Source organism: Melanotaenia boesemani, chromosome 1, assembly GCF_017639745.1.
Source record: "Melanotaenia boesemani isolate fMelBoe1 chromosome 1, fMelBoe1.pri, whole genome shotgun sequence".
In the NCBI taxonomy this organism is placed as follows: domain Eukaryota; kingdom Metazoa; phylum Chordata; class Actinopteri; order Atheriniformes; family Melanotaeniidae; genus Melanotaenia; species Melanotaenia boesemani.
In genome coordinates, this window is record NC_055682.1 from 40,538,059 (window position 1) to 40,826,416 (window position 288,358).

Genomic DNA, 288,358 nt, shown 5'->3' on the forward strand with positions numbered 1-288,358 from the left:
GGTAGGGCTCGCCTCGTCTTCTCCTAACAAGCTTTTTTCTGGGTGCCCCTAGCAACTGGAAATGGGGTTCATCAGAGAAGATGACGTTACCCCTTTGCAGAAATCATTCTGTCCCTGATGTTTTTCCTGAAGAGAAGTGGTTTCGTTGCGGCTCTTCTTGACACCAGGCCTCCTCCAAAAGCTGCCATTCCTGAGCAAGCTGGTGGTGGCCCGTCTAGCAACTGGATCAAGTTAAGGAGACGGTCCTGGTGCTTGCTGGACTTTCTTGGGCACCCTGATGCCTTTTTTCAAACAATAGAACCTCTCTCTTTAAAGTTCTTGATTATCTTGATGTTGACTAAGGTGCAATCCTACTAGTTGCCTTTTTGTGCAAAGCAGTGATGTCTGCATGTCTTTCCTTGCAGGTAACCATGGTTACCAGAGGAGGAACAATAATGTCAAGCACCACCATCCTTTTAAAGCATCCAGTCTGTTATTCTAACTCCATCAGCATGACAGACTGATCTCTAGCCTTGTCCTCATAAACACTCACACATGTGTTAACGGGAGAATCACTGAAATGATGTTAGCTGGTCCTTCTGTGGCACGGCTGAAATGTAGTTGAAATGTTTTTTTGGGGGGGAGGGGGCGGGGTTAAGCAGATTTTCATGGCAAAGAGGGACTTTGCAATTATTTGCAATTTGTCTGATCCTCATAACATTCTGGACTATTTGCATATTGCCATCATAAAAACTAAAGCATCAGACTTTGTGAAAATTAATATTGTGTCATTCTCAACACTTTGGGCCACGACTGATCAGCCAAAACATTAAAACCATTGTGACCAATGAGAAGAGTCATGTGACCATCATGTGGTCAGCAGGTTGTTTTTGTCCTGTGGATTAGGGATCAGAATCTTGGTGAATATTTCCAGCGTTTCCCACAGATCTTCAGTCAGATTGGGACATGGAGGATTCAGAGGTCGGTGACTTGAATGGTACAGATTGTCACAGGTCAGGATGTGCTCGGTTTACAGAGTTTAGGTGAATTCTGATCAGTGATTCTCTCCTCATCTCTGTGATTAAAGCTGATCAGTGATTGATTTCCTTCTCAGAAGGAGAAGCTGTTAGAAGATTAAAAGGTTGTGTGGTTTCTCTTGGAGGACGTTCATTGTTTAGATGACTGTGTGGTTTGTGGCATCTTTCTATTTTCTTTCTCCATCAGGAGCTTTGGGGATGGAGGCGTGATTGACCTGTTCATGAACAGAGCAGTCACCCCTCCACAGATTAAAGACAGGACAGGAAACATAAAAGAGAAGAAATCTGTTGCGTCTTGTTGATAGAAGTGTGTCTGGCCTCAGAAAGCAGCCATTGTCTTGACTGCAGCAGCAGGTTGGAGCTGTGTGCAGAGCTCACATTGCTGAGGAATGATGAAGGGGAGGGGAGTGGATGCCTCACACTGAGGAAGGATTACAGCCTTCAGACAGAAGGACGATTGTCCATCAGCATGTCTTTGTGGTTGTATGTGCGTTATTTCCACATTACTACATCAGTCTTTACTGGAGGAAAAACCAGCAGGACGTAGCTGCAGGACTGATTTTTTAAAGATATCCTAGAGGATATAATTAAAAACATAATTAAAATAATTATACTATATATATATATATATATATATATATATATATATATATATATATATATATAGATATATAGATATATAGATATAGATATATAGATATATAGATATAGATAGATATAGATATAGGTAGATAGATTTTGTCTTTTGTTTTATGAAGGATTTATGTATATATAGATTTTTCCTTTTGGCTTTTTTCCTTTTTGTCACAATTTCCTGTACACAAATAGATTGATGCACACATCAGAGCTCGGCTAATTCGATGTTGCCAACTTAGCTGTATTTGGCGCTATATTTAGCGAGTTTTCAGACCCCTCTAGCGACTCAATTTTAAAAACGCAACTAGCTACAAACCCAATGACTTTTTCTGGTGTTACTGGACTTTTGGAGACTAATGTGAAAGCACCATATACTGTACTTTGTTAATGAGCAGTAGACTGCTGAAGGTCTCTTCCTTGTCCAATAGTGCTCACTAGAGCCTCGGTCCTCATGCAGCAACACCAGTAACCCAGCTCCCAGCATCAGTCCCAGCTCCCAGCATCAGTCCCAGCTCCCAGCATCAGTCCCAGCTTCCAGCATCAGTCCCAGCTCCCAGCATCAGTCCCAGCTCCCAACATCAGTCCAAGCTCCCAGCATCAGTCCAAGCTTCCAGCATCAGTCCAAGCTTCCAGCATCAGTCCCAGCTCCCAGCATCAGTCCCAGCTCCCAGCATCAGTCCCAGCTCCCAACATCAGTCCCAGCTCCCAGCATCAGTCCCAGCTTCCAGCATCAGTCCCAGCTCCCAGCATCAGTCCCAGCTCCCAGCATCAGTCCCAGCTCCCAACATCAGTCCCAGCTCCCAGCATCAGTCCCAGCTTCCAGCATCAGTCCAAGCTTCCAGCATCAGTCCAAGCTTCCAGCATCAGTCCAAGCTTCCAGCATCAGTCCCAGCTTCCAGCATCAGTCCCAGCTTCCAGCATCAGTCCCAGCTCCCAGCATCAGTCCCAGCTCCCAGCATCAGTCCCAGCTCCCAGCATCAGTCCAAGTTTCCAGCATCAGTCCCAGCTCCCAGCATCAGTCCAAGCTCCCAGCATCAGTCCCAGCTCCCAGCATCAGTCCCAGCTCCCAGCATCAGTCCCAGCTCCCAGCATCAGTCCAAGCTTCCAGCATCAGTCCCAGCTCCCAGCATCAGTCCAAGCTCCCAGCATCAGTCCAAGCTTCCAGCATCAGTCCCAGCTCCCAGCATCAGTCCAAGCTCCCAGCATCAGTCCAAGTTTCCAGCATCAGTCCCAGCCCTTAGCTGTGTTTAGAACTCCATGACCAGATTTAATATGAAACATGCAAAGTTGCCTCTTGCTGATCCTGCCCTGGTTTACCGTTGGGTATTAATGCATTGGAAATAAAAATGAGCTTTTTGGGGCAATAATTGTGCCTTAAACTAAAATGCTATTAAAAAGAAATTCACTGAGCAGCCCATTCCTCCACAAATTGTTTGTAAAAACATGCCTCGGTGCTTGATTTTTATACACCTGTGGCCATTGAAGTGATTGCAACACCTGATTTCAATTACTTGTGTGGGTGAGTGAATACTTTTGGTAATATAGTGTGTGTGTGTGTATATATATATATTATTATATACATATATATTATTGTTATATTAACTAAATTAGTTATACATACATATATATATATATATGTGTGTGTGTGTGTGTGTGTGTGTGTGTGTGTGTGTGTGTGTGTGTGTGTGTGTGTATATATATATATATGTATATATGGTGACATAAGCTGTCTCTTTCTCTTAGAATATAAACCACAAACTAACTGAAATCTCAACGGCTCATTAGAGGCGATGGAGCTGCCACTCTAGATATACAGAGGAGAAATCCATGAGAGAATTTGCCCCTCCCCACAAGAAGCCAATTATCCGGTAAACCTGGAACATGACAAGCTGATTATTTTCTCAGGAAGCATACGGACAAATTTCCCAGTATTAGTAAAAACTTTAACCCTCTACTGCATTTCACACAACAAACGGGTCTGTGTGGAAGGAAAGCTGGAGGAGGATTTCAGTCCAACGTCCTCAGAGAATGACATTGACTAAAAATGCAAGTGAGATTACTTTCTGTATATAAGAACTGCTGCACCGAGTCTCATCCGATTTCATTTTATCATTTCAGGTGATTCATTAAATGAGATGCTATAGATCAGGGGTAATCAAACTTTTTTTCCTGGGGGCCACATTATGGTTCCGGATGATGATGGGGGGCCAGTCCCACCTCAGCTGTAACGTAAAATTGTATGACCCAGACCAGAATGACCACCAGCAGGCCAATGGGATCATTATTATTTTAAAATGCTGGAAATTAGACCATAATTTCTACCAAAGATCCTCAATGGATGCAGTTCCAGAACCACTGAAGGAATCAAGTATGACTAGTGGCGATGTCTGTGGCTCATTCTGGAGTAGATTGCAGTGGTTTGATGTTTATTGGTTTATCTTTACTGGTGTTTTCTAAAAGTAGTAATTGAGGTCTTCACACTTTGTTTTGATTTGAAATACCACAGATATTCCATTTATTTACTTTCTAATAAGAATAACATCAAAGCTGTCAAAATAAGAAACATCTGCCTAGTCGAGGTGATTGACAATGGCAAAAGTGAAAAAGTACAAAGTATATTGTAGGTAGGCCTGTTGAAATTAACAAACAATAATTTTGCGCAGCATTTAATAAAGGTCAAACAAATAGGCCTATTAATATAAATAAATTAAAATAAGATTAAAATAATAATGTGAGCAATTGAATAACTAACCAGTAAAATAGTAGTTGCTGAGAGACTCACCGCGTTGAGCGCATCCTTTTTGTCGGGACACATTTCCTCGGCCACAGCAAGGATACACTCCTTAACAAATTCCCCACCAATAAACGGCTTTCCATGGGTAGCTAGTAAGTGACCTTGTAGCTTGCTCGGACAGCAGTCCGGTTGATCTCGGTTTGGCGAAGTAATACGTTCTGTTGAGCCGCCAACCCGCCTCTCATCCTTCGAATCCTGCATGCGCTGTCTGCCGACTGATGCTGCTATCTCAGGCATGACAGGCGTGGGAAATTCGTCAAATGTAAACAGTTCATTTTTATGATTATTTTTTTATAAATATCAGCTGGGGGCCGGTCAAAAAGGGGTGGCGGGCCGGAGTCGGCCCGGGGGCCGTAGTCTGGTGACCACTGCTATAGATTATCACCTACCCATGCTAATTCTGCTACAGGTTATCATCCAGCCTTGCTAACTCGGCTACATGTTATCATCCAGCCTTGCTAACTCTGCTACAGGTTATCATCCAGCCTTGCTAACTCTGCTACCGATTATCACCTACCCATGCTAACTCTGCTACAGGTTATCATCCAGCCTTGCTAACTCGGCTACATGTTATCATCCAGCCTTGCTAACTCTGCTACAGATTATCATCCAGCCTTGCTAACTCTGCTACAGATTATCATCCGGCCTTGCTAACTCTGCTACAGATTATCACCTACCCATGCTAACTCTGCTACAGGTTATCATCCAGCCTTGCTAACTCGGCTACATGTTATCATCCAGCCTTGCTAACTCTGCTACAGGTTATCATTCAGCCTTGCTAACTCTGTTACAGATTATCATCCAGCCTTGCTAACTCTGCTACAGATTATCATCCAGCCTTGCTAACTCTGTTACAGATTATCATCCAGCCTTGCTAACTCTGCTACAGATTATCATCCGGCCTTGCTAACTCTGTTACAGGTTATCATCCGGCCTTGGTAACTCGGCTACAGGTTATCATCCAGCCTTGCTAACTCTGTTACAGGTTATCATCCGGCCTTGCTAACTCTGCTGCAGGTTATCATCCGGCCTTGCTAACTCTGCTACATGTTATCATCCAGCCTTGCTAACTCTGCTACAGGTTATCATCCAGCCTTGCTAACTCTGCTACAGGTTATCATCCAGCCTTGCTAACTCTGCTACAGATTATCATCCGGCCTTGCTAACTCTGCTACAGGTTATCATCCGGCCTTGCTAACTCTGCTACATGTTATCATCCAGCCTTGCTAACTCTGCTACAGGTTATCATTCAGCCTTGCTAACTCTGTTACAGGTTATCATCCGGCCTTGCTAACTCTGCTACAGGTTATCATCCGGCCTTGCTAACTCGGCTACATGTTATCATCCAGCCTTGCTAACTCTGCTACAGATTATCACCTACCCATGCTAACTCTGCTACAGGTTATCATCCGGCCTTGCTAACTCGGCTACATGTTATCATCCAGCCTTGCTAACTCTGCTACAGATTATCACCTACCCATGCTAACTCTGCTACAGACTATCATCCAGCCTTGCTAACTCTGCTACAGATTATCATCCGGCCTTGCTAACTCTGCTACAGATTATCACCTACCCATGCTAACTCTGCTACAGATTATCATCCAGCCTTGCTAACTCTGCTACAGATTATCATCCGGCCTTGCTAACTCTGTTCCAGATTATCATCCGGCCTTGCTAACTCGGCTACATGTTATCATCCAGCCTTGCTAACTCAGCTACAGATTATCATCCAGCCTTGCTAACTCTGCTACAGGTTATCATTCAGCCTTGCTAACTCTGTTACAGGTTATCATCCAGCCTTGCTAACTCTGTTACAGGTTATCATCCGGCCTTGGTAACTCGGCTACAGATTATCATCCAGCCTTGCTAACTCTGTTACAGGTTATCATCCGGCCTTGCTAACTCTGCTGCAGGTTATCATCCGGCCTTGCTAACTCTGCTACATGTTATCATCCAGCCTTGCTAACTCTGCTACAGGTTATCATCCAGCCTTGCTAACTCTGCTACAGATTATCATCCAGCCTTGCTAACTCTGCTACAGGTTATCATTCAGCCTTGCTAACTCTGTTACAGGTTATCATCCAGCCTTGCTAACTCTGCTACAGATTATCATCCGGCCTTGCTAACTCTGCTACAGATTATCACCTACCCATGCTAACTCTGCTACAGATTATCATCCGGCCTTGCTAACTCTGTTACAGATTATCATCCGGCCTTGCTAACTCGGCTACATGTTATCATCTAGCCTTGCTAACTCTGCTACAGATTATCATCCAGCCTTGCTAACTCTGCTACAGGTTATCATTCAGCCTTGCTAACTCTGTCACAGGTTATCATCCAGCCTTGCTAACTCTGCTACAGGTTATCATTCAGCCTTGCTAACTCTGTCACAGGTTATCATCCGGCCTTGCTAACTCGGCTACATGTTATCATCTAGCCTTGCTAACTCTGCTACAGATTATCATCCAGCCTTGCTAACTCTGCTACAGGTTATCATTCAGCCTTGCTAACTCTGTCACAGGTTATCATCCAGCCTTGCTAACCCTGCTACAGGTTATTGTTTAATGTACATTTTCTAATAAGCGTGTTTATGTGAGGCCCTGCACACATACATAACCTACAATTTGTTGCAACTGTAGTTACACCATGTGGTAAAAACTAGAAGAGATGTTAAATTAGAAGAGAAACTGTCAATGCATGCATCTGCGTTTGGAAAAAAAAAAAAAAAAGCTATAAAAACAATCACATATGTATGTACAAACCGAGCTGATAACAGTGGTAGTTTTTCAGACTTTGGGAAAAGAAGGAGGTGAGTGTAGGCTGAAGGATGGATGCTGATCTGCTGTGCACGCATGGTGCACGTTCAGAAAGAAGCAGAAAGGCTGAGCAGCTGTTGGTGTGCACGTCCTCAACTAACTCCAATTTTATATTCCTGACAGCCTCTAACACAAACAGACCTTTGTCCTGCAGAACTCCCTTCAGGTCCAACGTCTCTGATTCCAGAATGTTTGGATTTGTTGCAGCAGCTGGCCGGACAGCTGTTTTAGATCCTTGCTGCTGGTTAGTGGGTTTCTGTGCACTGATCTTTTTCAAATAAAGTTCAAATAATAAAATCTGTTTATTAAGGGGTGGGACTTGATAAAAAAATCTAATTAATCTGTTTCTAATTCATTTTTAATTATTTAATCTCAATCATATTTTAATCACATAACAATGTTGGGGGGGGGGGGGGGTGGGGGGTTGTTCTTTTGGGTTTATGTGTGCCCTTTGCCGTCAACTTAAATGGACTAAATGGATCTGTGACACAGTGATGAGCCAACACATGGGGTAAAAAGTTTCAGAGTCAGTGTTTATGTTTGTGGTTGGATTTTTTCTGGATGGTACCATCAAGATAGTACAAAGCTCTGTAAATCCAGTTAGTATGATCCACCCCATCCCCCACCAGTATTTGCAGGACACCTGCTGCTCTTCACCTGAACCCTGACGTAACTGTCTTCGTCCACTGAGGCAGAGGAATGTTAACATAGCTTTGCATCTGTTGGCGGAAATCTTCAGTTTCTTCTTTCTGAGCAGTACGGAGTCAGATTAGATCTTGAGACAGAATGGAGCAGTCTGACTCTGCTCCTTTAACTAGCTGAGTGAAGCCACCGTTTGTTCAACGCTGCTCTGGATTTAATGTGATTTGTTTTACTCACCAGGTATGAGCACAAACCAGCCGCTCTCTAGCACTGATGTAGCCACCAATAAAGATGGTGGCCATCCATCTCTGAGGTGGTCACATGGTTGCTGGGAGGTATCCGCAGTGATCCCAGATAAGTCCCAGACCAGCTGCCTCAGACATCTGGACCATCAGCAGACAGCTGTTGCTGTTTTGCTGGGGGATGGGTGGCTCTGCTGTCGGTGGGATCAAACAGGGACAGGGTTGTAATTAGTGTCCCACCCCCCACCATCTCCTCTCTGCACAGCTCCAGGAAGTGATTCCTGCATGAGCTGCTCTTCAAGGCTGGAGGGAACAGTTTGGCGCTCGAGGCACAGAAGGGAGGGGGGCGGGGGCAGGCACATCATCATCACATCTTAATAACTCCTCACCTGGATGCTCCACCTGTGATCACAAGGCTGACATGTTCATACATTCTCCTACAAAGGTTTTCTTATTTCTAGTGACTTATAGATGATGGATAAAATTATCAGTTTTCCAAACGCACTTCCATGCAAGTCTTTTTCCATGACACCTCAGCTGTGGGAATAATGGAGCAGAGGAGGATAAACTGCTACAGACCAGTTATCAATTTCTGATATGACCTCTGTTCATCCTGGTTTCTGGTCAGATCCAGTTTAACATGAATATGATTTAAACCTGTAAGGATTCCACATTCCTTTCTTTTTTAATGGTTCTTGTTTCTGTCTCTGCATGTTTCCTGTAGTTGTTCTCCATTAGCATCAAATCTGACGGCAAAGCTTTGAACCAGAGCCGAGCATCCGTTTTTTTCCTGGTGGTTGATGAGCTGTCACAGATGATCGTCACATAAACTGTTTGATTTCTAACAATGAACTGACTGAAAGTTCAGAAATCCTGACCTGTCCCTGTTAAAGCAGCAGTGATGCAGCTGTGATGTGAGGATGGATCTAGCTCATGCTAACAAATTAGCTTTCATCAGGTTTCATGCTCAGCGTCACTTTACTGGAGCTCTGAAAGAGAAAACTTGGTAACGGTCTCTTTTTATTTTCCCAATAATTTAATTTTCTTGTCTGAACTCTGTAAATTAAACAAACTGATGTGCTGTGTGGGATTATTTAAGAATAGAAACTAAAAAGAGTCATCAGTTATTTGCAGGCCAGTTTTTAACCCTTATCATTCTACTGAGAATCTCCCATTCCACCACATCCCAAAGCTGCTCTACTGGACTGAGATCTGGTGACTGTTGGAGTCCAGTGAACTCATCGTCATGTTCTAGAAAGCAGGTGGAGATGATCTGAGCTTTGTGACATGGTGCATTATCCTGCTGGAAGTAGCATCAGAAGATGCTCCACTGTGGTCATAAAGGGATGGACATGGTCAGCAACAATACTCAGGTAGGCTGTGCTGGTTAAACCAGGTCACGTTGGTACTAAGGGGCCCAAAGTGGACCAAGAAAATCTCCCCCCACCATCACACCAGCAGCAGCCTGAAGTGTTGATCCAAGGCAGGATGGATCCATGTTTTCATGATGTTTCCAGCAGATTCTGAGCCGAGCATCTGAATGTGGAGCTGAAATAGACTCATCAGACCAGCAACGTTTCTCCATCTTCTATTGTCCAGTGTTGGTGAGTGTGTCTGAATCGTAGCCTCAGTTTCCTGGTCTTGGCTGGCAGGAGGCACTCGGTGTGGTCTTCTGCTGCTGGAGCCCATCTGCTTCAAGGCTGGACGGGTTGTGTGTTCAGAGATGTTCTGCAGACATTGGTTGGAACCAGTGCTTATTGGACTTCCTGTTGCCTTTCTACCATCTCCAACCAGTCTGTCCATTCTGCTCTGGCATCAACAACTGGATATTTTCTCTTCTTCAGACCGTTCTCTGTAAACCCTGGAGATGGTTGTTTGAGAAAATCCAAGTAATACTCAGAACAACAACCATGCCACGTTCAGAGTAACTTAAATATCCTTTCTTCCTCATTCTGATGCTCAGTTTAAACTTCTTCGTCGTCATCACCATGGCTACATGACTACATGCTGTAATGTGATTGGCAGGTTAGATATTCATGTTAACAGCAGGGGAACAGGTGGAGCTGCTAGCATGGACAATGTGTGTGTCTGAGCGGAAATGATGAACTGATGGTGTGATAGAACTGTGTTTTTATGCTGCAGGTAAAGTGAGTTTTTCTGGTCTGTATTAAAGGACTTTCAGCTGGTTGGTGGCATCAGTTGATTTCAGCAGCAGCAGGACCGGACATTATGTCAACCGTTTCCAGAGAGATGAGACCTGCGAGTTGTGGTTTATTATCTAAGGGGAAATGCTCTGTGGTTGTTACACTGTAGCTTTCTAGTTCTGCTTCTGCACAGTGTTCATTTTCACACGTCAGTCATTTTTTATAGTAAACACATTAACATTAACAATCTGCTGTAGATTTAAGAACCAACAGTGATCACTTTTTCTACAGCAGACACCTTCAGTGTCTCTCTCAAAAATAGATTTTACTTCTTTATAATTGAGTTAAGGCTGTACATTGAAAATTACTGTGAATCACCTTTGTTCAGGATGTGGTTTTGGTCTGGTTTCAGACTTACAGACGTGATTATCCGATGAAATCAGAGAAAGTTTTAGTCCAGACAGCCTTAACTCTGTCCAGTAACAGAGCTTATCTCCCATCTTGCCATGGGAACACGAGCTGACAAAGACATCTGGCTGCAGAGAACAAAGAGTCTTTTTCTACTCCCGGTCCAGCATCTCCATTCAGGACCCCAACCAGAGAGGCTGGACACGTTCCTTCCCCCAGCATCCCGATGACCTCCAGCAGCTCTGCATTATAAAAAAAACATTGTTATCTTCACATGGTGATATGAAACAGAAAGAAAACGTTGTTTCAGTGTGCTGGTTTTGTAATGTGCTAAACATTTCTGGACAACATTTGGTGTCCATGGCAACAGTGGGTCTGTTTAGGGGGAATAAAATGGGTTCTGTGTATATGGTATAAATCATTTTAAAGAAATTGTAGGGAAAAACAGAAGAACTCAAATCTTGCATATGTTAAAAGTTAAAGATGTTCCATCAAAAAAAGTCCAGATGTTTCTGTAAACCTGGCCCCGAAGATGATGCCGAGACACTAAAACTGTCTGAATGAGCGTGAATAAAGCGATGGACCATTATCATGGCAAAGTCATGACTTCATTTGTTTAATAGTTATTTAAAATCAAGTGCTTAACCTCTTCTAGACGAGGTCTGTTATTTCTGCCTCCAGTCTGAAATGACAATCCCAGAATAAATAAAGTAAATCTTCACAACTTCCAGGGCTGTATATATATTCTGGTGTATATATATGTATATATATATTTAGGAGGAATGAATAAACTAATATCTGATGAGGAACTGTGCTACACTAGAATGTAAAAAGTGAACCTGAGCAGTTTTCCAGGTGTTTTAATAGATTTATGATAGAGTGAATACCTCACTGTAAAACCTCCTTCATCTCAGTGGAAACCAGCAGGACCTTCATGATCCATGTCAAACAAAAGCAGAGTCATAGAAGAACATGTTGGCAGAGTTTTTTAGAGCAGGAATCAAACTTGTCACCACAAAACTGCAAAGTAAGTCATGATTTCTGGTTCTGGCTGCGAGCTCGAGTTTTTGAGGTGAGTGGAGATTCCTGTCCACTGTGGGGACCTGTGAGATCTTCCTCAGAACATCACTTTCTTTTTCACATCACTGCAGTTTTCTGGAGGAAATGTGGAAAACTGTTAATTTTAGTTTATTTTCCGGTTGAAACTGCAGGAAGGAACGACCTGAATGTGTCGCTCCGTCTGACGCTGTTTTCCTCACTCTTCACGTTTGAGGTGAATCTTTGGGAACAGTTTCGACCGAAGTTGTAAAAATAAAAGTAGTATCCAGGTATGTACCCGGAGCAGCATGTTGAACAGTGTGTGTTTTGTACACACAGCTATGGTGTGTGTGTGTGATCTGAACTGATCAGATACACGTTGTTTGGTATTCAGAACATTTGTTTTGGACACAGTTTCCGTCTAACTTGAATGCGAAATCTCTAAACGAAGATGTGCTGAGTTGTGTTCGGCCCAGCTCTGCAGCACTTCTCAGGATTACTGCTGCGTTTGCTGGGACGCCAGCTCCCATTACACACACCAGTACCAGAACCATTGTGGAGCCATGCTGGGCTTTTACCAGACTGGAAAATTAGTTTGGACAGAGGAGCGCTCTTAACAAGAGAGCCAATTACAGAACATAATGCTGTCTGATTGGATTAGCTGTTGGCTCCTGCTCCGTCCTCCAGACTGAAGCCAGAAACTCAGGACATTTTCTCTTATTTTTGTCATATAAACCAGCAGTAGCTGGTTTATATGATTTATAACCAGCTTCAGCTTCCCTCCTGTGAAGCTTTTAATTCCAGTCAGCATCAGACATGTTTTCAGCTGTCAGATTCTGAGGCTAAAATGATGTAAAATGAATGTATGAATAGATTTAGCAGCATAAAGGCCGACCAGAAGAAGAAAGCAGAATTTATTACTAACAGAACTTTGTAGAAATAACACACAGATCAACAGTGACCAAGCCTTTTCTCATCTCATCGTTCTCTCAAGTTTTGGCTTTCAGGAGAAAAAATATTGTTATTGAAACAAACACACAACATAAACTATTTCCATGTTTCCACTTTTTCCTCATTTCCAGTTATTCCTGCTACTATTTACCTGCTATCCTCACTAAACCAACTCCAGCTCAGCTGCTTTGTGGCGCCACCGTGCATCAGAAACGTCTTCTTGGCTTTATTCCAGCCATAGAGGAGCATTATTTTTCTTCTTTTCACACACACATAGAACTTTCTGCTCACTGGTTGATCTTTGGCTGCTCCTGATTGGACGTTACCGTCAATCTAAGCTCTCTGATTGGTGGAAAGTCTGACAGGAAGTGGCTTCATCATCATGTCCAGGTCTAAATAGAGGTCTCTTAGCAACATAGTAGTGATGGTGATGTTTTTATGGTGAAATGTGATAAATAATGCTGTTATCATGGATCATTGTGGATTTACCAGATAGAGTCTCTGAATAAAACTACATTTAGCGGTTGGATTGTAAACCTCCTGGTCAGGATAGAAATGCTGAAGTCAGGTCAGAGTTAATTCACAGAAAATAAGTGAATTTGATGGACACACTTATCTTGATCTTATTATCTGTGTTAACGTTTTGTAGAGACAAGTTGGGTTTGTTTATGATATCTTCCATTTGTAACTGATGTGCTTCCAGAAGAACTTGTGACCTTGGTTTTCCTTCTTCAGACTTAATGAGTGTGAAGAAATTGAGCTAATAGGAAGGAATAATGGTAACAATCCAATGCCTGAACCCTCAGGAGGGACTCAGACCAACATCCTGATCAGCTGGCTGTCAGCTGATCACCCTGCAGGAGACAGTCTGAGCCAGCAGGAAGCATCTTCATCATCAGCTGGAAAAACTCTGGAGCTGTGAGGAAAACTTCTCCATTTGTTAAACAAATAAAATAAAAACCATGTGACCCACAGCTCCCAGTAAGCCTGCTGCCAGGACCAGGGCAGTTTCTGTCCATCTGATTGGTTGTTTTAGGGAAGTGACGTGGTCCAGACCTCAGAAACACCACCTTAAACCATCTGTTTCAGCAGTGAGACACATGATGATGATGGTAACAGCTTCATCTGTCAGATCAGGCTCCTCATGCTGGGTTGTAATTACATAAGACTGGTGAAAACCCAGTAGTCTCAGTTGTTAACCATTCATACCAACATGGTGGAGAATCTCTGATTCAGTGTCACTGTGACGGTTTAATGATGCTGCTGGTAGACAAACAGTAAAGATGTCTCCATGACCGTGGTCGCCACGGTTACAGAAAAGCTGTGACTAAAACTACAAGACAGTTTAACTGAAGATGTTTATCCAGAATGTCCCTGAACATGAAGGAATGAGGAGCAGAAAGCTGAATATCTCCTGATCTCCAACACACTAGCTATGTTTACGTGTTTGCATGTTTACGTGTTTACATGTTTACGCGTTTGCATGTTTACGTGTTTGCATGTTTACATGTTTACGTGTCTGCATGTTTACGTGTTTGCATGTTTACATGTTTACGTGTCTGCATGTTTACGTGTTTGGATGTTTACGTGTCTGCATGTTTACCTGTTTGCATGTTTACGTGTTTATATGTTTACGTGTTTACATGTCTGCATGTTTACATTTTTACGTGCTTTCATGTTTACGTGTTTGCATGTTTACGTGTTTGCATGTTTACATGTTTATGTGTTTGCATGTTTACGTGTTTACATGTTTACGTGCTTTCATGTTTACGTGTCTGCATGTTTACGTGTTTGCATGTTTACATGTTTACGTGTCTGCATGTTTACATGTTTACGTGTCTGCATGTTTACGTGTTTGCATGTTTACATGTTTACGTGTCTGCATGTTTACGTGTTTACATGTTTACGTGTCTGCATGTGTATGTGTTTACATGTTTACGTGTCTGCATGTTTACGTGTTTACATGTTTAAGTGTTTGCATGTTTACATGTTTATGTGTTTGCATGTTTACATGTTTACGTGTCTGCATGTTTACGTGTTTGCATGTTTACATGTTTACGTGTCTGCATGTTTACATGTTTACGTGTCTGCATGTTTACGTGTCTGCATGTTTACGTGTTTGCATGTTTACATGTTTACGTGTCTGCATGTGTATGTGTTTGCATGTTTACATGTTTACGTGTCTGCATGTTTACATGTTTACGTGTCTGCATGTTTACGTGTTTGCATGTTTACATGCTTATGTGTCTGCATGTTTACGTGTTTGCATGTTTACGTGTTTACATGTTTACGTGTCTGCATGTTTACGTGTCTGCATGTTTACGTTTTTGCATGTTTACATGCTTACGTGTCTGCATGTTTACGTGTTTGCATGTTTACTTGTTTACATGAGCAGCATCACTTCAGTCAAGTTCCGGTTCCGATCAGACCTGTTACGTTGATCCTGGGAAAGTTGTTCGGGTTATGATGTGTTTCCAAGCATCGCATTTTTTAACAGAATAAATCAGGCTGACTTGCAGAATTGTCGGATTTTCTGGAAAAAGCAGTAGAAGAAGAAACTGTGATTTCTGATGTAAACAAACATAGATTTTAGTTTCTCCAGCCTAAGTTCTTTTAAAATCTCAAGTGATGTATTTGTATCACATACTTAGTAGTTCTGTTGTGTCCATCATGTCTTCTGCTAAACATGATGTTTTGTTCTATTTTTATAAATAAACTTTATTGAGTAAAGCCAACCACTAAGCTGTAACATGAAGAGGATTTTTTTCTACCTGACATTAAAGGTGTCATCACCTGGTATTTTCATGTATCCACTGTCTTGAAAGTGTCTTAAAATATTTTTTTGAACTTATTTTAAAAAACCAAGCATAGAGCTTGTTCTAACCCATTGCTCATACCACAACTTTGTCTTGTGAGAGTTCATGCAAGCTTTTGACTATATTAATGAGGTGATCGCTGATTGGCCGCAGGGAGGCCTGAGTCGGAAGGGGGGCTGAGCGAGTGCATGCACAGTGTGTCAGGCTCAAGCAGCAACCTCCGCCAGTAAATTGTGAAGCCTATGCGGAAGTGCAAAAAATTGCAGTTCACCCCTCATCCACTAGGGGCTCCAAAACAGTCCCCATAGACTTCCATGTTAAAAAGGCCGACTTCACAGTAGAAATAAACATGTTTAAAGCCTGGTACAAAAAACATTTTAGGATTAATAGGTCAAGTTTACCTTCATGACAGCTGTGAAGGGGGCAAATATTTTCTAGCTCATCTGTTTGGATGTTATTTAATCTTGAAATTCGGCATAATTTTGATTGACATGTATCCAATATCCGCGGGAAGAAGGAAGAGTATAGCACAAACACAGTTTTAGCTGGCTAACAGTGCGTCTTAGCTTTAGCCCACCTACCTTCACTAGCCGGTTAGCTCACGTTAGATCCGAGTTGCCTCAGTTAGCTCTTAGCTACAGGCAGCTTGGAGTTTGATAGATGTCAATCATCCACCCCCACGCTCACAGCCCCCTCTCAGCTCCACCACTTTGCCCATTTTTGTATTTTCCAGGCGTGATGCTGCCAAGATGGCGAAGGTAGGAACCAACCAACGAGTTTCACTTTTGTTCTTCAGAAACCTACGGGTGACGTCACGGAGGCTCCGTCCATCTTTTATGTACAGTTTTATGTACGACTCCAAAACATCAACAGCTTAGTGATGGCGAGCGAACCTGACCGAGCAGCAGTTTACAGAATTCAGCCATTTATGTTTGAGCCTGAGACTCCGAGCCTGAGAGTAAAGAGACCAAGATGGTGGCAGAAGCACGTTTAGAACAAAATGAAAACACGGGCTCGTTTGTACATTGCAGGGGGTTAAACTTTTAGGCTTGTCCTTTAGCATTAGCATTAGCTGCGTCAGCTTCACTCACTGTAGACATTAGGGCTGGGCGATTATTTGATAAAATTGATAAATCAAATTTTCCATTTCTGAAGATTCATTTTTATGAAAATCTGGATTTTTTTCCATGATTAGCAGCAGACTTAGCCCTCCCACCACACCAGAACGGTGTTTGTCTGATTTTCAGTGAAGTGGTCCTTCACTCAAGCCTGGGATTTAGCTGTGTGTATAACTGCAGTGAGAAATGCTGCTCTCTACGAGATGCAGAAGTCAAACTCAAGTTAAGAGACAACCTTCATCAGGGGAATTATTCCTGCAGTGGATCCTGTATGATAAGGATCCAGATGGAAAGAGATCACGGATGCAGTTGTGTTGCATATTTCTGTGTAAGATATGAAGTCGCTTATATGGTGGAAAAGTTGGGACATTATATGCTTTATTTTTGCTGGCATTCATTCATATAAATAAATGTTTTTAATAAGTTTATGTTTTGTTAAAGAAAAGAAAAAAAATCGATTAAAATGGTTATAAAAAATCTGAGATTTATTTTTAGGTCCTATCGCCCAGCCCTAGTAGACATCTTCACACAACTTGTTATGGTGAATGCGGTAGGCGGAGCAGCTGATTTTAGGTGTGGAAGAGGGGCAGGCTTATACCTTTGATGGCGAAATCACAGGAGCAACTAAAGTCACACGTTGGCGAGAGTTTACCCTTGTTGGCAGTTCTGCTGTGAACAAAGAGCCCAGACAGAAAAACTCGTTCATCTTCAAAAGAAAGACTTTAACACTTCGGTCCAACACCAAGACGCATGTTTTAACTTGAACAAGTGTAATTTCCAGGTGATGACACCTTGAAGAATTTATATTTTCATGCACATTGACTGGAACATCAGCAAAACCCCTCCGTCTCAGTTGGAAGGAAATTCTGATTTGTGAATAACTTAGCATGATCAGGTCTGAAATGACATCTCAAAGATAAATGAAGTATATTTTCACATTTACAGCAGCTGCATGTTTAATCTGGTCTCTACAGGAAGCTAAGACGTGTCAGAATCAACATGCATGTTACTGTCAGAGTAAATTCACCTGGAACACAGTAGAATATGTAAATGTTTCCTCCTAAAAGAAAACCACATTACTTTCAGTGGAACCCAGATGATAGCAGCCCATCCATCTAGGAATGAGTAAAGTAATGTCTGAAGTGTGAAATTAGAAGCTACATAAGTTAACCTGTGCAGCAAAAGTAAGACATGATTTCTGGTTCTGGCTGCTAGCTCCCAGAGTTTCTGTCCCACAATGATGACATAGACATCTTTGTAATCAGCAGAGTCTCTGCTTTCATATGAAACCTTGTTTGTGTGGAGAAATTAGCAGAAGCTCTAAAGTGGACAGAGCTGTTCTCATGGTTTTCTTACATTCTCATATAACTGCTTGAGCTTTGGACTGTGTTTGGTTTGGATGCCGATGCTTGGTAGAGTCTTTTAGCAAGTTTCTCCTGTCATGTTGCTATGCTACATGTTAGCATCGCTCCTTCCTGGTGTCTGCAAACATCTGCTGTACTTCAGGATCTAATGCTCTAGTCACGCACCGAGTCCTGCTCTGTTTTAGTTTCATAGTTGTTTCTGACCCCCAACAGAGCCTCCATCAGTCTGGGCCCAGTTTGGATCAGAACCAGTCCTGTTCCAGTCAGCGGGGTACTAATAACAAATCCTGTCCTGTCTCCACAGATGCAGCAGCTCTTCTACGAGAACTATGAACCAAATAAGAAGGGCTACATCCGAGAGCTCCACAACAGTAAGATCCACAGGGCCATCACGCTGCACCCCAACAAGAACCCCCCCTACCAGTACCGCCTGCACAGCTACATGCTCAGCCGGAAGATCGCAGACCTGCGCCACAGAACCATCCAGCTGCACCGGGAGATCGTCCAGATGGGTCGCTATGGAGCAGCCGAGCCCAGCCGGGAGGACCTCCAGCTCGGCATGCCCCCTTCCTTTATGCGCTTCCATCCTCACCAGAGGGAGGATGTTCTGGAGTGGGAGTTTCTGACAGGGAAGTACCTGTTCTCCTCATCCGACAGCCAGCCGCCCCGCCGGGGAATGGACTCTTCCCAGAGGCAGGCTCTCGATGACATCATCATGCAGGTGATGGAGATGATTAACGCCAACGCCAAGACTCGAGGCAGGGTCATCGATTTCAAAGAAATCCAGTACGGCTACCGGAGGGTGAACCCATTATACGGGGCGGAGTACGTCCTGGATCTGCTGCTCCTCTACAAGAAGCACAAAGGAAAGACCATGACAGTTCCGGTGAGGAGACACGCCTACCTCCAGCAGACCTTCAGCCAGATCCAGTTCAGAGAGGAGGAGGAGATGGACGCCAGAGCATTAGCCAGCCACATCAACAAGGAGTCAGACTCCCTGTCCTTCCTGTCCAACTCCCTCAAGATGCTGGTCCCCTTCAAACTCTCCAGTTCTGGGCCGGACCAGAGGGAACCGAAGGAGGACAGAGTCAACATCCTGGTACCGCTGTCAGGGCGCTACGACATATTCATACGCTTCATGGCGAACTTCGAGCGAGTGTGTTTGATCCCCAACCTGAACGTTAAGCTGCTGATCCTGCTTTTCAGCACGGACAATAACACGGAGCGGGTGAAGCAGGTGGAGCTGATGAGGGAGTACCACCTCAAGTATCCTCGCGTTGACATGGAGATCAAGTCCGTTGCCGGCTCCTTCTCCAGAGCTCTGGCTCTGGAAATGGGCTCCCTACACTTCTCCAACGACTCCCTGCTCTTCTACTGTGACGTGGACCTGCTCTTCTCCAGCGACTTCCTCAAACGATGTCGAACCAATGCCGCCCTGGGGGAGCAGGCCTACTTCCCCATCATCTTCAGCCAGTACGACCCCAAGATCGTGTTCGCTGGGAAGGTCCTGAGTAACAACCACTACGTCTTCACCTCCAAGACGGGCTTGTGGCGGACCTACGGTTTTGGGATTGTGTGTGTCTACAAGGGGGACTTGGTCCGGGCCGGAGGCTTCGATACCTCCATACAGGGGTGGGGGCTGGAGGACGTTGATCTGTACAATAAATTTGTCCAATCAGGGATCAAGTTGTTCAGGAGTACAGACACTGGGATAGTGCACGTCCACCACCCGGTCATATGCGACCCCAACCTGGAGGCCAAGCAGTACAAGATGTGTCTGGGCTCCAAAGCGTCGTCGTACGGCTCCACCCAGCAGCTGGCCGAGCTCTGGCTGGAGAAGAACGACCACGGCTTCCGGAGGCTGGCCAGCAACAACGGCTCGGTCAGGACAGCATGACGACACGCCGAGCCCACGGTCGGGAACGCTTCACCCCCTCCTCTCAGCGGGGGCTCCACGCTTTATTTATTTTTTACAGAAATGTCAGATTTCACTTTGATCTGTTTGTCTTTTTAAAGAAAATACACAAAAATGCCATAAATTCGTCAGCCTGGCCTCCTGAAGAACAGCTTCTAATGGGTTTTCTCCATAAACCAGCCTGTCAGCATCCAGTAGAGAGGAGGAGGAGGAGGAGGAAGGACTCAGTTTGGGGCGGGAAACCTTGGACAGAAACCATCCGAGCTCGGGTGTGAATGTTTACAGACGGCTGATCCCGACCGTGAATGAAACGAGGAATCATTTTCTTTCCGGTGTTTTATTCCTCTTTGCTTTTCTGGGTTTGGTAAAATGATGTAACATCTTTTAAGTGTTTTTTCCTTTTTATATTTTCTGTATTTTCTGTTTCTGTGAACCCAACTGCTGGATTTGATATCTGCCATTTCTATTTGCTGTCTAATTTATTGACATTTGCAGGTTTTCTACTCTGGCGTTTGGACAGATTGTAACCCTGCCAGTAGTTGTGAAATAGCTTTTTTTTTTCTGGTTCCTTTTTTAAACTCATCACCAAAGAGTTTTGCACAGAGTCTGTTTTAGGCGTCACGTTGCCTGTGTGTGAATGTGTGAGTGTTGGTGTGTGTGGCATGAAGCTGGCCGCTGCTCTGATTGTCCCAGCCTTTTGGTTGGTGAAGTGGGGACCGGCTCATTGAAATGGAAGCAGATCTCTGATTGGCCGGTTTCTGGTTTCTGTTTCTTTCTATAAATCACTCCTTTGTTGAAATAAAGTGTTTTGTCTCATTGGAGGTGTGTGTGTGTGTGTGTGAACTTCTCGTTGTGTTTCTGGGCTGTCGTTTTTCAGGTTTAATAGCAGAGTCCGTCCTCGTTCTGCTCCCATTTTAAAGTTTGCTCACAGGACCAACAGTCATGTCGGGCCTTGAAGAAAACCTTGATGATGATGATGATGAAAATGTGGAGACTGGGAGAGTCACAGCCTTGACAACATTCCTCCGCTCCACATTCCTAATCAGCCTGGAGGCAGCACTTAAATCAGACTTTGGAAGATGCTGGAAGATCGCCGCCACTCCCACAACTCTTCCTCAGCAACCAAATGCATCATGTCATCATGGTGTGTTGGAGCAGGGAAACATAAAAGACCTGCAGGATTGTGGCCCTCAGGGACCAGAGTTTGACACCTGTGATCTTGGGGCTGGGATACAGTTGCTGTGTATGCAAACATGCTCGTTAATTTTCTGTACTTGCTGCAGAATGACAGCAGCTTGATACCGGAGGTCACCACTAGGGGCAGTACACGGCACTTGGATTCTCCTGTACATGAAATGTGCTGTACAAACAAACTGCCTTGCTTTGTTGCCATCTGTTAAGGCAGGAGTGTTTGTCACTCATAAAATTGTTGGTAGTTCCGAAGAAGGCCTGAGGAGCGCTTTTCAAAACTATCCATCATTGTTTTTACCTCTGACCTCGTGTTCAGGCCCCTGTTTGCATGAGCACCTCTAGCAATCAAGTCAATATTGCACCTCATTATTGCGAGTGGCCTATGTGCTAAAGAAACACGAGGAACACGTGGGAGCCATTATACGTATGAGGACGCCTTGCTAACGGCAAGTATATCCCGGCCCTTATCATTTGGTGAAAGAGTTGAGTGTCGTCTGCATAGTATACAACATTGTTGTTATGTGTCACACCACGGTGTGAGGTTCGATACCAGCGCAACAGTAATGGCTTCCACTGATCAACTTTATTTATTAAAACAAAAAAGAACAAGTAAAATACCTAAAATACAAAAGACAGAAGACATCCTGATAAAACTGAATCGTTATTTAAGGTTTATCTTCATCCCAGCTTTTCTAATGTTTCATCAGTTATGAAAAAAATTCTGTTTCAAATCTAATTTTTCCACATTACTACGACATTGTAAACTCTTCAGAATCATCAGTTCTGCTGCATGAATATGGAAAAACAACTCAGCTTTGTTTGTAAAGCACTTTCATCAGTATCATGAGAACAACCCAAAGTGTTTTACAAATACAAGCAATAAAAGAACACAACAATGAAAACAAGAAAAATAAAAGTAAATTAAAACTAAAAATTAAGAGCTAAGAATTAAAGAACATTACAGTAATAGATGATAGTAACATATATGGTGATAAAAGGTGTACTACATAAAGTAAGAACATAAGTATCAGAATACCAGAAAGGTGAGAAGAGATAAATTCAGAGAAAGTTTCTTAAATTTTAAGTCTCGTTTTAAAACTTGATGGTGTTTCTGTGTCCTGCACATAAACCAGCAGCTGGTTCTATAAAAGAGGAAAATAAAGGCTCTGCCTCCCATTCTGGTCCTTGAAATCCTGGAACCACACGGAGACCAGCGATCTGGGAACAGATGTTGTGGTTGATGGCTCGATATGATTTTTTTATATTTGATGGGGCTGAACCATTAAGGGCTGAGTCAGTAATGAGACGTATTTTATAATGAGCTCTAAATTTAACGTGGAGCTATTGAAGAGAGGCTAAACCTGCAGAGATGTGATTGTACTCGGTGTGAAGGTCAGAACTTTCACTGCGGGGTAAGAAAGTATTTGGGCACTGTGCCTGTGATAAAAGCATGGATGAGCTTTCTGTATCACTCTTAGCTACATTTCTTAAATATAAGAAAGCTGTTCTGGATACCTGAATAATGTGGGGAGGGAAAGGATAAATCTTGGTCAAAGATGACCTCAAATTCCCTCAAAACCAACGTGATACCGTCTAACTAAAGTATGTTGATACTCAGAGAATCTCTGAAATGTTTGGGACCAAAAAAGACTGTTTCTGTTTCTGTTCATTTAACAGAAGAAAGTTCCAGCACATCCAGGCCTTAATATCTGCCAGAAGTCTAGTCTGAGTAATGTCTTTGTTTCATTGGTTTTCAGTGATGAGTGAAGCTGAGTATCATCAGCAAAGCAGTGAGAATTAATGTTCTGATGACGTTGCTGATAGGAAGCTTGAAAAAAGTTTGGACTGAGACCAGAACCTTGGGGGACACCGTGATTGACCTGGGTTTGCGTGGAGGACACCTTACTGACATGTACAAACTGGAGTCTGTCCAGTAACGACGATCTAAACCAGCTGAGAGCAGAACCCTTGACCCTGATGAAAGATCCAGAACGACCAGAAGATGAAAGAACACAATCAGAAGCAATGAGGAGGTCATTCATAACTTTAATTAGAACAGTTTCAGTATTGAGACATTAAGATCAAGAGAAGATTTAGGAGAAATAGTTTAATGACGGCTAATTTAAAAGTTCTTGGAACATAACCAGCGAGTAAAGATAGGTTGCTCTGATCAAGTATGGAGGAACTGGTTAAAGGTAGGACATCTTTGAACAATCTAGTAAACATGTGGAAGATTTAGCAGCCCTGATGGTTGATGGGGGCTAGGCTTAGGGTTAGGTCTTTCTATCTGGGCTTTCACTGGTTTCTGAAGCCACATTTTCAGGCAGTTTGTGGTGGATTAAAAGAGAGGATTTTTTTTTCTCTTCCATTTTATCAGCAAATTATTTCATAAAGCTACTGCCTGATCTGAACTCTGGCTCTTAGTTAATCTGGCTGTGGTGCTAAAAAGAAAGCTGGGATTATTCCTTCTTTCCTCTGTAAGTAGAGAAAAGTATGTTGTTCTAGTTCAGTGAAGTTCTTTTCTGTAGATTACTTTCCAAGCTGTATAATTATCCTTTCATTTAGTAAAACGCCATTGTCTTTACAGTTTTCTGGAAGTTTGTTTTAAGGAGGTCATACCACGCAGCGGGTCTACTCAGTCTCAGCAACTTCTTCTTAAACAGAGCAACAGCATCGTGTTTAGAAGGGCTGCAGAGTCCAGATAGTCCTGTTTTATCGGAGCAAGTTCGGGGAGTCTCCAACAGTCGTGGTGACATGGTGAGGCTAAAATAAATAAAAAGGATTAATACAGTGGTAATAAAAAGTTTTGCCAGGTTTAGTGTATCTGTATAGATTTCAAACATTATTAAAGTTATCAGACAAATGAGGATTTTGAGAAATACAACCAGCTTGTCTATTTCTATGGTATGACCAAGCGGCAACCACCACCTGTAAAGTGTGAAGCCTTGTGTGCAGTTCCCCCCTCATCCACTAGGGGCTTCAAAACAGAGCCAATCCCCATAAACTCCCATGTTAAAAAGACCAACTTCACAGCAGAAATAAACATGTTATAGCCTGGTACAAAAAACATTTTAGGATTAATAGGTCAAGTTTACCTTCATGACCTCTGTGAGGGGGGTGAATTTTTTCCTAACTCATCCGTTTGGATTTTATTTATACTTAAAATTCAGCATAATTAGGGGCGTGTCCTTTTGATTGACATGTATCTAATATCCACCTCAAGAAAGGAGAGTGTAGGACAAGTTTTTAGCCAGCTAACAGCGTGTCTTAGCTTTAGCTCGCCTACCTTTGTTAGCTGGTTAGCTACCGTTGCTCCAGGTTAGCTCGGTTAGCTCTTAGCTACAGGCACCTCAGAGTTTGATGGTTGTCAATCATCCACCCCTACCTTCACAGTCCCCCCTCTCAGCTCCACCTCTTTGATGCTACCAAGATGGCGATGGTAGGAACCGCCCAACGAACTCACTTTTGCTCCTCAGAAACCTACGGGTGACGTCACGGAGGCTCCGTCCATCTTTGATACACAGTCTATGGTTATGACACCAGACCAGATCCACGTGTGATGAAGCAGGTTCAGACATCATCTAACAGAAATCAATCAAATCTAATAGAGATCTAAACGCAGCAGTGTGTCGCTGCTAACATCGACATGAATGTTGAAGTCACAACGATTGTCAGGGAGAAGCACCAGGTCAGACGAGAAGATGGGAAACAGACAAGAACTGTGTGGACCAGGTGGACTACAGCAAACAGTGGTTTATGGGACTCATGCTGACCAGGTGAGAAAGGAATTGTAATGACTTTTAGATTTCAAATAAAATTTGTGATTAACTTGGTGTGATTGGTGTGATTTGACAAACTATGAGTAGAGGGAATGGGTTCATTAATGTTGATGAAGCCAGGAGAAAATAAACAACCTCATTCTGAAATGAGATATTTTAGAACTCATGATTTAGAGGACAAAGATCTGATAAAAGTCCACATTTCATTATCTGGGATGGAGCAGGAGTCTGCAGAGGGAGGGCGGGTTGACGATGCAGGGTTGTGACAGATTTTAGGTTGCTTATGACTCCTCCGAATCGTCTCTGAGATCACAGGCGTACTCCTGGTTAGGGCCCTGCACGGGACTATTTTTTCTGACCATTACCACCAGCTCCTGCTGACCCATATGCAGTGGCGTGCATTTTGAGGGGCACGTGCTCAGTTTTAAAAAAAAATGGCATTTTGCAGAGCTATGATAATTATAGTGTGAAAAAAAACATTACAGGCTTTTATGTACTTGACAATTTATTGAAATATGTTAGTGTACATGAACCTGGTACTGATCTGACACTGCTCTCCCTATCTTCCTCGTCTTCCATGCTAGTAGATGGTCTGCTGTGGGACAGTAGAGAGAATAGAGTGATGGATCTTTGAATAAGACTGCTTAGAGACAAGAGTCAATGCATTACACCACTAATGGGCTCGACACACGGGAGGCGACGTCGCTCCTTCTCCATCATGTCCTGTGGAACTTGCATGATGAGGTGAAAATCGTTGTCCTCCTCCAGCCAAGCGACAGGCGATTCGTGCATGTGAAATATTGCGCTCGTTCACGTAGATGTGCGACACAACACCAGAAAATAGAAAAATTTTCAAATTTTGTCGCTGTGGCATGGCACTACAACCAATCAGCGAGCGTTTCATTGACTGAGCGATGACAGCAGGCTAGACATGAACATGGAGGAACATTTTAACTGTGTCTGAATTTCCAACATTTTACCATACTTCACACAAAGATTATTGATGTAAATAAACAGGCAGCTGCGTGGCACCAGGGGGAATTTGTCTGAACGTAGGATCTGGATTTATCTGGATCAGCCTTGAGGTCCATGAAACGAAGATATTCACGATGCTGTTTTCTATTTTGTAAACTCGAATGAACCAAGGGTTTTCTTTCTATTTTGAACAGTAAACAGCAAGATTTCTGTCAAGTCATGGAAAATCTTCTGACTCTCCATCCGTCATACTTTGTCACGGACTGGTTTGAAAATGTCAAAATTCTCTCCAGTATCATAACCAATCAAATTTCTTGGAGAAAAGAGAACTCAGAGCACAATGCGCAAAACTGCCGCCATCGTTGCTGTTTGTCGCATCCCACGTGTCCGATTTCAAGAGGGTGGCGATGAGTTTCGCCTGTCTTGGTCGCCTCCTTTGTGTCTTGCCCATTATGGACAATACGTCGTGAAAACTTCACGGAAGAAAAAGCCAATCATACCCGCGTTTGTAGTGACCAATTAGCCTAACATCTGGCAAGGTACCTCTGATAATGGCTAGTGCCAAGCTGGTTAAGCAGGCAGTTGCTAATTCAGACTCAGCCGTTCAGGCTGTAATGAGACAGACAGGATACTTTACAGCAGGGACGAATAGTTTGTATCAGGCTGGGTTTAGGAGCAAAAGGTGCCCTTGAATAGTTCAGCGTTACCTGAGCAGGTGCAGGTGGAGCGGTGGGAGGTAAATTCGAAGAAGGTCCAGCTGCTGAAATGTACATGCTTACAATGTGCCTTGTTGGCGCCCAGTTTGCGTGATCACGTTGCCAAAGAAACGAGGGAACGAAATGGGCGCGCGTGCACATGTGTGTAGGGGGCGTGATCGCGTCCACATAGTGGGCCACATACAGTACATAAAACAATAATTCTGATAAGAAGGGCACTCTTTCAGCCCCGACGGCAAGGGCAAGTGCTTCAGCACCACCAAGGCTCTACCTGAGCACGCCAGTTCACATATGCACATTAAAATAAGTTTATAAGCACCATTTTATTAGTTGGCCTGTATATCACAGGAGAATGCAATAAAATCCATCTATTTTCGGTTCTGCTTAGTTCAATTCAGGGTTGCAGGGGGAAGCTGGAGTCCATCCCAGCAATTAGCAGAGTACACCTGGACAGGTGACCAGTCTATGGCAGGTCCACACAGAGAGACAAACAACATGTTCACTGCTAGGGAGGATCTGGAGTGACCATTTAATCTAACATCCATGTCTTTGGACTGTGAGTGGAAGCCAGAGAACCCAGGGAGAACAAGCAAACTCAAACAAATAAAGGCCACTGTTCGAACCCCTTCCCACAGCTGAGGCTCAGACCGGTCCTAACCACCACACCACCGTGCAGCCCTCAGTATGGTTTTACCACAGATATTTAAGACATTTTGTCAGCTCCAACTGCTGAAGGACGGTGTCGTTTGTTCCCTCATGGACAATAACTGGAAACAGAGGACGTGAGGATTGGGGATAAATGTTTCTGCCGAATATCGGGGCTGTGTAGTGTAGTTAAAGAACCATACATCCCTGATCATAGAATCACCAACGACTGTTGTGGCGAAGGGCCTAGGTGGTCATCCTGATGTGCGCCGTGTTTGCTAGCTGATGTTGAGTGTTGCTAGCTGGGGATGACCTTAGACAGTTGCCTGCTGATTCATTTGAGAGCAAAAACATCCAAACATGTGGCTCAATCAGGAGAAAGGTGTTATGACTTTCAGTAGCGATAAACCACTTTGAAGTCCTGTAACTCAGGCTTACTTCTATGTAGAAACTCCATTCAAAGTTTAAAGGAATCATAAATGATCCAACTTTTACTGTATGAAAGGACACGTTGACATGTTTCACCGTTCTGAAACAGTCTTAATTTAAATTTGATAAAAATGAGCTATTTACCACACAATGTTCGGTTTGTTTATGGTGAACTCAAACGTTTGGCCCTGAAAATTATGAAAGCAAAAATATGAAACAAACTTCTTTCACTCCTCCAGTTTCTAAGTGAAAAATCCCTCAAAACGGCCTCAATGCTGAGCTTTTAAAAAGGCTTTTAATAGTAATTCTCAAATTAAAAAGAAGAATCTTGTTTTAATTTTCAGATCTTTTCTCTCAAAATGCCTAAAAGAAGCATTAACAGGCTGATTTTCATTTAAAAAGTGACTTGAAATGAATGTTTCACAACTTGTATTAAGATGTTTCTCACTTGTCTGAAGTCCAGATATCTTTTCTTATTTTAGGAAATCTTACGGAGTTATTATCTTACAGCAGCTGCTCTGTGGACTCTGGTAAAGAAAGGATTTTATCTTTTCTCCTTTCAAACATGTTTCCTCTTCATGCTGTAATCTGAAGAACAAGTTTAGTTTCTTCTTTCTCTCTGATGAAAACTGTGTTAGGGACATAATAGGAGGAAAACCAGCTCCTCCTCAGGGACGACCCTGTGTGGAAAACCCTTTTCTCTCTGCTCATGATATCATGTCAGGACAAAAACAACAATACATGAACAAAATGAGGTGGACTTCACTGAATATGAAGGTGGATCTAATTTACCGGCACCTGGCTGAGAATGAATATATGAATAAGCAAGTTTTTTTTTTTTTTTTTTTTTTTTTGGAAAACCTGCTTGGTTTGTTATTCCCTTCCCACCATGCTGTTGTGAAACTACAATATAAAATACGTGCTCTTCTCTGCTTCTTGGTGTCAGCGTGTAAATAAATGAAAGATAATTATTAAAGCTTGGCTCTCTCAGATGTTTCTTAGCTGTGAAAACACCAGGATCCAGTCAAAGGGCTGCGAGGTGCTTCATGGAGACGTAGATATTCCTGAGATGCCTTTAGGCTGGGCTGGACATGGCCTCAGACCCGCAGCATCAAACCCAGCGTCTTACATGATTTACTGAAGTTATCCTCCTCATGTGAAGTTAAATATTTCTTTGGTGCCCATTTTTCCAAACAGAACCCACAGAGACCTTTTCTGTCCTGTTAACAGCGAGGTTTCTTTTTGAAGGATCGGAGATGGAGACTGAACGCATCCTGTTTGCTGTGATTTACACGTGTTCACTACTTCCTGTCTGATTGCTGCTGGATGTGTTCACCTGTACACGCTGCAGGTAAACTACACGGTTCAGCAGACGTGCTGGTTTAATTCCTGAAGCCCTGTTTTATGAAGCATGTTGATCCTTACAGTGAATGCGTCCTGGTCCTACAGATCCCTCTGTGGCCATGTTCACACTCTTTCTAAATGTTGTCAGAATGTCCTGAGGGACAGTCCACCTCTGGCTCCAGACAGTTTAGGCCAGCAGAGAGGAAGAGGAAGAGGGCGGTGGGTCTAATCATAACTAATAAGCAACCATCAAAGAGGGAATTTGCTTCCCAGACTTTGTGTTATTGGATATGAGCTACCTGTTTATATTCCTCAGCTCTGCTGCAGCATGGTCCTCTCGGGTAACTTCCACCTTCACCCAGTCTTTGAGTACTTTAGATGGTCGGGATGCAAGCAGCCGCTCTCCTCCGGGAAAAGCAGGAACCTCTGAGACTGTGAGGAGAAGGTCTGAAGAGGACTGGCAGGTAGGGTCTCTACCTGCATGCAGAGGACATTGACGTTTCATAGGCTACGTCAGATCCTGTCCACTGTTTCCTTATAAACAAGTCAGGGGAAACTAAGGTCGTCAAACAGCACAGGCTGTACCAAAGGTTAAGATTAGTAATCTGACATGTCTCAGCCTTATATCTTCTAGCTGTGAAGATATACTTCATTTAATTTGGGTTGTTCACTTCAGGCAGGAGGCAGAAAAGCAGGCCTCATGATGAAGAGGTTAATAAAAATTATTATTGGGACTGAACTTTTATATTAACTACAAGTTTAATCTTTTTATACTCAGATGAATCAGATGAAGGAACCATCATCCTCCTCACCGCATGACGAAGAGGTCTTACATGATGTCTCCACTTCCTGTTGGTGTACGTCTTCCTGTGTGTCTCCATCAGGTCAGGGTCCAGGAAGCCTCCAGGTGTTGCTTTTATTCGCTCTGTCTGGACTTTAGGATTAGAAACACGAGCCTGTCCAGCTGGACGTCCTCCAGATCGAACCGCTTCAGCTTTATGCTTCCAGACATTTAAACAAACCCCTCTGGGAAGGTGGGGTGTAGCTGTAGGTGATAGATGTTGGTGTGGAGGACTGGAGGATGAGTTTGACCATCAGAAACTCTGGACTCCCTCTGAAGTCGTCTCTCTGCTGCCCTCTGCTGACCGACGTCCTGGATTAAACCAGGTTCTGGTTCAGATGGACCTGAATCCAGTCTGTCCTGCAGAGCTGCTTCAGTTTCTGGAGAAGAGCATTTGATTCCTGCTGCGGTGCTTCGCTGAGAGAACATGATTCCTTCAGTCTTCTGGACGACCTGCAGCTCCACCACCAGCAACCGGCCCGTTTACATGAGAATCAGCTGCTGAACAAGAAAACCTCCCAGGAGGATCTGATAACAGCCCGAGGTGGAATCCCACCTGTTAGGAAGGTTTGCTGCATTAAATCATTTCGATGTCACATTTCACAGAGAAAATATAAAGAGGTCTCAGCTGGTAAAACATAAATAACAAATACAATAAACCATGAATACATTTTTATATGAAATAATTTAACTCAAAAGTAAGTAAATAAAATATTTCTTTGTCTGGTATAGTTGTCATATTCATTCCAGCTCTGAGAGCCAATTACTGGATTATTTATTGAACAAATCTTTATTTAGAATAAGTTTATTTTAAGCTGATAATTTCATGTCAGTTTGTCTGTTAGATGCTGCATTTTAAAATGAAATGACCATTTTTCTTAGTTTAGGAAAACCTTTAATTAAAACTGTGTTTCAAACATTTCTCAAGAAAAATGTTAAAACAATTCAGTCCTCATTTAAATGGGACTAGTTCTTAACTTCAGTATACAACACAGAACAGGAACTCTAACTTAGATGTAAAAATAAACACATCACTGGTCATTATTCCATGAGGTTGCTACGCTGCTCACCTGTCTGTGGTGTCTAATTGTTTTATGTACGAGCCTTTAAGAACTACACAGGTCTCTAGTTATGACGTCAGTTATGCGACACATATAAGCTGCAGTAGGACCCAAAAACAAGATGAAGGTGGTTAACGTGTTCCTGGCGAAATAAAGAAATTGTCTGTCCATCACAGGGATAAATCTGCAACCACCTCGAGGTCTGTCTGAGTCTGGTCACAGAGTCATAGTTAACATGTACCAGTGTGTGTGTTACTGGTGGAGAATACATGAAGATGGAGAAAAGGTTCATGCTTGCCTACAAACAAACACTTGTTTAGGATGAATGTCTCAGTAACGATGCAGCTGTAGCTCTTAACCTCTAAATCAGTTCATAGATCAATATATTACCTCTGATGATGAAGTGAAGCTGAGCTAGATTAGATGTTTAAGTTCAGACGCTTCAGGTACAACTGGGACCAGTTCAACCAGGATTCGGTGGACTAACAGGAGGAATTGTTCCGATATTATATATGATTATATAAATATTATAAGTGATATTTAGATGTCCGGATTGAAACGCTAATCCTAACAGCTAACGTTGAAGCTAAAATCATTACTGTCTTTGGACACTATCATTTCTAGAAAAAAAATAAACTGATTTGTTGTGAATCAAAGCTGAAATCTGCTCACTTTTATCCATGCAGAAAGCTAATGCTAACACACTAGCTTAAACTTTCTACTCAGAAACTGCTGGATGTGAAGGAAGCAGCTTCTTCCACTGCTGCTGCTTCCATGAGCATCACTAGCATCCGAAGCTCCGTCTGAACACATGAATCTGTCGTCTGAAACAAAGAAACTGAGTTTTTATTCCAACTTTATTCATTACAGATGGTTAGAACTATGGTACAGTTACAGAACCCTTCATCATACTCCAGCTGGAGAACGTCTACACTGGTCAAAAACATGTTTAACAGGACTGAGATGTGTCCAACCATCTGTGGACGGATTGTCTTAGAGGTCCATCTGTCTCTTCCTGGTGACTGGCAGGACCGCCATCACCTGAAAACAGGATGCAGCTCAGAAGGAAACATCAGACTGACCCAATGTCAGCGTGAAGCTCAGAGATCTTTGTTCTAGATGCTCCCAGGACACGTGAGGACACACCAGAATGAGATGATAAATACACCATCTGCTCCTCAACCTCAGAACCTCCATCCGGACATAACGGACCAGACTGGCTCATAAACAGAAACTAGAAGTCAGAATCTGCGTCTAAAACCTGGTTCCTCTCCAGCATCCAGCAGCTTCTAGAAGCTCCTCCAGCACAAGAAGCTGCAGTCATGGTTTCCTGGTTTCCTCCACTCTTTTTTCCATCGTTGCCTCAGTTCTTTGGGGTTTGCAGCTTTGGTTTCTGAAGGTCTCTGAAGGTCCCACCATTCAGGTTCAGGTCTGGACCGATTAGCTCTGGGAACATCTCTTTTAATGTAGTTAGCAGCAGCTAAATGTGACTGATTGATGTGACACGCTTACACCAACACGTAACATGCTTCCTCAGATTTCTGCTCTTTCTTCCTTCCTGTTCTGCTCATCCCTTCTTCTCTGGCTGTTGTCTTGTAGGCGGGCTTGTTTGGGTTCAGGATCAGGACTTTAATTGAAATGCAGGACCAATAATTTCACATTAACAAAGAAGCTTATAAAGAAAATGAACTGAGCTATAGAACCGGTTCAGCAGTGTTACTTTAGTAAACAAGGGAACAGGAAGTCGGTGCTTCTCCTCTGTAATAATCCAGCTGGTGTTTCTGTGTGGATGGAGGTCTGGTGAGTCCTGTTCACCGCGAGTACTTGTGTTTCTATTCTTACAGAGTGTACTACAACACTGTACTAAACTTCTTAAAGCTGACATAGTTCAATGCCGGTTGTTTTACTGGATAAATGCCAGCACAAACTGGCTTAACTGGTGATCATGAGCAGTGTGGAGCTCACCTTGTTGCTGATGGAGGGATAGGTGGGGGCGGAGCTTCACTAAAGCTCTGGGCTGATACTGACCCTGATGGACTGCTGGTTTCTGCTCAGCTGGTGAGGATCAGATGCTCAAATTCCCAGAGCTGACTGACTAATGAGTGATGAGGGTGATGGTGTGTATGGAGCTGGAACAGAGAACTAAAACAGCTAACACAGTCGACAGGATCCAACAGAGCTCGACCAAAGAGGACATGAAGCAGCCTCTGTCTGATAACCGCAGCATCCTGCTCTACTTCCCAGGAATGAATCCTGTTTGGGACTAAAAAACCTGGGCCAAGATGAACTCCTGATGAAAACAGACTTTGCTGAGTTAGACTCGTTCAGTAAAATAAAACCTTCAACCAGACTGACCAAGCAAGTTTTTTTCCTTAGTTAATACACAAGTACTGGATCTGATCAGCATCTCTGGTGACACCATTTATACCTCAATCTGACAAGACCGCTGTAATCAGACATTTACTTAAAAAAACCCGACTACTGATCCAGGATCTAAATTTAGACCTGTATCTAACACCCTCTAAGTCTAAGATCCCAACTCAACTATGATCCCATTTTCTCAGAAATAATCTGAGCTTCAGTCCGGATTTAGAGCTCATCACAGGAGACGGACCTGATGAAGGTAACTGAGTATCTTCTGTTCTGGTCCGGTTGGATCTCATTTGACACCACAGAGAAGTTTCACAAACTTTTTCTGCAGGGCCCCTTTTCATAGACAAAAATACTGTCAACCCCCCAAAATCCCACTATCACATGCACCTCGATGTTTACAAAGAAATGTGTCACTAAACAGTCTTTAGTTTATTGGCAGCTACTTCATTAATTCTAGTTGAGACCACGTCGGTGTCAGAGGGACGGATCAGTTCCTCTGCTAATGTGAGGAGCTGAAACCAGAAAACTGCAAACTACTTTGGGTGAGTTGAGCTTTTGATGATACAGATGCTGCTTTGGTAAATTTTACAACAGTTAAGTCTTTTTTTCTAAAGTTATCAACAGGTTAATCTTTGTGTTCAGGGTGAGACGTCCCCAAGTGGCTTCATACTGTCAGATGCTAATATTTTCACACAGACAGCACACTGTGGTCCCACCCTTAAAGGCTGACTAATCAGGATTTTTTCTGTAAAAATAGTTTTTAAACTACTGGATTAAAGGAACCACATCAGACTGGTTTAATTTACATTTATCTGATAGATTTCAGTTTGTTCCTGTAAACAAGTCTGGCTCTGGTGGAGGTTTTTATTCCTGGTTTTGGTTCTGGTGGAGGTTTTCCTTTCCACGGTCTCCTAGTGCAGCTCAGGCTGGAGGACTGAATCAAGAGAAGACTCCGTGGTTTCCTTACCCAGGTGAACATGGTTATTCTAAACTGGACTGATGTGTTTTAACTGGATCACAGTGAACTGCTTAAACTGATTGTGTCTGTCTGAGATGACTTTGTTGTGAACTGACGATACAAATAATCTGAAGTGAAAAAAAAAAAATAAGGTTTGTGTTGCATGAAACAGATGCTAGCTGGATGTGGACAGCCGAGCGGATTCATGGAGCAGATCAGAGAGGAAGATCCAGCTGCTGTTTGTTTATCAGCATCATTACAGGTTCAGTGGATTTAATCTCCCAGTCCTGACATACTGGTAGTGGTGGGAGCAGTGGTGGGAGCGGCCATCTCCCTCCTGTGATATCAGAGTTTTCCGCCTCCTGCTCTGAACACTGACGGTCTGTTAGTGACATCCCCCCCGGCTCGCCCTCCATGCCGTCGCAGGACAACAGCTACCTTCTTCTCCTCATGCTGGTCTCCAAGCAGCCCAGCTCCTCGTAGGACTGGTAGAAGACTTCCAGGTCGGAGCAGCCCCAGGCCCTCCAGACAACCAGGCACCACTCTGTGTTTTCCTTCCGGAAGCCACATACAACCGTGTCTTTGGCCACCAGAGCTGCCTCCTCCAGGGTCCTGGGAGAAAGAAACAAGGAGACATGGGTCAGTGTTTGGAGGGAGGAAAAGTTGGTGGAACATAGCTGTGTAATCTGCTCTTCCTGGAGGCTTGTAGGGAATTCCAGGAAGCAGCTCCTTCATCAGCCCACCAGGACACTACATGTCCTGTCAGACTGGGAGACGTCCTGGTGAACAGCTGCATTCCTCAGATTCTCTGAGGTAAAACGGCTTCTGGAAAAATGTTTATGCTTACTAAAAAATGTGAAATGTGTCCAAGAGAACTGGGACAAAAGTGTCTTTTGAACTGGGAGTAATTTATGAGGGCTGTGACACAAAGTATTTAGGGAGGAAAGGACTTCTGGTGGGAGTGAATCCTGATCTCATCCAGCCATGTATCATGTAGAACAACCCAGAATTATCCACATCCATGGCTGTTTCACCCCCCCCAGACTCATCACTATCCTGATTCTGCTTCATAGAGACCCACGGCTCAACTTCATGCATCACTGGAGTTTGTCCAACAGAACCAGCCTGACCCGGTCCACAATGTGTCCAACATCACGAGACAGACACAACAACACCTCAGCTACATGGACGAAGGCGGTGGCCTTCTCAGCCATTTCAATGATAGACTTCTTTTTTCCAATAATGAGGTGTGACCAGGGTAAGAACTCATGTGATCCTGACCTCCTCGATGATGGCTGAGCAGGTCAAAGACCAGCAGAGGGCGGATCACCTGGAAGTCGGTCACTTCCAGCCTGTTCACAGCTCCAGGGAACGTTCCCTTCATCTAAAACATGAGCGTTGAGGAGCAGAAAAATGTGAGATCTGGTTCTAAAAATGATGGAATAAAGTCTGATGACCTTCTACTCCCTGATGCTTTATAAGATGATAAATCCACATTTAATAATAATTTTCTGGTCAGGATAAATCCTCGGGGAAACGTGGCTGTTTACTCAGAGGCTTATTGGAGACAGATGCCACTCACATCATCTCCAGATGTGGTCCACATGTTTGGAAATCAGTCCTTCCTCGGAGCACCTTTGTTGGATTCACACCTGATCAGCCGAGATGGATATTAACAGCTCACCTGAACGAGGAATCAGGAGTAAAGAAACCTGAAATCTCTTCAGTAAACTCAGACCAGTTGACTGATTGGCTCCAACATGAACGTAGGGACATGATTAAAGAACAGGTGGAAGTTTCCTCCTTCTTCAAGTACACGATTCAACCACTGGGAGCTGCAGGTGTAATAACTCTTCTCCTGACCTGAGGCATGGCCTCCTGACAGGTGTAATGACTGCTTACTGTTCAAAGGAAGCTTGTTATTGCCGTTGCTAAGATGTCAGCCTCTTCTGGAAAGCTCACACAGAAGCCCAGGAACCAGCTGCTGGCTGCTCTGCAGCAATAATTACAGACTTGGAAGCAACGTGATGAGGGATTTCTCTGAGCCTCAATGTGGCAGCGTTAGTAAATGAACATATTGTTCTGTTGCTTTTCTTCCTCGGTGCTGGAGAGGTTCTGAAGTTAGCAGGAAATGTGGCCCATAAAAAAGGAATATGACCGAGTTAGAGATCTATGCAGTCTGAGAATGTAAGCTGCCATTATACACTATTACTATTACACTGATAGATGTTTTACACAAGCTCTGTTTCTATATTGAGACAGTTCAGTTTTCTAACTTCTGTTTATTCCATTAAAAAAATCCCTCTTATGCCTTAAAATAGCTGAGGTGTGCCTATTTTACTTATTATGGACACATTACACATCAGCCTGGAAGCTAAAGCAAATGTTCTGCTTTCTCTTCTGTTTCAGACACTTTTCTCTGATTCAGAGTGAAGATAGAGTAAAAATAGACAATGAGTGCGTAAAGACTGTTTCTAAGTAGAAGGCAGAGAGAAATGCTTTCACCCCATGCAGAGTGAAGGATTATGGGACATTCCACACTGTTCTGCCATCTGGTGGTGGAAGTTTGCTACTACAGACACAGAAACACAGAAACGTCCGTGATCAGCTACTAATATTGATCAAAATATGGCGAATCACACCTGTCTCTGCAGCCAGACACACACAGCGAAAAATAAATAAACAAAACATGTAAATGTGTAACTGAGGCAAAATATAGCTGAAAAGACCAGACTGTACTGAATGTGGAGATGATCTTACCCCAGAGACGAACAACCAGGTGGGCTGAGCACAGTGATGACACGCCCCCTCAGCTGATCAGCATGTGACTTCACTTCGATGATCATGACATCACCTCCTCGCCTACCAAACGACAATAATCCAGATTCAGTTTGACACTTTACACAGAAGATGTGTTTGGTGTTAACAGGCCGATCAGGAGGGATAACCATGATGACTCAGTCTGACCTGCAGTTATATAGAGGATAGTCGTTATTTACCCCACTGATCTACAGTTATATAGAGGATAGTCGTTATTTACCCCGCTGACCTGCAGTTATATAGAGGATAGTCGTTATTTACCCCACTGATCTACAGTTATATAGAGGATAGTCGTTATTTACCCCGCTGACCTGCAGTTATATAGAGGATAGTCGTTATTTACCCCTCTGACCTGCAGTTATATAGAGGATAGTCGTTATTTACCCCGCTGACCTGCAGTTATATAGAGGATAGTCGTTATTTACCCCGCTGACCTACAGTTATATAGAGGATAGTCGTTATTTACCCCGCTGACCTGCAGTTATATAGAGGATAGTCGTTATTTACCCCTCTGACCTGCAGTTATATAGAGGATAGTCGTTATTTACCCCGCTGACCTGCAGTTATATAGACGATAGTCGTTATTTACCCCGCTGACCTACAGTTATATAGAGGATAGTCGTTATTTATCCCGCTGACCTGCAGTTATATAGAGGATAGTCGTTATTTACCCCGCTGACCTACAGTTATATAGACGATAGTCGTTATTTACCCCGCTGACCTACAGTTATATAGAGGATAGTCGTTATTTATCCCGCTGACCTACAGTTAAATAGAGGATAGTCGTTATTTACCCCGCTGACCTACAGTTATATAGAGGATAGTCGTTATTTATCCCGCTGACCTGCAGTTATATAGATGATAGTCGTTATTTACCCTGCTGAGCTACAGTTATATAGACGATAGTCGTTATTTACCCCGCTGACCTGCAGTTATATAGAGGATAGTCGTTATTTATCCCGCTGACCTGCAGTTATATAGGGGATAGTCGTTATTTATCCCGCTGACCTGCAGTTATATAGGGGATAGTCGTTATTTATCCCGCTGACCTGCAGTTATATAGAGGATAGTCGTTATTTACCCTGCTGACCTGCAGTTATATAGAGGATAGTCGTTATTTACCCTGCTGACCTGCAGTTATATAGGGGATAGTCGTTATTTATCCCGCTGATCTACAGTTATATAGAGGATAGTCGTTATTTACCCCTCTGACCTACAGTTATATAGGGGATAGTCGTTATTTACCCCTCTGACCTGCAGTTATATAGGGGATAGTCGTTATTTATCCCGCTGACCTGCAGTTATATAGAGGATAGTCGTTATTTACCCCTCTGACCTACAGTTATATAGAGGATAGTCGTTATTTACCCCTCTGACCTGCAGTTATATAGGGGATAGTCGTTATTTATCCCGCTGACCTGCAGTTATATAGAGGATAGTCGTTATTTACCCCTCTGACCTACAGTTATATAGAGGATAGTCGTTATTTACCCCGCTGACCTACAGTTATATAGATGATAGTCATTGTTTACCCCGCTAGAGGATGTTTTGGGCTCTAGTCGCTGTCATTATTTCAGAGTAAGAGAAAGAGAACCAGAGAGAATCCCCAAGTCGGGGTTATTAATCTGAGTCAGTTGGGCCGAAGAGCTTCTGCAGCTTTACATCCACGATTAGATGTATTTAATATATTAATTTATTAAATATCGTAATATTTTTTCCTTTTTCACAATCGGTTTTTTCTGTAAGAACCGGTCAGTGTGTTTGTCCTAAAACTACAGTATAATCTTGACTCCCCAGAAAACACTGGACACCATTTTCAACATGACTTTTCATTTCCACTTCCTGTCCTGAAGGTTACAGAAATGACCAAACTCCTGGTTCGTTTCAAGGAAAAATGTCCCAGATTAAAGTCGTATGAAGTTAAATAGTTTTAAAGCACAGAGCACAAATCAATAAAGCCCCAAAAGTTTAGTCTCTTCCAGTAAGTTTTGTTTCATGTTTAGTGATTATAGCAGGATGTGGAGGACGGAAGCTTCTACAACCTGGTTGGATGTTGGGAGTTGATCATCATGGATTCTGTTAAAAGCACTGGTAATCATTCAGATAAATATCGAGCAGTCTGAGATCAGAAGCTCAGACTGAAGTGGACCTCATGCACCATGTCTGTCTGATCTACATGTTGAGCTGGTGTCAGTACCTGGGGATCCACAGAGTCCCGCTGACCAGCAGCAGAGTGAAGGCTTGCAGCTGAGGTGATGTGGGCTTTGTCTTCCCTGCAGAGTCTGAATCTGACTCAGGACTGGTAGGTTTCTCCTGGTCCTGGTTCCTGCCTGCCTCCTCCTGATCTGCAGCGAACGGCAGGAAGCTGCAGCTGCGGTCTCTGGTGCTGGAAGAGTCAGACTCGGCCGGTTCCAGGGAGCAGCTGGAGGACATGGAGCAGTAGTCCGTCAGTGAGTCCTGGTGCTGGATGATCTGAGTCCCTGCCTCCTCGCTGTAAACCACTGTCACCTCTCCATTAGTCCATTCCTGCTCCTCTATGTGTTCTGCAGTGTTGGCATCGCCTCCTCCCACCATGGAGACGCCTGGAGGACGCTGGACAGTGAAGACGTCCCGTAGAGGACTGCTGTCCCCACAGCTGAAACCATAACAAGATTTTTTAAAGAGAGTTTCTGAGTTTTCAAGCTCTAAGAAAGGAATTCTCACAGGAAAAGGAAGGACAATATCTGCAACGATGAAACCTTAACAATCAAAACATCTCAAAGTCAGCAGCGAGGTCAACATACCCAACTTTTTTATAAAAACTAAGGCTGTCAGATGATTAAAAATTTTCAGAATAAATGGGTTGTACACCCTAAAATGTGTTTTTTGAGCTGGAAACAACAGTATTACTTAATTGTGATGAAAACCACCTTTACTGGTAATTAGTCGTTTTTTCATTTCTCTGAAAAACTAAATTTTGTGGGTAAAAAAATGGCTCAAAACGCCCCCTACAGGCTAAAACCAGGTTTTAGTTTTCGTATTGTTGAGTCGTAATGGTGTTTCTCTACATCACGAGAAAATTTTAAAAACCCCACAGCCCCTCCCACAAGATACAGGTGGGCGGGTCCTCACCTTGCAGGCATAGAAAGCCACGCCCACCAACGCATATGAAGGGATGTGAGCTTATCTGGTGTAGATCTGCTAGTTTCAGATTTCTATTTTTGCAGAGTTTCTGATGAAATATTCCTGCAGTGGGACGGATTTGTGCTTCTGAGGGTGTAAAAGTAACACCGGACTTTATTCTTTACCTGCTGATCCTCATCTGGTGACAGACAGCAGCTCAAATCGTAGCAGCAGCAACTTCCAGCAACCTGCCACAACCTTCCGCGAGTCTCCACAGCTTTCCAGAGCTGCTGACAGGCAGCTAACAGCGCTAACGGCTCACACTGATACGCTTCAGGACCACCTGGTCCATGTGTAGCTGAGGAGGTTCAGGAGGGAAAAAGTCTTCCACCTCAAAGATGCTCTGTGGCTTAGCTGCTTTGTTTCTGCCTGTGTATCCTGACCCGCCCACTCCCCCCACCCCAACCCTTGAGGTTTCTGGCATTTTTCAAAATTTGGCAGTGAGTGGAGTTACGCAAAAAGTAGGGGGTGTAGTTACATTCTGATCACAGTTTAAAAATGAATTAATCATGATTTATCACCATTTGCAACTTTGCCTGAAATGTGCGTTTTTAGTGCATTCAGTAACAGAAAGAGTCAATGCTGCAAATATTTACTGTTAACTGACCTTCCCTGGGTAAACATCAGATGTCCAAAGGTCAGTAAATGCAACACGTAATGTACTTCTTTATATTGTTCTGCATCATCTCTACATTTTTTCGATCATGATGCAGAATTCATATATCATCATCTCACCAACCGTCTCCATGGTGATAATATCTATATAACCGCCAGATGAGACGACTGAAGTAAAAGTCAATACTGACGAAGATAAAACTGGTGATTTGGATAAAAACATGTTTTTATTTTTATCACTGAAGTGTGAGGCGGCGGGAGGAGCAGGCAAGTGACGCTGATGCTGTAGGTGATGTAGTCCTGGTGAGGGCAGATTCAAACCAGGCACTCAAATATTCATTCATTAAATTATATTTTCACCACTCTAATCAAAATATTCTTGACCGTAGGAAAATAGTGTCTTTAAGTTACACTCTGGAGCACAGCGGGGAGGATTTAGCCAGCCTGACAGATTTTATAGATTGGTGCTACGACAGAATCGTCACGGGGAAGCCAAACCACACATCAACTCCCTGTACCTCATCCAAGGCCAAGAAACGGTGAAACGAGGATTCATCTGGAACTATTTCACCGCCTGGGAACGACTCAGTTCTTATCTCTGTAGATAAGAAATAAGAAGTAGTTTTGATTCACGTTTAAACCTCGTGGAGATTTTTCACAAAGAGTCCCAGGTGTTACATGTAGAAACCCTCGCTGCAGAGAACGCCGACCTCAGAGAGTCGGTAAAATCCCTCACCGAGGGCTTGACCCAACTCTCTGAGGAAAGTAAGAAGATAAAAGAAACAGAGATCGATCTGCAGGCGCGGAGCACGAGAGAGAACCTGGTGTTTGCAGGGATTACAGAGCAGACGGAGGAGGACCCCGAGACCACGGTGAAAAACTTCATCCAAACTCACCTGAAGCTCGACGAGGAAAGGGTAGAAAAACAGAGTCCATTCCCCGAGTCCATTATCTGGTTGGGAGGAAACCCGGGACCAGAAGACCAAGACCCATTGTAGCCAAGTTTGTCAACTTCACACAGAAGGAGCAGGTGAAGAACCAGGGCCACGAACTGAAGGGAACAAACTTCGGTGTAAACGACCAATATTCGAGAGAGATCCTGGATTGGCAAAGAGTCCTGTTTCCTATCAGGAGGAAATCCATCTCCCAAGGTGCTCACGCTGTCATCACGGTGGATAAATTATTTATTAACAGACAGCTGTACCGCAGCCCGAACATTACCCAAACTGGCTCTACTGACCTATTTGTATGTGCTTTAGTCTTCCTGTTATTTCACTTGATTGTGTCATTTTTAATATATATATATAATTATTTATACCTGTCCTGTCCATACGGTGGGCGGGAAGTAGTGATGGTATAATGAAGCCCCGTGAACGTGTTGAGTCTTTGTAGGCAATTGCATAACCAGAACTGTCAGTACTCAAGGTCCTATTTAACAGCTCATTGGGTAGAACTGACATCTGCTGGTCATTTCATGTCCAGCAGTCCACCTGTAAACTACATATTAGTGGAAATGTAAACACAATGATGCAATTGTATTGTAAATCTGTAAATATATTACAATATATGAATAAAGTAATATATTTTATCTATCTATCTATTCACTTAGCTTCTTAGGCGCTGTTGCTAGTTCAGTTAATTCACCTCTTAACTCAGCCTGCTTGTTGTCACGCCCGAGGTTCAAATCCGTGTTTCTATTCAACCTTTTACCCCTTCCTCGATTCTTTCTCATTGTCCGTACTACAACAGTCACATTTATCATTGCTTATTATTATTTATTGGGCTTTCTTAATCAAAGTGTCGGGGAGCCCACGCTTTATGCTGCCACCACGATGGAGTCTGTCCAGAAGTCTGAACGTATTAATGTCTGAGCGTGCCTGGTCTGCTGTCTCACAGCATCGCGTCACTTACCTGCTGCCCTGGGACGTCTTCTCTAAATCACTGGTGCTGTGCAGATGTTACAGACACAGGTCTGATCATTTAGGAGCCAAGAATGTGGTGAGAGAAATTATAAACAGGTTCTGAGATTTAAATCAGAGCAGGACCTTCTCTAGCAAAGTAGCTGACAGGTTGTAGAAAGGATTTATACTTCAGATATGCAGGGGCGGGTCCAGAAAAGTTTAGATGGGGGCCAGGCAGGGGTACTGACCAGGAAAAGGGGGCACAGATGAGATATACTTTTTAAGGTCTTGATTTTATGCAATATTGAATTGATTATTACAACTTAAGTGATCAAACCAAATGAGCATCAGCAGGGCATGTTAACATATATATATATATATATTATATATATATATATATATATTTGTGTTCTAACTTTTGATTGGCATTGTTTATCCACACATGTTTATATATAACAGATTTTTTTTTTAATTTTCAAATTTTCTTTATACAGTAATTTTTACTTATAAACTTTTACACGTTTTAATAAGTTTTGTACATTTTTTTAAACATTATTTCTGGAAAATATTTAGCATATTTTTATTTCAGATTTTTTATATTTATTTTTATTTATTCTATTTTATTTATTTACATATTCTTTTTATCCTACATTTTCTTGGTGTATGGTCTCACCTGTACGTGGCACAGAGCTCGAAGGATGCGGCGTGGAAGAGTAGCAGAGTGTTGCTGTCGTCCAGCGTCCACACCGCCTCTTCTCCCCACAGACTGAAACTGGCTACCATGGATACGATGGAGGACGGCGGCCTGTAGGGATCTAGCCGTCGTACTGGATCCAGACTTAGAGAGTCGATGACGAGCACACCGGGACCGTTGGAGAACCATAGCTGGTGAAGATGGGTCAGCTGTTAGCTGGGCAAGGACCACATTCACCATCCTCATTTCCACCTGTTCACCTGCTCACCTGAGAGCCACTGCTGACCAGAGCCATGCTCCTGACCGGGTAGGGTCTCTGCCTCGGGTCCGAGTCCTTCAGCCCGAACATGGTCTTGTTTAGTGTATGTGAACACAGGTAGGTCTCCCCCTCCACAGGAAGCTCCTCCACCACACTGTAGACCACCACCAGGCCGTCCGACATTCCCGCAAACACTCGGTCCAGGTTCTGATGAGACAGAAATTTGTCAGCTCTACTGAACTGGACTGAACTGAACTAAACTGGACTATGTCTGCGGTTCTTTTGGGGAAAAGCTGTCTGAACCTGGTGGTCTGATTGATCTGAAACATCTTCCTGAAAGCAACAGGTTGAAAAGGTGACTAGCGGATGTGGGGGATGGGACGATAATCTCCTGATCCTTGACAGGCAGAAGGCAGCCAAAGATCTTTTGTGCTGATTGATCAGTGGGAAACGGCTAAAATATAAAAATAACTGTTTTTCCTGGTCCATGAATTTCAGTGACAAACAGTTGATGTTAATAACTCTTAAAAATGGATCAATTTCTGATAGTCATGAATCTGTGTTGTTTCTAAATCATGCTGCTGATATCAGCTCAGACTGTTAGTTCAGGTTCTCTACGCCACAGCTTTTCAATCATTTTCAATCATCGCGGCTGTCGGATCAATCCAAACAGGCTGCATCGCTCTGTTCAAACGCTGGATTAATGCTGGATTTATACTTGTGTGGTGTCTGCGTACGGTAAGGTCGGTGCAGCTGACGCCAGTGAAATGTGCTCTCGCACTCGAGTGCAAGGTTTCAGCGTTGTGTTGCAGTTTCTCTTCTGCGGTGACCACATAAATTCAGCTGATGGAAACAACTTTATAGCGACGCGTTACCGCTGCCACACGGTGTCCGAAACTGACGTCAGCTCGTGGGAGTGAACTCTGAACTCAGCACTGCCCCCTAGTGGAGGAACTGACTTAACAACCATAGGAACGCAACAGACGCATGGAAGCATGAGCACGGTGACGTATGACTGCGTAAGGGAGCATAAATGGGCCTTTAGTCTCCAGTGAAAATAAACATGGAACAAAGATGGAGGAAACCTTCAGGAGACATGTGTTTTTTTAATCATGTTTGTTATCTGGAGGCAGAAACAGCCCATCAGGAAGGAAAAGTCCTCACCTCACCTATCTGTAAGATGTCAGACTACCTCTGGGTTATAAAATCTGCCATGTCAGTTGTGTGAGCAGATGTTCAGAGATGTTAGCTGACCTGCTCTCTTCCTGGAACGTGGAACAGGCAGGTGATGACGGCTGGACAGGAGAAGTGTTTCTGGGGTTGACTGAGCGGACACATGTCCTTCAGACTGTAGATGAACACCTCCTGCTCCTGTCACACAGACATGTTTACATCCTCTTAGTGGATCACATCTTTAGTCATGTTATATGGTGGTGTCAGGTGGTGTTACCTCCGTGGCCATCCACAGGGAGTTAGGCATCTTCATCTGGCAGCTGATCCGGCTGCCGGGACATGACATCCTCTTCACCTCCACCTGGCCCTTCTCCACATTCACAACACTATAGTTCCTACAACACACACACCATGAGTTACAGGCGAACGAGACTGGTGAGTTTATCAGCTGATCCCCAGATGTGAAACATCTGGATTATGAAAAATAAATGAAAAATATAAAAAAGCTCTGATTTCTTTTGTTTTAATGTTTTATTTTTGTAATTGTCAGTTTTTATTATTTTACATTTATTTTTATTAAAATAAAAAAAACCTTTTTAGAGATTTTTTTAGAACACATTTATTGTATAATTTATTGCAGTTATTACGAAGTATTTCACGACGCAGCATTAGATGTGTGTTGTGAGCAGAGAGGAGCTGGACCGACCTGTCCTCCCCGTCTCCGTCCCAGAAGACGGCGCTGGATCCCTGGAGCTGCGACAGGAAGAGCTGAGCGTGGTCATCACAGGACATCAGGTACCGGAGGCAGGGGAAGCTGGGCTCCTGCATCTGCCTCACACACTGTGTCGCCACCGGCCTCTAAAAACACACACGTCTACATGAGCCACATCTGATCCCTCAAACACATTAAAGGCTAGTTGTGACAGAATATTTACAATCAAAGCTGCTCTCACATCCAAATACGACATATTCAACCAAACAAAAGCTCTTTATGGACACATGGACATGATTTCTGTTCTCTCCACTCCACAAAAACCTGGGACTAAATTACACTCAAAATATGTTGAATTTTGTCCATTATTTGATGTCTGAGTAGAAAATGTGTAGATTGGCTGTTTTTTGCTGGAATGTGTCTGATGGAGGAACGTCGTTACATGACTGCTTGTGATAAAAACTCTGATTTATTTTGCACCTCAAAACTTATTTCATGTTTTAACTCAGTTGGTCCTTGAATTACTTTACTCACTCCAAGGATTCTAGGATTATTTTATTCATTTCTAGGATTACTTTACTCATTTTTATGGCCGACTTTCCTCACTGTTATGACTACTTTACCAATTCCTTGGACTATTTTACTAATTTTTAGGACTAGTTAATAATTTGTAGCAGTGTTTTTCAATCCCGGTTATCAGGACCGACTGCCCTGCATGTCTTAGTCGTGTTCTTATTCAAACACATGTGATTCAGATTATTGAACTTCCTCATCAAGCCTGTTAATGAGCCTTTCATCTCATGCGGGTGTGTTAAAGTAGGATTACCTCTAAAACATGCAGCGCTGTGGGTCCTGAGGACCTGGATTGAGAAACACTGATTTATAGGATTACTCACCTTTTCTGGTTTGGTGTCCCAGCACTCTGTGAGCAGGTTGTGGAGGCTGTAGAACTGAACCTGCTCTAGACTGCCCAGAACCGGTCGAACACCTTTGGAGAGCTTCTTTGCTATCTGGAGCTGGTGTTGTCCCAGAGCTGGCCTCCTCCCAGACAGCAGCTCGTACAGCACCATACCATAGGAGAACATGTCCACCTTCAGGAGGCGGAGGAGGAAAAAACAGCGAAGAAGGTTGAGTGTCAGAGTCACAGCTGACTGCAGGAGCATTCACACTAGTTTTTACTTTTATTTAATTACAACCTGGAAATTAAATTAGGATTTGGATGTTTTTAAGTCATTTAGTTGCACAACATCCTAAATATGTGTCACAGAGAAGCACTGACTCCCCACCACACTGTGTGCTGAGGGGCACCATGTAAATGACCCATCAGGACATCTACAGTAGATGGACCAGTGAGAACTGGTGAAGCTGTGATACAATCTCAATCTCAAGAAAACTGAAGAACCTGTCATTAATTTTAGGATGAAGAGTTCAGAACTTCCCCAACTTTTTCCCCAACACACTGCAAACATCTGTGTAACCCAGTCTTACAATCTTATATCCAGTCAAAACAGCTTTATGATCTTGTTTTCAGAGTAATCGACTCAGTAAGCTGTAAAACTTATGAACTGTACTGCCCTCCAATTTTATTCAGTTTAATGTGTTTTATACCTCGTTTCATTTTTATATTTTTCTTACACCAATGTGCACAGAAGCTGGTTGGAGCAGCCACAATTTCCCTGTACTTGCAACTGTACAATGGCCATAAACCTATTCTGTTCTATTCTATTCTATTCTTATCTGTTCTATTCTAACTTGAAACTGTAATTACTATCTGTCTTGAAAGGAGGAAAAATATTTAACTTGAGGAGATTGAGACTATAATCCAGAGAAATAATCTGCCAGTACAGGAAGAAGCTACACTTCGTAAGATGTCCTCCTTCATGGTGAGAAAGTCTCAACTTGAAGACACTGTTAGAGTGTGATGTCTGTCTCTAATAGAAGATCTTTGTAAGCACATGCGTAGTGCTGTTTCCTGTTTAGTTAAGTATTCCCTGGCTGTTACTAAAAAGAAGATGGCGGCTCCTCTTCCCTGCATCAGTAGCAGCGGACTGAGTTAAGAGCAACATGGCTCCACTGATGCTCTTTATGCATCTGCGTCAGATTCATGCCATATGTGTGAGGGACGTCTACATCGGCTGAGACGTCGGGAGGGAGCTCCGCTAAAGTAGAAGTCACTAACAAACGGACCGTAGTCAGGACCCAGGACCTGTCCCATGTGGACCCGGGCCTAGAATATACAATCTGACAGGGTGCTTTTATTGCAACTGCTGCAACTTTTAAACTTTGCGGCACTACAGTCAAGAGCTTAAGAGGTAGGAAACAAGCCGGTAAAAGGAGAAAGAAAGCTATATACGTTATAAACAGAATTTGTGTCAAAGGGCAGCCTTGGAAGAGTCTAATCCTGACTGGAAATTAATCTAATTTACTGCTGGCAGTGCGGACCAAGTTCTGGCACCGGTCATACAGGGACAGGACAGCTTGTACAAGCGGGTCCGGCACTCCATACTCCCGGAGTACCCCCCACAGGAGTCCCCGGGGGACACAGTTGAATGCCGTCTCCAAGTCCACAAAGCACATGTAGATTGGTTGAGCAAACTCCCATGCCCCCTCCAAGAAACTGAAGAGGGTGTAGAGCTGGTCCACTGTTCCACGACCGGGACAAAAACCACACTGCTCCTCCTCAATCCGAGGTTCGACTATCTGAAGGAGCTCCTCTCAAGGAGCCCTGAATAGACCTTACCAATGAGGCTGGGAAGTGTGATCCCCCTGTAGTTGGAGCACACCCTCCAGTCCCCCTTTTTGAAGAGGGGGACCACCACCCCAGTCTGCCAGTCCAGGGGAACTGTCCCCGATGTCCATGTGATGCTGCAGAGATGTGTCAACCAAGACAGCCCTACAGCATCCAGAATCTTAAAGAACTCCAGGCAGATCTCAACAACCCCCAGGGCCTTACCACAGAGGACCTTCTTCACCACCTCAGCAACCTCAGTCACAGAAATAGGAGAGCCCATGCCAGGGCTCCTTGACTCTGCGTCCTTGTTGGGAGACTTGTCGCTGGGATTGAGGAGGTCTTCCAAGTCTTCCCTCCACCGACCCACAACGTCCCGAGTCGAGGTCGGCAGCCCCCCATCCCCACTGTACACAGTGTTGGTGGAGCACTGCTTCCCCCTCCTGAGCCACCAGATGGTGGACCAGAATCTTCTCAAAGCCGTCTGGAAGTTATTCTCCATGCCCTTTCCAAACCCCTCCCATGCTCTTGTTTTTGCCACAGCCGCTGAAGTCGCATTCCTCTTAGCCTGTTGATACCCAGCTGCCTCCAGAGTCCTACATGTCAAAAAGGCCCAACAGGACTGCTGGTGTCCGCCAACGAGTTTGGGGATTTTTGCCGCAACAGGCACCAAAGACCTTACGGCCACAGCTCCTGCTGGCTGCCTCAACAATAGAGGCACGGAACAAAGCCCACTTGGACTCAATGCCCGCCCACACCCAGGACATGCTTGAAGCTCTGCCGAAGATGGGAGTAGAAACTCTTTCTGATAGAGGATTCCGCCAGACTCCCCCACCAGACCCTCACAATCGGCATCCTCCCCCACCATCTGCGTCAACTCAGCGCCAGGTGGTGATCAGTTGATAGCTCCGCCCCTCTCTTCACCAAGACATGTCCAAGACATGCGGCCGCAAGTCTGATGATATGACTACAAAGTTGATTATTGAACTGCGGCCTAGAGTGTCCTGGTGACAAGTGCACATGTGTGAACTGTCATTGCTCACGTGAGCACTGAAGTCCACCAGCAGAATGAGGGAGTCCTTGGAAGGAGTGCACTCCAACACCCCCATTCAAGAACTTCTAAAAGGGTGGGTACTCTGTAAAGATCCATTCCCCCACCTGACGGCGGAGCAAGACTACCCTCTCGTCCACATGGGTGTTGTTTTTGGCAGCATCTCAGTTTTAGTCTTACTTTTAGTCGTCATGATGAAAATTCTTATTAGTTTTTAGTCACATTTTAGTCATTTCTAAGTTTGATAGTTTTAGTCCAGTTTTACTTGATGAAAACTGAAAAAGGTTTTAGTCCAGTTTTAGTCAAATAAAAAAAGTATTAGTTTTTAACAAATTAATTTAGGTCAATAATACTTGTTAAAAAGTGGAATGAAGGTTGACAGGTTATAACAAGTAATTCATAAAACAAGTTAACCTTAATGCTTTTACTTAATAACCAGATCCTTTACCAGACTGATAGCTTTAGCCGAGACTTTCCCATCAACAGGGAAGCAATGCTGCCGTATTATACTTATACTATATTTCATCTTTTTTCATGAACTGATGCCCTACTTCATCATACAAACATGTCACACAAGAAAATAGCAGATCTATAAGTTCAACATATAGCAACACATTGTGAGCTTGATGTTTGGTTATTTCCATCAATAATCAAAAAATTAAAAGGAATAGTTTTAGACTTAGAAGGTTTCCAACCAACAGCAAATACCGTAATCAATTACTCCTAAAAAGCAAAGAGCAACAACATCCTTACTTTGTAAACTGTGGCTTTATTTCTGAGAATTTTCTGAAGTGTAAAACTCCACCCTGAACATACACATGACCAAAATATGAGCAAAGGATGAGGAACACATGCTCAACTTGACCTGGTCTGACAGTGAAATTATGATGGACTATAGTTAAAATATGTTCATATGTCGTTTCGTCGCTTCCACCAAACCCCTTCATTGACGCTGCCGTCATGATTCATCTGTGTGTTATGGGATGTGTCTAACTGCTGTGTGTGTGTGGTTTAGCCAGCTCAGTGTGTGTGTGTGTGTGAGTAAACGTGCACGTGGAGGGAAATGCGCAATGGGAGTGGAGACAGAGGAGAAGTGGTGTAAAAAGTACAAACAAGGCCTTATCTGCCTTCCTTTCCTTGTGTTTCACCCCGTTAACAAGTGTAGAGGAGCGTAGGGAGTTCACCCCGAAGAGAAAGCTACTTCAGTCCTGGAGAAGAAGGATCTCCCCTGTGTCTTCGGACTACGGTCAGAAGAGGAAAACGGGAAAGGTTGACATATGAATGAATAAACTACTTGTCTGTGTGTACTGCACGTCTGGTGGAGGGCGTGGCCAAGGTGCAGCAGCGTTGCTGACTGACAGATTGCGCTCACAATAGGCAGAAATGTCGTACATTTTTTATGTCAGAAAATCAGCCCTTAAACATTTTCGTTTCGTCTCGTCAACGAAATCTCACAAACGTCTCGTCATGTTTTCGTCATGAAAAAAAGGTTCTTCAACTAAATAAATTTGTCATCGTTGACGAAAACAACACTGCCTGGGTAAACCCTACCATACAGGCGCCATGTCGGGGGACAATGAGCATGCCCACACTTGCTCGGCAACTTTCACCGGGAGCAACTCCAGAATGGAAAAGAGTATAGCCCTTCTCGAGGACAGTGGTTCCAGATCCCAAGCCATGCGTTGAGGTGAGTCCAACGATATCTAGCCGGAACAGCTCAACCTCACGCACCAGCTCAGGCTCCTTCCCCACCAGAGAGTTCCATGTTCCACATCCCTAGAGCTAGCTACTGCAGCCAAGGATCAGACTGCCAGGGTTCCTGCCTTCGGCCGCTGCCCAGCTCACACTGCACCCGACCCCTACGGCCCCTTCCGCATGTGGCGAGTCCGCAGGAGGATTGTGGACTCACCAAATAGTATTTGATGTCCAAAATAGGCTCAGACCCCTCAGTGTGAACATTATGAGAACTGGACTAGAACCAGTTTGCCTAATTAAGACCCAGATAACGTGTCAAGTGGGACAGGGAGGAGGCGGTACCTTCTCATCATATACAATTCCTGGTCGGACCTCCGGAGCCTGATACCCGGGTGTGCCCTCCACTCCCAGCGCCCCCTCGTGAAAGGATTGTCGAGAGATGCCATAGTCGGAGAGCTTGATGTTGACGGGGTCGTGGACCTGCAGGACGAGCTGATGTTACCATTATGACGTCTAAAACCAGACGGACACGTTCAGAGTGCCATGATGCGCACCTGCAAAGACCACACCAGGATGTTGTCAGACTTCAGGTCACAGAAGATGATGTTCTTCCTGTGAAGGTACGCCAGTCCTGCTGCAATCTGATAGGCTATCTTGAAGGTCAGCATGTGTCCCAAAGGCACAAACCTGGAGCCTGAAGACAGAAAATAATTTCATGAGCACAGAAATGGGCTTCAGATGGAGAAACACACGATCACATGACCTCTCTACGTGCTTTTTTTGTGCCTCTCCTCCAGCACGGTATTGAGGCTGCCGAGGGGCGCCAGCTGCAGGGCGAAGCACAGCGGGTGGATGCTGATGCCCACCAGAGACACAATGCAGGGATGCTGCAGGGAGTGCAGCATGCTGGCCTCCTGGCGAAACTCTGAGAAGCTCCGACATGCATTAGCAGACTGCAGGTGTTTCACCATGGTGTCTGAGAAGAGAAGCAGAGGAACGTGAGATTTTTTAACTCTGTTGCATTGTGTTGCCTTCACTTGACCACATTTCCTAAATGCATCCATTTGAATGATGCATTTCTTTTAAAAGGAGGAAAGACCACAGGGAACCAATAACAATGCTTTAATTTGTCACATGACTCTCAGGTAGCCCTACTAAAATCCCTTTTCAAAGGAAACAGCTTTGAAAAATGGTCTAAAAACTTAATATCCTACTTTTTCTGTGTTTCCTGGAAAACATATATAGTTTCACTACAAGGTGAATAAGTCTTTTTTTGGTAGTTTAATGCAAGTTATTTATTAATTAAATCACGTAAACTTGTCAAAATCCAACTGTAGGCAACGTTAAACCATGATGGAATCAACATGGCTGCAGGAGCCGTTAGTATTGTGTGTTTAGGTATATCAAGTGTTAGAAAGTAGATTATTCATCATCATTTTGTTCAGATTTTTATCACCTATCCATTTTCGATCATTCCAGTTTAGGGCCATGGGGAAGCAGGAGCCTATCCCAGCAGTTACTAGGTGAGAGGCAGGGTACACCTGGCCAGGTCACCAGTCCATCACAGGGTCTGATTTTTAGAATTTAACAAATATAAATGTTCTGTACACCATAGACTACTTTTACAGTAATTCTTATTTCATCATAATTTCCACACGTTTCTCCTTTTACAGAATGAATTCAGCCATTTTCTGTTTCTAGAAAAAAAGAGGGTTCATGGAGCTACATGAGCATAGAGACAGATGATGCCAGGACATATCCAGAAAACTGACAGAAACATTCATTAAAATAAAGCAACACGATCAAACTCTGGAATCTGACTCCAGGATCTAGTTTAGGAAGATGTTGTGATCTCTGTGTTCATACAGAGTTCGTATAAAGATAGAAAAATAAAGCTTCAACTCTTCTAGACGTTAATTTTAATGGGTCATTCTCAACGGTCCGACGTAGCCTCCAGACTTCATTTTATAAGACTTTCAAATTTAAACCTGGATAATTTGTACCTTGTTGAATATTTTACATGTTTCGGACATAAATGTTGATCTTTTTTAAAATAAAGAATAAACTTTTTCACTTTTCCACCACTATGGTCCAATGTTGCCTCCAGACAACGAACCTCAAAAACTTCAAACTTAAAAAACTCTTATTTTTATTTAGTGTATTTGAAGACATGAGAAGACTCAAGACATATCTCTACCTGTCTCTGACTGAGATGTCTCCACCTGTCTCTGACTGAGATGTCTCTACCTGTCTCTGAGTAAGATGTCTCTACCTGTCTCTGAGTGAGATGTCTCTACCTGTCGCTGACTGAGATGTCTCCACCTGTCTCTGAGTGAGATGTCTACACCTGTCTCTGAATGAGATGTCTCTACCTGTCTCTGACTGAGATGTCTCCACCTGTCTCTAAGTATCTTGTCTCTACCTGTCTCTGACTGAGATGTCTCTACCTGTCTCTGAGTGAGATGTCTCTACCTGTCTCTGACTGAGATGTCTCTACCTGTCTCTGAGTGAGATGTCTCTACCTGTCTCTGACTGAGATGTCTCTACCTGTCTCTGACTGAGATGTCACTACCTGTCTCTGAGTAAGATGTCTCTACCTGTCTCTGAGTGAGATGTCTCTACCTGTCTATGACTGTGATGTCTCCACCTGTCTCTGACTAAGATGTCTCTACCTGTCTCTGACTGAGATGTCTCTCCCTTCTCGGGGGGAGATGTCTCTACCAGTCTCTGAGTGAGATGTCTCCACCTGTCTCTGAGTGAGATGTCTCTACCAGTCTCTGAGTGAGATGTCTCTACTGTCTCTGAGTGAGATGTCTCTACTGTCTCTAAGTATCTTGTCTCTACCTGTCTCTGAGTGAGATGTCTCTACCTGTCTGGGGTAGATGTCTCCACCTGTCTCTGAGTGAGATGTCTCTACCTGTCTCTGAGTGAGATGTCTCTACCAGTCTCTGAGTGAGATGTCTCTACTGTCTCTGAGTGAGATGTCTCTACTGTCACTGAGTGAGATGTCTGTACGGTCTCTGAGTGAGATGTCTCTACCTGTCTCTGACTGAGATGTCTCTACCTGTCTCTGAGTGAGATGTCTCTACCAGTCTCTGAGTGAGATGTCTCTACCTGTCTCTGACTGAGATGTCTCTACCTGTCTCTGACTGAGATGTCTCTAATGTTTCTGAGTGAGATGTCTCTACTGTCTCTGAGTGAGATGTCTCTACCTGTCTCTGAGTGAGATGTCTCTACCAGTCTCTGCGAGAGATGTCTCTACCAGTCTCTGAGTGAGATGTCTCTACCTGTCTCTGAGTGAGATGTCTCTACCAGTTGCTGAGTGAGATGTCTCTACTGTCTCTGAGTGAGATGTCTCTACCTGTCTCTGAGTGAGATGTCTCTACTGTCTCTGAGTGAGATGTCTCTACGGTCTCTGAGTAAGATGTCTCTACCTGTCTCTGAGTGAGATGCCTCTACCTGTCTCTGAGTGAGATGTCTATACCTGTCTCTGAGTGAGATGTCTCTACCAGTTGCTGAGTGAGATGTCTCTACTGTCTCTGAGTGAGATGTCTCTAGCTGTCTGATCGAGATGTCTCTACCTGTCTCTGAGTGAGATGTCTCTATTGTCTCTGAGTGAGATGTCTCTACCTGTCTCATTAGTGAGTGTGTGGTGTCGACATTTCTTCACGTGGAAGCGTTTGACAGCGACTGGTTGTCCCCGATATGTGGCTCTGTAGATGATGGTCCCACTGCCACCCTGTCCCAGGATGTTGCTCTCTTCCTCACAGTAATCCAGCCGAGCTTTCTCCAGGAAGAGCCTGAAACGGAAAATATGAGCGGATACAACTCTTGAAACATCGTTCTCTCTCAACTTGTCTCTTGGAAGAAGAACTGAGCTTTCCTCCTTACTTTCGCTTCTTCTTCATCGTCACTGCTGAGTTGTAAGAAAACATCTGACAGCATCAGATGATGAACATGAAGACAAGGATATTTACCGTGCAGGAAAGTCTGTCATGAAGAGTTCTGGGACCAGTTCTTGCAGCGGAACTGGCTGATCTGGATGCTGAGGACAATTGATGTGATCCGTCTCCACAGCCGCCAGAACACAGTCCTCCATGTTGAAGTAATGAACCTCTCCTCCTCTGCCGTCCTCTCCAGGTCTTCCTCCTCCTCCTCCTCCTCTGCCGTCCTCTCCAGGTCCTCCTCCTCCTCTGCCGTCCTCTCCTCCTCCTCCTCCTCCTCCCCTGCTGTCCTCTCCAGGTCGTCCTCCCTCTGCGACCCGACTAGGACTGGACGTCAGGACCTTCAGCTGCTTCTGCTGGGCCCGGCAGGAACAGAGAGAGCAGGGAACGTACTGTTCGATGAGGAGACTCCCATCACTCTCACTGGCTGTCAGAGCTGGAGAAGACAACATGGACACATGAACATCTTCATCAGAGGACATTCTGTCATTCCAGATGTTCCACCGTCTGAACATCCAGTCCAGTGAGGACTGCAGAGCACATCATCGGAGCCCCGCTCTACTCAGGAACTGTACTCCTCAAAGGAAGGCGAGGAACATCATAAAGGGTCCTCTAAGCTAACTGGTTGCACATTCAGCATTTACACTTTCATGTTTTTCTTCTGCTGCTCCTCTACTGTACATAGTATTTATACTGGTATACACGTAAATAGCTATGTACATAGTAGCCACTACTATATAACAGTCTGTTTTCATTTTTACATTCTGTTTATTTTATTACTTACTTACAACTTAATTAATTACTTCTACTTATCTTACTACTTCCTACTAGAGTGACAACATCTGCCAGCAAGAAATTTCTTGTATGTGTTGACATACGTGGTGAATAAAGCTGCTAAACATCAGGACAATGCTGCAGAGGAACAGAAGAAACAAGAGGAGGACTGACCGGGAAACCACTGCTCAATCAGAGCGTTGACGTGGTCGGTAATGAAGGCCATGGCGGAGAAATCTCTGCTCTCTGACTCACAGATGATCCTGATGCCGCCGCTCTTCGTCTTCTTCCAGTTCACGCTGAACGACTCCACGCTGCAGACACACCAACACGACGGGAAAAACAAAAGGCAAGTTTATTTATGAAGAGCTTTACATAAGAGAGCACAAAGAGAAACAGAAAGTTTCATCTCCACTGGCAGATAAATGCTGCTTCTTCACGTTTAATCGACTCAAACATTCCAACTTTCTCTCTGGAAATCCAGCAGCTTTCCATCTGAAATTTAGTGGCTTCATGATGTAATGTCGTTTCTCAGGCTTCAAAATGTGAATCGTGCTTGCAAAGGGAGTTCTGGAAGCTGTCATTATTGTTCTTAATTCATTAACCATGTAAACATACTGTGATAAGGCTGTGACTTGTTCATAAATAAATGAATTAAAAAGATAAAGTGAGCTCACACTGCTGAATGTCTGCACATACATGCTGAAGACATGTTTGGAAAACCTTCTAAAAATCCTGGACTAGATAAAAACAGAACAGTTAAAAACCTTTTTTTACTCGTGTCATAAATCCGAGGACTTTTAGATTCATTTCTAGTGTTGGAAAACCAAACATGTCCATCTTTAACTTGTCAATTAATAAGACTTAACTTCCAAATGAAAATAAAAACAGCTAAATTTTGGACTAAACCATTTTATTACATTGACTAATTTTTCATTCATAGATTTTATAAACTTTAAGATTTCTCCAGTTTTTGAAGCTCTTTAAAAAGCTCGCTGTGAATGCAAATCCAGACCAACCAGGAGGGGGGGCAGGATTTAGATGGACGTCGCAGCCATGGACATCATCTGGACAGGTGTCTGTCCACGTCTCCACACGGGAAACAAACACACACACCATGGAAACCCATTCCCATCGTACAGAAAGTTTCCTTTCATTGTAAGGTTTTAAGTTTTAAATAACTTCTGTACAGGCTGTCTCTTTGCTACTGTATCATTTATCTCCTACTTCACTTCCTCCTTCACACGACAGAAGCTCTGAGACTGTAATCCTGCTTTTAGTCCGTTCCAGCTGGAAACACCTGATGGCTGAGAGGAGGAATCATCCCCTCTGAGTTTAGCTTCTCAGCTTTGACATTCATCCTGCCGACTTGTTTCCTTTTAACTAATAAATCCGGAATTTTTCATCCTTTGTCAGCAGATTTTATTACATTAACACTGCAAAGTGAATTCTGCTGTTAGAGAGCAGCTTATTGTTTAATGTTTGTGAAACAAAAGTTACTGAGCAAAACATTCAGTAGGAAGCATGTAATGCGCTAGTTTTAAATTATTTAATTTTTTGTGTAGCAATGTGAATAATCCTAATTAACTGCAGAAAATCATGCAGTTAAACTTATTAAATATGTTGTTTTGCTTTGTTGATTCTTGTTGATAAAAAACTTCCTGTAAACCTGATTAATCTGTTAGCTTGTCTGTTGTGTGTTTGTAAGGTGAAGCTTTTTTTTCCTGGACCTGAGGTAGCCTCCATCAAACGTGACCAGCAGGCCCTCCTTCCAGTAGATGGTCTGACTACGCCGGACTCTGAAGGTGCTGCAGCGGTTCCTCTGCTGGCTTCCAGCAAAACTGTAGATGATGGAGTTGCTTCTATTCTGGCTCCGTGGGTTTCTCCTGGGAGGATCAAATGACTGCACAAACCCAACGATTCAGGTTAGAAAACATTCAATGAGGCCAAACTGGTAGATAAAGAGGATCTGACTGGGTATTTACCTGCAGGTCCATTTCTTTGAGGCTGATCAGCATCCTGGCGATGAAGCGCTCCCAAAACCCTGCTGGAACGAAGCTCATCTTAAAGAGGCGCTGCAGGGTGCTGCTGGTCTGCTGGTGGAAGCGGTGGATGTCCATGGCCGGCTTTGGAGGAAGCAGGTGAGGCAGCAGGTAGCTGAAAACACACTTCTTGTCATCATGTCTGGCTTTTGGTTCAGTTCTTGTTCTAACACAGTGGTGCCCAAAGGTGTTCCTCGAGGCCCACAGTCCTGCATGTTTTCTATGTTTCCCTGCTCCAACACACCTGACTCAAATAAAATGGATCCAACAGCCGATGAAGTTCTACACAATGACTCATTAACCCTCGTCCTGCTCTCCACCCTCATCCTCTTCTTCATCGCCATCGTCCTCCTCTCCAACCTCATTCTCTTCTCCATCCTCATCCTCATCTTCATCACCATCGTCCTCTCCAACCTCATTCTCTTCTTCACCCTCATCCTCATCTTCATCACCATCATCCTCCTCTCCAACCTCATTCTCTTCTCCACCCTCATCCTCATCTTCTCCACCATTGTCCTCCTCTCCACCCTCATCCTCTTCTTCATCACCATCATCCTCTCCACCCTCATCCTCTTCTTCATCACCATCGTCCTGCTCTCCAACCTCATTCTCTTCTTCACCCTCATCCTCATCTTCATCACCATCGTCCTCTCCAACCTCATTCTTCTTCTTCATCACCATCGTCCTCCTCTCCAACCTCATTCTCTTCCTCATCCTTATCCTCAGCTTCATCACCATCGTCCTCTCCAACCTCATTCTCTTCACCCTCATCCTCATCTTCACCAACATCATCCTCCTCTCCAACCTCATCCTCCTTTCCGCCCTCATCCTCTTCTTCATCGCCATCGTCCTCCTCTCCAACCTCATTCTCTTCTCCACCCTCATCCTCTTCTTCATCACCATCGTCCTCTCCAACCTCATTCTTCTTCATCACCATTGTCCTCCTCTCCAACCTCATTCTCTTCTTCACCCTCATCCTCATCTTCACCACCATTGTCCTCCTCTCCATCCTCATCCTCCTTTCCACCCTCATCCTCTTCTTCATCACCATCGTCCTCCTCTCCAACCTCATTCTCTTCTCCACCCTCATCCTCTTCTTCATCACCATCGTCCTCTCCAACCTCATTCTCTTCTCCACCCTCATCCACATCTTCATCGCCATCGTCCTCCTCTCCACCCTCATCTTCTTCTTCATCACAATCGTCCTCCTCTCCAACCTCATTCTCTTCTTCACCCTCATCCTCATCTTCATCACCATCGTCCTCTCCAACCTCATTCTTCTTCATCACCATTGTCCTCCTCTCCAACCTCATTCTCTTCTTCACCCTCATCCTCATCTTCACCACCATTGTCCTCCTCTCCATCCTCATCCTCCTTTCCACCCTCATCCTCTTCTTCATCACCATCGTCCTCCTCTCCAACCTCATCCTCCTTTCCACCCTCATCCTCTTCTTCATCACCATCGTCCTCCTCTCCAACCTCATTCTCTTCTCCACCCTCATCCTCTTCTTCATCACCATCATCCTCCTCTCCAACCTCATTCTCTTCTCCACCCTCATCCTCATCTTCACAACCATTGTCCTCCTCTCCACCCTCATTCTCTTCTTCATCACCATCGTCCTGCTCTCCACCCTTGTCCTCCTATCCACCCTCATCCTCCTCTCCACCATCATCCACCTCTCCACCTTCATCCTCTTCACCACCCTCACTCTCCTCTCCACCCTCATCCTCTTCTCCTCTCTCTGATTCTCACATGCAACCCCAACTGCTATGGAAACTTTGATATTATGTCTTTATAACTTTCCAGGTCATAAAATAACAAACTTTTAATGTCTGAAAGCACATTTTGACATCTTGTCATTGACTCAGTTGAAGTTTCACCACACAAGTTAGAGTCGGATGATGTCAAACACCCTGAAGTTTATTCACAAGAATTCTCTAACAAACTCCTTTAACTTCCACAGTTTCTCTTGTACTAAACTGTATTATACATCAAAACGTAGGAATTTTTGTTTTCTTTCATCCAATGCAACCATTGTGGCGACAAGTCTCACGGTTTTCTCTCAAATCACCTCAGAGTGCAGAGAGCCCCCACCCCAGCTGTCATTGACAGATTATGTTTTAGGCTTCTTCTCTCCTAGTCACGGGGTTTTTAACCTGCTATATAAACAATACAGTAGACAGAAGAATAATAAAAACGACATTTGTGTGTTCAGCAGATCTTTCTGCTGCTCATGGTTCAATTAAATTTTTAATCGTGTTTGTTTGAGGTGTACTTGGCTTTCTGATATTAACTTTAGACAACACGTGTGTTATTTTCTTGTTAGGTGTTTACTTTGGATGTTCAGCACTTTGGCCAACGGCAGTTGTATTTTTAAAAAAAGTTGAACTTAAGCTCCACCCTGATTAAAACTTGTTCCATCACCATAGCAACCAGTTACACAGCTCCTGCTTCTTTGTTACTGACAGATTCCAACATGGCCACTGTATTGTTGCAGTCATTCACTAGCTGTGTCCCGTTTCAGGGTCTGCACACTTCGAAGTGCAGATTCGTCGGTTACATACGTCATCGTGGTTCTCCAAGCACTGTCCCAATTCGAAGGAGCTTCCGAATCCACCCAACAATTCCACACTTCGTTTGGCCTGTAACAAACGCTGCCGGTGATGCATCCTTCACGGCCTCTTTTCTCCCAGAATTCATTGCGCATACAAATTTGATGATTAAATTGTATAAAACTAATACAAATATTTATATTACAAATTGTACATCTAAATGTAGGAATTTCTGTCTTCTTTCCCCCAAATGTAACCACGACTGCAACAGAATAGAAGAAACTTTATTACACAATAATGTGCAATGAAATTAAGGTGGTTAAAACCATTACAGGGTGCAATAAAAATACAATAAATAAGCCCAGAAATCCCTGTTTGACCTGTCAGTCTTCTTATTGAGAGATTGGTCCCCTCACATTTACCCCATCCTCCATGCCGGCGAGTATCTCAGCAGGCAGCAGATGAGTGTAGATGTGATTTGTGTCATCTGAACATGAGTTTGTCCTCAGACAGTCTCACCTGCTGTCGGCCACCGGCAGGGCGATCTCGAACTTGGCCAGGAACTGGAAATACTGTTCCTCTGTCTGTTGGGTGAAACCGGTTCCCACCAGCAACGCCTGGACACACACCAACACCATCATTAACATGCACGCACACAAACCAGATTAGCCGTCAGCATTCTGTGTCTCACCCTGAGCTCCTCAGCTTGGATCACCCCGTTCCTGGCCATGGAGCGGGAAGGCTTGAGGTTGACGATGCTCTCCAGGCAGTCCGACAGCCACACGGGACACAGAAAGTAGAGCATACACAGGCCGTGGCTGGTGTCCGGGAAGTGAAGCAGCGTTCCCGTTTCTATCAGGAAACTGATGGCTGGAAAAGAAGCAGCATAGTCATTGTTTCCTGCTGCCACAGTTTCACCTGCTACCTGTCAATGCAGCCTGTGACATCAGCTGCTGCTAGGCAACAGACTATCTATCCCCTGAAGCATGTCATCATATATATATATATATATATATATATATATATATATATATATATATATATATATATATATATATATATATATACGTATGTGTGTGTGTGTGTGTATGTATATTAGGGCTGTCAAATTATTAAAAATTTTAATAAGACCATTCACCATTCACGACTATGCCTGAAATCTGCCCGTTTTTACTGTATTGTATCAACATAACAAGCCAATGCTACAAATATTTAATGTTAACTGACCTTGGCTAAACGTCAGATGTCCAAGAGTCAGTAAATGCAGCATGTTATGAACTTCTATATGTTGCTCTAAATCATCTCTACCATGTTTTAGATCATAATTCATAATTCACATATCATTATCTCACTAGTTTTTCTTCTTTTTTTCATCCTGTTCAGTGCTCCTGTCTGGTCCCCTGACAGAACTTTTCTAGACCTGCGCCTGCATATATATATATATATATGTATATATATATATATATATATATATATATATATATATATATTATAATTTTATATATTTTGGCGGGGTTTATTCATTTTCTAACCTTGATAAATAAAGAAATATATTTAATTTTAATTCCATTCATGTACATATTTGATTTATTTGACATACTTAGTCATTTAGATGTTCCAGCGGGCCAGACTGGATTCTCTTGTGAGCCTGTTTGGGCCCCCGGGCCATATGTTTGACATCTCGGGTTTAGTTCATGTTAGATTTCTGTTTCTGTTCTTGTAGTATTTCCTCATTTTGTTCTCAGGTGCTCAGTTCAGGTAGTGTTTTCTGTTTGGGCGCATTATTTTAAACAAGTAATTAGTTATAGACAATAGTACTTGATTACCAGTGACCAAAAATGAACTGAGTTGGTAACTAGGTCACTGCATTACAAAAGCAGGCAGCAGCCTGTCCTCTGGTCTGGTTATTAAAGTTTATTAGCATGCTATAGTCCAACCGCTCTTTAAAAAACCCAGCCTGGATCCAATCGCTCTGTGTAATTTCCGACCAATTTCCAAATTTCCTTTCATTTCAAAAGTCTTAGAGAGGGTGGTTTATACAGATAACAGAGTTTTTTACAGGTAAATAATGTTTTTAAAGTTCCTTCATAGCACTGAGTCGGCTCTACTAAGTTTTTAATGATCTTCTTGGTTTTATTGGATTTAAAACCAATGAAAGCGTCGGCGGATCAGCTGTTCGTGGCGGTGCCGAGACGCGGGTGGAGCTCAGAGGGGACAGGGCCTTTCTGTGGCGGGAACTCCTGGACACTGCAGGTCAGACAGGCTTCGCAGAGTCAAACCGCTTCTTAAGACCCACCTGGTTTCACTGGCGGTTCACCCAGTATCAGTTCGCTTTTACTGCTTTTTTTTTTTATTTGTTTTGGATACTATTTAATGTTTTAAAGTTTTAGTTATTTAATGTTCAGCACTTTGTTTGGTGGTTGCTGTCGTAAAGTGTTTATAAATAAAGTTGGCTTGGCTTTCGTTGTGGTTTCAGTTTGATTAAACTGGAAACACTCAGAGAACACAGCCAAGCCATTTTCAGCTTTTTCTTTTGCCAATGATTGTGGGCATTATATTTGAATTAGAAGATCTAGAGGCAAAATGATCCCTATCTACCCATAGTAAAGAATCCTTCAAAAAAATCTTGGATCCAGGCAGCGATCTGGATCACCCCAAAATCTAATCACTGGGGTGACACTAATCATCACTAATCACTAACTATTATTCCATTTCAGAGATTTAAAATCCATCCATAACTTTTTGAGTTATGTTGCCTACCCACCTACCTAGCTACGCCTTGGCAGAGGCAACAACATGAATTTAACACAGCAGACACGTTACCAGTCTGCAGGTCCTGGTAGTCTCTGATGTCACTCCCTGGATTCTGCTCAATGATGCTGTTGAGCTGGGTATCGGTGAGGTACTGGACCTCTCCCTCAGCCTCTCTCCTCTTCTTCTCTGCTATCACCGCCTCCTGAAGAACCAAGTAGCTCTTGGGAATCTGATTAAAGAAAGGTATAAGTTCTCATTATGTACCGTTCAGTTCAACATGCCGGGTCACATGACACAGCTAGGGCTTCTCATCCAGCAGCTTACAAATGTCAGAAATCTGATTTCTGCTCATGAGTCACGTGTCAAACCCTCTGAAGACGCTGTGATTCCACCCACACTGTGAGCAGGGGGGAAGCTGGGCTGGACCGGACCATATGAAGGACAAAGATGTCCATCCTGAGCTGTAGGTTTACAACAATCCACCTGTGTGATGGATGCTTTCAGAGCATCCCCAGTCCTCACCAGTCTGCCCAGTAGTTTGCTCCCACAGGCTGAGCTGCTGCTGCTGTCCTTCATGGAGAGAGCCACGCGGTAGATCAGCATCTTCAGACCATCTAAACCCTCCAAGGTCTTACAGGACACCTCACTGGGGACACAGAAGGTTCAATTCACCGAGTTTTCACTCACGTCAGGATAAATTCAATATTTACTGCAAATTTACTGCATGTTTCACAGCTCAGAGAGAAAAAACTCACTATATTAAAAAAACTAAAAACATTTTAAAACAAAAATAAACTGTAACAACGAAGCACAATTAAAGGAATTAATTTCCATCTTACAGTTGTACTAAATAAAGACTTCAGAAAAATATTCTTGTTTCTGGAGAAGTGAAGATTTCTTAAAGAACAGAAAGTACTTCGTTCAGTAGTTTTCTCCCAACATGCAGATTCAAGCCTTAAAGAAAACAAACGTATTGACTGAAATAAGAAGGAAATGATATGAGGTGAGCTATTGTTCATTCATAGATTTAACAAAGACTTCCGGCTTATTTAATGATTAAGAACGAATGTGATTATCACACATAATTATATAACAGAGAGGTTTTAATCCTTCAGTTAACAGTTAATGGAAGAAATCTCCAGATTCTCTCTCTTTCCTTTGTCTCCACCTTCATAAATACGAGGTCTGAATCTGTGTTTCTGTATTTAATTTGAGGTTTTATCCAACAGAAAGACAGACTTAGAGGAACATGTGACCAACGTTAAAAACAGACTTTTATCATTGTCTGTATCTAGTTCAGGAGTGAAGCCTGTTCGGTTGAATCTGGTTTATTTTTATATAGTAATGACTTTTCTTTAAAGAAAATACTTTTGTGACTGTTAAAAAGCTGTTTATGGATTTTTTTATTCAACTTAATTTGACTTTAATAATTAAAATGTACATTAACAGGAGCACTGATAAAGTTCCGACTTTACTGACAGAAGCTAAATAAATCATTTAGTTATATCAGTTAAGTGCAGGTTCAATAATGAATAAATACAGCGATGAATAAAAAAGTAAAAATAAATATCAAATAAAGGTGTAAATCAATAAATAAATGAGGAAATAAATAAATAAATAAATGAATGAGGAAATAGATGAATAACAAACGAGTGAAACAAATAAATGAATAAATAAATAAACAGACATGAGTGTAAAAGTCTCGATGGTCTGTAAACTGGTGATTATCACTAAGATGCGAGCATGCGCCGTCCTTCTTACTGCAGGTGTTTGCAGGTGATGTCGGGGTAGCCGATGGCTCGAGCTCCTGACGGAGATCGGCACAGAGCCAGGACATAAGCTCTCAGCGTGGCCAGCCTCTCGGTACGAAACTTGGTGTCAATCAGGTCCAGATGTGTTCCCACGACCACCACGGCAGAGTTCGGTGCTCGCGCCTGCACACAGACACACATAAAGAGGAGTCTGCCTTGGTGGATCCTGACGTCTTCTGATCACAAGCTTTCCTCACAGCTTTTCATCTGCTTAACTTCTGGAAGCTGAGGTCGTGTTTCTCGTACCGTGCACCTGACGCCACTGCTAGCACTAGTGTTAGTATTAACGCTGCTAGCTGAGTTTACTGAAGAGGTGGTGGAGCTACATGTTTGTTTCTGTCTTCATGCAGCTGCAGGAGTGTTTCCAGTGATGGAGAATTTCTCTTTTTAAAAACCTATATTTCACGCACCGTCACTTTATCTGGTCCACCTGAGTTTAGAGGAGAATGGGCAGACTGGCTGGAGATGATGGAAAGGCAACAGGAAGTCCAATAAGCACTGGTTCCAACCAAGGTCTGAACACAACACGTCCAGCCTTGAAGCAGATGGGCTACGGCAGCAGAAGACACACCGGGTGCCTCCTGTCAGCTAAGAACAGGAAACTGAGGCTACGATTCACACACACTCACCAACACTGGACAATAGAAGATGGAGAAACGTTGCTGGTCTGATGAGTCTCCATTTCAGCTCCACATTCAGATGCTAGGCTCAGAATCTGCTGGAAACATCCAACAAATTCAAACTACAACTAGTACAAAACACAGCAGCTTGTATCATTACAATGACATCATCTTCCCACATCACACCTGTGCTACAGAAACTCCACTGGCTCCCTGTCACATACCACGTTCAGCATAAAAGAATCCTACTACTGTACAATTCACAACCTCGCCCCTTCATTCTTTTCTGACATTCTCCATATCGTTGTTCCTGTCCGTGACCAACAGTGACCAAGCCTTTTCTCATCTCATCGTTCTCTCAAGTCTCGGCTTCCAGGAGGAAAAATATTTGCATTGAAACAAAAACAAAAACAGAAACTATTTCCATGTTTCCACTTTTCCCTCATTTCCAGTTATTCCTGCTACTATTTACCTGCTTCCTCACTAAACCAACTCCAGCTCAGCTGCTTTGTGGCGCCACCGTGCATCAGAAACATCTTCTTGGCTTTATTCCAGCCATAGAGGAGCATTATTTTTCTTCTTTTCACACACACATAGAACTTTCTGCTCACTGGTTGATCTTTGGCTGCTCCTGATTGGACGTTACCGTCAATCTAAGCTCTCTGATTGGTGGAAAGTCTGACAGGAAGTGGCTTCATCATCATGTCCAGGTCTAAACAGAGGTCTCTTACTCAGGCACTTTTCTCTTTTTATGATGAAATGTGATAAATAATGCTGTTATCATGGATCATTGTAGATTTACCAGATAATAAAACTACATTTAGTGGCTGGATTGTAAACCTCCTGGACGGGATAGAAATGCCTGGAAAACCTCCGTAGATCAGCTAAAGGGTTAAATATCCACCACAGTTTACCCCACAGAGATTCACACCACCGCTCCTGAGACACTGATGATGGTAGAAGAGATAGACGTCAGGAGAACTAGTGGAGTTTTAAGGGTTAAATCTGTCTGTGTGTGTGTGTGTGTGTGTGTGTGTGTGTTACCTCTATGTTGAGCAGCCATGTCTGCAGGTTGGCCACCGCCTCCTCTCCCAGTGCCAGGTTCCAGATAACCACATAGAGAGCCTTATCAGTGAAGAAACACTGGTTGACGGTGGTCATGCTGGCCGGACCACCCACGTCCCACACGTTGAACACCACCGAGTCCTTCTGTCGGAAACAAGAGGGACGTCAGCTTCACATGGACAACCTGTGTGTGTCTAGTGGATGCACGTCCTCACATTGTTTTTGCTGGTGTTGGGTTTGTCCAGCTCCCAGGGGAAGGTGGAGATGCTGCACTCTGCGAGGGTGAAGGGCGATGCCTTCCCGGTCAGCAGAGCCTCCACCAGCGCCGTCTTCCCCTGCCTCGGCGGACCAATCACAAGCATCTTCAGCTGCTTACAGGGTTCTGCTTTTCGGAGGTGAGCCCGGAGAAAGGCGAGGACAGAAGCAGCACCTGACGGAGCAGAGGGGTCATCATCTGGGTTCACTTACTTCAGCTTCCACATGAGCATCATGCAATAAACATGCAAATATTAATGCTTCATCAGGACTCAAATACTCCTCCATGGCTTCTCTAACTAACAATAATTGGTGCATTAAAAATAAACACGATTTAACCTCCCTTTGCCCACTTCACAACTCATATGAAGGTCCTTACCCCTTACCATATGGCCAGCCTTTTTATTCATTATGAAATAAATTAATACTGAAATCAGTAAATATTCCATGAAATAAGACGAGGTGTCCATTATCATAAATTAATGGAGGACATGGAGGCGTGAACCGTCCGACGTGATTCTCCGCAGGGAGAGGGTCTGCAATATGAGGAAGGAGAAAGTGAGACAGGACAACATGCAGGGCTCAGAGAGTGAAAGGAGACAATCTGAGCCGTCACCAAACATCTCCAGCTGGTCCACATGGAATAGGACCAACATCCTAAGTTACATCTGAACAAGAGCAAACGAGCAGAACAGACACGTAGCTGTACAGAGCCCTCTTCAGATAAACATTTCTATTCATCCCAAGTATTATGTTTGCTTTAATATGCATATTTGGGACTTTCTTAGTGAGAGGAGATGGGAAGAGACTTTTAGTATTTTGTATGTATTTTAGGCTCATTTTTAATTTTTACAAAATTGAACGAATTTTCCAAAAAATAAAAATTCCCTCCTTGGCCAGTTTGCTGTGCTGTTAACAGCCATAACATTTCCCAAAGGTGTTTCTACTAGTTGTTTTATTGTACGATTAGTGGATTTTCAGCTTGTATCTGTCGTCCTCTTCATCTTCGAGCGTATCCAAGTGAGGAATCAGCACAACCAAAACACGAGAGTTTCACTAAGACCTTCCAAGGAGAGACCAGGAGGAGCTTCTGCAGCAGCTGGTACACATCCGATCCTTGGCTGGAGAACTCGCTGACTGTACACCACTCAATACGTCTGACTACAGAATGAACCTAAACCCTACTATTACCTTTACAGGTGGACTTCTCTAAACATCAGTATGCACGAGTACTGTTGCTTTTCACTAACCAGGCGATTAATCAAAATAAATAAATAAATAAATAAATCAATAAATAAATAAATAGCATGTGAACCATGAATGAACTAAATGTTCTGGTTCAGTGGCAGCTTGTATCTTAACAGTCGTCTTCATCATCCTGCCCACACTCAGACATCATCAGACACCACACACCTAACATGGTAATTAAGTCATTTATGTTGTGATGTGGTTTACCCACCAGTTTGTTTCAGTAAATAGTTTGAGATAAAGGTTTTGCAGGGTTCAGCTTTAATGGAAAAGAAGACTTTTTATATATTTTTTTATATTTTGGTGAGTGTGTATGTTATTCTTATTGAAAACTCTTTAAGCTGCTAAAATGATGACCTGACATGAACATGTATATATGTGTAAGTGGTGACTGTAGGAGAAAATACAATGACAGGTATCTTGAAATTCGCGGACGATACTGTTCTTACTAGTCTGCTTCAGGAAGGTCGATCGTGGACCAGTCTTGGAAGACTTTGTAGAGAGGTGAGGCAACTATTTTCTTAAGCTAAATATCCAAATAACTAAAGACATGGCCATTGACTTTAGGAAAACATCTCCCTTGACCCTCTCAATCACTATTAAGGACTTACAGGTTGGAACAGTGATGGATAAAAACCTGAATATTGACTTCAACACGTCTGCAATCTGCCTAAAAGGCCTACAAATACTTTATTTTCTGTGCAGACTAAACACCTTTAATATAAATTGATGGTTTTATTTTACAAATCTTTTATTGAGTCTGTTTTAATGTTCTATATTATTGGCTGCCATGGAAACCCAGAACAAAAACCGCTCGTCAGATATGGTCAGAGTAAGAAAACTGGCTCACACACGTCTTCTGAATGAATAATAATAAATTTAAAAAACAATAAATAAAATAATAAATTACTTAATATGAAATATTTCTGATTAATAATTTAAGAAATAAATGAATAAATAACTTTCTTTTTACATATAGAAATTGTATGTATTAATTATAATTTCCCTCTGGGATAAATAAAGTATATTTTTATTTCATTTCACATTAAATTATATTTTGAGTTTTTCATCATTATATAATAAATGAACAGACAGATTCATTTATTTACACAACAGCGGCGTTCATTCATTTATTAGCAGTTTCATGTTTGACGTCATTTTCTAACAGCGTACCGATTCATGTTTAAACTTTTTACATAAAACTGTGAATTATGTGAACATAAGTGTGGCGTGTCACTAAAAATTCAGCCTTCAGTGGAACAGGACACCAGTTCAACCAGTTTACCCGGTGACTTTCCTCCGCTGGTATCAGACTACCTTTAACTTTCCCGCTGAAGACAAGAATCAACAGATGAGTCGCACAAACGTAGAGAAGGAGGTAAATTAGACGTTTATCAGCATTTATAACCTGGTACCTTCGTTTCTGACGGCCGGAGGGACGTTCGTTATGTTCAGCTCCTCCATGTCCAGCTGCCACAGGTTGGAGAGTTGACCGAGCTCCGGCGGAAGCTCCCGGATTCCAGGATTACTGTTCCCAGGTAGGAAAAACACGGATCAGTCAGGTATGATGGCTGGATAAAAACATCTTGACGGCTCCATCTAACTGAAGCTCTGAGTTACGCTGCCAGTAAAAACAACAGTGATTCTCAACCCGTCCATCCTCCAGGTGTCCTTCCACCACATCCTGACATCTGTCTCACTGCAGCGGCGATAAATGTCACCTGATCAATCAGACTGAGAAAACATCACACATGGATCTGATTTAGGACCACAAATGAAAGTGGACTGGGTCTGCTTTGTTTTGTTCAGACTGTAATAAAAACAGTCCGATCTGGCTCGTATTCGGACTAAAAAGCTTAAATCTTCCCTGCATATCAGACCTAATGTGGTTTATTCTGGACTATATGACAAAAACCTGCAGTGAAACTGAAACTATGTGAGTAGAAACTACAACGCTTTGCGATATTCAAATCAAACTTTAATTAGGTCTTGTTTACAAACAACATCACAAGTCATCCAATAAAAAGCAACGATGCTGCTCCACACTATGACACTAAAGCCCATTTCCACCAACAGGTCCGGCTCAGGATGGAGCGGTTCTGTAAAACCCTGATTTCTGTTGTGTTTCCACAGCAACCGTACCCTTACCCGGTACGCAGGGTGTCAGCCAGATAGCGATAGCCTCCCTTGCACTATAACAACCACAACCCGGAAACAAAGGAGAATGATGGACATCCAGCATGCTGTCTTCTTCTTCTTGGCTTTGAACAACAACTAATCCTCCGTATATTTAAACATTGAGCTGTTCCTGTTTTGTTTTTATTGTCGAGTCCCACAGGAAGCGATGACTCTTTCCACCAATCAACGGACTGCATTGACAAGATCGAGACCATAATGAAAGGATCCCAGAAAAATGGGACGGTTCAGATCACCGCGGATTAGATTTTCTGGAACCCTAAATGTGGACCCTCCTGTCCGGTACCGAACTGGACCCGTTGGTGGTTTAAGTCAGTCTGGGCTCTGGGTTTGATGAATGTCTGCAGGTTGCAGAAAAGACATTTCAGCAGTAGTGCACCACCAAATCCACGTAAGCGCAGAACTAAAAGGATTTATGAGTCTGGTGGCCGTCACTGAGCAACGGGGGCGTGCAGCATAAAGCCAGGACTTGTTCCATGGCTGGGTGTGTCTGTAAGCACCTGATCTTCCAGGTGAGCTACATACATGCTCATGATTACAGTGCTTGGATTGCATCTGGAGGACCTGACTGAATCCTGATGTGTGCAGTACAGACAATCTCTGTACACGCTAAGGAGCACCAGTCTTAGGGTGTAGCAAACCAAAATGACTGGAAGAAATTCAGCTACCAGTCGTACTGAGCGTTGAGCCCTAGACAAAGCTCAGAGCACAAAAACCTTTAACATAACTTTTAAATCTGAAAACTCAGACGGATGGACTCACCTGGACAGGTAGAGCTCGGTCAGGCTGAGCAGACCACACACTGACTGAGGAACACAGTCCAGCTGGTTGTTGTTCAGGTGCAGAACTTCCAGGGAATCTTTCAGGATGGTGGGGAAGTCGATGGGACTCACTGCCAACAGAGAGCCATGCAGCGGGTCAGGACAGAACCACTCTGATCCAGATTCCTCCAGATAATCTGGATCCTTACACTTGATTCTGATTCTGGCGTACAGGTCTAAGGGCTACTGTAACGCAGATGTACCTGGATCTGGGTCCCTCCTGTTCCATGTAGTCAGGAAGGCCAGTCTCCTGGTCTTGGGTCCCTCATCGGTTCTGTGAGGAACACAGAAAGAAGACAACGTGAAAGCTGGACCAGCAGCAGCTGCCTAAGGTTCAGTATGAACAGGATCATCTTCATCAGGGAGGAAGAGAAACGGATTTCAGTCTAACACGCTTCCTAAAACCAGGAACGACGTTCAGCAGCAGAAGAAGTCCAAACTTTTCCATCTCTGATGTTCAGGATGTTCAGGACTCGTGAAGTCAGTCCCTCAGAGGTTCAACAGGGTCAGCAGGTAAAACGCTTCCTGCCACTATGACGGGCATCATCATGGGATGGATGTGTGTGATAACACACCCCGTTTTTTGTTTTTTTTTAAATAATTTTTAATAATTAATGAGTAACCTAATTTTAGGAGGTTTTTGTTACATAAAAGTTTTTATCATAATTTGACTTTTTAAAATCTGTTTTAGCTGGTTGCTGTGTGTCGTTTTTGTCATACATGTTTTTAATTTGACTTGTTGGTTCAGAGATCACGGACGTTGACTACACTGTGTGATATGTCATGTTGCACTTTGTAGTATGCGGGTGTAGTAGCTACCACCTTAGTGGCAGCTAACAGGGATCTGAATAAAGAATAAAGAAGACAAACAGTCTGTAACATCATCCTGAATCCAACATGTAGCTTTTCATCATGTTTTTGTAGCTGAAATGTTTTCAATCAACATCCTACACTGAAATAAATAACTTGTTAGGTGAACATAATAAAACTGGAAAAAATCTCCATTCAAATTAAAGGTGATGAGAAAGTTGACTGAACTGAATGTAGATATTCTGGGTTAACTTGAGGTACAGTTTTTATCATGGGTCAGTCCAACTGATCTGTTAGAGTAAATATATTAACCAGGATCTGGGTTTCTTATTTGAACTTATATGAGGCAGATGAGCTACTTCAACAGAGTAGTTACTACTACGTTTTATAAAAGTACACATGAAGTAATTGTTCCATACAACCAATCAAAGTTAGGAAATGTAATTTAATCATGTGTGTTTACCTCCAGATGAAGAAACACAGAGAAACTGGATTCATCAGAATAAAACTTTACATCGTAAAAAAAAACAAAACAAAAAAAGCAACGGTCAGATGGCTGGGGATCTGTAAAATAAAAAACTAAGCCTTAAAACTGCATAAAAGAATAGAGTTTATACCTGTACTTTAACCTGGAATCTGGATGTTTCTGGTTCATTCAGCTTCACTAGTCTGATTACCCGTGTCCTCCTCATCATGCTTATCACACACTATCGTTACACCAACACCACACTTACTAGTCCTGCATTCATGATATAATATCAGTGCAGCTCAACCTTTCACATTTTCCAGAGATTTAACCCAAGAGTTGATCGTCCTAATGTTTGTTGAACCGGCTACATCAGCTAGAAAGCATGAGGAAGGCTGAGGAACCTCTGACATGATCTAAACCAGCTGGAGCAAGTTATTTTTTACAGTGTTTTTCAAGTTTCTGAGTTTGGATTTTTTACGCTTTTAGTGACTAACAAACGTTAATAGTTTAAACAAAGAAAGAAAATGTTTCATGTTATTCAAAGTAAAACTAAAAAGCCACATGGATGAAACCCGCTGAGACTGGTGTCGGTGGACCTACTTTCCCAGCTGGTTCCTGGACAGATCGAGGAATCTGAGCTGGGAACACTTCCACTTATTGGGAGCAGGGAGCGCTGTGATGAGATTCCCACTGAGTCTCAGGGAGGAGATGACCTGATAGGGGGATGCACAGGGAGGGGGGACAGGATGGGACAGCTGATTGTATGACTGTATGAAGGTATGTGGAACATGAAAGGAAGAGATGGAACAGATGAACAGAAAACAGGATTTAACTCTGAAGTCTGAAGATGGAAAGTAGGGTTAATCTCATATTTATTCTCCATGTACCAGGAATAGAGGAGAAGGGAGGAGAACAGGAAAGGAAAGTCGGGAATTAAAATTAGTGGTTGACACGTCTCAGCAGTACCACCTGGAGGTGATCTGAAGGACCACACACAAGGAACATATCTGCAGACCCGGAGAACCACAGATTTAGACCCACTGTTCTCTTTCTCCACTTACGGACCCCTTCTTTTTAACAACAATTAATAATTTTTCATAAAAAAATTATCTGCAATTATCTCCAGGTCTGCAGACAAACTGACGGATACAAACGTGTTGGAGAAGTGGAACTGCTAACGTCCAGAAAGAGATCTGAAGTCTGAGGATCCACACGATGGTTCCTACCTCCAGCTCAAAGATGTATGAGGGGAGCTCCTTCAGCATGTTGTCAGCGAAGTCCACCTCCTGCAGGTGAGTCCTCCAGAAGATGGAGATGGTGTTTGGAAGAGTCTCAATTACATTGGAGGAAGCCTTGCACTGTTTCTACACAGGAGACAGAAGGAAGTCAGTTAATGTGAGGATGCTGTTTATTTAAATCAGAGCCCAGAAAGCTGTGGACCCATCCTTCATCCTCCACAACTCAACCCAGGAGATCCGTCCACAGGATCCCATTTCAGTAAAAAATATGTCTGTCAGTTGACCCAATTGATTAATTTGTTTCTCTTCTTCTTTTCCAGCAGGTATCACTGGCTTAGAGTTATGTTGTCCTTTTCTGGTTCTGGTTCTGACAGAGATTGATTTGATCTAGTCCGGTGGGTTCCTTAGCCAGGTCATTATTTTATGAACACAGTTATAAACTGGACTAACGTGGATCATGTAATGAATTTGTTTTAAGTGGATTATAATAAAAAGGACTATTTGTCACTTCATGACTCATGCATGCTGACAGTCAGAGAACCAGACCTGGAAACAGCCTCCAGATTTTTCCAGAACAGAAAGTAGGAAGCGTTTTTTGTAAATGGGGTGTCTTACCAGTGGACAGGCCCATGGATCAGGAAACAAGCTCAGTTTGTTCCTGCACACATCCAGCGAGCGTAGCGACTTCAGACAGTGCATGACAGCTGTGGGTAGACTAGTCAGACAGTTATCGGACACGTCCAGCTCCTCCAGCTTACGCAGACCAATCCAGTTCACATCTGTAGAACAGAACCAATCAGACCAGAACAAACACATGACGGTCACTGCAAAGCCAAATCAGACTCCATCTGGACCCAACCAAACCACCCTCCTCCAGAGAAGGTCCGTTTGTTCTGTAACTTCTAAAAACTACCCCAGATGATGAAGAACCACGGAATCTGGGTCATTTCCAGCCAGAAGATGGAGACACATGAGCTGAACTTACTGTCAGGAAGGTCGAACAGGACCGAGAGCTGGTTCCGGGCTGCAGAAAGTTTCTGGATGCGGGTCAGGTGGAGAAGCCCAGTTGGCAAACTTTTCAGCTGGTTCTGAGAAAGATTCACTTGCTGCAAACTGGAATGAAGAAAATGAAAGAAGTTCAGATTCAGGACTGGATCCATCTGTTTGTTTTTAATACACATCACTGGATCATGCTTCAGTTCTTCGTATAGAGAACGCAGCATCGACACCAGAAGGAAAATAACCCAACAAAATAATGTGCCGAGTTAAAGTTTATGGTCGAGACATGAACTATTTGACAATTACAAGTTAAGTCTTTATTAGCTTTTCACTGACAGAGTCACTAGTTGTAATTATCTCCTCAATAATAGTTCCACACCATTTAATACAAAAAAACATCAGTTATCAGAACAAAGAAGCCTTAAAACAGAATACCACAGGTTACTGCACCACGCCTGCACAAACTACTGCATTTAAATTTATTAGAACACTCACTAATAGTATTACTGGACACATGCAAGGCATGCTGGGAAACTCCACCCACTTATCTTCAACAAGTGTGTGTGTCAGCGATTTTATCCTTCTTCATTCAAACATATTGGTGTGATATTATGTGAATTCCTTCTTTTTTATGTTTCTGGTGAGTTTGAGGTTATTTGGACAAAAAGTGCAAACATGCCACATATTTATACTAATTTGCATATTTATTTGTTGGATAATATTTATACTGATTTGTATATTTATTAACATGTAATGTGTTTATACTAATCTGCTTATTGTATCGGTAGGAGGTGTCATGGCTCTGCTGATCCTGGCTGTGGTGTGTGGGGGCGTGTCTCCCACTGGAGGTGGAGCTTCTGGTTTCAGGCAGCAGGTTTCCAGCATAGCTGATAACGATCATCTCAGATCGTAGATATGCCTAGCAGAGCAGCTGAATGCTCGGCTCCCCATAGTGATGAGACGGGCAGGGGGGACAAGAAGCTGGAGAGAGGAGGAGGAGGAGCAAAGTGAACGGACCGGAGTGGCAATGTGCAGGAGATCAGATATATATGGTGGGGCCAGATTGTGGAGTGCTTTGAATGTAATGAGGAGAATTTATGAAGTTAATTCTTTGTTTTAAGGGGAGCCGGTGAAGTTGTTGTAAGATGGGGGTGATGTGGTGAGTAGTAGTAGTGGTCAATCCGGGAGGTAACAAGATGTGGACTAGGATGGCAGTGGTGTGGGGGGTGAGAGAGGGACGGAGACGAGAAATGTTTCTCAAGTGAAAATATGCAGACCGGGTGATGCTGTTAATGTGGGAGTGAAAGGAAAGAGTCCTGTCAAGGATGACACCCAGACTCTTTACCTGAGGGGAGGGAAGGACAGTTGAGTTGTTTATGGAAATGGGAAAATTGTTAGATTTGGAGAGAGTGGGGGGCGTGCCTACCAGGAGGACTTCTGTTTTAGAACTGTTGAGTTTGAGGAAGTTGGATGAAAAGCAAGAATGGATTTCTTGTAGACAGGTGGTAAAGGAGGTTGGTGGAAGTGAAGAGGATGGTTTGGTAGAGAGGTAGAGCTGGGTGTCGTCTGTGTGGCAGTGAAAATTAATATTATGTCTGCGAAAGATGTAACCAAGTGGAAAAAGGTAGATAATGAAAAGGAGGGGCCCCAGGACTGAGCCCAGGGGAACACCAGCAGAGACAGGGAAAGAATGAATGAATCAGGTGCTGCCAGAAAGGTAAGAAGTGAACCAGGTGAGGGGATGTGAGTGATGTGGATGGATGATAGTCTATCAAGGAGAATGCTGTGAGAGATGGTGTTGAATGCTGCTGTGAGGTCAAGAAGGATGAGAATGGATAGTAAACCTGAATCTGAAGCTATGAGAAGGTCGTTGGAGACCGTCGTTTTGAGGAGTGCTGTTTCGGTACTGTGAAGGGGACGGAAACCGGATTGAAATTGCTCATAAATATTGTTGGTGATAAGATGGTTATGAAGTTGAGAAGCAACAGACTTTTCGAGGATTTTGGAAATGAAGGGTAAATTGGAAATTGGACGAAGGTTATTGAAATTAGTGGGGTCCAAGCCAGGTTTTTTCAAGACAGGTGTGACTGTAGTGGTTTTAAGTGCAAGAGGGACGGTTCCAGAGATTAGGGAGGAGTGAATGATGTTGGTGATGAGGGGAGAAAGTGAGGAGAGGCAGGTTTTAACAAGAGCTGTAGGGATTGAATCGAGCTGACAGGTAGGGGTTTAGATTTGAGGATAAATTCAGAGATGGCTTGGACGGAGGGGAGAATAACACTGGAGAATGTAGTTATGGGGAATGAGTAGGGGCGGTGAAGTCCACTCCAGAGACTGCAGCTCCCCACGAGGCCAGGTGTTGGTGAATGTCAGAGATTTTGGAGACAAAGAAAGACATGAGTGAGTTACAGAAGTCAGTGGATTGCATGTGGTGGGGAAGGGAGTCAGGTGGCTTTGTAATATTGGTGAGGAGAGAGAAGAGAGTTTTGGAGTTGTGATGATTGGACTGAATGACACCAGAGTAATAAGCAGATTTTGCTAAGGAGAGACTGTCCTTGTATAGCATTACATGATTATTGTACATTTCTTTGTGTATAGTGACTCCAGTTTTGTTATAGAGGCGTTCCAGTTGTCGTCCTTGGGATTTGAGCTGACGGAGGGCAGGACTGAACCAGGGTGCAGAGCAGGTGGAGAAGACGGATCTGGTTTTCAGTGGAGCATGAGTATTCAGAAGAGTATGGAGATTGTTGTTGTAGTGGGAAACCAGGTCATCAGGTGAGCAGTTGGTATGTGGACTGGGAAAATTGATGATTTCGGAAGAAAAAGTCTCAATGTTGATGTCCTTAACACTACGGAATGAGATGGTCCAGGGGAGAATGATTCTGGACAGAAGGAGGTTGACATTGAAAGTAATGAGCATATGAGGTTTACAGTCAAAGGGGGTGATACCAGAACAGCAGACTAAATCCAAGATATGACCTGTACAGTGAGTTGGAAAATTAATGTATTGTTGCAGACCAAAACTTTCTAGACAAGATGAGAAGTCTTTGGAGAGAGCGTTACTGTTATTGTCCATATGAATATTAAAGTCACCAAGAATAACAACGTCAGAGATGAGAAAAGTGTAAGGAGATTGGAAAAGTCATTTAAAAAGTCCTTATTGTGTTTTGGAGGACGGTAGATGGTAGCAGCAATTGTAGGAGAGGGTCCAGGCAGCAGTGAGGCAGAATACTCGAACGAGGAGAACATGGGAGCAGCAGGGACAGGCACGACTTTCCAACTCTCGCGGTGTAACATCGCGAGACCTCCGCCCCTGCCACACGCGAGGGGCAGGCAGGTGTAAACAAACCCCGACGGAGCTGACTCGTTGAGCGATGCAAAGTCATTTGGCTGCTGCCAAGTTTCAGTCAGGCACAAGGAGTCCAGCTTTTGATCCACAAGAACATCTTGGATCAGATGCCCTTTTCTGCTGAGAGAGCGGATGTTAAGGAGGCCGAAGCTGACGGTGGTGGAATTGTTCTTGGCCGCAGGGTTTTCCGACCTAAGCAGGCTGGCCAGGACTCTGTGATTAACACCGCGGCCAGCAATACGGGGATGACGGCGAGTAGTGGACCAAGTTGATTTTATGAAGTAAGAGTCATTGTAATGAAGCTTACCGCGCGATAAGTGGTTAATGTATCTCCGACGGGGCTGAAAGGCGATGTCCGGGTGGATGTAAAGACCAGGTGGTGGCTGTAGAGTGCAGGTGTGGTGCCGAAGTTTTAAAAGTTCAGCAGCAGAATACTGGAGGAGTGCGCCTGCTTGCAGGTGGACAAGAGACACATGGAACCAGCCAACTGCAAACCAGCATATGGTCTGATGAATCCACATTGCTTCTTGTGAAGAGAAAAGCGAGCCAGAGGTCCCAGGTAGGAATTTGTTGGAAAATAATTTTAAATTTTAACGGTGAGCAGCAGCGACAGACACGCCAGCGTTTACTCAAGATATGAAATGTGGTTCATATCACCCAGCCCTATATGCGTGTGCACATCACCTGCAAAAAAAAATGGCTCCCTCGCCCTAGTGTAATTCGAGCCCTGTCTATAAGGCTATTATAACAAACTGATCAATAAGGCTGGTTCTGTGCTGGGAATAACTCTGGTTCTGGTTCTGTGCTGGTTATAATTCTGGACTTGGTTCTGTGCTGGGGATAACTCTGGTTCTGTGCTGGGGATAATTCTGGACCTGGTTCTGTGCTGGGGATAACTCTGGACCTGGTTCTGTGCTGGGAATAATTCTGGTTCTGTGCTGGGGATAACTCTGGATCTGGTTTTATGCTGGGGATAACTCTTGTTCTGGTTTTGTGCTGGGGATAATTCTGGTTCTGTGCTGGCGATAACTCTGGACCTGGTTCTGTGCTGGGAATAATTCTGGTTCTGTGCTGGCGATAACTCTGGACCTGGTTCTGTGCTGGGAATAATTCTGGTTCTGTGCTGGCGATAACTCTGGTTCTGGTTTTGTGCTGGGGATAATTCTGGACCTGGTTCTGTGCTGGGGATAACTCTGGTTCTGAAGAAACAAGAGAGTGTGTTCAGTGAGAGACTTCTTCAACTCTAATGCAAGACAGAAAGGTACTGGAGCTCATTCCTTCCAGTAGTCATTACCCTCCGGAACAAGGCAATATCTTCTTTACCTACTAGTAAATGAACTGTTATTGTTTATTCAAGAAAACTACTACAACACTGTAATTTCCCTCTTGGATATTTATTTATATAAGTATTTTTAATTTAATTTAATTTTAATTTTGGGAGAAGGCTGGTACCTGGAGCTGATTACGTCCTGGGAGTTCAGAGCGATGGGCATCTCCTTCAGAGCGTTGTCTTGAAGGTCCAGAGTCTTCAGGTGGATGAGACCCCAGGGAACCACGGAAGGCAGAGTTGTCAGGCTGTTGGATGACAGGTCCAGGTGGGTGATCCGTGAGGAGACGTCCATGAACCAGTCCAGGTCCAACCAGGGCAGCTGCAGACTACTCCAACACACACTGACTGCCTGCACACACATGCAAGCATACACACACACACACACACCCACACACACACACAATTTAACACTTTCTCCGAGAGACCTGATCTCCCAGGATAGTTTACAAGATCTACACTAAGTTCTGGGTTCCATTGGCTGTGTCCTTCAGGAGGACTGATTCTGATTGGTACAGCCAGGTCACATGTCTGTCTCTGATGCTTGACAGAATCCCACGGATTAGCTCGGACACACACCTCATCTGTGTTTTCACCGCAGTGTTCCTGTAACTTGAGTCGGAGGAGACGTTTGCTGAAGTCTGGAAAATCCATCAGGGTGTAGGAGGAGAATCCTGCACCGCTCTGAAGCAGGAAGTGAGCAATCTCCACATTACCTGGAAGATAAAGCACATCTCAGTCCATCAGATGATTTGTAAATATCGTCCACCAGGCTCTGCCCCTAACATCTGAAGGTGTGTAATCTCAGGTCGGCGTGTCTGCGCGAGTTTCCCTACTTGCTTGTGCAGCAGCATACAACGGTAGTCCGTTGATGACAGCAAAGTCATCACAGTGGATGGCAAAGTCCTTGACGTCAGCTTCGTAGTCGTGGACGAGTAGACGGACCACGTCCAGGTGACCCTGCTGGCAGGAGGTGGCCAGCATGCAGTTCAGGAAGTCTCTCCTCAGAGTGGGAGCTGACGGCAGCCAGAGTCAGAGCAGGATTATCACCACACTGGTTTAACGTTATAACACTGGAACCTATTTAATCATGAAATCATCTGTGATTGTGTGGTGTTGAAGTGTTTCCTCCCACCAGGTATGGAGTCCAGCAGCTCTCTGACCAGACAGGTGTGGCCGAGCTGGGCCGCTAGGACCCCTGGGTTCTGGTTAGATGGCTCCTGAGGCATACTGATCCGGGATTCTTTCAGGAGGTAACACACACTCTCCACATCGTTGTGCTGAGTGGCCACACAGAGCAGCCGGACCTTTGATCAGGACAAGATCATGTAAATAAAAACAGTAAGCCAGTCAGAGAGGTTTGTCCCCACTCTGCAGGATCCACCAACAGATTAATGATGACAAAGATTCAACTGGAATTCAGCTAAAAAAGAAGCTCAAAGTTCTGATCACATTAACCATCATGTCCTTTAAATTTACCCTCTGGTGACCTTCATCGGGGGGGGGGTGCTTGGTGAGAAAATCTAACAAAGTTCAGTTGTGGTCTTTCAAAGATTAGCAGCAAAAGTTATTTAAAGGGTTAAAAATTCTAAAAATGATTTAAATGCTTGCTAGTTTTACATGATTTATATAAAGAAAAACAAATTTGACAATTTTACAGCAGTTTTTTTATGTGTGCATGTTGTTGTTCACCAGGGTGAACATCTGATGTTACAACAACATAAGAATAAACTGAAATAAGTGTTGCTGCTCAAGCCTCATGTCCCTGCGTGTCGGCCTAATGACTAACCAGACTGCAGCTGGTTCGCCGTTGACTGACAGGGGAAACATCACCTGGCACCGCCCTACCCCACCTGGATTGGTCCACTCCCTTCCGGGATGCCGGCGGTCGACCAATCACCTGGCTGGTGCGCCTATTAAGCTCCATCATCCACTACACTCGGGGCAGTTGTGGACAGAGGGATGCAGTTTGCCAGACTGGGAGTATTGTGAGCTTGTGATTGTGGAAACGGCCCTGTATGGGATTGGCATTTTGAAGTGGACTAAGTTATAGAGACATTGTTTTGAGTTGTGTTTTCCATACCCTGAGTGAGGTGAAGTCTTTTGTTTTGTTATCGAGCTGAATTCCGCCGTTGTGCGTGGTACCCGTTTTGGGACACTTTCTGTTTGTTTATTATTGTAATTCCTCTTCGTGAGCCGCATCAGTATATTTCTTACCTCTTAAGGGACACGTTAAGTTGGTTAGTGATTTTGAGTTACATGTTTGTTTTAGTCGTTACTGGACCTGTATTTGAACCCTTTTGTTATAATAAATTGTATTTTGTTTGAGATCCGGTTTTCAACTCACTTTGTGTTCCGTCCTCATCACCCCTAGCATACGAGGACGTAACATAATGGGGGCTCGTCCGGGAGATTATTATTAATATTATTATATACTGTGTGTATATTGTTTGGTTTGGGTCATTTACTCAGTGTGTCTGCTGGCTGCGCTCCGCGGCAGCGCTGAGTGTAGCAGCAGTAGCGTGTGACGTCACCTCAACACGGTAAGGAATAACTTCCTCGTTGTTTGTCATTGTACCAGTAGTTTAGCCTTTACGAAATGGTTAAAATGAAGGTCCCCTTTGATCTGGAGAGGTTCCTGGGGAAACCGTCTCTGGATCAGATAATGGACTGTCGCAAGGACGACTTGACTGTTATAGCTGACCACTTCGACATTCCCTGGCTAAAACACTACAGGAAGCGGGAATTGAGGTCGGTGGTTATAGCTGGTTTGGTGGAGAGAGACATTGTGTGTGTGCCTGTTGGTTCCGAGACGCTGCCTGGGTCTCCTGGTGCTGAGGACCATTCTCAGGGAGTGGATCCAGTGATCGCTGAGCAGAAAGCCCAACCCCACCTGACTGAGCTGGGAGAGGCATCTGGGGGAGGTGATCGGCCTGCGACCCTGGTTACACTTCCCCGCTTTGACCCTTTCGTACTTGACAGCAGTCCGGGAGCTTCCGGCGGGGATGCTCGGTTGCGGTTGCGGCTTGCCAAGCTTCACCTAGAAGCACAGGAGAAAGCCCAGCAGCGGCAGTTCCAATTGGAAGTACGCCGGTTAGAAATTGAAGCCGACAAAGCGGTGCGCTTGCGGCAAGTGGAGCTAGACGTTCAGGCAAATACCTCCCCACCTGGGTTACCTGGTCCACCCCAGGGCCTAGCTTTACCATTTGATGTCTCAAAATCCATTCCTTTTGTCCCAGGTTTCAGGGAATCTGATGTGGACAGTTATTTCCCGGCCTTTGAACGAATTGCAATCGCTTTGGCATGGCCAAAAGAGTGTTGGCCGCTTCTGGTACAATGCTGCTTAACTGGCAGAGCTCAAGAGGTGGTAGCAGCGCTTCCTCTTGCGGACAGCCAGGATTATGACGTAGTAAAAGCCACGGTTCTAAAGGCGTATGCGCTAGTTCTGGAGGCTTACCGCCAAAGGTTCCGCACCTACAGGAAAGAATACTCCCAGACTTATGTAAAGTATGCACGAGAGAAAAGTACCCTCTTTGACCGGTGGTGTGCATCGTGTGGTGTAGACAACTTTGAAGCACTTCGTGAATTAATTTTGGTTTAAGAGTTTAAGAATAGAATACCAGAAGGGCTGGTTATTCACCTGAATGAACAGAAAGTGAGTCTGTTATCTTCTGCTGCAACTATGGCAGATGAATATGTTTTAACGCATAAAACGGTGTTCCAGAAACCCGAAACATCTGTTGTAAAAAAAGGACCTGACATGAAAGCTAAGAGGCCCGAGGAGAGGCTTTGCTTTTATTGTCACAAACCTGGTCATTACATTGCGGACTGTCAAAAGTTCAAGCAAGTGGAAAGCAAACAGTCCTCGTCGAAAGGGGTTGGTTTTGTGAGCCAGCGGACCCCCATGTCGAACGAGGGTGTAGATCCATGTTTTCAGCCATTCATACTAACTGGAACTGTTTCATTAACAGGACAGGTGGAGGACGAAAGGGAAGTACGCATACTGCGTGACACAGGTGCGTCACAGACCCTTATTTTGGCAGATGCACTTCCTTTCTCCGAAACCTCGTCAGCGGGCTATGACGTGTTTCTGCGAGGAGTGGAGATGAAGTACTCTCCACGCGCTGTATATAAGGTGCACCTAAAAACTGCACTGGTTAACGGCAGCTACCCGATGGCAGTTTGTGCAGCGCTCCCCGTAGCCCACGTTACTGTTTTGCTTGGGAACGACATAGCTGGTGGCTGTGTAATTCCCTCCTTAGAAGTTGTGCGGGTTCCAAGGCGTGAAGAGACGCACGCGGATACCCTACCAACGAAAGTGGTAACCCGCTCCCAAAAGCAGAAAAAGAAAAATAATGTGGTACATGATGACTGTGAAATAGATCTGTCTGACAGTTTTATTATGTCTCCTGCAGATGAGGGCGCGAGCATTCAGGAGGTGGAGACCGGGGCCTCAGACATAAAAGCTCAGAGTTCCCCCGTGTTTCCTGCTCTTCCGCTCCCTCCCCTTACGAGAAATCAGCTGATCACCGCGCAGAGGGAGGATCCCACACTGCAACCTTTTTACCAACGAGTGGTGAGTGCCGAGGGGGCCGAGGAAAAACCTAGCTCGTTCTTCCTGCACAACGATGTGTTAATACGACGCTGGTGTCCGGTGGAGATACCAGACGAGGACTGGAATGTAGAAACACAGCTCGTTGTGCCAAACATTTATCGGCAACACATACTTAAACACGCTCATGATGCCTTTTGGTCGGGACACCTAGGTATTAATAAGACGTACCAGATGGTATTAAAACATTTTTTCTGGCCTGGCTTGAAGAAGGACGTAGTTATGTATGTGAATAGTTGTCATGTATGTCAAATGGTGGGGAAGCCAAACCAACCAGTTCCCCGTGCACCATTGCATCCGATCCCTGCAATAGGGGAACCGTTTGAGCGTCTAATTATTGACTGTGTAGGACCGTTACCAAGAACGAGAACAGGAAACGTGTTCCTCCTAACTCTGATGTGTACCTCTACTCGTTATCCGGAAGCGATACCGCTGTGGCGGATAACCGCAAAAACAATTACGAGAGCGTTGGTAAAGTTCTTTTCTACCTTTGGTCTGCCAAAAGTGATTCAGACAGACCAAGGGACCAATTTCAAATCACGACTTTTTGCACAAGCATTACGGGAATTAGACATTACACATGTCACCTCCAGTGTTTATCACCCCGAGAGCCAAGGAGCGTTAGAACGCTGGCACCAGACAGTAAAGTCTGTACTCCGCAAGCACTGTTACAGTGACGTAAAGCAATGGGACGAAGGTCTCCCATACGCGTTGTTTGCTGTACGGCAGGCGCCGCATGAATCCTTGGGTTTCAGCTCAACCGAGTTAGTGTTTGGTCATCATCTTCGTGGGCCCTTGAAGTTGTTAAAAGAGAAACTACTAGATGATAGTAGTCCAGAAAAGAACGTGCTAGATTTCGTCACTGACCTTACCACCCGCTTACGGCGCGCGCGCGAACTCGCTGCCGCGTCGCTACGACATTTGCAAGCTGTGATGAAATCCCGACATGATAAGAAAGCCGTCACTAGACATTTCCGAGAAGGAGACAACGTGTTAGCTCTGCTCCCATTGTCAAGTACTGCCTTATCTGCCCTTTTCTCAGGTCCATATGTTGTTAAAGCCCGTATAGGTGATACGTGCTACGTAATAGCCACCCCAGACCGAAAGCGGAAAACCCGCGTATGCCATGTTAATATGCTTAAAGTTTATGTTTCTCGTGTACCCCAACCGAAGGTGGGCGTGACTCCTCTCAAAGACGTTGGCTTACTAGTGAAGGAACCAAGCGTGTGTGCTGCCGACCTTACTTCACCCGTAGAGCCTCGTTTAAGTCCGCGTTTAACAAATACCCAGGTGCTGACGGATTTGCCTTCACTGCTGCAGCATCTGACCACCACTCAGGGGAACAACATACTCGAGTTAGTGTCAGAGTATGCGTGCTTATTCAAAGATATCCCTGCACAAACCACAATAGTGACTCACGATATTGATGTCCGCGGTGCTAAACCCATCAAACAACATCCCTACCGTGCGAATCCCGTTAAGCGACAGTTAATGAAAAAGGAAGTGGAGCACCTACTGGAAAATGGGTTAGCCCAACCCAGTAGCAGTGCCTGGAGCTCCCCGTGTTTAATTGAGCTCAAGCCAGATGGGTCGCCGCGATTCATAACGGACTACCGCAAGGTGAATGCTGTAACCGTTCCTGACGCATACCCCTTACCACGAATTGATGACTGCATAGATGCTGTGGGCCATGCTAAGTTCGTTAGTAAGCTGGATCTGCTGAAAGGGTACTGGCAGATACCGCTTACACCTCGTGCATCCAAGATTTCTGCGTTTGTAACACCCGATCACTTTCTCCAATACAAAGTAATGGCATTTGGCATGTGTAATGCCCCGGCTACCTTCCAGCGTTTAGTGAACACGTTATTCGGTGAGGTTCCCCATTGCAGCATGTATCTGGATGATTTGGTGATATACATGGAAACGTGGGCACAACACATGACGGTGTTACGTACTGTGTTCAATATCTTAGCCAACGCCACGCTGACTCTAAACTTAGCCAAATGTGACTTTGCTAAAGCTACTGTCACCTACCTGGGACGACAGGTGGGACAAGGTAGTGTGCGTCCCGTGGAAGCTAAAATCTCCGCTATGGTGACTTTCCCCGTACCGGAGAACCGAAAGGCGCTGCGCCATTTCTTAGGCCTTACAGGTTATTACAGATCATTCTGTCGGAATTATGCGACCGTGGTCGAGCCGCTGACATCACTGATGAGTCCAAAAAGTACCTTCCGCTGGATGCCTGAGTGTCAACATTCATTTGACAGTGTTAAGTCGTTACTATTACACGCGCCCGTGTTGTGCGCTCCGGACTTAACCCGACCTTTCCTTTTGGAAATAGACGCTAGCGCTGTGGGGGCAGGCGCCATTCTCCTGCAGGCTGGGCCAGACGGATTCAACCATCCCGTCTGTTATTTCTCCAAAAAGTTCAACCGGCACCAGCTCCATTTACTCAACCATCGAGAAGGAAACCTTGGCCCTCGTACTGGCACTGCAACACTTTGAGGTGTATCTGGGATCTTCCCCTGTGCCTATTCTCGTGTACACGGACCATAACCCTCTTACATTCCTGTCCAGAATGTACAACCATAATCAGCGGCTTATGAGATGGGCCCTGCTTGTGCAAGAGTTCCCTCTTGAAATCCGACACAAGAAAGGCAGTGAAAATGTGTTCGCTGACGCCTTGTCAAGGATTGGTGTTTAAATTCATTGTGTGTGTGATATTGAACTGTGTGACATGTATTAGGTGTTTGATTACTGTTATGACTAACCATCCATGAGTGTTGCTATGGAGCTCCACTTTAAGGAGGGGAGTGTTACGGCCGCCTGCGTGTCGGCCTAATGACTAACCAGACTGCAGCTGGTTCGCCGTTGACAGACAGGAGAAACATTACCTGGCACCGCCCTACCCCACCTGGATTGGTCCACTCCCTTCCGGGATGCCGGCGGTCGACCAATCACCTGGCTGGTGCGCCTATTAGGCTCCATCATCGACTACACTCGGGGCAGCTGTGGACAGAGGGATGCAGTTTGCCAGACTGGGAGTATTGTGAGCTTGTGATTGTGGAAACGGCCCTGTGTGGGATTGGCATTTTGAAGTGGATTAAGTTATAGAGACATTGTTTTGAGTTGTGTTTTCCATACCCTGAGTGAGGTGAAGTCTTTTGTTTTGTTATCGAGCTGAATTCCGCCATTGTGCGTGGTACCAATTTTGGGACACTTTCTGTTTGTTTATTATTGTAATTCCTCTTCGTGAGCTGCATCAGTATATTTCTTACCTCTTAAGGGACACGTTAAGTTGGTTAGTGATTTTGAGTTACATGTTTGTTTTAGTCGTTACTGGACCTGTATTTGAACCCTTTTGTTATAATAAATTGTATTTTGTTTGAGATCCAGTTTTCGGCTCACTTTGTGTTCCGTCCTCATCACCCCTAGCATACGAGGACGTAACAAAGAAGCTCAAAGTTCTGATCACATTAACCATCATGTCCTTTAAATTTACCCTCTGGTGACCTTCATCGGGGGGGGGGGGGGGGGGGGGGGGGGGGGGGGGGGGGGGGGGTGAGAAAATCTAACAAAGTTCAGTTGTGGTCTTTCAAAGATTAGCAGCAAAAGTTATTTAAAGGGTTAAAAATTCTAAAAATGATTTAAATGCTTGCTAGTTTTACATGATTTATATAAAGAAAAACAAATTTGACAATTTTACAGCAGTTTTTTTATGTGTGCATGTTGTTGTTCACCAGGGTGAACATCTGATGTTACAACAACATAAGAATAAACTGAAATAAGTGTTGCTGCTCAAGCCTCATGTCCCTGATATTTATTATCTAGAAAATAATTCATGTTTTGTGTTTTTTGTAATAAATAATGCAAAAAAAACAAAAAAAACAAAAAAACATGGTTTTTAAGGGGTTAAGGGGTTAAAAGTCTCAAAATAATGTCATGTTTGATAGTTTTGAGGTCTGAGGAACATAGAAGATGCTCCATCAATGGCCGTCCAAGGTCCTCAAGTCCTTGGTCTGCATTTATCACAGTAGAGGTGACCAACATGCCGGGATGCTGGACACTTTTAATGCTGTGAAAACCTCATCAAAGATTAATATATTTTCCAGGATCTTCTCCAGGAGCAGCTCCATCACTCAGGCTGAGTCTGCTGAAAGCTGCTCTGGTTACATTTTTTGGACATCTTCAGAGTCTAACTGTGTCTCAGGAAGCCAAGTACTGTCTGCATATTCCGCATAAACAATACAGGAATGAATGAATGAACTTCTGGAGGAGACTCGATCTCCATCAGTTCAGGTGACGTCACACAGACGGGGGGCTGAAGAGGTCAAAATTCATTCAACTCTCATCCAGATTTTCTTCTTCATTGGACTGGGGAACCATGAAAACCTCATAAACTGGTGGAGATAACAGGTCACACCCACATAACAGTTAATTCCACACTCCACACATTCCATGTTTTCTGAGATTCCCGTCTGTGTCATTCTTCATCGTACTGGATGTCTGATGTTCTCCTGTGTTAAACTAAAACACAACATGGTGTACAGCTGCTGACAGAGCCAGAAGAGAAGAAGATCCACCTCTTCTCTGACTTTAACTGGTTTCTATCACGGTGTCATTTTTCTCTGAGCTCAGTAAGGAGGGAATAAACACAGAAAACACAGAGACATTCAGGAGATAAAAGTCCTCAGAACCTGGGAAATGTTATCACAATTATCACACGCTCGATCCCGGTTATTATTCCTGCAGGAATCCAGATCAGAACTGGGAGCTCAGTCTGTGACCTTTGCTCCAGCCGATAAAGAGAGGAGGTTCTGTTTGACCAGTTAATGAACCAGTTAATCCTGCCTTCCTTTGATCTGTCACAAATACCCTCCGCCTGCAGGCAGAGGTGGGGCATGTTTCAGAAGAAGACTACGCGCCAGCTTCATCTCCTAACTCAATCACTCTTACTCACCCCATCCGTGTGGATTCCTCTGCAACACTCCACACAGCAGGCCTGTTTGATCAGCTCCCTGGCAGCCTCCTCATCTCCACCCTCATACGCCGCCTTGATGTTCTCCAGAGTGGGAGCGGGAGCAGGAGCCGGGTCAGCGTCGGGCTCCACCAGCGACGCCTTGGCCCCCATTTCCTCCACGCTGCCTGGAACAACCACAGACACAGAACGAGGAGTTAAAAACAAGAGCAGAAGAACATCTGAGGACTGGATCACACCGCAGCCCTGGGCGGCATGCTGCTTCTGGCTGAGCGCAGTGTGGCAGCACACACCCAGAACTGGGTCATCTCATTACAGAGTGACCTCACGGTAAACTCCAGCTGACTGGATTAGAGCGTCTGGCTGCAGGTGGAGCCAAATCAGACCAGTTCAAAGACTAAAACTAGCACCTCCATGAAGATTTTTAAATTTATTCATTATATACACAACCAGTCAAAAGTTTGGACACCCTGATGTCATGTTGACTGGCAGCAGATCACTGAACCTGCAGCACCAACCGATTCAGTAGAATCTACTGCCTCTCAGAGGAGGCAGTTACCATGACAACATTACACTGATGGAGCACAGCTTCCTGACGGGTTTACCTCATCCATCCCTGCCATCCGTCATTTCCAGAAGGGAAATGGTCTTCCCCAGAGTCTCCTTCCAGCTGGTCATACTTGGAAAAGGAAGAAAGGTGACCAGGAAGCATCCTGATCAGCTGACTGATGTGGTGGAGCTGCCCACAGGACTGAGGCGTGGATGAGAACACCCAAATGCAGGCCGATGACGAGGCAGAAGAATGCAGGACCAACAAAAACTACAGTACTTGAACAAAACTTGGCATTAAGACTACAACGAACTGGCAGGAATTACATGAAACCAAGGCGTATATACACACATACACGGGAGAACTAACTGGAAACAGGTGATGTGAATGAGCCAAATTGAACCAGGTGCACTAATGACAAGAAGCAGAAAGCAACACAGAACTAAACATGACGAGATAAAAACCAAACCACAGCTCGTGACAGCTGCAGCTCCGGCAGTGCAGACTGGAACGAAAATCAGATTAAACATTACTGAAATGAAAAGTGAAAAATACTTTACTTATCCCAGAGGGAAAATGGTAACGTTACTGTCTGCCTCACCTGACCGCACGTCACTGCTGGCCCTGCTCAGTTTATTAATAACCCAACAATCAATATGCATCATCATATTTTGTGAATATATTAACGTGTGTGTGACCTACATTAACTCTGCACTGTTACATCAGCAGCATCTTACCAGCAAAGCGAACCTGCAGCAGGTGGAAATAAAGAACCAGAACATGCCTCAGAGTGGGAGGTATCTTTGTAGAAATGTTTGTTCTAAACGTGTTGAGCTGTAAACATGTTGAACTGTAGATAACAAGACAACGTTAGAGACCACTGCTACTGGTGGTCCTCCCCCTGAAAACCGTGGGTCTGGTGGTCTGAATGAGCTTTGAATGAAGCGTGCGCCCTCTGCAGGGTCATCAATAAAAGACCAAGCCAAACATCCAGCTTTCTCTTTCTCTGTCTCTCTTTAAACACCCTCGGCCTGTATGGACGGGGCTCAGCTGATCGCAGTTTTACTGTTAACCAACCAGAGGCAGTGGAGGTCGGGGTTCCTGAACCTGGGGAGGGTTAATAAGGTGTTAATTAGTTTTAATGAATACCATGTTCTTTTTCATTTAATTTCATGTTCAGTACGTGTATAGTTGTTTCTGTAGTTACATTGGCAACGACAGATTTATTGATTATTCAAGACAAAGTAGTGATATAAGTTTTTTTTAACTTTTATACCATAATGAGGCGGGAGAGCAGCGTCCTACCAGGTGGACTTTCTTTAGGGAGTCTGTATCAGACCTTTGAAACACAGCTAAGCTAAGATTGAACGTTAGCCTGTCCCCAAGCAGGCTGGTTCTGGTGCACTGGTTGCCATGGTTACCATGGCATTCAGATAAGCCACGTTGATGGAACGGAACTCTGGATTAAATGAGCCAGACTTATCAAGGTAAACCCGGCTTTCCCTTCATCCAGCTTCATGAAATACCCCCCTGGTCATAATGATGAAGCCACTTCCTGTTAGATTTTCCACCAATCAGAGAGCTTAGATTGATGGTAACGTCCAATCAGGAGCAGCCAAAGATCAACCAGTGAGCAGAAAGTTCTATGTGTGTGTGAAAAGAAGAAAAATAATGCTCCTCTATGGCTGGAATAAAGCCAAGAAGACGTTTCTGATGCACGGTGGCGCCACAAAGCAGCTGAGCTGGAGTTGGTTTAGTGAGGATAGCAGGTAAATAGTAGCAGGAATAACTGGAAATGAGGAAAAAGTGGAAACATGGAAATAGTTTCTGTTGTGTGTTTGTTTCAATAACAATATTTTTTCTCCTGAAAGCCAAGACTTGAGAGAACGATGAGATGAGAAAAGGTTTGGTCACTGTTGATCTGTGTGTTATTTCTACAAAGTTCTGTTAGTAATAAATTCTGCTTTCTTCTTCTGGTCGACCTTTATGCTGCTATATTGATAGGATAGGAAATTTTATTTATACAGCACCTTTTCACAGATAAAAACCATAAAATGCTTTACAATAAGAATAGAAAATAAAATTAATAAAAAGACATAAGAAAACACATACCACAGACACACAGTCATGAAACCCTTGTTTAACTAAAAAGCCTGTTTGAGTAAAAATGCTTTCAACTGCTGGACAGAATCTAAACATCTCAAAGAGAGAGAGGCAGCGTCTTCCACCGTTCGGGTGCTGCCTGAAAGGATCGATCGCCTCCTGAACCTGCTGGTAACCTCTGACCTGAACACCGTAGAGCTCAGCCTGCACTCTTAGCCCAGATTTAGTTTAATATAAACATTTTAGTAGACTAATTATCAGATTTAATTTTGTATAAAAAGTGTCACGTTACCTAAACAAATGAGTTGTTTCCAATATTTTCTGCATCATGTGGTGTAATATTAATGATTAGCAAAGAAAACTGAACATGTCGCGTTTCTGTCAGAGGGGGTGGGGCTAATTTCAAAACTCAATATATCTGGACCACAAAGGCTCATGGGAAATGCAAATTCTGCTGAAATTGAACCTTTTTTGATTGCTGTGCTATAAATTTGAGTTCTGTGCTTTAATTCATGTGCTATGGTAACAATTAGACAATGTTAGAAAGTTCTGCCCTGTTCGAATTTTAAAGATGGTACCATGAGCGAAACAGACAGTACAGGAACAGAAATCAGCGCCAGCGACAGATTTACATATTTCATCAAGGTAATGAGGTGATGGTTACTGACACAACCTATGATCACCTTCTCTGTAGAGATGGGATTTATGGCTTCTTGAGGGGAGCCAGATCTTGAGGAGCCCTTCCTTTCAAAGAGCCATTCAAAAGACTGGCTTGTTCTCACAATATCTTACAAAATTTCACAATATATAAGAATGACAAAAAATCAAAATATGTACCTATAGCTGTGTCCCAATTCAGGGTCTACACACTTCGAAGTACGCAGACTACGTAGGCTACAGAGAGTCCTCCGTAGTCTACACACTTCGAAGTCTGCTTAACGTTGGTGAAATGGGACAGCCTACCTAGTCTACAAGAATTTCCCATAGCAACAACACAGGACGTTGAATCACTTAAACCTCTGAAATTACTCGTAGGAAACGTTAGTAGACGCTGAACACGGAGCGGCAACACCGACAGTAAAAAAAAAAAAAAAAAAAAAAAAAAGAAAAACACGGTTTGAGGCTTTGTTGTTTTCCAGCCGGTACACACTTCATTAACCCCTTAAAAGTAACTGAATATCAAATATTACCGAATTTTAATGTCACCATTTAACAAACATGCTTTAAATGTACTTGATTTTGTAACGTATATAATAAAGTGTAGTTAAAAAAACTACACTTAAATAAAACTTTATTTAAACTTAATACGACTCTTCTGAGGTTGCTGATTCGCCACCGTCCTGTGCGCAATGAATTGTGGGAGAAAAGAGGCCGTGAAGGATGCATCACCAGCATCCTTCGTTTGAGGCCAAACGAAGTGCGGATTCGAAGGGTGGATTCGGAGGGTCCTTCAAATTCTGTGAATTGGGACAGTACTTCGCGCACCGCGATGACGTATGTGGCCGACGAATCCGCACTTCGAAGTGTGCAGACCCTGAATTGGGACACACCAAATATGAAATCTACTACACATGATTAAAAAATTATTGGAAAAATATAGATAAAAAAGGATAAACCTGAGCAGTCAGTGCAAAGTCTAGTAAATGTTTTGAATAGAACTCACAGTATTTGTTTCCAAACAATTCTCTCTGTCCACAGATGCTTCACATGAATGGAACGTGTTGGACATCAGACTTCTATGATGTCACACGTTATTTATTTTATTTTCATTTTACTCAACTGTACTACTTCTTATTTACTTATTTATTCATTTATTTATTCATTCAGTCTTTTTTAGCTGAAAGGAGGGGGGGGGGTGGGCTTGGTGTGTGTGTGTGTGTGTGTATACGTGTGTGCGTGTGAGTGTGAAAGATTTCATTGAGTGTTTTTATTCTTATGTTTTTAATCATGTAAAGAACTTTGTGTTGCCTATGGCATGAAAAGCGCTTTATAAATAAAGTTTGATTTGATTTGATTTGATTTGATTTGATGAAGGCAGTGTCAAAAATTTGTATATAAAAAGAATGGCTCACAAATGAACGGCTCACAGCTGTGAATCGGTTCATTTAAAAGAGCCGTTCAAAAGAATCGATTCGTTCATGAACGTCACATCTCTACTTCTCTGTTCTGCTGATTGCTGTTCTGGACCCATAAGCTGTTGCAAAAATGCATCTAGAAATTATCATTAAGTGTGTGACAAAGTTCAATGAAATAAAGAAACTGGCATAAATCTCATTTCAGAGAATTACTACAAACAACTAAGGGGTGTAAAAAATGGGTTTAAGTAAATTCTAATGGTCGCCCTTGTTGATATAACAACATGTTTAGTAACAGCATTTATAAAAACTAGAATGGTTTAAGGCAACAGGGCCCGTTTCAGAAAGCGGGTTCAGCAAACTGAGTTAAAAGCGCAACTCTGAGCTGTCAAACTCTTTTATCTCGAGTGTTCCACTTATTAAACGTTTGTATCTCATTCATTTATTCAGGTTTATGTGGTGCATCACCCATGTGTGTGTGTTTTTAATATGCAGGTGCAACCCAGCAGCAAATGAAGATGAAACAGGTGAGGTATGATGTCATTGCTGATTTGTCTATTCTACCCAATCAAACAGCATTCGGGAGCTACAATCAACATGTGGTCCCATGTGACGGGTCAAACAAAATACTGATTTTAATGTACATAACAGGCAACTCTAACGCTCAGTGTACACTCAGGAGAGACTGGAGAGTCATGCACAGACCCAGGCCACTTTGCCTCCACATTACTGATGATGTGGGCTGCATCACATCTTCAAAGTACAGACGAGTAATTAGCTGCAGTAGCTGTAATGTGAAGTATCTGGGATTTTAAAGGCTTCTTTTTTTCTGCACATTAATGCTGTGGAAAGACTTCCTACTCACATAATCTCCTTCATCTGCTGAAGGAGCTGTGATAGGAACCTGAGTCCATCTATGCAGCCAATCACACCCGGAAACCCTAAAATATATCAATTAAATGATGTGTCCCAAACTTAAAATAAGTTCTTTATTGCTGAGACAAATACCTGCAATTCTGTGGATTTTTTCTTTTATATATCTTGTGGGTCTGTGACTTGGAAACACCACTAAAGTGTAGAGCAAACGTTTCAGTGCAAGAGGGACAGTTCTCACTGCCCGACAGACCGTTGTCTTTGAAATATGCTCAGCGTCACCGATCTTATAAAGAAAACCCCCAAGTGCAACAGAAAGAACCTGCTCTGAACTGAGAGCATGTCCACGATGTGTCAGATGAACAATATGAGGGCTGAGAATATTGTTCAGATACAAGATTGATTGTGCAGAAAAACGGTGACGCTCAAACAAACAATCATAAGGAAATGATAAAACATCCAAGCGGGTCTGATCACGATTTCCCGATGTAGATATCTGCGGAGTAATGTCAACTGGCTCTTCGATAAAAGGACTCGGCATATCTGACACTTCCTTCAGTCTGCAGCTGCAGCTAAAGAGGAGAAACTCCAGGTTAGTTGAAGGAAACCTGCCAGCGAGCAGGTTAGCTTCAGAGTTTCCACTAAAATTTCTAGTAAACTCAACTAATCTGGGATTAGTGTGGTATGTGTAAATGTGTCATGGTCGGTGCTCTGCTGAGCCTGCAATCCCTGAATCAAGCTCATCTGCTACACCTGGAGCTTCTATAGTTATCACACCATCCTCACCTGTTTCCCGCCCTACTTAAAACCTCTCCTGTTCATGCTTCCTTGCCAGGTGGTCAGCATTCTTGTCTAGATATCCAGCGTTCTCTCGTTTCCAGACTCCTGTTGTGTCCCTCGGGTGGCCTGACTCCCTGTCAGACCGTTTCCTGCCAAGTCCTTATCTGGATTTTGACCCCTGTTTTGGAATGACTACGGATTTTTGCCTGCCCCTGTTAAGTAGTCTGTTTCTTGCCTCTCTGTGTATGTCCCTTGCCTCACCTGCCTTACCACTACGCCTTTGGATTGTGGATCTTCACTGATTACATCTGGAGTATTTTCAGGATCCTGTGCCCTGCAGCGCCTCAGAAACCTCCCACCACTCTGTTGGACTGGATCCTGTTTCTCTCCTCCATTCCCCGCTTTCAATAAACCGTATTGTGTTCAAATCTCGATCACTGTGTGTGGCTGAAGTTCCAGGTCTTCTTGGAGACATCATTACATAAATGAATAAAACTAGAGATGTACAGAGGAGCCTGATCCCGAAGAGGTCTAAAAGTAATGACCAGTATTTTAAAATGAATTGTAAAATGGATAGAAGTGGAGAGATGCTAAAACTGGGGTGATATGGTGATGTTCCCTAAGGACTCTCCAAAGGGATTAATAAAGTATTTCTATTCTATTCTATTCTATTCTATTCTATTCTATTCTATGCTCTTTAATGAGAGCGAGTTAAAAGCTGTGCTGCAGCTTTCTGTACAGCCGGAAGACGGTTTAACTCTTTCTTTATTTAAACAAGTAAAAAGGCTGCTACAGTAGTCCAAACGGGAGGAAAAAAAAACATGGCGCAGCATCTCAAGTTAAGTCTTTGACACTGAAGTTCTCAGCTTTGCCGTTTCTCAGTTGAAACAAGCAGTTTCTCAAAAATGATTCATTTTACATCATTTTACCCTCATAATAACTGGGACTGCCCTGAAAACATCAAGCACGAAAACAAGCAAACTAAAATAGCAACAACAAAATAATAATAAAATAATAGCTTGGTGTTTTAGGGGTTAAATGAGATGAGGGGGTTTCTGGAGGAAGATCAGCTTCTTTAGGTCTGCGAGCAGGACTCAGTAGCATGATCTGTTTCATCTGTCTGAGCTGCTTTCTGACCAACTGACTGTCCATGAATAATTCAGGCTCGATCGCAGCTCTGAGGCTATCAGAGAAAACCTGGCGGAGGGGAGCCACATCACAGAAGCAGATCCCAGTCAGCATCATGGGAACGCTGGAAGAACAAAGAGCCCGGCACATCATCTGTCACTCAGACCAGAGTTTACATCAAGTGAATTCAAATCACATGCAGAACCAAAGTATACGAGGTCTCATTTCTGCCATGTTGGCAGGAGACTCAGACTCTGCTTAAATCTGAGTGCTGTTCCAGAAAATTTCCACAACTCAGCATGACACTGATGTGAATCATTTGTCTGGAAATCACTTGCAGCCAGCAGCAGAACCAGAGGAACCCAAACACACCAGACGATCCAGACGGTGATCCTGATCTCCCCAAAATCTAATCACTTGTTCCTTATTCCATTTCTGAGATTCCCTAAAAAATTTCATCAAAATCTGTCATAATCTTTGAGTTATGTTACTAACAGACGGACAGACAGCAGACGGACCGATGGACGGACGGACAGACAGGCGGCCAGACAGCAGACGGACGGACGAACAGACAGCAAATGGGTGGACAGACGGATGAATGGACAGACAGCAGATGGACAGATGGACGGATGGACAGACAGCAAATGGGTGGACAGACGGACGGATGGACAGACAGCAGATGGACGGACGGATGGACGGACAGCAGATGTACAGATGGACGGATGGACAGACAGCAAATGGGTGGACAGACGGACAGATGGACAGACAGCAGATGGACGGACGGATGGACGGACAGCAGATGTACAGATGGACGGATGGTCGGACAGCAGACGGACAGATGGACGGACATCATGCGTTGAGGGAAACTCTGGGTTTTCTGTTCCAGACAGAGGAGTAAGCCTAACTTTTTTTTTCTTTATAAATGCCACAGCTCTTCAAAATGCTGGCAACAGAACATTCTGGAAAGATGACAGCGTGTCGAGTTCTGAGGAAAGTCCACCACATGTCTGAAATCATAACTCAGTAAATAACCCAGTGTAGAGAACTACTGTTAGCTCCTCTCTCAGCCTCTCTGGATCCCAGCAGATGTGTCTCCTCACCATCCTCTTCCTCCTCCAGTTTTCCAAACTCACATTCAGACTGATGGAGATGTTGCTTCCTCTGTGGCGGCAGACAGCCCGTCAGCTGCTCCACTCAGAAACTGTGAACTTTCCACGACCAGATGAGCACATGATCAACAGCATACACAAACACCCCCCACACTAAAGTCTATAGCTGTGACACAGCACATACAACACTCTTCATCTCAGAGGGTAGAACAGCCCAACCAGGTTTCTATGGAAACAAAACAATGATGTCACTCTACAGTCTGACATCATTACCGTGTCAGTACAACAGGAAACAGCTGAAGAAGAGTCGGCATCAAGTCCTGGTCTGGTACCAACACCAGCTCCAGTGAAGGCGGGATGTTGTGCAAAACATGAACACAAACAGAAAACAATGATTAGCCGATTTTTTTCAACCTACATTCACCTCAATACGCAGCACCAGCGATGTCAGACTCATTCAGCTCAGCCTGGGGGGTATTCCAGAAAGGAGGTTGAACAAATCCCGTGATAAAGCCTGTGCTCAAGGTTGCTAAATCCTCAGCCCACCTTTACTCGTCTTAACCTGCACTGTCGGTCCCAAACACCCGCTATGAAGCAGCTATCACAGCCAGGTGTGTACATTCATGACAAACCTGTGAAAGGCCTCACCCTCGAAATCTCAATAAAAATGGCCAAATGGAGAGCGGCTTATTTTCACAGGCTGAGTTACAGGCCTAACTTAAAGCCTCGGACAAGTCAACGTGTATGTGGATGTTAAGATAAGATAAGATAAGACCCCCCAGGCATACCTGGGTCCTGGTGAGAACAAACTATTAAAACATTCGTCAGACTGGTAAGAAGTTCTCGTCTGCACCTTGGTGCACATATTTCATAGCCAGTAAGAAGACGGTGGAGGAGTGGAAGACACCCCTGTGGAGGAGCTGGCAGTGAACATCAACAGGTGCCACCTGATGATGGAGTGCATCCTGCTGGATGCATCATCAGAGCCGGGCCCATCCTCCTTTTGCATATTTAAATGGTTCTAACCCTGCCAACTGCTAAACATGTTCCAGCTGCCTGTGGGTCAGATGACTGAAAGGATCTCTGTAAAGTTCACCTCCAGCTCCAGATGGCGGGCCTGGAAACGGAATACTTAAAACTGAAGATAGAGGTAAGAAATCCAGGGAGAACAAGGTCAAAATGAACAGCCTGTCAGTGAATGATGCTGATTTAATGCTGAATTTGCTGATGCTGATTGGAGTAATGACATGTCTTTGCAAAATCCTGATCATGTCCTGTCAAATTTTTACAGAAAAGTGGACACATTACGTCAAAAATTTACTACTACCTGTAAAATGCACATTAAGCAAAATAAAGTACCTTGGGTAACTTATGAAATTTTGCAGCTTTTAAAACAGAAGGCCTCCTCTCTTAAAGCCTACAGATCACTAAAAATACCTGAGGCTACGGTTATTTTCATACGGTACAGAAACAAGTGTCATTTTGAATTGCGTAAAGCCAAACAGCTCTATTTTGAAAATCAAATTAATCTAACAGTCTCCAACCCAAGAACCTTATGGCAAACAATTAAGTTTATAACTGGTGAAAACAAAATTAAAAATACCAACAGTTTACAAATAACCATAAATGGTACTCTTCTCACTGATCATGGTAAAATTGCCAGTACTTTTAATGAGTATTTTATTGCATCTGTACAAGAATTGTCCTCCAAATTTACTGCTCCTCTATTTCTCCCATCAGTATCAGCTGCATCTCAACAATTCTCTTTTTCTGAAATCTCACAAAATGATTTAAATAATATTTTGTGTTCTTTAAATGTTTCCCATACCTGTGATGTAAATAACTTAAACATGACTTTTCTGAAAACTCATGCCAGTACTCTTATACCACTTTTTCACCATTTAGTTAATTTGTGTATTAGGCAATCAGTGTTTCCTGCCATGTGGAAAACAGCCCAGATCACCCCCATTTTTAAGTCTGATGATCCCACAAATGTTTCCAACTACCGTCCAATTGCAATTCTCCCAACTGTCTCTAAGTTACTTGAAAAAAACATTATATAATCAATTAATCAATTACCTTGAAAATAATAACCTGCTTAGTGACTGCTAACATGGTTTTTGACCCTCGAGGTCGACCATGTCGGCTTTGCTTCTTTTTACAGAGCAGATACGTGCGTCTCTAAACAAAGGTCATGTTACCGGAGTTATATACATAGATTTTCGAAAAGCTTTCGATACAGTTAATCATCAAATTTTGTTACATAAACTTCTTTCTTTTCATTTGTCTCAGTAACATCACAGCCACTAAGGTGTTCTATGGGTGTTCCACAGGGCAGCATTTTAGGTCCTTTACTGTTCCTTTTGTACATTAATGATCTTCCTCATGTGCTTAGTTTTTCCAATTCTCTGTTATATGCTGATGATACTGTTATTTTTCTGTGTGGCCCAAACACTGACACCATTAATCACAAACTTAACACAGATATGCAGCATTTGCATGACTCGTTGCAAGATAATCATTTAACACTTAATGTTAAGAAAACAGAATGCATGTACTTTTACTCATCTAGGAGACAGTTATCCACATCCAATCCCATCACCTTCTCCAACCACAAAGTCTCAGTTGTTTCCACTTACAAGTATTTGGGAGTCTCTCTTGACTTACATCTCACTTACTGTGAGCATGTCCAAACTCTAACCAGAAAGTTAAATCAAAAGTTATATGTTTATAGTAAAATTAGACCACATTTGTCTCACTCTGTCTCTAAAACATATCTTCATGCAATCATTATGTCTACTCTGTCGTATTGTCTGCCTGTTTGGTCACTTACAACAAATGAAATCCTTGAACCAGTAGCAAGACTCTATAATAGAGCTCACAAGATCCATAACAGGCTTCCAGGCTGGACTCACCATTGCTCTGCACTATCGTTGTCTAATGCTTTGACATTTCAGAACTATACATAAATAAATTGTATTATCAAATCTTGAATGGACACATCTCAGCAGCACTTACTGCGTTGGTACCAAAACGCAGCTCAAGGTCCGAACGCTCGCCTAGATCTGTTACAAATGGACTTTTGCCTTTACCGGCCTTTAGGAACTGCTATGGTCAGAGAGCTTTCTTTTATGTGCTCACTAAAGCCTGGAATGAGATCCCACAGCACATCAGGACCATAACATCACAAAGACTATTTAAAAGAATATTTGCTCGCCATCTAATGGACAGGTCCACTCAGGTGGCTCCATAGCCTCCGCCAAAGCTGCTTCTCTTGGCCTGTGTTTGTATGATTGTACTGTCTTGTCTTGGAATTTGTGATGTGTGTCTGGTTTGTATGTTCTGCAGAGCAGGAACCTGCTGAAAAACAGTTCTTAAACTGAGTCAGGCCCGATTGTTTTAATCTTTTCCTGTTTAATAAATAGAAATGAAATGAAATTATGACGTTGCATAACGAAGTGTTTCTCTTTTCAGGAAATGAGTATACAGCGGAATTTGCCAGACAATAATTTAAATCAGGGGTCTCCAACTTCAGTCCTCGTGAGCTACTGTCCTGCAGGTTTCAGATGTCTTCTACTACAACACACCTCTGCACAAGCCTGTTAACGACCCAATGATTTGAGTCAGGTGTGTTGCATCAGGGTAGAATCCAAAACCTGCAGGACAGTAGCTCACGAGGACCGGAGTTGGAGATCCCCGATTTAAATAAAAGACAATTTAAATATGCAGGGGTGGCCAACGTCGGGTCTAGAGAGCCCCAGTCCTGCAGGTTTTACATGCATCCCTGCACCGACACATCTGACTTAAACTAATGAGTCATTGTGCAGATCCTTATAGGCTGTTGGATCCATTTAATTTGAGTCAGGTGTGTGTGCAGGGATGCATGGAAAACCTGCAGGATTGTGGCTCTTGAGGACCGACGCTGGCCACTCCTGCAATATTGCCTGTTCATTTTGTTCAATTAAAGTGGTTCTGACAGCATTAAGTACATGTAATACCTGAACAGTGTTCATAACCCACACCTAATCTAATAATAATAATAATAATAATAATAATAATAATAATAATATATTGGAGGGAAAAAAAGCGATTTAAGAGGCAAACGACCATTGTAATATACCAGTAATGGCAGTGCTAGTAATCATGAGTGTGGTGATGGTTGATATACTTGGACTTGGACTGCAAAGCTTAGTCCAAACTTAAAACAGACCCTTGGAGCTTATTTTCCTAGCTTCTAAATTTAGCCTGACCAATCAGCAGGTGCTCAGACCAGAAGGTAGCTACTGGAACTAGCGCAGCTAGTGACCCCCTACCCAAATTAAATCAACAATAACTCCCCAATTATCAGGTCAATATTCATAATCTTGGTCTCAACGTATAGCTAAGACCTCACAGAATATAATCCCGGTGTCCGAAACACAGTGAACTCTCTGTTTGGCTACCTTCATCACTACATCATATCAACAAGATGGCCGTAAATGGTAGCAGATGAAATGCTGGCGCATGCCGCAGTATGGACGAGAACGCTGTGAAGAATGGTGGACAAATGACCACGAAAGCCAACATGTAAGCGAGCAGTGTTCATTTTACCGTCTGTGTGGATTATGTTCACAATGAATAAAAACTAAAGAAAGTTAAAAAATAATCCACATTTTTTCCACCATGAACTCAAACAGTTTAAGATGAACGTCAGCAGTAAAACACCTGAGCTCGACCTTCATCACCGTCGAACGGTTAGCTTCCTCTTCCTCATCCTCACCAACATATACTTTGGTCAGGACAGTAAACGCACCAGGCTCCTCCCCCTGACCCAGCGTTTAATCAGCTGCAGAACAGAGCAGTAAGTCAGAGGAGCTCATTGCTGAACATCAGAGAACATCCACAGTTCCACACCATGAAGTCCTCTGATCAGTGAACACACCATAAACATTTCCTCTAGCCCGAGTCACAACAGACTGGAATCAGCTGGTTTTTTCTCTTCATCAAACCTGATCAAACTTGTCTCTAAGAACCGTTTTAACGTCCAGGCGACCAAAAGAAAATGAAACTGCAGACTTCTTTAAAGTCGACGTCAGACTCCTCGAATGTAACTCTGGATCTCTCAGGCTGCATCTCTCATGTCCAACTGAATGAGGGGTTCTTGAAGTGGCTAATCAGTTTGGTAAACAGAAAGCAGCAATGATGATGATTACGATGAGGAGGAGGAGGGACAGTGGAAGTGCTCTAATGTGCTTTAACCTCTGGGAATAAATCAGAAAATAAAGCCTAGTTTCTCTGATTCAGGGGTCGGAAGTCAGTGTTGCATTCACCGCGGCCAGAGAAAATCAGTGCTTTGTTTGTCTGATGATGTGAATAAAAGTGAACAGTTCTTCAGAGCGAAGATCTGCTGTGGTCTAAAGTAAAACTGAGCTGACTGAAACCCTCACAGTTTCACTTCTCTTTGCTAAATTTAAGCGTCAGTGCAGCTGCTTTATCTGGAGCCGCCACCACAGAAGAAGAAGCAGACACTCCGGAGGTGCTACTCACTGCTGCTTTGCTCCATGTTGCTGGGAGTCTCTCCAGGATCCTGGGAAAGGCCGACGGACCAGTAGGACATTCCTACTGGGCTCAGTGGCTGGACCGACCACAATCAGAGAAGTCCAAACCCTGCACAGAAACACCAGGACCCAGGGACAGAAGACAGAGGTTTAGGTCAAAGAACTTCTTTCTGGTTCTGAAGATGAAGGATTTACTTTTCACAGATAATCACTTATTGATCATGTGATCAGAAGCAGCTACACCTGCACAGATTTAACCAATCATGCGGCTGCACGGCCAAACGGCCTGGATGTGGATCTCTGCTCCGAACAGGCAAGAGCCACTACAGGGAAATGGACCTGGACCATGTTACACAGACCTGGTCCATGTTGCACAGACCTGGTGCATGTTGCACAGACCTGGTCCATGTTACACAGACCTGGTCCATGTTGCACAGACCTGGTCCATGTTGCACAGACCTGGTCCATGTTACACAAACCTGGTCCATGTTACACAGACCTGGAGCAAGTTACACAGACCTGGTCCATGTTGCACAGACCTGGTCCATGTTACACAGACCTGGTCCATGTTGCACAGACCTGGTCCATGTTGCACAAACCTATACCAAGTTACACAGACCTGGTCCATGTTGCACAGACCTGGTCCATGTTGCACAGACCTGGTCCATGTTACACAGACCTGGTCCATGTTGCACAGACCTGGTCCACGTTACACAAACCTGGTCCATGTTGCACAGACCTGGTCCATGTTGCACAGACCTGGTCCATGTTGCATAGACCTGGTCCATGTTGCACAGACCTGGTCCATGTTACACAGACCTGGTCCATGTTGCACAGACCTGGTCCATGTTGCACAAACCTATACCAAGTTACACAGACCTGGTCCATGTTACACAGACCTGGTCCATGTTGCACAGACCTGGTCCATGTTGCACAAACCTATACCAAGTTACACAGACTTGGTCTACATTTTACAAACCTGTAACATGTTTCACAGACCTGGACCACGTTGCACAGACCTGGACTATGTTACGCAGACCTGGAGCAAGTTATGCAGACCTGGACCACATTACAAAGACCTGGTTTAGGTTTCACTGAACTGGACTAAGTTACACAGACCTGGACTATGTTACGCAGACCTGGAGCAAGTTATGCAGACCTGGACCAAGACCTGGACGCAGACCTGGACCAAGTTACACAGACCTGGACCACGTCACACAGACCTGGGCCATGTTACGCAAACCTGGACCACGTTACAAAGACCTGGTTTAGGTTTCACTAAACTGGACTAAGTTACACAGACCTGGACTATGTTACGCAGACCTGGAGCAAGTTACGCAGATCTGGACTAAGTTACGCAGACCTGGACTACGTTATGTGGACCTGGACCACACTATGCAGACCTGGAACACGTTACACGGACTTGGAACACATCACACAGGCCTCGGAATATGTTTCACAGTCCTGGTCCACTTCCCACAGACCTGGTCCATGTTGCACAGACCTGGTCCACTTCCCACAGACCTGGTCCATGTTGCACAGACCTGGTCCACGTTACACAGACCTGGACCAAGTTACACAGACTTGGTCTGCGTTTTACAAACCTGTAACATGTTACACGTTACGTTCTGATTGGTCAAACAGATGGACCTGACTGCTGCAGGAAAACCCTGCTCCAGGGTCAGGGAGCCATCATGGCTGCCAGGTGAAATCCTCCAATAAACTGAAGATGGGAAGTCTTCCAAGGAGTCTGCAGAGCTCTCCTAGAGCAGCAGACGGCAGCATTCATCACATCCTTACAGCTCGGAAAACAAACAAAACACTAAGGCCCTGATCTATTAACGCTTTGCGTGTACTAAAACAGGTGCAGACGGCTTTGCTCCGCTAAAATCGGCCCAAGCTTATCTATCAAAGCCGCAAACATGGAACTGCGTCAGTTATCCTGGCAAAACTGCGCCGCTCTCCACTTTGCGTTTCTGAAGCTACTGCATATGCATTATGGGCGTTCCGGCCAGAAAGTGCACATTAGTGGGAGGAGACTATGCAAATAAATCTGGTTTGCGCAGCAGTGGGATTCATGTAGGCCGCAAATAGGTTGCGGTGTTTATGTTTGCTCTAAAAATAGCGTTTCTGAAAAGCAGGTGCTAATTGGCACAACAGTATACGCGCAATGGCTGCAGTAATAGGCACAGACACCATGAAAGGCGACTAAGATAATGCATTTTTTTCTATTATATTAATATATTTAGAATGCCAGAGAAGAGGATTGTGGAGACGATCCAGCGTTGCAATATTAGAATTGCTGGATAAGTTTAAAGACTTTATCATGCCTGTCTTTTATTATTATTATTATTATTATTATTATTATTATTATTATTTCTTTATAGCTTTTAAACCTTTATTATTTCTTATTTGTTCCTTGCATGTTTTTATATGTACAATACCTTGGTTCCTAAAGGTTGTTGTTAGTGTGTCTTATAAATAAATAGAACTTGAATATGAAACTATATTGCAGCATTTCTGGTGACATTTAGATTTTTTTCCTCGACTTCCGCAATATTTTTATTTGTCTCCTTTATTTGTCTCAACTTCTATCGGATAAAAGTTAATTTTGCGTTTGCGGTTTCCTTGCTCTCCAGAACCTTACATGACAGAGCAAACAGCGCCGCTAAATCCTCATTTAAATACTGCTGTTTGCTCCGCAAATGATAACAGGAGCAGTCTTAATAGATCAGGCGCTAATCGTAGAAACATAACCAGAGCAAAACTGCGCAGCAAATGTTAAATAGCGCAGCAGTTTTGCCCTCGTCATAACTCAGCCCCTAAGTCCTTTACAAAAACAGTCTGTCGTCTACACCTGCTTAATCAAAGTCCGGATTAGACTGTAGAAAAGTGACATTTTTAACATGATGACCTCAGATGAGAAAACCAAGAGGGGAAGATTCTTCCTGCTCTACAGCATTCACACACAATCAGATTTCTAACTTCCAAAAATGTCCGAGGAATGTTTTCAACACCTTGTTGACACCAAGAATTAAGGCAGTTCTGGGGAAAAGGGGTCAAACCCAGTACTAGCAAGGTGGAGCTGATAAAGACCGAGGACATTATCAGAGTCACAGTGTAGCAGGGACCAGAACCTGAACTCTTCTGATAAAATGTCCCCTCAGGGAAGTTCCCGCAACAGAATTCCTCTTCTTAACTTCCTGCATCAGTCTGCACCACAGTACACCTGACATACACCTGAGTTTACCTGTTTTAGCTGAAGCAGGAAGGAAAACCTCCAGCAGAACCAGAACCAGGAAGGATGGCATCTGTCTGGACCTGCATAATATGGTCTCATTTGATCAGTGGACCCTGAATCCAGTCTGTGTCTAATACGACAGTTTGTGGTATAAACAAACATCGTATCATCACACACGGATTTGATCATACCTCGATCTTCTAGAGTCTTTCAAACACGGGTTGGAAAGAGGAGATATTAGATTTGAACAAAAATGCTATAAAGTCATCACGTTTCCATGAAGATCTGCTCCTCCTCACAGATCTGCTCATTATTCCAGTGAAATCTGGTGTTTTCTTCTGGTGTCTGACTGCACTCATTTCCTCCTCCTTCTGTCGGCCTCTCTTTTTCTTTAATTTCACACAGAAAATTATTCATACTTCGTAATAACGGAGTATTTAAAAACACAGTTATTTCTGGACCAGACCCGACCCGGAACCGGGTCAGAAAATAAGTATTACGGTCTAAAAAGAAGGTTAAAAGTTTAAGAAATGTTAGGCTGAGTTTCAGATTTAAACCGTTCATCTTCTTGAACTTTTCTCTGAACCATCAGAGCCAAACTTGAGCTCAGACAGTAAAAATACTGGTTGTTTTTCATCCTCAGGAATGACAGCGTCATATACTGAGCACGAGCGCTGAGTGCGCGCGCGGCCGCTGCAACGCGAGCCTGTCTGCGTGACGGTCAGGTATGAAACCGCTCACCTGCTGGTTCGGGGGTCCAGAGTCCATTCCGCCCAGATTTCACGGTTTTAGTGCCACACACACACTTCCTGATCCAAGTCTGCGACCCGGGCACGCGCTGAACAACATTACCACTTCCGCTTATCCTTCCAAAGTAAGACCGCTCACGCATTATTAAACCAGAACTTCCGTTTTTTTTGTTTTTTTTTTAAGAATAGTTGGATAGAATAGATAGAAATGACTTTAAAGGTTAAAGTTAAAAACATCCAACCCGCAGCCAAAACAACTGGGACTCTGTGTAAAATGTAAATAAATACAGAATTCAATGATATTTCAGTGATGCAGCCATCATGCCTACAGTACAAGCCTGTGGGGGCACTCTGTGATCTGGGGTTGCAGCAGTTGGTCAGGTCTTGGTTCAGGCCTAGGTTCAGGTTCCAGGTTCAGCAACATTATGTGTCCAAAGAACAAGGTCAGCTGACTACTTGAATATACTGAATGAGCAGGTTATTCCATCTTCCCCGATGGAACGGCCATATTCCAAGATGACAATGCAGGATTCATGGGACTGAAACTGTGAAAGAGTGGTTCAGGGAACAGGAGACATAATTTTGACACATGGATTGGCCACCACAGAATCCAGACCTGTAGCCCATGGAGAATCTTTGGGATGTCCTGGAGAAGGCTTTACGCTGTGGTCAGTCTTGGAGAAAACTTAATGCAACACTGGATGGAAATAAATCTTGTGACACTGCAGAAGCGAATGCTGCTGGAAAGAGATAGGGGTCAACCCAAAAAATTAGTGTTACCATTTTTCCGGTGGCAACTTTTTTTTTATTAAATTGGAATCTGATGGCCTCAACACATCTGTACACAGCTGGAACAGGATAACGAAAAGCTGGAAAAGTAATTCGTGCAAACAAAAAACAACTGGAGGAGCATTTGACAACTAATTAGGTTGATTGGCAACAGGTCAGTAACATGACTGGGTTATAAAAAGGGCATTGCAGAGAGGCAGAGTCTCTCAGATGGAAAGCTGGACAGAGGTTCACCAATCTGAGACAAACTGGCTCTAAAAGTTGTGGAACATAAAGTTCCTCAACATAAAGTTATGTAGACTTTGAAGATGCCATCTACAGTGTATAATATCATCAAAAGGTTGAGAAAATCAGGAGGAAGGTCTTTAATGCAGTGCAGCTTGAGGGCCCCAAGATCACCAGCCTTTAAGTTTTTACCCTTGGCCTTATTCCATGCACACAGAGATTCCTCCTGTTTCTTTGAGTCTTTTTATTTCAATTTTAACTGTGGTTGTTCAAAATTATAATGAAACAACATATTTTAGTAAAACCTAGAACATCCATGATTTTATTGATTATAATTCTTTATATGTAGGTGCTGATCAGTCGTCACGATGTCGCCTGCAGGCTGCACTGAATGCAGCAGCTGTCTGACAGGATACATCACACCTGAACTGGTGTCTGGTTGAGTAGCAGATGTTGGTTTTTATCATGCAAACATTGTTTTTATTTAATCCATTTATTTGATGTTCTTATATTTATTTTAACTCATATTTAATTCTGTTTTACAGATTATTTAGTGTTTTAAATTCATTCAGCTTGTGCAGCACCAGTGACAGTAGATATTATTATATAAATAAGAATGATGAATAAAAGCTACAAGGCTCATAAAATGCATGAGTGAATGTGGTTTCTGCTGCAGGGTAAAAAACTGGAAATGACTCTGTGACTGATTTGTAGTTTGCATTTATTTTCATACATGAGAGGAAATGATCCTAACACAGCAACCAATAAACAATATTCAAACATTCAGTCACAGTTTGTTGATGAAATGCAGATTTTACAGTTCATCCAAACACATCATACTTCAGAGGAACATCTGTCCCGTCTCTGGGAGGGAAACTGGAGTCTGGAGTGTAATTCTGTTGTAATCCAGATTATCAGATGTTAGTTGAGTTACTCTGCCTGTCTAGAAAGATGTGAAATGGTAAAACCTGAAACAGTAATGGGAAAACAAACACTTATTTTTGTTACGAACTTCCAGACCAGCGGTAGAGATGGATCAGGTATTTCTGCACATTTCTAGTGAAGTAGACCTGGAAAAGTTATCCCAACCAAACGGTGGAGGAGGCAGTTAAAGGGTTAACTAAATTTAAAGAATATTTAGCTTCTTGTGGGTTGTTTCTGTGGCGTGCGTGGATGGTGAATGATGCTGAGTCTGTTCATAAATTCTCATATTTCCTGGTGGATTATTGGACGCTCTCTGACGCTGCTCAGGGTGTCAGTCACAGATCGGTGTGTTACAGAGTGTGTTTAAAAGTGACGTCTAGACACTTGTCCTATCTTCATGCTTGGTGACTACATAAACGTGACATGTTGTAGGTTTGTGACAAGACATAAACACCATGGGCTGGATTTATCTAATCCAGGCTAAAAACAGAGAAACTATCAGCTTCTGGTCCAACTGGTTCACCATAACCAGACCATCCAGGTACCAGCTCGGCATCTTGAGGCAGACGCTTGTCTCACCAGGTCAGGGTTCGTGTTACGCCTCACTGCTGGTGACCTCTGAGGTAAAGGTCATACAGGATGAATGTACTGGATCCAGACTGGGATGCAGATTACATATCTCCAGTACCGGCGCCTGGACAGAGAACCAGGGTGGGCAATTGATCGTTGTGGGCGGGCCCCATTTATCAAATGAATTTTGACTTTATAAGAAGACAAATTCGAGTTAAATAATTCAATATCTGACCAATGTCTAAGCAGACCAGGCATAGAATACAATAAAAAAATATATAAAAAACAAAGACAAAGTTTTTTTCCTCCACTATTAAAAAAAGAACCTTTGCAGACACTTAAAATCGGATCCAGAAGGTATCAGATGTAACAGGACAGATTTAACAGAAAATTGAACAATTAATTTATGGATAACAAAGTCAGTCCAGTCATTTCAACCAATAATCAGGCTTCAAAGTAAATAAATGTCAGAAGATCATGAAAAAACCTCAACAGTGACATGAAAGACATCCGGATCCATGGATCAAATTTGACACAAAACAACATAAACGCTCAGCCCAGCGCAGATGTTTCCATCAGGCTGTAGCCACTCAACAAACTTCCACATCCCAGCCAAAGAGGAGCTGTAGCAGAACTCTCACTTACTAACCTGCACAAGTTTATATAAGCTTTTCGTAGAGAAAATCAACTAGAGCTCAACCAAACTGATCCTGGTTCATTTTGTGCAGCTTCAACTTTGTAAAACATCAGGAAACACCTGCAGTAGACAGAAACCGTTTAGAAGTTTATTCAATAAATTACCAATAAATCATATCAATCTCATTTTACAGTCTAAACACAAGCAGCCAAAACAGTAAAACAGCAAGACACTTGATGCTGTTCCTGATTACATCAAACCTCTGTCTGCACTTGTAATTAATCCGTTAAAGCACTACGTTACAACAACACACTTCCTCTGTTTCCTCTGGACATAAAGTCATTGTCAGGTGTGCGTGTTATGTTGACTTGATGCTGAGAGGGAAATGCAGACTAGAAACATCAAAAGAAAATGAGCAAAATGGCTTTAACAAACTGTGCTTGCTCTCGGATCATCCCTTTTTGCGAGGTAATGCAAAAGTACTGCGGGGAAATGCAAATTTTCAATATTTTGCCCTCCAAAGTCTATATAACTTATTTAAGATCATTATTACTAACAACTAGATTTAAATTAAGTTAAATCCACTAGATACATTCTATTAAAACCAATAAAAACAATAGAGGCACAGAACACAGCCCACTTGGACTCAGTGTTCCCCACCTCACACGGGACAAGGTTGAATCTCTGCCGGAGATGGGAGTTGAAACTCTTTCAGGGGACTCCTCCAGAGGTTCCCAGCAGACCCTCACAACACACTTGGGTCTGCCAGGCCTGACTGGCATCCTCCCCCACCATCTGAGGCAACTTACCACCAGGCGGTGATCAGTTAACAGCTCCGCTTCTCTCTTCACCCGAGTGTCCAAGACGTGTGGCCACAAGTTCGATGATACGACTACAAAGTCGATCATCAAACTGAAGCCTAGAGTGTCCTGGTGCCAAATGCACATGTGGACACTCTTATGCCTGAACATGGTTTTCGTTATGGACAATCCATGACAAGCACAGAAGTCCTATAATGAAACACCAGTCAAATTCAGATCAGAGGGGCCGTTCCTCCCAATCACCCCCCTCCAGGTCCCACTGACATTGCCCACATGGACATTGAAGTCCCCCTGCAAAATGAGGGAGTCCTTGGAAGGAGTGCTCTCCAACAATCCTTCCAAGGACTCCAAAAAGGGTGGGTACTCTGAGCCTCCCACGGGAGGAGGTGCCCATGTCACCCCATGCCATGGGGCAAAAAGCTCCCAACAGAATTCTGTAGCAGCTAGAATTTTTGGGACGCACAAACCCCTCCACCACGGTAAGGTGGCAGCTCAGGGAGGGCAAATAACACAAACTTTAATATATCTCTATATTGCAAATGTCATTAATTGGCATAATAAAGATTTTTGGACTTTTAGGTACCCCACATGTAATATTCTTCTGTCTGGATTTAAACTGATTTATTTGTATAAATTGCTGCATGAGCTGTAGTTCAGTCTGAGCTGGCAGCTGAGGATGTGTGTGAGGAAGAGGGTGAGGAAGAGTGAGTGTGGCACAATGACCACCAACACTGTGGTATTCATGCAGACTCCACAATCCCAGCATGGTTCTGGAGACACAGTCAGGCTGCACAACGCCTCTTCTGTTCCATGTCAACCAGTGAAGGTGAGTTACAGTATAGTCAGATTATTCTTTAAATGAAAGAACATCAGCAGAAAAACTCAGAAAACACTTTAATACTGTTTGGATGCCGCTTATATATTTCCTGGAATTGAAGCTAATATAAACTTGAACCAGATTCTATAGGTTCTGTATTCACTTGGTATCTGTACCAAATCTTAAAGTTTCACAGACCACTATCAGACAGGAATAATCTTAATAGATCTGTGTTCTTTGCATTCCCTTTTCTTCCACAGTACTTAGTTTTCCACCACTGCTCTAACAGCCAGGAGCTGCACAATCCTTCCAGATTTCCTCCACATCAGTAGGAAAGCAATAGGACTCGCTTCTCTTCTGTTCTGACATGAACAGAAACCGTGGAGGAGGGTCTGCTTCCTGTATTTTCCCAGATTCATGTTGAAGTTGGTTCAGAAAAGAGACGTCTTGGTTTCATATAAGATGTTTCCTGAATTTAATACAAATAACTAAATATATTGAAATTAAAAAAAGCTGGAGAATCTTAACACAAAGAACCCAAAGTGAATGTTTTCAGATGAACATCCACAATGACCTGAATCTTGTCCAGAGAAGCATTTCTGAGATTTAAAGCTAAACTGTCTGTGTAAAGTACCCATTCTGTTTCAATGTTTCTGCATCACTTCCTGAAACTACGCAGACGCGTTAAGCATGTTTTTAAAAAAAATAAATAAATAAATAAAAAAACCCTAAAAGGAATTTGTGTTAACCTGTCATTAACGTGTGAACTTTGACAACCCTAATAATAATAAAGGATAATATTTAAGAGTCAGGGAAAGCCTCATATCCTTCAAGCTCCATCATTCTGCTGTCATGATGCTGAACAGGTTAACATAAAAACAGCAAAACAAACGTTTATCTGTAAACATACATTAGAAAAGAAAAAAGCTTGAAATGACGACAGATTGTGCACGTCTTAAAGGAAATGCTTCTCTGTAAATGTTGAAGTCAGGATGTTAAAGCAGGTCCTGGGAGAACACAGAGCATTTCAGGGAAGAGAACTCGGATCAATAACCCACAGGATCAGCAGTGAGAGACAACCTGAGCTTTCTGGAAGCATCTGTCTGAGCTGAGGAGGAGGTTACTCTTCATCATCCCGTCATCAGCAGAGAAAAATCAATCACGATGTCTGAGCAGGACTGACTGTTCCACACATCCACCATCTTCTGAAGGACGCCTTCACAGATCATCTCTGGCTTCCTAAAAATAATCCGTTTTTGGTAACTTTAAAAAAACTTGATTCATTAAAACTGATGGAATTATATTCAGTAACACGGCTGCCCGTCATGCTTCTTTATCCCAGCTGCTCTGCACAGATTAGACATACACCAACTCACATCTGTCTCAGATTATATCCAGTGAACATGAAAAAATACAGAGATTAAAACCTGTTAATAACGTATTTTAATAAAATATCAGTTTTACAAACTGCCTTGATTAGATTGGATATGCATTTTTAGTTTAAAAAAAGAAAGACTAAAACAAAGAACAGTGAAACATGGTGGTGGCAGGATAATGCTGTGGGCACTGGAAAGAACTGAGGAAATTATGGAGATAAATACTGACATTAACCCTTAAAACTCAACTAGATCTCGAGCGCTATCACTTCTGTCGTCGCCAGTGTCAGACGTTTCTGATGCACGGTGGCACCACAAAGCAGCTGAGCTGGAGTTGGTTTAGTGAGGATAGCAGGTAAATAGTAGCAGGAATAACTGGAAATGAGGAAAAAGTGGAAACATGGAAATAGTTTCTGTTGTGTGTTTGTTTCAATAACAATATTTTTTCTCCTAAAAGCCAAGACTTGAGAGAACGATGAGATGAGAAAAGGTTTGGTCACTGTTGATCTGTGTGTTATTTCTACAAAGTTCTGTTAGTAATAAATTCTGCTTTCTTCTTCTGGTCGACCTTTATGCTGCTACATCTATTCATACATTCATTTTACATCATTTTACCCCCTAATCAGACAGCTGGAAACATCACGTCTGATGCTGACTGGGATTAAAAGTTTTAAGCTCTTACAGGCTGATTTACTTTAGAAAACAAACAAAAATAGCAAAAGAAAAAAAAGGTTGAAGTTTTAAGGGTTAATTAGGCAGTACATAAGTAAACAATTTATTATGTAAAAGGTGTAGAAAAAGTAAGACAGACAGTGGAACATGTCTGAGGACAGCAGTAGGTTGTCTCTGTGATGGACATTCCTTGTTCTTCTCATGTGGTTTCTGTCAGCTTGAAGGTCACAGTTTTCACCTCAGAGTACTCGGCCAGAGCATACTCCCCCCTGGGAGGGACAGAGACAGCAGATGAGACACAGAACACATCCTCAACAGGTACGACACTGATGGTAAGAAACACTGATGGTGCTTACAGCTCTCGGCCATTTCCTGACATCTTGTATCCTCCAAAGGGAGTCTGAGCATGAAGGGCGTTGTAGCAGTTTATCCTTCGGGCAGAGACGGAGAGAGACTGGTTTACATCTGCTGTGAGTCATTTCTCACAAACCATCCACCCATCCATCGTCTATCCATCCATCCATCCATCATCCATCCATCCATCCATCCATCCATCCATCCATCCATCCACCCATCCATCCGTCCATCCATCATCTGTCCATCCATCCACCCATCATCCATCCATTCATCCATCCATCCATCCACCCATCATCCATCCATCCATCCATCCATCCGTCCATCCATCCATCCATCCATCAATCCATCCACCCATCATCCATCCATCCATCCATCCATCCATCCATCCATCCATCCATCAATCATCTGTCCATCCATCCATCCATCCATCCATCAATCCATCATCCATCCATCCGTCCATCCATCCATCCATCCGTCCATCCATCCATCCACCCATCATCCGTCCATCCATCATCTGTCCATCCATCCACCCATCATCCATCCATTCATCCATCCATCCACCCATCATCCATCCATCCATCCATCCATCCATCCATCCATCCATCCATCAATCCATCCACCCATCATCCATCCATCCATCCATCCGTCCATCAATCATCTGTCCATCCATCCATCCATCCATCCATCCATCCATCCATCCATCCATCAATCCATCATCCATCCATCCATCCATCCATCCATCCACCCATCATCCGTCCATCCATCCATCCATCCATCCATCCATCCGTCCATCCACCCATCCATCCATCATCCATCCGTCCATCCATCCATCCATCCATCCATCCATCCATCCATCCATCCACCCATCATCCATCCATCCATCCATTCATCCACGTGAGTGTGTGTTGGAGACACAATCATTTCTTTTCTTAGTATTTGACCCCCCTGATGAAGTTTGCCCACTCTTTACAGGTAAAGTAATAAAGTAGATAGAGAAATGTTGGATCCGTGACACAGAAACTCCTCCGACCTGAATCCAAGCCAGAACTAGTGGATTATTTTCAAAAACACAGGTGGACCACCAGAATCAAGGCTTTGTTACGTCATCTGTGTGTATTAAACCAAATTTTAAAGGAGCGGGTCTTGTCAGGTTCTCAGTGCTTTAAAAGGCGTTTAAATTGCTGTGTTTGTGGTGGTGGTGGTGGTGTGTGTGTAATGCACTTCTGCATGTTTACATCATTTACATCAACACTGAAAAGTATCATCAACTGTTTGTTTTTAAAAATTTAACATCTAATGACCACTTCAGTTGTAATAATCAGCACACTTTTATTTAAAAAAATAAAAAGATTTCTCATTTGTGCCCTCTTTTCCTGGTCAGTGTCCCTGCCTGACGGCCTCATCAAAAATTGTTAGACCCACCCCTGCATATAAATCCTTTCTATTAACTGTCAACCACCTGGTTGGAGAAGGTCCTGCTATGATTTGTATTTCAGAACACATTCATAGTTTCCCTTCACCACAGTCATGCTCCTAAAAATGAAACCACTGGTTTAGATCCCAAATTTTCACTTTCACTATAGATATCTCAATCTAATCCATCTGGCTGTTTAACCAGCAGATTTCACAGGTGTGGCTCCTGCAAACCTCAATAATGATAAACGATAAACAAACAAGAGAGATGATGCTGGGGCAGAAAAGCCGATCTGCTGATCACCAACAGTCACGTCAGGATTCAGGGAGCAACAAGAGAGGAAGGTGGAGAGGAGGCATCACAGACAGAAGAAAACAGGAACATGGAGTTAAGAACGTTTCCTCTATTAAACATTAGGTCAAAGATGAAACAGGAAGACCCAGAGCAGCCAGAAAGTAATGAAGCCCTGTTACATCCCCTCAAACGCATCACACATGTGCAGTCAGCAGATGGCGCTGTTAGACTGGATCATGTTTTCAAACAGTGAGCCAATTTCACGCCTGATGTATCAAAGTGATTCAGTGTTTCATGAGGCTTCAGTTTCACTTTCAGTAGTTTGACGTCTTTAATGATGAAAGTAAAGTCAGACACAACTGATTATCCACAGCAGCAATATAAAAACACTACCAACAGGAAGTGACATTACCATGATCCAGCAAGCGTCAACTAAAAACCTAAGATCTATAAACACAGGGAACTAATTACTAAATCAGCAGCAGGTGAGGCAATCAGCAAAAGAAATGTGATGTGTCGACATCAGTGGAGCCTGGCACACTACATCATGGCTCAATCATTGTTTTAGCACAGCTGACATGCAGCATTAGAAAATAATGGTGCTTGTCATGAAATTAGAATATCAAGAAAAAGTTGATTTATTTAAGTAATTCCATTCAAAAAGTGAAACTTGTATAATGTAGACATTCATTCCTCACAGACTGACATATTTCAAATGTTTATTTCTTTTCATTTTGATGATTATAACTGGCAACTAATGAAAACCCCAAATTCAAATTACTTAAGACCAATACAAAAAAATCTAGAAATGTTGGCTAGCTGAAAAGTATGAACATGAAAAGTAAGATAATGTACAGCATTCAGTACTTAGTTGGGGCTCCTTTTAACTGAATTCCTGCAGCATGCGGCGTGGCATGGAGTCCATCAGTCTGTGGCTCTGCTCCGGTGTTATGAGAGCCCAGGTTGCTCTGATAGTGGCCTTCAGCTCTTCTGCATTGTTGGTTCTGGCGTATCGCATCTTCCTCTTCACAATACCCCATAGATGTTCTACGGGGTTCAGGTCAGGCCAGTTTGCTGGCCAGTTAAGAACATTTCCTTTCATCAGAGAACATAACGTTGGACCACTCAGCAGCAGTCCAGTCCTTTTTGTCTTTAGTCCAGACGAGATGTTTCCGTCTCTTGTTCCAGAGTGGCTTGACACCAGGAACACGACAGCTGAAACCACGTCTTGATATGTCTGTACTGGTGGTTCCTGAAGCTCTGACTCCAGCTGCAGTCCACTCTTTGTGAATCTCCCCCACATTTTTGAATGGGTTTGGTTCCACAATCCTCTCCAGGGTGCGGTTATCCCTATTGCTTGTACACTTTTTTCTACACATCCTTCCCTTCGCCTCTTTATTAATGTGCTTGGACACAGAGCTCTGTGAACAGCCAGCCTGTTTAGCAACAACCTTTTGTGTCTTCCCTCCTTGTGCAAGGTGTCAATGGTCGTTTTTTTGACAACTGTCAGGTCAGCAGTCTTCCCCATGATTGTGTAGCCAACAGAACTAGACTGACACCATTTAAAGGCCTTTGCAGGTGTTTTGAATTAATTAGCTGATTAGAGTGTGGCACCAGGTGTCTTCAATATTGAACCTTTCCAGAATATTCAAATTATCTGGGATACTCAATTTGGGGTTTTCATTAGTTGTCAGTTATAAACATAAAAATTAGAAAGAAATAAACATTTGAAATATGTCAGTCTGTGAGGAATGAATGTCTACATTATACAAGTTTCACTTTTTAAATGGAATTACTGAAATAAATCAACTTTTTTATGATATTCTAATTTTATGACGAGCACCAGTATGTGTCTTGATTGTGGGTTAGGAGTAACACACACCCTTTGCTTTTAGAATAAATGTTGAAGAACTAGCATCAGTAGCTAATAGTGGCGGTGCTTCTAACAGTGTGTCGTGGGTGGCACTGTGGGGTGTCACTCTGGCCATAGGGCTGTTAATAAAAGAGGAAGTGGCACTTCACCAGGCAGCACCAGTTTCCTGTTGAGTGGCCAGGGTGTTGCTCGACCCCGTCAGTCTTTGGTATACTTTGACCTTAGCAGCGATTGGGTAAATATGGCTTTAATATGTTCAGTTTTATAAATCCTGGATGAGTTTTTTAAATATTTTGTATGGCAGGGTTGGGGTCTGATAGACGATGATCCACGGAATGAGTGTGCGACGGGGCATGGGAATTCGACCAGCGGGTATGATGTGTCTTTTTTTAGAGATCAAATTCAAATGTTTTGGTTGTAGTAACTTTGTGCTATTGTTTGCAGTTTTCGGGTACAGCCACCTGCTGTCCTTTTTAGACTTATAAGATTTTGTTTTGTATTCCAAGTCTGTCCACTTCTGGTCCTTTTCTCTTTTATGTTGTGACAGTTGTAAGAGCGGAGTGACTGTAACACCTTCCCCTCAAATGATCTATGTCCTCCTGGCAGTGGCTACTCAGAAGTGTTTACACCTGATCTTGTTGTTGGCATGAAATCTATGCAGTGTTTATTTGCAGTGGTTTGGTGTGCAATCAATCGAGGTTTAATTGGGCACCATCATCGGGTGGCATGTATTTGAGTGGATTATCTGTAAGTAAACTAGCTCTGATAAGGATGGCAAGTGGCGAAAACAGGGGAGTGCCTCCTTATTTGTCCTAGGAATATATTAAAACTTGATTTCTGTTTCATCTCTATGTGCTTTTTCAGTGATTACCCTTTGTAACAAGTGCTACTACTGCAAAATTAGACTGGCCAACTCTCACCAAAGAGGACTTCTTGGATTACTGTAATAACACAGACACATATTTAAGTAATGTTCATTTGCCTAAAGAAGCCTTTTTGTGTAGGGATCTCAGATTGAGTAGCATGAACGTGACTGTTCCATGCATGATGAAGCAGTGACTGCTATGTTTGATGGTGGCAAACCTTTTCACAAACATAAATGTGATACGAAGTACAACAAGTACAACTGTGCTCATCACTTACTCCACATGCTGCTGCAATGCTTATCCAGCGTCTTGTCACATCCTGCATTGACTACTCACTCCTCCTCGGTCTTCCTAATAAATTACTTAAAAAAACTGCAGCATCTCCAGAACTCTGCTGCTCGCATCCTGACCCGCACTTCTACCTTTAAACATATTTCCCCTGTACTTCAACAGTTCCACTGGCTCGCAATAAAACACAAAATCAACTATAAGTTACTGCTCCTCACTTTCAAACATATTCACAGTCTGGGCCCTCCTTATCTATACAATCTCCTCCATATTGTCAATCCCGCACTCTCAGGTCATCCTCCTCCGTTCACCTTACTGTTCCCTCTGCCCGTCTCTCTACCATGAGGAGCAGAGCTCCCCGGTTCTGGAACTCACTCCCATCCGAGCTTCGGAACATCGATTCTCTTCCATCGTTCACATCTGCACTCAAAACCCACCTGTTTAAACTGGCATACTCCCTGTAACTCTTCTGACTGTTTTTTTTATCTCAATGTCTTTTCAACGGTTTTTAACTCTTATGTAATTTATTTTTTATCTTTTTGTTTACGGTGACCTTGGGTGTGGAAAGGCGCCAAGAAATAAAATGTATTATTATTATTATTATTACTATTATTATTATTATTATTATTATTATTATTATTATTACTATTGTTATTATTATGACATTAGGCCTGGTTGGAATGAGCATGTAGCTCTGTGTCATGCTGAAGCTTATGGACTGGGCCTTGGCTGGAAGATCGAAGCAAGGTCCAGAGCTTTAGCATAAAAAACTTGCCAATGCCAGATTTAAGTACGCTGTTTGGTTTATTTTAAAAATGAGCAGGCTATGAGGGCTGATGCCATGGCCAACAAAATGATGTGTATTAATATCACTGATTTCTGGAAAGAGATGAGGGCCCTCAATTGGGGTCGACCTTTTCTTCCTTACACTGTGAGGGCAGCTCTGAAGAAGATAATCTTGCAGCATGATGGGACCGCATTATAGTTCCTGCATAGCGATCAATATGAGGAGGAGTTTGATGTAAGTGATGAATCAATAAGTATAAAGACACATGAGGTACATGATGCTATGCATAAACTACCTAACAACAAAGCATGAGACATAGATTTAATCACTGCGGAGCATTTGAAACATGCTAGTCTGAGGCCTGCTCCTCTCTTAGCTCTAAACTTTACTGGTTTTATGATCCACAGTGTGATACCAGACTTCAATGATGTCCATCTTGCTTGTGCCAGTAATGAACGACAAAACTGGAAAGGTTAGCTGCCTGGATGATTATAGGCCTCTTGCGTTAGCCAGTGTCTTATCCAGGGTTGTTGAAAGAATCCTGCTTGACACATGTACATGTGTCAGCCTAGAACTGACACATGTATATGTGCTCTTAAAGAAATAGTGAATCTGTACAAGGCCAAAACCTCTTCTGTACTCATGTGTTTTATTGATCCTTCCACAGCATTTGATCGAATAAATCAGAAACACCATTACACATAAATTTAGTTTTTGCTCTACTGTGTCCTTGTTTCATCACATCATTTTGCACGGCCCATCTGTGGTCATCTTATAAAAAATCTTCCATGTGGAAGTTAAAAGTTGCATACAATGATGCTACGAGAATAATACCTAACGTTCCCAGAGGAGGGAGGGCCAGCCAGATGTTGCCACTGCAGGATCGAGCACACTCGAAGCACTTTTAAGAGACTTACTGGCTGGAATGTTGATGTGTTTTTAGGTGATCTTTCTGTGTTTTTATATTTTCTTTCTCTTGCTCATATTCTGTTTTATGTGTGTTCTTTAGGTCATTTGAGTCACTGCTTTACCCCACAGAACTCAAACCCTGCAAGCCGAACATCAGCATCAGCATCCAGAAACCCTCAAACACACCACAGAAATATCAAACCTACTAAGATCTGAGACTTAATTCATTCCTGTATTTTGTCCTCAACAATTTACTGTTTTGATTGTTACCACAGTAATGAAAAACCCAACCTGTTATCCAGACTGTGAACTCACCACACAGTTCCCGTCTCCATGGCTGCAGACACTGACAGAGCTCTGTCCATACTGGTTGTAAAGACGGCCGACACCAGACCATACGGAGAGTTGTTGGCTCTCTCTACAGCCTCCTGCTGGTTCTCAAAGCTTAGTATACACTGGACTGGACCAAAGATCTGGATGGACAGGCATCAGTGGAGAACAGGTAAACAGACTATACAGTAGAGAAGTGATTGTAATGTGATGATCACTGATGTCAAGTCTAAGAAAGGATTTTAATCTGAAGTCTTTTCTGGCCCTTTAACAAAATGTAAAAAGATCAACAAAAATAATTTTTTGTAACAGATTGTGTACAACAGCTTTTGTGATGCAAAAGGTCTCAGAAACTGTGTGTTTCAAATATGATACTGTCATGATCATGGGCTGTGTTTGTGTCATGATCATGTATGTCATTTTTTAGTTATGATTTTGGTTTATAGTTCTGGCTTTTGTCATGTTTAGTTTCTGTTTTAAGATCATGGTTTGGGTTTTGGGGTTTTATCATGTTTAGTTCAGTTTGTAGTTTTCCCTCATGTGCTGTGTTTTCTGTTCCTGGCTCATTAACTCACCTGATTTTGATTCACTTCACCTGTTCTCAATTTGGTCCATCTGTGTATATATACCCCATGGTTTTCAGTTTGCCCTTGTCAGATCCTTATTTTGTTTATATCTGTCATGTGTGGCTTCCTGTCCTGTGATTTGACAATAAAACCTTGTCACCTGCACTGTTCTGCCTCCTGCCTTTACTGCCTGCATTTGGATCCTCACCTCCGCTGCCATTCATGACAGAAGGATCTGACCAGAAATGGACCCAGCAGGCGGTATGATGACTTTGTTTGAATACTTCAGTCCTGAGGCAGCTAAATGCCTCCCGACTGTAGAGGATCAAGACCTGGTGTACCCCGAACCTCCTCCTACCAGATCCAGAAGGAGGAGGTCGTCCAGGCAACAGGGACGGCAGCTCCCTGTGAGCATAACCTTGAGCGAACTGGTGGGACGGCTCTTTGGTTTGGACACGGAGCCAGAGCCGCGGGGGTATTCAGAGAGGTCGCCGTTCTGGGGGTCCAGACTGGCGATAAGTCCAACGCCACTTGGGTGGTCCACGTCACAGGTGTCGCCACCAGCTCCAAGGTCCACGTCACGGGTGTCGCCACCAGCTCCAGGGTCCACGTCACGGGTGTCGCCACCAGCTCCAGGGTTCACATCACAGTTTTTGCCACCAGCTCCAGTGCTTCAGTGCCCCACGCCTGCGCCCAGGTCCTGCCCAGGTCTTTAGCGTCCCATGCCTGCGCCACAGCCCTGCCCAGCTCTGCAGAGTCCCACGCCGGCACCCCTGTCCTGTCCAGGCTCCGCAGGGTCCCACGCCAGTGCCCCGGTCCTGCCCAGCTCTTTAGCGTCCCGCACCAGTGCCCAGGTCTACTTCCCCAGTACTTCCCTGTTATCTGCGCGGCCTCCGGGCCGCCCCCCTGACCTTTGTTTCCCAGATTTTTCTACTTGGGTCTGGTTTGAATATAAAACCTTGTCACCTGCACTGTTCTGCCTCCTGCCTTGACTGCCTGCAGTTGGGTCCTCACCTCTGCCGCCATTCATGACATGATACAACCTTATTACTGTGTGAAAAAAACTACTATGAATGTAAATTTTATTGTATTTTATTTATATAGCACTTTACCGCAACCCGCTGGTGAACCAGTGACTTACAAAAATGATTAAAACAACAATTTAAAAACACACCAGAAAACAATTACATTAGTAAATGTAAGATAAAAAAATAAAAGCACAAAAAATAAAAAGATACAAGAGAAAAATAAAATTAGAAGTGTCACCACACTACTGGGTGTTAAAGGCCATTCTGAGGTGTGTTTTAATTTTCTGTTATATACTCTGGTGTGTGAAGGCTTTTAAATTTTGTTTTTAATATGTAGTTTGATTTTATTATGTAAAGCACTTTGTGTTGCTTTGTGCATGAAAAGTGCTGTACAAATAAAATTTGATTTGATTTTAAGGGCTAAGAATACAATTTTTTTTGTTTGTTTTAGCGTTAGCCTGGTTTGTAAAATTTCATATAAAAGTCTAGGAATTTAAAGAAATTTTATGTTTTCTTTGTCCAAACATCAACATAAATTCCTCCCAGAACATTTATTTATTTATGAAGATTTATTCATCAAACTTTGGTATTTCATGAAAATCTTTTGGTGGAGCTCAGCAGCCATGTACCCGTACATTATCTTTTTACATTTATTTGCATTTGTACATCTATATTTAAAACGTATATATTTCTATATCTTATTTTCATTTTCATACAGACTTTGATGAACTGGTTCTGAGAACCTGCTCAGAGCAACTATGTTGGATTCTTCAGCACCTTTTCAGTATAAGTCGACAGATCTGGAGGATTTTTACCATAAAATCCAAAATGAGCACATAATTCTAATGAAAGATGAACTCATTTACACCTGAATTTATTTAGAACTAAATAAAACCAAAATAAATAAGTACAAATAAGAAGAAAAATTATAAAAAAGTTAAAGACTGGAATAAAATAGAATACTATTAAATATTAGATAAATCAATAACAACAAAAACAAAGAAAATATATAGAAATAATAACTTTAAAAAGTACACAAATCAAGTTAAGTCAATAAAAATAGATGAATTAAATAAAAATAAAAACGAACTGGAAGCAGTGCAACATTCAACATCAAGGGGTTAAAATGTCAGTTCTATCTTCTCGTTCTATTTGACATAAGTTTCATGAGGTTTGATTATTTTTTCCGAACACTATCAGCTCTGCATCTGTGGTGAAACAAACCTCTTCCTTTGCAATCCTCATGTGATCTTTGACTCCAGAGAAGATGGTGGGCTGGATGAAGAGGCTCTTCTCACCTACAGCTCCTCCTCCATGTTCCAGTCTGGCCCCCTCGTTTTTCCCACTTTCTATCAGATCCATAATTTTATCAAACTGCTGCTGGTCAATCTGAAGGATTCAGAAATACAATGGATGAATATCAATTAATCGTAGGAGAATAATTCCACATTCACTGATTTATTGTTGAATTCTTCCAGACATGAAGATGTTTTCATGTGTGAGTGGATCCAGCGGCCTCAGGTGCAGCGATGGCTGACCTACAGGTAACTACATGACTACTTTCTTCTTCTATGATCTGCGTTTTGTATCCTAGATGGAGTTCTAGCTCCTATCAGACAAAGCTGCTACTCCAGTTTTAAAGCTTCACGCACAGAGTTGTTTGTCCATTCAGAGACACCGTAGTAAAAATGGCGGCAGCTGCCATGTATGTGAACCCACGGCCAGTAGATATAAATGTTTCATTCTAAGAGAATAAAAACATAACAGTTGCTTCAGTAAAGTGATTAGATACCAATAGAAACGATTTTTAATAATAGATTACATTTTTCTGTCACTGACCCTTGAAAAAGTTCTCTCCCAAAAACTGCTATAAAAAAAACTACAGATTATTTTTTGTATTAATCTTCCAAAAGACTTTAGTCCTATTAAAACTGCCAATTATTAAAATGTTTTTTAACCCTTTAAATGACAGTTTGAACACATGACGTCCCCGTTTTATGAAAAAAGAAAAACAAAACAAAACAAAACAAACAAAAAAAAATATATAGAATATGATTTAAATAATTATGTATCTGGGCTTTTTAATTAGGAATGAAGTTGATTTAGCAATTTGAGCAAAAAAAGTGGAAAATAATATCAAACTGTAATGTTTTACATCAGTGTTGGGGCAAGGACTTTTTGTCCTGTAAGGGGAAGAAATTTGTCCTGTTGACCTTTAAAATAATAAAAGCTGGAATTTCAAAGTTCTTACATGGAATCATCCCATATGGTGAAACACAGCCAGGAAAATTACCTGAAGGGACAAAAAGTCTAGAACTACCCACAATCAGAGTGTAATGTCCATACCTGTGGTCCATGTGTGGTCTGAGGGTCCATAGGGTCTCCGATGACGATCTTCTTAGCGTTTTCTACGCTGCGCTGCACAAATTCTTCATAAATACTTTCCTCCACAAAGATCCGTGATGCAGCCGTGCAGCATTGACCCTGGTTATAAAACGCTCCTTTCTGAATTTCCTCCACAGCCAGCTGCACTGCACACACATCAAACAGCTGCTTAAATTCTTCTACAGATGAATCCAGTTCTTTGTGTTTGGGTGGTCTGCGTGTTTCCTGCAGCCCACAGGTCAAAGAGAACAGGGCCGACATAGTCCAGGTAAAAGTTATAAGTAGAGACGCTTCTGTATCGGTCAGCAGATCGATCTGTAGATCCACCTCATCTCATCCAGTCTGTCCAACCAGCTGACTCCATCAAATACAACATATTTAAACCAAATAATCCGTATCAGGTTTCCAGTCTGCACGGGACATTTATTTATAGATATGCATGTTTTGTAAATGATTTGCTGTTTTATTGTGCAGCTCTTTGGTCAGCAGTGTTATGTTTAAAGTGCTTTGTAAATAATCTGTACTGGATTGGACTGGACGTAATGGAACTGGACTAGACTGGATGGGACGGGACAGGATGGGATGGGACTGGACTGGATGGAATGGAACTGGACTAGACTGGATGGGACAGGACAGGATGGGATGGGACAGGACTGGACGGGATGGGACTGGACTAGACTGGATGGGAATGGACTGGACGGGATGGGACAGAACAGGACAGGACAGAACTGGACAGGACTGGACATGATTGGGATAGAATGAGACGGGACTGGACTGGACTGGACGGGATGGGACTGGACTAGACTGGATGGGACAGGACTGGACAGGACCAGACTAGACTGGACTGGATGGGACAGGACAGGACAGGACTAGACTGGACATGATTGGACTAGACTGGATGGGACAGGACTGGACAGGACCAGACTAGACTGGACTGGATGGGACAGGACAGGACAGGACTGGACCGTGGTAACCATATTAAATCTACCGATTCTCATCCTGATGACTGAAACCTTTAACTAAAGTTTCAGTCTGAGTTTTCCTCTCTAATCACCTCATTTAACGTCAGTTCATCATCTTGTTGATCCAGATTTAAATCTGAACCTAACACCAGTCTCTGGACCAGAAATGAGTGTTGAATTCAGAATCTTAGCTGAAGGAAGATGTTAAAAATCCAAACTTACTCATTTTACTAAAACGACATGTAGATTGTTTTCTGTTTCCATGGCAACTGAATGCTGGATCACAGCTACACACCACTCAGAAGAAACAGAGCATCCAATCACGATGCAGTTTATTTAAACTCAGATCTGAACAGGAAGTCAGAACCTGTCCGAATCAGAACCTGTCAGGACTGGTCCAAATCAGAACCGTTCTGGATCAGAACTGATCCAGTTCAGAACCTGTCCAAATCAGAACTGGTCTGTATTAGAACCTGATCATATCAGAACCAGTCCATGTCAGAACCAGTACGTATTAGACCCAGTTTGTATCAGAACTGGTCTGGATCAGAACATATCCAAATCAGAACTGGTACGGAACAGAACTGGTCCAGATTAGGTCTTGTCAGGACCGGCTCACAGAGGATTTGCAGGAATTCACGTGGGAACAAGAGGACAGAGTTTTTTCCATGATTTCCAGTCAGAATCCACATATGGACAACAATCTGTTAGTTTGTAGTCCTGGACCACAGAGTCCTGAACATGGAGCTCACTGGTGGGAACCAGTAGGTGGCCACCTAAGTGGGCGGTCCATGTATGACGGTCATGTCCCTCCCTCTGCTCACTTCCTGTTTATCTCAGGCCAGATAAACCAAATTAATGCTTATAAAATGTTAAAAGAACGAGAATGATGATGATGAGAGGAAGATCTTTAGGAAGATGAACATTGAGGAAGCTGCAACCGACAGAGGACAGCAGTGGCAGGAGAACCATCTCTATCCTGGACAGTTTACAGTCATTCTGAGTGAACCAGATTTTATTTTAGAGACACTGGAGGCTGCAGTTAAAGCGTCAGCCAACTCTCCTCGTTCTGTGGTGAACATCAGCTGATGGGCTCCAGCGGAACCAGGGAGAACCAGGCCATCCAGGGGCAGAACACCAGCTGTTTCACTGACCTTATGTCTAATCACACCCATCTAGCTGGAGGTTCTGGTCCAATGAAACGTGTAAAGAAAAGAGAATATATTTGCTTACAGTCGCAGTCAGCGAACACGATGCAGGGGTTTTTCCCTCCCAGCTCCAAAGTCACTCGCTTCAGGTTACTGTTGGCTGCTGCCGCTGTGATCAGCTGACCAACCTGGACACAGATAGAGAACAGACTGCATCCATGTTGCTTTAGACCACAAGTCCATGAAAAGTTTTTATAGTTCTGCGTGAGTTCTACCAGTTAACATAAATTATATGTGTTTGGTGTTTCTACATTCTGGCCAAACATGTGCACTTTGGTCTGGTCTGTTCCAGGTGTGGTTTGTTCAGATGCAGCGTTGCCAGCCTAAGCCATGCTGCCATGTTCTTTTCTGAGTGCAGAGGTTTTCTCCTTCAGCCCTTCCAAACAAGCCATACTGGTTCAGTCTGTTTCAGGGGCGTCGTCAGCCGATTTTTCCGGGTCTTTTGAGTTTAGCCCCAGAAGCAAAGACCAATCACTGTATATAGATGCAGTTAAACTTAAGTGCCGCCCGCTCCTCCAGCCGCTCCACTCCGCTATTCCTCAACAGCGACAGGCTACACACACGCACACACACACACACACTCTCACATCCAGAGCAACGCTGGGCTGAGCAGGGCTGGACTGTGGGTTGGAGGGTCTGATTAGCCCTGTCACTAACGTCAAATGAAGTTACTGGGTGTCAGATTACAGTACGTTGCTTCTATAGCGCCACAAACCCACAGCCGATAACCAGACGGCTCTGTGTGCGCATGTGCAGAGGAGAGAGCCGCAGCAGTCGGAGCGCGGCAAACCAGAGATAGCAAAGTGGACAGAAAATCTAAAGTAAAGCAGTTACAACTCCTTAGCTTTTTTAGAAGAAAAGTAAAGGGTAAGATACACAGTATTGTCCCAAATATGTGTATTTTTTGTTTGACACAAGCAGATCGCCGTCGGGGGTTGCTACACAAGACATTAGATTATGCTACATGCCAGCAGGTGTCAGTGTGTGTGCACATCTCAGGGGAAACTCCGAGAGCACGACAGAGAGATCAGCTCTGACATATGTCATGTATATCCTATACAGTCCATGTGCATATCAGCTAAATAACACCAGAATGTTTAGTTTTTAATAAAATAACTCAGTATTAACCGTTTATTGAGCAAATGAGACTTAAAGGACTTCTGCTGTGACATAGAAATCAGATCAGAATTGTTCAATTTGATCTGTTAGGGGTATAATGTTAGGGGACACACTGATAGTCTTTTTCTGAGGATTAGTTATGGAAATTGGGAGTTGTCTTATAATCAGGAGAGAGAGTGGATAGAGGACACACACACACACACACACACACACACACACACACACATATATATATTTATATATATATATTTATATATATCAAGCTCCTCTAATTTTTAAATTTACTTCTGGTCTGGGCTAAGCCCTGGTCTGTTTCTAACTGGACTGTCATGAACATTAACTATTAAGGCCCATTTATGCTCGACGCAGAAGACAGATACGCAGATGGATAGACACTTTAGTTGTAATTCGATCCGTTATCGGGGGCCTTGCGTATCTGTCGTTTGATGTAGCAAACTGAGCAATACCACCAGAAACCCCGGGCAGTGTTGAGCCACACTCTAACATGTGACCAGTGAAAGGAACAAACCAGAGAAGAAGAGAGAACAGGACGATGGAGAAACAGAACAACTAATTCTCATGAGAAATGAACGGGCAATGAAAAATGTTCCACCCAACATTAATGTGCAGTGTTGGTAACTGATCAGCTCTATGTGGACGGACAATTATACAAAATTACTGAGATCACAACACGGTTATTCTGACTTAAAAAGTGCTTAAAGTTGCTTAAAGTGGGAAAACTTTGTAGAGACAAGTAGCCTAAAAAATAACCATAGGTGCTCTTCAGACTGATTTTCTAAACTTATATAAAAGCCTTTATTTTTATATGGCAAAACAACTAAAAAAGACTAACCCGTTGTGACCAACTAGGTCTTCATCAGGGTCAGTATCTGCTGTGACTCACATACCTGTGTTAAATCTTACTAATAAGCTAACGTACATCCATGTATATGCTCACTGGTTGACAGACAAGGAAGTGGTTGGATGAAAGAAAGCCCATATCCAACACTCTGACTATACTCAATCTTAAATAGACCACATATGTATAAAAGAACTACACCTTTTAATATAGGTCTAAATATTACTACTAATCCTCACTGGAAGAACAGCGGTAGTCAAAATAAAAACCTTACCGCAGATTAATTACTTGTTCTCTTCATCCCCAGATAACTGGTCCAGAACTCAACTCATTAACACAATTTTATTGAAAAAAAAAAAAAACCCAGAATTTCACTTGCAACATTACAAGTGGCAAGGACTCGAGGCACCAAACTTCCATCGTTACCTACTCACAAGTCAAGTTCCCAATTTAGAGAAATAGATCAATAAACATAATCGTAATTAGCCCCAACTGGAACTGGAACAACATCATTGTGAAAACATCTCAATCTCAGACTTACATTTCCTCCCGCAATCAATAAAAAAGGCAAAAATCTGAAGATCAGTTAAAAAAAAGTACATTACAACCGTCTCAGCTTAGTGAACAACTCACCAAAATCAACAATCACAAAACATTAATCTCTAAATTATACATACTCATCTTCAGATGTAATACTTTCATAACACTCCCAACATCCTAGTGGAAAATTGATCTTCTCTCCCTGCTGGAGGATCCTGCGCTGGAGTAATGTCTATTAAAGAAGAGCGTGGGCAAAAATATTTCAAACTTAAAAGTGTTGTGACATGTGAAAGACGCCTAACTAAAAAACAAAATACACTTAAAACGGGAACTAAAAAATAAAGAAAATATTGACTGAAATATTATATTTATTTATTTATTTGCTGTTCTAATAATTTTAAGGTTGTCTTTTTATCAATTTTTGCCTTTCCCACAACGTCCCTCTTCATGGCAGCATCCATTACAGCTATATGTACCAGGCTGATTATGCTAATTAGCGACTTCTAGGACAGCCAATAGCTGCTGTTCTTACTGAGGAGTGGGAACAGTGGCTGGAGAGAAGGATCAGTCCCTGAAGCTGTTTATTACCAGGAACTACATGGACCAGTCAGACCATGTCCTGTGGGGGATGAAGGGGACAAAGTTGCCGTTCTGCTTCAACTACAAAGTGAAAATCAAATCAAATCTGATTTGATTTGATTTGACAAGTTCTATGTCTCCTTGTTTTGTATTAGTGCAGCCAATAAGATTTTTTTCATGTCAACTGCTGCACAAAACTTGTAAATTGTAAAGATTGTAATTTCTGAATTTATTGTTTAAGTATTTATCACTAATACAGTGAAAATGAGAGGAAATGTGAATATTTGCTTTGCAAGGTGATTTCAGTGCACCCCTAAATTTTCTGCTTGCGCTTCTAAAAATTTAAGTTAGGGGCCGCTGTGCTCCTCGTAAAGAAAGTTAGTCTGGAACCCTGCTTAAACACAGAGCCATGTCAGCTGGCAGACACACATGCACACAAAGAAGCAGTGGAGTGCACTCACACACGCTTCAGTAATATGCCTGTAGCCTCATTTCTGTGGTCGGATCATGAACACACTGAGGTTTGTCACTTAGAAGGTTCGTGGAGCTCGTACAAAGGGAAAAGAGGTTAAAACTAGATCTTTCAGTTTCCACATGTGTACTCAGCTTGTTTTAGGCAAAGAGGAGGAGCAACTCCTATTAATAGAAGCTTAAACTTTGACATTAATCGCAGATCGAGAAGGCAGATTTATAATAGTTGCAATATCTATTCAAAATGTTAAGTTATGTATCGCAAATATATATGGACCAAATGTTGATGATCCTCCTTCTTTCACTCCCTCTTCGCCTCACTCTATGGTCACTCAGATAACACATTAATTATAGGAGGTGATTTTAACATTATACTGGACAAAAAAAGTACCACAGAAAGTTACTAAGTCTGGAAATCCTCAGAAACTGTTAAACAGTACATGAAGGATTTTGTCTTTGTGATGGTTGGTGCTCTCACCATCCCACACTAAGAGAATACACCTTCTTTTCTGTGTTCTTTGGGAAGCAGGAAAAGCAGTAATGAGAGAGAAAATAATTTCCTTTTCTTCTCATAAGAAAAAATAGTCTGCAAACTCTGTGAAGCTCTCCAGCATATGCCCAACAATAAAGCTCCAGGTCCAGATGGTTACCCAGCAGAATTCTACAAAGAATTCTGGACAACGCTGGCACCCACTTTCTACAGTATGATATTAGAAATACGGTGGTCTCTTGCCATATCGCGGTTCATCTTCTGCGGTCTCGCTGTTTTGCAGATTTTCTTTTGTATGCACTGCATATGTAAGATTATGTAAATCCTATTTCAACTATTCAATGTCCAAATTTTACTGTAGGAATCAGCCCACTGTGCTTTGTTTCTTGATTGGCCAAAGGACTCTGTCTAGAGTCAGTATACTTCGTGTCCCACAGTTTCTGTTTCATCAATAAATGTAAATCTTAAAATAATTAGCAAAGCTTTGGCCAGAAGGATGAAAAAATAACCCCTCTAATAATACATCCTGACCAAACAGGCTTTATTAAAGGTAGACATTCCTCTACTAACATGCGTAGATTAATTAACATAATAGATTATTTGACCCTACAAAATCTGGAATCCACTTCTTTAGATGCAGAAAAAACATTTGACCAAGTAAACTGGAAATTGTGTGAAGACCAATGATCAAACTTCTCCAAGCTTCTGTTTGGACAGAGGCACCAGGCAGGGCTGCCCGCTTTCTCTTCACTTTTTGCTATTTTTATTGAACCCTTAGCTGCTTCCATAAGACAAAATAACACATTACACAACATTACATGTTACATGTAAGTTCGTCAGAAAATCTGAGTTTGTGTCAGCAGATATTGAACCAATCAGGACCAAGTTCTGTCATCAACGGAAGCAGGTAGGGGGGTGCCCAGTCTACTACATCTGAGTAGTAGCAGTAGTGCGTGGCCACGGGGGGCTCTGGCTGGGGCCTTCCTCTGCCATCCGGGGTCACCTTTGTTGTGGGGTGGTTGAGGTTTAGGGTCCAAGATTGCTGTTGATCGCCTGTGGTCTCTGGGCCACCCTAGTCTGCCTCTAGCCTCTGTATAGGCACGGTCACATCTGCAGGATCACACTCAACTCTGATCACTCCTTATTTCTCATCCTCTGCATGCTGACAGTCACTGAGTTGTCCAGGGGGTTTATACACTAAGAGATGCGTGTGTTTAGTTTTCTTTGTGTGTGTATCTGGTACTTTGGCTGTTGTTGTCATACACATTTCCTTTTTTTGTTTTTGTTTTGTTGTAGTTTTTTTTAGAAGATCCTGATGATTGTCAGCTTAGTTTACCTATTAAAGCTGTAGTAAATTCTCTGTTGTGTGTCTGTACAAGTGTAGCAGCTGGTTGTCTGGTGTTATGTCGGATTAAAGGTTGTTGCTTCTGTCTGCTGTATCTTTGTCTCCCCTTTCTTTTTTCTACTTTCCTTTTACTTCTATTCACTATTCTCCTTTTTTCCTGTCCTTCTGGCCAGGTCCAGCAAGATTACAGAAATTCCAAAATTCAAAATACATACATAAGATAAAAAACAATAAATAAAAAATAAAAAATCTGATAATGAAGAGGAGTCTGGCTAGTAAAAAAAGAAATGTAGAGATGGCGGGAGCTTTAGAAGAAAGTTTGTGTAAGGGGCAAAAAATAAGAAATCAGGAAGGGGGCAAAAACTTCAGTTTTCTGTTCATTCAAATGGAGGAACTCAAGTGCCATCCAGGTCTCTCAGACAGTTAAGCAACCCAGAAACAGAAGTTTCTTTTGATTTGAGGGAAACATAGATCTGAAGATCATCCGCAAAGCAGCGATAGGAGATCCCATGCTTGCTAAATATTGTACTAGTGGAAGCATATATAGGGAGAATAGAAGGCTTAAATGGATCCCTGTGGGACCCCAAAGGAAAGAGTAGCAGCTACCAAAAAATACTTTGCAAACTGGACAGTAAAAGTCCAATCAGCAAGATCGGACCGAAGCCAGTTTAAAACAGCACCTCTTAAACAACACCGTCCCAACTGACTTAGAAGGATCAGGTGGTCTATTGTATCAAAAGCTGCAGTAAGAGCCAAAAGGATCAAGGTAGCTGGGCAACCTGCATCAAGACTTTAAGATTGTTAAAGATTTTTTTAAAGTGCTATTTCCATGCTATAATGGAACTTAAAACCTGTTGGAATTTATCTAAAATAGATTAAAAAAAATAGATTTACCTGTAATTGCGACAGCCCTAATTTAAGGTAAATGGCCCTGTAATTAGCAAGAATAGCGGGGTCCAAGTCAGGTTTCTTAAAGAGAGTCTGCAATATAGCCTGTTCTGCATTGTTTTATTCTGTCATTAGTGAAACAAAGAATGGGTCAATCTGGTTAAAGTGGCACCTTAATCCCAGTTTCCACCAATGAGTCTAGCTTGATACAGGACTGGTCAGTATGCGACGGCTCAGTAAAGGACAGTGCAATGCAGAATGGGGTTAGTACGGGACAGACGGCCCAGTACAGGATGACTTGAGGCGGGACGGGGCCCGTATGCGATGGCTTGATGCAAGACGGGCTCGGGACAAAGTCGGTACAGGATGGCTCGATGCAGGATGGGGTTGATACCAGATGGCTTGATGTGAGATGGTGTTGGTATCGGATGACTTAGTACAGGACAGCCCAATGGGGAAGAGCGTTGGTACGGGATGGCTCCATATGGGACTGCTCGGTAGGGGTCTGATTGGTATGGGACGGATAGGTACGAGACTGATTGGTATGGGATGGCATGGAATGGGACTGATTGGTATGGGACGGCTCAGTAATGGACACCTCGGTACTGGATGGCTCAATGCAAGACTGGGTCCGTCCGATTCTGGACTGATTGATACGAGACGGCTCTGCAAGGAATAGGGTATGTACATGATGGCTTGTTACAGGACAGCTCAAAGAGGGACAAGGTTGACGCAGGACGGGTTGGTACAGGATGTGTTAATACAGGACGGGTTGGTACGGGACAGCTTGATGAGGGGACTGGTCTGTACTGGCCATCACGGTCACAGACAGCTTGCTCCCCTTTTTGTATGCATTTCCACAGGTAAAAACTGGGAAGGGTATTTAGGACCCTTCCATTGGGGTCCCTATCTTACCGATCCAACCCTAAAGTGTGGAGTTCGACACAATGCAATCCATTGATTGGTTGAAAGAATGATCACTTCCTGTATTACTTCATGCTCCATGTTAAAATATACAGTGGAGTTATTGTTATTAAAAGCCACATGTCAAGAAGAAAGAACTGCTGGATGTCCACCATTCTCGACCTTTGTCTCTGTGTCACGTTCTTTATTATATTTCAAGGAAGGTGTTGCATTGCTATGACATCATGCTATTGTGTAGTTAACACATGAATCGCTATCCAGTTGATACCCCGCCTACCGGGTAAGGGTACGGTTGCTATGGAAACATAACAGAGATCAGGGTTTAGAGAAATGTCCCAAGCTGGACCCCTTGATGGTAATGGCTGATGGTAACACTGAAACAGCAGCTGGATCCTACATCAGTGAACTGAGCTGTTATTCATCTAAAAAAATAATTCAGATGAAGTTGTCGTACCTCTGTGGAGCCAGTGAAGGCAACTTTATCCACATCTCTGTGGTCAGCAATAGCTGCTCCAGCAGTGGGCCCAAACCCTGGAACGATGTTCACAACTCCAGGAGGAAACTCCGCCTCAAATGAAAACCCAGAAACCACATTAGTGAAGCAACACACACGGTACTGTCCAGTGACCTCATGGGGTAAGTCACAGGTGCGTTTCCTCTAATTATTGTCCTCTAAGACTTGTTCTACTCATAGAGTTTACGGTCCAAACACCGACTTCACATCAAACTTAAACCCATAATAAGTCCACAGAAATGATCTTTAGCTTCTTCTCTGACCAAATTTATTCAGGAACCAGAACCAGATGTAGAACCTGCTGCAGCACCACTCAGTAGAAGTTGGATGGAGTCATGTTTCTATTGTGTTCTATCAGCTTCCTGTGGAACTGAGGCTCCTGATTTTTTAGTTTTCCAGAGGAATCTGTGTCCAATCTGGCTGAATCCCAGATTTCCTGGTTGTTGTTGTTTTATCCTTCTCATTATGATGCTCCAACATTTTCTGTTGGAAGTCGTTCTGAAGGAGGTCTCACATATTCTAGGGAGGTATTTCCCCATCTTTAATCAATAGTGTAATTGTTCGATTTGAAAGAAAGATTTCTTGTTTTCACACTCAAATATCATCTTGCCGTCTCTCTAAAATTCTGTTCTCACACTCAAAAAGTCCCTTCTTGCTCTCAAATATATCGCCGTCCTTTTAAAACTCTGCTCGTCTTCTCAAGTTTAGTGTTGCAGGTTCAACTCTACTGTGCTCAAGCAACAGAGTCCCTTTCCCTCACACTAAGAGATGCCTTCTCTGCTCTAAAAACTTCTGCTCTTGGATCTTTTTTCCTCTCGTTGGGGTTGCTGAATGAGCTGTCTGTCAAATGTCCTCCAGTCAATAGAATACTAGATAAATGCTGACCGAGCAAATGGTCACCGCCTGAGTCTGTGTTGCATGTCATTACTGATGATGGTGTCCTGATGGTTCTCTGAAGATGCTGAAAGACCAAAGTTTTTTCCAAACTGTCACTGAGAAAAATTTATTGAACTTGATGATGAACCTCTGATGGAATTTGGACCGAAGTGAGAAAAGACCCATCACTGATGGATGTTTCTGTTCCAGGAACTATTCTGTCTCTTCTCTGAGTGTCTCTGCATCAATTCTTTGTTTCTATGTTTTAAATAGGATGAAGTTGGTCAGTGAAGGCACCACTTATCCTGTTTTTTTTCCTCTTGTATTTGTTGAATAAATGTTCATTTAAATCACAGAATCAAGTTTTTATTGCATTTTATTTTATTTTTTTTTTGTGGATGTGATTTTAAAGTATCAGCACTAAACAAGCTTTGGCCCACGATAATAGTGTAGTCAAGATTTTTATATCTTCAGCTTTAACTCCCTCCCTGTTTTGTTTAAGGGTTACGTTTCAATTCACTGGGTGAAATTCAGCAAGAGGAAGACATGAAAACCCAACTTTTTATGAGTAGAACAGTGATTTAAAGTTATTTACTCATTTCAGCTCAACTTTAACTAAAAAAAATTACATCAGACCTCTTTGATAAGAGATCCAACATGGAGGGCTGTGAGGGGGGTCTGCTCCGCGGGTTTAATCACCACCGTGTTCCCACAGCTTAGGGCTGGAGCGATCTTCCACATGAACATCAGGAGAGGAAAGTTCCACTAAAAAAAACCACAAAAGACAACAGAGTAAATAACTGCCTTCATCACTAAGTAGAGGCAAAAATGTACATCTCGCTGCCACAAGACACACCTCATCATCATTTTTGTCATCATCCTGTCAGCTCCTCGTTGTCTTTTACAAAACCAACCCCAACATACAGACCTGGGGCCATACTTATCAAGCATCTTAGGCCTGGTACACACAAGGATTTTTTCAATCTTATGAGATTTTTTATCGGTTCGAGACCTCACACGTGAAGATAAAAAATCAGGCATTTAATGGTTTTGATCATAGTGTGTGTGGTGGCTACGATAATCTAATCACAGAACAATACACACATAACAATGCTAACCTGCAACTGATCTACAATCTAGTTCTCCGAGCCGGATATCTCATGTGACCAAATGTGATCTAACAAAAACGTTGAAGAAGAACCATAGCAACAACCGGCAAAAAACGAAGAAGAAACAGTAACAATCAGAAAGCACAACACCCAGCATGGAAGAGGATATGCAGGACAAAAAACTGAAAAAATAACAGACTGGAGACGGCGTGAACACAGACTTTATTTACTTCCTTGTTCCCCAGCCAGCTCGCTCTCTGATTGGCTACCACATCACCATCCACACAGTCACAATTCATGAGTTGTCGGCTTTTTACCACACATATGAAGATATCGGGTTGTAAATATTGAACATGTTCAATATTTTCGATTCTAGGCTATGACCCGTTTCAGAGCCGATTATTGGGACAAATCTGCTTGTAACACACCTCAGACCAAATGATAATTGTACAGAAAAATCTCATAAGACTCATGTTATTTGGGTGTTTGCCATCCTTGGTCAGGAAGAGGCAAAAATAGCCCGATAATCTTTATGTGTATACCAGGCTTTAGAGTGCCATTCGTGCTGAGAAATTGTGGAATTTAGTCCTACTCTCAAACTTAAGAATAAAAGCTATTTATCAATTTTCAATGTGTTTTAAAATGCAATTTCAATTTTCTTTAATTACAGCTTATAAGCGTTTAGCTAAATTTCCCTGTTATGTCTAATTATTAGCATCATGTTAGCAGTATAATCACATTTAGATACAGTAAGCAAATATGGGCATAAGGATCTGTTTCTGTAAGTATCATATGGATCCAGCAAACTCAATGACCTTCAGAGTAGACAGTACCACACAAACTTGGTAAACTCAACAAGCCCTATTGGATATTGCATCATATGTTTCTATACGGACGTTTCACGAGTGGTTTCAGATGTCAGATTAGGAATGTTCTTTGTCCGTGACTCTACATTAGGAGGGTTGGCACAGACAGCCAGGGGGATTTATACAACTGGCTTGAGAGACCTCACAGACTCTGTAGATCTGTTGAAGATGTCACTTTTTCTAATATTTTTTTATTTTTCATCACACTGGCATCCGGACCGATTTTTTCCCTTCAAACCATTTTTCTTTTATTTTTTTATATCACCTGCTTCAAGTAGTTCACATCAAAATAGCATCACGAACCAGAAGGAAGGTCACCACAGTCTTTTATTTGGGTGACTAATTCTACAAGGATAAGTATCTCCTCCCCTTTCCAGTTTGGTTTTCTTTTTGATTTCATGTTGTTTCAGCTATGTGGGCTCATGCTCTTAAAACTTGTTAAAAACAAGTTTTCAGAAATATTTCATGAGGACCAGGAGTAGCCGGTGAGATCCGGCATAATAACAACAATGGACACGCATTGCCAAAACAGAAAAAGGAAAAGCACAGAGGTCATCGAGGCAGTGTTTGGAACAGGCTGAGATCCCAGGCCCATCGGCCACCTCTGCCCAGTATCCTACTTGCTAACGTCCAGTCCCTAGAAAAGTTGAATGAACTCAGGGGTTGCATGAGATTTCAAACGGACAAGAGGAACTGCAATATTTAAGCCTGACCAAACATGTCTCACTCCTCTGGTGCCAGACATATCACTGTCAGAATCTTTTTCTGTTTTCAGCAAAGACAGAACGAAGGAATGAGGCAAGTCTAAAGGTGGAGGAGTTTGTTTTATGGTAAACAACAACCGGTGTAACCCCCAAATCACCAAAGCGCTCTCCAGCTCGTGCTCGCCATATTTAGAACATCTCTCCATCCTGTACCGACATTTCTATCTCCCCCAGGAATTTACAGCCATCATCGTGATCTGCCATATACATTTCTCTCACACAGACACCGACTCAGCACTATCGGACCTACATGATGTGCTGCCACCAACAACTTAGGACTTCTTACCGGCAAGATGGACTACAAAGTGACGTCATACAGATTGTGACGTACAGTGAAGGACGCTAAGGTACAGAGTGGAGTCACAGTTTTTCCATCATGACTTCAGGAGCTTATGGCGGGGACTCCCAACTATAACGGACTACAGGAGAGCCCCCACTCTGGTGAGTGCAGACTCCGGTCTGGCTGAGGACCTGAATGATTTTTATCCACGGTTTTTAGGCTGGCGCTAGCTCTGGTGGTGTTAGCATGCTAACTGCTACAGCCAGCAGACTCCTTCTGCTGGAGCGGTACATGGACTCACCCTGACAAAACATGACGTGTGGAGAACACTGAGGAGACTGAGCTGCAGGAATGCAACAGGATCTGATGGTATTCCTGGTTGAGTGCTTAAGTCCCATGGTGACCTGCTAGCTCCTGTCTCCTGTCCATGGTGTTCAACCTTTCTCTGAGTCAGTCTGTGTACCCTGCCTGCTTTAAAAGAGCCATCATCATACCCATGCCGAAGAATGTCCTTCCAGCCTTAATGACTACCGCCCCGTGGCCCTCAGCTTTAAGCTCATGAAGTGCTTTGAGACTGGCCAGGGGGAACATCTGTGCCTCCTTCCCCGACCTGCCACTGACCTTCTGCCAGGAACGTTTCCCAGAGGCCATGAAATCCTACATAGACAAATCCCTTAAGGTGGGTATCATTTGGCCTTCTTCATCCCCTGCGGGTACAGGTTTCTTTTTTGTGGAAAAGATGGATCTCTAAGACCCTGCATCGATTTTAGGTGTCTTAATAATATAGCAATCAAGAATCGCTACCCTCTGCCTCTCATGAACATGGCCTTTGACCAGATCCAAGGGGCCACGATCTTCACCAAGCTGGATCTCAGGACTGCTTATCACCTCACTCGTATTAGATATTAGGGAGGGGGATGAATGGAAGACGGCATTCAACACTCCAATGGGACATTACAAATATCGGGTCATGTTGTTAGGGCTGTCTAATGCTCTTTCTGTTTTCGAGGCACTAGTTGATGACTTCCTTAGGGATATAGTTGGTCAGTATGTCTTTGTTGACCTTGATGGCATCCTGATCTTTTCAAAGGACTATAAATCCCATCAGGAACATGTTTGTGCCGTGGTTCTCCGACTCCTGCAGAATCAGCTATATGTCAAAGCTGAAAAGTGCACGTTTCACTGTAGGACGACCTAATTTCTTGGGTATATCATCTACCCGGATGGGTGTCTCTATGGACCCTGGCAAGGTCAAGGCAGTACAGGATTGGTCTGTGCCTCAAAATCACAGACAGCTTCAGCACTTCTTGGGCTTACAAATTTCTCTCGACAATTCATCCAGACCTACAGTTCTATCACTTCACCTTTACTAGATTACGACCCCTGTTCTGGACTGCACTGAACTCTGCCTGGCCCTGTATAAGTATCCGCTTCTTACCTTGTTGTTATGAGCCTTGCCTGCCTGACCATTATCTTATCTATCTTATCTTTTGGATTGTGGACCTTCACTGTTTTCTTTCTGGAACCTTCATGGATTCTGTGTTCCCCAGCGTTTTCAGGACCTTGCCGCCCTTCCCTAAAGAGCTGCTTCCAGACTGCATCCGCACCCCTGGTGTTCAATATATATTATCTTGGTTTTACTTTAATCACTGTGTGTGTGGCTGATTTCACGAGTCCTCAGAAGTTAACCATTACAATAAAGTCTTTTGTAGCGTATTACTGCTCACATTAGCAACTAATGCTAAAACTGTGGGCACTTGTATTAGCAGCTAATGCTAACGTGCGCCACCACATTCCACAACAGGAAGTGATGTCACCACGCACATATGTACTTTCAAATGTATCCGATACAGTCATTTAAATTCACATTTCCTCTAAAAGAGGTTTACATTTCATTCTTTTATCAAAATGTAAAGAGTCTAATGCTATTTATCTGGTTTCCATGACAACATGTCATAGCTGCTCTCTGTGTCCACGGCAGTCAGCACCATAAACTGTATATAAAAGATGGACGGAGCCTCTCTTACGTCACCCGTTGGTTTCTGAAGAACAAAAGTGAAGCTCATTGGGAGGTTCCTACCATCGCCATCTTGGTAGCGTCACGTCTGCCGTCGCTCCCGGAAAATACAAAAATGGGCAAAGTGGCGGAGCTGAGAGAGGGACTGTAAGCATGGGGGTGGGACTGACGTCTATCAATCTACGAGCTGCCTGTAGCTAAGAGCTAACTGAACCAACTCGGATCTCACATGAGCTAACCAGCTAATGAAGGTAGGCAGGCAAAAGCTAAGGTGTGTGGTTAGCCGGCTAAAAACCGCGGTTGTGCTACACTCTCCATTCTTGCCACGGATATTGGATACATGTCAATCAAAAGGACACGCCCCTAATTATGCCAAAACACCCAAAATGGATGAGTTAGAAAAAAATTCTATCACTTAATTATGACGTCCCATCTTGTTTGAATTCATGCTTGTGTTGTTCTTTCTCTCAAATGTAAGTCGCTTTGGATAAAAGCATCTGCTAAATGACTGTAGAATAGAGTAGAATAGAATTCACCCCCCTCACAGTTGTCATGAAGGTAAACTTGACCTATTAATCCTAAAATGGATTTATGTACCAGGCTTTAAACATGTTTATTTCTGCTGTGAAGTTGGTCTTTTTAACATGGGAGTCAATGGGGATTTGCTCTGTTTTGGAGCCCCTAGTGGATGAGGGAGGAACTGCGATTTTTTGCACTTCCACATAGGCTTCACATTTTACCGCCAGAGGTTGCTGCTTGGTCAGCACACTCACACAGACACATGCACACACGCACACTTTCCGTCAGAGGAGAGAGTGCACGCATCGGAAAACATGTCAACGAGCTGCAAATCAGAAAAAAATACGAGTGTTTTCTAGATTTTCTAAAGCAGGTGAAGATGGAAGCATTTTGCTCCAGTGAGGAACAGATGGAGGATTTTTTCCTGCTTCTCCTGCACCCGCTTGTAGAGGGGGTTGATGTATGGTTTGGCTTCCCCATGACAATTCTGTCAGGTTGGCCCAATCTTCCCCGCTCCAAAGTGTACCTTAAGAGACACTATTTTCCTACTTTCAACAATATTTTGACTGTAGCGGTGAAAATACAATTGAATAAATGAATATTTTAGCGCCTGGATTGATTCTGCCGTCTCACTGGAACTACGTCACCTACAGCATCAACATGACTTACTTGCCTCCTCCTTCACCCTCTGCCCTTGTCTTATTATTATGTTGTTGTTTTTGTCTTTTTTACTAGTGGTAAATGGGTGTGCACAGCCTGCATGTACGACTGCATTTTACTGCTATTTTGCACGTGACAAATAAAAAACTTGAAACTTGTGACTGCAGTAAGTTAACTGCACAACAGTTTCATGTTAGTCGCCTAATTAATGAATTGGAAAGAAAAGGAAAGGCAAAATTATTTAGCACATTTAAGCAACTAGACAACTCAGAGTGCTTTACATGAAACATACATCAAGTACAAGCATCAAATGCAATATGAAAGACATAAAATAAAATGAGAAAAAGTTATACTAGAAATAAAAGGGTACAAATATTTTTTCTAGAAAAGGAGTTAAATTAGGAAACATTTATTTTTGATTTATTGTCAATGTATATATTTCCTATAATTTTGTTGATTATTGTTAAAATATACACTCTTGTTGCCCATTTACCAAATTGCTGAGTTGTTTCTAAAATATTTTGATTTTCTTAGATAAATGGTTCCATTCAGCGACTGGTCAATTCAATGGACTTGGAAGTGACGTCATTTAAAATTCTGTATGCGGCACCTCGTACTATCATAACCCCGCTCTGAGATTGACACTTAAGGCTGAGTTCTACACTTTTTTAAAAGTGTGAGACACTTGGTAAGTAACCTTTAAGTGCAGCTTTAACCGAGGATTATCTTATCTGTCTAAGGCAATTCTTAACAGTGTTTTTAGGAGTAATTCTAAGAAGTTTGAAAAATATGGCCTGAACTTCATTACTTCACTGCTGGTTTCCATTAATCCCAAAATGCTGTTAGCCTCTACCAGGTATGGTAGCTGTGGTTGCTGGGCTAGCTGGTGAAGTTAACAGAAAATTAGTTTGTCACCATTCAGACATTTAACTACATTTCGTTTCCTCTGTTTGTTGAAAAGGACCGCATCAACTGCTGGTGGCGGCAGACTGGGCCTAATTCACATATTCATGAGTAACATTTGGTGAATAAGGAAAAAGGTGTGGGATCATTACATTTAGCCATTTTCAGATCATACATTTTTTGGGAAAAACTGAAAAAGAAAAAATATTAAACACAGGGAAACACAGATTAAAAAAGATTTGTGATAAAAAGATAAATGACAGAATCAACTAAACCTCTACTTTCATTGAGAAATACAGAAGGTATGTGTTTGAGAAACAAAGCAGACGACTCATAGATGAACACGACTGATGTAATGAGGAAATGGAGAAGAGCTTTAAAATGATTAAAAATAAATTAAAAGAAAAACAGGCAGAGATACACCAAAGTATTATAAAATTTCCCTGAGGACTCTCCAAAGGGATTACTAAAGTATTTCTAATAAAGTATTTCTATTCTAAAACAGGAACTTCTGGACATTTCCTTTGGTAAAAACTCAACATGTTCAAACTCAAAGACAAACAGAGGATGTTCTGATTTCTGGCTGAGGAACAATGAATCCAGTCAGAACTTACTGGGATGATGGCTCCACACACACCGACAGGCTCGTGTCTGGTCAAACACATGAAGCTGTCATCTGCACAGAGAGAGGAAACAAACAAACAAACAAAGACAGAAAGACCAGCATAGTTTTCTGTTACAAACTCTACTTCTTGTTTAAGGTGTCACACCTAAAGCCTGTCAAAAAAAGGAAAGGAAAGAGAAGATTAAAGTAGGTTTGAATGGAAGAAAAGAACTGGTTTTGTCTTGTTTCTATTTTCCTCTCACATCACAAACCTCACACTTCTCTCTTCTCTCTCTCCTTCCATCTTAAGTTTTTCCGTACACGTTTTCCATGCAGATTTCATAATTTGTGCTTGTTTGTTGCTCTGATTCTTTTTAAGTGTTCAATAGATATTTGACATCTATTTTAGGTGGTCGTTGTTGGTAGTTTCATTTCACAAAATTAAGGTCAATTCAACCAAGAACTGTTCAATAGCTCTCAGAGACTGGTTCATTCTAATGATCTATTTTGTTCTCTCTGCTATGGTGTAAGATAGCTGTCAATTAGGATTCATGTTAACAAGTACAAACCCATGCAATATTCATCTAAAGCTGTGTGTGAAATCACACATAAAATGTTTGTTGTGTATTTAGTCTGTAAGAATAATATTTAAAAAGTTATGGGTTCAAAAATTATAAATAAAAAATGGTATTCATTGTCACGGTGTCTTCACTATGTCAAAAATATGTCTTGGGGTCACAGACATCAATAGAGAAGAAGATAAATAGATTCCACAAACTGCGCCTGTGTCTGAAGTGCTGGAATACAGGATGTGCTACAGACCAGTTGAGTTAATTGGTTTATCCATGACAAACAGAATTATTTTACTTGGAACTGAGCTGAATGATGGGTTAAATAACGAAGGAATGAAGCAATAAACCTCTTAAATCTTCTGCTCTACATCATCAGGTATAGACTGCAAAGGATAACGAGCCATTGTGTTTTAGTTAACTCATTTAATTAACAGAAATTTATTTTTTTTACTTTAGGAGTTGTAAGAGTACTTTACATATGTCTACGCTCTTTTGTGAAATGTCATGAGAATTCCGTACGCCAGTCGTAGAGGTCTGACAAAATGTGACTGCTAACAAAGCTGCTCTATAAATAAAGATTAAAATTCCTACATATATCTTTGACACATCTCAATACTGAATGAAGTCAGGCAGCTAAACAGTTCATGCGTCTGTAAACAAGGTGAGTAGTTTATTTAAATCATAGGGATGGCAAAACCGAACCTTTGTGAAGCAATGAATCACTTTGACATGTCTGCTGTGAATTCGACATGCAGATTTGAAGCATGTGGTCCAGTCAAAGATCGCCATCTGCTGGTTGGATGTGTGTAATGCATCTGAGGGGAAAGCACTGATCCATTTTCTACCGCTTATCCCGGGTTGGGTTGCGGGGGCAGTTGTCTAAGCAGGGAACCCAGACAGCTCATCTAGGGGGATCCCAAGGCGAAGGGAGAAATGTCCTGGGTCTTCCCCGGGGTTTCCTCCTTGCGGGATGTGCCTGGAACACCTCACCAGGGAGTCCAGGAGGCATCTTGACCAGATACCCGAGCCACCTCATCTGGCTCCTCTCGATAAGCAGCAACTCTACTCTTAGCTCAGCTCCTTCTTTACCAGCACAGACCGATGCAGAGTCCGCATCACTGCATTTTCTCAATGGATAATGTCTGTGACCCCATGATTTTTTTTTTGACAGTTTCTTCACAGATGTGGCTCGTAAATTCAAAATGAAGAAACTGTAATCATAAATGACATTTTTGTATTTGTAATTTTTGAAGTTGTAACATTTTAAATCTTATTCTCACAGACTAAATGCACAATAAACATTTTGTGTGATTTTACTCAGACAAGAATTTACAAATTTGTGTTTATGCACAACTTTAGACAAATATTGCACAGATGTTAACACTAATCCTAACTGACTGCTGTCTTACAACAACGTCTGAAGACACTTTAAAAGAAAATTTTATTTAAATAAAATCCTGTACATCACAGAGAGGTTTTCAGATTCTGATCAATTCAGACGCTGTTACTAGAAATTTGATTAATTTATGATCTTTGTTCCCCCTGCTCTGGTTCTGATCTAAACTGAATTTACAGAAGTGATAACATCATGCGTCAGCATCAGGCCTTCTCCTCTCCATAAGGGGCCGTTACTCCGACACCAATGGTGGGCGGGAGGATCCAAACATCCAAATATGGATAATACTGATACCAGCGTTGGTATTGATATCCAGGGTTCTCGCTGCATGTAAATGATCATGGCGCACTGCCACAGCAAAATTAAAGTCGCCATGTCTTCAGAACTGATTTTTTTCAGATGTTACGAATGTAAATAATATTGTATGAATGGAGCTATAGAGCATTTAGTCTAAAGTCTATATGTGCACATTTACAGAAGTGAACAGAAGTTAAATCGTACTTGTGACACTGCTCTGCTAATAACTTAATTTTAAGTCTCAACATCCTGTCTGGTTCTTCTTTAAATGCCAAATGTGATGTAGACATTTTCGTATTTTCTCAGCACCTCAATCAGCTGTTCATTAAATAAGTCTCATAAAAAGACTAGTGGCAGAGCAGGAGAGAGCAGCAGGGAAGCTGTGGTCGACTTTATTTATAAATACATACATACATACATACATACATACATACATGCATACATACATACATACATACATACATACATACATACATACATACATACATACATGAATGAATGAATGAATGAATGAATGAATGAATGAATGAATGAATGAATGAAAGAGACTCAGGTGTACTTTATTAATCCCAGACTGAGAAATTTCAGTGTTACAGCAGCATTATAAAATGACAGAAAAGAAAGAGTAAAATGAAACTGTAAGATGCAAAAATACTACATACAGGATACACTTGACAGATTTCCAAGTCAAAAATCAAAAAAGACTACAAAGTCGATCATTGAACTGCGGCCTAGAGTGTCCTGGTGCCAAGTGCACATGTGGACACTCTTATGTCTGAACAAGGTGTTCGTTATGGACAGTCCATGACGAGCACAGAAGTCCAACAACAAAACACCACTCAGATTTAGATCGGGGGGTGTTCCTCCCAATCACGCCCCTCCAGGTCTCGCTGTCATTGCCCATGTGGTTCCCCCAGCCGAACAAGGGAGTCCCCAGAAGAAGTGCTCTCCAACACCCGCTCCAAGGACTCTAAAAAGGGTGGGTACTCTGAACTGCTGTTTAGTGCATAAGCACAAACAACAGTCAGGACCCGTTCCCCCCCCACCTGAAGGCGGAGGGAGGCTACCCTTTCGTCCACCGGGGTAAACCCCAACGTACAGGCGCCAAGTCGGGGGGCAATGAGTATGCCCAAACCTGCTCGGCGCCTCTCACCGGGAGTATAGGGAAAGAATCATAAAATACTAAGTAGTCTCATTTAAGCTGGAGAGATATGCATCCCACTTCAGATGGAAATCATCCATTTTATCTAACAGCTTATATGAAAGGCGTTCCAGTGCAGCTAATTTACCAAGATGATTGTGCCATAAGGACACAGGGGGAGCTAACTGGGACTTCCACTGAGAAACAATACGTTTACGACCAAGCATTAGTGCTGTCTGGACCCATTCAGCATCGTTTGAGGGAAGATTGTCAAGAGATGATGGGTCACCCAAAATAAAAAGCCCCTGAGAGATGGGTACATTGTGTCTAACAATCTCTGTGACATACCGATGGATTTCCATCCAGAAGTTCTGAACTTTGGGGCAAGTCCAAAACATGTGAGTGAACGTGCCCTCATCCCTTCCACATCTCCAGCAAGCAACGGACTGAGCAAGTTTTACCCTGTATAATTTATAAGGTGTCCAATACAGTCTATTTAGAATTTTGAATTGGATAAGTCTTGTTCCAAGTTCCCTCGATATTTTTATTTTACAATTTTTAGAATTCTGGCCCACTCTGATTCTGTAAAATGCACATTAAGATCTTTCTCCCACACCAGTTTAAGGAATGAAGGCCCCTTATCAGAGCTCTTAAGGAGCAACGAATAATACGTTGAGGCCTTATAGCCTTTGCCGAAGACCTCTACCGCACGAGTAAGCCAGTCTACAACACTGGGAGGGGTGGTTGGTGAGCCAAAGGTATGACACAACAGATGTCGGAGCTGTAAATATCTCCAGAATTGGTTCTGAGGTAGCTGGTACTGGACATTGAGGTCCTTGAAGGATTTAAGAATTCCCCCTTCATACAAATCTCCCAACAACAAAACACCCCTTCTCGCCCAAGGACCCCCCAAAAAAAGGGGAATTGTCAATGCACAGACTAGGATTAAGCCAAATTGAGGCCATAGTATGAAGGTGTGAATGAAAACCCAATATAGTAGCAGTTCTTTTCCAGACAAACTGTAAAAAAGAAACAACAGGGTGTGTTTGAGTACTGGAAGAAAGTTCAGTAGTAATAAGGTGTACTGGGGAAAGGGGTGCACAGTCGACTCTCAAGACTATACCAAGGGGGAGCCCTTTCAGGAGGCAGTGCCCAGTGAATAATGTGTCTGAGACAGAAAGCATAGTGGTAAAGAGTTAAATTCGGGACCCCCAACCCCCTCGAATCTACCGGTCTCTGTAATCTTTTAAGTTTAAGTCTGAGACGTTTGCCGTTCCACAAGAAGGTATTGCACAGTCTATCAAATTGGCGAAAATAACCCACAGATATCCTTAATGGAAGGGCTTGCAATAAATAATTGAATCTGGGAGCACAAATCATCTTAATTACATTGGCCTTTCCCCAAAGAGACGAGAATAAAGGAGACCACCGATCTATATCCATTTTAAATCTATCTATTAATGGGTCAAAATTAACCCGGATTAAATCTGACAATGTGTGGGGAAATTTAATGTCAAGATATTTGATTCCTGACTGGGGCCAGCTGAAGTTACCAGGCAGGAACAATGTCTTGGGACAATAAGGTGTCAGAGGGAGGGCCTCGGATTTTGTCCAGTTAACCTTGTAACCTGATAGATGAGAAAACTGGTCAATGATTCTAAAAAGTGCAGGGATGGAACGTTGTGGTTGCGTAACCAGCACCAGAGCATCATCGGCATATAACATCAACTTATGAGAGCTGCCATTTGCACACAGGCCAGGGAAATCAGGGTCTTTGCGAATAGCAGCTGCGAGAGGTTCCAACACTAAAGCAAAAAGCAGAGGGCTCAAGGTGCAGCCCTATCTAGTCCCTCTAAAGAGCCTAAAGGGTTGTGAAATAACACAATTTGTGGTAACAGAGGCTCTGGGATTATTGTAAAGGAGCTTGACCCAGGAAATAAATTTTGCACCAAAACCGAAGGCCTCCAGGGTGGAGAACAGAAAATGCCAATCTACCCTGTTGAAGGACTAGGCCATCTTTTAAAGGAAAAGGACATTTAGCGCGTAACAATGTGATTATTGCGATTATCCACATTTCATGCAATTAATCACATTTAAAAATTTTAAGCGCTGCCCAGCACTATTAAAAATATAGATTAAAAAGTACTATTTACAATATGCAATTCACAAATAAGTATCCAGGTAAAAATATGAATAACAATAGAATATGGGATATAAGATCAAAAAAAAAAGTACGGAGGTGCTTAAAGAAAAGAATGAATGAATGAATGAATGAATGAATAAATAAATAAATAAATAAATAAATAAATAAAAATAAAAAGAAGAGAATCAACTGCTCTCAGCCCGGCAAACTGAGCCATCTCATAAGGCTACATTACATGTTTGCCTTAAATAACATGCCTTTGATAAATCAAGCATTTATAACTTTTAAAATGTGATATTTTTCCAGCGGGGGCCAAGCCCTCCCCAACATTTTAAAAAAAAATCCCGGAGGAAACTCTGATATTGATCGATTCGATACTAGTATCATAACATCAATACTTTAATGTAAGAATTGAAAACTGTCAGAATGTTCATAAATAAGGACGATAAAGTGGTTTTTGGTGGATTTGGTTCACTGGACACTTATCAGCTTTTCTCACTGAGAAAAATAAATAGATAATGCCAAACTCAGATTTTTATGGTATGAGTAATAACTTTTCTGTTTATGTGTTAGAAAATTAATGCATTCATTTTACAGACTGATCTCTTTGCATTAATGCATTAATTCTGACAAACCAATAAAAACAACTGTTATTGGTATCAATAACCCCAGTCCGTTATTTACTTGGTATTGGATCGATACCAAACCGGTCTGACACTCACCTATGGGTAGACTCTGGCCGTGGATTTTGTCGGTCCAGCCTGCGTAGTAACGCAAAGTTTTGATGCTGCCGTCCAGGTCGATGAAGAAGGACTGCAGGAACGGCTTCCCAGTGTCCAGAGTCTCCAGGGTCTAAAGAACCAGGAAAACAAGCGTCAACTTTGGAAGGTTCTTGGCTTTCCTTGTAGAATATATTTATTTTTCTCTCAAATCAAATAAACTAATAACAATTAAACTTTTAATGAAAAGCTAAAATCATATAATTGAATAAAAAAGTGTTCAGTTTTTCCAGCTACTGATTGTTGGTATTTCTGCTTTGTGGCGTTTGATCGGTTTTCTGGTTGGTTTTTAACATCATGTTCTGTTAAAGTCTGTTTTATGTGCTGGATAGGTTCATTGCTTCTGTTTGACTCCAGGTTTTAGGCTGGTTGGTGATTTTAATCTTCATTCCAGGAGTGTGCACGGCTTGTTTCGGTGATGGACAGACATCACATGAATCCATTTTTACGGGCTTGTAATAAAAATCATCACCTCCTTAAACCACATTTTTGTCTGGTTTAAAGTAGTCGTGCTTCTTGTTGTTCTGATTGTCCTAAACTATATAAATGAAGGTTCCAGAGGTTTTTGTTAAAAGATCCATCAATATATACGTGACTAACCAGTGTGGGAAAGATGACCTGAGAAGAGGATGGGGTATAGGCTCAATATAAAGTCATAAAGATTTTGTGGTTATAAATGAATGTTTGCAAACCTTTTCATTTTTTATTTGTGAAAGTTTGTGAATGTGTAGAAAAGAATCTGCATGGCTCTAAACAAGATTTGTATCTGTAAAGAAAAATAGTTAATCTACAAACATCTGCTCATGGATGCGAAGCGAAAGACTGAAGGTTTTTGTCTCTGTGTTTACACTTCTATCTTATTGGATGATGACAAATCAAACTGTCCAATCAGAGAGCAGATGGCCTCCTGTCCTTCTACCACTCTGTAGGCTCTTAAAGGGATCTAGATAACCTAAAAAAATGGATGATGGTGTAACTACTTCTGCGACCGGTGTGGGATATACAGTAATTTATGATATTGTAGGAAATAAAGTAAACATTTAACTCTCAGGTTCCACTTGAACAGAAAGAAGTCACACTTTCTCCTTAATAACGAACTACAGAAGTGTTACAGATTTTCTCAGCTCGACAGCTAATCCATCTCCATCATCATCATCCATCTCCATCATGCATCTCCATCATCCATCATCCATCATCCATCATCTATCATCCACCATCATCATCCATCATCATCATGCATCTCCATCATCTATCATCCATCGCCATCATGCATCTCCATCAACCATCAACCATCATCTACCATCCATCTCCATCATCCATCATCATCATCCATCTCCAACATTCATCATCATCATCCATCTCCATCATCCATCATCATCCATCATCTACCATCCATCTCTGTCATCCATCATCTATCTCCATCATCCATCATCATCATTCATCATTATTCATCAATATCTATCATCTATCATCCATTCATCTCCGATCATCATTCGTCATCGTCCATCCTCCATCCATCATCATCATCATCCATCTCCATCATCCATCATCATCATCATCATTATCATCCATCATCATCATTATTCATCAATATCTATCATCCATCCATCTCCGATCATCAATCATCATCCTCCATCCTCCATCCATCATCATCATCATCCATCTCCATCATCCATCCATCTCCCATCATCATCATCCATCTCCATCATCTATCATCCATCTCCATTATCATTATCCATCATCTACCATCATCCATCATCATCATCCATCTCCATCATCCACCATCATCATCCAACATCTATCATCCATCTCCACCATTATCATCCATCTCCATCATCATCATCATCCATCATCATCATTCATCATTATCTATCATCCATCATCCATCCATCTCCCATCATCCATCATCATCATCCATCCTCCATCCATTATCATCATCATCCATCATCTATCATCCATCCCCATCATCATTATCCATCACCTACCATCCATCATTATCATCATCCATCTCCATCATCATCATCATCATCCATCTCCATCATCCACCATCATCATCCAACATCTATCATCCATCATCATCATCATCCATCTCTATCATTCATCATCATCATCCATGTCCATCATCATCATCCATCATCTATTATCCATATCCATCATCATCATACATCATCATCGCCATCATCCATCATCATCCATCTCCATCATTCATCATCCATCATCATTCATCTACCATCCATCATCATCATCCTCATCCATCATCCATCATCTACCATCCATCATCATCATCCATCTCCAACATCCATCATCATCATCCATCTCCATCATCATCATCATCCACCTCCATCATCTACATCCATCGCCATTATCATTATCCATCATCTACCATCCACCATCATCATCATCATCCATCCATCTCCCATCATCATCATCCATCTCCATCATCTATTATCATCCATCTCCATCATCATCATCCATCTCCATCATCATCATCCATCTCCATCATCCTCCATCATCATCATCCATCCCCATCATCCATCATCATTCATCTCCATCATCATTATCCATCATCTATTATCATCCATCATCATCCATCTCCATCATCATTATCCATCATCTACCATCCACCATCATCATCATCATCCATCTCCCATCATCATCATCCATCTCCATCATCCATCATCTATCATTTATCTCCATTATCATTATCCATCATCTACCATCCATCATCATCATCATCCATCTCCATCATCCACCATCATCATACATCATTCATCTTCCTCATCCATCATCACTTATCATCCACCTTCTATCATCCGCCATCATCTACCATCCATCATCCATCTCCATCATCTATTATCATCCATCTCCATCATCCTCCATCATCATCATCCATCTCCATCATCATCCATCTCCATCATCATCATCCATCTCCATCATCATCCATCATCCTCCATCATCATCATCCATCTCCATCATCCATCATCATTCATCTCCATCATCTATTATCATCCATCTTCATCCATCATCATCCATCTCCATCATCCATCCATCTCCCATCATCATCATCATCATCCATCTCCATCATCCACCATCATCATACATCATTCATCTTCCTCATCCATCATCACTTATCATCCACCTTCTATCATCCGCCATCATCTACCATCCATCATCCATCTCCATCATCTATTATCATCCATCTCCATCATCCTCCATCATCATCATCCATCTCCATCATCATCCATCTCCATCATCATCATCCATCTCCATCATCATCCATCATCCTCCATCATCATCATCCATCTCCATCATCCATCATCATTCATCTCCATCATCTATTATCATCCATCTTCATCCATCATCATCCATCCATCTCCCATCATCATCATCATCATCCATCTCCATCATCCACCATCATCATCCAACATCTATCATCCATCATCATCATCATCCATCTCTATCATTCATCATCATCATCCATGTCCATCATCATCATCCATCATCTATTATCCATATCCATCATCATCATACATCATCATCGCCATCATCCATCATCATCCATCTCCATCATTCATCATCCATCATCATTCATCTACCATCCATCATCATCATCCTCATCCATCATCCATCATCTACCATCCATCATCATCATCCATCTCCAACATCCATCATCATCATCCATCTCCATCATCATCATCATCCACCTCCATCATCTACATCCATCGCCATTATCATTATCCATCATCTACCATCCACCATCATCATCATCATCCATCCATCTCCCATCATCATCATCCATCTCCATCATCTATTATCATCCATCTCCATCATCATCATCCATCTCCATCATCATCATCCATCTCCATCATCCTCCATCATCATCATCCATCCCCATCATCCATCATCATTCATCTCCATCATCATTATCCATCATCTATTATCATCCATCATCATCCATCTCCATCATCATTATCCATCATCTACCATCCACCATCATCATCATCATCCATCTCCCATCATCATCATCCATCTCCATCATCCATCATCTATCATTTATCTCCATTATCATTATCCATCATCTACCATCTATCATCATCATCATCCATCTCCATCATCATCATCCATCTCCATCATCCATCTCAATCATCCACCATCATCATCCAACATCTATCATACATCATCATCATCATTCATCATCCTCATCGATCATCATCATTCATCATCCACCATCATCTACCATCCATCATCCATCTCCTTCATCTATTATCATCCATCTCCATCATCATCCATCATCATCATCCATCTCCATCATCATCCATCATCCATCATCATCCATCTCCATCATCATCCATCATCATCATCCATCTCCATCATCATCATCCATCTCCTTCATCATCCTCCATCATCATCATCCATCGCCATCATCCTTCATCATTCATCTCCATCATCATCTATCATAATCCATCTCCATCATCTATTATCATCCATCATCATCCACCATCATCAACTTCCATCTCCATCATCATTATCCATCATCATCATCGTCATTCATAATCATCTGTCATCATCATCCATCATCATCATAATCATCATCACAAAGACAAAGACAAGATATGTGCAAAAACATTTTTGACAGTCATGCAGATTTTTTTCTCCACGTTCACAAGTTGGACTTTTCACAGGGTGACAAAACAAACATAATAATTTAAAACTCTTAATTAAACTAACTCAAAATTATTTTTAAACATTCATTTACAACCATAAAAACGTTACGCCTCTATATTGAGCTCGTATTTCACCCTTACCTTCTGTTAGCCTTTCAATAACAGATCCAGACTTCCAGCAGCAACAAGAACAGCAGAACTTTGGTTGCTCTTTGGTCTGTCTGTGTTTTTGTGGAATCTGTCATGTTTAAACTGGTTTCACACCAGATCAATTCTGTTTGGATCATTTAGCTCTTTTTTCAAAGGTTGCATCTTTATAAATTCCTTTAAATCACTGCAATGTTTATATTCTCATTGTGTAATTTTAAAAGAAATAACCAAAGCTGTTAAAAATTATGTAAAAAATAAACCTGAAAAGAGTTTTTTTTTTTTACATTAGAAAGAGCTGTCTGTTTTTTAACATCAAGACTTTAAGAGATGAAAACAGAAAAAACATTTTTCTAAATGTTTCTTCAGTCATCTCCATATTAAATGATAAGCTATAAATATCCATCAGATACAGAGGAGCGTTAAACAGCTCGTCTCATGACACCAATGAGAATATTTTGAGTCCCGATGTGAGTTACCGCCAGCAGGAGCCGGTCCCTCTCCATCAGGTCGGCCAGTTTGTGCAGCAGCTTCCCGCGGCTGGACGCGTCCATCCTGCGCCACGGAGAGCTCCTCTGGACCGCCGCTTTGGCTGCTTCAACCGCCTCATCCACATCCTCCTGAGAGGATAAACCAGATAAACCAACTAAACCAAAGCTGCTGCGTTTATGCGCGCGTGATCCAAATCAGGATCCAGATCTGAGTTCAACAAACAACTGATGCCATGAACTTTATTTCTTATTTATGTTTAGTTTTTTGTTACAGTCAAGAACGTAATCAGTGTCTTTACACGCTAATCAATCATTGGAATCGATCAGTGATCCAGATGTGTCCAGTGTTTCCTTACTCTATCCGCCTCCTCCACATCACACAGCTTCACGCCTGTCGCGGGGTTGAAGGTTGGAAATCTTTTTCCTCTGATGGACGCGCGCCACTCATTGTTGATGAAAACCTGCGGTGAACGCACACGTGACACTTAGTAGATGATATTTAAACACAAACTCAGCCTGAATGTTCAGTAAATCCAGATAGGTCCAGGTTCGGTTCTGTTACCTTGGTGTTCCTGATCAGCTGGACTTTGACCGGCTGAGGAAAAGCGCGGGTCTTCTCCTGCAGTCCGTTCTCGGAGGTCCCCCCCTCAGCCATCCTGTAACCGGTCCGGTCCAGTCTGCGCCGTATCCCAGAAACATCAGCTTTTATAACCAGAAGAAGTTCCTCCCCCTCACAGAGGTAGCCTCCAACTCCGCCCCTCCACAAAAAGCTTACCTGAGAAACCAGAGCACATGGAAGCTTCTCTGATATGGGGGGTTGAAAAGTGCCACAACCACATACTCAAAACAGCATAAAACAATTGATTCAATATGTTATTAGTTCATCAAATTAGAAATGAAAACATGCATACATTAGTTAATATATCAAAAGCTAAATATAATACATTTTCATTTAACGTAAAAACATATATATTTTTAACATTTAATTATTTCATGGTCTCCATGCTGCAGTGGATCATTGGTTCATTTTATACCATCCCATTCAAACCTTTGGACAAACTTTCACATTAGATCCAATGGGAAAGGGTGTCCAAACTTTTGAGTGGTAGTGTATGTCAGCTTCAGACGTCAAACCTGGTGGGCGGGGCTAATGTTTAGCATTAATGTGGCTTTGATTACTTTGGTCTGAAGATGCCCATGGACATTGTTTTTATGTTTAAATTAAGTCAGTCCGTCAAAGTCTTTGTTTAGCCCAAAAAACATTTGTTGAAATTTTGTCTGTTAATACGTCCAACATGGACCAGATTTAGAGATGGAAGGGTCTCTGCTTCAAGATAGGCTCTGCAACCCTGCATTGGAATGGAGGATACGGGCAGTGGAGAGACTTCCTTAAATAAATGTCTTTTCTATGTCATGAAAAAGATGTCTTTACACCCTTCACTTTTTATTCATTCATTCATTCTCTGTACCGCTTAGTCCATCACGGCAAGCTGGAGTCTATCCCAGCATTAACAGGTGAGAGGCAGGTACACCCTGGACAGGTCACCAGTCCATCGCAGGGCCAACACATAGAGGACAAACAACCATTCACACTCACTCCTAGGGAGAATTTAGAGTCATCAATTAAACTAACAAGCATGTCTTTGGATGGTGGGAGGAAGCCGGAGAACCCGGAGAGAACCCACGCATGCACGGGGAGAACATGCAAACTCCTTCATTTTTCAACCAAATCACAATGTTGATTCAACATCTTTTCAACTGACTTGTGCTGGGTGGGCAGCTGCTGCTGAAATGTTTCTCTACTAGTACCTCCTTGTACTAGTACATTGTATACCGGCATACCTGTATCAGTCTAAAAAAAAAAAACAGAGAATATTGCAGGCTGCAAGATGAAACACAGGAAAAGTCAAGCAGAGTTTAGGAAGCCAAGACGCAATATTACACCGAAGACAGAAGGATACGAGAAAGACGGTATTTGAGGGTAGGCTGGACAACTGAGCACAGAACACGTTAAACCAGAAATTCAGTCCAGTACTGGTCGCTGTTAAATGTTTTCTGCAGGCTGAGGGAACGGAGGTGACATCCAGCTGGTGAATCTTTGGTGATGACTTGCTGTGTTTTCCACATTCTGTGTGGAAATGATAGAGAGACAGGGAAGAGGGCAGATATAATAAACTCTAATTTATATTATGTGTTGTTAGAGTAGTACATGGATGTACGTGTTGAGGACATACCTAAAATGTTCTTATTTCCCTTTCTCAAGTGCACACATGTATGTCACCATGATAACTGACCATAAATTATACCTTTTGCAAATGTGTTTCCACTTTTATTGGTGAAGTTTACCAGATTTAGTCACATTACTTGAATGAGGTTAAATTCAGTAAAACAAAATCCTGCAAAGCCACTTTTAGTTTTTGTGTATTGTTAGATACTTCCTCTGGATGACTTCACTGACTTCCATTAAAACCTCATTTAATCTCACAACCATCACAGTTTAAAACTCTGCATTCTGTAATTTTAGTGTTTCCGGTTGAAGGAAAATAATGATGACTTGTTTACTGTATAGCACCAGATTCAACAGGTTTTCCATATGAATGAATTTTCATTGAATTGTTTATTAAGATCAAGAGCAAATTACAAACTATCAACAATGTGCCAAAATGAAAATGAAAATGGGGAATGGGTCAGCTGGTGCTGAAGCTCCATCTGGTGCAGCCAGTGATACCAGTACCGGTATCAAAGCTACAGCTAGTAGTCCGTTTGACTGAACCAATTCCAGTCTATCCTGTTGGGCCCACTCCAGCCGTAATGGTTCTTTGTAGTCTGGTAGTCACTTTAAAGATTTCAGAAGATTCGCTCTACATTTTTTTGAAGTTTGCTGGTAACAGTGAGTGGCCATCTGCTGAGAAACGTCCTAGTCTCTCTGTTTCGGGGGTTAGCTGTGAGAAACTTCCTGTTTAGTAGTGAATGCTTTGCTGCAAACTTTAGCAACAAACACCACACAGCTCTGCTAGTTCCAGTAGAGTCCCATGCCTGCTTCACCACTGCTGGGTAAAGTGAAGGGAGCTAAGCCTGAAGCTAGCTGCTGCTTCAGATTAGTTGACTTCAAAAATCATCTAAAACGCCCATCCCTAGCATTAACCAAGCAGAGCTCTCGAGATACTCAGCGATATTGACTCTGTTTACAAGCCACCTCTTCCTCCGTTTTGGGTCCATACATTTCCCCTCTCAGACCGGTTGGAGGATCCAAATGCTGCCCAGTTGACCATGATTGACTTTAGTCTTTTCTGTAAAATGTTATATATAACCACGGCATGTGGTGACCACTTAGTAATTACCCAGAGCCTACTGACTTTCTCCGTTATTAAAGCTGCCTGTCTGTTCTGTAGTAGTTTGTTTGTTTGGAACTATTGAAGGCTCCATGACCCATGTGACAGCTCTTACAGCGAAGTCAATGGATGTCGCAGCTCGTGGGCAATATCGAGGGCTCTGACCAAGAGATGAACCAGTTTTCTTCTTCATTGTGTCTCGTCTTCTCCTTCAGTAACTGTTGATATTATTTCAAAGGTCCAGTTAATTTGAGAAGTGCAGCATGAATGCAAACTTAGTCCAGAAGAATGTTGAACCCCCCAACTGAACCAAGTCCCCAATCGGACTGAGTCTGGCGTGCTATCCTGATGTGAATGCACCCTTAGATGTTTCCCTTCTGCAACACAACTGACTGAAATCCAAGAAAAACAAATCAACGAGTCAAATTTATAATTAGCTAATTCATAAAAATACTTACCTAGCTAAGGAAACCAAAAGTTTAAAGATTCTTGTTCTTGGTCAGATTTATCAGAACAGCTCATATTTCTCCAGTTAGATCCTCTTTTCATTGGCTCCCTGTTAAATCCAGAATATTTCAAATTTTTCTCCTCACATATAAAGCTCTTAATAACCAAGCTCCATTGGATCTTAAAACTCTAAGAGTTCCAGATTTTCCCATCAGAGCACTTAACTTTCAGACTGCAGGTTTACTGGTGGCAGTTCGAATACACAGATGGACAATTTCGTCTGTCTCCTGTGTGTAATTACGTGCATAATGTGGTCATTCTACCAGGAGCTTAGCTATCCATCACTTGATGCAGAAAACGGAGCAATACCACCGGAAATCGCGGGGGCAGTGCTGAGCAGAATAGCTGAAATGCAACCAGTGAAAGAAACAAACCAGAGAAGACGACCATCAGGAAGGGAACAAAAAAGCAGAAGAAAGAAGGCGAGGACAGCAACTAATTGCATGAGCTTTTGAAGAAAGGATATGTGAGTGTTTAGTGCGTGTTGGGCAGTTGGAAACAAATTTATTACCAGTGCATTACCGCTGTCTGACACTGATGACTGAACTCTGAAGGCAGCACTGCCCACTAGTGGAGGAACTGACTTCAGAACCATGGCAAGGCAAAAGAAGCATGGAAGTATAAGGACGGTGACGTATGACATTTGAACCGGACATCCATATTTACGTATGTAAGGGAGCATAAATGGATGGTCCAAGAAGATGGCCGTCCTTCCTGGTTTATTTCGGACAGCTTTCCCATCTCCTCGCTTATTCCTCCTCTTTATCTGACCCAAAAGTTTTTTCACAGCTAATATTGAATGAGTTTTCAGGTCCTAAAATACTCAAAGGATAGAGGAAAGAGGTCTGGATGAAGAGGTAAATAGGTTTAGTGTTCATGGGATTGAAATAAAGCTTTTAACTTCAACTAAACAATGATGAGATGATGCAGAGGTCAGCTTCATGTTTAAAAGATGTCTAATCCTGTCTCTGCTGGGAAGAACTCAAACTCCAACAGAGTAATCGAGAAACCAGGAAATGAGATATTCATAATGAAGAGGAGGAGCATCTGACTGGATGATGAACTGATGGAAAACAGAGAGGGGAGGAGAGTCAGTCCAGGTGTTCAGAGGCAAACAAAGACTCTTTTCAGATCTAATGAGAACTCTGCTCCTCCACTTGCTGCAGAATGAAGCAGGGTAAAATCAGAAACAAGCCGAGGTTCTGGTCTAGTACCAGACTCTGGACAAAGGGAGGCCCACTCAGGCCAGGTTCAACCAGAAAACAAGAATGCTGACATCATAACAACACAACAATATTGATGCATTCTACCCACACTGCCTGTGCGATCAACATATTGTGCACCCCTATTCTAGAGGTTTTCTAGTGACATTCCAGAGATGTTCCAGAGATGGTCCAACGTTGTTCTAGATGGTTCAGATGGGTTTCTTGTGAAGTCAGATAATTTCTATGACAGACAATAACAAAATCAAGCCAAGGCTGCTTCTCTGCTGTGACAACCACATTTGAAAAAGATAATAAAACCTAAATAATCAACAGACAATCATTCTACATCTTTTGCTTCCTACATAACTGTTTCTGTGCATCTGTCATTGGAGACATGATTAATCCACATCACCTGGTCTACTGTAATCAGATAAAAAGCTTCCAACAGCTAAATGTTTTCCTTTGTCTCCAGATTTTCTCAGTTTGTTTTATAGATTAGATAGAGGCCTAACGCTCACTGAAGGCTGCAGGAACCAGAAATATGTTTAAATATCTGTGTTGTCCTAATAACCATTTGCAGTGAGCTGCAGGTTTCTTATCAGACGAGTCTGAAAACTTGATGTTGTCTAAAAGGTAAACATGGAGGAATGCAGCAACTAATCATGACTGCAGTGAGAGCACTTTGTATGAAGTAAAGGAGAGGGGGAAAGAGGGCTTGACGAGCTCTTCATGGGAACAACGAGCAGGCAGGAAGAGAACAGATAAGTTTCTGTTTTCTAACTAGAATCACATGTGCGGTAGTACATGAACTTTAAAAAGCTGGTACCTGGGTCCATTTGAATAAGTAGGTCCAACCAGACTGAAGCATCGGCCACTCAAAAGTGTGCTGCTGATTTCTTGTTTTTTTTTTTTTTGGTCAAAAGGAGGCTGTTGTTAAAGAGCTTTTACAGTATGACAAAGGATGAGTTTAAAATAGATCCAAAGGAGAAAAAGTGATTAAAACTTCTGACATGGAGTGTTGAAACAGTCCTTTTTCATGCAGATGAGCAATACAACCCACTGAAAAAACTATATTTATTTACTTGTTCATTCATTTACTGACAAGTGACATGCATTTGGATTGGCCCCTCAAATTTTAGGACCCATCTGCATTCTCAACTTAGTCCAAACATGTGAGTACCAGGTTGGACTCCTTTCCCTCCAGCACTACCTTCATTCTTGGTGTGATAAACTGAACACTGTATTGGAAAAATTCCTCAGAGGTTTTCTCCATATCAACATGACAGCATCACGCAGTTGCTGCAGGTTTGTCGGCTGCATCCATGATGAGACTCTCCCGTTCCACCACATCCCAAAGCTGCTCTACTGGACTGAGATCTGGTGGCTGTGGAGGCCGTTGGAGTCCAGTGAACTCATCGTCATGTTCTAGAAAGCAGGTGGAGATGATCTGAGCTTTGTGACATGGTGCATTATCCTGCTGGAAGTAGCATCAGAAGATATATAGAATATATATATATAGAAATCCACACAGGTTCGAACCTTCCCCCAGCCGAGACTCGAACTAGCAACCTTCTTGCTGCGATGCTAACGATCCCAGTACCGTTAAGCCCCTAAAGCAAACCAAGTTACTACAAATAAAAATTAAATATCCCCAACAATAAATACTAAATATGTGAGTTTTGACCCTGTTCTTAAAAACATTAACATTCTCTGCAGCCCTGAGGTCCTCTGGCAGGCTGTTCCAGAGGCTGGGGTCGAAATATTGAAAACATACCTCCCCCGTGGTTATGTCTTCTAACATTAGGAAGGATTAGAGGACCAGTGCCAGAGGATATCAGGGCCCACAAGGGTTTGTAAAGCAAAAGCAGGTCTGATCAGATAAGAAGGCCCAGAACCATATAAATAGTAAAAGAACTTTAAAATTGATCCTGAAACACATTGGGAGCCAATACAGTGACCTTAAAACAGGTGTAATGTAGGCCCGCTTTCTGGTCCTTGTCAGGACACGGTCAGCTGAAATTTTTTAGTAATTGAAGAGCTAAAATACTCTTTTTGGGAAGACCAGAAAGCAGGACATTAAAGAAGTCTATGCAACGTACAGAGCCGGATTGAAAGTGCAGGGGCCCCTGGGCACAGTGTCCAAGGGACCCCCTACCCATGGCAATATTGTGAAAATTGTCCATTACACAATGTAAAACTACATTTCTCACATTTCTCAGTCAGTTGTGCCAATAGCAACATTGTGTGGTAACTCACTGGCTTATGTACATTTCGTCTCATGTCCATCAAGGTGGTCTACATTTCAATCATTACTCAATCACAAACACACAGTCACACCTACTGTTTCATCCCTGTGTCAGTCTTCCTCAGTGTCTCTCAGTGCTACTGTCCCTTTCTTTCTGTCTCACAGCACTCCTTTGGTGCTTCCTCCTCAGGGCTTCATCCCTCCCTTGTTGTGTCTCAGCCTCTTTTCCCTCTTCTTGTGATAAAACAATATGGAATCAATTCAGCAACTGGACAGCAACAGGGCTGACAACTTTTTAATAATTCTTGGAGTGAGATTTGATAGAACTACAACAAAGAAGGGATAATAAGACAAGACAGAGGAAATTTTGCAATAATAATCATTTCTCAAGATCTGCGTGCCTTGTTGGACTTTTTTTTGGCCTTTCGGGGGGCCTTAATTATCAGCTGATGGTGGTGAGAATGTACAAAAATTAATACAGCAAGGCAAGGCAACGCAGTTTATTTGTACAGCACATTTCATGTACAGGACAATTCAAAGTGCTTTACATAAAACAAAGGCATTACAGATATTTAGAAATAGTAAAAGGCATCAACACATAATCACAATAAAATAATAAATTACATTAAAATGATTACAAGCAAGATAAAAAAAAAAAAAAAGTAAGAGGGGTCCGGGGGATGTACGTCCAGAGGGAAGCAAAATTCCCTCTGGATGATGAGCCTCTAGTGGCATTTGGCACCCCCGCTCCCCAGGAGGCCCCCCAGGGCAAGACAGGCCAGGAGAGGCCGCCCCCATGACCGGGACATTCAGGGACCATATCCAGTGAGCCGTCACCAACCCTAGAAAGTACCCACCCTCCCACACCCCTAATGGGGAATGAGAGGATGGGGACAGCGGCAGACCCATGGCCCACCACCCCCAGGCACGCCCAGGTCCCCCCCCCAACCACACACAGAAACACATGCACACATCTATTTCCTTGCACACTCCCGCTCATCCTAACTCATAAATGCCCTCTCAGCCCCACCCACACAATATAAACACTCACACAGCATCCAACCCTCCCACTCTCACTCCCCAGACACACCCCCACTCATCCTAACACATGCATACCCACGCACACAAACATACCCCCACATCCACACAAACATCATTCAAAGTATAGACACACACACACAACATACAAGTATCCCTGTCTCACACCCCAGCACCTCCCCCTATAATCCCCCGAATCCCACTCAGCCCTCCTTCAAACCCCTACACCCCCCCTGCCCCCGGGCCATACCCTGGGTCCCAGGGCATCAACCAGACACCAGGGCATGCACCAACCCACACCACGGCAGCACATCCGGGCAGGCCCAGACCCCCGGCACACACGGACCCCACCACCCCGGAGGGAGGAGGACCACCCCCGGGCATCAGAGCCCAGAACCCCTGCCCAGCCCGCCTCGGAATAGCCTGGCCACCCGGCCCAGGACCGACGCCCACCAACCCAGGCACCACCAGTGGCCTCACCCCCCGCCACGAGGCGACTCCAACCGCTGGCCCCCACAGCCCCTGACTGGGCCAGACCCAGAGCCACCCCCACCACAGAGCAGCCCGGTCCCGCACCATGGGCAACCACAAAGAACCCGCAACCACCAGTCACTCCCGGCCATATCCCAAACCCCCATAGCAACGAGGTCACAGTCCTCCACCTACACTAAGTGATGGAACTAAGCACAGGGGACCAGAGGGAATGAGATTTAGCTAATAGTTCTTTGAGGAGGCAGACATTGTCTCACTACTGAAGTGGTCAACTAAGAGATTTCTAAACTGCTGAATACACAGATTACAGTGTGTGCAGAATTATTAGGCAAATGAGTATTTTGATCACATCATCCTCTTTATGCATGTTGTCCTACGGTACAGGCTTGAAAGCCTACTACCAATTAAGCATATCAGCTGATACGCATCTCTGTAATGAGAAGGGGTGTGGTCTAATGACATCAACACCCCATATCAGGTGTGCATAATTATTAGGCAACTTCCATTCCTTTGGCAAAATGGATCAGATGAGAGATTTTTTGACAGCGAAAAATAGTGAGATGTCTTGCAGAGGGATGCAGCACTCTTAAAATTGCCAAGCTTTTGAGGTGTGATCATCGAACAATCAAGTGTTTCATTCAAAATAGTCAACAGGGTCGCAAGAAGCGTGTTGAAAAAACAAAATAACTGCCCATGAACTGGAGAAAATCAAGCGTGAAGCTGCCAAGATGCCATTGGCCACCAGTTTTGCCATATTTCAGAGCTGCAACATCACTGGAGTGCCAAGAAGCACGAGGTGTGCAATACTCAGGGACATGGCCAAGGTAAGGAAGGCTGAAAAACGACCACCACTGAACAAGACACACAAGATAAAACGTCCAGACTGGGCCAAGAAATATCATAAGACTGATTTTTCTAAGGTTTTATGGACTGATGAAATGAGAGTGAGTCTTGATGGGCCAGATGGATGGGCCCGTGGCTGGATCAGTACTGGGCAGAGAGCTCCACTCCGACTCAGATGCCAGCAAGGTGGAGGTGGGATACTGGTATGGGCTGGTATCATCAAAGATGAGCTTGTGGGACCTTTTCGGGTTGAGGATGGAGTCAAGCTCAACTCACAGTCCTACTGCCAGTTTCTGGAAGACACCTTCTTCAAGCAGTGGTACAGGAAGAAGTCAGCATCGTTCAAGAAAAACATGATTTTTATGCAGGACAATGCTCCATCACCAAGTACTCCACTGCGTGGCTGGCCAGAAAAGGTCTAAAAGAAGAAAAAATAATGACATGGCCTCCTTGTTCACCTGATCTTAACCCCATAGAGAACCTGTGGTCCCTCATCAAATGTGAGCTCTACAGGGAGGGAAAACAGTACACCTCTCTGAACAGTGTCTGGGAGGCTGTGGTTGCTGCTGCACGCAATGTTGATCGTGAACAGATCAAGACACTGACAGAATCTATGGATGGCAGGCTTTTGAGTGTCCTCGCAAAGAAAGGTGGTTATATTGGTCACTGATTTGTTTTTGTTTTGTTTTTGAATGCCAGAAATGTATATTTGTAAATTTTGAGTTGTTATATTGGTTTCCCTGGTGAAAATAAATAAGTGAAATGGGTATATATTTGGTTTTTGTTAAGTTGCCTAATAATTATGCACAGTAATAGTCACCTGCACACACAGATATCCTCCTAAGATACTAAAACTAAAAAAGCCCCACTCCAACTTCCAAAAATATTCAGCTTTGATATTTATGAATCTTTTGTGTTCATTGCGAACATAGTAGTTGTTCTATAATAAATTTAATCCTCAAAAATTCAACTTGCCTAATAATTCTGCACACCCTGTATTTTTCTTTTTCCAGTTCACAAGGATAGTTTTCTTTGCAATGCATAATGCTGTGCGTATCATGTGTGCAGAGTTAATTGCCATATTAATGTCACCCAAGTCACCTAGTAGACATAGTGCGGGGATTGTAGGAATATTACATTTAAACCATGTTGACATGTCTTCACATACCTGAAGCCAGAACCTGCGGACAGGTGTGCAGGACCACAAGGCATGGAGATAGTTGTCAGGTGTGTTTTCACTGCAGTGTGTGCAGATGTTTGATTGTGACAGACCCATCCTGAACATCCTTTGTCCTGTATAATGAGTTCTATGCAGAATTTTGAATTGTACTAGTTGCATATTTGAATTTTTAGTCATTTTAAAGGTGTTTAAACATATTTGTGACCATTTATCTTTATTAAAGTTACTGGATAAGTCACCCTCCCATTTTGAAGTTGGAAGACAGACTGAGTCTTCTAGTTTGGATAATAGTCTATATGTTTTTGATAATAGCTTTGGGGCATTGAGATTCATGAATTCTGCCACCCTAATAGGTAGCTGTAGGTTTAATTGATTAATGGTATATTTTTTACATATAATAGATTTAAGCTGGTGATATTCTAAAAATGTTTTGCTACTGATTCCATATTGTGAAGTGAGAATATTAAATGACAAGAAGTTTCCATTTTCTATTATATGTTCTAACTGTTTTATTCCTTTATTTTTCCATTCAGTGAAATTAATCAGCTTTTTATTTTGCAGGATGTCAGGGTTGTTCCAGAGGGGTGTAAACTTACATGGAAAAAGTGAGGATTTAGTTATTTTTAGAAATTCCCACCAAGCCACTAAAGAGGAACTGATATTAATGCTTTTAAAACGCTTATGTGTTTTGATGGTTGAGCTGATGAATGGCAGGTCAGAGATAAACAGATCCTCACACAATGCTTGCTCTACATCTAACCATGATTCATCCAGACTGCTAGGTTTAAGCCATTTGGAGATATACTGCAGCTTGTTAGCTAAGAAAACATGATTAAAGTTGGGTAGCTCCAATCCGCCTCTATCTTTAGTCTGTTGTAAAGTTTTTAGACTAATAGGTGATGGCTTGCTTTTCCATAAAAATTTAGATATATGTGAGTCCAGTGACTTAAACCAGCTAGAGAATGGTTTAGTGGGTATCATTGAAAACAGGTAGTTTACTTTAGATAGAACCATCATTTTAACTGTGGCAACCCTCCCCATGAGTGATATGGGTGCCTCCACCGTGAGAGATCATCCTCTATTGCTTTAAGTAGCTGGACATAATTTAGCTTTGTTAGTTCTGATAACCTGGGGGAAATGTTTATGCCTAGATATCTAATGTTTCCAGACTGTATTGTAGTATTGGGTATGTTTTGTAGGCCACAGTTAATGGGCATAATAATAGTCTTAGACCAGTTAATAGAGTAGTCAGATATTGATGAGAATGTGTTAATAAGTGTGATTGTCTGGGGGAGAGATGTCGGTGAGTTCTGGAGAAAAAGTAATACGTCATCAGCATAAAGACTTATCTTGTGTTCTATATTTTTGGCATGGATTCCTTTAATCTCTTTATTTTGTCTTATGGCAGCAGCTAGGGGTTCAATAAAAATAGCAAAGAGTGATGGAGAAAGCGGGCTGCCCTGTCTGGTGTCTCTCTGCAAACAGAAGCTTGGAGAAGTTTGATCATTGGTCTTCACACATGCAATTGGGTTGTTATATAATATTTTTATCCAATCTATGAAAGATGACCCAAACCCAAATTTGTTTAACGTTGCAAATAAAAATTTCCAGTTTACTCGGTCAAATGCTTTTTCTGCGTCTAAAGAAATTACTTTGGATTCCAGATTATGTAAAGTAGAATAATCTATGATGTTACTTAATCTACGCATGTTAGTAGAGGAATGTCTACCTTTAATAAAGCCTGTTTGGTCAGGATGTATTATTAGAGGGGTTATTTTTTCTATTCTTCTGGCCAAAGCTTTGCTAATTATTTTGAGATCTACATTTATTAATGAAACTGGACGGTAACTGGATGGAAGTGTCGGGTCTTTACCTGGTTTTAATAGTAGAGTAATATTGGCTAGGTTCATATTTGAAGGTATTTTTTGTTTTTCCCTTATTTCTAATATCATATTGTAGGAAGTGGGTGCCAGCATTGTCCAGAATTCTTTGTAGAATTCTGCTGGGTAACCATCTGGACCTGGAGCTTCATTGTTGGGCATATGCTGGAGAGCTTCTTGGAGTTCGCCGACTGAAAGGGGGGAATGCAAGACCATTTTATTTTCATGTTTTAATTTTGGAAGATTGATGTTACTAAGAAATTTATCAATATTGTCATCTGTTGTAGTTAGTTGTGATGTATATAATGTTTTATAGAATTCTTTGAAAGTGTTATTTATCTTGTCAGGGTCGTGGCTGATGTTTCCTTCTGGATCTCTGACAGAGGAGATGGTTGATTTCTCCTTGTTTGTTTTTAACTGATTAGCCAGGAACCTTCCAGATTTGTTGCCATGCTCAAAATTCTCCAAGCGAAGTCTTTGCACCAAGAATTGCGTCTTTTTATCTATTATTTCATTAAGTTCAAGTTTAGCTTTCCTTATAGCATTTAGTGTGTGTTCTTCTGGGGAGACATGGTAAGCATCCTCTAAGGATTTAATTCTGAGTTTAACTCTGAAATTCTCAAAGTTTCCTTCTTTTTCTTATTAGAAGAGAAGGAAATTATTTTCCCTCTCATTACTGCTTTTCCTGCTTCCCAAAGAACACACGCTGAAGTTTCTAGCAAGTCGTTATTTTCTAGATATAAGGACCATTCTCTTTTAAAGTAGATGATGAACTCAGGATCTTTAAGTAATGACGTATTAAATCTCCAGTTTCTAGTTGCTTGTTTATTGCTCTTACTTCTCAGAGTGAATGATACTGGTGCGTGATCACTAATGCTAATAGGATGGATTCTGATTTCTGACATGTCATTCATCAGCGAGCTGCTAGTTAAGAAATAATCTAATCTAGAATAGGAATGGTGAACTGAAGAGAAGAAGGTGTATTCTCTTAGTGTGGGATGGTGAGAAGCATCACAGAGACCAAAATCCTTCATGTACTGTTTTACAGTTTCTGAGGATTTCCAGACTCGATGAGCTCCTGTGGTACTTTGTTTGTCCAGTATAATGTTAAAATCACCTCCTATAATTAGTGTGTTATCTGAGTGACCATAGAGTGAGACGAAGAGGGAGTGAAGAAGGAGGGATCATCTACATTTGGACCATATATATTTGCAATACATAACTTAACATTTTTAATACATAATGTAACTATTATAAATCTGCCTTCTGGATCTATGATTGTATTATCTATGTCAAAATTTAACCTTCTATTAATAAGAGTTGCTACTTCTCTCTGCCTAGAATTATAACAAGCTGAATACACGTGTGGAAACTGGGTTGTTGAGAGAAGATCTATTGTTGAGTTTGATAAATGAGTCTCTTGGAGTAATATTATATCTGCTTTCTTTTCTTGCAAACGATTAAAAATGTTTAACCTCTTTTCCCTTGTGCCAGCTCCACGCACATTCCAAGTGGCAAATATGAGTTCGTACATGCACCAACCACAGAAATGAGGGCTATATGCATATTACTGAAGCCTGTGTGCGTGCATCCCACTGCTTCTCTGCGTGCATGCGTATGTGCCAGCTGGTTGTGACAGGGATGTATGTGCGCTTGTGCTGTTCTGTGTGCATTCCTGTGAATCATGAAAAGTGCTGATGTGTATATAATATAATGACAAGTGTTACCGTTAACCGTTAAAAGGTCGGAGAGAAGAAGTGTAAAGAGTGAAAAGAGCGACAGTGCCAAATGAAAAAAGTAATTTAAAAAACGCATCTGTGCTGAGAACAGTGTAGTGGACACGGGCAGTGGATTTACTGTTAACTAAATTATCTTTTATGGCAGTTTTAAGGATATAACATGATCTAGTGAGAAAACAGGAAAATTAAAGCACATACCAAGTCAGTAGAGCCACGGAGTGATGTCCGGGTCGCGGTACAGCTGTCCATTAATAAATAATTTATCCACCGCGATGACAGCGCGAGCGCCTTCAGCGATAAATTTCCTCCTGATGGGAAACAGGACTCTCCGTCGGTCCAGAATCTCTCTGGGATATTGGTCGTTTACTCCAAAGTTCAGTTTGCGGCCCTGGTTCTTCACCTGCTCCTTCTGTTTGAAGCTGACGAACTTCGCTACAATAGGTCTTGGTCTGCTGGACCCGGGTTTCCTCCCACCGAGCCGATGGACTCTGTGAAAGGAGATGTTTTTCACCGTTTCCTCCGGGAGCTTCAGGTGGGTTTTGATGAAGTTTTTCACCGTGGTCTCGGGGTCCTCCTCCGTCTGCTCTGGAATCCCTGCAAATACCAGGTTCTCTCTCATGCTCCGAGCCTGCAGATCGATCACCGTTTCCTTAATCTTCTTATTTTCCCCCGAGAGATGGGTCAAGCCCTCGGTGAGGGATTTTACCGACTCTCTGAGACCAGCATTTTCTACAGCCAGAGTTTCCACTTGCTTCTGGCTGAATTCTAGTGATTCACGTAGCGCCTGGAACTCCTTGTGGAGAATTTCTACCAGACTCAAATGCACATCAAAACTACTGAGTTTCTTATCTATAGAGATCAGAACATCTGTTGAGTCGTTCCCCGGTGGTGAAATAGCTCCAGGTGAATCCTCATTTCGCTGTCTCTTGGATTTAGATGAGGTGGGGGGTGGGGGGTGGAGGTGTTGTTTGGTTTCCCCATGACAATTCTGTCGTAACAACGATCTGTAAAATCTGTCAGGCTGGCCAAATCCTCCCCGCTGTGCTCCAGAGTGTACCTTATAAAGACACTGTTTTCCTACTTTAAAGAATATTTTGATTAGGCTGGCACAAAATACAATTGAATGAAAGTATAAATGTTTGGGCGCGCCTAGTTTGAATCTGCTGTCTCCCCGGAACTACGTCACCTACAGCATTAGAGTCACTTACCTGTACCAGACTTAATATAAGAAAATTAGTTCAAATTACTAGAGGCTTTAAAGAAATTTAGATAAGTAAACTAATGGGTTTTAAATTCTAATGGTTGCCTATGTTGATACAACTTGACATGTTTCAGCATTTGTAAAAACTAGAATGATTTAAGGCAACAGGGTTTCCATGAAAATGTCTTTTGATGGACAGCTCTTTCAGCAACCCAAGAGAGAGGAAAAAATATCCAAGAGCAGAGGTTTTGAGAGAGAGAGCAAGATGACATTTGAGTGTGAAAACCAGAAATCTTGCTCTCAAAGCAAACAAATATGCTCTTGATTAAAGATAGAAAAACAGCCCCATAAAACTCCACCCCCCAGTTTTATCCGGATAACAACCAGGATTGGATTACGTGATCCAAGCGGATTTCGAAATCTGGATTTCCGTTTTGAACTACCCATTTTCAAGATTTGATCCTATCTGATAACTGAAATCCGATCGGATTACATTTGAACAACTGGGCCCATCAGATGCAACATTTTATCCTCCAATGAGACTGTTTCTAATCCACTGAGGTGTTTGTTTTCACCTGAGGACAGTTTTGCTCTGGTTCATGTTGGGATGTTTGATAAAGTTTTTCTTCAAAGCGAAAACCACCACATGTATTTTAGATCCTATTCCAACCGCACTTTTAAAATATTGTATGGATCTTTCTGAGAGGAGCTTTCATCCTGAATTGCTCTCTTCAGACTGGGGTCTTCCCTGCTGCCCTCAAAACAGCAGTGGTGCAGCCCCTGCTAAAAAAAAGAGCAATCTGGATGTGAATGATTTTAACAATTATAGAGCTGTATCCAGCTGACCATTCTCAAACAAAATTCTAGAAAAACTTGATCTTATTCAACTTAATAATATTTTAGAAGCTATAATGTTTTAGTAAAGTTTCAGTCTGGATTTAGGTCAAAGCACAGCACAGAGACAGCCCTTTTAAAGATTTTAAACGGTATTAGGTGGAGCTCAGATTCACAGAAACAGTCTTGGTGCTACTGTATCTTTGTACCACATTTGACACAGTAGATCAAGTTTGTGTCAAATCATAGAAGTCCAAATCTTCCTGGTGTTTAGATGGTGGAAGTAGTTGGGAGCCTTCATGACAAATCCTGCATTCTATCTACTGGAAGTAGACTTTTGGTTGCTACGGCAGCCAACGGTCTAGATTCTTTGTCTAGGCTATAACGTCTTCATCAGAAAGATTACTGGGACATCCTGGTGGATGAAGCCAAGAGAGACCATCCTAGGAGTTTTAATAAAGACAACTAGATTTTCTTCTTTCAGTTTTTGAAGATATTTCACCTTAAAGTAACACATTAATATGTTAACCCTTGATTCCTGCATACATTATGGTGTTAATATCTTGTGTAATCAAACATGTTTAGTAACTGTTGATCAGTCCTGATTGGTGTTATTTAATCATCTATGCTGAGAAGCTGAAGCTCAGGGTGTTGTTGGATTTCTTCTCTTGAACTTCTAGTTTAAGATCATTCTACAACATTTCTGTTAAATTAAAATTAGGATTTAATCCATAGGTAGGATAGAACTTGATCGCTGAATCTCCTTCTGAATGTGGAGAAGACCAAAGAGATTTTGGTCGACTTCAGGAGAAGTAATCCACTGCACTTTCCACTGTCCATCAGTGGCACTGTTGTAGAGAGTGTGAGCAGTACTTAGTTTCTTGGGGTGCACATCTTGAGGACCTTTCCCGGTGCAATAACACCACATCACTGGCAAACAAGGCCCCAAAGTCGCCTCTACTTTCACTAAACACTAAACTCCACTGTATGCATGGAATAACTGCAGTAAAGACATGAAAACATGTCAAACAACCAGTAGATTTAAACAAATTATATAATTAAATATATGAAAAATAAATTGTTTTCAAGCCTCATTGAGACTTGGAAACAATTTATACTGTGTGTTATAATTTATTATGACTGAGTATTATTATTATTGTGTAATATTATTTGTGATATGCTAAATATCCTGATTAATTGCTGTAAAAGTTTCAGTATCTAAATTAATATGGGCCATACGGGGGAGCTAGCAGGACCAAGCAGAACTTTCTTCTTGTGGGGCTCAGAGAAGAGAATTGTGTGATTGGTTGGACCTTTGAGGTGGGCGTTGTTAACGCAAAAAAGAATAAAGCAGAAAGTTGTGGCTTCCGCATTTCCTCTGATGAGCAGTTGAATGGCTAGTTTTAATGAACAGCTTATTGAGGACATGAGAAAGTACGTAATTGTAAACAACACGTGGGATAAAAGACACAGACACCGCCGCGTGCACAACACCACCCTGCCACGGACAGTTTCTTGTTAAAAATTAAATAATCAGGTCAGCGTTTCATTGTACATAAAAACACAGACATCTCCCATGCAGTTTTCCCCATCCTGTTTTGGATGAAGCTTCTCTTTGAGGATGAAATGACGGGACCAATATGAACATCTTTCTTGTTCTTGCGGAGTATGTAACAAGCTTAAAGGGGGTTGGAGTGGGTGCAGTGCAGACTTACCAGCATGTGGGAGTTTGTTCTCTGGCCTCTCAGAGTCCGTTCTTTCCTGCTTTACACTGTTTTCTTTACTAAATGAAACCTTGATAAAAAAAAATTTAAAAAAAATGGTGCAGCTAACTGCTGTTTATGGCAATAGTGAGATGAGGACCAGAAGAAAGAGATTCTTTGTTCATCGTAATGCATGCCAGGTCTTTGTCAGCCCTCCGTACACATCACTTTGTTTTCCACCTTTCTTTCTCTCTCCTGTCTGAGGTATATTCAGACAGTTAAAGAAAAAGTGGTTCTTTGTTTTCCTAGAGTTTGGTCCACAGCAGTTAGATGTGACACTGCTGACCTCTGCTAGCTCCTGTACTCAGCAGAAACATAAAGGGCCCCTTGAAAGGGCCCGATGGAAAGGAGCCAGTGGCTGCTCCTGGTATGCCATCTCATTTCCTGGAGGACAAACGTGTTTCATTCATCTCACATTAATAAAGAGCAGACTAGACTGTGTCTGAGATAAAATGTTCCTAAATGGTTTTCTCCACAAGATTCCTAATGGATGGAGTTTGTGGGCCTTAAAGTAACAAGGTGATCAGAAGAAAAACGTTGGTGGTCATTTTTATCTTACTGAGTTTTGAACACTAAATGAAGGAATTTTACCTGACGAACATAGAGTCTAGAGTCTGTTTCTCTCTCAAGCCAATGCAGAGACTCTACTGGATCAGAATCAGAACCAGAATCAGGTTATGGTTGAACCAGTGTCACAGTCATAGAGTAGTAGTAGAGGGGGAAGAAACTGTTTTCATGGCATAAGGTGTTGGTCCTGATGGATCGCAGCCTCTTGCCAGAGGGAAGCATCTCATAGAGTTTGTGACCGGGTGGGAGGGGTCAGCCACAATCTTTCCTGCACGCCGCAGGAAGTACATCCTCTGCTGGGCTTTCTTGGTGAGGACCTAGCTGATGCAGAAGGACTCCACAGTGCTGACCGGGGAGTCACGCAGGCTGATGGGGGCGGGTGGGGCTGAGTTCTTTCTGAAGCCCACAACCAACTCCACTGTCTTTAGAGGATTGAGCTCCAGGTTGTTCTGACTGCACCAAAACACCAGATGGTCAATCTCCCACCTGTAAGCAGACTCATCCCCACCAGAGATTAGTCCGATGAGGGTGGTGTCATCCACAAACTTCAGGAGCTGGACAGATTGATGACTGGAGGTGCAGCTGTTGGTGTACTGGGAGAGGAGAAAGGGGAAAGGATGCAGCCCTGAGGGGAACCGATGCTGATAGTCTGAGAGTCAGAGACATGCACTCCCAGCTTCACATGCTGCTTCCTGTCCGACAGGACGTCTGTGATCCACCTGCAGGTGGAGTCAGGCACGTTCAGCTGAAAGAGCTTGTCCTGCAGCAGAGTCGGTATGATGGTGTTGAAGGCAGAGCTAACATCTACAAACAGGGTCCTCTCATAGGTTCCTTAGGAGTCTAGATGCTGTAAGATGAAGTGGATGGCCATGTTCACAGCATCGTCCACAGACCTGTTGGCTCTGTAGTTGAACTGCAGCGGGTCCAGGAGAGGTCGGTGATGGCTTTCAGGTGGGACAGAACAAGGATCTCAAATGACTTCATTACCACAGAGGCCAAGGCGATGGGTCTGTAGTCATTAAGGCCAGTGGTCCTTGGCTTTTTGGGGATGGGATGATGGTGGAGGTTTTGAAGCAGGCTAGCATGTGGCATGTCTCCAGTGAGGTGTTGAAGATGTTGGTGAACACCGGAGACAGCTGTTCAGCACAGTGCTTTAGGGTGGAGGGAGAGACTAAGTCAGGTCCAGCTGCTTTGCAGGGGTTCTGCCTCTTGAACAGTTTGGTGCCGTCGCTCTCCAGGATGGAGAGAATCATCACTGTATTGCAGCGGGAGGGGGCCTCTAGGGTGGGCAGTTGTGGGGGGACCCAGGCCCCTGCTGTGGAGGGGGAGGTGAAGATGGTGGAGTGGAGGTGGTGGAAAGTGTCATGGGGGATGGTGTCAGGCCTGTCCCATCTGTCTTCAAAGTGACAATAAAAGTCATTCAGGTCATTGGCCAGGCGCAAGTTGTTAGTGGAATGGGAGGCTTTGAGCTTGTAGCTGGTAATCTGCTAGAGCCCTCTCAGACAGAAGCAGTGTCGTTAGCTGAGAAGTGTTGTTGGAGTTTCTCAGAGTACAGTCATTTAGGGGCCGTCCCCATGACGCTGGATTGCAGTAAAAACGCAGTTAAAGTATTTTAGCAAACCACCCTTTCATCCACACGAAGCCAGGGAATAGCCTCCGTGAAATCAACCATGTCTGAAGCCAGGTACCAAAGTGGAGAAGTTTGAGTCCTCCACCGTCTGCAGTACTGTGCGGACTGCAAAGCTGCACAACTCGAGGATATGACGTCAATGTGATGAACGCGCGCCTATTCCCAATCCACCCTTCCTCGAGTTTTTTATTCTTCAGAACATTCCCCTCTCTGGTCAGGCATTTAATAAACTGTCTGTAATTTGGGAGGTCGTGGGTGAGGTTTCCTTTGTTAAAGTCACCGAGGACGATAACCAAGGAGTCCGGGTTAGTCCGCTCCACACTCAGTATCTGGTTGACGAGCGTGTGCTGCGCCTCCTGCACGTTGGCCTGCGGTAAACGTAAAAACAGACCAGAACGAATTAAACAAACTCATGGGGGGAGTAGAAGGGTTTGCAGTTATTGATCAAGTATTCGAGATCAGGAGAGCAATACTGTTCAATCAATGTCACGTCGTTACACCAGCTGCTGTTAGTGTAAAAACAGATACCTCCACCCTTTGTTTTGCCAGAGAGTTCTGTGTCTCAAACCCCTCTGAATAGTTGGAATCCTGCAGCATAGAGTCCAGAACCGATCCACACAGCCACGTCTCTGTGAAACACAAAACGGAAGAAACATCTCTGTTTTTTCCCACCAGTAGCGGCAGTTCATCCAGTTTATTGCACAGTGAGCGCACATTGGAGAGAAATATTGCCAGTAGCGGTGTTTGAAGTCCATGCCGGCGAAGACGCACTAGCACTGGCAAGTTTCCCTCTCCTCCGGCGTTTCACTGGATGGACAAAGTTGAGGACACCTATGGGGAGATAGGGATAATTTTGCCATTAGAACATGAGTTAGCACCTGATTTACTGATAATTGTCACAAATAACATAACATAACATGTTGACATGGCTGTCAAATTATTAAAAAAAATTATCAGATTGATCTCAGCTTTAAAAATAAACACAAATTTCAAATAATTTGAAAATGATTAATCACCATTCGTAGCTATGCCTAATTTGTCCATATTTACTGTATTGAATCAACAGAACGAACCAATGCTACAAATATTTTCTGTTAACTGACCTTCTCTTGGGTAAACGTCTAGTGTCTAATGATCAGTAAATGCAACATGTAATGTACTTGTAAAATCAGGTTTTCCTTTTATCATTGAAGTGTGAGTGTATGTGCAAAAGTGATGAAAGTCATACAGCAGCATCATCCAAAGTAAACACCTGTTGACTATGTGACCGTGACCGTGTGGCCGTAGTTTCCTCCTTCGGAACTATAAGCAAATGCCAAGAGAGAAAACCTGATCAACTGATCACCGACAGCAGTTGCAAACAGAGATGACCAGAGATCCACTCGAGCAGACACATTGGTGCAAAACGCAGCTGGGCTGTCGCAAGTTTAAAAAAAAATGAGGGAAAAGTGTGGGTGTGGAACCCTCTCACCGGGAAAAGAGTGTGTGTTAAAACATTCTCTGCTTATTATCAAGTCCAGAGCCAGCCAGCACATCTTTACCATCGTCCACCCTGCCGTCATAACAGAGAAATGACGGATGTATGGGGCTTGTTATGCTGCGCATGCATTAATTCCATAAAAAATCTTAATGCAATTAATTACATAAATTAATTAACACTGTTAACACATTATTTTTGACAGCCCTAAACGTAACATAACAGAAATTAATCCACCAATGGACAGATAATATATTTGATTTCAGAATCAAAATAATAGATCAATGAATATTTAATTAACATATAAATGATAGCTTGATGGTGTAGTTGCAGCCGACAGTTGGTAGACTTGCAAGTCTTTGTTCATGTGGTTGTAAAACGGCTGCATGAACATTTTCTACCAAACACCAGGTAAACAGATGTCTGAAACTGCAACAGGTGTAACACATGTAAACCTAAATTTCATTGATAGCTCAACTTAAATGGGCTGTATACTCACTTATTTGGTGTCCTCTGTATCATGGCATTTGGGGTTTTAGACTTTTGCTTCAGTTTTTTTATATCATTCTTTACAATCATGTTTATTGTAAATATTTTTAACAAAAGAATATATAAAGATTTTAATAGTTTCAAACAAGAGCTTTCAACTTCAGTGATTCAAATAAATGAAAACATGGTGATGCATGTCATTACGGTTATACAGAGCAAAGAGGCACTTCCTGGGGTTCAAACTCATTTAAATCTTTTTGCATGTTATTTTTAAAGGCTTGAAAATTATGCCAGTGAGCCAGTACTGGTCTAATACTTACCAGAAAGGACTACAAGAAGGACTCAGATATTTTTAGCCAGCACACAGAGCTGAAAAAGCTTCCAACAAAGCTGCTTTTGTTCCTACTGTCTGAGGACTTGGTGGCCCACAGAGGTATGGCATTGTTTTATCATGTAATGCTACCAGTGATCTGTTCATCGATAGCAGCCCGTGTTTGGTAAAGTAATACTGGAGTATATCACGTCAGTATAAGGTCAGCTCAACTCGGAGCAGGGTCTGACGCAGTCCTGCTGAAAACAAATGAAGGGGAAAGTAGAAACCTCCTCTCTGGAGAAAGCCTTCAGAGGAGAAAAAGAAAGGAAACAAAAGCACGAGGGAGAAAACTCCTTCAGTAAAATGATACTAAACCAAGGAGGACACTTGATAAAGTGACATTTTGAGATTTCTTTCTTCTTCCTGTTTATGTTTTTGTGTGGGTGGCAGCCAAATTCCATCAAATATTAACAAGAAATCTGTACCTCAGCTGATCCTAGAGCATAAAGTCGGCCATCTCAGTTTTTCTGATGCATGGCCTGAATTGTAATCCACTGCAATTCTTCTTTTCTCTGCCATCTGTCAAACGACTGTAGAATAGAATAGAATAGAATAGAATAAAATAGAATAGAATAAATTAGAATAGAATAGAATGTCATTCTTCCCTGGACAATTAGCTCCAGATAAGTCCCTAGAACTGACCCAGGATCGGTTTATTCATCTACTTTAAGTCTGGTTCTGCTGCCTGACAAGCAGGGCATTTTAGCAGACTACTTGGACTTAACACTTGGTTTCAAGATGCCCCCAAAATTTTGAACATTAATTTCATTGACAATTTCAACCTGTTCTGGAATCTACTACTGGAACTATTTACTAGCTCCCCTGTCTGGCTGTTTCTGTCTAGTTCACCACTTCATCAGCAGTCACCATCCACACCAGGACAAAATGAAAACCCCTGCCCTGTATCCTCCATTCCAGTCATAACCACATTCTGGAAGACAAACAAATGGACCACCAGAAAAACTGGACTCTAAAATCTGTTCATACACTGGACAAAAAGGAGGAGGAAAAGCCAGGCAAAGAGGAAGACAAGCCCAGCAAGGAGGAGGACAAGCCCAGCAAGGAGGAGCAAAAGCCCAGTGAGGAGGAGGGAAAGCACAGCAAGGAGGAGGAAAAGTTCAGCGAGGAGGAGAAAAAGCCACAGAGGAGGACAAAAAGGCCTGTGAGGAGAAGGAAAAGCCCAGCGAGGAGGAGGAAAAGCCCAGCGAGGAAGAGAAAGGAAGAAAATTCCCGCGGGAAGGAAGAAAAGCCAGCAAGAAACAGAAAAAGTTCAGTGAGGAGGAGTAAAAGCCAGCGAGGAGAAGGAAAAGGTCAGCGGGGAGGAGGAAGAGCTAGCTAGGAGGACAAAAAGTCCAGTGAGGAGGAGGAAAAGCTAGCAAGGAGTAGGACTAGTCCTGCGAGGAGGAGGAAAAGTCCGGTGAGGAGGAAGAGAAGCCAAGGAGGGGAGGAGAAAAAACAAGAAAGGAGGGGGAAAAGGCCAGCAAGTAGGAGCAAAAGCCCAGCGAGGAGGAGGATGAGGAAGGAAGAAAAGTCCTGCGGGAAGGAAGAAAAGCCAGAAAGAAACAGGAAAAGGTTAGTGAGGAGGAGTAAAAGCAGGTGAGGAGAAGGAAAAGCCCAACTAGAAGAAGGAAAAGGCCAGCGAGGTGGAGGAAAAGCCAGCAAGGAGTAGGAAAAGTCCAGCGAGGAGGAGGAAAAGTCCAGTGAGGAGGAAGAAAAGCCAGCGAGGAGGAGGAAAAGTCCAGTGAGGAGGAAGAAAATGCCAGCAAAGAGGAGGAAAAGCCAGCGAGGAGTAGAACTAGTCCAGCGAGGAGGACGAAAAGTCCAGCGAGGAGGAAGAAAAGCCAGCAAGGAGTAGGACTAGTCCAGCGGGGAGGAGGAAAAGGCTAACGAGGAGGAGGAAAAGTCAAGTGAGGATGAGAAAGGAAGAAAATTCCAGCGAGGAGGAAGAAAAGCCAGGAAGGAGAAGAAAAAGCCCAGAAAGGAGGAGGGAAAGCCCAGTGAGGAGAATGAAAAGTCCAACAAGGAGGAAGAAAGTCCAGCGAGGAGGAGGAAAAGTCCAGTGAGGAGGAAGAAAAGTCGAGCAAGGTGGAGGAAAAGCCAGCAAGAAGTAGGAAAAGTCCAGCGAGGAGGAAGAAAATCCAGCAAGGAGGAGGAAATTTTCAGCGAGAAGGAGGAAGGAAGAAAAGTCCAGGAAGGAGGAGGAAAAGCCCTGTGTGGAGGAACAAAAGCTCAGCAAGGAGTAGGAAAAGTTCAGCGAGGAGGAGTAAAAGCCAACAAGGAGGACAAAAAGTCCAGCGAGGAGGAAAGGCCCAGCGAGGGGGAGGGAAAGCCAGCAAAGAGGAGGAAAAATTCAGCGAGAAGAAGTAAACCCAGCGAGGAAGAGGAAAAGCTAGGTGAGGAGGAGAAAAATCCCATCGAGTAAGAGGAGAAAAAGCCAAGCGAGGATTAGAAAAGTTCAGCAAGGAGCAAGAAAAGCCCAGCAAGGAGGAGGAAAGCCCAGCAAGGAGGAGGAAAGTCCAGCGAGGAAGAGGAAAAGCTAGGTGAAGAGGAGGAAAATCACAGCGAGTAAGAGGTGAAAAAGCCAGCGAGGAGGAGAAAGGAAGAAATGTCCAGCGAGGAGGAAGAAAAGCCAGCAAGGAGGAGGAAAATTTCAGCGAGGAGGAAAAGTCCACCGAGGATGAGGAAAAGTTCAGCGAGGAGGAAGAAAAGCCAAGCAAGGAGGAGGAAAAGTCCAGCGAGGAGGAGAAAGGAAGACAAGTCCAGGAAGGAGGAGGAAAATCCCAGCGAGGAGGGAAAGCCCAACAAGGGGGAGGAAAAGCCAGCAAGGAGGAGGAAAAGTTCAGTGAGGAAGAGGAAAAGCTTGGTGAGGAGGAGGAAAATCACAGCGAGTAAGAGGAGAAAAAGTCAAGCGAGGAATAGGAAAAGCCCAGCAGGAAGGAGGAAAAGCCCAGCAAGAAGGAGGGAAACCCAGCAAGGAGGAGGAAAATTTTAGCGAAGAGGAGTAAAGGCCAGCCAGTAGTTGGAAAAGCCAGCGAGGACAAAGAAAAGCCCAGCTAGGAGGGGGCAAAGGCCAGCGAGGAGTTAGAAAAGTCAGCGAGAAGGATGAAAGGAAGAAAAGTCCAGCGAGGAGGAGGAAAATCCCAGTGTGGAGGAACAAAAGCTCAGCAAGGAGAAGGAAAAGGCCAGCGAGGAGTAGGAAAAGTCAGCGAGGAGGAGAAAGGAAGAAAAGTCCAGGATGGAGGAGGAAAAGCCCAGTGTGGAGGAACAATAGCTCGCAAGGAGAAGGAAAAGGCCAGCGAGGAGGCGTGAAAGCCAGCAAGGAGGACAAAAAGCCCAGCGAGGGGCAGGAAAAGCCAGCGAGAAGAAGTAAAAGCCAGCGAGGAAGAGGAAAAGCTAGGTGAGGAGGAGGAAAATCCCAGCAAGTAAGAGGAGAAAAAGCCAAGTGAAAAGTAGGAAAAGTCCAGCGAGGAGGAGGAAAAGTGCAGTGTGGAGGAGGAAAAGTTCAGCGAGGAGGAATGAAAGCCAGCAAGGAGGACTTAATGTCCAGCGAGGAGGAAAAGCCCAACGAGGGGGAGGAAAAGCAAACGAAGAGGAGGAAAAGTTCAGCAAGGAGAAGTAAAAGCCAGCGAGGAAGAGGAAAAGCTAGGTGAGGAGGAGAAAAATCCCAGCGAGGAGTAGGAAAAGCCCAGCAAGGAGGAGGAAAAGCCCAGCAAGGATGAGTTAAAGCCAGCAAGGAGGACAAAAAGCCCAGCGAGGGGCAGGAGCAGCCAGCGAGAAGAAGTAAAAGCCAGCAAGGAAGAGGAAAAGCTTGGTGAGGAGGAGAAAAATCCCAGCGAGTAAGAGGAGGAACAGCCAAGCAAGGAGTAGGAAAAGCCCAGCAAGGAGGAGGAAAAGCCCAGCGTCAAGGAGGGAAACTTAGCAAGGAGGAGGAAAATTTCAGCGAGGAGGAGTAAAGGCCAGCGAGGAGTTGGAAAAGCCAGCTGGGACAAAGAAAAGCCCAGGTAGGAGGAGGAAAAGGCCAGCGAGGAGGAGGAAAAGTCCAGTAAAGAGGAGCAAAATTCAGCGAGGAGGAGAAAGGAAGAAAAGTCCAGGAAGGAGGAGGAAAAGCCCAGCAAGGGGGAGGAAAAGTTCAGCGAGGAAGAGGAAAAGCTAGGTGAGGAGGAGGAAAATCCCAGCGAGTAAGAGGAGAAAAAGCCAAGCGAGGAGGAAAAGTCCAGCGAGGAGGAAAAGTCCAGCGAGGATAAGGAAAAGTTCAGCGAGGAGGAGCAAGGAAGAAAAGTCTAGTGAGAAGGGAAAAAAGCCAGGAAGGAGAAGGAAAAGCCCCAAAGGAGGAGGGAAAGTCCAGTGAGGAGGAAGAAAATCCAGCAAGGAGGAGGAAAATTTCAGCAAGGAGGACGAAGGAAGAAAAGTCCAGGAAGAAGGGGGAAAAACCAAGCGGGGAGGAAAAGCCCAGCGAGGGGGAGGAAAAGCCAGCGAGGAGGAGGAAAAGTCCAGTGAAGAGGAGCAAAAGTCAGCGAGGAGGAGAAGGGACCAAAAGTCCAGCGAGGAGGAGGAAAATTTCAGGGAGGTGTAGGAAAAGCCCAGCGAGGAACAGGAAAAGCCAGCGAGGTGGAGGAAAAGTCCCGTGAGGAGGAGGAAAATTTCAGCGAGGAGGAGGAAGGAAGAAGAATCCAGGAAGGAGGAGGAAAAGCCCTGTGTGGAGGAACAAAAGTTCAGCGAGGAGGAGTGAAAGCCAGCAAGGAAGAGGAAAAGCTAGGTGAGGAGGAGGGTAGGAAAAGCCCAGCAAGGAGGAGGAAAAGCCCAGCGAGAAGGAGGAAAATTTCAGCAAGGAGGAGGAAAAGTTCAGCGAGAAGGAGGAAAAGCCCAGCAAGGAGGAGGAAAATTTCAGTGAGGAGGAGGAAAAGGCCAGCGAGGAAGGAGTTAGAAAAGCCAGCGAGGAGGAGGAAAAGTCCAATGAAGAGGAGTAAAGGCCAGCGAGGAGTTGGAAAAGCCAGCGAGGACAAAGAAAAGCCCAAGTAGGAGGAGGAAAAGGCCAGCGAGGACGAGGAAAAGTCCAGTAAAGAGGAGCAAAAGTCAGTGAGGAGGAGAAAGGAAGAAAAGTTCAGCGAGGAGGAGGAAAAGCCAGCAAGGACAAGGAAAAGGCCAGGAAGGAGGAGTGAAAGCCAGCAAGGAGGACAAAAAGTCCAGCGAGGAGTAGAAAAGCCCAGCGAGGGGAAGGAAAAGCCAGCGAGGAGGAGGAAAAGTTTAGCGAGGAGAAGTAAAAGCCAGCGAGGAAGAGGAAAAGCTAGGTGAAGAGGAGGAAAATCCTAGCGAGTAAGAGGAGAAAAAGCCAAGCGAGAAGTAGGAAAAGCCAGCGAGGAGGAGGAAAAGTTTAGCGAGGAGAAGTAAAACCCAGCGAGGAAGAGGAAAAGCTAGGTGAGGAGGAGGAAAATCCCAGCAAGGAGGAGGAAAAGCCCAGCGAGAAGGAGGGAAACCCAGCGAGGAGGAGGAAAATTTCAGCGAGGAGGAGGAAAGGCCAGCGATGAGTTGGAAAAGCCAGTGAGGACAAGGAAAAGCCCAGCTAGGTGGAGGAAAAGTCCAGCGAGGAGGAGCAAAAGTCAGCAAGGAGGATGAGGGAAGAAAAGTCCAGCGAGGAGGAAGAAAAGCCAGGAAGGAGGAGGAAAAGCCCAGTGTGGAGGAAGTCCAGCAAGGAGGTGGTTAGTGAGTTTTTAAACCTTTAAAACAATTTGGCCTGTCCATTGGTGTGTCCTCTGTTGATCTGGCGCTATCACACCACTACTTTGTCTTTTAACATCACCAGTTTTAGCCAACAGGAGGCCCTGGTGAGAATTGTGAGGAAAATATGCATTACTTCAAAAGTGGCTGCAAATTTTATTGCATTTATATACATTTTTAACCAAACACCTGCTCAGATTTTACCTGCATCATGGGATTTTATTGTAGATCATTTTAACAACAGATTTAAATAAGAAATAGACTCAGAAGCACCACTTAATAAAAACTGTAAAACCCTTTTTGAACCAACTGTGGAAAAACGAGGAAATTAAAGAACTAAAATGCATTTGCAGGAGAGCAGAGAGGAAATGGAGAAAAACTAAACTAACAACAAATATATTTAATACTATTAGATCCAATCTGTTATCTCAACATAGTGTTGATCTGAACAGATCTGAGCCGTTGTTTGTACCCAAAGAAACAATGGAGAATTTTGTTCTGGTTTTGTTCAAAGATGCTCGAGTTTTCTACCAACTAAACCCAACAACCTGCTTTTTAAACCCAATTCCCACATCACTTTTAAAAACCTTTTATGGTTTCTTTGAGTATGAGCTTTTATATATTGGAAACTATTCTCTTCAGACAGATGTTTTCCTATCAGCTTTAAAACAGTAGTAGTGAAGCCCCTGTTGAAGAAGGGGAATTTAGACCCCACTGTTTTTAATAATTATTGACCTCTATCCAACCTCCTACCATTTTTAAGTAAAATTATAGAAGAAGTAGTTTTAATTCAGTAGTTTTTATTCAGTTAAATGAGTTCTTAAATAGAAACAATATCTTGGAAGAATGTCAATCACAATAAAACTGCCCTTTTAAAGATTGTTAATGACCTCAAATGTGATTTGGACACACAAAAACCTTCTGTCCTGTTTCTTCTGGATCTGAGCACTGCCTTTGATACAGTAGATGACCACATTTTAATTAGCATACTTAGAAGTCTGGTGGGACTTTGAGATACTGTTCTTAACTTTGTTTAAGATCTAACAGATTGAAATCAATGGAGTGAAACTAGCGACCACAAAGCTGCACTTTATGCAGATGACATTTCCCTTTTTGTCAAAAATCCTGAATCCTCAATTCCCATTATTCTATCTGTTATAAATGAATTTTCTAAAAATGTCCAGTTACAAAATTAATTTTGAGAAATCTGAAGCTCTCCCTTTGGGGAGCTTTAATCAGCCTGCTGACTTCCCATTTAAGTGGTCACCATCTGGATTTACCTTTTTTGGAATAAGAATATCAGCAAATCTTAATCTTCTTTATAAATATAATTTTACAAATATTATAACCGGAATAAAAACAGATCTAAATCGTTAAATGGATTTGCCTTTATCCTGGACTGGTAGAGTGAGCTTAAATAAGATGAGACCTTACCCAATGATAATGCTCCCTCTTCATTTTACAAAGACCACAACTTTTGACATCAAAAAGATTATTTCAAGGTATTCATGGCACTGTAAAAAATGAGAATCAAAATGAAAATGTTACAACTCCCTGTAAAAAGAGGGGGAATAGCCTTACCTGGTCTTCTTTATTGTAACTGGGCTTGTCACGCTCAAACAATCTCCTGGTGCTGTCACCCATACTCTTTATTCTATTCTATTCTATTCTATTCTACAGTCATTTAGCAGACGCTTTTATCCAAAGCGACTTACATTTGAGAGGAAGAACAACACAAGCATGAATTCAAACAAGATGGGACGTCATAATTAAGTGATAGTCAGACCGCTTTTGAGTCCAGTTGGACCCAGGTGCTGCCATGTAGTGCTAGTGCAGTGCATATAATTTTTTTTTTTTTTTTTTTTAGTCATTTTATTTAAATACAGGATCACAATTTCATCACACAATATCAAGTAGGTCATAAGTGCATGATTTCATCACATAATATCAACTTGGGCATAAGTGCATGATTTCATCACACAATATCATCTTGGGCATAAGTGCACACAGCTTCTTCAGTACCTGGTTGAGCCAAAAAGCTGGACAAATCTTTCTGACTCATTTAGTTAAGCTAAATGTGGAAATGCTCCTTAAACAACTGAGTCTTTAGCTTGGTCTTAAAAGTGGATACGGACTCTGCGGATCGGACGGAGTTTGGTAGATCGTTCCACCACCGGGGAACAACAGAGGAGAAGAGTCTAGCTACTGATTTTGCGCCACGTTGTGGTGGGAGCACTAGGCGTCTTTCGCTGGTAGAGCGTAAGTTTCGAGAGGGAGTGTAGCTCTGGATTAAGGAGTGAAGGTAGACCGGAGCCGTTTGGGTTATTGTTTTGTAAGCCAGAAGCAGAGCTTTGAATTTGATGCGTGCTGCAACTGGAAGCCAGTGAAGAGCAATTAGCAGCGGAGTGACATGAGCTCTTTTGGGCTGGTTGAAGACCAGACGTGCTGCTGCGTTCTGGATCATCTGCAGAGGTTTAACTGAGCATGCAGGCAGGCCAGCCAGTAAGGAGTTGCAGTAGTCAATGCGTGAAATGACCAGAGCCTGGACCAGGAGCTGGGTCGTGTGTTCAGTCAGGTAGGGTCTGATCCTCCTGATGTTGTAGAGAGCAAATCGGCAAGACCGGGAAACCGAGGCAACATGGTCCTTAAAGGTCAGCTGGTTGTCTACCATGACACCAAGATTCCTGGTAGAAGATGTAGGCACTAGTGTGATTGAGTCAAGCTGCACACTTATCTGTGGTGGTAAAGAAGGACTGGCTGGGAAGACAATAAGCTCAGTCTTGGACAGATTTAGCTGAAGGTGGCGATCCTTCATCCATGCAGAGATATCAGCAAGGCATGCTGATACTCGCATTGAGAAGGTTGTGTCATCAGGTGGGAAAGAAAGGAAAAGCTGAGTGTCATCTGCATAGCAGTGGTAGGAGAAACCATGAGAGCTAATGACTGCACCGAGTGAGGAGGTGTATAGGGAAAAGAGAAGAGGGCCGAGCACCGAGCCCTGAGGCACCCCTGTTGTCAGCCCATGTGATCTGGACACGCCCCCTCGCCAAGATACTTTGAATGATCTCCCTGTGAGGTAGGATGTAAACCACGAGAGGACAGATCCTGAGATGCCAAGCTCTAAGAGTTTGGAGAACAGTATATGATGGTTGACAGTGTCAAAGGCAGCCGACAGGTCCAGCAGTATAAGGACTGAGGATTGACCAGTGGATCTGGCAAGCGGTAGGGAATCAGTAACTGACAGGAGAGCAGTTTCAGTAGAGTGACCTTGCCTATATCCAGACTGATATGGATCTAACAGGTTGTTGTCTTGGAGGAACCGTGAGACCTGACTGAAGACGGCACGCTCTAGTAATTTAGACATGAATGGAAGCAGTGAGACCGGCCGGTAGTTTTCAACCTGGGCTGGGTTAAGTGTGGGTTTCTTCAGCAGTGGGGTAACCCGAGCTTGCTTGAAGGCAGAAGGAAAGACACTGGATTTAAGAGAGGAGTTGATAATATGAGTTACTGCAGATTTGACTGTAGGTAAAATGCTCTGCAGGATGTCAGAGGGAACAGGATCAAGAGGACAGGTTGTGGGTTTTGAGCTGACTAGAAGTTTAGAGACTTCGTCCTCATTTAGAGAGCGGAAGGAGCATAGTGAGGTACCAGTAGCTGGTTTGGTAAGGCTGAGTTGGTCAGGCTCAGTGAATTGGTTACTGATGGTAGCAACCTTTTCAGTGAAGTAGGAAGCAAACATTTCTGCAGTCAGCACAGTGGGAGGCTGAGCAGGTGGTGGAGATAGAAGAGAGTTAAACGCCATGAACAGTTGTCGTGTGTTGGGAGCATTGCGGATCTTGTTCTGATAAAAGGCTATCTTGGCCGCCTTTAGGCTGGATGTGAAAGTTACAAGTTTTTGCTGGTACTCAGACAAGTCAGTGTGCTCTTTTGATTTGCGCCACTTTCTTTCAGCCGCCCTGAGTCCGGTTCTGTGATCCCTTAGAGCCTCTGTGAGCCATGGACTGGGAGGGTTTTGTCTGGCTGGTTTTGACACCAGAGGACAGAGTTTGTCCAGAGAGGAGGCGAGAGAGGAGCAGAGTGTTTCTGTAGCCTCATTAACAGACAGTAAGGAGAAGTCTGAGTGGGAAGGGAGGGTAGAGTAAACCTCATCAGACAGCTGTGTAGGTCTGAGGGATCTCAAGTTTCTGCGGTAGGACACCATTTTTGGAGCCGCTTGATTGACATGAGGAAGGAAGACAGAGAATTTAACCAGGAAGTGGTCAGAGAGGTGCAGCGGGGTGACAGACAGGTCGGCTGTGGAGCAGTTTCTGGTCAGCACCAAGTCAAGAGTATTGCCAGCTTTGTGTGTTGGAGGAGTCTGTACCAGTTTGAGATTGAAAGAGTAGATAAGAGCCAGAAAGTCAGTTGCCTGTGGTTTGTCAATGTGAATGTTCATGTCTCCCATGACAATTAGTGGTGTGCCATCATCAGGAATGTCAGAGAGAATCATGTCCATTTCACAGACAAACTCAGCTATACTGCCACCCGGAGGGCGGTAGATGACCAGAATATATGCAGTGATGGGTGTAGAGACCTTTACTGCGTGATACTCAAGTGATGAGCAGTTAGCCATAGGACGGACAGAAGTTAAGTTCCACTTTTTAGAAATAAGAAAGCCCGTTCCACCTCCTCGTCCAGCTGAGCGAGGTGTTTGGCTAAATTCTGCATTGACAGAAAGGGCAGCTGGTGTAGCTGTGTTTTCTGGACGGATCCAGGTTTCAGTCAGGGCTAGGACCTGAATGTCAGAGAGATTTATCAATGAACTGATAAATTCTGTTTTGTTAACTGCGGACTGACAGTTCCAGAGACCAAAGGTAACAGAGGGTGTGACTGACCTGCATGCCATTGGAAAGGACAGGTTTTGCGGATTGCGGTGTCTATGGGTGACACGCCTTGGTCTGTACCCATATCTGACAGGGATGGGTTTGAAGCACATTGTGCGTTAATATAGTTGTGAGGAGTTTTAAGCTCGTGCCCTTGCTCGGCGGACTCGCACAGGTAGACTCGCAGGTCTTTACCCTCAGTGGTCTTAACCCAACGTGGGCTGACACAAAGGCTGACGCCTCGCTGACGCTTCAGCGCACCATGTGTGGAAAAGTACCTGGAGCTGACACAGCTGAGCACACTTTGCTTGATTGCACCCGGCTGAAATCGCCTCTATCTGCTTTGCCCTGAGCAGTACACAGTGGGTGTGACCCGCGTCACGGTCTCAACTGGTTGAAGAGAGAAGGTGCTAACGACAGAGCCCCACACCAGCAATGTAAACAATAACCCGAAACCAAGACAGAAACTCAAGCAGTAAACTCACCTAACTGACTGTACCAACCCTGACTGAAATCAGTGCTTGTTCTCTTTATTAAGCTACTTGTCAGGAAATATCAAAATCCCTGCAGATTAAAAAAAAAATTACAATTGTATGTAATACTTGTACATAAAAAAAGCATGGTATATGTCCAAATTGACTGGTCACAGTAATTTTTCATCTACCCTTCAACCTATAATTTATAATAACTTTTTCTTACCTGGCCAAGGGAAAGGTGTATGAAGGTGTTTGAAAAATGGTTTGCAAAAGTTGTTAAAACAATTGGAGACCTGTTTGAAGCAAACACACTTATGTCATTTCAACAACTTCAGATTAGATATGGAATATATACAAATTTCTTGATGATTTTTTCTTACACCAAATATTAAAAAAAAATCCTATTTTATCAGAAGTTGCAGTATCTGGAACCCTATAAAATCGATAAGATCTGCAGTACTTGGGCAAAAAGATCATGGAAGTAAATTAACTCAGGAAGTGTGGTCCAAAGCATTCATAGAGTCAAGTAAAATCTTCTTATGCAGTCAGTTAAAGGAAAGCCAATATCAAATTCTCCACAGGACACAACGTACACCACAGTTACTTAATAAATGTAGATCTGATATATCCCCTATGTGTAAAATAATGTAAGAAGGAGGTGGGAACATATTTTCATTTGATATGGCAATGCCCAGTGATCGCACATTTTTGGAAAACCATTTGAAAGGACTTTGTATAATTTTACATACACAAAACAACAGGGAGGCCGCATTGTTGTTGTTGGGTTTCCCTCCAGAAAATTTTCATCTTATCCTTTCATAGCATTTTCTTGTCACAAAACTACTATTAGCTAAACAATGCATTCTGTTTCAGTGGATCAAAATGATCCACCAACAGTCACACAATAGTAGAGAGCTATACAGGATTTTGCCAATGGAGAATCTTTCTGCTGCCCTAAAAGGAAAATATGCATATTTTTTTTTTACAAATATACAGTAGCAACCAGTGTTATCTCATGTGCCTCATGAAATTTCAGATTTGTTACAAAAAGGTGGATTAACTCTTAGAATGAATCCAATGTTATAGAAACTGGAATGAAACGAATGAAAATCTCCCATTTGTTTTCTTTTTTTCTCTCTATCTTTTTGCTTTTGTAATTCTGACCATCTGAAACGAACACAAAATTTTTCTCATTATATTTAATAAAAAACTGATTCCTATAACAGATTCTTTTTTTTCTCCTGCACTAATCTAGTTTAGTGAACTACTTTTGTAATGTCATTATCTGGTTGAAAGGTTTTTTTTTCTCCTTTTGTTTATAGATGCTGTCATGAATGTTTTGTTATTGTGGTTGTTATGTTTATGCTTTATGCGTTCAATTAAAAAAAAAAAAATCTAACAGATCAACATTTTTACGTAAGTATAGATACCTGCTCTCAAGAATGCATGAAATATAATGTGGGGTTCCCCAGGGATCAGTTTTAGGCCCAACACTTTAATCTATACACATTACTTTTTGGGGATGTTGTTGTGCTTTTTGAAATACCGTCTTTTTCTATCAGATGTCTTTTATACTGTGCTGAAGAATTTGGCACCCTCTAGTGACTTTTGTGACCAAAAGTGTCTAATTGACTGCCATTGACTGTTAACACCTCTTTATTGAAAGATCCTGAGTTTATTGATTATTTTAAAAAAGAATGGTCAATTTATATAGAAAAAAATGACATGCCTGAAACTTCAGCGTGTCTCCTTTGGGAAGCAGGAAAAGCAGTAATGCGAGGGAAAATAATTTCCTTCTCCTCACATAAGAAGAAGAAGGAAACAGCAAGAGTTTTAGAATTAGAACTCAGGATTAAATCATTGGAGGAGGCTTACCGCATTTCCCCCGAAGAGCACACAATGAATAATATAAGGAAAACTAAATTGCAGCTTAAAGAAATTATAGATAAAAAAACACAGTTTTTAGTGCAAAGACTTCGCTTGGAGAACTTTGAACATAGTAACAAATCTGGAAAGTTTTTAGCAAATCAACTAAAAACAAACAAGGAGAAAACAACAATCTCCTCTGTTAAAGATCAAGACGGAAACATCAGCCATGACCCAGACAAGATAAATGACACGTTTAGAAGCTTCTATAAAACATTATATGAATCACAGATTAATCCAACAGATGAACATATTGAACAATTTTTAAACAACATTAATCTACCAAAACTAAAAAATGAAAATAAAATAAATTTAGATGCACCTATTACTGTAGATGAACTCCACGAAGCTCTCCAACATATGCCCAACAATAAAGCCCCGGGTCCAGATGGTTACTCAGCAGAATTTTACAAGGAATTCTGGACAACGCTAGCTCCTACATTTTATAATATGTTGTTAGAAATACAGGAAAAACAAAAAATACCGCAAAATATGAACTTAGCTAATATAACACTATTGCTAAAACCAGGCAAAGACCCCACACTTCCATCCAGTTACCGTCCCATATCTTTAATAAATGTAGACCTGAAAATAATTAGTAAAGCTCTTGCCAGAAGGATAGAAAAAATAACCCCTCTTATAATACATCCGGACCAGACAGGTTTTATAAAAGGTCGACATTCATCTACTAACACGCGTAGACTAATTAACCTCATTGATTACTCTACTTTACATAATCTAGAATCCACAGTCATTTCTCTAGATGCAGAAAAAGCCTTCGACAGGGTAAACTGGAAGTTTCTATTTGCAACACTAGACAAATTTGGGTTTGGACCTGCTTTCATAGAGTGGATTAAAATATTATATAATAACCCAAATGCATGTGTGAAAACCAACGATCAAACTTCTCCAAGCTTCCGCTTACAGAGAGGCACCAGACAGGGCTGTCCACTCTCCCCCTCACTTTTTGCCATTTTCATAGAGCCGTTAGCAGCTGCTATTAGACAAAATATAGAAATTAAAGGAATCCAGGGCAAAAATATAGAACATAAAATAAGTCTTTATGCAGATGATGTATTACTCTTCCTTCAGAACTCACAAACATCACTCTCTGAGACAATCACAGTTATTAATAAGTTCTCATCAATATCTGATTATTCTATTAACTGGTCTAAGACTACAGCCATGTCCATCAACTGTGACCTACAAAACATCCCTAATATCAAAATACAGACAGGAAACATTAGATATTTAGGTATAAATATTTCCCCCAGATTATCAGATTTAACAAAATTAAACTATGTTCAGCTACTAAAAACAATAGAAGATGATCTCTTACGGTGGAGGCGCTTACCCATCTCACTAATGGGGAGAGTTGCCACCATTAAGATGATGATTCTACCTAAAGTTAATTATTTATTTTCAATGATACCCACTAAACCCTCCACCAGTTGGTTTAAATCTCTGGACTCTTTCATATCTAAGTTTCTTTGGAAAAACAAGCCGTCACGTATCAGTCTTAAAACCTTACAGCAGACTAAAGATAGAGGAGGACTGGACCTACCAAACTTTAATCACTACTTTATAGCTAACAGGCTGCAGTACATCTCAAAGTGGCTCAAACCCAGTTATCTGGATGAGCCGTGGCTAGATGGGGAGCAGGCTTTGTGTGAGGACTTAGTCATCTCTGACCTGCCGTTCATCAGCTCAACCATTAAACCATATAAGTGCTTTAAAAGCCTTAACATCCGTTTTTCCTTAATGGCTTGGTGGGAATTCTGTAAGATAACCAGATCTTCCCTCTTTCCATGTAGACTTACACCCATCTGGAACAACCCTGACATCCTGCAGAACAAAAAGATGATAAACTTCACTCAATGGAAGACTAAAGCAATACAACAGTTAGGACAGATAATAAAAAATGGAAACTTTGTATCTTTCAACACAATTGTCTCACAGTATGGAATCAACAGCAATAAATTCTTAGAGTGCCACCAACTAAAATCAATTATATGTAAGAAGTATACCCCTGTACAGTTAGACTTGCAGCTTCCTGTCAGAATAGCAGAATTCTTGAATCTTAATACTCCAAAATTATTATCAAAAATATATAGATTACTTGCAAAGCTAGAAGACAGGATATCTCTCCCAACTTCAAAATGGGAAGATGATTTATCTAATAACTTTGATCAGAAAAGATGGTCACAAATATGTTTAAACACTTTTAAAATGACTCAGAATTCAAATATACAACTAATACAATTCAAAATTCTCCATAGAACTCATTATACAGGACACAGGATGTTCAGGATGGGCCTTTCACCATCAGATATCTGCCCACACTGCTCTGAGAACACTTCTGATAGCTACATCCATGCGCTGTGGTCCTGCACACCTGTCCAAAGGTTCTGGATTAAGGTGTGTGAAGATCTCTCAAAATGGTTTAAAACCAGTTTTTCTGCAAACCCCACACTTTGCCTACTGGGCGACCTGGGTGACACTAACATAGGAATACACTCCATAAACTTGGTCCTCACAGTCTTATGCATCGCAAAGAAAACTATTCTTGTGAACTGGAAAGATAAGAATAATTTGTCTATCCAGCAGTTTAGAAATCTCCTGTTAGATCACATCAGCATTGAGACAATGTCTGCCTCCTCCAGGAACCAATCAGATGACTTTCATTCCCTCTGGTCCCCTGTGACTGGCTACATCACCTAATGTAGGTGGAGGATTGCGGCTTCGCTGGGATGGGGGTGGATATGGGTGGGGGGTCCCTGGTGGCTTCGGGTCTCCGGTTGTCTCCTGGGTGGGGATCTCGGCTGCTCCGCTGCTGGGTCGGCTGGGGGTTCCGGTCTGGGCGGGCGGCATTGGGTGGGCCCCGGGGTGGGGCTGCGTCGTGGCGGTGGGGGGTGGCTGCCGGGGTGCCTGGGTCGGTGTCCGTCGGCCCCTGGCCGGGTGGCCGGTCGGGCCCGGGGTGGGCCGGGTGGGGGCCCCGGGCTCTGGGGTTTCGGGTCCCCCCCCTCTCCTGGGGGTGGGGGGTCTGCCGCTGCTGGGGGGGGCTGGGCCCGTCCGGATGTGCCGTGTCGGGGGTTGGTCCGTGCCCTGGTGCTTGGTCGCAGCCCCGGAACCTGGGTGGGGGTGTGTTTGTATATAGGTGGGTGTGTATGTGTGTGTGTCTGTAGGTATGCTGGTGTGTGGGTGGGTAAAGAGGGATGTGTGTGCTGTATGTGTGTGTGGGTGTGTATGAAGGTCTAGGTGTGTGCGTGTATGTGTGTGTGAGTGGTGTGCGGGTGTGTGTGTGGAGGTCTATGTGGGATGTGTGTGTGGGTGTGTGTGAAGGTGTGTATATATGAGTGTGTGCACGTGGAGGTCGAGGTGTGTGCGGAGGAGTGAAGGAGTGGGTGGAGGCGTGAGTATGTATGGAGGTGCTTGTGTGTATATGCCGGTATGTATGTGAGTGCGTGTGTAGTGGTGTATGTGTATGGAGGGGTATGAGAGTGTGTGTGTATGAGGGCACCGGTGTGTGTGTTTATAGGTATGTGCGTGAAGTGTGTGTGTGGAGGTATGTGCACGTATTGAGGTGTTGGTGTATAGAGGTGTGTGAGAGGGTGTGTGAGTGGCTGGGGCTGTCCCCCCGCGGCGTGGGGTGGTGGGAGGATGGTGGTGGGGGGATGGTGTTTGTGTGTTGGGGGGGGGTGGTGTGTGGGTGGGAGAGGGGTGTGGGTGTGGAGGGATGGGTGGTGGAGGGATGGTGTGTGGGAGGGTGGGGTGTGTGGAGGTGGATGCGTGGTGTGTGGGAGGGGGGGTGGTGTGGGTGTGGGAGGATGAATGGTGGAGGGATGATGTATGTGTGGGAGGATGGGGTATGTATGGGAGAATGTATGGTGCAGGGATGGGGGAGTGTGTGGGAGGATGGATGGTGGAAGGATGGTGTGTGTGCGGGAGGATGGATGGTGTATGGGAGGGAGGATGGTGTGTGTGTGGGGGAGTGGTGTATGTTTGGGAGAGTGGGTGATGGAGGGGTGGTGTGTGTGTGTGGGAGGATGGGGTACGTGAAGGTGGATGTTTGGTGTAGGAGAGGGCGGACGGTGTATGTGTAGGAGAATGATGTATGTGTGGGAGGATGGGTAGTGGAAGGATGGTGTGTGTGTGTGTGTGTGGGAGGTGTGAAGGTGGATGAATGGTGTATGAGAGGGAGGATGGTGTATGTGTGGGAGGATGAGTGGTGGAGGGATGATGTGTGTGTGGGAGGATGGGGTAGGTGTGGGAGAGTGTATGGTGGAAGGATGGTGAGTGTGTGGGAGGAAGGATGGTGTGTGTGTGGAAGGATGGATGGTGGAAGGATGGTGTGTGTGTGTGGGAGGACAGAGTATGTGAGGGTTGAATGGTGTATGCGTGGGAGGATGAATGGAGGAGTGGAAGGAGAGTGTGTGTGTTTGTGTGTGTGTGTGTGTTGGTCTGGGGGGGGGCAGGACTGGTTCTCGGGGTGTGCGGCTGGGCGCTGGGGTGTGGGGCTGGCCTCTGGTGGTGGCCGTCTGGGGGGGCCGGGTCACCCCGGGTGGCGTGCTGGCCCTCGGCCTGTGGGGGGGGGGGGGGGGTGTCCCTGCGCTCCTGGGCCCGGGCCCTCTGCCCCGTCTGTCCCGGGCGGCCGGTGCCCGGGGGGGTCGGGGACTGCTGGCCTCCTGGGCGGGCGAGTGGTCGTCTCTGTGGACCGGTCGGGATCTGTTGCCTGTGGGGGGGCTGGTGGCCTGGGTCTCGGGACCGCTGGCCTGACTCTGGCCTCTGTTCAAGTGAGGTGGCATCTGCATGATCACTCTGCATGGTCACTCCTTCCTGAACGTCTCCACACAGTCTTTGCGTCGCCGTGTGGCCGAGTTCTCCAACACATCCACACAGGTTTCTCTGCGCGTGTTCTTGAATACAGCAGTTTCACTTATATCTATTATCATATTTTTTTTTTCTTTTTTTTTTATTATTTCTGTTCTTATTATTATTATTACTCTTACTCTTATTATTATTATTGTTACTATTATCAACTAGTTGTGTAATGACCTACTGGCTAGGATGATCTTAGCTATATATGTTGTAAGTAGTATGGATTACATGGTCTTCTGTATGATGTTTCAAGTCCCCACCCGCACTCCCCACACCCTTTCTTTCCCTCTCTCTCCCCTCCCTCTTCTCTCTACTTTCTTTTCTCTCTCTCTCTCTCTGTCCCCTCCGGTCGAGTCCAGCATTAAGAGTCTGATTTAATAAAGTTTCTCATGTCATCAAGAGGGACTTTATACATGTAGTATAAATCCCTGCTTGATAGAGTAAAATTGCCCAGCACCAGACGGCAGACAGACAATCATTCTGTTTGCAACGATGCTGGACAAGACAGGTTAAAAAAAAAAAAAAAAAAAAAAAAAAAAGAACTACCTGTTTTAATCTCACAGTTTAAAATAGTTAATTATTTAATGTCAGCATTTCATCAGGAAGAAAAGGAGTGATATTTGATAATTCCAATTCATTCCAACAAAGTCAACTGGTTCTCTATTATGGGCAAATGCAGGAAATCCTGGTATTTTTTAATTTATATGATGGAGCGGTATGTGTACATATGAAACAAGTTTCTCATCCAAATCTAATCAACATTTTGATAAACAGACCCCCCCTCAAAAAAAACAACAAAACAAAACAAAAACCCTCTCAGCGACCCATGATTCCATAATATAACTTAAGAATACCATGACCTCTTTCTTCTTTCTGCTTTCCTTTTTGCTTCTTTTTGCTGTCTTCTTCTTTTTTCTGTCCCCCCAGTCAGGTCCAGTAAGATTACATAGATTCCATAATTCAAAGTAAATGAATAACAGTAGACAACTAAATAAATTAATCAGATTATCAAGAGGAGCCTTAAACCCATAAACCTCCCCTTGGCAGAGCAAATTTGTTTGTAACAACACAGCACCTATGATGCTGGACAGGACAGGTAATTAAAAAACAAATAAATAATTTAAAAATACCATGATTCCATGCATCTGCCTGTAATGGGAAACGAGCTGAATCTGGTGGAATGAAGTAAAATTATTACATATCCCTAGTTTTCTTCCAAATGAAATGCTGACATTAAAGAATGAATTACTTTAAACTGTAATGACAGTGAGATTAAAAGGTATACTTTTAATAAAAGTCAATGGGAAACTTTTGGCCATGAAGGTCACCAGAGAAAGTAGCTGATACTACATAAAAAGTACTAATGAGATCAAATTAATTTTGCTGGCAATCATTGACATATCCAACACTCTAATCACAACCAAAGCTCCATCCCTATGCTATTTATTTTATGGAAAACATTTAATGTTTTGTATGTTTTTTTTAAAAAAAATAATAATTCAAATAATTAAAATGGGATTTAAATGGTTAAAAGTCTTACAATGATTGAATGTTTGGTAGTTTGGAGCAGGTCTAAATATGTTCAAGTGATTTATGAAAAAAAGCAGAAATAATACTGATGTATGATGATTTTATAGTTGTATTGCGCGTGCATATTTTTGCATTGAGGGAGTTTCTCATACACCAACTTCACTTCATTTATATATACATATTTATATATATATAGCACTTTAAAAACAATGTAACTGACCAAAACACTTTACACCAAAATAAAAGCAATAAAGACTGTAGGAGCCATATGTCAGGTTATTTATTTTTCCATAAAATGTATGTGAGCACATGCGTGGTGACATCACTGGTGATTGTGGGTGGCACCCTGGGTGTGTTATCTTCATTAATGGTTATGCTCACCTGTGTCGGGTTTGGGCCTGGAGTATGGAGGCAGGGTAAGCTCGGAGAGAAATTCTCTATTGACCATCACCGTCATTGTCTATACCGTTATTATCATTAACGTCATCTAAATGCACTATTTTTATATATCCTTGCACATCTTGAAGATCATAAATCGAAGTGCTTGCTTGCTTCTTAAGATTGTGATACTGGATATGAAACAATAAAACATTGTGACATGTGCACTGGTTTAGCGTGACACGTCCTTGATGCAAATCCTCATGAATTAGCCTGCTGCGGCGTTTGGTTTAGAGTTTGAGTTTGTACACCGCAATAAAGACAGTAAAAAGTAAAAAAGTATAAAAACATATGGTCAGCCAAAAAAATTTAAATCAGTATAAAAAGAAAATCACAAAAAACATCTCAACTGGTGTTAAAAAAAAAGTGTTTAAATCTATGATTTAAAAACAGCAAGTGAAGAGGCCTCCTTAATATTTGGTTCCACAGTGTCGGTCCAGCTATAGAAAATGCTTGGTCACCTCTAAGTTTCCTCTTGGGTGAGGGGACAGTTAAAAGTGACCAGTCTGCTGACCTAAGAGAACATGATGGTGGGTATGGTTGAAGGAGGCCTGACATACTGTGGGGCAAGACTGTGGAGGCACTTAAAAACAAATGAAAGAATTTTAAAATTGACTTTAAAATGAGCAGGTAGCCAATGAAGGGAAGCCCAGACCGGAGTAATGGACTCTCGTTTTTTAGTGCCAGTTAAAAGTCGAGCTGCAGCATTTTGGACCAGCTGCAGCCAATTGAGGGAGGTCTGACTGAGCCCAACATGAAGTGTGTTTCAATAGTCTAAGCGACTAGAAATAAAAGCATGTGTAATGGTGTCCAAGACGTTACTTGATCTGGCCACACCAACACATAAAGGGGCTATCCCGACAATGCCGCATTGCAGCAAAACTGCAAAAGTATTTTAGCAAACCACCCTTTCATCCCCACGAAGCCAGGGATTAGCCTCCATGAAACCAACCATGTCTGAAGCCGGGTACTAAAGTGGATCGGTTTGAGTCCTCTACCGTCTTTGGAACTGTGCGTACAGCGAAGCGTACAGGATATCAAGCATTTTTTGAAGAAGAAAAAGCTCAACTTCTTCATAATGGGCAAGCCACATAGGAGGCGACCAGATAAATCCAAAAAATTACGTTCGGACAAATTCACCCTGGCGCCACGCAGCTGCCTTTTTATTTACATCTCTATAATCTTTGTGTAAAGTATCGTAAAGTGTGGGAAATTCAGACACAGCTCAAATGATCTGTTCCTCTATGTTCAAAGTGTTTGCAGACTGCGCTATCTAGCCTGCTGTCATTGGTCAGTAAATGAAACCCCTCGCTGATTGGTTGTAGTGCCATGCGACATCAACAAAAATTTAACATTTTTCTATTCTCTTGTGTCATGTCGCAAGCCCTGTGTGCACGTCTACGTGAATGAGCGCAATATATCACATGCACGAATCGCCTGTCGCTTGGCTGGAGGAGGGGAGCGATTTTCACCTCATCGTGCAAGTTCATTAGAAAATGATGGAGAAGGAGTGATGACGCCACCCGTGTGTCGAGCCCATTAGTCCAAAAAAATGCTTCTCTTTTGCTTCGCAGTGAATCCTCAGCTATCTTCTCTTCTCTGCTTCCAATGTGTACTTCCTGCAACATGCAATGAGCCTTTATCTGCGCATGCCTTGTTCTGCTCTAGCTTTGGTGTATTACTCTTTAGAAACTGTGTCGTGGGGACATAACCACAGTTATGCTGATGACACACAACTTTATATCTCCATGTCTCCTGATGACACCAGACCAATGGATACCCTTTTTACTGCGTTTTAGAGATCAAATCCTGGATGGCAGAGAACTTTCTACAGCTTAACCAGGACAAAACTGTCTTAGTCATCGGCCCTGAAGACCTGAGAGACAAACGTGTTTCTAAACTACAGGTATTGGCCCTGAAGCCATCTTTGCAAGTGGAAAACCTGGGCGTTTATCCCACATATTAAGAATACCACAAAAATTGGTTTTTATCATCTCAAAAATAGCCAGAGTCCGCCCTATTCTCTCTCAGGGCAACACGGAGTATGCTCCTATTACAAATCGCATAGTCTACTGTAATGCCCTGCTTTTTGGTCTTCCCATAAAGAGTAATTTGGCTCTGCTAGTACTACAAAATTTAGCAGCACGTGTCCTAACAAAGACCAGAAGACGAGCACATATTACACCCATTTTAAGATCACTGCATTCGCTCTCCGTGTGTTTCAGGATTGATTTTAAGGTTCTTTTACTAGTTTATAAATGCCTCAATGGTTTTGGGCCTTCTTACCTTTCTGACCTGCTTTTACCTTACAAACCCTCATGGAACCTGAGATCCTCTGGCACTGGTCTTCTAATCCTTCCTAAAGTCAGGACGCATACCCACAGGGAGGCATCTTTTCAATATTATGGCCCCTGCCTCTGTAACAGCCTGCCAGAGGACCCCAGGACTGCAGAGAATGTTCATGTTTTTAAGAATAGGCTCAAAACTCACCTTCTTAATTTGGCTTTTACTTAGCTTTTATTGTTTAAGTGTGGATATTTTTATTATTTTTATTTATGATATATATATATATATATATATATATATATATATATATATATATAACCTGTAAAGCACTTTGTGCTACATTTCATTGTATGAAAAGTGCTCCTGGATTTCGCCACAGTTTTCACACCTGAACTGGCTTTGGTGCCATGTGGACATAGCCAAAAGTCCCAAGAGGTCCATAAAAGTTATGAACAGATAGATGTTAAAAGTACATGTAATTATTACAAAAAAAAAAAAAGACAACTTGAAATGTGAGTTGTTAGAACCCTAACAGAAAGAAAATCAGTCAGGTGTGATGCTGTGCCAGTCCCAGACCCAGCAGTTGCTTCAGTAACTACCTTTGGATACCAGATAGTCCAGTCCAGTCCAGTATGATGCTTTTCTTGGCCCACCAATTATCAACCGGGAGGCGTTCCAGCAGTACTCTTCACACCGCAATCCAATCCGTAATTCCAATGCTGGGACTTCTGCACCGCCACCGCCAATGTTGCTGTAAGGGGAGCTGTAAGGAGGGTGCTGGAAGGGGAGCTGATAGACCGCGGCCCGAGAGACAGCAGCCACAGCGAGCGAGGACGGCAGCGACCCTCTCACGCCGTCTGGGCATCCTCCTGTCCTTCTTCCGTCTGTCCAGCCATCTGTGTCCTTGTCCCTGTCCTGTACACTGATTGGTACCTGGCGTCTTAGTTATAGGGAGTGGGAAAGACAACCCGTGACTGCACCTCTCACCTCTCCCCCTGGGTGTGGCCGAGGGTGGGCAGGGGGAACAGGGGTGTGAGGCCACCATATGGATCCCCTCAACACCTCGGCTGCGCCTAGAGACAAAAGGCCTGTGACAAAGCACAGCCTTGGAGAAGTCAAATTCTCACTGGACCAAGCTCTGGTACCGGTCGTACAGGGACCGGACAGCTTGTACAAGGGGGTCCAACAAAGCCCACAAAGCACATGTAGATTGGTTGACCAAACTCCCAAGCCCCCTTCAAGACCCTCAAGAGGATGTAAAGCTGGTCCACTGTTCCACGACCGGGGCGAAAACCACACTGCTCCTCCTCAATCCGAGGTTCGACTATCTAATGGACCCTCCTCTCCAGGACCTCTGAATAAACCTTATCAGGGAGGCTGAGGAGGGTGATCCCCCTGTAGTTGGAGCACTCCCTCCGGTCCGCCCTACAGCATCCAGAGCCTTAAGGAACTCTGGACGGACCTCTTCCACTCCCAATGCCCAGCCAGTGAGGAGCTTTTAAACTACCTCGGCAATCTCAGTTCCAGAGATAGGAGAGCCAATGCCAGGGTCCCCTGACTTTGCTTACTTGTCAGAAGACTTGTCGGTGGGATTGAGGAGGTCTTCGAAGTATTCTCTCCACCAACCCACAACGTCCCAAGTCGAGGTCAGCAGCTCCCCATCCCCGCTGTACACAGTGTTGATGGAGCACTGCTTCCCCCTCCTGAGCCACCAGATGGTGGACCAGAATCTTTTCGAAGCCATCTAGAAGTCATTCTCCATAGCCTCTCCAGACTCCTCCCATGCCAGAGTTTTTGCCTTAGCGACCACCGAAGCTGCGTTCTACTTAGCCTGCCAATACCCATCAGCTACATCTGGAGTCCCACAGGCCAAATAGGCCCAACAGGACTCCTTCAGCTTGACAACATCCCTCACTGCCGGTGTCCACCAATGAGTTCGGGGATTTCCACCACGAAAGGCACCGACAACCTTACAGCCACAGCTCCAGTTGTCTGCCTCAACAATAGAGGCACGGAACACAGCCCACTTGGAATGAATGTTCCCCGCCTCACCCAGGAAATGGTTAAAGCTCTGCTGGAGATGGGAGCTTAAAATTATGAAGCTTAAAACTATAAAGAAAATTTAAAGTCTTTGGTCCATGATTTTTCAAGACAGCACACATGGATGTTTAAAGCTAAAATATCTCCAAAGTCAAGGATAAAGTCTTTGCAGTACTTGGGTGGTCTGTAAGTTACAGTGCACACTACCCGAGGGACAGAGCATAGCACCTTCACCCTTGCGATCAGAGCCCAACAGTGGCCAAACACTTTTCTGATGATAGTTTTATGGCACTTGGTGAGCAGCTCGGTGCTTTAGCGTCATCTTGTGGTGGTAGTAACACACTACCACCGGCTGCTGGCTAAATCAAAATACCTCCATATCAGTACAACAGAAGTATAAACAATCTTTTCCTAAGAGTTCAATTACTCAAAAAAAAAAAAAAAAAAAAAAAAATCATTGCTCATTCCCTCCGCCATTTGCTGAGATTCACAACATCAGACAAAGTAGTGTCATGGAAGTTCATGAAGCATTTTAGAAACTCAACCTTAGGGGGTGGGTGAAGGGATGTGAGAGGGTGAGGGGATGGGATGGGATTGGGCATTGGGGAGTGGGGGAACGAGATAAGAGGGAGAGAGGGGTATTTGGGACTGGGGGATGGGATAGGAGGAAGGGTGGGGATATTTGGGGGGTGGGGGGATGGTATGGGAGGGAGGGGGTATTTGAGAGGCGGGGATGGGTGGGTGCCAGTTCAGACAGCCAGTTTGGATGGTCTCAGTAACCAAGGAAACTGTTGTTGACACTACTTCATGAAAAAAAGACTGTTCATGTTTCCTGTTCTGCACCAAGGAGTTACTACTTTATTGTGGACAGCTGTGAGAGAATCAGGAGGGCTTCATAACAGGAAAAGCCCAAATAAGCAACTACACTCAGGAAAACAAGCCCAAAAACCCAACGATATTTGCGAGACTTAATGGAAAAACAAGCCCAAAGTCGCTGATAACAGGCAGATTTAGCAACTCTGCAGCCTTTTTCTGGCTCAGTCGTGTGCTTTATTTGATCTAGCTGGCAGTTTATCGCCGCACCGGGAGCCTCACACACTGATTGGATGAATGCATCTGCACTTTACATCTTTATACATCTTTATATCTCCCATTTATTACCATGTGATATATTAAAAATACTATAATATGGATTTCTGCTTCTGGTTATCTATTAGGGGACAGAAAACAAGTATCAGATTGTGTTCAACAGGATTTTGAGCAAAGTTTATACCATAAATTGAAGCACAATATCTCAGAAACTGTATGTGACAAATATGTCATGTTGGGCTCTTATGGGTTAATCTGGCTCCCTGAACTGGCCTTGGATGGCTGGTTATCAAGTTCCCCTGGAATGTTATGCCGATAGTTCCTCTGTCCCCATCCTCCCCCCTCCTATCTTTCTCAGGCTTGTGAACCTTCCAGATCAGCTCCTAAGGTCGCTCCATTCCATCATCTGGCATCAGGGACTGGAGTAATGTACTGGGAGAGAGTTCATAGGCTCACTTACTTACATTCACTTACGCATGAGGGATCTAAGCATAGCATTTTTATGATGCACACTGAAGTTTTACACAAACATGTATGTATAGGCACACGAACATCCTATATATAAACTTGTGTCTGATCTACGATTGGAGGATAAAGGACTGAGGAATTTTCTTTGTTTAACCCTATATAAGACAGAACTGTACATCTGGTCTTCTGGTCTTCGTTCTGGTTTTGGGACCTCCACATTTTTCTGCAAAATCAGTATTGATGTCTGAACTTTTGTAATAAACTTCTTTTTATTATTCAAGTCAGCGTCCAGAGACATTTTTGCCTGAGAACCAACTTTTCCACATCTTCAGATCAAGATACATCACGCACACGATTCACCACCTTTGTTGGACCCAAGCGGCGACCCAAGATGAAGTTATTGATAATAATGGTATAGACAATGACAGTGACGGTCTATGGATGAAAAGAGTCACATGTCACGGCCGCTGTAAAAGGTAGCAGTTTTCACGAGGCCAGCATCACGCTGCATTGACACTCCTGTGAACCTCTGTGCACAGCATTAGCATTACTGTTTACAATAATAAGCATGATTTAACTGCTTGGCTCCTGAATACTTGACAATGTGTTGCGAATTATTGTTCTTTATGTTGTTAATAAGTTTGCAAGGTATGTGAATCTGTTTTGACTCTTTGAATTAATTAGTTCGGTTCTAAACTGGTATGTCCCGTGCAACCTCTTAGTGTCAGTCATTGTCAGATCTGTTCAAGAACTGCATTATTTGGGTTTGCAAAGCCATGAAGTTGTAAATACATTGTAACTTGTAGCTCTAACCACATTGCTATTTTGGAGGAACCAGCAAAGCTGCTGATAAAGATAATTGCACAGAGATAATTGTGTTTTATTTTGGATTAGACTGTGATGAAGGTTTGTGACAAAAGAAATCTGAACTATGTGCTTCAAGGCAAAACAAGGACTTCTCATTTAGTTATGGACCTTAAAAGAAATGGAGACACTCATGCAAGGGAAATAGTGGATGTTTATGCTATGTTCTTTGACACTGTAATAAATTCAGAGGAAATACGGGATGAGAAATATGTGGTTCTGTCTTCATTCCTGCGCACATTTTACCTGTGTTTTCCAGATTGAAGAGACCAGGAAATCTAATGTTGCCGTGGTTCATCCTTTTTTTGGGGACCCGTAACACTGGCAGTAATTTGGATTAGGTTCCATTGAGGGTTGGATTCAGCCAAGGACGCCCTTTGTCACTGATCCTGTTCATAACGTTCAGAATCTCTAGGCAAAGCCAATGTGTTGAGTGGATCTGGTTTGGTGGCCTCAGGATTGAGTCTCTGGTTTTGCAGATGATGTGGTTCTATTGGGCCATGATCTTCAGGTCTCACTGGAGTGATTTGCACCTGAGTGTGAAATGGTTGTGTAACCCAGTTGATTTACCCCCCCCCCCCCCTGAATTATTATTGTTATTATTATTCTTTATGGGTCAGCCTTCCCTGAAACAGCCTTGACGTTGAATTAGGCTTTATTGTAAACACAGGCTGGCAGGAAGGAGGTATCACTCCTGTGTGTTAAGTTAGCCCCCTCACTAAGAGATTGTTCCTTTGGAAAGGTGGACAGTTAGTTGTGCCGCGTTTTCAGCGGTGAAAAATGAGTAGGAGTGGCCATCTTACCTTGTCACGTACTGTTTTTTTCCTGCCGACGTCGCATTGTTGCTGAACGATCAGAGAACGATTAGAGTTAACTTGTAGAAGAAAGATATAACGAGAGATATAAAGATTTAAGCCGGAAAGGAACTTACCCAGAGAATACAAGCGGTTAACTCATTCAGAACTGTGACTTCGGACGGAGTAGCGTGAGACTACGCGACTCTGAAAAGTTGATATCCTGGTGAGTTATTGTAGCCAGGCTGCTATGTGTTAGCATGCTAGAAGCCTTAGCAAACTGTCAAGCATTGCTAAAAGGAACCTGTAACGAAATGTATTATGTTATGTCAAAACCAGTCAGGATAAAATGTGAACCAAGATAACTGAGATGATTGTTACAGTGTCTATGAGTGGTTTTATAAATGTGTTGGTGGTTTACTGTGTGTAAATACCTGTAGCCGATTGTGCTGGCCTGCTAAATGCTACACGTGCTCAGCCAGTGTGTAGAGTTCAGTTTAGCATGGTGCGAGTATATTTCTGTGCTTATGCTACTTACAGTGCTAGACTGTTAAATGCAATTGTATATAATAATTTAGTGTTTTGTAAAAAGAAACAAACCAAAGTACAACCTGGTTTAATACAGAGTGTTACGTTATTTCATGTTTATATTGACTACAGTAGTTATTAAGAAAATTGTGTGTAAAGCAGTGGCGGCTGGCCAGCAGGGGGCGCTGGGGCGCCGCCCTCACCTACAAAGAGTCCATATTCCTGGTTACTACACAATTAAAAAAAACAAACTGTTAGGAATAATTTCGGATGAAGATATGTGTAAAATAATGTATTTTTTTTTAGCTTTTTGTGCATGTTAAGCGCATTACACAGTGTTTCTTTTTAATGATTTTTCATTGAACAACACTTCCTGGTTGCGGGGGCGCCGGTCAAATGAATCCCTATTGTCAGCCTCAAACTTTTGACTAAAACGTCACTGGAGGCTGCGTTTTGATTGGTTCGTTAAAAATCTGCTTGTGGCGCAGCTCGGTGCGCCCTGGATACGCCCACTTTTCATCGTCAGCCAATTAGAATAGTTGAATTATGTTGCTTCAGTGTGTTTGGACAATGTCATGGTCAATTATACACTCCTGTATTTTAAGCCAGTGTGACGTACATCCGTAGTAGCAAGCAGAGTGAGTTGGAGACGAGTCTGTAGTAGCGTACGATTAGAAAGATGGCATGTGAAAGTGGAACCGGAATTCCCGAGCGAATTAATTCTGTAAAATATTTACAAGAGCACCCATTTTCAAGATGTTCTCTCGAGGAGAAAAAGAGGATAAAGGAGCTCGGGGCTGACCAGCCTGATCTGCAAGCACAGCAACAAAGCGGCGACCGCGGAAGAGCTTATACCCGGGCTTTTTCCCGCTCTTACTATGAAAAACGGAGTTGGCTTGCCGGTTGCGCCGTGAGTAACGCCTTTTTCTGCTTCCCTTGTCTGCTGTTTGAAAGTGTCGGCACCACCGAAACGTTGTGGACAAGCCATACACAGACTTCGTTTTTCTTTTCTTCCTAACTCTGTAACTGTATTGAAATTAAAGTGGCTAAGTTTTAAGTGTCAACTTTCCAAGAAAATTTGCGCCCCCCTAAAAAAAATTGTCATCAGCCGCCACTGGTGTAAAGTTAAATTCATCATGGACTGGATAAGTAAATTCCTGCGCGTTTGTGCAGGCTGGTTTTTTCCTTGGTGAGAATCTTCGTGGGAGCTCAGTCTGGTTCTTCGCCACCATCCTCATCCCTGGTCTATCAGCATCTTCACGTCTTCCCCCATCCCCCCCCCCTTCATCAAGAGTCCCCTCCACAGCACCATCATCCATCCCAGCTGCATTAAGGTCCCTGGACAGTACTGTGAGGAAGGGCGGTAGGACAGTCTGAGTGCACTCAGTTTTGGGTTATTACATTGTTTATTTTCTTTCAATTGGTTTTCTGAGATCTCAGGTTTTTTTGTTAAATTATTTGAACTGAAATCTGTAAAGGTGACAGGATTGTTGAGGTAAACCTGTGCCTCCCATACTGTGTAGCTCTATTTTTCTGCTAAAAGTGCATATGTTGCAATACATTTCTACCTCTAATTTCCTCAATTTCCGTTCTGCGTGTATTATTGGGGTGGTCACTACAGGGTTATCACTGTGACTAAGCAGATAGCCTTGAGCCAATCTCCTCATAGAACCTAGTTTTAGAAGCCATCCCCTTGCTTTACTCGACAACCCTTGCTTAACCAAGCAACAGAGGCAGGGGGAGGTTACAGTTGGTATGAAAATTAGCACCTTCAAAACCAAGACCATGGTCCTTAGCTGGAAAAGGGTGAAGCGTTCTCTCTGGGTCAGAAATCAGATCCTGCCCAAAGTGGAGAGGACTCTGCATTAGTCAGTCGTAGTGAAAAAAGGAACTGAGCTAAAAGGCAAAGCTCTTGATTTACCCATCGACGTTCTTTCCCTCTTACCCTATGGTCACCAACTGCGAATGGTGAATGAAAGAACAAGATCACGATTACAAGCAGCCAAAATGAGTTTCCTCCAGAGGGTGGCTGGGCTCTACCTTCCTTCGAGATAGGGTGAGATGCTTGGTCATCCAGGAGGAACTTAGGGTAGAACTGCTGTTCCTCCACATCCAGAGGAGTCAAATGAGATGGCTGGGGCATTTGGTTTGGATGCCTCCTGGATGCCTCCCTGGTGAGGTGTTCCTGGTAAGTCCTACTTGGAGGACGTTCTATGGAAGAACACACTAGAGGGACAACATATCTCGGCTAGCCTGGTAATGCTAACAGGGAAGAGGGCAGTCTGGGGTTCTCTACTTGCTAATCCAGCAAGTTAAGCGAAGGAAATGGATGGATGGGTGGATGGACGGACATAAAAGAAAGATCCATCCTGCTATGGATCAACACTTCAGGCTACTGCTGCGACTGATGTAATAGTTTGGGGGATATTTTCTTGGCCTACTTTGGGCCCATTTTTGTGTTGTTCATGTCAATATGGAGCAAAATCTCTGAGGAATATTTCCAAATCAATCCATCACACTAAGAATTAAGACAGTTCTGGAGAAAACAGGTCCAACCCAGTGCGTGCAAGGTGGACCTGATTTAGTGGATCATTAATCTTTACTTTGTGTCCTGAAGCTGGAGAGAATGTAGAGATTTCAGCATGAAAATGACGTTACGTGTTAACCAAAGAATAAATGTCATTTTTTTATTCGTATGAATGTAAAAAATTGACTAAACACACAACAGTTTCCTGTAAGTCAAAGGAAGAACAGAATGTTTCTGCAATTAAAAGAAAACGTACGGACAACACCAGATTCCAGATTACAAATATTTAAGCTCTTAAAACACACACACACACTTTTTCACACTGAACAGATCACAACACTATCCAAACTTTAAATATGTCGGGAATATCAGACTTTTCCTCTAAAACATGTAACATGTTTCTGTTGTCAGTATTCCTGATGTCAAGTTTTATTCATGATTCCTGTTCTGGAAAAGGTGGTTACTGTCCATAAACCCCTGCCTAACCTGACTTGAAACAGCTGGAGGCATCACCAAGAGTTACATCATTTCAGCTGCATACTGTGTATGAAAATTTTCTGTTAAATAAAACCTCTCAAAGTCGGCACCAATATGACATTTGAACCGTTTTCCCTGTAAAGGTCAAATCTGCCTGTCCACACATGATCACACTCAGTTTTCTTGTTGAAGGTCTAAATCGAAGAAAAACATCATGCAGTTTGCAGCATTAGATCCTCCAGCTGGTGAAAAACTTGGCGAGATGGCAAACAGAAATAGTTCAGACCTGTCCACACATGTACTACAAATCCTCAAGACTGATGCATGGAGAGAGGACGGGATGCGAGAGCAAAATTGCTGAGGATGAGGAGCTTTACTTCTTTACTTTTTACCAAACAAGAGCATTGAAAAGTCCTTCAAGGATTCTGGAGAATTATTCCTGAAAATTACTTAAATGTCAGAAAGCTTCTCTCAGAGGGTTCAAGCTATAATGAATAATAAAAATATTCACTTTAAGCTCCTTAGGACTGGACCGACTGATTCTGACAGGTTCTGGATTTATATTTTTGTTAGAACATTCCAGTAAATCAGCTGCTTCCTGTTTTACGGAATAAATATTGAAAGAAATGAGTCTGGATCCGGACCGGTTGTCCCTTCAGATAACTTAATTTCAGTCTCAATTCAAAGTTTCAGCAGCTGATTTGCTGTCTTGACAATAGATTTGAGGATGATTGTCACCAATGATTACTGATCAATCCACCGTCCTGTAGCTAGATGAACAAAATGGTGGTAGAGGTCATAAATGTTGACATGTAGCTTTCACAGAGAGATTTCTTCAATGTGGTTCTGACTCTGATGACAGATTAATGAAATGAATCAGATCAGCCGTTAGCAGATGGTAACAGACAGAAACCTCCTCACTGACAACATCTCAGCTTGCTGTAAAAGCTGGAAAATGTCAAGTTTGTAAACAATCTGCAAAATTTACAGGTTTAAAATCAGGAAATATAACCTACGTAGGTTGTTTTCTTTAGGTTTTAATGCAGCTTTAATCAGAATAACACCAGCACCACTTTTAAGTCAAACATATTTCAGTTCTGGGTCTGAAATGAGCTTATTTTAACTTCACATCAAAGAAAGACAAAAACTTCAGATGCTGAATGAAATATTGTCAGAAATGCCAACGTGCTTATGTTCCATGTTTCCACCGGAACGTCCAGGCCGTTGAGGTTGGAAGTTTTCATCGCTGTCGGGATGACTCTGTTTCCTCCACAGATTCTGGATGAGCAGGAAAGATGTCCAGATTGTTCCTGTTCGGAGCTCTTGGTATGAAATGATTCTCTTTCTTTCACCAAACACTATGTCCCATCTTCAAAGGGTCAATGGTGGAAGCTTTCTCGTTTCATGTGGGTGAGACTTTCTGAAGATGAACTGACCATCTTTGGTCAGTTCCAGAGAGCAGCATTGCTCAGTTGTCTTGTTGAAGGACTAAATCGAAGGAAAACATCATGCAGTTTGCAGTATTAGCTCCTCCAGCTGGTGAAAAAAAATGGTGAGATGGCAAACAGAAATAGCTCAGACCTATAAGACATCCAGAATCTTTGGTAAAAACTAAAACTGAGATAAGAAAGTCTTCCAACCTCAAAGATCTGGAGAGGAAGGTGACAAAAGAAGACTTTGTCATTGATTGATGACTCTGGACACGGCTTTGTTCATACAAGCGTAAAACACACAAAGTTAACATAAGATCTACCCACGTCCTCTCCTCAATAACCTCTAGTTTCCAGAAGGACTCCTTGATGAACAAGAGAACATTGAAATGGTGGTCAAACATCCCTCAGCATGTCCACCATGGACCGGTGGATGATTGCATAGTCTGATCAGAGTTTCTAACGTCACTTCACAAACTGTCAAACTTATGTCTTAAATAGTCTTTCATAACCTTGGCGATGGGAAGATCCTCCAAGAACTTGAGGCTCTGAAGGCCGATACAGTGTCGGATCTTTATTCGACACAAGTCCTGTAGAGTCCGAGGTTGTCCTGGAAGAGAAGCAGAACAAGCTTAAGTTAGGATAAGAGATACGTCCCCAAAGGATTTAACTCTAACTTTAACTAACTTGTTTACAAACATATTCTTGCAAACTATCTGCAGGTTTCTAACACCAGATAAAAACCTGAACTATCTGTGGTTAAAATACTAAAGCTCCCTTTCCACTAAGGGGTCCAGCTCGAGATGCTTTGGTTTAGTAAACCCTCTGTTGTGTTTCCATAGCAACCGTACCCTTAACTGGTAAGACAGATGTGTTAGCTACGTAATAGCATGACGTCACAGCATATTTAATTTTTTTCATTTTCATAGCATGGTGCGGCCGTCCGTAAATTTTAACGAAGAAGAATGCGACATAGAACCGAAGGAGGAGAATGATGGGCATCCAGCAGTTTGTCTTCTTTCTTCTTGCCATGTGGCTTTAAACAACAAAAAATCCACCATATATTTAAACATGGAGCTGTTCCTGCTTTAGTTTTTAAAACCAAGTCACACAGTAAGAGATGATTCTTTCCACTAATCAATGGAGTGCGTCATGCGTTTAGGTTTGGGTAAGATTGGGACCCCAACTGAAGGGTCCTAGAAAAAGAGGCCTGGTCAGATTGAATATTCTGGCACCTTTTTCAGTTTTTAACTTGGAAACACAAAAAAAATTTGCACCAAGCTGGACCCTCTGTGGAAACAGGGCTTTGACTACTTCCTGCTTCTGTTCTCTGTTGATGTTTTGCTGCTTTCCTCTCCTCTCTGCATTTTTCTGCCAATATTTGAATTTTTCTACTCAAGAAATTTATAGGCAATGGCTCCTGGATACTCATTAGTCACTGGGACTGTATTTTATGGTAGATTTTGTTGGATACTACTATTTTTTTTAAGACTTTTACAATCTTGTCAGTCACGTCAGCGTGGCCTACAAATAGCATAAGCCTTATCTACAGCTATTCAGGAGCTAAAGCTAACTAGACACAAGATGCCTCCCCTCTCTACAGATGACTATTACAATCTTCTACATGAGATCAACATTGATCAAAGATTCAATGGCTCCAGGTGAATGTGGAAGTGAACGGATTGTGTGGAAACGATACAACTTTGCCATTAATAAAAAACAGCGACAAGATCTTGCTAACACACAGCTAACTAGCACAACCATGGCTGGACAGAAACAGGAGGTCAGTGTACAAGGTAATTACTCTTTCACTGATAGTCCTCCCTGGAATACTCTTGGGACAAAGCTGAAGGGTAAATCATCCTACAGGGAAATGGGAGGACGAGTAACAGGCAGAGCCCAGTTTGCTGAGATTAGCAACATGACCGGCTAGCTTGCTCTGCCACCCAGACCAAGCACCTTCTCAACCCCTCTCCCTAACAAGACACAGACATAGCCAGTTGTCTGAAGGAAAACTAACAAGTCTCGTCCTCAACATGCAACTACAGACCAGGTTTGCTCCACTGCTGCAGGATTCTGGCTCTACATCTGATGGCCGGGATGAAATCTCCCTACACACAAGGGTCAGACCAAAGAACAACTCAGAAAGTAAAAGCAGACAGCTGGGCTGAACTACTGAACTGCTGGAATGAACACCAAGACACACTTTTCTCCAATCAGTCCCAAAAACCTGGATGAGATCATTGGCCATCTGAAAACCACCACTTGCTGTCTAGATGCCCTGCCAACCGGGTTTTTAAGAATGTTTCAGGCCTTAAATATCTTTACGTCTCTGCTTTCAGGTGTCTTCCCGCAGACCCTAAAAACAGCAAGATTTTTCTTCCTGCTCTCGATGGAGCGGACACTTTTTCTTCTCTCTCCCTCCCCACACTCTGCCCTGCTACTTGTCCTGTCTTATCTGAGCCTCTCTCTGCATTTCTGTTCTAAATCTGAACCATCTTGAACCATGGATCTGATCAGCTGGTCTCTCAATGCAATTGACCAAATTTATTCGAACTGAAAAACGGGTGCAAGGCAGCCCGCTTGTCCTGGCGAAACGTTCGGGCTGGATACGTGATGGACTCTTGGGGGTGTGGAAGGTCATGTGTCTGTCGATTGTTTCCGTTGAGGATGCAGAGGACATTTATACATTTGGATTCATGATAACTGGGTTTCTGCTGTTTGGAGCGGCGGTTTCCTGGTGTATTGCAAAATTCGGACACTGTCGGCGGCCACTGGCAAGCTGCCGACTTCTGTGCCGGTGTGTGTCGAGCTATGAACAATCAGACTATAGCGTTGCAGGAGCTTAATAGTAAACTGGATGCTATTCTAGCCCAGAATGGCAAGCTGGTTGTCGTTCCGGAGCTCGTATGTGGGGTGGACACCAATTTGGAGAAGTTGGCTCGGCTGGGTGGAAAAAGACCAAAATTCGGATGAATTGAAGTAGCCAGTGAGACCACTGAGAGACTCAAGGCAGATGAAACATGCTCTAGCCTGAACCAAAACAAATGCTCCCCCCCATCTTCTCGGGCTGTGGACCTTTCCTGGATCAGCTCCCAAGGTCACCCCACTATCACTATCACCCCACTATGGTGACAGAGACTGGAGAAGGAACTGGGAGAAAGTTCACAGGCTCACTTACTTATACTTACGCACACATGCATGTCACATGTGGAACAAACTCGCAGAAAACTGCAGGTCTGCTGACTCGGCAGTTTTACATCAGGGTTAAAAACTTTTCTACTTGCTGCCTTTTATCAAAACAACTGTTAAATTCTCCACACTGGAACTTTATTTCTTTCATTTTATCCATCTTATTTCAGCTTTCTTCTTTCTGTTTGTGTTTAATTTCTTTTTAAAGTTTGTTTTTAATGCACTTGTTATTGCTTCCTGCACCCGCTGTGATGCTCTTAATGTTTTATGTAAAGCACTTTGAATTTTCTTGTACATGAAATGTGTTATGCAAATAAACTTACCCTTGCCTTCAATTTACACATTCAGACTTTGTCTCCTGCCTTTGACATCCAGAGACAACGAACACAAAAGAAAAGAACCCATTCAAGAGTTCATAGGTCTGGTTTTGAATTTGCTCTCAGTTATCTTCACTATGACAAGATAAATGTGGAAAATATGTCATAAATACTGTAAAACTGATATGAGGATCATGTTTATTCAGTGCTGGTCAATTTGATGAAACTCTAATCTTTCTGCCTTCTGTCTAAAAGACGTTTAACAATCAGGTCATATGATAATGAAGGAAGGTAAGTCATTCACTGGAGCAACAGAAAGCTGATGTTCAGCAGATGAAAGACTTCCTGTCACTCTGTGATGGACCACTCCTTTCATGTCAGGAGGTAGAGGTGGAACCAGGAACCCAGCAGCAGATATGCGATCCTGAAAGGACTCGTCGGAATTCCACACAGTTCTTGGATATCTGTAATATCAGAGTTCAGAGGGCAGAGCAGGAATGCAGCCATTGTTGCTTCTCCAGCATGAAGCTGCAGGTGAGGATCTGCTGATCCTCTCATCTGAGGGTGAAACATCACTCTCATCCTCTCACATTACAATTCAATCCTCTGCTGCTTCTCTACGATGATGTTTACAGTCGAGTTGGCAGCTTTGCTTGTAAAAAGAAATATCAAATTTATGTTCAATGACACAAATAATCTGATCATTTATTAGGTTAGCTTTAACTTCAGAAGGTCAAAAACACTCCTGGCATCATCGTTTTCCAGTATTGTAATTCCAGCTTACAATTTCACGCATTCATGATTAATCAGCATTCACAACTCTGTGTTAAATATGCCCATTTTTAATGCACTGTATCAACAAAAAGAGCCAGTGCTTACAAATTATTCATGTTAACCGACCTTAACTTGATTTTCTTCAGTTTTGCCATTAGATGATCACTTCAGTTGTAATAATCAGTTCAATATTTCATAAAATCTAGACCTTAAAAAAAGGTCTCTTTTGTGCCCCCCTCTCCTGGTCAGTGCCCCTGCCTGGCCCCCTATCAAAACTTTTCTTGACCCACCCCGGCATAGCTGAGGTAAAAGCCGATTAGCTGCGTGTGACGTCATCCACTGCACTGTGGCTAAACTACAAACACACCCTACAACAACATCCTGAGGCTCTTGTACTGAACTCTAGGGACTTTAATCATGTAACTCTGGACAACACACTGGCTGATTTTCACCAGTATTTGGACTGTAACAACATGGGGAAGAGGACTATAGACCTGATGTATGCAAACATGAAGAATGCATACAGAGCCGCCCCACTGCCTGCACTGGGAAAAGCAGATCACAGTCTGGTCCTGCTCAAATCTCACTACACAAGAATGAGGAGACTACCAACAACCACACGCTGGTTCAGGAAGTGGTCTCCTGAAGCCGAGCAGGTTCTTAAAGACTGCTTTGAGACCACGGACTAGGAAGCACTGGAGGGGTCTCACAACAAGAACATGCAGGCGATGGTCGACTGCACAACGGACTATATTTACTTCTGTATGGATGCTGCTGTTCCAGTCAGATCTGTACGCTGCTGTGCAAACAACAAGCCCTGGATAACAAGTGAAATCAAAGGGCTTCTGAAACAGAGGAAGAAGGCCTTTAAAGATGGTGGCACAAAACAATTTAGCAACATCAGGGACATTCAGCTTTCTGAAACTGGCAGCTGTGCTACAGGACATGGTGAGTGTCTGCGAGACTTACTGGTGACTTCCTGCAGAAAGTCCAGACAAGGCCGGCTGATCCCAGACATGCTAACAGACACAGCAACCGGCGTCTGGCCCTCGTAGTTCCTGGTGTTGGTGTCGGCCCCGTACAAGTAGAGCATCTGAGCACACAGTACATCGTCCCTGAGGGCTGACAGGTGTAGGGGGGTCTGGCCATCCTCCATACGACCCAAATTAGTGTCTGCTCCCCTCTGAAGGAACATGCGGCAGTACGAATGGTTTCCTTTGATGACGGCGTACCGCAGCAGGAAGCCGTTCTGAATGTCAATGTTGGCGCTGTGGTCGAGCAGGATTCGGACGCAGCTGGAGCGCTCCCGGATGATGGCCAGCTGCAGCGGCGTGGTCCCTTTGTCGCTCAGCGGGTCCACCTCGGCCCTGAACTCCAGGAGGAGGCGCACAAATGAGTCGCGGCCGTAGTGCGCAGCCACGTGAAGCGGCGTCCAACCATCATTGCTTTTAGCATTGATGATGTCGCCACGAAATTCCGACTCCAGCATCAGCCGGGCGATGCGTGCCCTGCCGTGCATGGCGGCATAATGGAGGGCGGTGAATCCACCGATGAAGTCCTTCACTGTGGGGTCAGCTGTGAGGACAAAAGCAGGATTAAAGTCAGTGCTGATGTTTATTCAACCCTTATACCCTAAGATTTACACCCTCTAGTGACCTTCTTGGCAAAAATGTCCACACACAAAAAAACTGCTATAAAATCATTAAATATCAATACTTTTCAAGCTTTTTTCATGAATTACTTGAACTTTAGACCTGCTCAAAACTCGAGCATGGGAGGTGTTTGGAGAGATTATGAAGAATGACTTCTGGATGGCTTCGAGAAGAGTTTGGTCCATCTGGTGTCTCAGGAGGGGGAAGCAGTGTCCATTAACACTGTGTAAAAGTGGGAATGAGGGGGCTGCTGACCTCAACTTGGGACGTTGTGGAAAGAATACTTCGAAGACCTCCTCAATCCCATCGGCACGTCTTCTGATGAGGAAGCAGAGTCGAGGGACCCTGGCATGGGCTCTCCCATGTCTGGGGCTAAGGTCACTGAGGTGGTTAAAAAGCTCCTCGGTGGCAGGGCCCCAGGGGTGGACGAGGTCTGCCCAGAGTTCCTTAAGGCCCTGGATGCTGTAGGGGACAGTTCCCATGAACTGGCAGACTGGGGTAGTGGTCCCCTTCTTCAAAAAGGGGGACCAGAGGGTGTGCTCCAACTCCAACCTTCACAGTTGCTAGTGAATGTTGGACTCCACTGAGGCTGCCCTCTGTCACCGATTCTGTTCATAACTTTTATGGACGGAATTTCTAGGCGCAGCTGAGGTGTTGAGAGGATCTGGTTTGGTGGCCTCAGGATTGGGTCGCTGCTCTTTGGAGATGATGTGGTTCTGTTGGCTTCATCGGGCCGTGATCTCCAGCTCTCGCTGGAGCGATTAGCAGTCTGAAGCGGCTGGGGTGAGAACCAGCACCTCCAAATCTGAGACCATGGTCCTCAGCCAGAAAAGGGTGGAGTGCTCTCTCCGGGTCTGCAATAAGGTCCTGCCCCAAGTGGGGGAGTTTACGTATCTCAGGGTCTTGTTTATGAGTGAGGGAAGGATGGAGCAGGAGATCGACAGGCGGATCGGTGCAGCGTCTGCAGTGATGCAGACTCTGCATTGTTCTGTCGTGGTGAAGAAGGAGCTGAGCCAAAAAGCAAAGCTCTCGATTTACCGGTCGATCTACGTTCCTACCCTCACCTATGGTCACGAGCTGTGGGTAGTGACCGAAAGAACGAGATTGTGAATACAAGCGGTCGAAATGAGTTTTCTCCACAGGGTGGCCAGGCTCTCCCTTAGAGATGAGGGTGAAAAGCGAGGGGATCCAGGAGGGGCTCAGAGTAGAGCCGCTGCTCCTCCACATTGAGAGGAGCCAGATGAGGTGGCTTGAGCATTTGGTCAGGATGATTCTGGGCACGTCCCACCGGGAGGAGGCCCCGGGGAAGACCCAGGACACGCTGGAACAACTACATTTCTCGGCTGGAACACCTCCGGATCCCCCCAGACAAGCTGGTGAATGTGGTCGAGAAGAGGCCACATCATGGACCCTGTTACTGCAATCAGTTGGTGTCTACTTCAAGCTCAACACATTTGACTGATCATTCCTACTAAGAAGCATTGTCCCAACTAAGAAATAATCCATTTACTTACTTTGCACTCAGTTTATAATTTCACCTTGTGATGGACGATTGTGTCACATTTTTGTGCTTTTAATGAACCCTTTCCACACGTTGTCAGTCCCAGCATCCATGAAATTTTAATTTATTTTCTCATTTCTTTAACAGAGGAATCAGTGTTTTCTGTGGCAGTCAGCATTCAGGGTGGCCGTTTTCAGCACAGTTTCGTTTTTTCTTTTGTCATCATCCTCTGCTGAAGGTCCTCTGATCTGGGATATGCCTGCATGATGTGATTGTGTTGTCTTCCCATGATAAATAAAAAATATAAACTAACACTCTAAAATAAAATAAATTAATGAAATTAAAAGTGTAAATAACTGAATAATGTAAATGAGTAACTCACTTTTCTCCAGAAATTTCAGATTGTTCATAATATTTTCTAAAAGGGTAGTTCATTATATGTAAACATCTTGATAATGTACACATATATCTTTGTACTAAAATAAAAAGGAAAATGTGGAGTTTTCATTGTTTATAGGATGTTATGTTGTTATTTTACTGGTCTGATGCACTGGAGACCATATTGTGCTGAATGTGGCCCCTGAACTAAAATGAGTTTGACACCTTTGTTGTAAATAAACTTTCGTCTCAAAATGAAAGAACCACTTCACTTCAACTGTATATTTAAATGTCAGGTTATTATAATATATGGATATGTGTATGGATCAGTGAATGAAGTCATATACTAAAATGGACTTAGGACATGATACATCTGCAGGTATCAGACAGATATTTAGCTGTGGTCTGCAAACAGAGTGGAGCATATATTTGGATCCTGTAACATGTCTGAACATCCACTGACCTCCGTGCTCTAGAAACACCCGAACACATCTCTCCTTTCCTTTGGCAGCAGAGAAGTGGAGCAGAGTCCAGCCATTGGCGTCCCGGATCTTGGGAGAGTATCCCTGCTCCAGCATCTTCCGGACGGTGCAGACATCCCCCGCTGCCACGGCAGCCTGAATCTGCAGCTCCTCATGAAGCTCGGGGTTCCCTCTGCAGTGATGGTTCAGCATCCTGTCACATTTCGGAACAGGAATGTTAACTGTACCCAACTCCTGAGTGGAGCAACCAGTCAACACAGTCCGGATGTCTGAGCGAGTTCAGGTAAGATCAGGTGACCTGAACGGACCAGGTGCAGAGAGAAGGTTTTACCTTTGAAAACTACATATTTACTGGTTCATATTTAGCATAAACAGAAAATAGACACTGATTTAATGAGAAGCCTTTAATCAACTACTAGAGTTGACTGATGGTAACATCTGGTTTCTGAGCACACCTGAACTAACTCAACACACAGACTGGCTTTCATAGACAATGCATGGATCAGTTTCATAGAAGCTCTGCAAAGCTGTACATCAAAATACGTCAGTGTTCATATTAACCCTTATAAATAGAAAACAGAAAAATTACAAAATAGAAAATTACTAATTCTATGTATATTTTTATTTTTCAGAAAAACTGTGACATAATGTCGTGAAAGGGTTAAAATTATTTCTTTGGACTTTTAATGGACTTTTTTGTCCATTAATGACCTGAAAAGGGAGTAAATTTGTACCCAGTGTCCCGTCGTTCTCTAAGAAAAACTGAAATGGTAAATTCTGAGTTCAAGAGAAACACTGTCTTACAAAAATCCTCCCATATGGGGAAACACCACCAGTACGGAGGCCAGAAATGGAGGGAAAATTAACTGTACAGAGAAAGGAGCCCATAGTGTCATACAAGGGTTTAAAAGGACGATATGGAAAACTGTTGGTGGAAATGGTGACTAAGTTCAGGTAAAGTGACATTTGCTAAGTTCTAGCAGCGATTACAGCTGGGAAGGAGCAGAAGCCGCATCGTTCCAGCGGCAGCTGCTTATGTGTAGGATGGACTAATGGAAGCGAACGTACACATCAGAAAATGCGTGTGTGGAGAATCTTCAACAGAATAATGTAAATAATCATGTATGATGAGAATGAACGGTTTAATCTGTGTGATCATATAATCATGTCAGCTACGCTATGTCCATCATGGCTGGACATCTGAGTGGACATTAAAAGATGCTGTTCCTCCACTTGTCACTGAAAATAACGACTAAAGAAATGCACTGAGCTTCAGACAAATCCAATGGCCGTTTTGTGTGTTGAGCCATATTGCGGACGCCTCGTTTCTGCTGCCGACACTGACGGAAGAATCTGGACTGAGGATGTTAGACAGTGGCCCACAGTTACTGATGAAGGTATTTTACCTGCCAGTCTTGAAGTTATTTTGTTTTTTGTGTTAGTTAGGCATTGGTTACGACAATAACCAGCATAGAGAAAGAAGAAACACAGGAAACAAGTCAACCCGACACTTCTCCCCATCTCAGTTTAACTACAATTTCCATCCAATGAAAATCGGTATCTTATGTTCAGAATGTCACTGGAAACATCAAAAGGATGCATCTGTCCCTACAAACTCTTTCTCTCCTAAGTGCTCCTCTCACGATCTGTGCACCAACGTCGACAGGATATTCTAGCCATTTTATAAGAGGACTGGTTGGTCAGGGGGTGGTGCTTTTATATTTATCCAGAACATAACCTGCTTCGGAGCTCGTTAGTCACATAATGCATCCATCACATGGCACGCCTGCAGTCCAGACCTTTCACCAACTTCACAAACACAAAATCCCACCAAGACCCAGGACTGGTGAGCAGCTAGAATCCTTCATCAAAACCAGAAAATCCTTCATCTAAAACTCTGAAATGGGCTTTATATATACTTTTGTTTTTTCTATCTGGGAAGAGATATACTGTATTCTCTGCTTTCAGTTTATTTATATGTTAATTTGTTTCGTTCTTTCAGATCAAATAATGTCCATAACGTATATGTTTTTGGAGAAGCAACATCTATGTGTGTATTTAGATATACAGACAGTCCAAATCCTAAAGATTTGTATAGAGTTTTAATCAATTAAGTTGATTGCTTTATCTCTACCATTCAGACTTTAACCTTTTTACTTATAAGCTTTGTTTTATATAATCACTTATTGTGTTTTTAATGACTGATCAATGTTCTATTACAATGTGCATCATTTAATATTTAACATCTTATAACTTACACATGGGTTCACAAATGTTTATGATACTTTTAAACAAAATAATTTTTGTAACTCATTAGTGCAGAAATTAGGAACCTGATCTCCTGAGTTTTCACTGTCCAGCCAAGCTGCAGGGAGCTTACACTCATTGGCTGGAGCTCGTGAGACCAGCTGGTCTGCTGAGATCCAGCAAATGAGGGGATGCTGCACCGTGGGGACACGGACCTGGAAGTCAGGCTGGAAATTAACTCATGTTTCTGATCAAGTAGTAAAATATGTCAGTATTTATGTTGTTTTTAAGCAGTCCTGTCCAGCATCATGACAGCAGAATGATGGTCTGGCTGCCGTACTGTGTCAAACAAATTTACTTTGCCAGGAGGAGCGTTTTGAGTATGATGCTCCCTTGAATCTTATTTATTTTCATTTTTTAGGATTAGAAAATGCCTCAATATTTGACGTTTTTAATCTTCTACGGTAAAAAAAAAAAAAGAAGCTTGTTTTTAAGATTCTAAAATCATTGCTTTCTGTTTTACATTTTGTTTATATTTTAAAGGTGGCGTTTTATTTATTTATTTTTCTTTTCTTTTTAAAGAGAAACACATGTTGAATATTCCCAGTGACTGCCTCAAGGATAAAGCAGCTCTAAGCTGACGTTATCAGTCCAAAGTTTGGACACCTACTCCATCTGGTGATGTATGGTTGGGAGATTTTCTTTACAACATGATGAAACCCAAACGTACCTTTTGACCAGCTGGAGAGATGGACTTCTCTTAGTCATATCGTAGCTGCTCCTGCAGATGTTCTGCTTCAAAATCATCAAGACAAACTAATCAGGAAGACACGAAACCTTCAAATCATATTCATTCAAATGATATAAATGTGCAATCTCCTGTTAAATCTCAAGCTTCCCTGCAAAGTTTCAGCGGTTTGATTGAAATAAACAGATTTTATCTGATCATGACCTGATCAAACCTTCATTTCACCGGAGAATAAACAATGAACAATGAAGCTACTCTAATTACAAATAAAGACAATAATATCATCCATGCTCCAGTAAACAATAACCAAAACTACTTGAGCCAAAGGAATAAGAAAAAACATGTTAACAGACTTCAGAAAATGTAATAAAGATGACCCTTTTCACAGAAACCTGGTTTAGAGGTTATATTCACACCAAGCTGTTAGCAGACGCTAGTTAGCAGGGTGCTAACAAACTCAGTAGCTTTGCCTTGCTAGTTGTTTGTTTACTGTTTGTTCCTGAAGAATTGGCACCAAAAACGCTCAGTAAAAGGAGCATGTCGATAACAAAGCTCCTGCAATGTGTTTGCAGGTTAAGCCAGCATCTTTGAGGGGAAAACAAAGACTTACAGACAGACGCTGGGCAGACGTTGAGCCAATCAGCCTGCAGACTGGAGTTGTCAGAGCTGCATCGTTCCCGAACTTTCTGCGTCAACGCCGAACCAAACAGCGACGTTTACCGTTTCTGAAAAGTTTCCTAGAAACCTCTGCAGGTCGCCATCAGGATCATTCCGCTGTCAATCAATCAGCTTTAACTCCAAAGTCTGTGAGTGGAAACAACAGTGTGACGTCAGCAGGAAAAACAATGACACTTCCGGCAAAAACCTTTCACAATATAACCATCCTTCCCACGGAGATAACACTAAAAGTTGGGATATTCAACCTTTTGTATGGTATCAGGATAAATTGAAAATGAAGAACAACCTTCATTGATGAACAACGGGTGGGTCGGGATACTCTGGAGTCGACACTTCCATATTTGGCAGTCAAAATATCGGAATTAATATTATTTTGAATATTGAGATATTAGAGATACAAATCATTACGTTTATTTCCACTTCTAAGTTTTAAACAATGAAATCAAGTGTGAACCCAGCCACGGTTTCTTTCTTTCTGTTCTGATCTTTTTGCTTTCGCTCTTCTGTGTCACGTGATCAGATGCTATGGCAAGGCAATTATTTGTACATCACATTTTATGTACAAGACAGTTCAACGTGCTTTACATAAAACATTAAAAGCATTACAGTGGGGTGCAGAAGAAACATAAAAAGTACATTTAAAATAAACTTAAAATAATTCAATAAAATACGATAAAAGCTAAAATATAATAAAATGCCAGAAATCAAAGTTCCAGCGTGAGGAATTAACAGTTGGTTTGATGAAAAGCAATAAGTAGAATTTCTTTGATTTAAATCAGCTGAGAGTTTCAGCAGATCCGCAGTTTTTTGGGAGTTTGTTCCACAAATTCAAGGCTGCCTCTCCATGTTTAGTCCCGACTCTGGGAACAGAAGGTCGACCTGGGGGATCTGGTTGGCTCATAACAATCCAAAAGATCCTGAACGGAATCTGGACCTAAACCATTTGGTTCTTTGTAAACTAACAGCAACCAGACAGGAAGCAAATATCTGAGGACTGGAGTCCTGTGATCCACGTTCTGGCCTTACCGAGGACTGCAGCAGCAGCGTTCCGGTAATGATGATGATGATAGTAATGATGTGTTTTAACATTTTTCTGCTTTAATCCAGGTTATTGAGCATTATATTTTATTATATTACAGTTATATATTTTGTTTAATTATAGTCAATTTAAATAATCTTAATTGGCTATTTAACTATTTCATAATTTGAAAAAGATTTATTTGATCTTATTTTTATTCACTTCCATTTATTAGTAAATGTTTTGATAATTGATAAGCATTTCTTTCCTGAATTTATGTTCATGGGTTTTATTCATATTTCATATTATCCTAGTAGCCTAATAAAAATTTAAGTGCACACTGTAGAATTGTGTGATTTTCCTTTAAGGGGTAAAAAGTATTAGTGTCAATATTGATGAAAAAGTAACACAAACTTTGGTATCGTTCATCCCAATGGGAAAGATTATATTTGTTTGCATCTAAACATTCCTCTTCATCATACTCTTCACATTTAGACATCATCAGACCAAGACCGCTCCTAACACATGACAAGTTATTTATTTTATCTTCTGGTTACCCTCCAACACTGGAGGTGTGGCTTTTATAAACAGCCTGAGATAAAGGAATTAACATCACATTATTCGACTTAAATGACCGGCTTTCATGGCGTAATGTCAGTACAGCATCAACTTTGCACATTTCTGTATAATTCACCCAAATTTGAATATATATATAAATGTGTAGTATGTATAGTATAGCCTGTTCTTATATTGTATCATTTTATATTGTATGTAGTTTTCGCACTGCTGGCAAAACTTGGACAAATTTGTGAAAAACCAATGGGCAAACTGTGACGAATCAACAAGACATTTCAGCAACCCAAAAAGAAAAGACAAGAAAAGGACATTCTTGTCCTGGTCTTGACCAGTACAATGGCGGGTAATGAAGAGAGAGCACAGCGTGTCATATCTCTCAGTTTTAGCATGGACATTATTGTGGTTGATGAGAAGGGAGCTCTGCAGGAAAACTTCAGGTACCACTGGTTTAGAAGATGTCAAACAGCTTGTGCTACATTCTTGTCCATCAGTCCCCAGAACAGAACCAGAACTTCTTGATCAGGTTGTTCAGCTTCTTTAAGTCTCTGGTTCTGGTTCTGCTGCCCGAACAGATGCTGCAAAGCATTCTGAACTCTCCACCACAAACTTTTAGCCAGGAAGACCTGCTGAGAGAGAAGAAATATATTAATGATGCCAATACTGTCATGTTTATATATGGGAGAAAATTATTAGAGGGATGAAAAGAAAGAACTCTGTCAGCAGTCTAAGCCTATGGCAGCATAAGCAAGAGATGGCTAGACCAGTCTAGTCTGCTGTCCAGCTCTGAGGTACTGGTATTCCTCCACCACCTTCACCTCTTCTCCCAGGATGTAAACAGTGTTTTGTTAACTCCTATTCCTCCTGAAGTCAACAATCATCTCTTTAGTTTGTGTTCAATAGGAAGTGATTGTTTCTGCAAAAGCACTGTTTTTATGTTTAGTTCTCACTCTGGGATGAAAAGGTAACTTTTTCTGGATGATCTGAGATTTCAAGAAGTCAGCAATGTACCAAAAGCTTTTTAAATTTATTTTGAGCCTAAAAATGGAAATCTAAATAGTATAATTTTAAAATGAACTCTTTCATGGACAGGAGAACGATGTGGAGAGCACAGGACTGAAATGATGCAATGAATTCTTCTGACCTTTGTGTGGACATAGTTTTACTGTATTTAACCTGAACCTCTACAAGCTCATAAACACAGACTTTATTAACAACAGCCTGCCCCCTTCATAAATTTCCAAGACCCGCCCATGTTTTCGACAGAACCCACCGTTTCTTTCCTTTACTACCTCCCCTCCAGTCCAGTAGGTGGCGGTATTGCACCTTTAAGATAGCCGACTAACCCCCATGCTAACCATAGACAGCCGGTAAACAACAGAAGAAGAAGAAGAAGAAGAAGAAGAAGAAGAAGAAGAAGAAAATAGCAATATGAATAAGTTATAATTTATTTTTGCGTAGAGAAAATAGTTTTAATGTCGTCGTCGGGGCCAGTGGGTCGGTACCGTGGTTCCGTCTGACGTAGTGTAGATGATGGATCTCCCAGCGAGACTTCAGTCATCCACATCCCTCTTTAACGCTTTGACAGAAACATTCACGTGCTCTGTGAACGGATCCTTCCCCGGACTCAGACCCAATGATGTGGTGGCCGCGATCTTCTCCGGGTTGTGTGGTCCGGTTCCGGGCGGGAACCGGGAGGAGCTGACCTGTCTGAGTCTGACCGTGGTGAGGAGGATGACCAGCGGGGTTCTGTCTCGGAGGCTGTCGGCAGATGTGGAGCCAGGCTGGGTGGAGGTCCTCAGGGGGCTGTTTCAGGACATGGACCTGATGTCTCAGCTGGTTGGTACCGTTGCTGCACAGAATGGATGAAACCGAACCAGAAACTTCAGAACTCAAACTAATAGTTGGTCACTTTACAGGTGCAGCTGTTTGAAGCCGAAGATCAGCTGATCTCACATCTGGCTGCTAGGACCGCATCTCTAACTGTTTTCTATCTTCTCAGAGAATCTGTGAGTAAATCCTGGTTTTATTCACACAGCAGGTCAGACTCTAGCTCACCTGTTCACTCACTTATAGACTCACCGACCACTTTATGAGATCCACCTTCAGGTACCAGGTTGGAGCCTTTTTCCTCCAGAAATGCCTTAATTCTTTGTGTCATAGACTGAAGGTGGTGGAAACCTTCCTCAGAGGTTTTCTTCATATCAACATGACAGCATCACACAGTTGCTGCAGGTTTGTCGGCTGCATCCATGATGAGAATCTCCCGTTCCACCACATCCCAAAGCTGCTCTACTGGACTGAGATCTGGTGGCTGTGGAGGCCGTTGGAGTCCAGTGAACTCATTGTCATGTTCTAGAAAGCAGGTGGAGATGATCTGAGCTTTGTGACATGGTGCATTATCCTGCTGGAAGTAGCATCAGAAGATGCTCCACTGTGGTCATGAAGGGATGGACATGGTCAGCAACAATACTCAGGTAGGCTGTGCTGGTTAAACCACGTTGGGGCCCAAAGTGGACCAAGAAAATATCTCCCCCCCCCCCGTTATACCACCAGTAACCTGCAGCATTGACCCAAGGCAGGATGGATCCATGTTTTCATGATGTTTCCACCAGATTCTGAGCCTAGCATCTGAATGTGGAGCTGAAATTGAGACTCATCAGACCTGAGATGGAAAATGCAGGATTTAATCACTGCATTTACATGTTTGTCCAGTTTTAGATCCGCATCTATTTTCACACCTAAGTCTGTGATAACAGGCTTTTTAAAAGGAGCAAGCAAGGAAAGATCAATACTGGGTGTCCTGCAAGTACTGCTGGGTCTAAAGAAAATGACTTCAGTCTTCTTTTCATTGAAATTCAGAAAGTTCAGAGCCTTCCAGTTCCTAATCTCTGAGAAGCAGTCGAGTAGAGACGGAACAGAGCAGATATATGAGTAAACGGCAGGTGAACAGGTGATACAGAACTTCCAGTATTTCACTGCATATGCAAAAGTACGTAAAGACAGAACAGAAGAACAATGATGAGTAAACCTGCTGAACATCCATGACCCCCACGCTGTGCTGTGGAGGAATCAAACTATCACCCAACGATCAGTGTCTACTCCTTCATCAGCTGTAGATGTTTCATGTCTTGTTTTCATCTTAGAGCCTCTCACCATCTACCATCCGTCAGTAAACACAGCTGAAGTCTTCTAGGGTGAGAACACACTGTCAGCTTTGTGCTTATATGTGTGTCTCCTCAGGGCGTGCTCAGTCCTGCCTGGCAGAAGAAGTGTGTTCAGACCTTCCACAGCTCAGCTCCTGGTCCTGAATTAGACTCCTGTCTGTGGTCCCTGACTGAGCTCCTAAAAAAGCTTCTCAGAGGAACTGATCCAGGTAAGACCTTCTCGTTTGGTCCATGTAGACCAGACCAGGATGACACACTCAGGAGGTATTTCTCTGTCTTTAATCAAGAGTGTAGCTGTTTCCTTTGAGAGCAAGATTTCTTGTTTTCATGCTCAAATATCATATCGCTGTCTCTCAAAACTCTGATCTCTTCTTGCTCTCAGATATAACGTCTTCCTTTCAAAACTCCACGTGTCTTCTCAAGTTTAGGGTTGCAGGTTCAAATCTGCTGCACTCCAGCTTGGTCTCGTTCTCTCACACTCAAACACTTTCTCTGCTATCAAAACTTCTGCTGCTGGATATTTTTTCCTCTCTCTGGGGTGGCTGAATGAGCTGTCTGTCAAACATCCTCCAGCTAAGCATTATGTTTTTATTGTACTTTTCTTTTAATATATGCATGTGAGTTTTTTTACAATGAAAGAAAAACACAGTGACTTAACTCACAGTAAAAGTACTCATTTTAAACTAACTGTACCTACACGAACATAGAAAGCCAAGGAAAGCATAAATTCAGACATCACGGTAACGCATCTCAGTTACATTCTGTTACATGTTTAACTAAATTATCTGTGTGCTACTCATACTGTTGAGTAACTGAGATGCGTTACCATGATATCAGCCCTGTTAGACTTTGTCAACTAAAAACATTTCCATCAGTGTTTCTTTCTCACAAAATATCTAACATGAAACTAACCAGTATTTCCAAAATTTCAACCCCATTATTCCAACAGGATCTGCTTCCATATATCTCATGAAAGTAACAGTATGTGTGTGTGTATAACTTACAGATGTTCCGATGCCATTTTTTTTCTGTCCAATACCATTTCCAATATCTGCCGATACCGAGTATGGCAGTACGTACAATGAACGTTTTCCACAAAGAAGGGCTGTTAATCCAGGACAGTAAAGTCTAAGACGTTCTCTGTTATTACGGTGGCTTTCTGGCTTTCTGCTGCAGATTCCTCATGTTTCTTAAAAGCATTTGCCAACGTTTGTTATTGCTGTAGTTTATTGCACATTTCCTTTAAGGCAGCAAACTCGTTTTCTTTCACTTGATTTCAAACTGCTTCATAAAGTCGCTGCTGGTAAATCTGGCAGCGTTCATGTCGCCTCTGGAAACTTCAGAGTATATGAGGCATGTCGCTGTTTTGCTAGCGGGATTTTCTAATAAGTAACGATGCAGAATTAATAGCATACCATTAATGCTAAATGTTAGCACAACAGTGACTCACGTGCAGCTGCTTCTGCGCCTACCAACTCAAAACAACGGTCATGCAAGTCTGCATGCATTCCTGTGTCTGTGTGTGGTTTGTTGGGCAGGAACAAAGAATTATGATTCTGTTTCCATGGTAATGGATGGTGTTTAGACAGAAACACTCACCGATACCAATCCCCTTACTTTTGGTGGGATTGGCGAGTATTTCCGATGCTAGTGTCGCTATCGGCCCATCCCTAATATAAATCTTACATATTAACTCTGGATTTCTCTCAGATCAAAGGCTACAGGACCTCTACCTGGACTTGGGAGGCTTCTTTCTGTGAACTACATTATAAAAGTGTTTTTTTCTTCTTTAGAAAGCAGGAAAAACATCCAGCTAGCTTTGACTTCCAGCTTCCTTTAGCAGAACAGCTACTGTATGTTTGGGACATACTGTAAGTAAAACTAGCGTATCTGGAGTGAAATGTCACTTCTTCTACAGATTATGACTACTGCACACTGACAACTGAAAGCCAGGGACCTCATGCCAGGTTGATTATGTTCGAACAGCAAAACTGTCCATCGCAAAAGACGTATTTAATTTGTTTTTGTTTTTGCCTGTATAACGTAACGTTCAGTAAACGCGTCACGTTGCAAGACCAACCCGAGTCCCATATAATTATAAAACCGCAAATGACACAAGAACATTTTATTTCAGTGTTACGTTAGATAAATATTAACATAATTTATCCAAACTACTGTGCATTTACCTTTACTGAAGCATCCAACACTGCTGGTTATCCAGTTGGGGAAACGTATTGGATGTATTTCCTCCTTCGTCTGCAACCTTTTATGTCCTGCTTTACAGGCTGGTGAGCCGTCCACCACAACAACATCTTGGTCATTGGTCAACTTGGTCAAACCCCCTAAGTCATGTCACTGGAGTCAAGCCCGCTGAGTCATGTTGTTGGAGTCAAACCCGCTGAGTCATGTTGTTGAAGTCAAACCCGCTGAGTCATGTTGTTATGTGTAAATTTTCTTTGTGTGTTTTCTTTCATCAGTAATTCTTGGGAACGTTGTGGCAGTGTTTGTCTGCAGCCTCGGAGTTCTGTGTTCCAAGCTGCTCCCTGAGGACGGAGAGCAGACGCCATCCAGCGTTCCCAGAGGAACCACACTCTACCTTCTGATGGACTTGTTGGAGGTTCTGACTGCAGCCGGTTCAGTCTGTGGATCTGGACTCGCAATCATTCCGACACACTCCTCAGCCCTCCTGAGGACCATCGGCTGCTCTTCTCAGTATTTTGTCAGGAGGCGAGTCCTGCTGCTTCTGAAAAGGTCTCTGTTCCAGAAGCTGGGGGAGGACTGGTCCCTGTCCTCTGGATCGACCCACACCGACCTGAGCTCAGGTGTGTGTGCTCTGGCTCGGTGTGTGTTGGCGAATGTCGCTGAGAACTGGTTACAGACCATTCACATGGAGCAGGACTGTTCCTTTGGAGGAACTGGATCCATCCGAGGATTTGAAGGTCGTACACCGGATGACGTGGTGCTCCGAGCCATCAGCCTGATTCTGCTCAAGTCCATACAGGTTCAGATCCAACAGACTGGAGCTGCAGGTGAGACTCCATCACAGAAAAATCCAAAAACTGTCTCATGTGAAAATTTAAACTTTTCAACATCACAGTATCATCATTCATAAATAAATCTCCAGAAAATTCCAAAGATTCTCACTTGGAATCCTGATTCCTGGAATTGTTGTCAGGTTTGTCTATCTGTAGGCTTTTCCCCCTCTGCAGCAGATTCCAGGATGTCAGGATGAGTTAGACGATCAGTTATCAGGTGAAGTGTTGTGTTCATACTTTGCCCTAACAGATGGAGTGGACCGAGCCAGGACCTACTGGACTGGTCTCCAGAGTCTGTGGGACTTCTTGAGACGGAGTGATGCCTCTCTGAGAGACCTTCCTCACCCCTGCTTCTGGATCAGTCAGCTGTTTGGAGAGCAGGACGATGATCTGATGGAGGCCGCAAGCACATGTCTTTCTGTGTTCCTGACGTTCAGGTACCACACTGACCTGATCTGGATGTGATGTGGATTTGATGAAGATGCTGATCTTCTCTTCTTCTTCAGACAGAGTTCAGAGCTGGATGATGGCATCGTGTTGGAGGCAGCCTGTTCTTCTGGTTGTAACCCTCACTGCCATTTCATCCTCCTGCTTCAGAGTTTCTCCTTCGATCACAGCATCCTCCTGGACTTCCTCATCTCCATGGAAACCTGCTTCCTGGAATATTTTGTGTGTTACCTAAAGTTCCTCAGAGAAGACTGGCAGGGCTTCTTCGCAGCCTGTGGAGTCATCGGTTCATCAGACGGTCCACTTCCTGGTACCGGTAGAGGCTTTCGTTTATCAGACGGTCTGTTGTCTGGTTCCCACGGAGGCGTTGGTCCAGAGGGACGGTCCAGTCTGGGTTCTGGACTTCGTCTTGTGGAGTATGATAGTTCTGATGAGTCTGATCCAGAGGACCCTGAGGATTCAGAGCTGCTAGAGAAAACTAGATGGAATGTTTTGGATTGGAACCAGAATCAAAGCCGTACCAGGTCTGTTGATGAACCACCAGCAGCTTCACTGAGAGGATCTGATTCTGCTGTGAGAAGAGCGGTGCTGGTGTCACCGAACCGTCCCAGCTTGTCCCCTCCACCCGGGCGTGAGACATGTGAGACCCTCAGCCGAGCTGTCCTCTGTCTCACAGAACTCAGAGACGTGGTGAGGAGGCTGCAGAAGAAGAACCTGTTCCCCTACAACCCGTCTCCTCTCCTCAAGCTCCTCTCACAGCTGGACCATTGTTAGGTCAGGTCCTGGATCAGATCCTGGATCAGATCCTAACTCATGTCCTGGAACAGTCAGTCTTGATGTTTGTTATGATGCAAAATGGTAAATTTATGGTCTCAAAAGTATTTTTGTAATAAAACATATCAAAAAGGGACATTTATTTTTCAAAAGGAAACTGTAATGATTATTTAGTCTGAAGATCTACGGTGTCGGTGAAGATCTCAGATTTATTTTGTGTTATATTAAGTTATTTTGTTGTTTACAATAAACAGACCAGACATTAATGTCAACTCCTAGAAATGATCAGAATAAAAACCAAACTTATTTTGAGTCATTTCTGGTATGTTTTTAAGAAAGAAAAGAAAAAATAGAATTATAATCAGATTTGTTTTAGACATACCACCCAGACCAGGGGCCTCATTTATCAAACTGTGTGTAGCAAAGTAAACTACAGGCGGCGTCTGCGGCGCAAAAAGTTAATGCAGCGCACTTCTACTTCCAGATTTATCAAAGCATGCACACACACGTCCTACACCTGTTTCTGTTCATAAATCAGAATCAACTCTAAAGTGGGTGCACGTGAGGGAACGCCTTCCCACGCCCACATGGTGGCTATAAATGGCCGGGTGGACGCCTGTAACACATGTTCATCACATCATTTACATGATGGCTCGGGAGGGAAAAAAAGGGACGAAGTGGAATTTTTTGGTGTGTGAGACAAAGATCCTGATGGACCACGTTTAAAAAGGTAAAAATGTTTAACTGGTGGGCACGGTGTGGGCATTACTGGTGTCAGAAAGACAGAATAGAAGCAGCAGGTGGCAGATGCTGTCAGAGAGAAATATCGGAACATGCGACTGGATATCTCAGTGAGTAGAGCATCCGTCTGCCATGCAGGAGACCGAAGTTTGATTCCCACAGTGATGAACAGTAACATCTTCCAGCTGGGGCCTTAGGCAAGACGGTGCAGCCCACAGTAGATCGTACTGGATAAAAGTGTAAATGACAGTAATGATGCCGTGATGTAGTCTTTTGTTTCAAAGTATAAAATAAATATGTACAGATACATCTGTAATTGGTAGCAGTTTATTTAGTATAAAATAATATTATATAATATGGCTGGAGATGAAGAGGAGGAGGCCGAACATCCAAACTCTGAGCCCTGGGTACTGTCAGGGCCTGCATATATAGTGATGGTAAACTGGACTCTTTTTACTGCATCGAGTTTAAATGAGCCAGTCAACCAACTGAGTGAAAATCACTGAGTCAGTTACCCAGAGTGTGTGTAGAAATCTACATGTGCACACAAGCTTCACCCCCCATTTCTGACTGATTCATGACTGAAACTGGAAAAAAGTCCATTTCTCAAACGGATCTCAAAAATGAAACTTAAAGAGCATGTATCAAAATCTAATTGTATTTTTAAATCATTTCTCATACATAATTTGCATAAGGTGCTACTTTACCTAGTAAAATACACAAAGACAATGTTTGCAAAGTGGAAAGAATTTAAAATAATTATAAATCCACACGTACTCTTTCACTCGTTCACACACACCCAAAGCAAGACCTCCATCTCTAAACATAATAAGAATCCCCATGAGGACAACACTGGAGTTATAAATGCTTAAAGTACAAAAAGAAAATAAACATAAAAACAATAAGATCCAATAAGCGCGACAAGTATGAAAGTTTAAAGGAGCTCATAAGAACAATAAAACAAAGCCATCAAAACAGAATAGAAAAAGTTACAATACAGACGGTTTTTACATGATTAAGTAAAACAAATAAAAATAAAAATAATAAAGTAGACTAAACAAGCTATAATAACAATTCAGTTAAAAGCTAAATTAAAAAGGTGGATCTTGACCTATTTTTTAACATCATCAACAGTCTCTGCAGCCCTGAGCTTCTCTGGCAGGTTGTTCCAGAGACAAGCTCGTAATAGTGGAACGAGGCCTCACTGTAGGTTTTACTACTGACTACAAGTCCGTTATAAGAGGCCCTGTAGGTCCATAAGGGCTCATAATTTAAAAGTAGGTCCAATAAATGAGAAGGCCCAACGCCATTAAAACATTTATAAACCACTCAAAGAACTTTAAATTAATCCTGAAACGCACGGGAGCCCATGCACTGGCGTAATGTGTTCCTGCGTTCGGGTCTTTGTTAGTGCAGCTGAGTTCACAGGTGATTGTAGGTTTGAAAAAGACTTTAGAAGGACAGCAGGGCAGGGCGTTACAATAATCTATCCTACTAGAAAGAAAAGCATGAATTAATGATCCATGCTGTCAGGAGAGAGAACGGCAGGACTCTGGCGCGTCACACACAACAGATTTTTTTTGTTTTTAATAATTAACATTTTTCTCACCAACGTGGCAAATACATATTTTCTAATTTCAGTTAATAATGTAATGAAAAGGCGTAAATCTGTAATGAGTTTCTAGTAAGTCCCGTCCTTTCAGCAAAAAGTAGCAAGTCAGACAATAAAGTTCTGGTTTATCTTCAGACTAAACAGTGGAGGAAATGACTAAATCTATTTTTTCTTTAGACCAACATAACGCGCAGACTGAAGTTCTTCCTACAGACTGTCCGAGCAGAGCAGCAGACATTTCAGCTCAGGTGAGTGTTCGCACAAAAGTCCAGCCTGACAACCAGAAGACAAAGTCATGTATTTCCCTAAGAAAGTGAAGTCTGGATATCAGAAAAGGGAGAAAAAAACTAACACAGAACTAACACAGCTTGAGATGATACCAGCAGCAGGTTAAGATTCAGAACAACACAGATGAAAAACTATTCATCTAAATTATTGCTGTAGGCTAAATGATTTGACTTTAAAAAAAACCTCACAATAAAAACTTCAACTTTCTATCAGTATTTTAGTCCATTCCTCTGATCAATCATAACATATTTACTATCAATGGATTAATAGCATAGAAAATACAGTTAAGCCCAGAAATATCAGGACAATAACTCAGTTTTCATGATTTGGGCTTTGCATGCTGGTACTTTGGAAATGAGATGTAAATGAAGTGCAAACTTTCAGGTTTAACTCAAGGGTTTGAACAAAAAGATCCTATAAAGCGTTTAAGAATTGCAGAAGTCTGCACCATGAACATCACCAAACACTGGCTTTCCTCCTTAAGTCTCTCTTAGAGATAGGGTGAGAACCTCGGTGATCCAGGAGGGGCTCAGAGTAGAGTCGCATCAAGAGGAGCCAGATGAAGTGGCTCGGGCATCTGGTCAGGATGCCTCCTGGACGCCTCCCTGGTGAGGAGGCCCCGCGGAAGACCCAGGATACCCTGGAGGGACTCCCTCTCTCTGTTGGCCTTGGAACACCTCAGGATCTGGCGAATGTAGCCGGGGAGAGGGAAGTCTGGGTTTCCCTGCTCAGGCAGTTGCCCCCGCGATCCGACTCCGGATAAGCAGAAGAAAATGGATGGATGGATGGATGGATGGATGGATGGATAGATCCCTGCAGCCGGTGGATGCTGTCCACATCCACTCGGAAAGCTTCACTCAGTGTCTGCATCATGCCTGCTTTTATCAGACAAACTGAAAATGTTGGATTTCAGTTCCTGAAGAGACAAACCTGGAAGATCTGATCTGACTCATCTTTGAACCAGAGTTACAGGGACAAAAGTATTAAAAAACATAATATTGTGAGACAGATGCCCCAAATAATTTAATGATATAGTTTTATTTATAATGCTGTTATTTACAAACTGTTGTAGAGGAGCAGCAGGACCAGCAGGGGGCAGCAGAGTGTTGACACTGACGAGCCTCTCAGGATCTCCTGATGATTAAATTTTTATATAGTTATCCTTTATTTCACCAGGTAAGCCCCATTGAGATTACAAAATCTCTTTTAAGGGAACCCTGGCCAAGACAGCAGCAGTCTATACAGCAATTCTATTACTAATTAAAATAGGCAGTACAGAAACAACATAAAACATGCATTAGAAAATATGTCAACTGAAAAGCTAAGAGGACAAAAGAACAGGGAAAGCATAGTTAGATGGACAAGCAGTTGCAGACACCTATTAAGTCATCCTCCCAGCTTTTTAAGACGTTTTAAAAGCTCTACTTGAGATCAGCTCCTGCAGTTTTAAGTCAGTTTGTGAGATGCTCCAGGTTGCAGGGGCGGAGGATTTTAAAGTCTTTTGTTTTTTAAAGAAGTTCACTGCGAACTTCAGACACTGTTAGTAAAAGAAAATCATTAGAGCGCAGCAATGGTTACTCAACTTAAATGGAACATTATCACAAAGGTAAGAGGGAAGCAGGCCAAGAATGGATTTACAGATGAAACACTGCCAATGAGAAGGGCAGCATGTGGATGGCAACTGAACTGGCAAAGGGTGCAGTGGTGAAGGGAGAGCTTTCCAGCCCGTCACAAACCTTAAGGCGCTGTGGTTCACAGCGTCCAGAGAGTGTAGAGACTGAACAGAGGCATCTGAAAGTCTCCATGTTTTATAAAATTTCTCCAACTTCAGGCTGAACTCAGGTTTGTTTGTGTTTCTGGGTTTTGGGTTACGATGTCTGGTGGTCTCCTCTGAGATGAGAGGACGGATTCCGAACCTGATCAAACCCGCCAGGTGGTCAGGTTCTGGTCTCAAAACTGAAACCAGAATCAGGAACCTCCTGGATTCTGTGGTCCAGTTCTGGGTAGTGGCGTTTTCTTCTGTCGTCGTCCTCATGTTGCCTCCAGGATTTCCCTTCCCGTCTGTTCATGTTCTGTCTCTGTAGGGAATCTGCTCTGTAAGCAGATGGTTGTCGATTCCTATTGAAATAACCGTGTATTCTCCTGTTGGTATCTGTAGGTCAGACTGATGAACTCAGAGATGAAGGAACAGGTTTGATGACTTTACACTCCTGAGGCAAAACAAAGGCTGCAGGTGGAAGATAACACACTACATAGTGTGTGTTATATTACAGCCTGTCTGTTTATGTATGTTTACCTGTGTGTGTGTGTGTGTGTGTGTGTGTGTGTGTGTGTGTGTGTGTGTGTGTGTGTGTGTGTGTGTGTGTGTGTGCGTCTGACCCAGTTCGTCTGGTTCTTTTCACTTTAAAGGAACTTTCCATGTTTCCCCCCATCTACCGCAGAGGAGTCAAACTCATCTTAGTCCAGGTTCCACATCCAGTTAAAACTGGTCTCCAGTGGGTTTGACCACTAAAATAACAGCATAATATATAAATAATGAAAACTCCACATTTTCTCTGTGTTTTAGTACAAAGAAGTACATTATCAAGATGTTTACATTTAATCAACTATCCTTTTAGACACATTATAAACAACCTGAAATTTCTGGAGAAAAATAAACAAGGTTTCAACTATATTTTAGTTACAGTCACACATTTACATACTTTATCATATATATATTTTTACATAATTACATAGGGTGGCATGGCTCCGTGGGTAGAGTGGTTGCCCTGCAACCCAAGGGTTGCGGGTTCGAGCCCCAGCTGTCGAGCTCATGTCGAGGTGTCCCTGCCTTGCACCGCAGCTTCACCCATCAGTGTGTGAATGAATAATGGATACACAAGGTAAAGCGCTTTGGGTGCCTTGATAAAGCGCTTTATAAATCTATTTCATTATTATCATTATATTAATGTATATTTAATTAATTTAAATTAAAAAATACATTTATTTTTAAAAAATTGTATTTTTTTAATTTTATGATTTTTTTCTTCATAAAATTAAATTAAATTATATATATATTGATTAACTTAATGTATACAAATATTTTCTATTTTCCTTATTTACTCTATATTTTTTAATTAATATTATTCATTTACATATATTATTTATTTTACATATTATTTACATATTTACCACAACTTCTAGATCAGCATGGATCCGTAAAATCACCAAACATTTATTTCCAGGTATCTGGGAGGGAAAAATCCAGTATTCCACATGATGATCAGAGGAACTTTTCCAGATCTAGACTGATCTATTTTAAGTGTACATACGTGTACAATTCTACATGTATGTAGTAATCCTGACCACCGGAACCGACTCACCTCATCATACAAACCGAAGTCACATCTATTAAATCAGAAAGATGGAAAACAAGGAACAAGTTCTCCTGCTGCCCTGGAAACGTTTTACATTCAAACAGAAAACATGAAACCTCACCTGGACACGCTAGAGAGTACAGTTACTTTTATTAGAATAAAACAGTTAATATCTTCTTTGTTATTTTCATATTTACCTAATACATCCTGCAGGTCAGGCCCTCTGGTGGACCAGTTTTGGCCCCTGGGCCGTATGTTTGACACCGCTGATCTGCCCGCTGTGGTAATCGTGGAGCGACTTCAGTGTTTATTCAGCGTGACATTGAGTTCATACACTGTTTGTTTTGTCCACACACACCTGTCCGCTTCATGAAAAACTGTAAATTTCTTTCCTTCTGTTGATGCAGAAATATTTGACAGTTTAAAAGTCAGAAGAACATTCAGGGGTTTTCTTGCTCTGTGGCTTTATCAGCAAAACTCTCCAAACAAGGTTATTAAAGCCTTCAGGGCACAGAAAAAAAGGTTTGTTTGTACTGAAGGAGTCCGCCTCCTCATCCTGGAGGGAGAAAAAAAACCTTTCCCAGGTAACTGATGGGCGTGACTACGGAAAATGTAAAACAAAGGGAGTACCTGCCTATTAGGGGAGGGAGTCTTCATTACCACAGCAAACACAGTCAGTCATCCAGGGAGGAACCAGCCAGCCGCTCTGACCTGCTCAATCAAGGTGAGTTTACCTTTTCCAGCTCTCAGGTCCAAACAGTTCTGTCAATTCTGGGCTGGAAAACCACCTGAAACTGGAGCAGGTCTGTTCTGATCCCAGACCTGAAGGACTGAATCCTGTGGACGGAGCGGTTTTGAATTAAGAAAAGATCTGGTTCTGTTGGTTCTTAACAGCTGTGGATTCATTGAACCTGGACTGGAAGTACAAAGAACTGGACAACACTATTCCTTTCCCTTCAATCTGGAAAATTTTGGGATTTTGTAAAAGTTAAAGTTGTTTTGTTTTAAGGACAAACAGCTTCCAGAGAGGAAACCTCCCCTCTCAGAATCACTCAGTGTTAATGTTATGACACAAACCTGAAGAGAAGTCCAACTTTTCTGTTCAACCTGCTACTTTTATGGACATCAGAGCGAATCCTGGTGGGATTCCAGTAGGAATATGTGGAATTTAATCTGGACAGAAAAGAAGATGCGGATGCAAAGCTTCTTTTACATCATCAGGCTCATTTATAACTCACCTATCAAGTTTGAATATTAGACAAAGAGCAGGTGTGCAAGTTATAAATGAGACTCATAAAACCCCTGAGGGCAAAGTTCAAATATGTCTGTTTATCTGTTGTTGACCTTTAATGTTAGTTTAGCCTCTTGTCTTGAATTTAGCACCAACCCGTGTCCTGTTACAGGATTATTCCCAACAGTCCTTCACCTATGTCCTGCTCATGAAGGTGATAAATACAGCTTGTAATGGCAGTTTCTGAAGCTCCGCCCCCTCAAGGACAAGAAGGAAAATACAAACTATATTGTTGTTTTCACCCCAGTGTTTCCTTTAATGAGATGTTAAATCCTCAGAAAGAGTAGCTCTGGTTTACTGTCTCCATGTCAGGCTTCTAATACTGGGTCTGGGGTCTGTCTCCACCTGATCTGTCCTTCCTCTTTACTAACAAGTCAGAAATATCTCCCTTTCTCTTCATTCTTATATCTTCCTCTAAAAAAATCAGACTGGTTACAGGATCTATTTCTCCACATTTTCATCCTGTAGCTAATTTAAAACCAACTAGCAGCCTTGTTAGCCTCCTGTTTGAATGAAACTGGAACATGTAGCGCTAGCTTGGTCAGCGCTAAGTAACATGGATGCTGAGGTTCTCTTTGAGCATCTTTATATTTTATTTTCAGCTCGAATGGGAAAATCTTGATGAACTGAGTTGATGCATAGTCCCTAAATACTTAAATATGACATGGTTTCCCCACATTGTCTTAAAATTAATCTAACATAGAACTAGATTAGCACTGCTACGTAGCTTTATGCTAACATCAGGTTAATAGCCTTTCATATTAGTAGTTGTACTTGCACAGGGACAAAAATCTGGAAAGTGGTGGAAATGGTGGTGAAAAGTAGGAGAAAGGGTTCATCATCCCCATGAAACCGCTGTAGTACATACTACAAGGCTGTGGGGGGCGCTACAATGATGAAAAAATAACACTCAGCTTGAAGGAGATGTAGCGCATGCACAGTTGCTCCTGCTGTTGATGGTACAATATCACAATACTGTGTTGTAAAGGCCATGCATTTTGGTGCTAAAGCTGTACACAAGCCAGGACTGTCTGGAGCAGCACCACAAGACAGTTAGTCATGGACACCATTACTGTTGCTGTGTTTGGCGCGCTTTCATCACACTGATGTCATATCTTCTAGTGGTGTAGTTACACTGTGCTCACGGTACCACAGATGGTAGAGGTCTCAAACCTTGGTACCTGGTTTCAGACATGATCGGTTTCATGGAGGCTAACCCCTGGTTTCGTTGGGATGAAATGGGGGTTTGCTAAAATACTTTTGCAGTTTTACTGCAATGTGGCGTCATGGGGATGGCCCCTGTAAAGATGTTTCTGTCAATCACCTGAGGTGGCAGCTGGGATGTCCTATCAGATTTCAGAGGTGGCCAATGTCATTTCTATAATCCGACCCTGGTGGCGAGGAAATCTGGTTTCAGTTACCCTGACGACACATTTTTCCAGCTCACATTCAGTTACTTTTACACCCAGAGGATATATTTTTCAGATATATCCTACCCCCTCCCGTCATGGCGACGTATCTGGGAGGTGGACATCTGATATTCTACACCTGCCTTCAGGTGGCCATGTTCACACTCCCTGACTCTCCTTGTTGCTTGTCGGAGTTTCAACTCAGGTTTCCATGTTTTCCTTCTGGTTTGTTCCCTGAGTTTCCTGTTTGTGTGCTGACTTTAAGGACACACAAGACAAAAAACAGATTCTGAAGGCATTAAAGAAAAGTGAAAACAGGAAAGTCTGGGACTGAGGACTGATGTTCTGTCCAACAATGAAAAAATGAAAAAGGAGAAAATAACTGACTGTAAACAACAGAGACTTGAAAAACATTTAAACAAACATCAAACAGATAAAAGCTTCTATTTTCTGATGAGTGCATACAGAAACACACCTAAACACACATTATTCAGTCTTTCATTGTCGGCAATGTGTTTCTCTTTGGGAGGAGGGTTGTTTAAAGAACTGGGAGGGATCAGACCATGATCAGTTGGTCAATATTTTTTCAGAAAATAAACCTTCATGTAGAATCTCCACAGAAACATCTGCTGCTGAGAACCGTTCTTCCCTCTGAATCACGAATGAACTCCAGTTTCATGTTTATACACAAAGTTCTGTTTAAACTCCTGATCCTGACACAGTCCTTATGGGGTGGCAAGTGTAAGAGGTTGGTTTAAAAGTTTAAACAAACTAATAACATTATTAACTTTTAACCACATATATGCAAATCAAATATAAGGTTATATATAAATCTAAACGTTACATATAAATGTTAAATATTATCTTGAAATGGTTAATGTTATATCTAAATAAAAACTTGTCAGCTTTAACCTTTAAACAGGTTTTTACACTTTTATATTTCTTTATCTTTCAAAGTTTTTAGTCGGACATTTTCAGTTGTTGTAATCAGTTATGGGTGATATTTTTTCTTTTATGTGTATTTGGCAAAGATTTGAATCTAATTAAATGTTCTGGTTGTATATTTTAAATGTAGTTTTGTTGGCATGGTGACTGTAACATCTGTCCAGGGACAACAGAGCAAACAAGCAGAAATAGTGCTGATTCTGTTGCATCTACAGTCATGTTTATTAATATACCTGTGAAAGAAATTAAATATAAACTAAAGAAAAAAATAAATAAAACCTGTAACTATGACGTGACATCAGAAAACATTTATGCTTCAGTTAAAAAAATATTCATGTTTTTTATCTATTTGTTAATTTAAGAAATTTCCAAATGAAAACTGAAACCAAATTTACATATTTGAGAAATTAAGCTGATGAGTCAGAAGTTTATCACCGCTTCATGCCCTCATGCTGCATTTCTTCTGATGGCTATTGACCCTTGACCCCGTCCCATCTGGCAGATGTTGGACTCCCTGTATGACTGGTTCTGGTGGGACAAACTCTGGCTGCCTGCAGAGCTGTCATGGGATGACCTGGAGGACAAGGAGGGTCGGATCTACGCCAAAGCCTCGGATCTTTGTGTGACGGTCCCATACGCCTTCGTCTTCTTATTCATCAGATACCTGTTTGAAAGGTAGGCCCCCTGATGCATTCGCTGGCACATTTATCGTAATAATCTTGTTAATAACTTACAGTAATTCTTTCTTTTTCTTTATTGTGATAGCAAGTGTAAAAAACAGGACAATGGACATTTTATAACCGTATGTGAGGTTGTAAATAAAAAAGGAATAATATTAATAAATATTATTATGATTATTATTAAAAAAAAAAAAATTGTTGTAAGAACTGAGCTGGGAGAACCCTGTTGTTTGAACCATTTTGTCAGGGCAATGCTGTCTCTGAGCTGTTAGAACCATGACATTTACAAGACAGAACACATCCACCGCAGAAGAAACCTGTCAGATCGGAGTTGTCAGAATGGATCTGTTGGTACCCAGATATTTAAACTAAGCTGTTAGTACCAAGCTATTAAAACCGAGCTGTCAGAACCAAGCTGTTAGTACCAAGCTATTAGAACCGAGCTGTCAGAACCAAGCTGTTAGAACTGAACTGTGAGAACAAAGCTGTTACAACTAGGGTTGGGCATTGAGCATCGATTGGAACCAGGACTTACTTTCCAATTCTCCCAGAATCGTTCAAACTTTTAAATTTTGATTCCTAATATCGATACCCTGTCCACCGACCGGAAGATGAATCCACTGAACAACAACAAAGAAGAATCTGCCAGAAGTGTTTGCATTGCCCAGTCATTGGCTACACTTGTGATTGGCATGAATGACACCCCATCATTACAGACTTTCATTGTGTCCAAATTCAGGGTCTGCACACTACAGAGTGTCCTCCGTAGTCTACACACTTCGAAGTCTGCTTAACGTTCGTGAAATGGGACAGCCTACCTAGTCAACAAGAATTTCCCGTAGCAACAACACAGGACGTTGAATCACTTAAACCTCTGAAATTACTCATAGGACACTTTAGTGGACGTAAAAAAAAAACAAAAAACAACCACGGTCTGAGGCTCTGTTTTTTTTCAGCCGGTACACACTTCATTAACCCCTTAAAAATCAATGTCACCATTTAACAAACATGCCTTTAATGTACTTGGTTTTGTAACGTTTCTACTAAAGTGTAGTTAAAAAAAGCACTTTTTTTAAAAACAAAACTTTATTAAAACTTAATATGTACTCTTCTGAGCTCGGTTGCTGATTTGCCATCGCTTGTGCACAATGAAATCTGGGAGAAAAGAGGCCGTGAAGGATGCATCACCAGCAGCCTTCGCTTAGGGCCAAACAAAGTGCAGATTTGAAGGGTGGATTCAGAGGGTCCTTCAAATTCTGTGAATTGGGACAGTACTTTGCACACTGCAATGACGTATGTGGCCGACGAATTTGCACTTCGATGTGTGCAGACCCTGAGTTGGGACACACCGTTTTTTCAGGCCGCAAAGAAAAGGAGCACATGCGTCTTGGCTAGTCAAGCAGGGAGTGCTTGTTGTGTATCTCCAGGTGTCCTGCGATGAAAATGCCACATAAAATAGTGAGGACACTTTTCTTTTTTGGCCAGAAAGGTGAGGAATACAAACGTTCCCTACAGCACTGGGTTCACAGAAAGGTCAAATGGCTATCGGACAGCAAATTTGATTTTATATATGAAGTAGGAATTTGCAGACAGACACTTAAAAGGACTATACTGGAAAAATACATAACTTGGAGTAATTTTATGGCAAACTATTTTTGATATTTTTTAACACTGTCGAACAGTAATACAATTGCTCACGGAGTAGATGATAATGTAGTGTCACTACCATGAAACAGGTAGGAAGTCCTCTTAGCTTTAGCTTTTTCTTTTACTAACTGTGTTTTGGTGTTTCGGAGTACTGTATAATAAATGATGTGGCCCGATTTCAGAGAATCTAAGCTTTCTAACAAGGTATAGCATACCTATATTGACAAAAGTGTTAGTGGAGAAGTTTTATAGAACAAAATGGTGACCAGGTCGCCGATGACCAGGTGGGAATGATGAGGTTAAAACATGTAAACTTTTTTTTACCTTGATTCTTAAAAGAATCGAGAATCGTTAGGAATCAGAACCGGAATTGTTCAAATTCAAACGATGCCTAACCCTAGTTACAACCAAGTTGTCAGACACCAGCTGTTAGAACCAAGATGTCAGAACTGAGTTGTTAGAACCCAGCTGTTAGTACCAAGCTGTTAGAATTGAGCTGTTATGGGCTCGACACAAGGGAGGAGACATCGCTCCCTCTCCAATTTGTTGCTCTACCGCAACCAAGCCACAGACAACGTTCATGTATGTGAAATGCTGTGATCATTCACATGGATCTGCACACAAGCGACGCGACACAAGATAATAGAAAAATGTTTAATTTTTGCTGCTATCGCATGGCACTATTACCAGCCAGCGAGGGTTTCATTGACTGACCAATGAGCAGGCTACACAGCGCAGTCTTTCTACACTTTCAACATGGAGGAACAGATCATATTAGCTGTGTCTGACTTTCCCAGACTTTACTTAGAGATTATAGAGATGTAAATGAAAAGGCAGTCACATGGCACCAGGGTGAACTTTTCCGAACGTCAGTCCTGGATTTATCTGGATCCCCCTTGAGGTCCGCCATCAAATGATGATGTTCACCATGCTGTTTCCTTGTTTCTAAAATAGGATGAACCCAGGATTGCCTTTTTCTTTTGTACAACAGAGTCAAGAGCAAGATTTCTGTCATTTAGAGAAAAAACTTCTGACTCTTCATCTTTGATGCCTTGTCTGTTACAGACTGCTTTAAAAATGTCAAAATTCCCTCCAATATCATAACCAAATAAATTTCTTGGAGAAAAGCAAACAGAGAGTGCGAGGCCATCGCTGCTCTTTGTCGCATTCTGTGTGTTGGGTTTCACCTGGGTTCACGATGAGTTTCGTCTGCACGTCCCCCGTGTATCGAGCTCATTAGAACAGATCTGTCAGAATGGATCTGTTACAATCCAGCTGTTTGAACAGAGCATTTAGAACCAAGCTGTTAGAACCGAGACATTTACAGGACAGAACAAATCCACTGCAGAAGAACCTTTAAAGGAGCCTGTAGTTCTTCAAATGTCTGTTGAGTCATTGGTTCTTCATATTTATTAAAAACTGTTCATCTGGATTATTTTAAAACCCAAATAAGGAAAACGTTTGTTTTTTAATAGATCACTGGGATCAAATTTCATTTTTCCGTTGACATCTAAATAGAGTCAATGAGCAGACTCAGGAAGGGTCAGAGCTCCAGAGTTCGCCAACAAATGGACTCGTTCAACACTTAATAAATCATCACTGGATTACATAATGTCCTTTAAACACTACTGATGAAGTATGAACCAGGAACTGAAGTTTCAGGCCTTGTTTACAAGACAATTTTTCCTTGCAAAACATAAATATTTTTCCTTTGCATTATGGAAAAAAAAAAGAATTTACACAACAGAGGAATGAAAACTATGTCGGTGCAGGAGAAAACACCAAGAGCACCAGAAACAATGCAGTGTTCATACCAGGCTTCTAGTGGGCAGTGAAACTTTGCAACAACACACCCAGGTGTGCACGACATCCTCATAAGAGTGCAAACCACAATACAACAGAAGCGTTGCATGTCAATCGTTAGTTAGCTGGCACATGTAACCTATACGTTTTTGATGGCATAAATATTCTATAAGAAACAGGTGTTACTTTAACGGACCAAATAAATTATAAAAGATGTAGCAGAACAAACATGACCCAGAGGTTTGCCATTGTGCTTTTCACGGGTTACCATGGTCTGAGTGCGCAAGTGCAAGATGACGTGAAAGACGTCGTTGTCGCCAAAAGATTCTACTTCCAGTTTACACTGATGGGACTTGCCTTGCATTGCCAGAAAATTTCACCCTGGAGGCCATTGTCTTCTCTTTGCAGTTTTATCCACCCAAAACTTTGTTAGAGTGTAAGCAAAACGCCAGAACGTTTTACTGTCTCAGTGTTGTGGTGACCTCATACTTAACGGAGGATGAGGTCAGATTTGGCATTTATTGTTGATCTCCAACAAACTATGATCTAAACCTGAGCAACAGTTTAAGCCAGAACCCCAACAGTAGTAGAATGGCACAATATGATTTATGAAATATACAAAAAGATAAAAATTGCAGTTAATTGAGGTACAAATTTAAGCAGAAAAGTGGACTGACCTTACAACACCCTCACTGTTAGCAGACTTTATATAATTGTATCAGTCATTGTTCTCTTGTAAATGCTGGAACAGAAATGAGAGCAATCTTTGTTCTGATGGACAGAGTTTACCTTTTATTAAAATGTGAACTTGATAAAAGGAAGGACAGAAACATCTTTCCAGACCTGCATGGATCAGCAATATCACTACAATAGTTTGAAGTGAATTTTAAAGTTTTCATATTATTCATCATTTAAATCAATGTCATGCAGCCACTGCAAGTATAACTACTACTGTTATGTAAGGCTGTTAACCTGACGTTAGCAAGAAGCTATGCAGCTGTGCTAATCTAGTTATATGCTAGCACTAGATTAGATAATTAATTTGAGATAATGTGTTGAAACTACGTGATGGGTGTGGAAGGAACAAATCTAATTGTTAGCCATTATAATATTAACACTTATTAATATATTAAAAAATTATCAACATAAAGCATTACCTATGATGCACCACTGGAGAAGTTCCTGAACTAATAACTAAACCTTAATATCAGTCTTGAGGGTCTGCCTATGTATGTGTCAGTCTCGGAGAGATATGACATACACAGAGCAGATAATGTGATAGGAATCCCAGCACTGACCTTTGTAACCAGCATTTATCACAAACACAGTAATAACACCTTAAAGATATAATTATACTTTTATTAAAGTAAAGCACAATGATTACCAGTCAGTTTTACTTTAGTTAATAAATAAAAACTTTAACACACTATATACAAATGTTAGTAACTACAACGACAACAATCAAATGCAGATTATCTTCATCCACATCTTCATCTTTGTCACGTTACTGAAACAGTAGAAATTGTGAAAGACTATATGCGAGTCTTTAGGGCATGTTAGGTGGTTGGAACAAACTTTAGAGTGATGCATTCCTGCCACCAAATAGTGTCTGAAACCGATGTCAGCTCAAGTCAGAGACTCTGGACTTAGCACTGCCCACTTGTAGGGTTGTCAAGAAAATCGATTCTAAAATTTAGTATCCCGTTAGATATGAATTAGCACACATATCAATACTTCAATACCACTTTGGCATCTGCAGGTTCATGGAAAAAACCACCCGTGGATGCTGCAAAGAATGCGCGATGTTGCTAGCACCTTTAGCCAGCGTGGCTTTCTTGTGCATCTCTGTAGCGGCATGCTGAGTCAGGTCATTCTCATCTTCATGGCCGATAGAGAATTCCCAGCAGCATGAAGTGCAGAAAGCTTTAGTCATGTCACCGCTAACAAGCTTTACCCAGGTCCTTTTTGCCTCCCACTGTTTATAATAGCTGCACAGTCTTATCTTTTTCACAGGTTTATCCATATTCCCCATTTACAAAACATTCGAAAATCCGCTCTACAATCCGACTTCACTCAAAGTTTTAATTATGGGTGCCAATGCTGTAAGGCATTGGCAACATATTGCTATTGCTTTTTTTTTTCCGCTCAAAACTTTGGCGGCTATCTCCCATTACAGCTTTCACTCTACCCCCACAAAAGTTATATCGATCTGTGCGTCTCGATCGGGACATGTGTGGTATGACTTTTCTTGTACAAAAGTCTGGCGGTTCTTGAGTAAATCGCCATAAACCGTGGTTTTTTGGAGACGTGTTTTCCCATAGGAATGAATGGGATTTGGCTCTGAGAAGCCCGAAAAACATAGGTCACTTTGGAAGCCTACAGCTCAGCCATATCTTCACCTAGAAACACCATTCAAAGTTTGAACGGGTCACGAAAGATAAACCTATCACTGGTCCGAAGGGCATTTTCATATCTCTTACAGTTTGTTCACAATTACTGTTGAAGTTTTAGCAAAAAGTGCCAAAATCCTCTCCCTCTGCCTCACTCTAGCTTTTGCTTCAAAAAGACATGCTTAAACAAAGTTCTCTCACGGCCATTACTAGTTAATGTGATTGACACCTGTTAGTCATCTGAAGCATTGAATCTGTAACCTGTAGAGTTGGATGACCATCTAGTGGAGTGTTACAGCAGCGTAACATCCTTATATGCCAGAGGCAAAGACAACAAGCAGCAGAAAAGAACACTGTAAATAAGTACACTAACCACCACAGTAAGAACACTGTTCGAGACTGTATGAAGAATATCTCTGCATGAACTAAAAGAGCTTTAAAATAACGCATTTATTTTAAACTGTTATTGTCTTATATTTATTAATATATTTCTGTTGTATTGTTTAGATTGTGTTGTTATTTTTATGTAGTGCTGACTTTGATAAGTATCGACATTGAAATTTTAATATTGTGACAACCCTACCCACCAGTGGAGGAAGCCTAACAACCAAACAGACGCATGGAAGTATGAGGACTGCGACGTGTGACGTTTGAAATGGTCGTCCCTATTTATGTTTGTAAGGGAGCATAAATGGGCCAAGCAGCTGTCTTCGAGGGAACTTTTTTTGTCTAAGAAGGAAGGTTCCTGCAGGTCCTGAATTGCTTCAGGTTTTGTCCTCTGGTGAGGCCGGCCGTTCCTTGGAGCCTGGGGGAGGGGGAGGTGTTGATCCTCCAGGATCGAATTAAGTGTGATCCCATTAGACAGGGTTCCCGCGGGGTCTTAAAAAGTCTAAAAATGTCTTTAATTTAAAACTTAAAATTTAAGGCCTTAAAATGTCTTAAAAACGACAAGATTTTCATCCAAGGTCTTAATTTTAATCTTGTCAAGTCTTAATTTTTCATTAATATTCATTGCAAGGAAGCGTTGGCCGCATAAAATGAGAGTAAAATCAGAAGTTGATTCTGCATTATCGGTCTTTCAAAGAGGCTTGGATAGCTACCGGTGTTGGTACGTCACGTGGCAAATAACACCCAATCTCGCGATAACTGCAGGTCTGTTTGACGCCATGTTTCAGATGCCTGCGCATTCAATCACTTCGGATTGTTATCGCTAAAAACATGGGAAAGTGTGTTTTTAACGAGGCCTGGCTTGAAAACAGCGATTTTCGCCGCTGGTTGCAAGCAGTTCCCACCAATCGATACGAAGCTCACTGTAAGCTTTGCAAGAAGACCATCCAGTTAGGGACTTTAGGTGTGAAAGCGCTGGAGTCTCACTCCAAGGCGGTCAAACACCAGCTTGCTGCGAGAGGTCTTCAGAAGGCTCAAGCTATGACCCAATTTTATACGCCCTCTTCTTTGTCAGTGCCCGGTCCCTCCACACTCCAGCGCAGTGTCACTCCCTCTTCGTCTGCTGACCTTCGAGCTACATTCGGTTCCACTGAGACATCCAAATCGGAGGTGCTTTGGATTTTGCATTCAATTACAAAACACCTGTCATACAACAGCAGTTCTGATATTAGCAGCATTTTCCAGACAATGTTCCCCGATTCTAATATTGCAAAAACCTTTACATGTGGACCGAACAAGATTGCATATATAGCGAGATTTGGTTTGGCAGACTTCATCAAGAAAGAGCTGACACGCACATTAACCGGTCCGTATGTGTTAATGTTTGATGAAAGCCTCAGCGCAACCACAAAATCCAAACAGCTGGATCTGCATGTACGGTTCTGGAGCAATGGAGAGGTGCAATCAAGGTACATGGGCTCTCAATTCATGGGCCATGGGACAGCAGAGGACCTACTAAAACATATAGAAGTAAGTCAAAATTAATTTACTAATGTTTCCCTCTGGAACAATAAAGTAGCTAGCTAGCTATGTATGACACATTTTGTGAAAACATGTCGTGCCTTTGTTTTTGTTGTTACCATTTATCTTTAGCATGGCCTTTAAAAAAGTTGGTTTCATTGGGATATTAAATTAATAATGAATGAGATGTGATGGGGTTAGAAAAAAAAAACATTTTTTTTGTGTGTGTTCAGGAAGAGGGTGGCCTGGTGAAAAGAAATTTCTCAGACTTTCTGTAATGTGTTAATTTTATAATTCAGTCATGTCACCAGGCAAGGTTGTAGTTCAGTAAATTCATGTTGTTAAATGCATAAGATGTGTCTGTGTGGTTATTAATGACTGATGCCCATATATCTTTTTATTTCTCTTTATTTTCAATAAGGAGTCAATGCTTCAATTGGATCGCAGCAGGCTGGTTTCAGTCTCCATGGATGGGCCCAATGTCAACTGGAAGCTTCTGGATCTACTCCAGCATGACCATGCAGAGAAATATGGGGGTGCACAACTAGTGTCTGTAGGCAGCTGTGGTCTCCACACACTTCATAATGCCTTCAGGGCCGGATTTTCAACGTGGCACATAGATAAAATTTTAAAGGCTATGCACACTCTTTTCCACAATACCCCAGCAAGGAGGGAGGACTACATACAAGTCACAAAATCCACACTCTTTCCTAAGCCATTTTGTGGCCACAGGTGGCTTGAAAATCTCCCAGTTGTTGAGCGGGCTCTGGCAGTCTGGCCAAATCTTATGCTGTATGTGGAGGCTGTACACAAAAAACAGCTCCCAAATCCCAAGAGTGCATCTTTTGACACTATAGAGGCAGCAATAAAGGATCCCCTTACCATTGCGAAGATGCACTTTTTCATGACTGTAGCCCGGACCTTTCACCCATTCATGAAGAAATACCAGACTGACGAACCTGTGCTGCCTTTCTTTGGCAAAGACTTGGCTCAGTTGATTAAGGTGATTACAGTATTTGGTAGTATCATCTATTGGCTTAAGTGTCTCAGCATCATTCATGTTTGTTTATTCATCTGGCAGGTGCTTCTATTCAATTCACATAGTCAATGTATTTACCACTTTGTTAGTTGCTTTATTTATTGAGTTAAATACTTATTAGCATTAGTAGAATTAGAATACAATAAAGTCAGTGTGCACAAGAAAAGAGAATTGCATAGGCTAATAATGCTTTTTGTCTACTAACAGAGTCTACTGAGACGCTGTGTCAAGAGAGAGGTCCTGCAAGACATCACTCCCCTTCAACTCACCAAGCTGGATCTGGCTGATAAGAACTTGTTCCTCCTCCCACAGAGGATCGACATTGGTTTGGGTGCTGAGGCAGCTCTCAAGGTATCATGGTTGTCAGAGTGATGTGTGGAGTTTGATTAGAAAACACTGGACTAAATTTATTAAAACAAGCCAGATGCTCAAACACCCTCCTCATTTTTAATGTGTACAACAGGAAGAATTTTAGCCATTTGTTATGTTTGAGATACCTCAGATACATCCATGAAGAAAAATATTTTTCACCTGCCTGCTTCCTTCTTTAAAGCAGTGCATTTTGGTTGCTGCTCCCCACAGTGATGCTTAGAGCCACACAGATTAAATTTAATAAGCAAATAAGTTTCTGCTGAGATATCCCAAACGCAGCAAGTGGGGACCTCATTGCATGAAGTCACACAATTGGACAATGATGTGACTGCATGTCATGTGGTAGTCTTAAATTAAACTTCCTTTTTGACATCACTGACATATATTTTGTATCATATATTCCCCTGTCCAGGACAGCAAAAGTGCAGAGTTAAAGCTCCTTGTGTTTAGGAGGGATTGTGTACAGGGACTCTCAAGCATCGCAAGAAAAGCACAGGAGAAGAGCCCCTTGAAATATGCAGTTGTTAGGCAGATGGAGTGTCTGGACCCGTCTCTCATGTTCAGGAACCCAGACAAATGCAAGAATCAGATGAAGTCTCTCGTTCAGACATTCCTGAAGGACAAGCAGCTGGCAGGAGGTGTAACTGCTGGTAGGGACAGTTTTAGAAGGGGTTATGAACCAAAGTGTGAATACCATGCTCAACTATCCTCAAAATTTTTTTAGACGTAATGCAGAGCATTACCTTTTTAGTTGCAAACGTTTGCTCTATATGACCCCTTTCTCATCTATCAGGGTTTAGTTTAGCATGCATGTCTCACACTTTGTCATTCCCTCTTCTAATGGTCCTGCACCTGTTCTGTGTGCAGTGGCTCGTATGTCTTGAATAAGTTCCATAATTCTAAGTAGTTTTTTGTTGTTATTGCAGTCACTTAGAGATTAAGAGTTGGTTTGAGTCTCATTGCCTGCAGGGGTGTCACTATGTTCAGCCATGACTGTATCCGTTTACATATTTGACTTTTCTTTTTTCACTCACTTTATTGTAGGGGAGGCCATTGTCCAACAATTTGAATCTTTCCTGTCCGTTGAGGCAAGGAATGAAGAATTTCTCGACTTCCAGCCATTTGAGAAACGCCTAGACACCTTCCTGCATGGGAGATTAAGCCGGCCTTACCCAGCTGCTTGGGATTTTTGCCAGAAGTTGCTGCTGCTTTCACATGGCCAGGCCTCTGTTGAAAGGGGCTTTTCTGTCAACAAGGAGGTGGAGTCTGAGAACATGCAAGAGGACACAATTGTCACACACAGGCTCATATGTGACTATGTTGCAATGCATGGGGGTGTCACACAGGTTCCCCTCACCAAGGAACTCATGGCAGCTGTAGGTGCTGCCCGGTCAAAATACAGACTCTTTCTGGACCAGGAGCGAACCAGAAAAGAAAAGGAATCCCAGAGCCAGAAAAGAAAGCAAACTGAGGAATCTTTGGAGGACCTTAAGAAAAGAAAAACAAGCTTGGAGGAGGTGTCTGTCTGTCTTGCCAGGGATGCAGATGCCCTTGCAGAAGAAGCCGAGGGCAAGGCTGGCTCCAAAATGGCTCAGCTTCTCTCAAAGTCAAATGCCCTGAGACGGGCGTACAAAGAAAAACTTGCCCAACTCAAAAGTGTTGAAACTGAGATTGATGCTAAGAGGGATGAACTGAGACGAATGTAGGGTGATGTTGTATGTAGATGCAGTGTGGTAAAGTTACTTTGTTAAGACACTGGTTAAGAAGATAACTGTTTAAATATTTTCAGTTTTATTATTGAATTAATTAAATTTGTTTTGTTTAATGTAATCTTCGATAAGTAAACAAATAAAAGTTTTGAATTTCTGGGATCATTTACATGTTTCTGGATGCGTCGTGTTGGTCTAAAATTTCATTCACAATGGCCTTAAAAGGTCTTGAAAAGGTCTTAAATTTAACTTACTAAAACCTGCAAGAACCCTGATTAGAGCTGGCCAGAAGAGTAGCAGATTAAAAAAGTCCTTGGGGTTTATCCTGAACTTAGAGGAAGTTGGTGTGAGTGGCAACCTTGAAAGGATGTTTGTTCCCTTTCACAGTAAAAGATTCAGTTTAAAGAGCTCATGACATCAGCACATAGTTTGGTTTGTGTGGTGGAATCATCAGCCAATCCAGTTCAGAAGAGTGTGGTGATGCTGAGGAATATGAGGGCATCATACTGTACAAGGTCAAACAGTACAGAGTGGACTTCATGCCAGACTCTGAGGCGTAGAGTTGAGGTGGAACGTAAACACGACCACTGCAGCAGCAAACACACAGCAGGAAAACACAGGTTGGTGTGTCCTTGTTGCAGATGCTACAGACAAGTAGTTTGTTCAAAATTAATTTATTTAAACACGATTTTCAAAATCATAGCAGTATATTTATAGTAAAAGGAAATTATTTAGTCTATCTGATACCAAGATAAGGATACTGTGTAAAAAATTACGTTTGAAATGACTGTAGCCTGATTGTTATAAAGTAGACATTAAATGACTGTATCTTTGCTAGTAATCTGACCAGAATATTTTTTTTAACACTAAAACGGCCAAGGTGGACATTTTCACCGTTTTGAAATTTGCATTTTCAATAATTTTGTCAAATAAAATCATGAGGGGTAATTTGCTATGCAGTAAGCAGCAAAACAACCAAACAGTGCAACAGTCACTCGGAAAAAACAACAAATATCTAAATATAAAAAACAGAGGAAATATGATAGTTTCTACTTATTTCGACCACAGGTGGTCATTTTGATCGCTCAGGATTTTGTGCTGTTCTAATTTTAGATTTGGGATCAGATCATGTGGAAGTATTGTAAAGGCTGGTATGCAGAGATAGATTGATGCTGTATTTTACATCATACTGGACCATGTAGGAATAAATGTCCACATCGTCTTCCAGAAGTGCACTGAAATGCAGAGTTTCTACAGCAGCTGGCATTAGAACAACTGGTGGCGTTTATGAAGGGAAACATGCCTGAATGGTGGCGACATTGTGGTTATAACTATTTTATGCAAGCGTGCTTGTAACTATTATTTAGATCATCAGGAATGACTTTTTGGTTTGTGAAACATGGCCAAAATGTCAAAATCATGGCGTGAGCACTTTAAATCCACAAATGAGGGAGTTGGCTCTGTGTTCCAATGTGTTTTTACTGAGTGTATTTAGTGGCTCCACATCAACTGAGTTAATCAAGATTTTCACAAAATCATGATTTTTCACACATGCGTGCACACACCGTTAAGTACTCTGGGGGATAAATCCCACCTCTTCTAAATAAACATGCTCATGCATACTCCAACTGACCATATATGGTAGCATCAGTACGTTTAAGAATGCGTGAATGGATTTTTTTTCTCTCCAAAATCATGGCAAAGAAGTTGAAGAGGAATTTGTCAGACACCAAAATCGAAGTACTCGTCGAAGAAATTGAAACGAACTAGAAAATACGATTTGGAACAAATGTTTCAAAAAATGGCTAACAGGCAGATTTCCAGTCCAGTCTGTTCAGCTGAACTCCGAGGTACTGGTATAATCATCTGTTTTGTTTGTGATCAAGATAAGGTGATTGTTTCTGCTCCATCTCACAAACTGACTGACAGTTCTCTGTACTCAGCTTCTTCTCCATCACTGATACTCCCCACAGCTGCAGAGTAATCAGAGTATTTCTGCAGATGACCGGACTCAGAGTTGGATTGGAAGTCTGAGGTGTACAGTGTGAGAAGAAATGGTAAGACAACAGTCCCTTGTGGAGTTTCAGGTCTGCTGACCACCACTTCAGACACACAACCTTTCAGTCTCCATGCCGTGGTCTGTTTGTTAGCTCGTCAGAAATCAGGGAGCAAATCCACCTGGAATTTATGGAGCTTTTCACATAACAGAGCAGCTGAATTGTATTAATAGCACTTGGGAAATCAAAGAACATGATCCTCAAAGTGCTGCCTGACTGATCCAGATGAGACTGGGCTCTCTGAAGCAGGTAGAAGATGATTTCTTCAATCCGAAGAACATTACGATAAGCGGACTATAAAGGGTCCTGAAAAGTGTTGACCTGCTTATTTAGTGAAGCCTGTAAAACCGTAAACTATGGTGTAAATCTGATAAACTCTACTTGTAGATTAATATGAATATTTAGTTCCATCCAGTATCTGTATCACTTCATCCATTAAGGGTCGCATGAAAGCTGGAACCCCTCCCAGCATTTAGCAGGTGAGAGGCAGGTACACCTGGACAGGTTGCCAGTCCATTGCCAGGTTGCCAGAGAGACAGACAACCACTTGCTCCTAGGGAGAATTTAGAGTGACCAATTAACCTAACATGCATGTCTTTGGACGATTGGAGGAAGCTGGAGAACCCGGAGAGAACCCACACATACACGGGGAGAACATGCAAACTCCACACAGAAAGCTCTGCTTCTGGCTTACAAAACAATAACCCAAACGGCTCCGGTCTACCTCCACTGATTAATCCAGAGCTACACTCCCTCTCCACAGTTACGCTCTACCAGTGAAAGACGCCTAGTGCTCCCACCACAACGTGGCGCAAAATCAGTAGCTAGACTCTTCTCCTCTGTTGTTCCCCGGTGGTGGAACGATCTACCAAACTCCGTCTGATCCGCAGAGTCCTTATCCACTTTTAAGAGCAAGCTAAAGACTCAGTTGTTTAAGGAGCATTTCCACCTTTAGCTTAACTAAATGAATTAGAAAGATTTGTCCAGCTCTTTGGCTCAACCAAGTACTGAAGAAGCTGTGTGCACTTATGCCCAAGTCGATACTGTGTGATGAAATCGTGATCTTGTATTTAAATAAAATGACTAAATAAATGAATAAACTAATGACTAATAAAATGAAAAAAAAAAAAATTTATATGCACTGCCTCTAGCACTACATGACAGCACCTGGGTCCAACTGGACTCAAATCAGTCTGACTATCACTTAATTATGACGTCCCATCTTGTTTGAATTCATGCTTGTGTTGTTCTTACTCTCAAATGTAAGTCGCTTTGGATAATAGCGTCTGCTAAATGACTGTAGAATAGAATAGGCTGCTGTTTGAACCTCCCCTCAGCCAAGGCTCGAACCAGCAACCTTCTTGCTGTGAGGCCATGTGCTAACCACCAAACCACCGTGCAGCCCTAAAATTTAGTTTATTTTGTTAATTGTTTTGTATAATGGTATAATGTGTTAGACCTGAATGTTCATCATGTGTTTCAGATGGATCGCGACTCAGCTGGCAGTCTATGCTGGAATAAAGCAGAAAGTCCATCTGAGAGCAGAGGAAAACCCTGTTCTGGAAGTCTACTACACCACCCGCAGCAGGAATCCTGTTCAGGTAAATCCATACAGCAGCTCTGTCAGCGTTTCAATAAAAATGTTATTCTTCAAGTCAGAAAAACAGATGGTTGAGAATTCAGGTTTATCTCTACAGCCCCAGTTCATGAAATCAGAGCAAAGCACTTAGTTCTATCCATCATATGATCAAAATTCCTCCATTTTATAATAGCTGTGTTCATACTGATAATCACCGAGCTAAGGAAGCCTCTTCCTTTGGACAAGCTTCCGGTGGTGCTGCCCTGCTGGCGACCTGGGTCAGACTGCCGCCATCAGCTGTCCACTAAGTCTGCAGGCTTGTCTTCCTTCTACATGAAGAACTAAGAGCCAAAAACAAATGTCAGATTTATAAATCAACAGGTTGTAAATGAGTAGGATGGGCTGCTGGACATGTTTGATAAAAATAAAAACATACTCTAAAAAAATAAAAACATACTCTGATATAGAAGAATCAGCAAAAACTTTACATAAGTACAATCTGAACAATTAACGAGGTGTTAGCCAACGCTATCCCCTGAAGCCTTCAACACTAAAGCAGAACGTCCAACTCTGTGAACATAGTTAACAATCCTGACTTGACCTTTTCAACGAGTTCTTGTAGCAGCCTGGTTTTATTCCTGTTGGTCGTCTTGGTAACTGTGCAGGTTCATGTACATGATGAATGCCTCTGTGACGATCTCGTTGGAGCAGGTCAAGTATATGACGTTTTAGCTTTTAAACTGCAAATGGATCTAGTTTAGTTATTGAAAACAAATTAAACCATGAGTGGCATCAATTAAACCAGTTCAGTGTTAGTATTTGAATGGGCCCCGGGGCCACTTTCACCTGGAAAAACTGGGTCCAAACGTCAAAATGGTTTAGAAGCCCGGATTTAACATGCTGAGAAATGCAGTGGGGTGTGTGTCACAGCTGTCTCTATAAACTGAGCTGGAAAACTGAGCTGCGTTCACTGAGGGGGGTAATTTCTGACAAAAAATAACATCCTCCTTAACTGAAGCCAGAACATTTATTCCATGTGTGTTTATTTCCAGGCTGACGTTGACGGACTGTCCAAGAAAAGCAGTTTGTCAGTGAGACAAGTTGAACGTTGGTTCAGAAGAAGACGCAGACAGGACCATCCCGGAGTCCTGAAGAAGTTCAGAGAAGCCAGGTTACTACTCTGTGTGTGAGGTAGGATGGGTTGTGGAGAGTAGGATGAGTTTGTGGGACTATTTCTATTCTTCTTTTGTTTTTAAAAATTTTTAAATTATTTAAAAAAAGATATTTTAAAAAATGTCTAAATTGGTGAATTAAAAACTTTAAAAATACTTGTTTTAAAACATTGAAAAGAGTTTCTTGTTATGGACTCACCCAGTTTGTTATGAAGACTGGTTCTGATGGGATCCTTTTGTGTTCATGCTTCGAAGTGTGCTTCGAAATATCCAGGAAGTGTTTAGTGAAGTGAGTATCAAGGGTGGTATCGTTCATGGAGAGTGATTCATGAAACCCTGCTGTGTGCAGCGCTTCAGGAAGTGGTTCAAACACTGGTGCATGTGTTGTACTGATGGATGTCCAGCTCTTTTAATTGATTTGGCTCTTTTTTAATCTCACTTAGAAGAGCTGACTATTTACATTGAGAACCACAACAATAGAACCCAAACAATAAATCAAATTATATTAGCTGCATCATAGACATAATAAAGGATAGACGCCGCATCAACCGCTACTGTTACTAGCCCTGACGAGCCGTAGCGCCGCCATCTTGGACCGGTACCCACTCTACTAATGACTGGCGCAATCAAGTGTCTGCGCATGAAATCAATTTTAACTGAATGCTTAACTGATGTTCAAGCTTTTTTTCCGATTTGGTCCAAATTTCATACATGTAATTATGATACAGAACAAAGGATTTAGCCTATCTAATATTAATTACCGCTAATGTAAAATTCTGATAGATAAAGTATGTGTGTGTGTGTGTGTGTGTATAGAAAAACCTATATAAAATTATAAACACACCCACACAGAAATATATATATGTGTAAATATATATATATATGTGTATATATATATATATATATATATATATATACACACACATATATATGTATATATATATGTGTGTGTATATATATATATATACACACACACATATATATACATATATATAGATATATTCACACACCAATGTATAATAGAAAAGCAGCAAAGTCAACCACATTATTAGGAGACAATATACGATTAGACTTTTAAGATATACATATAACAATTTCTGAATACATCATATTTCTACATAAAACATAATAGATATAAGAAAATGAAAATGTATACAATTCAAATGTAAACTATCAGTTTAATTCATATATATGTAATTTATCTGTATCTATCTCTATATTTATCTATTGTATCTATCTCTATATCTACTGTATCTGTCTATCTTTATTTCTTTCTATCTCTATATATACATATATACATTTTAAATAAAAGGAAAACATGAATACATCAGCATATCAATATCAATCATATATGTACATAGGATGTAAGATGTATGATTAGAAAAACGGAAAACATACAAATCATATACAGCGTATCAATATCATTCATACAAATGTAGATTAAAGATCTATACCAGAGAAATGGAAAATGTATACAACAGTCATGCAGAGAACTGATTTACCACACAGAGAAAAAGAGAAGCCTTTAAGGCTGTACAAAGCACATGGAGAATAAAATGTAATGTACATGTATATTCTCAAGTTAACATATGAACACATCATCCTTATCTCAAACCATATTTACAAATGTACAAAGTATCGCACAGAGGTTTTAGAGCCAAAACCCCTGAAAGAGGACTGTTTTGCTCATTTTTTTCCTTGTGCTACCTTTTTGCAGTTCAAGGGTGGTCAGTTTGGCACCGTGGTGGAGCCTTATGTTGAGAAACACAGACACAACCAATGACAACAAGTTGGAATGATGGTTGTCAATACCAAACTGTGTCTCCTCAATGTGCTCCCCAAGCAGAAAAACGTTGTTCGTTCCAATCTCTTCCCGGACTATGTGTGTGACTGTTGACGCCTTTGGAGCGTGCTTTGTTGAAGCCTGGCGAATGACCCTTTCTGCAGCTCTTAGCACCTTAAAATCATAATAATATTGATAATATTACAATATACTTATATAATGCTCTACACAGTGCTAAAAGACACTTTGAAGAATAAAGAAAATAAATAAAGCAACTTCAATATGCAAAGAAAAAACAACAAACAAACAAACCTTCACTGTGCCATGTGATGGAATTACTAAGCCGCCGTTGTTTTTCAGTGGTAGCTCTCATCAAATCATGATGGTACAGCATCTCTGACCAAGCTTGCACGGCACACATCACAGGGCAGCTTTCTGAGAATCTGCCGGACTACAAACCCTGCTATGTAGACCAGAGCATTTTCCACCAGACCATCAAACTGAGTGGGAAGATAGCTGTGGTCACACAAGATAGCCGAAATGTTGGCGAATGGAAATGGGTGCTCCTCTGTAGTTTCTGCTGTGGACATCTCTACAGCAGAGAGGGACACCGTGTCATCTTGAGCAGCCACATTGCCGGTCTCACTCGGTGAGACACCGCACCGGACCATTAGACGGTGGAAGATGGCCTGGAACTGGCGTGCAGATGGATTGTTATTCCAACCGCCTTGTATTGAAAACAGACACACAATACATAATTACTCCCAAGACATAACATAAAGATATTAATAAAGTATCTTTACTTATTTATTGTAATCGGAATTTATCGTAATCAAAGTAACATCAAGCCAACCTGCTGCTCTGAGTTAAATAGGAGCTCCAAGTGATCCTGGCTGAACCTGTAGGTGAGCACATACCGCTGTACTTGGAGCAATTCAAGAATCATCAGCATCAGAGTGTAAATACTGATGACAAATCCAATGACAGACAGGTACCTACATAAGAAAAAAGTATCATTACTCTGATGACTGGAAAACAAGACACCCAAAAAAGCACCACGAAATTTAATTCATTCAAAGTGGTGAAGTTTCTGTTACATCCAGGCAACAATGAAACTGCAGAACCTGGAGAACTTGAGAACAAGAACACGTGCAACAAGTACAATTGTGACACTATAATGTACTTGATTTTGTGTAATACATACCATTTAGAAGAACCTGGGCTGAAATACACTAAGTACAAGACAATTCTAACAAGCACAAAACTGCATATTGAAAACCATTTTTACAAACGATGATGATATGAGCAGACATACCATCCTTCTGACATCTGCATAACGTTGATCTTGTGTTATACAAACCATTTAGAAGCATTCAGGACCTGAAACACACTGAACACAGGACAAATTCCAACAAATAAATCTGAACACTGAAAAACATTACAAACCAGTATCATGTTAACATACATACCCTTACCTTATTAGACACTTATTTGACTGATTACAAAACATTATGAACAGAGACAAACCTGAGGAAAAAACATGGTAACGTTGACATAATATCAAGCTGATATAGAGAATGCAGCATCTTAGGAACTCGATGCACAAGGGAACAGTGCGACATGTAACTCATGTCATGACCTGCTTTGCCATAAAGTCGAGCTGAAGGTCTGAAATTATATTAGCAAAAATTGGCAAATCCCCTTTAGATAATAACTAAAGAGTTTAAGACTGTGAAAAAGGTAAAAAAATAAATAAATAAGTAAAAAAAAAACATCTGCATGAATTTTAAAGAGCTAATTGTGTTTTACCTGAGCAAAATTCAAGCCTCTCTTTGAGCTCTTCAATAATGAGGTTATTTTCCCTCAAATCCTCCAAAAGAGACTTTACTGCCCTATTTGCCCTCTTTTCTCTGGCCACGGCGTTCTTTTTGTCTCTCGCCAGGCTTTCCACCCTTGCTTGAGTTTCCTCAAGTCTTCTCTTAAGAGCAGTGGGAGAAGCAGGCAGAGCATAACTGTGATCCTACAGGGATGAATGAACATGGTTTGAGTGATATTTAACTCCACACACATCACATTGACACCACAAGTGTATGGCCCACATTATTTCTTATAGTCTTCACCTGTGAAAGTCATTGCCAGTACTGTGTGTGTGTGTGTGTGTGTGCCAGGAATGCATGTTTAAATAGTATTTAATTGTGAATGAATGGGTTTATTTATGAGTGGCAGCAGGACCATAATATGTGATATGCTGCCGTTATATCTCCAGGGCCATTACGACATGATGTCAACAGTAAAAATACTCACCTCATCAGGCTGAGGTTGTGGATGAGAGGTTTCAGTTGTTGGCTCATCCTGAAAGGCCACAGACACGTTCTCGTCAGCTCTTCTGGACGTATTTGTTGTCCTAAGCTTTTCCAGCTAAAAGGAAGAAGCATAATAGTTAAAAAGAATATCTCACCCTGCCCGGTGATTTACATTTATAAATCAGTTATACACCTACTTTTTGGAGATGAACTGGGAATAAGAAAATGGATGGAATAACACCATCTCTGAGTCGGACAATCTGGCCTGTCCTATCAAAGTCTCCTGGCTTAAAATGCTCACTACAAAGCACAGAGAAAACACTGGCAGTGAATCCTTCCCTCCTCAAAGCCACTTCCCATTTCTTCCTCAAGTCTCTGTCTTTGGGAAACCTAAAAAATGAAGACGGGAAACTAGGGACACTGCACAAGAACATTTCACAAATATGGTCAAGCTTATTTGTTTCCTTCTAACATCTTACAATAATTCTTTAACAAAACTACTATTGTGATGCAAAACTATAATGAACCAACCCTGTTAAACTTGTGATTAAACTTATTTGGAAACTTTTCAGATATTCAGTTGTCTGCATTTTCAAGTAGATGGGGTGGGAATGGGTCATGAAGAGTAGCTTACTGATGGTAAAATATATGTGAATAACACAGGCTGTGAAACCAGTGCTTGTCAATATGATATACTAGTAATATTGGTTAAATTTCTACAGTTGTGTCAGTTGTAATCTAAGGCATTGCTATGATTTATGCGGTCTCAGTTGATGCCGCGTGAACATCGGCACTAAACATAGCCTACCAAGCTAGCTACGATTTCACTGATGGGCATAAATACAGCACAGTAATATTCGATTCACACTATATGACCAATAGTAGTATTCAAACTTACTTGTGAAAAGTAATCCCATGTGCCCTGTTTTCGACGGTCCGCAAATTCGAACAGGAATATGCTGCACAATACTTGTTTGGCTGCGTACTATCTGATTAGCTACCGGTCCAATATGGCGGCCGCATTTCTCGCGCTCCAATAGCTAATGCGGCGTCTATCCTTTATTATGTCTATGAGCTGCATAGTGTGCCCATCAAGTCCCATCCTGCCTGAATGGGTTCTCTGCTGTACTGGAGTGAACGGGCTGGAGAGTGCCATGGAGAGCTGAGCCTTCTACAAAGAATCAGTTCTTAGTTGGATCATTCATGAACAACACAAATGACAATAGATGTAGTCTGAGGATTCTTCCACGGTTATTAACTAGAACGTTCCTCTTCTTCCCTCATCACGTACATCTTCACTTCCTCTTCCAAATGAAAACAGACCCTCCTTTTATTGTTATGGATGGATGCATGGATGGATGGATGGACAGACGCACAGACAGACGAGCGGATGGATGGATGGATGGATTGATGATGGATAAATGGATGGATGGATGGGCGGATGGATGGATGGATGGATGGATGGATGGATGGATGGATGGATGGATGGATGGACAGACAGACAGACGAATGGATGGATGGATGGATGGATGGATGGATGGATGGATGGATAAATGGACGAATGGATGGATGGATGGATGGATAGATAGATAGATGGATGACTGAAAGAGGGGTGGGTCTTATCAGAACACGGTCAAGTTCTATTATCTCTGAATGGTGTTAAACTGATGTCCTGAGAGCTGTTTTTATCTGACTGACTCCATCAGATTACACAGAATTCTGACATTTTTTTAGGCAAGGCAGTTTATTTGTATAGCACATTTCATGTACAGGACAATTCAAAGTGTTTTACATAAAACAAAGGCATTACAGATATTTAGTTAAAATCAACCAAACGCGTTGAGGTGATTTAGTGATGTTCCTCCTCCTCCACATCTCATCCCTCCGTTAGCGTGTGTGATAATATTAACATCTTTAATAAGTTATAAATGTACAACAAACATCCAGTTTTCTGTCCTTCATGACCGAGACAGTTGGAGGTTTGTCTTCTACCTGTCTGCGTTCGTCGGAGGAATTGTAGCTCTTTACGATGTGAGTAGATAACATGAAACACAAACACAAATCTTTTTCCAGTAAAACTAGGGAAAGCAGCTCTGGTTAATGATATGGCCTCCATGTCTCTGCAGAAAGAATGGCTGTACGACACCAGAGAAGTTTGGACCGGTTATCCGAAACAGGTCAGTTTACATGTTGCTGTCAACACATTACATTTACTCATTTCATTCATTTGGCCTGATCCTTTATTCTTTCATCCAACAGCTGCTCCTCAGATCTTTGTCTTCTGACTTCACATTCCTCCTGAGATTTTAGTCATTAACTCCTCCGATAATCAGCTCTGCTACATATCAAACACACCCCACTACAATATATGTACCAGAAAATAAAAAATAAATCTTATTTATTTATTTTTTTTATATTTTCATCACTTGTTTACCGCTATTAGCATGTCCACCACTAACGGTTAGCATGTCCACCACCAACTGTTAGCATGTTCACTGCTAACTGTTAGCATGTAGACTGCCAAATGTTAGCATGTTCACTACTAACTGTTAGCATGTCCACCACCAACTGTTAGCATGTTCACTACTAACTGTTAGCATGTTCACCGCTAACTGTTAGTGTGTTCGCCGCTAATTTGAGACTTACTGGGTTTACTGGGTGATCAGTGATGTGAAAGCCTGAAAGCTTACCACAGCATCTACCATCAGCTTCATCATCCGCAGCAGCTGATGACGGTCCTGCTGCGGTTGCAATGTCAATCATTTTAGGAGCTTCGCTTGGGTCTTCTTTTTGTGCGTAAACGTAAAGGCAGCTTCAAATATTATAACAATCTGTCTTCACAAATTCTCTTCACTCTAGCTTTGTTTTACGTAATAGATAAGCAGTTAAACTGTGTGTGTTCATCTGATCAAAACTTCCTGTTTCTGTTTCAGTCCATTCTGCAGTCTCAATACTGGTATTACATCTTGGAGATGAGTTTCTATGGCTGTCTTCTCTTCAGTGTGACCTTTGATGTCAAGAGAAAGGTGGGAAACTTCAGCATGTTTATCTCCTTCATACATAAACTCATCTCCACATTCTCACAGTGTGATGTTAATAGAACCTCAAACTTCAAACCCTTTAAAACCTAAGCCGAGAAAGGCCGGCAGTCTAATCTGTCCTCAATCTTGTGACCTCTTCTAGCCTCTGCAGTCCTAATAACAATTGTGAAATCCCTTAAAAGGACGATTAGTGGCTTTCTTTGAAAATAGCTGGGCCTTTCCCACAGCCTTACCAGTTCTGCCCTCTGTGGGACAAATAACAGCCTGCAGAGCCCTTCAGTGGTCACACTGACCTGTTCAAGGTGGCACGTACAAGAGAAGCCCCACAGTACAGAAATGGCAGGGACTGCAAAGTTTCTTGAGTGGGCATCAAAATGAGGACAGGAAGAAAGTGTAAGGCATGAAACGCACTGTCAGAGGCTAGACTTCTACTGCATCTGATTCCTTGTGCAGACAGTCTAATGGCTGGGATAATACTAGCTGTGATCGATGGAGCATGGCGTGGCAAAAATGCTCAATACTGGAGGTCACCACAAGGGGGATTACACAGTATTTGGACTCTGAAATAGTGAAAAGGTCAATCTACCGGTCACATTGTATTTCTGGGTCATAAACCTCCAAAACGCTTCTAATTTGTTGCTAACTCTTAAGGCACAAGTGTTATCACTGTGCAGCGGGCAAGAGACATCATACAGATGCTGCGCTTTGTATGTGTGTGAGTTTGTGTGCGATAGTGCCTTTTTATTTTTTGTCCTATTCTTTGATGTGTGAAAGCTTTTAAATTTTGTTTTTAATTTGCATAATTAGATTTTTTTTTATGTACAGCACTTTGTGTTGCTTTGTGCATGAAAAGTGCTCTATAAATAAAATTTGATTTGATTTGGTTGTTGCGGACAAGGTCCGAGAGACAGTCTTCTAGACTATCTGCCATTTTGTTTACCTGTTCATGATCATGTTCGTGCTCTTGTTCGCATGAGCGCCTCTAGCATTCAAGTCAATATTGCAGCTCGCGCACACGACATGCTACCACACGTCAACGCGAGCGATCTACATGCTAAATGAACACTAGAAATACGCGGCAGCCATGATACATATGTGGATGCGTTAGTAACAGCAAGTATATAAGAGGCTCCTTTGAGCATCTCTTCAACAGCTGCCCAAAGACTCTGGCTGATGGTCGCTATCACTGGTGCCATGATAACATGCATGATCAGATAAAAGCGGTATATCCTCAGCCGTCAGCACCAGCAAACACCACCATGTTTCCAAGAAGGAAATCCTCTTCATCAAGGCTGGAGAGAAACCTTGAGCACATCCACAGACAACAACAGTCTTCCTCCACACAGCCCCTGATCGGCAGGTTATAATAGTTTTGGATTTTTCATTAGTTTTAGTTTTTATTTCGTTTTGAATTTTTGTTTTCAAATTCAGTTAGTTTAAATTAGTTTTTAGAGCAGATTTTCTAGTTTTTATTAGTTTTTTGAAAATACTTAGTTTTAGTTTTTATTTTATTATTTTAGTTCGTTTTGTAAACACACAATACAGTTTCAGTTAGTTATAGTTTTTTTACCTCTCATTTTTATTTTATTTCAGTTTACGAGAATATTTTTTTTAATTCTACTTTTGTTTTTTCATTTGTTTTCGTTAACTATAATAACTTTGCTGGAGACCTGAACTAAGATGAGCTTGACTCCCCAGTTTAAGCCTTTGTGGCTTTTCCAGACCAGAACCCAGTAGGTCTGTCCTGTGTCCAAAGCTCAGACTGGTCCTGAACATCTTTACTTCTTACAGAAAGCAGCTCTGTGGGGTTAAAGAAGTGATGTTTAACAGTGTTCTCAGTGTTCTTCATGTTACTGGATACTGTGGTTTGTGTTTTTATTTCTCCGTCAGGACTTTAGGGAACAGATCATCCACCACGTGGCCACGCTGGTCCTCCTATCATTTTCCTGGTGTGCCAACTTTATCCGTGTAGGAACTCTGGTGATGCTGATCCACGATGCTTCAGATGTTTTACTGGAGGTCAGTCAAACAAGGGTATCTCATTTAAATGGGGTGTGAATGAATCCATTTAAACCTTCTGTTCATGTTGACTGACAGCAGTGTAAAAACCTTTTTATACAGTATCAGTCAAAGATTTTTTAGTTTTTAACTCATAAAGAGCCTTCTGTGTTTGCCCTGGGGTTTACTGGCGACCTGTCCAGGTGTAACCTGCCTCTAACCTGGTAGAATAGACTCCAGGAACCCTGAATTGGAATGAGCAGTATAGCCTTGCTGATCAGATCACATCATTTTCTGTGATAAATCACGATTAATCGGTTAACAGCACTTAAAATATATCAATGAGTAAATCGAATTAAAATAAGAAGAAAATTAATCATTTAGAAATTATGATAAAAATCATTTGAGTAAAAATGTATATAAGAGTATTGAAATTTCTTAAACAGAATATATTAATAACATAATGTATTGTAATATATATATATGTACTGCAATAAAACAGTATAACATTAATACATAGCATAACATGCTATATATATATAGCATGTTATGCTATGTATTAATGTTATTTCATCATGATATCTGATTGCATAATCATGTGATGCAGAAGACAGGAAGGAATACACCGTGGCTGGTTTTTACACCTAAAACTCTTAGAAGTGAAAATAAATGTCTTATTTTGTATTAACACAGTGGTTTCTAGATAAAAAAGTGCTGAATCCAACATGTTGACTGGCAGACAAGGGTGGAGGTTCTGGCATTGGTAAGGACACGAAAGTATCCCACAGAGTCTCCTGGAAGACGTGTTTTCTTCCGCTCATGATAGATGTTTACTTGCAGCGTCATGTAACTGAGTGGATAATAAATCTGAACATTAAGGTTTGAGCGGACATCCATGACTTAATGAAACCGTGAAGGAAAATATGAGCATTAAGAGATACAAACACAGTTATAAACCGTTGTTATAAAGTACATCATCTCTATTGCTGTAAAAGATTTAGAAAAAAAAAATCTTTCTGTGATCATTGTAACTCGTTGCAGTTGCATAGAATTTATTATATTAAAGGAAATATTCATTTTTCCATCATTATGCTCTCATTTAAACTAAAAACTGGAGAGGTGATGCAGCTTACAGGGCTGGCAGAGTGCTGTGCCAGAAACATAAAGACGACCAAAGAGGTGGTCATGGACTCCAGCAGGAAAACAGCTGATCCCATCCCTTTCTAAATAAATGAGGAGTGTGTGGAGAGAATTAAAATGAATAAATTCCTGGGGACTCAAATCGCTTAAGCAATTTCCTAAACAGCACACACAAGCACAGTGATGAAAAGGACCCAGCAGCGATTACGCTTCGTGAGTCTTCAGAAAGAATAGACTGCAGGAGAAGCTACTGGTGACCTTCTGCCCTCCAACGTTGACAGTGTGCTGGTGTATGGCATCACCCTCTGGTATGCTGGCTGCACTGTGGCTGAGAGGAAGAAGATAGGGAAGGTGATTAAGACAGCTGGGAAGATAGATGACTGCCCTTTAGCCTCCCTGGATGACACTGCCTCCTCCAGATGTGCGTCCAGAGCAACAAAGCTTGCCCATCCTGGCCACCATCTGTTCAGTCTGCTGCCCTCAGGAAGAAGATACAGAAGCATCAGAGGCCATGCAGACAGATTAAAGAAGAGTTTTCATGCTGGGGCTGTCAAACTTCACACCTTTACAACCACACATCATGACTGCGAAGGTTGTGCAATAGTTTCATTTAAGTGCAAATTGAGGATCAGATGTGTATGTTTTATTATCTTTTTTATTTATTACACTGCATTTTGATATATTTTAACTAGTTTTGTTTGTAAAATTGTGACACTACTTTTCTTTATCTTTTTATTCATTTTAATGCGCATTTATTTGTGACATTTTAATTTGATAGTACAGTTGCTGGTGCAACAACAATAGAGCCTTTTTTTATCTTATCTTATCTTATCTTTTCTTATCTTATTTTAAATGTCTTTTTCTTTTAGTCGGCCAAATTATTCAACTACGCCAAATGGGAGAAAACCAGCAACACTCTTTTTGTTCTGTTTGCCGTCGTGTTCATGGGAACGCGGCTGGTGGTCTTTCCATTTTGGTAAGCTGGGAAATGAGTCTGTTTGTAAAGCTAAACATGGATTTACATTTTTTATGAATATGGAAAATGGAAAATTTTATTGTCTTTGTATTATTGTAGATGGATGGATGGATGGATGGATGGATGGATGGATAATTGGGTAGGTGGGTGGGTGGGTGGATGGATAAATGGATGGATGGATGATTGGTTGGATGGTTAATTGGATGGATGATTGATTGGATGGTTAATCGGATGGATGGATGGATGATTGGTTGGATGGATGGATGGATGAATGAAGGATGGATGGATGGATGGATGGATGGATGGATGGATGGGTGGGTGGATGGATGGGTGGTTGGGTGGATGGATGAGTGCGTGGATGGATGAATGGATGGTTGATTGGTTGGATGGATGGATGGATGAATGATGGATGGATGGATGGATGGATGGATGGATGGATGGATGGATGGATGAATGACGGATGGATGGATGGATGAATGAATGGATGGATGGATAGATGGTTGGATGGTTGGATGATGGATGGATGGATGGATGGATGGATGGATGAATGGATGAATGATGGATGGATGGGTGGGTGAATGGATGGATGGATGGATGGGTGGGTGGATGGATAGATGGATGGATGGAATATTGGTTGGATGGTTGGATGGTTGGATGGTTGGATGAATGATGGATGGATGGATGAATGGATGATTGGTTGGATGGTTGGATGGATGAATGAATGATGGATGGATGGATGGATGGATGGATGGATGAGTGGATGATTGGTTGGATGGATGGTTGGATGAATGAATGATGGATGGATGGATGAGTGGGTGGATCTTTATTTGTTTTTCTACAGACACATAACAGCTCTGAGGAATTATTCTAGATGTTTACAGAAACTGGAAAATCAGCGTCCTGCTGGTTTTGACTGAACTGAACACGTTACAGTTTGTAACTCTGATGTTGTCCTATTTATTTCTTGATTTAAACACAATGAATTATTGTTATCTGACATTTCCAAAATTATTACACTAACGTGGTACATAGGCTGAATGTTATGCTAACCTGAACCTGCAGAAGGTTCTTCCTGCTTTGGAAACTGTGGACATGCATCAAGGTAACTTTGAATGTAATATATTCAGTGTCATTCCTCAAATACAGCTGTCATAAGAGAATCCATCTTTCCTACTGAAAGCCACCCGACTGTGGTCAAATCCCAGAAGTTAGTAGTAATAATTATCCTCTGCTGGCAAATCTTTCTAAACAAGGATGTGTCCAATAATCAGCCTTCACATTGTGTCTTTTTAAACAATCATCTTAGAAACTTTTTCTTTTTTATCTCCTCCTTAGAGAATAGTATAATCTCTTCATTTTTCTCAGGCCTCAGAATCAACTCCTGAATATTGTTTGTTTTTCTGTTTTCAGGCTCATCCACTGCACTTGGGTGTACCCTGTCCTACACTACCCAGCCTTCTTTGGTTACTATTTCTTTAACATGATGTTGGTGGTTCTTCAGTGTCTTCACATCTTCTGGGCCTACCTCATTCTCCGCATGGTCAAGAAATTGATTTTTGGCACAGTAAGTCTCACAGGTTGTCTTTTGTTTGTTACTGGTTTAATAATAACACAGAGACACAAGTAAACACCATCATGTGACAGATCCTGTTTTCTCTCCGATTAAACACTGTGGGGGAATATCTTTGTTACAGAAGCAGCCATCAGATTAAAATGAAGAACAGATTTATAAGAAAAAAATGTAAACATAGAGAAATAGTAAATAAACTCAACATGTGCAATATATAAAAGAGAAATCAATCAATATATAATCAGAGAAAAGAGAAGTTGAAAAATGTCCACAGCAGATGCTGTAAAACTATTATTGCCAAGTCTGTGAAACTCCTCCAGTATAGCATTTTAGAAATAAAAACTGTACAATAAATTAATGTTCACCTTTTATTTGTGTTAAGCAAGCCTAAATGAGCCTTCGAACAAAAAATTTGAAATCACCAAAGGTCAAATAAAAAAAACTTTCACCTTTCTTAATATTAATAAATTTTAACTACAACATATACTTATTATGTCATTCTTATAGACAAAGGTGCTTCAGCTATGCTTGAACTGTGCTCAGAATTGCTATAAATAGAAAAAAATAGGGAGCAACAACAAACACAGATGTTGCTGGGACCGGGACATTGTTGAGGATTAATGACACCCCATAACAGGCTCTAGAGGTTTCTGGCAAGAAATACAAGCTGGTCTACATCATCTGGCTTCAAAGATGCCCTTTTGCACGTGACAATGTTGCCACCTGTACTGAAAACCTCTCAGATGCAGAACTTGCACAAGTAATGTTTTGCCAGTTGGCTTACTCTGGGGAAGTTCTTTTGATAGACCTTCCACCAGTCCAGAGGATTTGAGTCAGTGTCAGCACCTGGAGACAAAAGGTAGTTCCTGAGCTCTCTCTCAACTGCCTGCTGTGCACTCAAGCCTTCTGTGTCTGAAGTGGTAGGCCTGTTTGAAAAAAAGCTAGCCAGAGACCTCTTTGCTTTCTTGGCTGGAGGCCCTTCTGCAAAAGCATCTCCAATGGCTTCTTCTCTGGACTCTTCTCCAACAGCTGTCTCTCCCTTTAGCATCTCCAAGACAGCCTTCTCTTTGATGTATTCTCTCTTGTCCTCCTGGGTGTACTAAAGCTTGAAGCTTGGGTCAGCGAGGCATGTCACATCAAGTAGATCATCCACAGCTGGATCCTTGTAGTTTTTATTGAGGTATCCCATCGCTGTTGTCTTTCTGATTCTTGTGAGCTCTGTGTCATCCTCCGCTTCCTTCAAGATGGAAGTGATGCATCACTGGTTTTAAAAATGACACACTGACATAGGACTCACCAAACAAGGCATCAGTGAATTCAAGACCTGTTGCCGTCTTGCCACGTGGGAACCAGTGACCTGGTCATCTTATCCTTTGAGAGGACCTCTGTGATGGCCCTTTTCTGCTCCAGAACCCGCTTCACCATTTGTTGACGGGAGCCCCATCTTGTCGTGTTTCAGTGATAAGCTTGTGCTTTGGCAAGTGAAACTCCTCCTGAGCAGCTGCAAGGTCCCGTTTCTTTTTCCAAGAGTAAGAGAAGGCAACCACCACCTTTTTACAGACTCCAACTGCTCTGTCAACTGGCTTGTCTTGATTAACTTTCTCTGTAGACACAGAGAGAGAAAACATATTGCAATATAATAATATAAACACATTTGCATTCATATTTCTACAAAAAATTTAAATTTTTTATATTATTCTTAGAGAAAATTGCTATTCTCACGATTAAGTATATATGATTGACTACATCTGATGTAGAATAGAATAGAAATAGCCTTTATAACAGCTGCATTAGGTAAAAATGTTCACACAAAAAAGCAAATTAGCAAATTTAGCTAATTATTTGTTCCCATGCCAGTAAAATACCTTTGAATTTAAATGAGAGAATGGATACAAGTATAATCCAAACAAATATTAAGACCTAAATGAAAAGCCTATAAAATGACTTGTGATATCACCTGATCAAAGTTCTAGACCAACTAAGCATTAAGTGATGGTACAATATCTCACAAAAGTGAGTACACCCCTCACATGTTTGTAAATATTTAATTATATTGTTTCATGTGACAACACTGAAGAAACTACACTTTACTACAATGTAAAGAAGTGAGTGTACAGCTTAAATTGCACAGTATAACACACGCTTAATTACACCCTTATTAAATAGCATTTAACAAATATACCAAGCATAAACTAGTCTGCACATACTAAAAATAATATTTAAAAAAGTGGCTTGGATTAAAACGTTAGCTAACTGAATGTAATGAAAAAAAAAAAGCTAAAAAACATACAGGCACTGCTATAATAATGGTCGTTTAGGTTATTTCTATTTTGTGTGAAGCATATCGTATTTGTTACAGAAATTATTTTAGTAATAAATCCTCATACCATAAACAAAATAACGTAACACTCCAGTGTCTTTTAACTGTATAACTTACCAATAGCAGAGTTTAGTCGGTGCCTGAAGCATTGTAGTCTTGTCCATGTGTTCAATTCAGTGGCTTTGATGATATTGGTCCGGCTATCTGTGGTGATGCAGACCTGGTGGTTGTTGCTGAGTCCCCAAGTGGCAAGCGCATCTTTAAGTCCGGCTGCAATAGCTTTGCCCGTGTGATCCTCGGGAACATAGACCTTCTGGAGGAATAAGCTGACAAGCTTCCAGTCTTGGTCAACAAAGTGAACTGTCAGGCTCAAGTATGGTTCCGAGGTTCTGCTTGACCACAGGTCAGCTGTTGTTGCAAATTTTGACACTGACTTCAGTTGCTCCTCCACCTTTTCTCCAACTTCACTATAAAGTGCAGGTATGAAAAATATTTCTGGCTGGGGAGCTCGTATCTGTGGTCGAGGACTGACATCATTGTCCTGAACCCCATTTTCCACCGTAGTAAACGGCATCATGTCTTTAGGCAAGAAATGTGCAACGCCTTTATGGCGTTTGGAGTTCTTATCATAAGGCATGAATACCGCGATCAGCGTTTGCTGCATAGGCTTCTCTTTTGACACAGATTGGGCTGGGGCTGATGCTTCAGGGACAGGTTAGCTCAAACTTTTATGGTTCTTCATCTTCTGACTCTCAACATATTCTGTCAAGTGGAAATGCTTCAGATGGTTGAACAGGTTTGACGTGTTCCCGCTGCTAGTTGGCACGACTCTCCAGCACATTTTGCAGCACACTGAAATCTGAAGTTTATCAGATTTTACTTCCATACAACCGAATTAGTCTTTCCTCGCTTATCGATTATTTGGTCTGCTTTCTCTTTGCTTGTGGAAGCTTGTTCAGTAATGTTTGGATTACTGTTATGAGCACTCATTTTGTGGCTATAACCTGCCTCGTTGGAGCCTAGACTTCTACCTTATGCTGAGCACAGCCAACTGCTGCTGGGCTTGGTCGGGCTCATTGATCTCATTGGTTGGGCTGCCTGTCTGTGGTGTACGTCATCACTTATGTAGCCAATGTGTTGCAGCTCTTTCTGTTCAGCTTGAAAGGCTCTAATTTTATGCTATATTATATACTGATATTGAATTATTGTCCAGCCCAGGTTGTGTCCAATTATCTTCTCAGGCTTATCTATCAGTTTATTGATCCTGCTGGCAGGAGCTGATGCTGCTCCCCCAGCCCACCACAGCATACATGATGGCGCTGGCCACCACAGACTGGAAGAACATTTCCAGCAGTTTGCTGCAGACAATAAAGTTCTTTCTGTCCAGTCTGCTGTCCAAGTACACACAGTACAGTATTTATATTGTAGCTGTAGCTGTCCACAACAACCACCTCCTCACCAGGATCATGATGTGCTGGTGTGCAGGTTTCCTCCTCCTAAAGTCAATAACCATCTCTTTAGTCTTGTTCACACTCAGAAGAAGATGGTTCCTCCTGCTTCAGTCCACCATCTGTTTACCGTCTCCCTGTATTCCTTCTCCTGTCCATCTCTGATACATCCGACCACCACAGAGTCGTCAGAGTATTTCTGCAGGTGGTTCGAGTCAGAGATGTACTTTAACTCCGAGATGTACAGGGTGAAGAGGAGTGGTGACAGCACCGTCCCCTGAGGTGCTCCCATGTCACTGACCACCACATCAGACAGGAAGTTCCCCAGCCGAACAAACTGAGGCCTGTCTGTCAGATAGTCAGTAGACATGGCAACACCTCCCTGCAGCAGCTTCCCACTCAGTAAAGATGGTTGGATGATATTGAAGGCACTGGAAAACATAATTCTCACACTGCCTGCACCACCATCCAGATGTGAGTGAGCATGCTGCAGCAGGTAGGTGACAGCATTCTCCACACCAACATGAGGCTGATACGCAAACTGAAGAGGGTCCTGCATGTTTTCCAGCTGTGGTCTCAGGTGGGCCAGGACCAGTCTCTGCAGAACCTTCATGATGTGTGATATCAGAGCAACCGGTCTGAAGTCTGAGGGGCCAGATGGGGAGGCTTTATTAGGAACCGGTACCAGGCAGGATCTTTTCCAGAGTACCGGCACCCTGTCCTGCATCAGACTCAGGCTGAAGATGTGATGCAGGATGACAGACAGCTGGATTGTGGGGTAAACCTCATCAGGTCCAGGTGTAGGCTGCTGCAGTGTTAACTAAGTCCAGACTTTCACTGTCCCATGTGGTGCATTCAACATACTGATGGAAAGTTGGTAGAATGAAGAATCCGGGTCTTTTATCAGTAATTGCGCAACTGTTGTGTGGATTGCAGCACACACAGCTGCCCGATCGGCTGATGGTAAAATGTAAACACCGATCATCAGCGCATGATCGGTGTTTACATTTTGCACAATGCTGCACAAATGGGTGCATTTTAAAATTCTGGTGTTTACATATCAAGCCCTACATGACCAGGCACCTGAATACATCAGGGATCTCCTAAAGCTCTACGTGCCCAGCAGGTCCCTGAGATCGAGTCATCAGGATCTGCTGGTTGTTAAACCAACACGGCTGAGGACTAAGGGTAAGAGAGCCTTTGCAGCAGTGGCTCCTGTCCTCTGGAACTCCCTTCCTCTAGGCCTGAAATCTGTGGACTTCATGACCTCTTTTAAAAAGCAGCTAAAAACATATCTTTTTAAACTTGCTTTTACTTAGTTTTATTTGTTTTTATTCTCTCTGTATTATTGTTATTTGGTGTTTTATCTTGTTGTTAAGCACTTTGTGATTTTATCTTGAAAGGTGCTATATAAATAAACATTTACTTACTTACTTACGTATGAGAACTCTTTGGGAAGACACTAGGGGCGTAGCATACTCACAGCTAACAGCTCGATGTTCGGTGTGCAGAGATGTACCTTCACAGTTACATGTCCAAGCTAGCACCACCTTTCTTTCACATACATTACAAGCCCACCGCCTTTCCTTTTTCCACTCATGATGTCTCGGTCTGCCCGAACAGCCTGAAGCCCGGAATGTTCACACTCTGGTCTGGGATGTCGGCGTGCAGCCATGTCTCAGTGAAGCACGTTTAGCTGCGCTCTCCATATTCCCTCTGAGAAAAGGGCAAGACGAATCAGAGAAATATGATGGAAGCTGAAGATGTCCATGGCAGCGAGTTTAAGTGAAAAACAAAAGAAAATTCAGTTAAGAAAAGGAATAAAATAAAACAAGAGAAAGATTAAAGAAGACACAGAGCTGCTGTAACTAGCTCCCACACACGTGGCGTTGTTTTAAAAATAAATAAGAAATAAAAAAAATAAATATAAAGAAATAACATAATAAATATATTTAAAGACGTAAATACAACACAACCTAAGGAAAAAAAGAAACTTGTCTTTATGCAGAACTGATGTGACCTTCCAGCTCCCTGCTCTGAGCTTTCCATGCATCACCACCAATTTTCCTATAGTTCATTCGGGAATTTACTTTTATGTTCCTGCGTTTTCTATCTTTACTAGATTCTGGACACTGATTTAAAACGTCTGAACAGCTTCTTCCGCAGTTTTACATATGGTGCGTTCGGGTTGTCTTGTAATTCTGAGCAGCCTAGAGCAGGTGACGTCATTAACAGGTAACTGTCCTTAGCATTGTAGCCCCGCCCCCCTCCTGTTGGCTGAGAGACTGGATAACAGAAATAAATTGATGTAAACATATTTGAGGCTACATATTTTTTAAACTCTCAAAAAGAGGACATGTGCCGGAAAACGTGGATGCTTGGTCATCCTAAATAGTAGCATAAATAACTGTAAATAGCAAATGGAGTTTTATATTTACAAAACAAAAGCAGGAAAAATGTCCTGGAGTTTTAAGGGTTAATTTGACATCTCCCGCTTCAGGCAAAGGCAAATCTTCTCTGCTTCTTGCTCTGTATGAACCCATCTTACATTTTCACGTCTACCTGTTTTTCCTGTGCTTGGCTTTCTGAAACTAATCCCAGTCCTGTGATGAAGGCCCCTGAGGACTGAAACGTTAGTAGGATGAATGGTGAAGCAGTTCAAGAACACAAAGCAGATTTCTTTTTGTTAGAACTCTGTCTTAGCTGCTATGCATATTTAAGTTCATGTTGAACACCTCTGCTGCAGCATGCAAACACAGAACATAGACGATGAAATGAAAAGTTATTCATATTTAATTCTGAGGGAAGGAAATGGTTTTTATGGTGCAGCATTATCACCAGAGAAGCAACCCAAGACTCCAGGCCATCGTTCCCAGCAGCGGATCAGGTTCCTAACCTGTTTTTTTGTCTTTCTTTTTCTAACGTCAAGCTAACAAAAGATGAAAGAAGTGACAATGATGATGATGAGGGGCAGGAGACCAGCCCTACAGAGGATGAAGTCCAACAACACCAGCCTGTCAATGGACTGGCAGCTGATAAGAAGGATGGAAAGAACGGCTTCTTTGGGTTGTCTCCACCTGAGAATGTCTGCCAGTCAAAGACTGTTTGATAAGTCCTGATCAGTACAATCAGTAGAGCTGAAGATATGAGGAACAGAGCAATGCTGAATAGATTTAGACCATATTCATTACTCATCAGATGGAGGAACACGAGCTACATAAACCTGTTCTGTCAGCACTGAGCTCTACCACGGACGGATGTTTTGAATATGCTCCTTTATGTAATTAGTTTTATTTTCCCCTATCTGGAGATGTTCCAGAATTATCTGCAGACATTCCTGAGTCATCAGGAGGTGTTCCAGGTTCAGTTGGAGATGTTCCTGGTTTCTCTAGAGACGTTCCTGGTTCATGATGCTCCAGGTTCATCTGGAGATGTTCCAGAATTATCTACAGACATTCCTGATTCATCAGGAGGTGTTCCAGGTTCAGTTGGAGATGTTCCTGGTTTCTCTAGAGACGTTCCTGGTTCATGATGCTCCAGGTTCATCTGGAGATGTTCCAGAATTATCTGCAGACATTCCTGGTTTGTCTGGAGACATTCCTGGTTCATTTGTAGATGTTCCAGGCCCATTTGGAGACATTCCAGGTTCATCTGGGGATGTTGCAGGTTCACGAGAAGACATTCCTGGTTCAACTAGAGATGTTCCTTGTTCATCTGGAAACATTCCTGGTTATTAAAGTATTTACTAATGTGTTGAATTTAACAAAGTTTAAAAAAGAAAGAAATTAACAACAGCTTCCTACAAATCATTTTCACAATTTCCATTTTAACTAAATAAACATCTGATTCTGAATTATTTTACTTATTACCAGTTCTGATTAATCTGTCAGCCACTCACTGAGCTGGACTGATTTTAGTCCATCAACAGCAGCATCTGTGTTGTCATCATCTCAGCTGTCCTTCTCAGAAATTGTTGTATGTGTAACTGTAAATACAGGAAAAAATTAAAAGGAAAACATTCAGTATTTAACCCTTTAATGCCCTTTTATGTTCTTGTGGTTTGAAGTGTCTTCTGTTTTCCTTAAAAAATTTGTTTTTGTTGTTGTTCATTGACAAAAATTGTGCAGCAATTACCGTACAAACATTGACACAACCAGTTCCCTCTGGTACAGGGGACAATGGAGTTCACGGAGGTAATATAATTTCTAAGGCCCATTCATGCTCGTTGCAGAAGTCGGATATGCAGACGGACGGACAGTTTCGTTATCCGCATAATTTAGTCCGTTTTCAGGGAGCTTAGCTATCCGTCGCTTGACACAGAAGACAGATCAATACCACCAGAAATCTACGAGGACAACAACTATAGAAATTGCACAAGCTTTTGAATGGTAATGGTAAATGGGTTGTACTTATATAGCGCTTTCCCATTTTCACTACTACCGATTGACACATTGGGAGGCAACGTGGGGCTCAGTGTCTTCAGTCAGGGGAAGCCTGGAATCAATCCACCAATTTTCCAGTTGGTGGATGACTGCGCTCCCTCATAAGCTACAGCCACTGAAAAAAAGACCATGTTTAGAGCGTGTTAGGAGGTTGGAAAAAATTTATAGCAATGCCTTACCGCTGCCAAACCGTGTCTGAAACTGATGTCGGTTCGTGGGAATGAACTCTGAGCTCAGCACTGCCAACTAGTTGAGGAACTGACTAAACAACTATGATAACACAAAAGACGCATGGAAGTGTGAGGACGGCGATGTATGCAAACATTTGAAATAGACGTGCCGATTTACGTATTTAAGGGACCATAAAATTTCTTAAACACAAACACATCGTTCTCTGCTAACAGATGGTCTCACTGGTTGTGGTGGTCAGCAGGAAAGCTGCTGGTTCTAATCCCAACTGGGTTACTGAGTTTCCATGTGTGAGTTCCAGCTTCCTCCCTCCAGGGGCGTTTCTAGGACATTTCTAATGGGGTGGCCAATCAATAAATATAATGAACAACAACATCCATCAGGATCATTGAGAACGCTGGTTTGTGTCTGTGAGAAATACAGAATTCCTGAGTCTCTGGAAACAGTTAAAAGACAACTCTGAGCTCCCTCATATGTCAAAAAAAAAAACTGTTTTCAGGTTTTGCAATATTGATTTTGGCCTGAACGCATCTGTACAGGTGAGTCTAGACCAGCTCTCCGTGTCACAGACCCATCTAGACCCTAACCCCCAATTTCCACTGGGTGCGTGTGTGCCACATTCTGACTGTGCCACGGTTTTGTTCCAGCTGCGTTGCAGTTTTCGGCCTCCGTGAAACGTCAATCTACACCAGGAGCGTGTCAGGTGCAGTCTGCCTAGTTGGATCCGCAAGATCATGAAATCACAGGATGATTGGAGAATCTTGTGATTCTCTACTTCCAGGATAAATGTCTCATTGTCCATAATGAAAAAAAAAAAAAAAATCACTGAGACCCCCTGACCGATTGACCGATTGATGACGTAATGTTTACATGGTCCAGCTTTTACACCGCTCCCATGTCTGATTTCCTGTCTGCCCCTATCTGAACTGCTAAGTTTGATGCATTCTGGACACATGTTCTGTCAAAACTAGACTTGCTGTGTATGTTTACAATTAAAATTGAGGGGCAGTGACCACATTGTGCTGGGAGCCATGCACTACATGGCACGCCCCCCCAGAAGTGGTTTGTGAGTTGTTTCATGTTTTTTGATGTCTATGTGTAATTAAAACGGAGAGGCCAGTCGCCACAGTGTGCACCCAAAGACTCCACTTGTATGGCCTTCTCCACTCCACCCTGCATGACATGCAGGCCTCCCAAATCCCTACGTGTGTGTGTGTGTGTGTGAGAGAGAGAGAGAGAGAGAGTGAGAGAGAAGAAGAGGGCTCTGGGGATGTGAGTCCAGAGGGAAGCGAACTTCCGTCTAGATGGTGAGCTGCTAGCAGCACTAGGCACCCCCGCTCTGCGGGAGACCCCCCCAGGGCAAGTCAGGCCAGGAACAGCCGTCCCCCACGACCGGTACACCCAGGGACTACAGCAAATGAGCACCCACCAACCCCAGAAGGCAACCACCCACCACATACTTAGGCGGGAAGGAGAGGAGGGGAAGGAGGACAGTGGAATAGCCCAGAGGCACACCATCCACAGGCCCACCCAGGACCCCCCCACAGGTACATGTGATCCCTCCCCATCCCACATACACACCTATGTTCTTGCATACTCTCACTCATCATAGCACATTCACATTCACACACACACACACACACACACACACACACACACACACACACACACACACACACACACACACACACTGTGATGGTTTAGCACAGGTATGTTATGTATTTATTTATTTTTCTGGGGTGCCAGCCAGGCCTTTCTCCTGACATATGTATTTTCCCTGAGTCTCAATACCTTACAAAGGATGCAAGCAACAACTTATTCAAACACCCTAATTAGCAAATGAAAAAGGTAAACCCAACACCAATTCATAAGGAAACTATTCCTTATTCATACATAACTGTAAAATAACAAGCAAAAAAAAAAAATAATAAAACGTCATGTCAATCTGCCCCAAAATAGTTTAATTAGTTCATTCAAAAGGAAACAAACTCCAAATAATACTTCAGTTCAGTTCTATTCAAGCATTCAGAAAAAAGAAAAGAAAAAAGACCATTTCAGTCCGGTCCCAGAGAGAAGCAGAAAGAAGAAGAAGAAAAAAAAAAAACAAACATGCTGGGGACTCACGACAACAGTCCAGTATCTAGGAGGAATTAGTATTAGGTCCAACTATAGGGTCCGTTGGCGGTGGCGCTGCAAAGCAAACCTGCTACACTTCCTCAGGGCAACTCTGCTCAATGTCACCTGCTTCCGCTCTCTTTTCTCTCTGTGAGACTCCCAGTAATGAGAAAAAGCTGCACTCCGTGGGCCAGCCTCTGGAGGCCAAAAGAAAATGCTACTGGCTGATTAAGGCAGGTGGAGCAGGTAAGTTCAATTAAAGAGAAAACATAAATGACATGTGATGGCAGACAATCAGGCTGTCACAACACACACACATAAACACACACACACAGCAAACAAACCACCCAGTCTCACACCCCAGCACCTCCCCCTACAATCCCCCAAACCCTACTCAGCCCCCTTTCACCCCTACACCCCTCCTGTCCCCGGGCCATACCCTGGGTCCCTGGGCGGCAACCAGACACCAGGGCATGCACCAACCCACACCATGGCAGCACATCTGGGCAGGCCCAGACCCTCGGCACATATGGACCCCACCACCCTGAAGGGAGGGGGGACACCCCCAGGCACCAGAGCCCAGAACCTCCACCCAGCCCACCCCAGAGTAACCTGGCCACCCCCAGTGGCCTCACCTCCATGCCATGAGACGACCCCAACCGTAGGCCTCCACAGACCTCGACAGGGCTGGACCCAGAGCTGCCCCCCAGTGCAGAGCAGCCCGGTCCTGCACCACAGGACCACTAGTTACTCCCCGCCATTAACCAGTCCCCCGAGCGACGTAGTCACAAGTGATGGAGCCAATTACAGGGGACCAGAGGGAATGAGATTCAGCTAGCTGGTTCTTTGAGGAGGCAGACATTGTCTCACTACTGATGTGGTCAAGTAAGGCTGGGCTTACACCACAAGACTTTTAAAAGATTTGCACAAGATGAAAGACTACCAGCTCACATCTAAAGACCAATGTTTAGAGTCTTAAGTCTCAGCCTAGTCTCAGCCTGAGATTTGACAAAGACTGTGAATCTATTGGGTCACAAATTACAAGACTGCAACTAGATTCTTTTAGCATTTTTTGTGACATGTTGGACAGTTGATATGGAACGAGGCTGATCTGCACACAGTAAAGCAAGCAAGGGGAGAGTTTCCCTCCAGGAGGGAATTACACATCATCATTATTAAGTGTGGCTTTGCATCTCCACCAGGTGTTACACCGACTCATCAGAATCTAGAGGGATGAATGAGTTTTTATTCTCTTATTTGTTAGATCATTATACGGTAACACATAAATGATCCACAGCAGACATTTACTTCTAATAACCACCCGCTCCTCTTTCTGGACGGTTCACCGACGACGTTTCATCACCGCTTCTTGTTCGTCTTTTTTTTTTTTTTTTCCCCCCCATCCTTTTTTGCCGGTGGTCTGAATGTCGGGATTCCTGTTTCTGCCTTTGTCAGAGCTCATCTATTGGTTGTTGATCGTGTTTCGTCACTGCGACTTGCGATAATATCTAACATGCTAGAAATTGTCGCAGATCCAAGACTGGAGAAAGATTGACGTTAAACAGTGCAGATTACCAGCTCACACCCAACGACTGAGATGACGGGAGGGCTGTGACTCCAGCAAAACTCCTAAGATTTCCCAAAGACTTCCGTTTTTAGTCTGCGACCGTGAAAAATCGTTTGGTGTGAGCCCAGCATAAGTGATTCCTAAACTGTTGAATACACAGATTATTATTGGTTTTCCAGTTGTACAAGTAAATATGATGGTGAACCAAAATTCATATGGTAAAGAAGTGTAAAATAACAAGAAAAATTAAACATGAATTAATTAAACTCTGGGCTTAATGTTAAAGAGAATGAAGACTCAATGGCGGTATCCACGACTGGTGGGAGTAGTTATTTCCCTCATGAGGTCACACAGGGAAGAATCTTAGACTCACCCATTTGAGCACACATTCACTTAAAAGTGGAGCAAGAAAGTTAAAGAGGATACAGAATTTTCTCATTTTTGGGACTCATTCACAGGCTATAAGGACACATATGAATGTTAGAAAACCTTTAGAAAGTGAATTTTGCATAATATGGGACCTTTATACTTGAGGGTAACTAGTTCCACAGTCTCGGTCCAGCTACAGAAAATGCTCGGTCACCTCTAAGTTTCCTCTTGGTTGAGGGGACTGTTAAAAGAGACCATTCCGCTGACCTGAGGGAATGTGACGTGTCCGTGTTCACGCTGTCTCCAGTCTGTTATTTTTTTCAGTTCTGGATTTTTCTTTCTCTTTTACTTTTCTTCTTCTTTTTTCCAGTTGTTGCTATATTTCTTCTTCTTCCGTTTTGTTCGATCACGTTTGATCACGCAAGATTTCTGGCTCAGAGGACTAGATTCTACGTCAGACAAAGAAAAACAAAGCATGGATTAAAATCTTGAAATGATGCCGAGAAAGAAATGGTTTAACTTTAGACAGTTGTCTAAGCTGAAAGAAACTAGACCCGACCACAGAGCTGATTTGTGAGTCAAATCTGAAGAAATTGTTTATTTAGTGGAGACCTCACACGTGAAGATAAAAAAAATCAGGCTTTTAACAGTGTTAATCCGATAATCTAATCACAGAACAACACACACATAACAATGCTGTCCCGGAAGCAGGGGCGCCGCTAGAGATTTTGGGCCCCATGAAAAGAAATTGAAGTGCCCCCCCCCCTTGAAAAATTTGATAGTGTAATACATCCAATTAGTAATTTTAATGATATTTTGACCATCAAAACATCATTAAAAGAAATTAAAGTAAAAGAAATGAAAAGAAAAACATGACAGGCTACTTGGCAGGAGAAGCACTAAAAATACAATGAAGTTCATTTAGATTCAATTATTTGCTGTAAGTCGGATACTTTATATTTAAAAGCCCATCTATCTTTTTTTTTAAATACTTACAAAACAAATTACAAATACAAAACTTAAATACAAAATAACCTATTCCATGAAAACGAAATGCATTTATAATCGGTGGAAAAACAAATCAAATCTCAGCTAAAACACCATCAAAAACAAAATCGCCGCTAATTTTTTATGAATTATTGTATTGTGAGCATTATCATCATCAAATCAGAAGCCCATGATAAAATAAATTAGGTTGCCTCGGAAACAGACAACAGCAAGACCTCACTTGTCATGGTCTGCACTTGCCGGTGCGGCTTCCGCCTTCTTCCTTATTTGGAAGAAAGGCGGCTTCTCCCATCAGGACCGCACAGCTGAGGTGCATCAGGCTCGTCAGAAGACGGTTTAAAGACTCCAGGATCTTCTCTAGTCTTCGCTGGATCGTACTACTTCTTGTGGTAACCAGCCGTGCACACGTCTGAACTCTGAGTTGTCTAATCAGCATTCTAACCTGTTGTCGTTTCTCCCAAGCTCCCTGTCCTGGAGATTTACCTCCCCCCCGAGATCCTGTCTGCCCGCTCCTCGCCTCGCCTCGCCTGCCAGCCTGCTCCTCGCCCTGACCCTCACCGGAATCAGCGACCTATCATCATTTCATAATAAATCACTCACTGAAGCTTCTCGTGTGCTCTCTTCCTTGGGTCCTAGCCCTGACTCTGACAGAACGATCCAACCAACATCATGGACCCAGTGGAACAAACAGCCGCGGACGCCAAGAAATCCGACTCCAGCGGTGAGTTATTCTTCGCCGTCTCATCCCAAGGAAACCTTCTCGGACAACACTCACAGGTACTCCGATCTCTCAGTGACAGTCATCATGCCTTACAGGCCCAGCTGAACGATGTCACTACCAAAATGTCAGCCATGTTAACACAACTGTCCCAGCTTTCCGCTCCCTCAGCTCCGCAGGCAGGCCCCGCGATTCCTCCGCCAGCTCCGATCCACGAAGCTCACATTCCGGACCCCAAGCCATTCACCGGCGAGTTGGGTAAATGCAGAGGTTTTCTTTTACAATGCTCACTTGTATTTGACCAAAAACCTCTTACCTACGCCACTGACCGGTCTAAGGTTTCTTTCATAATTGGTTTGCTTACCTCCAGAGCCTTAACATGGGCTGAGGCTTTTCTGGAGACCACGCCCCTACATACCTTGACCTATGGGGGATTCATCAGTGAGCTGAAGAAAGTGTTTGATGATCCTGTTCGGGGCCGGGAGGTGGCCAAGCGTCTTATGTCTTTAAAACAAGGGGCTCTAAGTGTGGCCGAATTCTCTGTGGAGTTCCGGACCCTGGCTGCTGACTCGAAATGGAACTCTGCCGCATTGATGGATCACTTTTTGAACTGTTTGACAGATACGCTGAAGGATGAGCTGGCCACTCGTGATCTCCCGGCGACCCTGGACGAACCCATGCAGGTGGGGCGAGCTCATTTGGCTCAGGCTGAACGTCAAAGACGGTTACAGGCTGGTGAGTGTTTGTATTGCGGAGGATCTGGACATTTCCGTGTCGCCTGTCCGATTCGCCCAAAAGACGGGGCCCGTCAGTAAGGGTCGGGGTTCTGACGGGTCAAATGAACTGTGAGATTATTACCCCGACCAAGACTCAGATTCCTGCCACCATAACCTGTGCTGATCAGTCTCTCACTGTCCCCGCTTTAATTGATTCCGGAGCTGAGGACAACTTTCTGGACATCGGTCTGGGCTCAGATACCTCTGGTTCCGTTATCTCACCCCACGACCGCCAATGCTTTGGACGGCAGAACATTGGCCCAGGTAACGCATACCACCACACCTTTCAGATTAAAACTTTCTGGTAATCATTCTGAACTAATTGAACTTAAGTTAATATCAGCTCCAGAGTCCCCTTTGGTACTTGGACACCCCTGGCTGTCTCGCCACAATCCGCACGTCAACTGGGAGACTGGGACCATATCCGGCTGGAGTGAGAGGTGCCACCAGTCATGCCTTCAGTCAGCTTTGTCAACCACCGGAATGAGGTGCAGCAGGGAGGAGTCTCCCAATCTATCATCTGTGCCGAGCAACTACCATGATCTGGCTGAAGTGTTCAACAAACTCAGGGCCACGTCCTTACCACCTCACAGGCCCTATGACATGGTCATCGACTTGTTACCAGGGTCCTCTTTGCCCAGTAGTCGACTCTATAACATCTCCCGACCTGAGAGAGAGGCAATGAATAAATATATACAAGAGTCCCTACAGGCTGGCATAATCAGACCATCTTCCTCTCCGCTAGCAGCGGGATTCTTCTTTGTTACTAAGAAGGATAAAACTTTGCGACCCTGTATAGACTATCGAGGCCTAAACAAAATAACTGTTCGTAATAAGTATCCTCTGCCACTCATAGACTCAGCTTTCGATGCCCTGTTAGGATCAACCGTATTCACTAAATTGGATCTTCGAAATGCCTATTATTTGGTTCGAGTCAAGGAGGGGGACAAGTGGAAAACTGCCTTCAAAACACCTCTGGGTCATTATGAATATCTAGTCATGCCATTTGGCTTAACAACACCCCCGCAGTGTTTCAGGCTCTGGTCAACGACGTTCTTCGAGATTTTCTAAACCGGTTTGTGTTTGTCTACTTGGACGATATTCTCATCTATTCGCAGAACATGGCTGATCATGAGACCCACGTCCGACAAGTACTACAGAGACTTTTGGAGAACAAGCTCTACGTTAAAGCAGAAAAATGTCAGTTCCACGCTGACACTGTCAGTTTCCTGGGATACATCTTCATGAGCGGGCAGATGAAGACAGACCCGGAGAAAGTAAAAGCGGTTCTGGAATGGCCCAGGCCCGTCACTATCAAGCAGTTACAGCGCTTCCTGGGCTTCGCCAATTTTTACCGGCGATTTGTCAGGAACTTCAGTCAGGTTGCGACGCCACTCACTCACCTCACGTCACCAAAGGTTCCTTTTCACTGGTCCGAGCCTGCCGAATCGGCCTTCCAGGTGCTGAAGAACCGGTTCGCCTCCTCCCCGGTGCTCACTCATCCCGATCCGTCCCGTCAGTTCATTGTGGAGGTGGATACTTCGGACACAGGGGTGGGGGCGGTCCTGTCGCAACGAGCTGAACAGCCAGGGGCGCTTCATCCTTGTGCGTTTTTCTCTCGGCGCCTCAACCCGGCGGAGAGGAATTATGATGTCGGTGAGCGGGAGCTGTTGGCTGTCAAGCTGGCCCTTGACGAGTGGCGTCACTGGCTGGAAGGGGCGGTGCATCCAGTTATTGTTTGGACAGATCACCGGAACCTGGAATACACACAGTCAGCCAAACGTTTGAACTCCAGGCAGGCTAGGTGGGCTTTGTTTTTTGGTTGTTTTAATTTTTCCATCACCTACAGGCTGGGTTCCAAAAACATCAAGCCAGATGCCCTGTCGCGGCAATTCACTCCGGGCGGACCATCTCCCAATCCCGATCCCATCCTGCCTGCATCCTGTGTGGTTGCTGCAGTCACCTGGGAGGTTGAACAGAACGTCCGGGACGCACAACGCACTCATCCTGATCCAGGTACCGGTCCCCCTAACAGATTGTTTGTTCCAGATCCTGTTCGGTCCCAAGTCATCCAGTGGGGACACACCTCCCACGTGGCCTGTCATCCTGGCGCAGCACGTTCCTCCGCGCTCATCTGGAGGCGCTTCTGGTGGCCAACGCTGGACAAGGATGTCAGGGAATACGTGGCAGCCTGTCCCGTCTGTGCGCGTGGTAAATCATCCTCCTGGCCTCCCGCCGGACTTCTCCGTCCACTTCCCGTCCCCGGGAGGCCCTGGTCCCACATAGCCCTGGATTTTGTCACCGGATTGCCACCGTCTCAGGGTAACACCACCATTCTCACTGTTGTGGACAGGTTCTCTAAGGTGGCTCATTTCGTGGCTCTTCGCAAATTGCCCACGGCGTTGGAAACGGCCGAGATTATGTGTGGAAAGCTTTCTGCAACGCTCTGGGTGCCACGGTCAGCCTCAGCTCCGGATTCCACCCTCAGACCAACGGCCAGGCTGAACGGCTTAACCAGGAGCTGGAATCCGCCCTGCGCTGTGTGGCGGCCGCCAATCCTTCCACCTGGAGTGCTCATCTATGTTGGGTTGAATATGCCCACAACTCTCATGTTTTTGCCGCTACCGGTTTCTCCCCGTTCGAGGCATCCCTGGGGTACCAACCTCTGCTGTTTCCGGACCAGGAGGCTGAGCTGGCGGTCCTGTCCGTTCAGCGTCATCTGGGGCGGTGCCGGAGGATGTGGCAGTCTACCCGAGCGGCTCTGGAGCGCACCGCCGATAACAACCGCCGGTGGGTTGACCGGCGCCGTGCTCCAGCTCCAGCGGGTCTGGCTGTCTTCGAAAGGCATAACACTACGGACTGACTCCCGCAAACTGGCTCCCCGGTTCCTGGGGCCCTTCGAGATCCTGGCGGTCATCAACCCCGCTGTGGTAAAACTGCGCTTGCCTCGATCAATGAGGGTTCATCCTGTTTTTCATGTGTCTCGTCTTAAGCCTTTCTGTTCCAGTCCTCTGGTCCCTCCTTCCAGGCGCCCTCCGCCCGCCCGGGTCATGGCTGGCGGTCCGGCTTTTGCGGTCCGTCGCATCCTGGACGTCCGTCGCCGGGGTCGGGGCTTCCAATATCTGGTGGACTGGGACGGCTACGGGCCGGAGGAGTGCTTGTGGGTCCCACGGTCCTTCATCCTGGACGCCGGCCTCGTTCAGGCCTTTCATCTGTCCCGTGCCGGTGGGTCGCCTGGGGGCTCCCCTTGAGGGGGGGGGGGGGGCACTGTCATGGTCTGCACTTGCCGGTACGGCTTCCGCCTTCTTCCTTATTTGGAAGAAAGGCGGCTTCTCCCATCAGGACCGCACAGCTGAGGTGCATCAGGCTCGTCAGAAGACGGTATAAAGACTCCAGGATCTTCTCTA

At 42.7% G+C, this 288,358-nt stretch overlaps 8 protein-coding genes and 1 long non-coding RNA gene across 16 annotated transcripts in view; 4 read left to right on the plus strand and 5 right to left on the minus strand.

Moving 5' to 3' along the window:
- The window catches only part of chsy1 (chondroitin sulfate synthase 1), a 57,876-nt gene extending 37,155 nt beyond the window's left edge, over window positions 1–20,721 (plus strand). The window contains exon 3 of the mRNA XM_041979735.1: window positions 18,290–20,721. Coding sequence (XP_041835669.1) covers window positions 18,290–19,882 — 1,593 coding nt within the window. The 3' untranslated portion in view covers window positions 19,883–20,721. The remainder of the gene's footprint in view (window positions 1–18,289) is intronic.
- Window positions 20,722–34,100: 13,379 nt separating this feature from the next.
- Window positions 34,101–107,128, minus strand: lrrk1 (leucine-rich repeat kinase 1). Of its 2 annotated transcripts, none has more exons than XM_041984588.1 (38): window positions 107,022–107,128; window positions 103,029–103,148; window positions 88,867–89,051; window positions 80,430–80,601; window positions 80,131–80,310; window positions 79,874–80,010; window positions 79,420–79,646; window positions 74,608–74,735; window positions 74,238–74,401; window positions 73,611–73,748; window positions 72,985–73,097; window positions 71,309–71,379; window positions 71,047–71,176; window positions 69,504–69,616; window positions 66,801–67,015; window positions 66,565–66,726; window positions 64,851–65,023; window positions 63,612–63,735; window positions 63,159–63,318; window positions 61,027–61,205; window positions 60,855–60,952; window positions 57,726–57,897; window positions 57,471–57,643; window positions 55,915–56,054; window positions 55,000–55,402; window positions 54,653–54,822; window positions 51,798–51,998; window positions 51,577–51,716; window positions 51,365–51,502; window positions 46,445–46,639; window positions 45,543–45,694; window positions 45,114–45,231; window positions 44,918–45,034; window positions 43,673–43,870; window positions 43,384–43,595; window positions 39,230–39,667; window positions 36,973–37,074; window positions 34,101–34,824 (listed from the first exon to the last, which is right to left on the minus strand). In XM_041984588.1, the coding sequence occupies exons 2-38, from the start codon at window positions 103,096–103,098 to the stop codon at window positions 34,647–34,649; spliced, it is 6,186 nt and encodes a 2,061-aa protein (XP_041840522.1). In that variant the 5' UTR covers window positions 103,099–103,148; window positions 107,022–107,128; the 3' UTR covers window positions 34,101–34,646. The 2 variants fall into 2 exon arrangements, with proteins under 2 accessions (XP_041840522.1, XP_041840514.1); XM_041984580.1 differs by having other exon boundaries at window positions 66,565–66,729.
- A 6,565-nt stretch (window positions 107,129–113,693) lies between these two features.
- aldh1a3 (aldehyde dehydrogenase 1 family, member A3) lies at window positions 113,694–162,603 on the minus strand. 4 transcript variants are annotated; one of them, XM_041992852.1, is made up of 14 exons: window positions 162,470–162,603; window positions 155,647–155,859; window positions 155,441–155,545; window positions 155,073–155,213; window positions 149,726–149,855; window positions 143,465–143,526; window positions 136,369–136,497; window positions 134,797–134,910; window positions 127,153–127,255; window positions 124,919–125,103; window positions 123,797–123,961; window positions 120,964–121,121; window positions 114,217–114,291; window positions 113,694–114,129 (listed from the first exon to the last, which is right to left on the minus strand). In XM_041992852.1, exons 2-14 carry the CDS (start codon window positions 155,737–155,739, stop codon window positions 114,060–114,062), a joined length of 1,530 nt encoding a protein of 509 aa, XP_041848786.1. In that variant the 5' UTR covers window positions 155,740–155,859; window positions 162,470–162,603; the 3' UTR covers window positions 113,694–114,059. The 4 variants fall into 4 exon arrangements, with proteins under 4 accessions (XP_041848786.1, XP_041848801.1, XP_041848793.1 ...); XM_041992867.1 differs by lacking the exon at window positions 136,369–136,497; XM_041992859.1 differs by lacking the exon at window positions 134,797–134,910.
- A 45,831-nt stretch (window positions 162,604–208,434) lies between these two features.
- On the minus strand, window positions 208,435–222,352 carry asb7 (ankyrin repeat and SOCS box containing 7). Of its 2 annotated transcripts, none has more exons than XM_041985770.1 (5): window positions 222,109–222,352; window positions 221,481–221,545; window positions 218,485–218,696; window positions 215,460–216,065; window positions 208,435–210,817 (listed from the first exon to the last, which is right to left on the minus strand). In XM_041985770.1, the coding sequence occupies exons 2-5, from the start codon at window positions 221,516–221,518 to the stop codon at window positions 210,678–210,680; spliced, it is 996 nt and encodes a 331-aa protein (XP_041841704.1). In that variant the 5' UTR covers window positions 221,519–221,545; window positions 222,109–222,352; the 3' UTR covers window positions 208,435–210,677. The 2 variants fall into 2 exon arrangements, with proteins under 2 accessions (XP_041841704.1, XP_041841698.1); XM_041985764.1 differs by having other exon boundaries at window positions 221,481–221,542; window positions 222,109–222,351.
- A 2,945-nt stretch (window positions 222,353–225,297) lies between these two features.
- Window positions 225,298–231,311, plus strand: lins1 (lines homolog 1). The gene is made up of 6 exons (XM_041985753.1): window positions 225,298–225,606; window positions 225,687–225,776; window positions 227,011–227,143; window positions 229,412–229,963; window positions 230,220–230,406; window positions 230,476–231,311. Exons 1-6 carry the CDS (start codon window positions 225,298–225,300, stop codon window positions 231,188–231,190), a joined length of 1,986 nt encoding a protein of 661 aa, XP_041841687.1. The 3' UTR covers window positions 231,191–231,311.
- Window positions 231,312–237,713: 6,402 nt separating this feature from the next.
- Window positions 237,714–277,792, plus strand: cers3a (ceramide synthase 3a). Of its 3 annotated transcripts, XR_006013041.1 has the most exons (12): window positions 237,714–237,911; window positions 241,335–241,507; window positions 255,921–256,038; window positions 257,069–257,187; window positions 263,248–263,305; window positions 263,401–263,451; window positions 264,208–264,300; window positions 266,206–266,334; window positions 268,323–268,429; window positions 269,840–269,993; window positions 276,697–277,119; window positions 277,241–277,792. XR_006013041.1 is itself a non-coding variant. In XM_042009107.1 (11 exons), exons 2-11 carry the CDS (start codon window positions 241,335–241,337, stop codon window positions 276,874–276,876), a joined length of 1,182 nt encoding a protein of 393 aa, XP_041865041.1. In that variant the 5' UTR covers window positions 237,714–237,911; the 3' UTR covers window positions 276,877–277,792. The 3 variants fall into 3 exon arrangements, 2 of the variants coding, with proteins under 2 accessions (XP_041865041.1, XP_041865118.1); XM_042009107.1 differs by having other exon boundaries at window positions 276,697–277,792; XM_042009184.1 differs by lacking the exon at window positions 237,714–237,911 and adding an exon at window positions 238,282–238,456 and having other exon boundaries at window positions 276,697–277,792.
- LOC121655190 lies at window positions 241,369–262,342 on the minus strand. Its single transcript, XR_006013100.1, has 3 exons — window positions 262,245–262,342; window positions 255,795–255,801; window positions 241,369–241,379 (listed from the first exon to the last, which is right to left on the minus strand). It is a non-coding gene; the product is annotated as an uncharacterized LOC121655190 (long non-coding RNA).
- LOC121654920 lies at window positions 251,144–252,506 on the plus strand. The gene is made up of 2 exons (XM_042009326.1): window positions 251,144–251,321; window positions 251,716–252,506. The coding sequence occupies exons 1-2, from the start codon at window positions 251,204–251,206 to the stop codon at window positions 252,375–252,377; spliced, it is 780 nt and encodes a 259-aa protein (XP_041865260.1). The 5' UTR covers window positions 251,144–251,203; the 3' UTR covers window positions 252,378–252,506.
- On the minus strand, window positions 260,292–261,808 carry LOC121655075 (THAP domain-containing protein 6-like). The gene is made up of 3 exons (XM_042009513.1): window positions 261,472–261,808; window positions 261,276–261,389; window positions 260,292–260,361 (listed from the first exon to the last, which is right to left on the minus strand). The coding sequence occupies exons 1-3, from the start codon at window positions 261,706–261,708 to the stop codon at window positions 260,335–260,337; spliced, it is 378 nt and encodes a 125-aa protein (XP_041865447.1). The 5' UTR covers window positions 261,709–261,808; the 3' UTR covers window positions 260,292–260,334.
- Window positions 277,793–288,358: the final 10,566 nt, after the last annotated feature.

Coding starts and splice junctions, on each gene's coding strand:
- aldh1a3 (XM_041992852.1), bottom strand. CDS start 155,739: ATGGCTGAGGGGGGGACCTCCGAGAACGGACTGCAGGAGAAGACCCGC. Junction 114,292..120,963: donor ATGGAGACGGGAACTGTGTG/GTGAGTTCACAG, acceptor CTCTGCCCGAAG/GATAAACTGCTACAACGCCC. Junction 114,130..114,216: donor TCAGGAAATGGCCGAGAGCT/GTAAGCACCATC, acceptor TGTCCCTCCCAG/GGGGGAGTATGCTCTGGCCG.
- lrrk1 (XM_041984580.1), bottom strand. CDS start 103,098: ATGTCCTACTGGTCCGTCGGCCTTTCCCAGGATCCTGGAGAGACTCCC. Junction 66,730..66,800: donor CCAACACCAGCAAAAACAAT/GTGAGGACGTGC, acceptor TGTTTCCGACAG/AAGGACTCGGTGGTGTTCAA. Junction 37,075..39,229: donor GGGACTCTGTGGATCCCCAG/GTACTGACACCA, acceptor GTCGTTTGGTAG/GCGAGGAGGTGATGTCATGA.
- asb7 (XM_041985770.1), bottom strand. CDS start 221,518: ATGACTAAGAGAAGTCCATCTCTCCAGCTGGTCAAAAG. Junction 218,697..221,480: donor TCTCTCCAGCTGGTCAAAAG/GTACGTTTGGGT, acceptor GAAATGTGACAG/GATGCTGAACCATCACTGCA. Junction 210,818..215,459: donor CTTTCTGCAGGAAGTCACCA/GTAAGTCTCGCA, acceptor CTTCTCTTCCAG/GACAACCTCGGACTCTACAG.
- LOC121654920 (XM_042009326.1), top strand. CDS start 251,204: ATGGAGTGTCTGGACCCGTCTCTCATGTTCAGGAACCCAGACAAATGC. Junction 251,322..251,715: donor GGCAGGAGGTGTAACTGCTG/GTAGGGACAGTT, acceptor ACTTTATTGTAG/GGGAGGCCATTGTCCAACAA.
- lins1 (XM_041985753.1), top strand. CDS start 225,298: ATGATGGATCTCCCAGCGAGACTTCAGTCATCCACATCCCTCTTTAAC. Junction 227,144..229,411: donor TCTCAGAGGAACTGATCCAG/GTAAGACCTTCT, acceptor TTCTTTCATCAG/TAATTCTTGGGAACGTTGTG. Junction 230,407..230,475: donor TCTGTGTTCCTGACGTTCAG/GTACCACACTGA, acceptor CTTCTTCTTCAG/ACAGAGTTCAGAGCTGGATG.
- cers3a (XM_042009107.1), top strand. CDS start 241,335: ATGTTGGACTCCCTGTATGACTGGTTCTGGTGGGACAAACTCTGGCTG. Junction 263,452..264,207: donor GGACCGGTTATCCGAAACAG/GTCAGTTTACAT, acceptor TTTCTGTTTCAG/TCCATTCTGCAGTCTCAATA. Junction 268,430..269,839: donor CTGGTGGTCTTTCCATTTTG/GTAAGCTGGGAA, acceptor TTCTGTTTTCAG/GCTCATCCACTGCACTTGGG.
- LOC121655075 (XM_042009513.1), bottom strand. CDS start 261,708: ATGTTCTTGTGCAGTGTCCCTAGTTTCCCGTCTTCATTTTTTAGGTTT. Junction 261,390..261,471: donor TCCCAGTTCATCTCCAAAAA/GTAGGTGTATAA, acceptor TCTTCCTTTTAG/CTGGAAAAGCTTAGGACAAC. Junction 260,362..261,275: donor CACAACCTCAGCCTGATGAG/GTGAGTATTTTT, acceptor TCCTGTGTTCAG/TGTGTTTCAGGTCCTGAATG.